The sequence below is a fragment of the Microcaecilia unicolor genome, chromosome 11, assembly GCF_901765095.1.
Source record: "Microcaecilia unicolor chromosome 11, aMicUni1.1, whole genome shotgun sequence".
Lineage (NCBI taxonomy): Eukaryota > Metazoa > Chordata > Amphibia > Gymnophiona > Siphonopidae > Microcaecilia > Microcaecilia unicolor.
The window spans coordinates 119,285,677-119,574,004 of record NC_044041.1 but is presented as its reverse complement, the minus strand read 5'-3'; the positions used below and the strand labels follow the sequence as shown (position 1 = coordinate 119,574,004).

General features: G+C 46.8%; 2 protein-coding genes and 1 pseudogene across 5 annotated transcripts; all 3 read right to left on the bottom strand.

Moving 5' to 3' along the window:
• Positions 1 to 58,114: 58,114 nt before the first annotated feature.
• Positions 58,115 to 59,912, bottom strand: LOC115480165 (annotated as a pseudogene).
• Positions 59,913 to 102,215: 42,303 nt separating this feature from the next.
• MAP4K2 (mitogen-activated protein kinase kinase kinase kinase 2) lies at positions 102,216 to 210,419 on the bottom strand. The gene is given in 34 exon segments (XM_030217640.1): positions 102,216 to 106,297; positions 109,511 to 109,566; positions 127,210 to 127,280; positions 127,366 to 127,452; positions 127,549 to 127,617; positions 142,444 to 142,624; positions 142,724 to 142,827; positions 142,918 to 142,976; positions 143,302 to 143,425; positions 143,542 to 143,604; positions 154,024 to 154,101; positions 154,232 to 154,316; positions 154,410 to 154,451; positions 157,896 to 157,969; positions 157,972 to 158,025; positions 158,699 to 158,754; positions 158,756 to 158,853; positions 168,928 to 168,967; positions 170,565 to 170,603; positions 171,430 to 171,482; positions 171,936 to 171,994; positions 178,755 to 178,833; positions 180,911 to 181,027; positions 181,169 to 181,250; positions 181,405 to 181,467; positions 181,868 to 181,999; positions 182,196 to 182,268; positions 187,918 to 187,960; positions 188,053 to 188,100; positions 188,633 to 188,688; positions 189,993 to 190,057; positions 206,888 to 206,978; positions 207,626 to 207,683; positions 210,305 to 210,419. Coding segments are annotated over 34 exon segments (2,601 nt in total). The 5' UTR covers position 210,419; the 3' UTR covers positions 102,216 to 106,209.
• Positions 210,420 to 210,607: 188 nt separating this feature from the next.
• MEN1 (menin 1) lies at positions 210,608 to 268,857 on the bottom strand. 4 transcript variants are annotated; one of them, XM_030217781.1, is made up of 10 exons: positions 268,810 to 268,857; positions 261,472 to 261,939; positions 260,898 to 261,106; positions 228,044 to 228,172; positions 227,882 to 227,922; positions 227,479 to 227,566; positions 226,263 to 226,399; positions 213,160 to 213,286; positions 212,833 to 212,988; positions 210,608 to 212,421 (listed from the first exon to the last, which is right to left on the bottom strand). In XM_030217781.1, the coding sequence occupies exons 2-10, from the start codon at positions 261,911 to 261,913 to the stop codon at positions 211,981 to 211,983; spliced, it is 1,770 nt and encodes a 589-aa protein (XP_030073641.1). In that variant the 5' UTR covers positions 261,914 to 261,939; positions 268,810 to 268,857; the 3' UTR covers positions 210,608 to 211,980. The 4 variants fall into 4 exon arrangements, with proteins under 4 accessions (XP_030073641.1, XP_030073643.1, XP_030073642.1 ...); XM_030217783.1 differs by having other exon boundaries at positions 268,800 to 268,820; XM_030217782.1 differs by lacking the exon at positions 268,810 to 268,857 and adding an exon at positions 266,438 to 266,711.
• Between the last annotated feature and the right edge of the window lie 19,471 nt (positions 268,858 to 288,328).

Below are 288,328 nucleotides of genomic sequence, written 5' to 3'. Positions count from 1 at the left end.
TCTTATTCAGATACAAGTGGACCTTCTCATCCTGCTCCTCCATGCTTTAGTATATGCTCAGGAAGAGGCAAACTGGACCATCCGTCGGACCCTTCTTTCCCGGAACCTACTAAGTCTGCTCAACCTGAAGATATGAATTATCTGTAATTTCTTTTGAAGATGACAGTCTCTGGATATTCCTTCATCCTCTGAGCTGGATCTGCAAGCTAATTGGCCATTGTCCTCTTATTTAGATGCCCCTAAAGAAATTATTGCACTTCCCTTGTACGATGTCCTTTTGGAGCACCATAAGTATTTGGGCTACCCTACATACTTCCCGTCCCACTAAGAAAAGTTTAGACACTAAATACAGAGTACAGTAACTGTTAGGACACAATAAGCAACAACTTTTGCATCAATCTATAGTACACTCAGCTGTGAGAAACCATAAGAGTTCTTGTGACTGTTCTAATTGTCCTCCTACTAAGGACCTGAAACTTCTAGACCTCATGAGGAAAAAGATTTTTCAGAATACCATGTTAAGGGCCCACGTTGCAGTAGACAGCTTACACACTGCTATTGACACTTTAACTGAATCCTCCAACTCTATTTTTACATCATTGATTGCAGACCTGGAAGAATGGTCAAAGAACATGATTAGTGCATCCCACAATACTTATGATACGGCCGTCAGGGGAGCAGCAGTAGCCATCTCCTCTTGGTGCCCAGCATGGCTCAAGGCATCTGCCTTGAAAGAGGATGTCCATGACAAGGTCACTGATGAACCATGTTTATGAAATACTCTCTTTGGAGATGTGGAGGGGCATAATCAAAAAGGGGGCACAAGTTTTCCTGAGGACATCCTCGCAGGATGTCCCGGCGAAGGGGCGGGGAACCTCATATTATCCCCCTAGAAATGGTTGTCCTTAGACTTGGTCGTTTCTGATTTTTGGCGATAATGGAAACTAAGGACGCCCATCTCAGAAACGACCAAATCCAAGCCCTTTGGTCGTGGGAGGAGCCAGCATACCTAGTGCATTGATCCCCTGAAATGCCAGAACACCAACCGGGCACCCTAGGGGACACTGCAGTGGACTTCAGAAATTGCTCCCAGGAACATAGCTCCCTTACTTTGTGTTCTGAGCCCCCCCAAAACTCACTACCCACCACTGTACACCACTATCATAGCCCTTACAGGTGAAGGGGGGGGGTACCTAGATATGGGTACAGTGGGTTTATGGTGGGTTTTGAAGGGCTCACATTTAACACCACAAGTGTAACAGGTGGGGGGGGGGCTGGGTCCGCCTGCCTGAAGTGCACTGCACCCACTAAAACTTCAGGGACCTGCATACTGCTGTCATGGAGCTAGCTGGGTATGACATTTGAGGCTGGCATAGAGGCTGGCAAAAAATATAAAAAAAAAAAAAACTTTTTGAGGGTGGGAGGGGGTTAGTGACCACTGGGGGAGTAAGGGGAGGTCATCCCCGATTCCCTCCATTGGTCATCTGGTCAGTTCAGACACCTTTTTGTGGCTTGGTTGTAAGAAAAAAAAGGACCAAGTAAAGTTGTCCAAGTGCTCGTCAGGGACGCCCTTTTTTTTCGAATATGGGTCAAGGATGCCCATGTGTTAGGCACGCCCAAGACCCGCCTTCACTACACCTCCGAACGCCCCCATGAACTTTGGTCGTCCCCACGATGGAAAGCAGTTGGGGACGCCCAAAATCGGCTTTCGATTATGCCAATTTGGGCGACCCTGGGAGAAGGACACCCATCTCCCGATTTGTGTCAAACATTGGGCGTCCTTCTCTTTCAAAAATAAGCCTGAAAGTGAAAAAGATCATTGATGCTATGAAAGATGGCTGCACTACTTCAGATACACTAAGACGATATCATTGAACAGTCTAAATCAATTTACAAAAAGCTGTACTACTATAACCTCAAGAAAAAGTATATTCCAAAAAAATAACAGTATATCTACAATTATCCTGCACAGAAATCATTCCGTCAACAACAGCAGCAAAATAATCAACGCTCCTCCAGGGATAGAGAGTCCTAAAACCCAACTCCATCTCACTGACAAAGTCAGATTCTACTTTTTGACCATCTTCCAAGTCCCAACACCGTGGTGGGAGGTTGTCTATAGTTGTTTCACCACAATTGATTGTTCATAACAAAAGACACTTGGGTGTTGTCCATGGTGAAGTCAGGATATCACCTACATTTTCTTAAGAAGTCAATCTTCACAAAATCTTGACCCATCTCCATATTACTTCAACAAACTGTTCAGTTGCAGGAAGAAGTAAATTATCAATGCAATCAAAGAAGTCCCACCATCTCATCGCAACACAGAGTTTTACTCCAAGTACTTCTTAATTCCCAAGAAAAAGTTGGTTTGATGTCCATTCTAGACCTAAAGAGGCCTCAATAAGTTCATCAAAAAGGAAAAGTTCAAGATGAACTTTTTATGTACCATTTTGCCTCTATTGCACAAAAATAGTTGGCTGGCTTCTTTGGACTTGAAAGACACTTATTTTCATACTTCTATTCACCCTGCTTCCAGAAAATACCTACGTTTCTCTCTGAGAAAAAATATTACCAATACAAGGTGCTACCTTTTGGTTTTATGTCTGCAACAAAGGTTTTCACGAGATGTGAGGTAGCAGCAGCAGCAGTAGCAGTAGCACACCTTCACAAAAAGGGCATATGTATTTTACCGTACCTGGATGATTGACTTCTCATGGCATCAACACCACAAGAGACTTAAAGTTTTGCAGGCAACAATTCCCCTTCTCACCAACCTGGGTTTCCTAATCAATTACAAAAAATCTGCATTCAGACACCCCTCAAGCTTGGCAAAATTGCCTCAGGAAAGGGCAGAAATTAGGGATAAGGGATGAGACGATATATTTCCTTTCAAACTATAGCCTCAATAGTTCACCATCTCTCTTCTGTTCAAAATAATTATCTTAATACTTCTCGGCTACATGGTTGTAACAGTATATAATTCCCCTCTCCAAGCTTTGCATGAGATCATTACACTGGCATTTCAAAGACAGATGGTGTCAGTATTCGCTACCCCTATTAACCAAGTTATGACTAAATCAGCATGTCAAATCTTCTCTTCAATGGTGGATGCTTCCACAGACCACAATACAGGGAGCACTTTTTCAACGGCCAGTTCCAATCATATTGTTCACAACCAATGCCTCAAAACGAGAGTGGAGTGCCCATCTCAAGAACTTTCACGCTTCTCAGGAGCAGAGCCTTACAATTTTCTTGAGTTAAGAGCAATGCATCTGGCTCTACAAGCATTCCAGACTCATCTTCATAATCAGGTAGTTCTTGTTCGTACAGACAACCAAATTGCGATGAACTACATGAACAAGCAAAGGAGCATGGGGTCCAGGACATTATACAGAGAAGCTATACAAATATGGACGTTCATTCTAAGTCTGGACTCTCTTCTGGTAGCTTCTTAGCTCCCGGGATACATGAACACACATGTGGATTCATTAAGCTGTCAGTTGGAGCCACACGAGGGGTCTTTGAAGAACACAATTACTCGGTTCCTATTTTAGAGATAGGAAACCCATTGTGTCAATCTGTTCATGTCCCCACTCAACAAGAAATGTCCTCAATTCTGCTCCAAGTATCCACTAGTGGACAGCATGGCCAAAGATGCATTTCAGATTCCATGGAATTGAGATCTCCTCTACGCTTTTCCTTCCCATACCACTGATTTTGAAAACTGTTCAGAAAGCATAAAGAGATGTGGCTCACCTAATTAGTCCTACTTGTTCCCTACTGGCCCAGACAACCTTGGTTTCTGTTTCTCCTCAAAATGTCACATCTACCTCCGGTGTTCCTTCCTCAGCACACGGACTTAAATTTCTCAACAGAGTGGAACACTTCTACATCCAGACCTCAAGTCTCTAAACCCTTCAGTATGGCTCATTCATCAGACCACTTTACCCAGAACTCTTTTACTCCTGATATCTTACAGACTCGCATGGCTTCCCAAAAAGATTCCACCAAGAAATCTTATACCTCTAAATGGTCTCGTTTCCAACACTGGTGTGCTCCACATCAGCTGGAAGCTGTTAGTTCCAAGTTTGACAAGTGAAGGAAATCTATCTTACACCTCAATTAAAGTGCACATAGTGACACTGTCAGTTTTTTCATTACTTTGTTGACAATTGCTCTTTAATCAAGTATCCTTTCATAAGATTTCTGTGAGGACTTTTCCATCTTAGACCACCCATACACAATCCTACTCCAGTGGAGGATCTCATTCTAGTCCTAGATTCATTGACGCAACCCCCTTTTGAACCCATAGACTCAGCAGACCTAAAGTTTCTCTCCTGGAAAACTTTTTCTTGTTATTCTAATATCAGCTCGAAGAATAGGAGAAATTCAAGCATTGATCTTTTACAAACCTTATACTCAGTTTTTACATGATAAGGTTGTTCTGTGCACCCACCATAGGTTTTTGACAAAGGTGTTTTCCTAGTTCCATATGAATGAGATAATCAGTTTTTTATCCACTTCTGCATACCAATGACCGTGAAAAAAAACTACATACATTGGACTGTACAATATTCTTAATGTATTACCTTGCCAGAACCTCCTCTGAAAATAGGCTTTCTCAACTATTTCTTTTCTTCTGTCCTGCTGGCCAGAGGACACCAGTGACCAAACGGATGCTGTCAGTTTGGATTGCAGACTATATACATTTTTGCTACACTCACGCATCTGTAGCCTCTCTGTCTGCTATTCCACATGTCACAGCACACTCCTTACGTTCTGTGGCCGCAACCAGAGAACATTTACAAAGAACTCTTCAGGAGATTTGTGTTTACTACTAATACCTGTACAAAACACTATCGTATAGACCGGGATTCTGCTGTGGACTCCAATTTTGGATAAGCAATGCTGTCTTCTGGGATATGATGGCTTCAACTCTCCTCTTCCACCTGCTTCAACAGGTAGCAGTCATGTTGTTCTCTTTATTAACCAACTAGTAAAAAAGGACCGTTTTGGAATCAAATGAAACGGGCACTAGCAAGGTTTTCCTCGTTGTGTGTATGTTTGAGTGAGTGTGTTTGAGAGAGTGACTGTGTGAGAGAGAGAGAGTGACTGTGCGATTGTGTGTCAGAGAGAGATTGAGACTGGGTGCTTGTGTATCTGTGAGTGAGTGTGTGTGTTTCAGAATGACTGTGTGCGAGTGCGTATGTGAGACACAGTGAGTGTGAGAGAGAGTGTGTTTCACGCAGAGAGAGTGTGTGTGACAGAGATAGTGTGTTTCCCCCCCTTCTCCCTCCCCCCCCCACTCTTCCCTTTCCCTTTGCCCCCCTCCTCTTCCTCCCTCCTTTCCCCCCTTCTCCCTCTCTCTTTCCCCCTTTCCTCCCCTGTGTTAGTTCCAGAAACCCCTCCCTGGACCCCCCTGCCACCTGTTCCCATCCGTCTGATTCTGCTACTTCCCCGCTCGGCAGTATAAAAAAAGCATTGCAATGTTCATAACAAATATACATACAACCTCACCAAAGTTTCTCTAGAATTCTCCCCCATAACATTGAGCTTACGTCCAACTCAAACCTGGAAGGATGTTCATGTTTCCATGGCGACTTGCGTGGTGCCGTGTCTGCACACATCTTTGTTTGCGCAAGTTATTTGCATACTATTTAAAACAGAAGAAGCACATGTTTAAATGTGCAACGCAGGGCTGTTAACGTACAGCTTGCTACCTATGCCTCTTAGTGCCCTGGCATTTGCAAGAAAGGGGTTGCAAGCCCTGTCTGCTTCAGTATCCCATGACACTTCTCGCAAGGTCGCCCAAATTGGCATAATTGAAAGCCGATTCTGGGCGCCCTAAACTGCTTTCCGTTGCCGGGACGACCAAAGTTCACGGGGGCGTGTCGGCAGTGTAGGAAGGCTGGGGCGTGCTTAGGAGATGGCCGTCCTCGGCTGATAATGGAAAAAAGAAGGGCGTCCCTGACGAACACTTGGGCGACTTTACTTGGTCCATTTTTTTTCACGACCAAGCATCAAAAAGGTGCCCGAACTGACCAGATGACCACCGGAGGGAATCGGGGATCACCTCCCCTTACTCCCCCAGTGGTCACTAACCCCCTCCCACCCTAAAAAAAATCTTTAAAAATACTTTTTTTTGCCAGCCTCTATACCAGCCTCAAATGCCATACTCAGGTCCATCGCAGCAGTATGCAGGTACCTGGAGCAGTTGTAGTGGGTGCAGTGTACTTCAGGCAGGCAGACCCAGGCCCATCTCCCCTACCTGTTACACTTGTGGTGGTAAATGTGAGCCCTCCAAAAACCCACTGTACCCACATGTAGGTGCCCCCCTTCATCCCTAACGGCTATGTAGTGGTGTACAGTTGTGGGGTTTGGGGGGGGGGGTTGGGGTCTCAGCACCCAAGGTAAAGGAGCTATACACCTGGGAGCTTTTTCTGAAGTCCACTGCAGTGCCCCCTAGGGTGCCCGGTTGGTGTCCTAACATGTCAGGGGGACCAGTTCAGTATGAATGCTGGCTCCTTCCATGACCAAACGGCTTGGATTTGGTCGTTTTTGATATGGGCGTCCTCGGTTTCCATTATCGCCGAAAACCGGGGACAACCATCTCAAAAACAACCTAAGGACGACCATAAATTTCATGATTTGGGCGTCCCTGACCGTATTATCGAAATGAAAGATGGACGCCCATTTTGTTTCGATAATAAGGGTTGCCCCTCCCCTTTATGGAGCCATCCTGCGAGGATGCCCTCATGAAAACTTGGGCACCCCATTCAATTATGCCCCTCATTGTGTTATATCTCTTTTATTTGAATTTTAGTGCTGTTAAATGTGTATATATTTGATACTGTTTCATGATAGTCCTGTTATTAGGTTTTAATTTGCTGTTCTGAAGTTTTATCTTATTTATTGTATTTATGTTTACTCATTGTATTTACTAGGAAAAAAGGCCCGTTTCTGACACAAATGAAACGGGCGCTAGCAAGGTTTTCCTCGGAGTGTGTATGTTTGAGAGAGTGTGTGTGAGAGTGACTGTGTGAGTGTCACGATTTCAAAGCAGGAACTAGGTTTGTGAGCCATTGGGCCACTGCCGAGGAGTGGCAGCAGCAGGCAAAACCACCCCACACCAGAGACAAGGCAGAACTGGACTGGAACTCCGGACTGGAGTTGCAACTGAGGCAAGCAAGCTGGAACAGGCAGATCTTTGCCTGCACTTGACCACAGTTCCCCAGGAGTTGAGCCCCTGGGTGCAGGCGGCCGGCAGGACTTGCAGCACAGGTCAGGAGCTGGATACCAGCTAGGCAGCACAGGGACTGAGGGTCAGAGGGGAAAGGAATGTACATGGGCAGCAAGGCAGTAAACTGGGCTAGGACTCACAGACAGACAATACAACACAAGGCAGGGAATGAACAAGCAGGAGGACAGAAACTGAAAGCTGCAAGCAGCCACTAACACAAGGAACAAATACTGACAAGAGAGACAGGACTAGAAGCTGCAGAGCAGCCACTAGCAACACAAACAGACAAGGACTAAACACAAAGCTATAACTCAGGGACAAGACTAGAAAACAAACAACAATCTAATCTAACTACACACAGACTAACTAAAAACAGACAAGAATTTCAGGCAAGAACCCACACAAAACAGAAGTGCAACAAGCACCAACAAACCAGGGCCTAAGGCGATGCAAAAGCAAAGCAGAAAGGTTTCAAAATGGCTAATAAGCCCAGCAGCAGCTGAGGCTCAGCTGCAGCAATCACCAGGAAACTACGGGTGCTGTGTAGGTTCAAACAGAACAAGCAAGTCTGGCAGCCCGGAAGATCCGGACCGGACTGGGCTGAAATCTGGAACGGGTGACAATAACCAGACAGTTCATTGCAGCCACCAGGTCTGGCCACCAGGTGGCAAGAAGCAGGAGAGCACGAAACATAGGCACAACCGTGACAGTGAGAGAGAGAGAGTGAATGTGCGAGTGTGTGTGTGTGTGTGTGTGTGACAAAGAGAGAGACTGGGTGTGAGTGTGTCTGTGAGAATGAAAGCATGTGCCAGGGGCCCCCCTCCCTCCCAGTTACAGAGTCGTCCCTCCCTCCTTCAAAGTTCCAGGGTCGTCCCCTCCCCTTCCCTCCGAGTTCCAGGGTCGTCCCCTCCCTCCCGTGAGAGAGTGAATGTGCGAGTGTGTATGTGTGACAGAGAGTGAGGCCCTTCTCTCTCTCAGCTCTGGTCCCGGCCTCATTTCCTGTTTCTGCAAAGGTGGAACCAGAGCTGAGAGAGAGAAGGGCCGAGCCTACACGCCTTTTACCGCTGCTGCTGCTGCCGGCCGCCGTAACTCTGACAAGGTAAGTCAAGATGACTTTTAAAATTCGGAGGGAGGGGGCCTGGAACTGGAAGGGAGGAAGGGAGGAACGACGACCCTGGAACTGGGAGGGAGGGGGACCCTGGAACTGGGAGGGAGGGAGGGAGGAAGGGGGGATCCTGAAACTTGGAGGGAGGGAGGGACCCTGAAACTCAGAGGGTGTCACGTCTGTGGCCGTGACCACCCTCAGACTTACCTTGTTCCTGGGGGTCAGCTTCCTAGCTGGCTCCTGTTTCTTCTGTCTGTCCTTTCTGAGCTAGCTCTGGCTCTCTGTGCTGGCTGCATCCAGCAGCATGACACTAATTGCTTCACTATACTGCACCTGTGGGTGTTGCCTGGGTTATCTCTCTCTCTCTCTCTCTCTCTGTGCTGGCTGCTTCCAGCATGACTCTAATTGCTTCACTACACTACACCTGGGTGTGGGAAGCCTCTCTGTGTTTCACTGTGCTTTCTGCCTGCTCTGTGGTTTGTGCCTGAACAGGCTCCGTAGTTACTTAGAGATTGCTGCAGCTGCGCCTCTGGTGTTGAAGGGCTTTATTAAGCACTTAGAGACTGCAGCCTTTGCCTTTGCATCATCTAAGGTCCCTGGTATGTTAGAGTGCTCTGTGCACTGCTTCTGTGTCCAGTTTAGTGTGAGTTCCTAGCTTGTTAATAGTTAACTTGGGCACAGCTTTGCTTGTTAGCCTGTGTACAGCTTTACTAGTTCTCCTATGTTGCTTAGTGTGAGTTCCTAACGTATGACTAGTTAGCTTGGGCACAGCTTTGCTTGTTAGCCTGTGTACAGCTTTACTAGTTCTCCTGTGTTGCTTAGTGAGAGTTCCTAGCGTATGACTGGTTAGCTTGGGCACAGCTTTCCTGTTAGCTTGTGTACAGCTTCTAGTCTTCTTGTGTTTAGCTTTCTGGTTTTCCCGTGTGTGTTTTCTTTTGCTTCTGGAGCTTCAGCCCTAGTCCTGTCTGTTACCAGTACTCCTTGTTACTGGAGCTCCAGCCATAGTCTTGCTCCTTGACCTGACCACTGCCTGAATCTGACTACTGTCTGCCCGCTGTCTGACCTGACCACTGCCTGTACCCAGATATTCTCTGCTTGCTCCTTGACCTGACCATTGCCTGAATCTGACTACTCCCTGCCTGCTGTCTGACCTGCCTACTGCCTGGACCCGGATATTCTCTGCCTGCGGTCAGACCTGACTATTGCCGGAACCCGGACATTCCCTGCCTGTCTGCCTTGCTTTCGCCTAGGTGCTTGGGGGCACTTCTGTATCCTGTTGTTCCTGCCTGCTAGTTCCAGTTCTGATTTTCCTGTAAGCCCTGCCGGCTGCCTGAACCTGAGGGCTCAACCCTCGGGGAACGGTGGCTAGCGTAGGTGAAGCCTAGGTCCAGTGTGTTCCTGTCCAGCGGGTTCCACTCCAGTGTGTACCAGTCCAGTGGGTTCCAGTCCAGTGCGCACCCGTCTGGTGCGTTCCAGTCCTGTGTATTCCTATGCAGAACTCCAGAACGGGGTTCCAGTCCAGTCTTGCCTCATCTCTACCTTGAAGGTGACCTTGCCTGCCACTGCCGCTCCACGGTAGTGGTCCAAGGACTCACGAACCCAGTGCTCCAGGGGAAGAAGCCTGACAGAATGCCAAGGTCCTCGAGAACGCGACAGAGGGAGGGAGGGACCTTGAAACTGAGAGGGAGGGAGGGACCCTGAAACTCGGAGGGAGGGAGGGGGAACCTGGAACTGGGAGGTAGGGAACGACGAACTCGGAGGGAGGGGATGACCCTGGAACTCGGAGGGAGGGGACGACCCTGGAACTCGGAGGGAGGGAACGTAAGACCTTTGAAGTCAGAATGATCAAATATTTTGACACCCACCAGACAGGACTTAACAAAGATCTGGGTTTTCTCGCCCATTATAAAGCATAAAATTGTATTGCTTTGTAAATTGTATTACTCTGTCACCTTCCTGTCTCCCTGACTCTCACCTATCCACCCCCATCCTGTTAGACTGTCACTGAAATGCTTTGATGTTTCACTCAGATATACTGTCATCTACCAACATTTGCTTATTTCCGATCTGACGAAGAAGGGCATGAAATGTATTAAGTTATGCCCAATAAAAAAAGGTATCATCTTATTTTCTTTTCCATGTTTTGTTTTATTTCTATTGATTACCTTTAAAAGTGGTCTAACATGGCTACCACACCTCTGTACTCATCTTTACAGAAAAGTGAGGTTGTGCAATTAGAAAGATCACCATTGGGTCCACAGGACATACATGATACTTTTACTTCTAACTTCCAGGTGCTGGGACTGAACCAAGCTCCTGCAAAAAGGACAGGTTTATTCTGACCCCTAAATCCCATTCTCAAATTGACTGGCTTTAGGTGCTGGGACTGAACCAAGCTCCTGCAAAAAGGACAGGTTTATTCTGACCCCTAAATCCCATACTTCTCAAATTGACTGGCTTTAGGTGAGAAACCTACCTGATATTGTCTTAAATTTTTAAGGCTTGTTGCTTAATCAATTTAATTAGCACTGGGAAACCTCTCTTTCTGTCTTTCTTTCTGTTCCTGCCAAGCTCTGCTAGAGGGGAGGGGCATTTTTACATAGCTGAAACTGCTATAATTATTGGCAATATCTAGATTTATTTAAAAGGAAAGTTATTAATATCTAGGGCAGTTTTAAAAGTAAAATAAATTGTAAAGTCCTTGATCAGACAGACACTACCATTTTGGTCCATTCAGCTAGAGAATTCCCTTGATAGCAGCACTTAGCTGACACATTGGGATTTATAATCCCACCCACCCTCCCCAGGGTTGTCCACTCATTTATAGACAAACCAAACCTCATTAACTTTACTCCTCAGTCATACACAGGCAGTCTTGCAGGCTGATACTCCAACATAGTACACCTGTTCATACTCATTTCAACCAATCAGGATGACTTTTATTCTCTGCAACAATTGTGCTGCTTTAGTTTCAAGGCCAATCATCTGGAAACTTAAAGCTTGTCCTATCTGTCTTCAGCTATCTACTTTAAAACAAGAGCTCTATAAAGTAATGCAAGAATTAGATGCAATTAAAGCAACTTATAGGACTGTGCAGAATCATAACTTCTCACCACTGCCTTAGATAATAAAACCACAAAGGAACAGATGGTTCACAGTAGGCTCAGGCAGAATTTGTCTTGTGACACAAAAGCATCAGCCCGCACAAGTGTTGCCACTACAAAATTCTTTTGCTCCACTACAGCACTGTGATGTTCCTGAAACTAAAATTGAAGCAGAAGAAAAAGAAAAAGCAAGGAAGAGGGAACAAAAAGAGGAGAAGGTACCCAAAGAGAAAAGACACTCACAAATCACTAAACCCAAAACACATACTAGGAAATGTAGTTGGAAAGCAATGACCACAAATGCTCACAGTCTAAGCAATAAAATTCATGACCTTCAAGCCCTGATGGTGGAGACTGACTTGGACATAGTTGCAGTCACAGAGACATGGCTCAATGGTTCCCATGAATGGGATGTAAACATACCAGGCTATAATCTTTTTAGGAAGGATAGAGAGGGACATAAAGGTGGAGGAGTAGCTCTGTATGTGAGCAATGATATCGCAGCAACTGAAATGACAGGGGTGGGGAAAGGGATATGGATCACCTTAAAAAGAGAGGATAGAACCTTAGTCCACGTGGGTGTTGTCTACAGACCCCCGACACAATTGGAGGAACTGGATAAAGATCTGATCGCTGATATTCAAAAGTTGGGGAAGAAAAGAGAGGTGCTGTTGTTGGGAGATTTTAATCTGCCGGATGTAGATTGGAAGGTTCCTTCTGCGAAATCGGAAAGAAGTAGAGAGATTGTGGATGCTTTCCAAACTGCTCTGCTCAGACAAATGGTGACGGAACCCACAAGGGAGGGAGCGACGCTGGATCTGGTGCTCACGAATGGGGATAGTGTGTCAAATGTCCGAGTGGCTGCGCACCTGGGAAGCAGTGACCATCAAACGGTTTGTTTTGATATAACGGCTCATGTGGTTAGCGGCCACTCTAAACTCAAAGTCCTGGACTTCAAGCGAACTGACTTTAACAAAATGGGGGAATACCTGAGGAAGGAGCTGATGGGCTGCGAGAACGCACAACACGTGGAAGGACAGTGGTCCAAGCTGAAAGAAGTAATAAACGGGGCCACAGACCTTTATGTAAGGAGAGTAAATAAAAGCAAGAGAAAAAGGAAACCGATATGGTTTTCAAAGCAAGTGGCTGAAAAAATAAAGGCTAAAGAGTTAGCATTCCAGAAATACAAAAAATCTCAAGTAGAGGAACACGGGGAGGAATACCGGATGAAACTGAAAGAAGCCAAGAGAGAGGTACATCTGGCGAAGGCGCAAGCGGAAGAACAAATGGCTAGAAATGTACGGAGGGGAGACAAAAACTTCTTCAGGTATATTAGTGAAAGGAGAAAGACTAAAAAGGGGATTGTGAGACTAAAAGATACAGCAAAATGCTATGTAGAAAATGATGAAGAAAAAGCCAATTTGCTAAATAGATACTTTTGTTCTGTTTTCACTGAAGAAAATCCTGGGGAAGGACCGAGAGGGACTGGCAAAGGTACACCTGAGAATGAAGTGGATAGAGCACCGTTCACGGAAGAGTGTGTGTATGAACAACTTGGAAAGCTAAAGGTGGACAAAGCCATGGGGCCGGACGGGATCCACCCCAGAATACTGAGGGAGCTCAGAGAGGTTCTGGCGGGGCCTCTTAAAGATTTGTTTAATAAATCCTTGGAGACAGGAGAGGTTCCGAGGGATTGGAGAACGGCGGAAGTGGTCCCTCTTCACAAAAGTGGTGATAGGGAAGAAGCTGGAAACTACAGGCCGGTAAGCCTCACTTCGGTTATTGGAAAAGTAATGGAAGCCATGCTGAAGGAAAGGATAGTGAATTTCCTGAAAGCCAATAAGTTGCAAGATCCGAGACAACATGGTTTCACCAAAGGGAAATCGTGCCAAACGAATCTCATTGAATTCTTTGACTGGGTGACAGGAGAATTAAATCAAGAACGTGCTATGGACGTCATCTACTTAGATTTCAGCAAGGCTTTTGACACGGTTCCCCACAGGAGGCTCTTGAATAAACTAGAAGGGCTGAAGATAGGACCCGAAGTGGTGAACTGGATTAGGAACTGGTTGACGGGCAGACGCCAGAGGGTGGTGGTAAATGGAGTTCGCTCGGAGGAGGGAAAGGTGAGTAGTGGAGTGCCTCAGGGATCGGTGCTGGGGCCCATTCTGTCAAATATATTTGTGAGTGACATTGCCAAAGGGTTACAAGGTAAAGTTTGCCTTTTTGCGGATGACACCAAGATTTGCAACAGAGTGGACACCCCGGAGGGAGTGTAAAACATGAAAAAAGATCTGAAGAAGCTGGAAGAATGGTCTAACATTTGGCAATTAAAATTCAATGCGAAGAAATGCAAAGTGATGCACTTAGGGAGTAGAAATCCAAGGGAGGCGTATGTGTTAGGTGGGGAGAGCCTGATAGACACGGATGGGGAGAGGGATCTTGGGGTGATAGTATCTGAGGACCTGAAGGCGATGAAACAGTGCGACAAGGCAGTGGCCGTAGCGAGAAGGTTGCTAGGCTGTATAGAGAGAGGTGTGACCAGCAGAAGAAAGGAGGTTTTAATGCCCCTGTATAAGACGTTGGTGAGGCCCCACCTGGAGTATTGTGTTCAGTTTTGGAGGCCGTACCTTGCGAAGGATGTTAAAAAAATGGAAGCAGTGCAAAGAAAAGCTACGAGGATGGTATGGGAGTTGCTTTCCAAGACGTATGAAGAGAGACTTGCTTACCTGAACATGTATACTCTGGAGGAAAGGAGGAACAGGGGTGATATGATACAGACGTTCAAATATTTGAAAGGTATTAATCCGCAAACGAATCTTTTCCGGAGATGGGAAGGCGGTAGAACGAGAGGACATGAAATGAGATTGAAGGGGGGCAGACTCAGGAAAGATGTCAGGAAGTATTTCTTCACAGAGAGGGTGGTGAACGCTTGGAATGCCCTCCCACGGGAGGTGGTGGAGATGAAAACGGTAACGGAATTCAAACATGCGTGGGATAGGCATAAAGGAATCCTGTGCAGAAGGAATGGATCCACAGAAGCTTAGCTGAAATTGGGTGGTGGGGGGAAGAGGGGTTGGTGGTTGAGAGGCTAGGATAGGGGAGGGCAGACTTATACGGGGTCTGTGCCAGAGCCGGTGATGGGAGGCGGGACTGGTGGTTGGGAGGCGGGAAATACTGCTGGACAGACTTATACGGTCTGTGCCCTGAAAAAGAAAATCAAGGTAAGGTATACACATATGAGTTTATCGTGGGCAGACTAGATGGACCGTGCAGGTCTTTTTCTGCCGTCATCTACTATGTTACTATGTTACTATGTATGCTGGTTGTTGAACAAGTTGTGCTACTTGGACCTTTGCTGTGTGCATCTTAATGACCAAATAAGACCATAGTTATGGACTTGAATATGGAGAGGAGGGGGACCGATAGGAAAAGTGAGGTTAGATAAATGTGAACCTTGCCAAATGGCATCCTGCATTAGAGAGTTGCACGGGGACAGAAATCTTACCCATCCCCGCCCGTCCCTGCTAGAATCTTACCCGTCCCCACCCATCCCCACTGGAATCTTACCCATCCCCACCCATCCCCGCAAAAATTTAAACCATCCCAACCCGTCCCCACCCATCCCCGCAAGAATTTAACCCATCCCCGTAAGAATTTAATAGTACATAAAAGAAAGTTCCAGTCAGCTCCCTCAGTCTCTTTCTGGATTTGAGCCACAGCACTGTAGGCAAGGAAGGAATGGAAGTTGGAACTCTGGTGCGCACATGTAAGATTTGTCTCTGATTCACTGGCAGTGTGTGCTGAGAGGCCGCCACATGCACGCGCCAGTAGGTCAGGTGACATCTGATTCTCGTGCCTGTGTCAGAGCTGAGGTCTGTGCACCAGCCTGGGAGCAAAGAGGATTAATAGTAACATAGTAAGTGACAGCAAATAGACCTGAACGGTCCATCCACTCTGCCCAATAGTCACACTCATGATCAATTCATCATTAAATCAAGGAGTGTGATATTATATACTTGATTATGGTTTTTCTTTCATGTTTCTGGAACAAAGACCACAGAAGTCTATCTGGCCCCATCCTTATGTTCCAACTGCTGGAGTTGCCATTGAAGCCCACTCCAGCCTATTTATGTTCTCATTTGTGGGACACAGACCTAAAAGTCTGTCCAGCACTGTCCTCATGTTCCAGCCACTGAAGTTGCTGTCTAAGCCCTTTCCAGCCCATCCTACACCAGATTGCCATGTATGAGACACAGACCATACAAGTCTGCCAGGTATCAGTTCTAGTTCATCACAGCCAGAGTCACCATCTAAGTGTCACTTGACATATCCACACACATGCAGCCATTTAAGGTTAGGTTTTATATAACTTCCATTTTGACTTCCGGTGGAGCCGAGCGGCAAGATGGCCGCGGTCTAGAGGAGCTCCGCTGCACCGCTAGCGGGTTCTTTGTCCCCCCGCTCTCTGGGCCCCCCCCGCAACATCTCGGCGATGCCCAAAGCCCCCCAGAACCAGAGGATTCCTCCGAAGGTCTTCCGACGCGCTTCGCAACGCGGGAGTAGCTGGCGATAACAAAGCACGCGACCCGAGCTAAGATGGCGGCCAGAGGCACAGAGTGAAGGAAAGCAGAGAGACAACAGCGCGGAAGATCGACGAGTAGAGTAAGAACGTTGGGGCTTGACATCGGGGAGCCCAGAGGCGCGACAGCGTAGTGGGAGCGGGAGTATAAACTTGGCTGCGCTTCCATTTTTCCTTCCCCCCTCCCCCCCTGGCGAACGGACACAGAACGGGATATCGGAGGCACTGAGAGACCTTGTGATAACCATACAATACAGGGGACCAAGAGTACTAATACCTGCTACAGAGTGAAAACTGGCACTGCATATAATAGCACGTACATTCCAGAAATGTTTACTGTTACAGCACTATTGACTGTTGAGTGGAGGTTACATCGGCTAGTGGAGAAGTAACGTGCCAGTATTAAATTACAGCAGAGATTTAAAACAGCCAAGCTTAAATCAGACTTTGACAGCTACAAAGCAGAGCCTACATAACTTTATTGCACATTAACACAGGGGTTTGTTGGTAACTGAAGACTGTGGGCTCTATCTGAACAGCTAGTTGAGGGAGAATTTGGGAAGGGATTGAACCTGCGGTCTGGGTAGGCGTGGAGAATTGGCTCACTGGACTCTTAAAACCTGACTGACAGCACCTGTGAGCTTGTAGAAGCCTGACCCAACACACCATTGCATTACCCCCAGGTAAAAGCGCTTACATCACGAGATTAGACGCACAGAGATCAGTGAGAAATTGTAGCACTCTCTGTATGGAGCAATTTTTGAGGCCCAAGTCAGCAGGAACAACTAGAAGCGGCATTAAATACGATAAAGGGAAGAATTCCCCGCCATCCACTGGGGTCAAGATGGCAGAAGGGAAACTTGAAAAGCTTGGTGATTTTTCTGAAAAACAACTAGCTCAGATCACCATGGCGGTTAGTGCCGCACTTAACCCAAGATTTGACTTGCTAGAACGCCAAATGAGCAGCCTAGAAGCTACCATGGCTGACACGGTGAGACGAGTGGGTGAGGTGGAAAGTAGAATCTCAGCGGTAGAGGATACGAGGGCGCAGAATGTTCAGGATGTCACACGTATGATGGAGCAACTTAAGGCACAGCAAGATAAGATTGAGGACATGGAGAACAGAGCACGGAGGTGCAATCTGCGAATTGTTGGCCTGCCTGAAGCAATCCCTGAGAAATCACTAGGGCACCTGTTGGAAAACTGGCTTAAAAAAGAACTGGCCCTGTCAGACAGCTATGGAGAACTGTGTATAGAAAGGGCCCATAGGCTTGGCCGCTGGCAACAAGGGCAACAAAGACCCAGACTGGTGATAATTAAAGTTCACAATTATCTGCACAAGGAGGAAATCATGAGGGGCTTTCGACTGAAAAGGGACACTTTAAGATACGACGGGGCTCCGATAAAAATTTTTCAAGATTATTCGGCTGGTGTACAAGAGCAAAGGCGCCGGTTTCACCCTCTCTGCACAACATTGGTAAGCAGGAAAGCAAGATTCATGCTGATCTACCCGGCTGTCTTGAAGATTCAACATGAAAATCGATGGCGTTCGTTCCACTCTGTCCCGGAGGCCCAACAGTTTATAGACTCTGAACTGCTTGCACCAGTTGAAGCACCGCCATGATCAAATATTTTGTAGATTTTAGATGGAGTAGAGGACTTTGCCTCGTTTCCAGCTCCCTAAGAAAGTGGCGATGATGCAAACATGCAAGCTAAGTTGTTCTTGTTAATGCAAATGTGGATTAAGAGTTACTATGTTAAAAAGTTACAGTTGTGTTACTGGCTGAGTGGGAGGTTTTCCCAGTTGAGGTGCCAGAGTAGGTCCAATTGTATCGCCGGGAGGGAGGGGGGAACCCCTCATTAGGATGGGGGGGAGTGGGGATGGCGGGGTGGGATGAGCCACATAGCGGTATTACATCAGCAGGAAGGAGAGAAGTTCAAGACAAAGAGGGAAGGGGTTCTCAACATGAGAAGGGTAGTGGGAGGGGGGAGGCGGGGTTTCAATGGGATTCAACACTTAGGGAGGGGGGGTTTTAGGAATACAAGGGTAAGGTCTCACACTCAGGTCATACAAAAGAACGAAGTATGGGTAAGATGTCTACGTCTGAATAATGGAACGAAAAAGAATACACAACATTTACAGCTGCTGGGGAAGGGCTGGGACCCAGGGGCTGAGTTTTTCAGGTATACTATTATGGAGTTAGCATGCTCTGGTGGTAACACATTGTAAATTAGTCACCTGGAATGTAGGGGGCATTTCGTCTCCCATTAAAAGGAAAAAGATCCTAGCGCATTTAAAACGCCTCAATGCAGATATTGCATGCTTACAGGAAACGAAATTGACGGCTGCAGAACATGAAAAACTCAAACAGGGCTGGGTAGGTCAGGTGATCCATGCGTCATCAGATGGGCGGAAGGGAGGGGTGGCAATCTGCATTCACCGGCAGCTCGCTTGCACGGTGGAGACAGTTTTGCAAGATCCCAATGGACGATTTATTTTGATTAAAATGTGGTTGCAGGGGAGGGAACTATACCTGTTAAACGTGTACGCCCCCACCCCTCCTGATAACTCCTTCTTTCCTAGACTGTCAAGGCAGCTGCTCCCCTATGAAAGTAAACATTTGATAATTACAGGGGATATGAATGTGCTAATGGACCCCAAGATCGACTATTCAGGGGAGGGACATAGGGGAATGGAGAGCAGGAAGGGGGCTCAGATGTTGAAAGAATTCAGCAATTCTCTCTCTGTGATAGATGCATGGCGGAATCTGCACCCGGATTCAAGAGAGTATACGCATCGGTCCAGAGCACACGGGACTTGGGGCAGGCTAGATTATATGTTTATTTCACCAGCGTTGTTCCAGTGTGTCCGAGATACCAAGATCGAAGAGATATTGATCTCTGATCACAGCCCTGTCTGGTTGGAGTTGGAGGCGCCAGGCAGCTTCCGGCTGCACAGACAGTGGAGATTTCCCAACCATCTAGTAAAAGACAAATCTTTTCAAAAATTCCTGGTTAAAAAGTGGGAAGAATATGAATCATTTAACAGAGAACATAAGTCTGATCCGCAATTGTTTTGGTGTACTGGTAAAGCGGTACTCCGGGGGGACCTGATCGCTTATGTAGCAAGTAAGCGGAAAAAGAATACAGCTAGCCTCTTACACCTGAATAGGCAACTACAGAAGGCTAGACGTCGTTATACGGAACGGCAAACCTCAGCAAATAGGGAGGCCTATTTGTCTGTTCAGGCAGCTGTGAACTCACTGTTACATGAAAGAGTGTTAAAAAATAGGACTTTCCTAAAATATAGGTTCCACAGATTCGGAAACAGAGTAGGGAGTATGCTAGCCCGGGTGGTTCGGAAGTGGGGAGGAGGCAGAACCATATCGGTTCTGAAAGAAAAGACGGGAAGCCTCACTAATAGTCCAGATAAGATTCTTCAAATATTTCAGGAGCATTTTACACAGCTATACACCGCCGAACAGCCAATCGGGGAGACACATATGAATGACTTTCTTAGAAAGGCCCAAATGCCAAAGCTCGGAGAGTCCGATATCGCATGCCTGGGGGCCCCCATTCTGCCCAAAGAGCTATCAGAAGCTATAAAGGGGTTAAAGTCATATTCGGCACCGGGGATGGATGGGTATTCTGGAGAATTTTATAAAATGCTGCAACCCCAATTGATACGGCCATTATTTGAATATCATCAAGCGGTGATTCAAGAGGGGAAATTTCCATTACACGAAAACACTGCATGTATATCACTATTGTTGAAGCCTGGGAAGGCTGTTGAGGAGCCAGAGTCTTACAGACCTATCTCGTTAATTAACGTTGATATTAAGCTTCTAGCGAAGATTCTGGCTACACGACTCAACAAGTGCTTACCCAGTGTGATTGAGCCTGCACAGGTGGGATTCCTCCCCAATAGACACTCTGTGTTGCATATTCGGAGAGTTTTACTTGCAATGGCACGGTGCCGATCGGAAGAGACTCCTGGGATCTTGGTAAGCCTTGATGCCACCAAGGCTTTTGACAGGGTAGGGTGGGATTTTCTGTTTCATATGTTGAATTGGATAGGGATCCCTGCTGGAGTAAAGCAGGCAATTGAGGCTTTATATACTGGCATGGAAGCACATGTAACAGCAAACGGGGGGCTCTCGACAAGATTTCGGATAGGCAGGGGAACGCGGCAGGGCTGCCCCTTGTCACCACTCCTGTTCGATTTAACGTCTTTTAAATTATGACCCCAGAATCAGTGGAGTACAGTTGGGAGAACAGGAGGTCCGAGCTCTGGCTTATGCTGACGACGTCCTCCTGGTGCTGACCAACCCACAAGAGTCCTTTAAGGCAGCCCTGACACTGATTGAGGAATATGGGATGTTGTCGGGGTTTGGCCTCAATCTCTCCAAGTCCTGTGCGATGCCCATGGACACGGGTACTGAATTACATTGGCAGGGGGAGGCTCCTCTTAGATGGGAGGCAACGAAAATGAAGTACTTGGGGGTGTACATTCCTTGTGATAGGTCCTCCATGTGTGGGGAGAACATAGCCTCATTGTTGGAGATGACTAAAAGTAAGTTGTTGATGTGGAGGGAGCTGCCACTCTCTATTTGGGGTAGAATAGCATTATTCAACATGGTGGTAGCCCCCAGGTGGCTCTATGTCTTTCAACAATTACCACTCTTCTTGAAGCACAAAGATGATAAGCAGTTGCAGCGCTTAATACAAACATATTTGTGGCAGGGGAAGAAACCTAGAATACCTTATCACCAGATAGCGGCCCCAAGGGAGGGGGGGCGGTATGGGACTTTTAAATATTAAATTTTTGGCAATTGCGAGTTCCATGCGACATATAAACGATTGGTATCGGGGAACATCGGATTTCTCCGTTACGTCAGTGGAGACCTCGATGTTTACAGGTACACACTTCAGTCACTTGCTCCACTCCGGGACCCCGCTGCCCAATGCGGCATTTCAGAGACACCCATTATTGAAATCTCTTAGGGAAACTTGGAGGTGGGTGTGTAGACGTCATCGTTTCTCCTCCCGAGTATCCCCTTGGATGTCAATATGTGATAACCCAGCATTTCCCCCAGGTCAGGGGATCAGTATATTTAGCAGTTGGGCAAAAAAGGGGATCATATATCTGGCACATATAGTTTCAGAAGAGGGACAAATTCTCGCGTACTCGGAACTCCAGTCCCGGTACGGGATTCCTCCGACACATCGATTTGCGTATTATCAGTTGCACCATTATGTAGCCTCCCTAGAGTGGACAGATCTTACGGAAGATGTGGTAGAGGTTCTCACAGAAGAGTTTACTCTGGGAGCACAGCTTAGGGTGCCACTGAAATTCCACCACCAACAACTTAAAGACACCACAGAAGAGATAGACTTCCGGCGGCTAGCGCAGGAATGGTCAAGGGACTTAGGCTGTACACTTACTGAGGAAGAGTATAGGTCATATTTGAAATCTATCTACAAACAGCGGCTTTCCATTCCGCAAAGGGAGCGGCTATATCGGTGGCTGCTCAGAACACATATATCTCCTCACAGAGCACAGAAAGTGGGGTTTGATACAACAGGAACATGCCCTAAATGTAACCAGGGTGCGGCCTCTCTTGGCCATATGTTCTGGAGTTGTCCCTATGCAGGGCGGTTCTGGAAACAAGTTATAAGGGGGATGGACCAACTATGGCACTGTACTCTTGTGTGGGAGCCTTCAATTTTATTTAATATCTTTAAGTACACTGCAGACCCCCCAGAGGGCTTCAGGGCATTTGCAAAGATGGCAATATATTTTGGAATAACTACCATTTTGCAATTTTGGAGAGCGAAAGAAGCACCCCCTCTGCAGGTATGGCGCTCACAGTTAGTGAAACAAATGAGAATTGATAGGTGTGAAGTGCCTGATTTGGATAGTCCAGCGGGCCTTAGGTTTAGGGCACAGTGGGAGGCACTTTGGGTCACCCTCCCGTCCAGAGCGAGAAGTTTATTGCTGAATTTCTGACCTTTCTCCGGTGCCCTCTTTTGCCCTACCATTAAACGGGGAGCCTGTTGGCATGGACACAAGTTGTGTAGTACTCCTTGACAAGAGGACCCCTGGTTCAAACTATGACACACTGGCAGTCATCTTGGATATATAAGACATCATGACAGACATCACCACATTTGATATTTGTGAGAGACCCGAACAATACATATTGTTGAACCTGCAGGGAACCTAAAGGGAAAGGGTAGAGGGTGGGTCTAGTTGGATAAGAGGGCAAGAGAAGAGACACATCTCGCGGGCAATACGGGTTAAACACTTTACACATGTTGCTTTGGTATTAAAAGAAAATAGTGATAATGCCCAAGAAGCACTAGTTGACACTGGGAGGGAGGGAGGGTGGGAGAGAGGGGGAGAAATATAAATGCAATATTGTAATTTACTATGTTGACTGTGTGACATTGGATGGCATCCTTTTGTAACGCAATTTCTCTGACAAGTATTTGTTTAATTGTCCATATCAACTAATAATAAACAAGATTTAAACATATAACTTCCATTTTCTAATTAGAGATCCTCTGTGTTCATCCCACGCCTTTTTGAATTCCGTCATCATTTGTGACTCTACCACCTCCTTAATGGAAGACTTTCCACATTTATGCTGTTAAAGCAAGGAAGAAGAGGAGGAGGAGGAGGAGACAGCACTCAAATAAATTGGTATTTGGTAGATGAGAGGCTGGTGCAGGTGCAGCTTACACTTTCACGGGAAGCCCACAGAACTGGTTCCATCCCCGCGGGAACCCCGCAGGAACTGCCTCCGTCCCCGCGGGAACCCCGCAGAACTGGTTCCATCCCCGCTGGAACCCTGCAGGAACTGCCTCCGTCCCCGCGGGAATCCCACCACTGGATTCCCGTGGGGACGGAAACCGTGCAGCTCTCTATCCTGCATCCACCTAGATGCTTTAACACCTCCTCTATAATTTCTAGAATAAAACCTCTGAGGAGGGTTAAATACATGGTAGGATCCATACTAGTGAAACAAGAGCAAGGCAAGCGCCCTCTCTTCTCCAACCGCCTCTCAATATCTGTAGAAAGGATGGTGGAGAGTGAGGAACCTGTTGAGAGAGTAGTTGTGCTGTTTTTAGAACAAGCCATATGTTGCCTTAACACCAGACCTAGCCAAAGGATGCTCCTCTGTATGAACTCTCCCTCCTTTCCTCCCACTCCAAGCAGGACTATAAGCCATCCACTCCATTCTCCCACTCCTACTCCTTCTTTAGTATCACCTGTTTGCAAAGACCATTTTCAAAGTACACAGAGATATTTGTAGTGTGATGCAAAGGCTAAGGGGTCCGAGCTTTACCCAGACAGAGCGGGTTGGCTGCCTCTGAAATATCTAGCCAATAGTCTTTGCAAACCATCGGGCCAGACATCGTTATTGTGTCCAAAATGCAACACTGAGGGCAATTTTGTCTGTCTGAGGAAGGGCAGCCATAATTTCCTCAGAGGAAGACTGAAACAGGAGGAAGTGACGTCACCGAGTAAGATGGACGTTTGAGCAAAGAGCTCCCGCTTACTCCTCACAAAAAACGGTGAATAACCAGCGCTAAACAAGAAAAAACCTCGCAAAAATGCACCTCACAGGCTGCTGAATACAGAGCGGACCCTACAATCGATGAGCCAGAAATCCGCTTTGGCGAATTTAGCGCATTTTGCATACACGCCGCGAGTGGAAGCAGGGGCGAACAAAATGGCAGAGCCAGAGGAAAAATCAGCGCTGGAAGGCCCGAAGGAGCACCAAACACATGGCACAATGCCCGGGCTAATGGAGGAACTCCCACCCAGGTCGGCGCTACCAGCGGAACTAAAGAGCTGGCTCCAAGATATTAGCGCCAACCTGCAGACATTGCGAAACGAAGTGGCGAAGCTGGGATCTGATCTCAAGGCTGACATACGGGACTTGGGCTCCAGAATTGTTGAGATTGAAATGCAGATGGAGAACCAGGGGGAGGCTCTGAGCCAGATGGATCAGCAAGTACTCGAACTGAGAGCAACAACAACAAGATAAATTAGAAGATCTTTAAAACAGGAGCCGCTGGAGCAACCTGAGGTTCCGGGGCCTGCAAGAAACGCCAACCTATCAAGATTGCGAAGCAGTGATCCAAAAGATGGTGGCGGAGCTACTAGGTAAGGGCGGCATGCAAATCACAGAGGACGCCATCCAGATTGAGTGAGCGCATAGGGCGATGGGCCCAGTGAGAAATAACGCGCCAAAGGACATCATCGCATGCTTCAATAGCTATAAGCTTAAAGAACAAATTCTCAAAACGTCTCGTCAGATGCAGGATTTCACCTGGGACTCATATAAGATAGAAGTATACCAGGACTTGGCAGCCGCAACACTGAAGAGGAGAAATGAATTGCGCCCGTTCACAAGAATGTTGCGAGAGCTGAACATTAAATATAGATGGCGGCACCCATTTGCACTGGCTTTTTATAAAAAGGTAAACAACACCAGGTGCGCTCTATAGCAGAGGCGAGAGCGATATGCCCAGATGCCGAGGCGGAGAAAGACCTAACGGACGCCACCAGTACTCAGAGAATAAATATGCACGCCGCCCCACTGAAATGGAAACGTGTGGGGAAAGAGCTGAAACGCCTGCAGCGACAGCAGTCAGCGGCGAAGATCCCCTGAGAATACCCCGGCAAAGGAATACTTTCATTTCTAAAAGACTGGGGCCGCAACTACAGATGAAGAAGCAGAGCCCGAGAGGACACTTGAGATAGTGACTGGTTTGGTTCACTATGCTGGTAAACGGGCTTTGAGGAAGCAGTAAGCGTTCTATATTTCACTTTCTCTTATCAAGGGGCCCAGGGGTTTTCCACTGGTCACCATAAAGGAGCGGGGAGCGGGGGGAGGCGGGGTTCAATGGGGGAGGAGAGACACACATAGGGAAAATAAGCTTGTGAACCAGACACGTAGGAGACCACAACAGAGAGGGCGACAGGGCCAAAGGAGGGAAAGAATGATAATTAAACTCAATGGCTGAAGTACAATGGTTGTCGCTGAATGTAAAGGGATTAAACACCCCATGGAAATTACAACTTTTATTTAGAGAGCTCAACCGTCTCCAGGTAGAAATAGCGTTGATACAGGAGACTCACCTTAAGGCCAAATATGAGCAACTATGTTTCAACAAAAACTACCCAAATATATATTACGCCTCATCATCGGGGGGCACAAAGAACAAGGGAGTATTGATAGCTATACGAAACTCCAAACCCTGGGAAGTAAAAAAGGTAGTTAGAGATAAAGAAGGCCGCTATCTGCTTTTAGTGCTGGCCCTGGCGGGACAGACTTTTACAGTGGTGAATATATATGGTCCGAACGTCAATCAAGGTGACTTCTACCAGAAAATAAATAACATGCTTATAACACATGTGGAGGGTTCCCTAATACTGGGAGGGGACTTTAACATTACATTGCAGCCAAAGTTTGACAACTCTTCCCCGGGAGGGCAACAAGATAAGCTAAATAGGCGCCAACTAAAACAGCTAACTGAGCGTTGGCAATTGACAGATCTGTGGCGAAAAGATCACCCTACACAAAGGCAGTATACATACTATTTAGTAGGTTCTGGACGGAAATTGTGACTTACTTGAACAAAATAATGGAGGTGTCCTACCTAGTAAGTCTGGACAGTTGTATACTACACTTTAAACCGCAGGGAATTAAGCCGGGTGTTCACAGATTTGCAACCCAGCTATTTGTAGCAAGTAAATTAGTGATTGTGGCAGCATGGAAAGCACCATTGCTTCCATACAGGGTTTTGCAGAGACTTGACAACGTACGCCTGATGTCAAAATTGACTGCTATTCGAAAAGGTACTTTGGCCCAGTACCACAAAGTGTGGGACATATATGAGACAAAGAGGGGGTTGATATAATGTCTGTTATCCTCAAGCTAAGAGTACAAAAGCAACCAGAGGGATGGGTGGGAGGGGGGAGGTGAGTAAGGGGGGGGGGGGGACGTAAGGGGGAAATTGAACGTAGGGGATGGCCGGGATGTATATCATGATTTCTCTTACAAAGTTTAAAGATGTATTAGTAATCTTGTCAACAGTATTTGGAGATATCACTGTCACCTTAATTTGTATGGTTATTCAATGAAAAATCTTAAAATAAAAAGTAAAAAAAAAAAAAAAAAGAGGAAGATTGAAACAGACACCCATATTGAGGAGAGTTGCCTAGAAAGAGGTAACATTGTGTGCTGTGGGGGAAAGAGTCAGTTTCAAATCTAACGTTGTCAGTGTGACACTGAACCTTACCTCCATATCAATCACTTTGTTGTTATATCCCAGAGTACAGTGACAGCAATGGTGGTGTGATTTCTGGATGACACCTAGATGGGTTTTAAACCTTGTCAATAAAGTAATTTAGCACCAAGCACCCTGGAGGCACCTGGGATTAGAAAGGGTTTAGGCGTGTGGGACAAAAGATGTGCACACTGTAAGGTATTTTGGGTCACCAGATTTGGGCCAGGGAGCTGAGCAAGCAGGTCACCACACTTCACTCTATCATGGAAAGCACATTAGTTCATTTGCTACAACCAGAACCTTGACTGTTTTTTCAATCATGAGAGGATATCTACACACTGCTCAAAAAGAGATGATCAACTATATAATGTATGTTCTCTTCTCTCCTCTCCTCCAGTAATAAAAGCAATGCCTCCAGGGAGTTCTTAGTGCTCATTAGGACTCAATTGCACTAATTGGATAGGTGAGGAAGTCAGTTGGTATGGCCAGTTACATACCTAGTAAACTGAAGCAAATGGCTGTGTAATTCAAATGAGATTCTATGGTATGCAAACAGACTCCTGGGTATCTATGTGATACACTCAGTGTCTATGCAGTGAACATGTTAACAGAGTCTAAAGAGTGATGTGCTCCTCCAGCCTGCTAAGGTTAGAATATCCAGGATAGCAGGACGTGACGGCAGGTACTATGAAGGAATCATCTGTCCCTTGCCCTGTACTACACAGGGGTGGGAAGGGTCACGATAGCTGGCTACTACAACATTGCAACATCTGGGTCTGAAGTGTATTTATTGTTCCTTGTTTAGCAAGTGACATCCAATGGCAACTTATAAGTACACAAGTATTGCCATGCTGGAACAGAATGAAGGTCCATCAAGCCCAGCATCCTGTTTCCAACAGTGGCCAATCCAGGTCACAAGTACCTGGCAAGATCCCAAAACAGTAAAGATATGTATCTATAGCAGGTTTTCTCCAAGGACAGCAGGCTTCATATATTCTCAAGTGTGGGTAGACACCGATCTGCATCATTCGGTCCAACATTTATGCCCAAGTAAAAAAAACCCACAGCTTTGTGAAGTGCGAGCCGTGCTCCACTGCGCATATGCGATTGCCTTCCTGCCCGCTATGAGAATGTGGTTCCCTTAGTTTAATTTTAAAGCAAAATAAATAAAATAAAATAATGAAATAGACAACTCCAAGGGGAGGTGAGCAGGATTGTGAAAATATAAAGCCTGCTGTCCTTGAATACCTGCTACAGGTAAGTAAGTATCTTCGCTTTCTCCAAGGACAAGCAGGCTCTCATATTCTCACATGGGGGGAATCCCTAGCACTCAGGCTCACCCAAAACAACAAACAGTGGTCAATTGGGCCTCACAACGGCGAGGACATAACACAGATTAACCTGAAACTATATACAATCTGAATGAGAGTGCAGCCTGGAACAGAATAAAACAGGCCTAGGAGGGTGGAGTTCGATTTTAGCCTCCAAACAGATTCTGCAACACTGACTGCCCAAACCAACTGTTGCATCGGGTATCCTGCTCAAGGAAGTAGTGAGATGTGAATGTGTGGACTGAACACCATGTTGCAGCCTTGCAAATTTCCTCAATGGAGGCTGACTTCAAGTGGGCTACCGATGCAGCCATGGCTCTGACATTATGAGCTTTGACATGACCCTCTAAGGCCAGCCCAGCCTGGGCATAAGTGAAGGAAATGCAAGCCAAATTGAGATGGTGTGTTTCCCAATGGCGACCCCCATCCTGTTGGGATCAAAAGAAACAAAAAGCTGGACAGACTGTGATGCCTTGTCCGCTCCATGTAGTAGGCCAATGCTCTCTTGCAGTTCAAGGTGTGCAAGCTGCTTTCGCCAGGATGGGCATGAGGTCAGAGAAAGAATGTTGGCAAGACAATTGACTGGTTCAGATGGAACTCTTGACACCACCTTCGGCAGGAACTTAGGGTACATGCAGAATACTACTCTGTTGTGATGAAACTTAGTACAAGGTGCATCCACTACTAAGGCCTGAAGCTCACTGACCCTAAAAGCTGAAGTAACAGCCATCAAGAAAATGACCTTCCAGGTCAAGTACTTCAGATGGCAGGAATTAATTGGCTCAAAAGGAGCTTTCATCAGTTGGGTGAGAACGATGTTGAGATCCCATGACACTGGTGGAGATTTAATAGGGGGCTTTGACAAAGCAAACCCCTCATGAAGCGAAGTAAAGGCTGTCCAGAGATGGGCTTACCTTCTACACATTGATGATAAGCACTAATTGCACTAAGGTGAACCCTTACAGAGTTGGTCTTGAGACCCGACTAACAAGTGTAGGACAAGTAAGAGGATCTAGGGCCCTGCTCTCACACCAGATGGCAAACCTCCTCCATTTAAAAGAATAACACCTCTTAGCGGAATCTTTTCTGGAAGTCAGCAAGACTGGGAGACACCCTCCAAAAGACCCAAAGAACTGAATTCTAAGCTCTCAACATCCAAGCTATGAGAGCCAGAGACTGGAGTTTGGGATGTAGAAGCGACCCCCCCCCCATTCTGAGTGATGAGGGTCAGAAAACACTCCAATCTCCACGGTTCCTCGGAGGATAATTCCAGAAGAAGAGGGAACCAAATCTGTCTCGTCCAGTAAGGTGCAATCAGAATCATGGTTCCGTGGTCTTCTTGCTTGAGTTTCATCAAAGTTTTTCCTACTAGAGGTATCGGAGGATAAGCATATAGGAGACCTGTCTCCCAATTGTGGAGGAAGGCATCCGATGCTAGTATGTCGTGGGCCTGAAGACTGGAACAGAACTGAGGGAGCTTGTGGTTGATCTGAGTGGCAAAAAGATCCACCAAGGGGGTGTCCCACGCTTGGAAGATCTTACGGGCCATGCCCATGTGGAGAGACCACTCATGTGGTTGCATTATCCTGCTTAGTCTGTCGGTCAGGGTGTTATTTGCGCCCATCAGATAAGTGGCTCGAAGGAACATGCCATGCAGGTGAACCCAATGCCATATCCGGACAGCTTCCTGACACAGAGGGCATGATCCGGTGCCCCCCCCGCTTGTTGATGTCATACATTGCAACCTGATTGTCTGTTTGAATGATAATAATTTGATGGGACTGCCAATATCTGAAAGCCTTTAGAGCGTTCCAGACCGCTTGAAGCTCCAGGAGGTTGATCTGAAGATTTGTTTCCTGGAAGGACCAAGTTTCTTGAGTGTAAAGCCCATCGACATGAGCTCCCCATCCCAGGAGAGATGCATCCATCATTAGCACACGTTGTAACTGAGGAATTTTGAATGGAAGTCCCAGAGTCAAATTGGATCAAATTGTCCACCACTGAAGAGAGCGAACAAGCTCTGGGGAAACTTGAATAATAATATCTTGCAGGTTTCCCATGGCTTGAAACCACTGAGAAGCCAGGGTCCATTGAGCAGGTCTCATGTGAAGATGTATCATGGGTGTAATACACACTGTGGAGGCCGTGTGGCTCAGCAATCTCAACATCTGCTGAGAGGATCGAACCTTGGATGCCAGCAAGAATAGGTTGTCTGCTCTGGCATCTGGGAAATAAGCTTGAACCTTCTGTGTGTCGAGCAGTGCTCCTATGAATTCCAATTTCTGGACAGGGTGCAGATGGAACTTGGGGTAGTTTATATTTAAATCATTTTTATTGATGGTATTAAACAATACAATCTTTATAATGTAACAGCTTCCATCATTATAAAACTTCCCTACCCTATCATTCCTACTCTGCCCCCTCCCTTCCCTCCCCTCTAGCCCATCTACCCCCCCCCCCCTCGGCGTTCTAAATGTTAACTTTTGTAATAAATGTCAACAAAGCACAAAATTATACATTCAATAAGTGGCTTCTTGTTCTAGAAGGCATAGTGTCTAGGAATGGGCTCCATCTAGCTACTGTCAGGTTCTCAGGTTCAGAGCCCGCGGGGCCGGGCTCTGGAGCAAACGTGAGCCCTTGGGCTGCTGCCGAGGAGCGACAGCAGCAGGCAAAACCCACCAACCAACACTGGGTAAGCACACCAGCAGGGACTGCAGGCACTGCCCAGCGAACCGGAACACCTGGACTGGAATCCCCCGGACTGGAGGACACAGGACTGGAACACTGGACTGCAATCCCTCGGACTGGAACACACACCAGACCGGAACACACTGGACTGGAGCACACCAGACTGGAACACCCTGGACTGGTCCCCCGGACTGGAGGACACAGGACCGGAACACGGGACTGGAGCACACTGGACTGGTCCAACAGCTTCACCTGTACTTAGCTACTAAGCCCCCCAAGAGTTGAGCTCCTGGGTTCGAGTAGCCGACAGGACTTACTGGATACCAGATGACATAGGGACCAGGACTGGAAACAGAAGTGCTCCTAACCCTAAACTGATCTACGTGCTCCCAAGCCCTAAACCAGCAGGAGTGTTCCTAACCGTAAACTGACAAAAGGACTTCCTAAGCCCTATACTAAACAGGAGCTCCTAAGCCCTGCTCAAGAAAGGGACTTCCTAAGCCCTAAACTAACAGAGCAGGGTATTAAATACAAAGCTAACACAGGTGCTACTAAGCACCAAGCTACAAGCAGAGCTTTACACTAATAAGCTAAACACAAAACTAAACCAGCTACCTAAGCACTGCTCTAGCAAGCTAGATACAACTAACAAGGTGCTTCCTAAGCACTACTCTGGCAAGCAACCAGAAGAGCTCCTAGCACTAAAAGGGAAGACAGGGGAGCCACAAGGAGGGAAGCTAACACATAAGCCAAAAGTGCTTCTAAAGCACCAAACACCAACAGCAAAGACTGCAATGCTCCCAATAGCACAATCCCAGAAGTACTTCTAACAGCAAACTCTGCAGTGTTCCTAACAACACCAAACCCTGAAGTACTTCTATCAACAACAGAGCTTCCAAAGCCCTACACACAGCAATGCTTCCAAAACCAAGAGGGAAAAGCAGGGGGACCAAACACACAAACACCAGTGCACACTGCACTAACACTAACCTGGACCTTAGCAAAAGCAAGCAGGGAAACTAGACACAACGTCAGAAGTGCACACTGCACCACCCTACCTACAGCAAACATCACTGTTGCAAAGGCCCTGAAGGAAACAACACCACTTCCTTATCAAGGCCCTCCCTGATGATGTCACACTCCCTAGACCTAGGCAAAAGCACACTGACCCAGAGAGGCCCAACCCACACCAATGCAAAACCGTGAAACACTTGAAGCCAGTACACCCAAAGAGAGTTAGAGCAACTCAGACTACCCACACAGGTGCAGTATAGTGAAACAATTAACCCCATGCTGCTGGAAGCTGCCAGCACAGAGAGACAGAGCCAGCTCAGAAAGGACAGAGAAAAGAAACAGAAGCCAGCTAAGAAGCTGACCCCCAGGAAAGAGGTAAGTTTGAGAGGGGTTCAGACCCCAATCATAACAGCACCTCCCCCTCAAGGCTCCCGTGTCCCCACGGGAGCTCCAGGTCTCAAAAGACAATTTAGGTCTCCATGGGTAGCTGTAATGAAATCTCCCAATGGGTTTCACAACATAAATCTGGGCGGCTGGGCAGGACGTGACAAGTACATCTGGAACTAGGAAACCAGAATGGATTTGGCCGCCATGAGGCTCTTTAGAACGGCTGCTAGGCAGGATCAGAGTCTTGGATGCAACAAGTGGAGTCCTATTCAACAGGAACCATCTCTTGAAGGAATCCACAACTTCCTTGACTTCCTGGCACTCCACTGTAGCAGCCAGAACTGGGCTAGAGCCCACACCCATCCTGGAATCTAAAGCCGGACAGGAACTCGAACAGGACTTCAGACTGGACCTTGCACTCAGGAGGGGTTCAACATCTTGGTTGAAGTGGGAACTCAGAGTAGACTCAGCATCTTGCCTGAGACTGCAATCTGATCCGGCCTCAGCCTCTTGGCCGGAACTGCCACTCAATTCGGACTCAGCCTCTTGGCTGGACTCGGTACTCAACGTAGACTCAGCATCTCGGCTGGCACTGGGACTTGCTCCGGACTCAGCATCTTGACCGGGACTGCAACTTGACCCGGACTCAGCATCTTGCCTGGAACTGGAACTCCAACTTGACCCAGACTCAGCATCTTGGCCGGGACTGCAACTTGACTCGGACTCAGCATCTTGCCTGGAACTGGAACTCCAACTTGACCCGGACTCAGCATCTTGGCCGGAACTGCAACTCTCACCGGACTCAGCATCTTGGCCGGGACTGTAACTTGACCCGGACTCAGCCTCTTGCCTGGGACTGGAACTCCAACTTGACCTGGACTCAGCATCTTGACCGGGACGGCAACTCTCACCGGACTCAGCATCTTGGCCAGGACTGTAACTTGACCCGGACTCAGCATCTTGCCCGGGACTGTAACTCAATTCTGATTCAGCATCTCGGCTGAACTCTGCACTCGGTGCAGACTCAGCACTCATCGTGGACTCGTCATCTTGGCTGGACTCTGTACTCAGTGCAGACTCAGCACTCATCGTGGACTCATTGTCTCGGCTGGACTCTGTACTCAGTGCAGACCCAGCATCTTGACTGGAACTACAACTCGATCCAGACTCAGCATCTTGACTGGAACTGCAACTCGATCCAGACTCAGCATCTTGACTGGAACTGCAACTCGATCCAGACTCAGCATCTTGACTGGAACTACAACTCGATCCAGACTCAGCATCTTGACTGGAACTGCAACTCAATCCAGACTCAGCATCTTGACTGGAACTGCAACTCAATCCAGACTCAGCATCTTGACTGCCAATGCTGCAACTCACTCCAGACTCAGCATCTTGACTGGAACGACAACTCGATCCAGACTCAGCATCTTGACTGGAACTGCAACTCGATCCAGACTCAGCATCTTGACTGGAACTCCAACTCGCTCCAGACTCAGCATCTTGACTGCCAATGCTGCAACTCGCTCCAGACTCAGCATCTTGGCTGGAACTCCAACTCGCTCCAGACTCAGCATCTTGACTGCCAATGCTGCAACTCGCTCCGGACTCAGCATCTGGGCTGGAACTCAAAACAGACTCGGGCACTGGGCTGGAACTCAATGTGGACTCAGAAGCTTGGCAGACAAAGCCCTTCAGGCTGGACTCAGAAGTTTGTCGGGAAAAATCAGGAAGCCACCTTCTTTCAGCTTGGGCTTCAGGAGTATCCCGCAGGATTGGCTCTGAGAGGAGTTGGAAGCAGTAAAAGAACAGCTTGGTAGAGGGATCAATAGCAGAAACTGGGTTTTCTTCGAACCCAAGCCAGGAGACACGCCTTCTTTCTGCTGCAGCTTCAGGAGTATTCTTCAGGGCTGGATCAGACAAAAGTGCAACCCGGTAATCCTGGAGTGTCAGAAACGGATCCAGATCAAAAATGGGGTTGGAACTGGGATCCAAACTGGTACTAGGAGACTCAGTAGACAGCGCCACTTGAACTGGACGCAGAGACTTGGCTTGAAGCGCTGCTTGGACTGGAATCGGAGACTCGGTCAGAAGCTCCCCTCGGACTGGACTCAGAGGCTTGAGTGGAAGCGCCACCTGAACTGGGATAGGAGGCTCGGTTCGAAGCGCCCTCTGGACTTGACTCGGAGGCTCGGTCAGAAGCATCCCCCAGACTGGACTCAGAGGCTTGAGTGGAAGCGCCACTTGAACTGGAGTCGGCGACTCGGTTAGGAGCGTCCCTTGGACCAGGCTCCGAGGCTTGAGTGGAAGAGCCACTTGAGCTGGCATCGGAGGCTCAGTGAGAAGCGTCCCTCGGACTGGACTCTGAAGCTTGGCTGGATGCGCTGCTCGGACTGGATTCAGAGGCGTGGCTGGGCGCACTGCTTGACCTGGATTCAGAGGTTTGTCTGGGCATGCTGCTTGAATGGGACTGGACCCCTGCTGGGCCCAGAGCATGGAATTCCCAAGACGTCTCCTCTCAGCGACAGCTTCAGGAGTATCCCACAAAGCTGGATTCAAGACAAGGCTGCGGCGATACTCTGAGAGCGTGATGAAAGGGTCCATATCTGAAATTGGGTTTTCAGCGATTCCAAGCCACCGGACACGTTTTCTCTCAGCTGCCGCTTCAGGGGTCTTCTTCAAAACAGGATGAGACAAAAGTTTCCCACGATACTGATGAAGAGTCATAGAAGGATCAAGAACAACGATGTAGCTGGACCCCAGCTGGGTCAGCTGGGTGGGGGTTCTTGCCGGGCTCATGGCCTTTGCAATCTGTCAGGTTCTCAGGTTCAGAGCCCGCGGGGCCGGGCTCTGGAGCAAACGTGAGCCCTTGGGCTGCTGCCGAGGAGCGACAGCAGCAGGCAAAACCCACCAACCAACACTGGGTAAGCACACCAGCAGGGACTGCAGGCACTGCCCAGCGAACCGGAACACCTGGACTGGAATCCCCCGGACTGGAGGACACAGGACTGGAACACTGGACTGCAATCCCTCGGACTGGAACACACACCAGACCGGAACACACTGGACTGGAGCACACCAGACTGGAACACCCTGGACTGGTCCCCCGGACTGGAGGACACAGGACCGGAACACGGGACTGGAGCACACTGGACTGGTCCAACAGCTTCACCTGTACTTAGCTACTAAGCCCCCCAAGAGTTGAGCTCCTGGGTTCGAGTAGCCGACAGGACTTACTGGATACCGGATGACATAGGGACCAGGACTGGAAACAGAAGTGCTCCTAACCCTAAACTGATCTACGTGCTCCCAAGCCCTAAACCAGCAGGAGTGTTCCTAACCGTAAACTGACAAAAGGACTTCCTAAGCCCTATACTAAACAGGAGCTCCTAAGCCCTGCTCAAGAAAGGGACTTCCTAAGCCCTAAACTAACAGAGCAGGGTATTAAATACAAAGCTAACACAGGTGCTACTAAGCACCAAGCTACAAGCAGAGCTTTACACTAATAAGCTAAACACAAAACTAAACCAGCTACCTAAGCACTGCTCTAGCAAGCTAGATACAACTAACAAGGTGCTTCCTAAGCACTACTCTGGCAAGCAACCAGAAGAGCTCCTAGCACTAAAAGGGAAGACAGGGGAGCCACAAGGAGGGAAGCTAACACATAAGCCAAAAGTGCTTCTAAAGCACCAAACACCAACAGCAAAGACTGCAATGCTCCCAATAGCACAATCCCAGAAGTACTTCTAACAGCAAACTCTGCAGTGTTCCTAACAACACCAAACCCTGAAGTACTTCTATCAACAACAGAGCTTCCAAAGCCCTACACACAGCAATGCTTCCAAAACCAAGAGGGAAAAGCAGGGGGACCAAACACACAAACACCAGTGCACACTGCACTAACACTAACCTGGACCTTAGCAAAAGCAAGCAGGGAAACTAGACACAACGTCAGAAGTGCACACTGCACCACCCTACCTACAGCAAACATCACTGTTGCAAAGGCCCTGAAGGAAACAACACCACTTCCTTATCAAGGCCCTCCCTGATGATGTCACACTCCCTAGACCTAGGCAAAAGCACACTGACCCAGAGAGGCCCAACCCACACCAATGCAAAACCGTGAAACACTTGAAGCCAGTACACCCAAAGAGAGTTAGAGCAACTCAGACTACCCACACAGGTGCAGTATAGTGAAACAATTAACCCCATGCTGCTGGAAGCTGCCAGCACAGAGAGACAGAGCCAGCTCAGAAAGGACAGAGAAAAGAAACAGAAGCCAGCTAAGAAGCTGACCCCCAGGAAAGAGGTAAGTTTGAGAGGGGTTCAGACCCCAATCATAACAGCTACATATAGATCGAGCTCTTTGCAAGGTTTTTCTTTGCATATTAGTCTCTCCATTCTCAATAGGGATATCATCTGTATTCTCCATGTCTGAAGCAATGGTCCCCTGGCCTCCAGCCAGTCTATTAAGATTGTTTTCTTCGCCAGCATGATGGCTCTTTTCACAAACGCCGTGTAGCCTTTGGGTCTCGGTTTGCTGAGTTCCGGCTTGCCAAATAAAAGCAGAGGCGAATATGTCCATCTTGCCTTCCACAGTCCTTCTACTTGCTCAATAGGCTGGTCCAGAAATGCACAACTCGTGGGCACCTCCAGAACATGTGTCCTAGGGTTGCTCCACCCCCTCCACACTTAGGGCAAGCCCCGTCAGGAGACAGACCCATATGGAATGCCCTCCGGGGTGGAACATACAACCTCACGGCGAACCGATACTGGGTCTCCCAATGTGCAGCCCAGTTATTTACGTGTCTCAGCGACACCACATATTCCTTGAATGTACTTGGAGGTATGTGCGCTGCTAAATCCTTGCTCCAGTCTCTAGCATATTTCGCATAATCCAATTCTAATTTAGTGTCTTTTATATGTCTGTGGTGATACAGTAATGGTACCTTCTGTTGTGAGTTCAAAGATAGAGCTGTTGGTAGTTCTTCCTGAATGTCCTCTGTGAGTGCCTCCCAAGGTAAGCTGCTCACATAATGTTTTATTTGCCAATAATGGAACTGATCCTTAGGTCCTAAAAGTTTCAATCCTTGTAGTTGTACGTGTGGTTGTAATCTCCCATCCTCGGTAAGTATTGGTAGTAGGTAAGTAACTCCTTGGTTTTTCCATCGAGTGAATATGTTGTAAAGGAGGCCTGGTGGGAAGCCCGGGTTGCCACCCAACGGCAAGAGCGGGGTTACCCTAAAAGAGCAGTGATTCAATTTGCAAATCCACCTCCATGCTTTTTGAGCCGTGGGTAAAATGTGGGATATTTCCAACGTTGGTGATATTTGACATTGTAATCCATGAAGCAAGCTACTAAAATGGTATGGTTTAAATAGTTCAAGTTCGATCTTTGTTGCTGAGAAATCTGCAGTGTTTCTAAACCAGTCGTTTAGGTGCCTCATGGCACAAGCTATAGTCATTGATCTGATATTTAGCAATCCCAGGCCTCCATATTCTCTAGGGGTGCCCACCAAGTCCATTGGTAGTAGAGATTTCTTTCCTCGCCACAATAATTTAGTCAAAGCTGAGGTCAATTTTTTCTCATCTGTACTTTTTAAATACATTGGTAGCATTTGGAATACATATAACCAGCATGGCATCACCATCATGTTATACATAGCAATACGTCCTAACAATGATATTGGGAGTCCCTGCCACCGCTCCATTTTTGTTATGGTTTCTGACAGTAACCTGTGGACATTCAGTTCATATAATTTGGACAGGTCTTGTGGGATATATACCCCCAAGTATTTAATTGTTGTCTTCATTTGTAGTTGAAAGTCCCCTGTTACCCGCAACTTCGCCCCCTGGGGGAACACCTGCATAATATTAGATTTCTGTAAATTAATCTTGAAGCCCGACAGACCCCCCAAAAACAGTCATATGGTGAATCAACCTGGGGATTGACGTTTCGGGGTGGGCCGTCACTATCAATAGATCATCAGCAAAAGCCATCACCTTGACAGTGGGGGAGAGGGGGCATCCCTGTCTAGTTCCTCAAGCTATGGGAAATTGTGGGGTGCGGACTCCATTCACTAGTATTGCAGCTGTAGGGTGAGAATATAGTGTTTGGATCGCCTGATATATCCAACTCCGGAACCCCAAAAGGCGAAGTACTTCAAACATGTAGTCCCAGTTTACAGAGTCAAATGCTTTTTCAGCATCTAGGCTGACTAGCACCGCTTTTGTTTTTGACTGTTGACAATGCCCCATAGCTAACAATAACCGTCTTACATTTACTACTGATTGTCGATTACGTACGAATCCTACCTGATTGGGACTTATTAATCTAGGTAGACAATGGTGGATTCTGTTGGAGAGTAGTTTGGCCAAGATTTTAACGTCTACGTTTATTAAGGAGATGGGCCTATAGGAATCTGCCTGTATGTCTGACCTCCCCGGTTTTAAGAGTAAAGTTATCAATGCTTCATTCGCATGCGCTGGGAAGGATTGTTGTTGTACTACCTCTTCAAAGTAGTCCTGGAGGGCCCCTATCACTGAGGGTCCCAAGATCTTATAAAACTCACTAGTGTATCCATCAGGGCCTGGGGCTGAACATGTAGGTAAGGATTTAATAATTTCTTGTAACTCTCTCCCTGATATAGGTGCTTCTAGGGCCCGCGCTTCATCACATGTCAGTTGGTCCATGCCTGCCTTTTGGAAATAGCTTTGTATAGCCCCTTTGTCTGGTGGCTGTCCTTGTTTGTACATGGAGCTGAAAAATTATTGGAAAACCTGTGCTATAGTGTCTTTTTTTGTGTTGGGGCACTCCCTCTCTGTTCTTTACCACTGTAATCACTCGGGGTCCTCCTTTGTGTTTAACCAAGCTTGCCAAATCTCTGGAGTTTGTATTTCCTAAAGATTAACGCTTTATTAGCTCTCTCATGGAGCAAAGTATTTAGCGCTATTTGCACCGCATGCATTTGTTCTTTATGGTAATCATTCGGTGTCTGGATATATCTCCGCTTCGCTTTTTGGAAGTTTTTCTCCAAATTGGTAATGGCCCCTGTCATTCTACGCTCTCGTCTAGCTGTGTAGGCAATAATAGCTCCCCTTATAACTGCTTTTGCTGCTGGCCAGAATATGGTGGGGCGGTTTTTATATTCTGAGTTGAGTTCTGTGTATTCTGTCCATCTGTTTTGAACATAGCTCTGAAAGTCTTTGTTTGTAGCTAGGTATGTTGGAAATCGCCACCCTGCAGCACCATGGCCACCCACACCATAGCGTGATCTGATATCTCTACTGGCCCGATTTCTACTTCTTCTACTTGGGAGAATATCCTTTTGTCTACTAAGACATAATCTATTCTAGAAAAAGTACCATGTGCTCTGGATAAGTGAGTGTATTCCCGCCTTTCCGGGTGTAAGATCCGCCATGCATCTACTACACTAAGATCTTGCATGAAGTGATGTAGCGCTCTGGCACTGGGTCCCCCCCGCACTGCGCGTCTTGGAGTTGAGCAATCTAGCATTGGGTCTGCTACTAAGTTAAAGTCACTCAAAATTAACAGTGGGAGTGACTTGTATGGTAAACATATTTGTGCTATTTGTTCATAAAATGCCTTATCATATAAATTCGGTCCATATATCGCTGCTACCAGGTATTCTTTATAGTGCAGCCATAAACGGATGATCACATACCTTCCCTGGGGATCACTAGTTATTAAGTGGGACTTAGCTACAAGATCGCTACCCCTCTCTTCCTTCCCTCTGTTGATGTGGCATGTACTTCTCCCACCCAGCCCCGTTTCAATTTTTGATGTTCTTCTGGGGTTAAGCGAGTTTCTTGTAGGCAGGCCACATCTGCTTTATGGCGTTTTAATGCCGCCAAGATTTTAGCCCTCTTTACAGGGGTCGAAACACCCCCCACGTTCCACGTGAGGAACCTAGTAGATGTGACCTTGGGTATAATGTAGATTTAGAAAACTAACTAGCTGTATGTTTTTGTCCATCGCCGCCTCCGGTGCCCAGCTCACCGTGGCCTCCCTCCCCTCCTTCCTGATTGATCCCTACTATTCCTTGCCATTCCAGAATACCCTCTAGTCTGGATTGGTGGTGCCATCTTAACCCTTCATCAATAAAGTATCCACATTCCTTCAATAATGTTACTTGCGCCTTGCCTTCCATCCGTCTCTTCCTCCCCATCCCTCCCTCCTGCCTACCCTCCCTCCCCGCCTTCCTTTCCCTCCCATATTTACCCAACCCTCCATACTTCCCTACCATTATCCCCTCACTCTTCCTCCCACGTTACAGTTGAACGAGTGTAGATCTAATGATGGTGGACTGCTCCCCCTCTTTTTCATAACGTATCTGAAGAGGATTGAACCCTTATAAAATACAGCTTATCTATACAATTCTCAACTGAACACACTTTCATAATGTTAACATGTGATAACCAAAGTTCCTATGAACTTAACTGAATGTCCTGCATACATTCGTTGGCCGATTCATCAGGTCTGCCTGATTTCGATTTGGCCTCTACTGTTCTTCCTTCTCCCTGTGTGCTGACTTCAGCCTTGTTCAGAGTTTTTGTCTATATCTATTTTTAGTCCTTGGTGCGCTTCTTGTGGCGTTGGAAAAGTTCTCCACGCGCCTTCGATTTGTACTTTTAGTAGTGCTGGGTATATCAACATGAATCGTTGTTTACTCTCTGCCAGGCGTCTGCATATGGGCCCAAAGGCCCTCCGCTTCTCTTGTACCGCTATAGAGTAATCCTGGAATACTTTTATGGGCGATCCATCAAAAGTCAATGTATCCCATTTTAGACGGGCCCCTCGTAAAATTTCCTCTTTGTGTATAAAATTGTGCACCTTTACGATTACTGCTCTGGGTCTGGTTCCTGTGTTGCTCCGTTTCCCCAAGTGGTGGGCCCTCTCTAGGCATAAAGGCCCTGCACTGTCAGAGAGCGCGAATTCCGTCTTAAGCCAGCGTTCAAGCTGCAAGGCAAGAGATCGGTCCGGGACAGACTCTGGAATTCCAATCAGGCGGAGGTTCGACCTCCTAGATCTATTTTCCAGGTCATCTAAGTGTTGGGTGAGAAGTCCAAGTTCGCGCCGTATTTCTTTCAGGTCAGACGCCCTGGTTGATTCAGTGTCTTCAATATCAGACACGCACACCTCTAATTCCCCGGTCCTACGTATCATTTCTTCCAAGCGGGTTTCCATACCCGCTATTTGTTCAGAAAGCTTGGAGAATTGAGGCACCAATGCAGATTTCACCGCCTCTGTGAGCTGGGAGATTTGGGCTGCGGTAAAAGTTGTTATATCCTCCGATTTCGGGCTCGCCGCCATTTTGTGCTCTCCCTGCCCGCGGAGCTTTTCAATCTCTTTCTTTGCCGTCCTGGTCGACATCACCCTCTGTTCCCGAACTACAAAGGGGTCCATGCACTCTCCTTGTGTGTAGCGTTCAGGGTTCAGTCCCGGATTTTATCGTTCTATTGAGGTTAAGAGGGGGGCCAGCCCGGGAGAGAGCCAAGACACGTCTGCTCTCTCTCAATCCACCACGTGATCTTCCTGGGGTAGTTTAAAATGAATCCTAGCAGCTCGAGCACCTGAATAGTCATCCGCATGGATTCCCGAGCACTGTCCTCTGAGGTGCTCTTCACCAGCCAATCATTGAGATACGGGGACACATAGACTTCCAGTCTGCGCAGTGATGCTGCGACTACCACTAGACACTTGGTGAGGACCCTGGGAGCTGACATGAGGCCAAAAGGCAACAAGCGGTACTGAAAGTGTTGTGTTCCCAGACGAAATCTAAGATACTTCCGGTGGGCAGGTGTAATGGAATATAATTTTAAAGATTGTTTTTCAACCCTGTCTTGAACAACCAGTGCACTCGGGGTCTGTATTGTTGATTAGAAGTAATTCTGTTTCATTTATTGTTTAAGTGCTATCTTAAAGGATTGCTTTTCAATCCTGCTTTTGTCCGATAATACATTCTGAAATCTTGTCTTTTGACCGAAAGTAACTTTCTTTGTAAATACAAAAACAAGTTGGAATGTGGAAGATAAGGCATGTCTCTAACCAATTCAGTTTGTGCAGGAGGGAAACAGGATATGCTCGGAGTTCAGGAGATGAGCCACCTGGCCAGTGGTTTGTTTACTTGGGCCGGAAGCATGAGACTGCATCCTCATGTACATTCTGTAACTTTCCATAGCTCTGGACATGTGATCAGAGCCTAATAAAAGGGAGGGCTTGTCACAGCACAGTGGGGTTCATCTGTGAGTAACATACGGACTGCACAGAAATCTGCTCCTGGTCCAAAAAGCTCCTAGCTCTCTCGCTGTGGGAAACGCCCCCCCCCCCCCCCCCCCCCCAGCTGATGGTGAGAGCCTGGATGATGCAGTGATGATTGTATGTATGTAAATTCTTGTTTCTTTCCTGGTCTAAGAACTCTATGCATTGCTTAGATGTAGAGGCCAGTGATGTAATAATCAGTGATGTAACCATTGTTTTCATATAGCTAATCACTGTATATGTGCTAACCATTATATATATGTATATATTAACAATTGTACTATGTAGCTTCCCTAATAAAGGTTTCATGTACTTATTACGAATCCAAAAGAATCCACGGTAATAAATGAGCCATTCCCTAAAAAAAAAGATGGAAAAGAGAGGCTCTCGGGTGGAGACTGTCTGCTGGTGGAGAGGGCTCTGAAGGAATCCCATAAGACTCAGCGGAAAAGTATCTGGAATCCTGATTCCCATGAGCGCTTCTCCTCAGTGTCAGATAAAATCTATCTACGAGATGACCGAGACCGAGCCTGCCTCAGTGCCAAGGAACCATATCTTTGAGAGCAGCGTCAAGAGACTGGCTCCTGCCTTGACTCCGGCGAAGCGTCCTCCACCGACGTTGGAGGGGTGCCAGACTGGGTGGCAGTCGACACTGGTGCTGCAAGCGTCGGAGGCCACACTGCAGGCTGCCAGGCGGGGTCGCAGCGGAAGGTATGGCAGGCGCAAGCACCCCCTATACTGTACCACATTGCTGCATGAGGCCATTCAGCAGCTCAGAGAGCAAGGCCCAGATGTGCTCATCGAGGGCCGACATTGGGAAAAGCTGGGGCGTCAGCTGAGCAACAGGTTGCAGAACCGCTGGGGCCGATATGAGATCAGGATCTCGGATGCTTGGAGACAATCACATCAGCACCTACTGGAGGGAAGGAGAGCGGTCCTCCTGGCGCTGACGCTTCTTGGATGCCGTGTCGCTCAGTGCCCCGAGTTCCAGGCACCGTGTATCGAGGGTGATCGGTGACGGTGCTTCTTGGCCTTCACCCGAAGCACGTCACCCATTCTCCTTGGTGCTGACGAAGATGATGTCGAATCCTCATGTCACTCGGGGTTGGGTCCGATGATGGACAGTCCCGGTGGGCCTGCACAGCAGGAGGCCTCGAGACAAGTGGAGACACACTCGATGCTTCACTGCTCCCAGTATCTTGAGGTCTCAAAGCAGCCAAGTTTATCGATACTCCTCTGTCACATCCTTCGCTCCCTCAGGCTGCTCCTCTGCGGGAAGCAAGAGCCTGGAGGAGAGATCCGCAGTCAGAGAGGACTTACCCGACGGTTCCCCAGATGGCCGCCTATCCCGAGTACAGTCGGGGCCGAGCCGCTATTCCTTGCGGCGATGGCCGGCCTTTCTAGAACCGCGGTCAAGAGCCAGGACCCGTCACAGCGATAGCCGCCCTGTCCGCGGCCGGGCCCGTAGGCCGGCGATCGCGGCTTCCAGGCTCTCAGTCGCCGGCTACGGAGTCCGCGCTTGCACTAGCAGGGGAGATGGCGCTGAGACGCAATGGCCGGCGTCTTCTTCATGTTCGGGCGCGGGAACCCGAAGCTCCACCTCAGAGGGTCCTGATTGGGATGCCGGTGCTGTAGCTCCGCCTGAGAGGCCGGACGGAACCAACCAGAGGGATTTCTTCAGTAGCCGGGTTCCGATTGGCCGGCCATGTCGGCTGGGGCTGGGTGGTTGAATGCTGACAGTATTTAAGGAGCGGGGCTGAAACAGGACGTTGCTTCAGGTTCTGTTTCCCGAGGCCAGTCTTCGTGTGCTCCTGTCTCTGTGCGTTCCCTTGTTTTCCTGGTATGACCTTTGGACTGTTACTGGACTACCCTGTTACCTGCCTGCCCTGACTTGTTGCCTGTTTTTGGACGACTCTGTCAGCCACCTACCTTGACCTGCTGCCTGTCCCTGGACTTCTCTGATTTTCCACCTGCTCTCCCCGCTCCCGGTTCCAGTGCTGGGTCAGACCGTCAACCCCGCGGTTCCGGAAGTCCCGTTGGCCACCTGCAGCTGGGGGCTCAACCCCCGGTGAACGGCAGTCACCGCGGGTGAAGATTTGGGGTTGCACGGCTGTCCTCTGAGGTCCTTCGGGGCCTTGCGGGACCTAAGGGCTCACCTTCTTCCCAGATAAGACAGGAACCTGAAGCCATGATCTCGCCAACGCAACCCGATCTATGAGACCTGGCTAAGATCCTCCAGCAGCAGCAGGAGCAGTTGAACGCCCTGTCGGGGGCCCTGCAAAATGTCTGTTCTCAGTTAACCACGGTCCAGGTGCGGCACATCAGGCCGCTGCAGCGGCTCTCCGTCCGGGAAGGTCCTTCCCGGGACCTCGGTTCCCTGAGCCTACTTGGTTTGATGGTGTCCCTGGAAGCTGCCGGGGGTTCCTCAACCAGTGCAACTTGTACTTTAAAATGCAACCAGAGGCTTTTGCCTCCGACCAGGTAAAGGTGGCCTATGTGATTTCTTTGCTAACTGGACGAGCACTAGCCTGGGCGTCTCTGCTATGTGAACAACAAGATCCGCTTTTGGATAACTACGCCGAGTTCCAGTGCCGGTTCCGCATGGTGTTTGATCTTCCTGGAAGGCCGTCTTCCGCCGCTTTCGAGCTGCTGCGGATTCATCAGGGCGAAGGGACTGTGGCGGACTATGTTATCCGGTTTTGGACTCTGGCGACAGAATTGCGCTGGAATCAGGAGTCCCTATCCGCTATCTTCCTGGAGGGACTTCAGGATCGGATCAAGGACGAGCTGGCCGGTCGGGAGGTTCTGGGGCAGCTGGATGCTTTGATTTCGCTCTGTGTTCGGGTGGATACCTGATTCCAGGAAAGGGCTAGAACCCATGCCGACCGGAGGAGGGGGTCCGGAGGCGGGCCCCGGCCTAGTCGGGTACTCTCCCCTCGATGGGGCTCCAGAGGGCCGAGGAAGGCCTCCGAGGAGCCTATGGTCATTGGCCGTCAACGGTTAACCCCGTCTGAGAAGACTCAACGGCTTCGGGGCGGCCTTTGCCTGTATTGCGGCGAGGCCAGTCACTTCGTCAGCCGCACGGCCGGAAAACGCCACTCCCAAGGCGCCATGAGGGGAGGGATCTTGGGGCACTCAAATCCCCTACCAGACAATTTGATTACTCTCCCGGTGACCCTGCAGTGGCAGGAGACGGTGGTTCACACCCGAGCTTTGTTGGATTCTGGGGCAGGGGGGAATTTTATTTGTCAGGAACTCCTGTGGCAGATGGGATGGCCGATACTGCTCTATCGGCCTACCTTGCAAGTGACGTCCATCCAGGGAACGGGGTTACCCCAGCCGATCACCGAGGTGACCCCATTTTTGGGGCTCCAGGTGGGGGAAGACCACCGTGAGGAGGCCCAATTTCTGATTCTGCCCCGTACCATTCATCCCGTGGTGCTGGGTCTGGCCTGGTTACGGCGTCATACCCCTGTAATAGATTGGACGCTAGGCAAGATTCAAGCCTGGGGGGGGGGGTGCCTGTGCCGAGACCTGTTTGAGGGGTCGGGAGTCCAGCTGCCCCGCGGTGGTGGCCACTCCTACAACCGTGCCAGTCTGTCAAGCTGCTCTGCCGGAAGAGTAGCGGGACCTCGCTGATGTGTTCAGTCCCGTGGAAGCGAACGTGCTACCCCCACATCGGTCCTTTGATTGCGCTATTAATTTGATGACCGGCAAGATGCCACCGCGGGGCCGACTCTATACACTTTCCCGAGAGGAATCGAAGGTCATGCAAGCCTACATCCGGGAGAATCTTCAGAAGGGGTTCATTCACCCCTCCACGTCCCCTGCCAGGGCAGGATTCTTCTTCGTGACCAAGAAGGATGGCTCCTTGAGGCCCTGTATCGACTACCGGGGTCTAAATGCCATCACTGTGCAGGACCGATATCCTCTGCCCCTTATCCCGGAGTTGTTTGATCGGCTGCAAGGGGCCCAGATCTTTACCAAGTTGGACCTCCGGAGGGGCCTATAAATTGGTCCGTATCCGGCAGGGGGACGAGTGGAAAACCGCGTTCAACACGCATGAGGGGCATTTTAAATACCGGGTGATGCCCTTCAGCCTGTGCAACACTCCAGCGGTGTTCCAGAGGTTCATGAACTTCGTCCTTGAAGACCTGCTCTATTCTACCGTAATTGTATACCTGGATGACATCTTGATTTTCTCTAAAGATCCCCAGGAGCATGTGGCCCACGTTCGGACCGTCCTCCAGCGCTTGCGGCAGTATCGTCTGTTTGCCAAACTCAGCAAATGCTCTTTCCACCAGCAGACTGCCTTTTTTAGGACATATTCTCTTACCTGGGGGCCTGCGGATGGATCCAGACAAACTCCGCGCAATCCGGGAGTGGCCCCAACCCCAAGGCCTGAAGGCGCTGCAATGGTTCCTGGGGTTCGCTAATTACTACCGTCAATTTATTCCCCATTATTCTCAATTGACGGCTCCGTTGACAGCGCTCACTAAGAAGCATGCGAATGTTAAGAACTGGCCAGCCGAAGCGCACACGGCGTTCAGTCAGTTGAAGAAAGTGTTTGAGTCCACTCCCATCCTTCAGGCCCCGGATCCAGACAAACCTTTTGTGGTAGAGGTGGACGCCTCTGCTTTGGGCGCCGGGGCAGTCCTCTCTCAAGTTAACACCAAGGGCCGGCGCCAACCCTGTTTCTTCTTCTCCCGAAAGTTTTCCCCAGCGGAGCGCAACTATACCGTAGGGGATAGGGAACTGCTAGCCCTGAAATTAGCTCTGCAAGAGTGGAGACATCTGCTGGAAGGGGCAGAGCATCGATTTACAGTGATTACGGATCACAAGAATCTTTTGTATCTGCAGGAGGCACAAAGATTGAATCCGCGGCAGGCCTGCTGGTCGTTGTTCTTCGCCAGGTTCCGGTTTCAACTAGTGTTCCGGTCGGCTGCGCAAAATACCCCTGCGGACTCCCTCTCCAGAGCTTTTGAAGTTCCAGAGGACCTCGAGGAACCTCATCCTATGTTGGATCCAGCCTGCCTCCGTGCGGCCCCGGGCGAGGTCACCCCTACGCGGGAATTCGTGCATCCGCAGAACCGGGAAAAGGTGATGCACTGGGGACACTTGTCTGCATTGGCCGGACACTTTGGGTTTCAAAAAACCCTCTGTCTGATCACTCGACAGTACCGATGGCCTCATATGAACCAGGACATCCTTCAGTTTGTCACGACCTGCCCCACTTGCGCCCGGACCAAGTCTGTTGTTGGGCGCCCTTGGGGGAATCTGCAGCCCTTGCCCATTCCTGCAGTCCCCTGGGAAGAATTGTCCATGGACTTCATTACGGATCTTCCCCGCTCCCAGGGGCACACAGTGATTTGGGTGGTGGTGGATCTGTTCTCCCGCATGGCACACTTTGTTCCCCTGCCAGGGCTTCCGTCGGCAGCACTGCTAGCCCAGCACTTTATCCAGCACATCTTCCGGCTCCATGGGCTACCAGTCAGGATCATCAGCGACCGGGGAGCCCAATTTACTTCACGATTCTGGAGGGCCCTGTGTTCCGCCCTGGGGGTCGTCACCCATTTCTCCTCTGCATACCATCCCCAAACCAACTACTACTACTACTACTACTTAACATTTCTAGAGCGCTACTAGGGTTACGCAGCGCTGTACAATTTAACAAAGAGAGACAGTCCCTGCTCAAAGAGCTTACAATCTAATAGACAAGTGAACAGTCGGTCCGATCGGGGCAGTCAAATTGGGGCAGTCTGGATTCACTGAACGGTAAGGGTTAGGTGCCGAACGCAGCATTGAAGAGGTGGGCTTTAAGCAAAGACTTGAAGATGGGCAGGGAGGGGGCTTGGCGTAAGGGTTCAGGAAGGTTGTTCCAAGCATAGGGTGAGGCGAGGCAGAATGAGCGGAGCCTGGAGTTGGCGGTGGTGGAGAAGGGTACTGAGAGGAGGGATTTATCCTGTGAACGGAGGTTACGGGCGGGAACGTAAGGGGAGATGAGGGTAGAGAGGTAGTGAGGGGCAGCAGACTGAGTGCATTTGTAGGTAAGAAGGAGAAGCTTGAATTGAATGCGGTATCTGATCGGAAGCCAGTGAAGTGACCTGAGGAGAGGGGTGATATGAGTATATCAGTTCTGGCGGAATATGAGACGTGCAGCAGAGTTCTGAACAGACTGAAGGGGGGATAGATGGCTAAGTGGGAGGCCGGTGAGGAGTAAGTTGCAGTAGTCCAGGCGAGAGGTAATGAGAGCGTGGACGAGAGTTCGGGTGGTGTGTTCAGAGAGGAAAGGGCGAATTTTGCTGATGTTAAAGAGGAAGAAGCGACAGGTCTTGGCTATCTGCTGGATATGCGCAGAGAAGGAAAGAGAGGAGTCAAAGATGACTCCGAGGTTGCGGGCAGATGAGACGGGGAGGATGAGGGTGTTATCAACTGAGATAGAAAGTGGAGGAAGAGGAGAAGTGGGTTTTGGTGGAAAGACGATAAGCTCGGTCTTGGACATGTTCAGTTTCAGGTGGCGGTTGGACATCCAGGCAGCAATGTCGGATAAGCAGGCCGATACCTTTGCCTGGGTCTCCGCGGTGATGTCTGGTGTGGAGAGATACAGTTGGGTGTCATCAGCATAGAGATGATACTGGAAACCATGAGATGAGATCAGGGAGCCCAGGGAAGAGGTGTAGATTGAGAAGAGAAGGGGTCCAAGGACCGATCCCTGGGGAACACCAACAGATAAGGGGATGGGGGTGGAGGAAGATCCATGAGAGTGAACTTTGAAGGTGCGGTGGGAGAGATAGGAGGAGAACCAGGAGAGGACAGAGCCCTGGAACCCAAATGAGGACAGTGTGGCAAGAAGTAAGTCATGATTGACAGTGTCAAAAGCAGCGGATAGATCCAGGAGGATGAGGATGGAGTAGTGGCCTCTGGATTTGGCAAGGAACAGGTCATTACAGACTTTAGAAAGTGCTGTTTCTGTCGAGTGAAGAGGGCGAAAACCGGATTGAAGCGGATCAAGGATGGCATGAGAGGAGAGAAATCAAGGCAGCGGCTGTGGACTGCGCGCTCAAGTGTCTTGGAGAGGAAGGGTAGGAGGGAGATGGGGCGGTAGTTGGAGGGACAGGTAGGGTCTAGTGATGGTTTTTTGAGGAGTGGCGTGACTACAGCATGCTTGAAGGTGTCGGGGACAGTTGCAGTGGAGAGAGAGAGGTTGAGGATATGACAGATGGAGGGGGTGATAGTAGGAGAGATGGTGTTAAGTAAGTTGGTGGGGATGGGATCAGAGGAACAAGTGGTGCATTTTGAGGAGGAAAGAAGGCGGGCTGGTCGAGCGGATTAACCAGACGTTAAAGGGATTCCTGCGGGCTTTTGTCAACAGGCGGCAAGACAACTGGGCATCTCTTCTCCCTTGGGCCGAGTTCGCCTATAACAACATTGAACACTCTGCTTCCGGGCAATCTCCGTTCTTCATTGTATACGGACAACATCCGCGGCTTCCTCCGCCCATTCCCTCTGACTCAGCTACACCCCTGGTTACTCAAACCCTTGCTGACCTGCGAGAAGTCTGGAAAATGGTCCGAGAACAACTACAGAAAGCAGCCACCAGGTATAAGTCGTTCGCTGACCGGCACCGGCGCCCTGCTCCGGTCCTTCAGCCGGGACAAAAGGTATGGCTGAGTACTAAACACCTGAGGCTCCGGGTGCCTTCTCGGAGGCTGGGGCCGTGGTTCATCGGGCCATTCATGATCCAGTCTCGGATCAGAGCTGTGACCTATCGCCTGCGGTTACCTAAAAATCTACGAATACATAATGCTTTCCACGTTTCGCTGCTGAAGGTCTTCCGGGGGTCTAAGTGGCATCCACAGGGCAAACAGTCAGTTGTTCCAGAGGCCGACCCCGATCCGGAGTACGAAGTTGAAGAAATCTTAAACTCCAAGAGGCGGTCCGGGGAAAGCTGCTCTACTTGTTGTCGTGGAAGCATTTCGGTCCCGAGGACAACTCTTGGGAACCGGCCACCAATGTACATGCCCCAGAGTTGGTCCGGGCCTTCCATGATCGCTATCCTCTGTAATACATGGGATTGAAGGTCAGCTGGGGATGGAATGAGTGGAATGTTTTGGCTGTAATTATGTGTTGATATTCTCTGTTATGGGAAACAGGCTAGTTGTTTAAGGGATGCCAGCACCTCTGGGAAAGGCACCTTCAACCTGTGCAGGTCTGGGAGAGTTATTCTCTGTTATGGGAAACAGGCTGGTTGTTTAAGGGATGCCAGCTTGTGCAAGTCTGGGAAAGGCACCTCTGTTTCACACTATTAAAGAGGGGAGAGCACGGGACTTGCTTTAGAAGCTTGCCTGAACGTAGGGACGCCTTGTTCGGTGATGTCCCTGCAATCTCTGAGGAAGAGCTAGTGCTTCCCTGGTGGTCTTCCCAGATGCTGACTGAATTGCGGGTGCTGTATCTTGGTGTATGTGTTCACATATGTATCACCAATAAAAGCGATATACCGCATATTGTGTCTGGTGGCTTTTGTGTTGTCATAAGCACAGCGCCCCCTAGTGTTGCATCCTCAGAAACCAGGACCCAGAAAGAAGGGGGCATCCGGGGAGGATACTGTCACATCCTTCGCTCCCTCAGGCTGCTCCTCTGCGGGAAGCAAGGGCCGGGAGGAGAGATCTGCAGTCAGAGAGGACTTACCCGACGGTTCCCCGGATGGCCGCCTATCCCGAGTACAGTCGGGGCCGAGCCGCTATTCCTTGCGGCGATGGCCGGCCTTTCTAGAACTGCGACCAAGAGCCAGGACCCGTCACAGCGATAGCCGCCCTGTCCGCGGCCGGGCCCGTAGGCCGGCGATCGCGGCTTCCAGGCTCTCAGTCGCCGGCTACGGAGTCCGCGCTTGCACTAGCAGTGGAGATGGCGCTGAGACGCGATGGCCGGTGTCTTCTTCATGTTCGGGCGCGGGAACCCGAAGCTCCACCTCAGAGGGTCCTGATTGGGATGCCGGTGCTGTAGCTCCGCCTGAGAGGCCGGACGGAACCAACCAGAGGGATTTCTTCAGTAGCCGGGTTCTGATTGGCCGGCCATGTCGGCTGGGGCTGGGCGGTTGAATGCTGACAGTATTTAAGGAGCGGGGCTGAAACAGGACGTTGCTTCAGGTTCTGTTTCCCGAGGCAAGTCTTCGTGTGCTCCTGTCTCTGTGCGTTCCCTTGTTTTCCTGGTATGACCTTTGGACTGTTACTGGACTACCCTGTTAGCTGCCTGCCCTGACTTGTTGCCTGTTTTTGGACGACTCTGTCAGCCACCTACCTTGACCTGCTGCCTGTCCCTGGACTTCTCTGATTTTCCACCTGCTCTCCCCGCTCCCGGTTCCAGTGCTGGGTCAGACCGTCAACCCCGCAGTTCCGGAAGTCCCGTTGGCCGCCTGCAGCTGGGGGCTCAACCCCCGGTGAGCAGCGGTCGCCGCGGGTGAAGACTTGGGGTTGCACGGCTGTCCTCTGAGGTCCTTCGGGGCCTTGCGGGACCTAAGGGCTCACCTTCTTCCCAGATAAGACATCCTCATGCCGGTGCAACACTCAAAGTCGATGCCGATGCCTCCGACCTCGATGTTGAGGAACCGGACCAGGCTCCAAAAATCATCTCGCGTTGAGCCTCCCAGAAACCTGGGTCCTCTTCTTCATACAAACACACACAACACAGTTAGAAGGGCTGTGGTTGGGCCCAAGACACTGCAGACACCAAGAATGGGTGTCTTTTCCCAAGATGCAACACCTGAAGCCACTGGGAGTCTGTGTACATGGACAGTAAGACCTTGCCAGCCAAATCAAACAGCTTGATGGTGCCTGAAAAAGGGGCAAAGGCACGAAATAGAGAGTTCCCAACCAGAGTCAGAACCTAAAGGCAGCCCACATCAAAAAATAAAGAAAACTTAAACACAGGCAAAAGAAACTAATAAAAATAAAGGGACTTTTTTTTTTAAGAAACAAGGTTAAAGCAGTAAGAAAAAAGGCTAAAGGCAATCAAAAAGCTCAAAAACCAAACGTGTGAAGAGACACTGAAAAAAGCGCGTGAAGAGACACTGAGGGAACCGCGTTCTCACAGTGGGCAGGAAGGCACTCGCGCATGCGCAGTGGAGCGCAGTTCGCATTTCACAAAGCTCTGTTTTTTTACTTGGGCATAAATGACAGACTGGACTAAGCGGATCGGCGTCTACTCAAACGTGAGAATATGACAGCCTGCTTGTCCTCGGAGAAAGTACAATACATTTTATGCTGCTTATCTAAGAAATAAGCAGTGGATTTTCCCTAAGTCATTTTAATAATGGCTTATGGACTTTTCTTTTAGGAAACTATCCAAACCTTTTTTAAACCCCATAGCTGCTTTTACCATTCTCTGGCAATGAATTCCAGAGTTTAATTGCACATTGAATGAAGAAATATTTTCTCTGATTTGTTTTAAATTTACTACTTTTTAGCTTCATTGCGTACCCCCAGTCCTAGTATTTTTGAAGAGTAAACAAGCGATTCATGTGTACCTGTTCCAATCCATTCATTATTTTATAGACCTCTATCATATTTCCCCTCAGCCGTCTTTTCTCCAAGCTGAAGAACCCTAGCCGTGTTAGGTTTTCCTCACAGGGAAGTTGTCCCATCCCCTTTATTTTCATCACCCTTCTCTGTACCTTTTCTAATTATATCTTTTTTGAGATGCGGTGACCAGAATTGCACACAGTATTCAAGGCATTCCCCTCACAGATGCCATTTTGTCAATGCACCTGCATTGTCACTGCATCAGTCATATAAAAATTTGGCGCACTTTAGTGTCTTGCCCTGGTTTTTACAGCCTGCTTTACTGACACAGACTACTCAGTAATTACTGTGGATTCTTTTAGATTCGTATTAAGTAAATGAGACTTTTATTAGAGGTTCTAAGACCTAAGAATACACAATGATATATATACACACAATGATTAAGCTATATAGACCAGGATCCTGGTGTATTCGTCCCTTCTGATCAAAAATACACCAGGATCCTGGTGTATGCGGCCCTTCTGATGAGAAACAGAGCTGGACTGAGATGTATGCTGCCCCTCAGACATTGAATACAGCTGGATCTAGGTGTAAGCAGCCCTTCCAGAAAGTTTTGGGTGTATGCAAAAAGGGTTTCTGCTGTGTCTAGCAGTTCAATAATTTTTAATGCTGTTTTGCTGATTTAAAACGTTGTTATATGTTCATAGGGGAACCTTTAAAATAAATGACATTTCTGTCAAATTAAAAAAAAACTCACAGTATTTTTTATAGAGAACTATGTTTAATGTCATCATGAAGAAAAACGCAGGCATCTAGCGCTACAATGAAAACCACAATACAGCACTGGAAATAACAAAGCAGCTTCTGGAGTACTCCTTTGCTGCAATATGGATGGTAGTGAGAAGTTGGAATCACTTGTCATTGGAAAGAGCAAACAGCCCCGTTGCTTCAAGAATGTTAAGCAACTTCCTGTGTCATACAAGGCTAACGCAAATTCATGGACAACTGGGGAAATTTGGAAGCAGTGGCTAAAGAAGTTAGACACTAGAATGCGGGCACAAAAGCGTCAGATTTTGTTGCTTTGTGATAATTGTGCTGCACACAGTGATGATGTCAGGCTGTCTAACATCAAGGTGGTCTTCCTGCCACAAAAACACTACCTCTCTGATTCAACCTATGGATCAGGGCATAATAGCCAATTTCAAAAAACATTATCGGGCTCTTGTGCTACATTGTCTGATGAGCGTATGGATGATCAGACTGGCAAGGATAAATGTGCTGTTGAACTGGCTCGTAATCTATCACTGTTGGATTCCCTACATATGCAGAAAGAAGCCTGGAATCATGTTACGCAGGCAACCATTGTGAGCTGCTACAAGCGGGCAAGCTTTGTTAAGGATGTGGTGAGGGCCAAAACGGATGCAGCTGTTGCAAACCCATCAGATGAACAGGCTATTGACATCCCAGCCGGTGTTACTGAAGAGGAGTTTCATCACTACGTAGCTGTTGATTAGGATCTACAAACAGCTGCCGACAGCACTGATGTCAAGATATGCGCCTACACGAAGGCAACGGCTGATGATGAAACAGATGATGAAATGAGCAGCGAGGCACATGCTGACGAAATTCAACAACCTCCTGTCACTTTTGCAAGAGTGCTGGAGAGTCTCAACACCGTGCGGGCCTATCTGGAGGCCACAGGATGTCAGTGCTATGACAGTTTTTACCACCTCACAGACACATTAGTTGATTACTTCAAATAAGCCTAACGTCAGTTAACGGAGACTGTATACTGTACGTATAATAAACAGTACACGTTTGTCAGATTTCAAGCTTCTTTGGGTCACGCTCCAGTTAACTACATGTATTTCTTTGGTCCCAGACCCTTGCACTTAAGCGGATTGCACTGTACTGACAAATATATTTTGACAATAACACTCCCCCCTTCATAGACCCTTGAAAATAACCTCAGCCACCACAACTCCTCTTAGATCTTCTCCCCCACCCCACCCCCATCCCCTAACAAGAGAGAACGCAAATCTACTTTGCTATTGTTTTTGACAAACGGAGATGGCTGCTGCAGGGGGACTGGCTTCAACGTTATAGTCATACCATCTCCTGTGGACCAGATAAGCTCATCCCAAGTCCCCTCATTTAACCTCAACTCTTATCTCTGTTTTCAGTTTTGGCACAGTATAAGTCATCACAAGAACAAAACATAAGAAAACCAATGGACCGCATTAGGGGCGTATAGCCCAAGTAGTTATGTTTAAACAAGAGATCGGCATGAAACAAAATATTTATTTTTATTTGGACTTATAACACCACTTTTTGAAGTTGTTTTAGTTATATTCAATTATGTCTTTTCTCATCCATCTTATAAGGCATTGTCTATCCAACAAAAACAATGTTAGACTTGTTACAGATGGACTAACAAAAAAAATACCACAACATGAATACAGCAGCTCACAGGTCTGCTTGCTGTGTTTTGAGTGAACAGCAATGACGGCTGTGCGGGGGGGAGTGGAAACAGAGAACAATCAACTGTCTTCCTTACTTACAGTGGACTAGATAGGCTCACTTCCACTCCACTCTATTAAACTGCCTTGGTTTAACCTCCTTGAAGATTTGCCACGGAAAGAGGGGAATAGAGAACCGCAGCGCTGGGTTATGACTGGTGATGGCTGCATACTGCAAGTAGCGGCGGCCGTCAAAACAAAGACGCGCTCGTCTTAAGGTAGTACTTAGATCCGGAAGATCCCAGGGATCCCGCAGTTCTGGCTTTTACACTGTCTCCAGATATAAACTATCACAAGGGAACAATTTTGTTGACTATTCCACCAACTATGTGACACAAAACCTTATAAGAATAGATATATTTTTAATTTTAACAAAATCCACTCTTTATTAATTTTTTAACTCCATCATTATTTAAAATCCATATTTTACATTGTCCATTCCAGTTGTATTCATGTTCTTCCAAAAGTCTATATCATAACTTAAAGCTATTATAGCTCATTGTCCATCAGTTCTTTATACAAAAAAAGTCCTTTCTTGCAGCTCTACACAGTGCTGTGTTTCACCAACGGCGTCCTGAGGAGCTGTTTAAACATCGCATTAGCACAGCGATATATCACTCAGATTCACCCATTGTATACAGTGGTGGAAATAAGTATTTGATCCCTTGCTGATTTTGTAAGTTTGCCCACTGACAAAGACATGAGCAGCCCATAATTGAAGGGTAGGTTATTGGTAACAGTGAGAGATAGCACATCACAAATTAAATCCGGAAAATCACATTGTGGAAAGTATATGAATTTATTTGCATTCTGCAGAGGGAAATAAGTATTTGATCCCCCACCAACCAGTAAGAGATCTGGCCCCTACAGACCAGGTAGATGCTCCAAATCAACTCGTTACCTGCATGACAGACAGCTGTCGGCAATGGTCACCTGTATGAAAGACACCTGTCCACAGACTCAGTGAATCAGTCAGACTCTAACCTCTACAAAATGGCCAAGAGCAAGGAGCTGTCTAAGGATGTCAGGGACAAGATCATACACCTGCACAAGGCTGGAATGGGCTACAAACCATCAGTAAGACGCTGGGCGAGAAGGAGACAACTGTTGGTGCCATAGTAAGAAAATGGAAGAAGTACAAAATGACTGTCAATCGACAAAGATCTGGGGCTCCATGCAAAATCTCACCTCATGGGGTATCCTTGATCATGAGGAAGGTTAGAAATCAGCCTACAACTACAAGGGGGGAACTTGTCAATGATCTCAAGGCAGCTGGGACCACTGTCACCACGAAAACCATTGGTAACACATTACGACATAACAGATTGCAATCCTGCAGTGCCCGCAAGGTCCCCCTGCTCCGGAAGGCACATGTGACGGCCCATCTGAAGTTTGCCAGTGAACACCTGGATGATGCCGAGAGTGATTGGGAGAAGGTGCTGTGGTCAGATGAGACAAAAATTGAGCTCTTTGGCATGAACTCAACTCGCCGTGTTTGGAGGAAGAGAAATGCTGCCTATGACCCAAAGAACACCGTCCCCACTGTCAAGCATGGAGGTGGAAATGTTATGTTTTGGGGGTGTTTCTCTGCTAAGGGCACAGGACTACTTCACCGCATCAATGGGAGAATGGATGGGGCCATGTACCGTACAATTCTGAGTGACAACCTCCTTCCCTCCGCCAGGGCCTTAAAAATGGGTCGTGGCTGGGTCTTCCAGCACGACAATGACCCAAAACATACAGCCAAGGCAACAAAGGAGTGGCTCAGGAAGAAGCACATTAGGGTCATGGAGTGGCCTAGCCAGTCACCAGACCTTAATCCCATTGAAAACTTATGGAGGGAGCTGAAGCTGCGAGTTGCCAAGCGACAGCCCAGAACTCTTAATGATTTAAAGATGATCTGCAAAGAGGAGTGGACCAAAATTCCTCCTGACATGTGTGCAAACCTCATCATCAACTACAGAAGACGTCTGACCGCTGTGCTTGCCAACAAGGGTTTTGCCACCAAGTATTAGGTCTTGTTTGCCAGAGGGATTAAATACTTATTTCCCTCTGCAGAATGCAAATAAATTCATATACTTTCCACAATGTGATTTTCCGGATTTAATTTGTGATGTGCTATCTCTCACTGTTACCAATAACCTACCCTTCAATTATGGGCTGCTCATGTCTTTGTCAGTGGGCAAACTTACAAAATCAGCAAGGGATCAAATACTTATTTCCACCACTGTATATAACAACTGCAATGGCTGTGAATACATGTTACACCATCAGTCTCATATCTATTAATTTCAACATTCTAGTTCATATACATATCAGATTTACTTACAACAACAACTTTTTCATCAAACTCCTTTTGGCACTATCCCTCAGACAGGAGATCCATTCGGTGGATTCATCCCGTGCCCCTCCAGTCAGTAGGAAGCAAACAAGCCATATGCAACAGAATACTCTCTACCCTATTTAAATCTTCTTTACGAGCCACTCGTCGCAGCTGTCATCAATCAATCCATTAAGTAAATTACTGTTGCCTGGTGTTAAATTACTTCAGTCCATTCAACAACTTTGTTTAACCCATACGGGAAAAACGTTCTCCAAGTGAATATAATCCTTTGTTCAGTGATTAATAGTCTCTGACTTATATCACCACCTCTGGTTCCCATCTCTATCTTTATTAAAACGGAATATCTTAAATCATCTAACGTATGTTTTATATCTAGCCAATGTTTTACCAAAGGTGCCTCTGCATTTCCTCTCCTGATATTACTCAGATGTTCCCTTATTCTAATTTTTACCTTTCTCTTAGTTTGACCAACGTACCACTGTTTGCATGAAAAAGTTGTTATTGTAAGTAAATCTGATATGTATATGAACTAGAATGTTGAAATTAATAGATATGAGACTGATGGTGTAACATGTATTCACAGCCATTGCAGTTGTTATATATACAATGGATGAATCTGAGTGATATATCGCTGTGCTAATGTGATGTTTAAACAGCTCCTGAGGATGCCGTTGGTGAAACACAGCACTGTGTAGAGCTGCAAGAAAGGACTTTTTTTGTATAAAGAACTGATGGACAATGAGCTATAATAGCTTTAAGTTATGATATAGACTTTTGGAAGAACATGAATACAACTGGAATGGACAATGTAAAATATGGATTTTAAATAATGATGGAGTTAAAAAATTAATAAAGAGTGGATTTTGTTAAAATTATATCTATTCTTATAAGGTTTTGTTTTACACTGTCCCCCTCCTGGACTAACACCAGAAGCTGGCAGTGTGTCTCCATTGAACCCCATAGGTGGACTTCACTTTTGCATGGGGCTATTTTTCATCCCTTTGATTTTCAGGAACTCAGCCATGCTGGAGAAATATTTCTGATTCGCTTCAGCCACCTTCTTCTCGGCCGCCTGCGGATTCACAATCTCCAAGCCCTGCAGGGGCGTGAAGGCCACACTGGATGCTGTCCCCGAGGAGCGGTCCCGGATGGTCGATTTCCCTCCATACACCATGCTTTGCTTCTGTAGAGTGCGCTGCAGTGTTTTGGAGATTCGGGCCTTTGTGGCCTCGTTCACCTGTGCCTGTCGGATCCTGCCACTCCCCGATTTTCCCAGGTGTCCCAGGCTGAACCCTAGGTCTTCTTGGTACGCATCCTCTTCAATCTCGCCAAAGCTCATCCGGTTGGCCTGCTTCCGGATCTCGGTCAGCCCCAGGCGCTCCTTCATTTTCCGGTACCTGCGCCCACCTCGCTTCTTCCTCTGTCCATCCAGTGGTGCTGGCAGCGGTTTCACCTGCTTCACCGGAGGTGGCTCCTGCCACTTGTCAAACTTCCTCTCGACCTCTTCCTTCAGGTCATAACCAACCTTTCCCTCGGGGTGCTCATGGAAGCTGTCCACCCTTGCTGCCAATGTACACTTGGAAGCAACCAGACGGGCAGCCTTCCTGCGCAGATCAGGGGGCAGAGACTGCACGATGTCACTATGATAGATGTACCCTGTGTGGGGCAGCACTGAAGTGCTGGAGAAACCAGACAAGGTTCTCCTCTGTGCCCCCAGCAGCATCACATTACAGGCAGGCATCTTCGAGAGATTGGTGAGACCTCCTGCAATTCCCATGATCTTGGCAGCAGTGGAGGCTCCGACGATGATGGACAGGTTAGGAGCAATGAAAGACATGCGGGACTCCACGTACTCATAAATGCAGTGTTTGGACTGGTTCAGCTCCAGCGCCATGTCACAGGCCTCCTCAATACGCTCCAGCTCCTCTTCCGTCAGCTGCTGCCCTTGCGTGGTGGAGGCAGTCACACTCACGACCATGATGGTGGCATTGGTCAGTATCTGCTGCAGTTTCTCATTGTTCTTACATTTGTCCAAACAGTTCCCCAGCTCCTTCACTGTTCTGATGTAGTCCAGAGCATTGGGAACCAATGACTCCAGCTCTGGAAACCGCTTGGAATATTTATCCCGGATAAACTTGTGAATAATATTCAGCTCATTCTCGATCTCCACCGTCAGATTATTTGCATCCACGATGATGCAGGAGCCGCCTCTACAGGTCCCATCACTTCAGAGGACTTTGGCTGCTTGGAGACATACTCGTCGATCTTTTCCAGGATCTCAGCAAACATTCTGCTGTCCCACAACTTGGCGATACTCTTCACAGAGTCCACATTAAGGTCCATCTGCATTTCCTCCTGTACATCCTCAATGGCCAGCTCATCCTCTTCATCTGCAAAGTTTTCCTCCTCCTCGGCTGCCTCCTCCAGGTCAGCTAGCAACTCGTCTGCCAGAGACATTGTTCACGTGCCACAACAAAGCCCAAGGTCTCTATCGTCGGACGTCGGCAGACAAAGAAGAAAAAGGAAGTAGTTTGTCTATTAGCGCGCAGACGCAGCCGGAAATGACATCAGGGGCGGGACCGGCAGTCATGACCAGCAAGCCACCAATAGAAGGCGCTAGGAGGTTGGACGAAAAATCTTAGTTTCTTACCTGTAACGGTAGTTTTCCGTGGACAAAGGATCTTCTAGCCACACCCCTTGAATATACGCCACGATGACGTGCGTGACCCGGCCATCCAATAGCAACGCTTTAAAAAGAAAGCAAAGAATTAGCGGATTCCCGCCCATACATATGGTATAAATACCCTTGACAGCTCAGACCAGTCAGTTTAATAATATAGCTACGACAACCAGGGAGGGTAGGGAGGGATGGTGTGGCTAGAAGATCCTTTGTCCACGGAAAACTACCGTTACAGGTAAGAAACTAAGATTTTCCATGGACAGGATCTTCTAGCCACACCCCTTGAAGACTCCCAAGCCAACACAGGTAACCAAAACATGCAATCATTAACATGAAGTATAAAGTAAATCCCATGTTGGAGATCTGTTACCTGTGATAGGAGGAGGAGGACAGTTGTCGGTTACATAGCCTCCCGCAGTATTGACAGTCCAAACAATGAATCTGCCCGTGAAGCTGCATCCAAACAGTAATGCTTTGAAAACGTATGCAGAGAGGACCAGGTAGCTGCTTTACAGATATCAATAAGAGGTGCTCTATGTAGAAATGCAGTAGAGGCCGCCATTGAACGTAATTTATGAGCAGTAACATGAGGATGTGATGAATGCTGTTTATAACAAAAATTTATACACTGAGTCACATATGATGATAAAGTTCGTTTTGATATTGGCTGTTGAGCCTTACTATTGTATGATAAAAAAAGCTGTGAAGGTCTATGACTATTTGATGTACGTTGCAAATAAATGGATAATGCTCTGGTACAATCCAATGTGTGCAACCTACTGTGTTGAACAGATTGATGTGGAGGAGGAAAAAACACTGGTAAAACAATAGATTGATTTATATGAAACGAAGAAACTACCTTTGGCAGAAACTTCGGATGAGGACGTAGTATCGCTTTATCATGTAAAACTTGAGTATAAGGACTGTAATATACCAGTGCATGTAATTCCCCAATTCTTCGAGCTGAAGTAATAGCTATAAGAAACAGGGTTTTCCAAGTAAGATATTGAAGGGTTGTTTCTTGAAGAGGTTCAAAAGGAGGTTCCATAAGTTTTTCTAAAACTAAATTCAAATCCCAAACTACTGGAGGTAATTGAATCGGAGGTTTAAGGTTAAATAACCCTTTCAAAAATCGTTTAGTGATGGGATGTGACATGACAGTGCAACCATCAATTGAATCATGAAAAACAGAAATCGCCGCAACATGTACCTTTACTGAAGATGCAGCTAGTTGTGAATTAGATAAAGAAAGGAAATATTCCAATAAGGAAGAAATTGAACAGGACACTGGGTCAAGTTGATGTGCTGTACACCAATGACAAAATCTTCTCCATTTTGAGGCATAAACCATTCGAGTCGAGTGCTTCCTGGAAGCCAACAAGACTGCAAGAACTGGTTGAGAAAAAACTAATGATTGATTTGAAGATACCACGCAGTGAGCTGGAGGTGGTTGAGATTTGGGTGTAGAAGCTGACCATTGTTCTGTGAAAGAAGGTCTGGAACTAGAGGCAGAAATTGTGGTGGTCGGATAGTTAACTGGGTTAGCACAGGAAACCACACCTGTCTCGGCCAATACGGCGCTATTAGAATGAGTGATGATTTGTCTTGGAGAACTTTCTGCAACACTCTTGGAATAAGAGGGATTGGAGGGAATGCATAAAACAGAGAATTTGTCCAACGGATAGCAAATGCGTCCTCTGCTATTCTGTTCTTTGCAGGCCACCTTGAACAAAATCTCTGACATTTGTTGTTCTGTGGGGAGGCAAAAAGATCTACTAGAGGCCAGCCCCACATCTGGAACAGATCGTGAATAATTATGGTCTTCAGTGACCATTCGTGAGGTTGAAGACTCCTGCTTAACACATCTGCAATCTGATTCTCCCGACCTGGTAGATAAATTGCTTGAATCACCGAATTGAGGGAGAGAACTAGGTTCCAGAGTGTGACAGCTTCTTGACATAGATGAAGAGAACCCATACCTCCTTGCTTGTTGATGTAAAACATTGCTACTTGATTGTCTATACGAACTTGTATCACTTGGGATCGAAGAAGATGGTGAAAAGTTTGAATAGCTAATCTGACTGCCCTCAATTCTAGAAGATTGATGGAATAACTCTTCTCTTGAGTGGTCCAGCAGCCTTGTGTCGAGAAGTGGTCGATATGCGCTCCCCATCCCACTTTGGATGCGTCTGTGGTAAGAACTTTTGTTGGAAGAGGTGACTGGAAAGGTGCTCCTACCAAGAGATTGTGTTGATGTGTCCACCAAGAGAGCTGACGTTTGATTCGGGAGGATAGAAGAATCCTTGAAGTAAGTGGATCTTGATACTGAATCCACCTGTTCTTTAAATACCACTGTAAAGGTCTCATGTGCAGACGTGCTAGTGGAAGTACTGCAACTGTTGATGCCATATGACCTAACAGAATGAGAAGAACCCGAGCTGTTATGATTTTCAGTGATTGAAGATAGTGAACTAATTGGATAAGCAATTGAGCTCGAAGGAGCGGTAACTTCGCTAGAGACTCGTATGACACCAGATCCGCTCCGATGAAAGTCAATCTTTGTGTTGGGATCAAATGTGATTTTTTGTAATTGATCACTAAACCTAACTTTTCGAGAAGCACAATGGTAGTTTGTAAATCTTGAAGATTCTGCTGAGAAGACTGTGCTACAATCAGCCAATCGTCGAGATATGGGAAAAGGACAATTCCTTGTCGATGTAATTGAGCCACTGGTGCTATGACACACTTCGAGAACACCCTTGGAGCTGATGTTAGACCAAAAGGCAGAACTTTGTACTGGTAATGTTGCCCTTGACAGACAAACCGAAGAAATCGTCTTGAAGAGGGATGAACAGGAATATGTAGGTAAGCATCCTGTAGGTCTATGGCTGAAAACCATGCTCCCTGATTCAATAGAGGGAGAATGACTTGTAACGATGTCATTCGAAATCGTTGTTTTGGGAGAAACTTGTTGAGATGCCGGAGATCTAGTATCGCTCTTTGACCTCCATCTTTTTTGGGAATGAGAAAAAATCGGGAGTAAAAGCCCTTGTTTATGTCGTGAGCAGGTACAATCTCTATAGCATTGAGTTGAAGAAGTCTGCATACTTCTTGACGTAATTGAAACAGTTGAGAACTGGGGACATGGAGATGTGTAGATGATCGAAAAGGTGGGGTTTGTGAAAATACCAGACAATAACCATGTTGAACAATCTCCAGAATCCACTTGTCTGTTGTTATTGATCTCCAAGCAGGGAAAAAATGTTGAATCCTGCCCCCCACCGGATGTTGGGTCTGGGAAGGGTCAAAAAGATGGTGTAAGCTTTTGCGTCTGATGTGGTTGAATAGGCTTCTGAGAACGCCTTTCTCTAACCGGTCTAGGATGAAAATTGTATCGGTGATACTGAGATTTAAAATGAGAAGTTGACCGTTGAGGAGGAAAAGATTTCCTTTGAAAAAATCTATTCTTAGTATTAAAATAAGGCAAGCGTTTATAGTTTGATTTTGAAGGTTGTTGTTTATCCTGCTCTAACGTATCTAACGTTGTACAATCTTCTTTAAGACCCTCAATTAACTGTTTTACTTTATCTCCAAACAAAGAATCCCCAAGACAAGGAGCATCAGCTACTTTGTCATGAACATCTTCTCCTAATGCCGACGCTCTTAGCCATGACAAACGTCTGGATGCAATAGAAGTAGCCGCAGTTCTGACCGAAGTGTCAAACTGATCATGAATAGTTCGGATCATTTGTTTAGAACTGTCTTCTAAATTCAGCAGAATTTGCTGAAAAAGTGGCATGTTCTGTTGCTGAATCAATGATTGTAATTTAGATAAGTCTTCCATGATGGTATAAAGGTATTCAATCTGATGGAACATGTGAATCGCAATACGTGCTGACAACATGGAAGACTGAAAAGTTTTCCGTGCTAGAATGTCCATAAATTTCAAATCTTTTGGTGGTGGATGGTTGGTGATATCTTTCTGTAACTTACTTCGTCTCATGGCTGATTTGACTACCAAAGATGCATGAGGAAGTTGCAACTTTTCATGACCCAGAGAATCCTGAACCTTATATTTATTATCTAACGACCTTTGTGTAGGTCTAATTGAATAAGGTGTGGACCAAACTAATTTTTGATGATCTTGAAGCACCTGCGGTATAGGCAAGGCTATTGATTGCTTGACTAAATTTAAATATTTAGTGACAGATCTTTTACCTTCAGAAATCTCCCCTTGAGATGTAAGGGGTATATGCAAAGTAGTCACTAATTTGTGTAAAAATTTTGTATAAGACTCATCTTGAACAGGAAGAGTCTCTTCCTGAGACGTGGAAGGAATAGGTGGAAGCACAGGTAAATCTTGTCCTGTGGTAGTCTTGTGTGAATGATGCGAAGAATCCACTGAAGGAGGTGGTGAATTTACTAATGACTTCACTGACAATTCGTCTTGCACCAAAGGTGAAGGAGAAAAAGCACATAATTGCTGCCTCTGAGGTGAATGAGGTAGAGAAATTGAGTCAGAATGAACTGCAGGCTGCTGTATTTTTTGCTGGTTTTCTAACAACTTCGTTAGCAAATCCACTATTTTCAATTGTGTAGTGGAAGAAGTGGAAGAACGCCCTCTAGAGGAGGCATGAGAAATAGACCGAGTCGATCCCCTGCATCTAACAGAGCGGGAGGGTGATCGAGCCTGCCTTCTGCATCGCTTTTTGTGAGGAGAAGCAGATGAAGAAGAAGAAGAACTGGATTGGACAGTGCTTCTGCCTCGAGGAAAACACTCATATCTTGAGGAATGTCGATGGTGCCGTGCACTAACCTGCCTGGCATCGATCATGGATCCATTGCTCGAAGTCGAGCTGGCTGACCTTTTACGACGTCGAGGGTTGTCATGACGACGTCGAGCATCAGCTGATCTCGAAGATCTATGATGCCGACGTCGATCTCGAGAACTGACCTCGATGTCAGTGACTTCTCTCCTCGAAGTCTGCTGTCCATTTTGTATTGAAACAACCTGATCCCCGGGCACTGAGGCAAGGGGGAGAGCAGGAATGGACGCCTCCTGATCCCCGGGCACTAAGGCAAGGGGGAGAGCAGGGAGAATGGCCACATCCTGAAGCGTTGAAGCTGCTGCTGTTGTGGCCGCCATATGTGGTGAAGCTTTGTCAGAGGAGCTGACCGATCGAGTGTCAGACTGAGGCGCTGTTAGATACTGATGTAGTTTAAACGCCCTAATGTCCAAAGATTTAAATTAATTGACTGACTGAGTAAATAGAAAAAACCGGGTCGCTGTCAATCGCGGAAAAAATAAAACTGACTGGTCTGAGCTTTCAAGGGTATTTATACCATATGTATGGGCGGGAATCCGCTAATTCTTTGCTTTCTTTTTAAAGCGTTGCTATTGGATGGCCGGGTCACGCACGTCATCGTGGCGTATATTCAAGGGGTGTGGCTAGAAGATCCTGTCCATGGAAAACAGGACGCCAACTCAAACAGAGCTCTCTGCGCACTGCGCAGGTCTCTGCCTTCCCGCCACTAATAGCCACTCACTATATATATTGAATGCTCAATCATCAATCATCATCCCGTCTCAGTTTGTTTTTTTTCCACAGTACGGATCGATCCGAGCTGTTTTTGTTTTTCACTTATTTTTACATAATTATTTTATCGGTTTTTATATACAATTCTGACGCATTTTATTTCAAATTATTTTTCCATATCTACTTTCGTTGTTTTCAGTCTCAAAAGAGATTTTCCGCTCGGATACTTAAAAATGCGCCATTACAGCATCAACTTTATATTCTAGGAGGGACCAAATAATACCTGCTCTCCCCCTTGCCTCAGTGCCCGGGGATCAGGTTTCTTCAGTGCCTGATCTCCCCCTTGCCTTAGTGCACGGGGATCAGGTGTCTCCAGTACCTGCTTTCCCACTTGCCTCAGTGCCTGGGGATCAGGTTTCTTCAGTGCCTGCTCTCCCGCTTGCCTCAGTGCCTGGGGATCAGGTTTCTTCAGTGCCTGCTCTCCCCCTTGCCTCAGTGGCTGGGGATCAGGTTTCTTCAATGCCTGCTCTGCCCCTTGCCTCAGTGCCCAGGGATCAGGTTTCTTCAGTGTCTGCTCTCTCCCTTGCCTTAGTGCTCGGGGATCAGGTGTCTCCAGTACCTGCTCTCCCCTTTGCCTCAGTGCCCGGGGACCAGGCGTCTGTTTTTGAATCAGCACAGACTTTACTTGAGATGGAGCCATTCACTTCAACTTAACAGAGTCAGCGTTCCTATCCACCATATTACATCTTTTTCTTACCATGAAGAATTTCAAAGTTCATCCTTCATGCCGAGTGGGGGAGTAGCCTGGTGGTTGGTGCAACGGACTTTGATCCTGGAGGTGTGGATTCGATTCCCACCGTAGCCATACTCTCAAGTTCTTGATGTCAAGTAGCACGGCTCCATTAAGGATGTGTGTATACTTTTATAACTTCAGGATTGTGCCTTGATGCCGTACACCTCTTAAAATCTGTCGGCACTGAAGTTCTCAATGTCAGAGAGCATGACTCCATTCAGGATATGCTATGACATCTATCTGCTATTATAATTTTAGGATTCCTCCCTGATGCCAAGCACGCGCTATGGACGTAATCTACTTAGATTTCAGCAAAGCTTTTTTTGTTGTTGTTACATTTGTACCCCGCGCTTTCCCACTCATGGCAGGTTCAATGCGGCTTACATGGGGCAATGGAGAGTTAAGTGACTTGCCCAGAGTCACAAGGAGCTGCCTGTGCCTGAAGTGGGAATCAAACTCAGTTCCTTAGTTCCCCAGGACCAAAGTCCACCACTAGGCCACTCATCCACTCCACACTTCCCCACAGGAGGCTCTTAAATAAACTTGACAGGCTGAAAATAGGCCCCGCTGTGGTAAACTGGATTAGGAACTGGTTGACGGACAGACCCCAGAGGGTGGTGGTGAATGGAATTCGCTCGGAGGAGGGAAAGGTGAGTAGTGGAGTGCCTCAGGTATCGGTATTGGGGCCAATTCTGTTCAATATATTTGTGAGTGACATTGCCGAAGGGTTAGAAGGTAAAGTTTGCCTTTTTGCGGATGATACTAAGATTTGTAACAGACTGGACATCCGGGAGGGAGTGGAAAACATGAAAAAGGACCTACGGATGCCAAAAAAATGGTCTAAGGTTTGGCAATTAAAATTCAATGCGAAGAAATGCAAAGTGATGCACTTAGGGTGTAGAAAGCCACGGGAGACGTATGTGTTAAGCGGGAAGAGTCTGATATGTACGGACGGGGAGAGGGATCGGGGTGATAGTAGCTGAGGATCTGAAGGCAATGAAACAGTGTGACAAGGTGGTGGCCGTAGCTAGAAGGTTGCTAGGATGTATAGAGAGAGGTGTGACCATGAGAAGAAGAAAGGTCTTAATGCCCCTTTCCAAGTCGTTGGTGAGGCCACACCTGGAGTATTGTGTTCAGTTTGGGAGGCCATATCTTGCTAAGGATGTAAAAAGAATTGAAGCGGTGCAAAGAAAAGCTACAAGAATGGTATGGGATTTGCATTACAAGACTTATGAGGAGAGACTTGGGCACCTGAACATGTATACCCTGGAGGAGAGGAGAAACAGGGGCGATATGATACAGACGTTCAAATATTTGAAAGGTATAAATCCGCAAACGAACCTTTTCCGTAGATGGGAATGCGGTAGAACGAGAGGACATGAAATGAGATTGAAGGGGGGGGGCAGATTGAAGAAAAATGTCAGGAAGTATTTTTTCACGGAGAGAGTGGTGGACGCTTGGAGTGCCCTCCCACGGAAGGTGGTGGAGATGAAAACGGTAACGGAATTAAAAAATGCGTGGGATAAATATAAAAGAATACTGTTCGGAAGGAATGGATCCTCAGAACCTTAGCCGAGATTGGGTGGCAGAGCCGGTGGGGGGAGGTGGGCCTTGTGCTGGGCAGACTTCTACGGTCTGTGCCCTGAAAATGGCTGAAACCAATCAAGGTCAGGTATACACATAAAGTAGCACATATGAGTTTAAATTGTTGGGCAGACTAGATGGACCGTACAGGTCTTTTTCTGCTGTCATCTACTATGTTACTATGTCTGTACTGAAGTACTCAATCTAAAAATGCATGTCTCCATTCAGATGCAATAATACACAGGGTCAAAACATGCAGTGTTATTCATATATTAGTCTCTCATACAGTGTAGTGTGCACTAGAACATCCACTCTACACTGGTGATGCTGAAACGTCTGGAGCCATACAAAATCTGAGGCATGCTTTGGACAATGCTGCTGCACTATCTACTAATGGTACAGCTGAGGTGTACTTAACGTACCAAACTTACTCGGTACTTGTCATGAGCTGAGTAGAAAGTTTCTTACATCCCTCCTGAGATATCATCCTAGAGGTCAGAGTATACACTCATCTGGAACACTGTACATCTGGTATAGTACACAAAGTTGTGTCAAAGCTGTTGCAGACGTGCAAGAGGTGCACCAGGTAAAAAAAAAAAAAAAAGAATAGCCACTGTTCTGCCTTAAATATGACAATCGGATACTGATATTGTGTGGTTTCTTTTGATATTTCAATATACAATTTGCAGTTCACAGTCAAGAACTGATAAATTCTCAAAATCTACACCACATAGTATTTAATTTCTATCAGAAGGGCCGCATACACCAGGATCCTGGTATATTCATCCCTTGTGATCGAAAATACACCAGGATCCTGGTGTATTCATCCTTTCTGATCGAAAATAGACCAGCGGCCCTTCTTTTTTTATTTATTTATTTATTTATGCTTTTTAATGCAATAAGACAAGGATAACCTTGTTCAGAAATACAGACAAAATGAAAATAACAGGATTATGTTCCAAACGTTCATATGTAATAGTTTAACACTATAAAGAAAATTTCTGTTGGAGCATTTATACAAAAACAATATTTTAAAGCCTTTCTTAGACCACAGTAATGCTAGGAAGGAGAGAAAGAGAGAAGATTTAAAGGCAAATAATCACAATAAAGTATCGGCTACATTTTCCAGTATATCATTTCACTTCACTTCAATTTCTTCATTTCTATAAACACTTTTAGCTGTTCTGGTAAAAAGAATGTATATTTAGTTTGAGCCAGCTTTACTACACACTTACACGGATATGCAAGGAAAAAGGAAGCACCTATATCTATTGTATTTTCTTTTAAAGCAAGAAAAAGTTTCCTTTTTTGTTGAGTTGATTTAGTGACGTCAGGATATACCCGAACCATAGAATTGAGATTTAAGGTTTTTAAAGTAAAGTCTTAAGATGGTATTATATTCCTGCTCAAAAACCAATGATACAATCATTGTAGTTCATTATTGTTTCAGAAGATTGCTCTAAAATGTCAGAGATATTTTGTAAATCAGGAGTATCTTTCTCAGGACCTTGAGCTCCATTTCTAGACGGGATATAATAAATCTTATTTAGTGGGGGTATAGCCTCAGGGGGAATATTCAAAATTTCCATCAAATATTTCCGAAAAGTAGTAATCAGGGTTTCCCCTGCTATTATCAGGAAATTTAAAAAATGTAGGTTTAGGCGCCTGTTAAAGTTTTCAAGTTGTTCAATTTTTCGTCTAATGTCCAAGGAGTCTTGAATTACCACATTTTTTAAGGAATTCAAAGTTTCAACTTCTTTCTTAATAGATTGAACTTGTATTGTTAGGTCACTCTTAACAGAATCTACTGTACTTTGCAGTTCTTCAAATTTAGTGTTTAAATTAATAACATCACCTGACGTCTTCTGTAACGTGGCAGCAATCTGGTCCAACATCACCTTTAGGGTTTGTAGAGTTACCTCCGAGGTCTGCACTGTGGAAGACAAACTTCCCCCAGTGCCCTAATTCGCCGTTTGCATGCCTGGGTCCTCCACAGTTGTCCCTATCGACTTGTCCTCGAGGTCGATGGGGTTTCCTGCCAGGGCCGCACGACGCTGGGCTGGGAGGGATGAACGAAGCGGATGGTGGTGATAGGGAGACTTCCTCACCCAGCAGGGATTCCGCTCCTCTGGTTCCCCCTGCTATGGGATCCTCTCCTCGTTGCAATCTGGAAGCACCAGGAAAGAAACGCTCGAGAGACATCTGAGCTGGTGAGGAAGTTGAGGCAGGTGGAGGTACCGATCTCAACGCTCCTTTACGTTTTTGTATGTGACATTTTCAATAGGAAAAAAAGGGTAAATTTTCCTCATAGACTCGGGAGCGTCTCAGCAGTCAACCGGTGCGGCAGCCATCTTGGTCTCTCCTCCCCCGACCAGCGGCCCTTCTGATCGAAAATACACCAGGATCCTGGTGTATTCGGCCCTTCTGATGAGAAACAGATGGTGTGTGCTGCCCCTCAGACAATGAATACAGCTGGATCTAGGTGTAAGCAGCCCTGCTAGAAAATTTTGGGCATATGCAAAGAGAGCTTCTGCTGTGTCTAGCAGGTACAATAATTTTTAATGCTGCTTTGCTGTTTTAAAACTTTGTTATACTAGAGAAAAAGGCCCGTTTCTATTAGAAATGAAACGGGCGCTAGCACATTTGTCTCTGTGCGTGATTGTCTTCTCTCCCCTGCCCCCCCTCTCCAGCCACCCATACCCAGCGATTGTCTTCTCTCCCCTGCCCCCCTCTCCAGCCGCCCATACCCAGCAATTGTCTCCCCCCCTCCAGCCACCCATACCCAGCGATTGTCTTCTATCCCCTGCCCCCCATCAGCCACCCATACCCAGCGATACTCCCCTGCCCCCCCTCCAGCCACCCCAGTTCAGTGGATTCTTTGGGGCAGGCAGGAAAGATCCCCAGTTTTTCCTGCCCGCTTCCGGCGCCGACTCTCCCATCGCGCTACTGCATTGCTCTTCAAAATGACCACCGAGACTTCATCTCGCGAGGCCACCGCTGGAAGTCTCAGCAGCCATTTTTAAAGAGCGATCCGGCAGCGGGGGAGGGTCAGCGCCGGCAGCGGGCAGGCAAGACTGGGGATCTTTCCTGCCTACCCCGAAGAATCCCATACACTGTGCAGCACTGTTGGGAAGAGGAAGCGAGAGATACCGCATACAGATACAGCATACAGTTCAAGCTTCTCCTTCTTACCTACAAATGCACTCAGTCTGCAGCCCCTCATTACCTCTTTACCCTCATCTCCCCTTACGTTCCCGCCCGAAACCTCCACTCACAGGACAAATCCCTCCTCTCAGTACCCTTCTCCACCACCGCCAACTCCAGGCTACGCCCATTTTGCCTCGCCTCACCCTATGCATGGAACAAACTTCCTGAGCCCCTACGCCAAGCCTCCTCCCTACCCATCTTCAAATCCTTGCTCAAAGCCCACCTCTTCAATGTTGCTTTCGGCACCTAACCTTTATACCTTTCAGGAAATCTAGACTGCCCCTACTTGACTGACTGTACATTTGTCCATTAGATTGTAAGCTCTTTGAGCAGGGACTGTCCTTCTATGTTAAATTGTACAGCGCTGCGTAACCCTAGTAGCGCTTTAGAAATGTTAAATAGTAGTAGTAGTAGTAGTAGAGAGAGAGGTACCAAAACCACGGGTAGGGGGGTGAAGGAAGCGATGCCACACCTGCAGATTGGGGGGGGGGGGGGAGGAACAGAGCCATCACTTTGTGCAGGGGGGTGGAAAGGAGTTGCACCTCCAACGTTCTGAAGCTGATGCGTCGCGTTTTCCCAGGCAACACGGTGACGTCACCGGAAGGCTTCACACATTATGAACCGGGCTTCAACTTCCTGGCAGTCAGCTTCAGAACGTTGGAGGTGGAAATTATTATAGTAGATGTTCATAGGGGAAGCTTTAAAATAAATGACATTTCTGTCAAATTTTAAAGAAGGACACACATAGGCATTAAAACTTTTGCAAGTATTTTTATAGAGAACTATGTTTATTGTCATCATTAAGAAAACAGCAGGCATCTAGCGCTCCAATGAAAACCACAATAGAGCACTGTAAAAAAAACAAAGCAGCTTCTGGTGTACGGACATATTTTGGAAAATACCCCCCCCCCCCCTTCACAGACCCTTGAAAATTCCACCAGCCCCCACAACTGCTCTTAGATCTCCCATCCACCCCATAACAAGAGAGAATGCAAATCTACTTTGCTATTGTTTTTGACAAATGGAGATGGCTGCTGCAGTGGGCTGGCTTCAACTTTATAGTCATACCATCTCCTGTGGACCAGATAAGCTTATCCCATGTGCCCTCATTTAACCTCAACTCTTATCTCTATTTTCAGTTTTGGCACAGTATAAGTCATCACAAGAACAAAATATAAGAAAACCCATGGACTGCATTAGGGGCTTCTAGTCCATGTAGTTATGTTTAAACAAAAGAGATCTGCATGAAACAAAATATTTATTTTTATTTGGACTTATAAAACCACTTGCCCCTGAAACATGTTCAGAACAGAATAATCCATTTGTGTATCTAAAATGTAAACTTCTACAAAACAGATGAATATGTGATTCCATGTGCCCCAATGAAAGGAGAGTTTAATTCTACTTCCATTTAATTTCAATATATTCCATCGTCTTCATAAACATAGTAACATAGTAGATGACGGCAGAAAAAGACCTGCATGGTCCATCCAGTCTGCCCAAGACAAACTCATATGTGTATACCTTACCTTGAATTTGTACCTGTCCTTTTCAGGGCACAGACCATATAAGTCTGCCCAGCAGTATTTCCCGCCTCCCAACCACCAGTCCCGCCTCCCATCACCGGCTCTAGTACAGACCGTATAAGTCTGCCCTCCCCTATCCTCGCCTCCCAACCACCACCCCCTCTTCCCCCCAACTGCTCCGCCACCCAATTTCAGCTAAGCTTCTGAGGATCCATTCCTTCTGCACAGGATTCCTCTATGAAAAAATCCCACGCATGTTTGAACTCCGTTACCGTTTTCATCTCAACCACCTTCCGCGGGAGGGCATTCCAAGCGTCCACCACCCTCTCCGTGAAAAAATACTTCCTGATATCTTTCCTGAGTCTGCCCCCCTTCAATCTCATTTCATGTCCTCTCGTTCTACCGCCTTCCCATCTCCGGAAAAGATTCGTTTGCGGATTAATACCTTTCAAATATTTGAACGTCTGTATCATATCACCCCTGTTCCTCCTTTCCTCCAGGGTGTACATGTTCAGGTCAGCAAGCCTCTCTTCATACGTCTTGGAACGTAAATCCCATAATATCCTCGTAGCTTTTCTTTGCACTGCTTCCATTTTTTTAACATCCTTCGCAAGATACGGCCTCCAAAACTGAACACAATACTCCAGGTGGTGCATCACCAACGTCTTATACAGGGGCATTAAAACCTCCTTTCTTCTGCTGGTCACTCCTCTCTCTATACAGTCTAGCAATCTTCTAGCTACTGCCACCGCCTTGTCGCACTGTTTCGTCGAACACCAGGGTTCCCAAAGCAGATTACTACAACAGTTAAGATGAACCTATCAGGAAACAGGATATTCTCACTGAAATCTGGCCATCGGAATTGTATAGAATAACAGTGAAGAAAAATTAGCACAAACTACAGAATTTATAATTGCTGTTTCTACTAGCTACAATTTTATTTATTTATATTTATTTTTTGATTTTGCTCACACCTTTTTCAGTAGTAGCTCAAGGTGAGTTACATTCAAATACACTGGTTATTTCTCTGACCCAGGAGAACTCGCAAAGTTTGTACCTGAGGCAATGGAGAGTTAATAATTTTTGAAGTTGTTTTAGTGATATTCAATTATGTCTTTTCTCCTCCACCTTGCAAGGCACTGCCTATCCAACAAAAACAGTGTTAGACTTCTTACAGATGGACAAACAATAAAGAACAACAATGTGGATGCAGCAGCTCATAGGTTTGCTTGCTGTGTTTTGAGTGAATGCCAATGACGGCTGTGCAGGGCAGTGGAAACGGAGATTAACCAAATGGCTTCCTTGCTTACAGTGACTAGATAGGCTCACTTCCACTCCAGTCTATTACACCTCCTTGAAGATTCACCACGGAAAGAGAATAGAGAACCGCAGCGCTGGGTTATGGCTAGTGATGGCTGCATACTGTAAGCAGTGGCAGCTGTCAAAACAAAGAAGCGCTCCTGTCACTAAACTTTTATTACCTTGAGAACGCTTGGTCCCGCCCCCTGTGACGTAACGTGACCGTAGCATGACGGGGCCTTGCAACTTTTAAGGAAGACAAGATTGCTACGCAAATACGAGGGTCCAGGAGAATAATCTTCAGCGTTGAATATATCAACAGAATTCTTAAAAAAAAATTTTTTTTTTTGGTGGATATAAGTAAAACGTCCCGATCTAAACTGGGCAAAGAAAACATGAACTTTTAAAGGTGTTTTTAATTGAATCCGGGAGGATCTTGCTATAGCCGTCTTTTACCTTTTGCCCAGGGAAAATGGGGTAGGTTTGGTACAGATGCATTCACAGCAGTCCACCTCATGCGAGTGCTTTCTTCTGGAGCACAATAAGGTACTGTACAATGATTAGCTATATAACTGAAAAGAAACAATACCAATAAACAATCATTACATCACTGGTCCCTACATCCAAGCAATGCTAGGAGATTCTAGACCAGGAAAAGAAGCAATAATACACTATACGTATATCATCACTGGTTCTTAATCTCTACATCCAAGCTTTTTACATCAGCTGAGAGAAGCCCCATTTTCAGCGAAGCTGGAGTTTGACCAGGAGTCTGGTTCTATGCAACACCCATAGATGAGCTTCCAGCTTCACTGTAAAAGGCCCCCTTTTTTATTAGGCTTAGAACTCATGTTCAGAGCTAAGGAAAATTACAGAATGCTTGAGAATTTCTCTATTTTGGTAAACAAGCCATACTGTGGGAATGTGGTCACGTTTCTCAGTCCAGGTGGCCAGTCTGAACTCGAAACAGGCTCTACCTCTCCCTTCACATACCAAATTAATTAGAGCTGTGTCTTATCATTACATTCCAACTTAGTTTCACATAATCAAAGTTAAACAATCATTTTTAAACAGAATTACTTCTAATCAAAAATACAGACCCCGAGTGCAATGTCGATCAAGGTAGAGTTGAAAAACAATCTTTAAAATTCACTTCCACTACAATAAGCAATAGCACACCACTTACTGGGTGCTTTATTGCAGTTTGGTGCTTAGTTTTAGGCAGTGCTTTTTTTGTGCCGGTACGCAACGGTACGGCGTACCGGCACCTTTTTTTTTTTGCTCCCCCCGCCCCGTGCGTCCATGTCCCCCACGTAGTGCCAGCCCCCATTTCCGGCCGCTGCTGCTTCTCCTGTTGAGCAGCAGCGGCCGCTACACAAAGAAAAAGATTTTTTAAAAAAACTTCAAACCTGGCTGAAACGCGGCACCCCGGCACTGTAGACAGCCATTAGGCATTGGCTGTTGCCCCGCAGCCGCTCCTCCTCTTGCCTCTACGTCACTACGCTCCTCCGGGGTTTTCCTCCAGGGGCAGTGACGTAGAGGCAAGAGGAGGAGCGGCTGCGGGGCAACAGCCAATGCCTAATTGCTGTCTACAGTGCCGGGGTGCCGCGTTTCAGCCAGGTTTCAATTTTTTTTTTTAATCTTCTTTTTCTTTGTGTAGCGGCCGCTGCTGCTCAACAGGAGAAGCAGCAGCGGCCGGAAATAGGGGCTGGTGCCGCGTGTGTCGCGACTTCGCGCCGTTCGCGGGAAACTTGGCAGGGAGAGGGAATCCAACAGAGGGAAGGATTGGGGAGAGAGAGAAAGAGGGAAACCAACAGAGGGAAGGATTGGGGAGAGAGAGAAAGAGGGAAACCAACAGAGGGAAGGATTGGGGAGAGAGAGGGAATCCAACAGAGGGAAGGATGGGGAGAGAGAGGGAAAAACAGATGGAAGGATTGGGGAGAGAGGGGAAAAACAGATGGAAGGATGGGGAGAGAGAGGGAAAAACACAGATGTAAGGATTGGGGAGAGAGAGGGGAAAACAGATGGAAGGATGGGGAAAGAGAGAGGGAAAACAGATGGAAGGATGGGGAGAGAGAGGGAAAAACACAGATGGAAGGATTGGGGAGAGAGGGAAAAACAGATGGAAGGATGGGGAAAGAGAGGGAAAACAGATGGAAGGATGGGGAGAGAGAGAGGGAAAACGGAAGGATAGGGAGAGAAAGAGGGAAGACGCTGGATGGAAGAATGCAGAAAGAAATAGGGGAGACACTGGAAGGATGGGGAGAGAAAGCAGAGCTGCTGGATGGAAAAGGGGAATAGAGAAAGACTGGAGAATAAGAGGAAGGGGCATGGGGAGAATAAGGGTGAGGAAAAGATGAAAAGCCACAGGTAGATGAAGGAAATTAAAGAATGGATAGTAAGAATGAATTAAATCTGGTCAGAGAGAGAGCCTGAAAAATATTGAAGAAAGCAATGAAAAAGGAGACAAAAATGACAAATGGCACAGAAGAGTTAAGCGAAAACAAAGAAAGGAGAATCACAGACTGGGACCAATATGGAAAGAAAAACAGTCACCAGACAACAAAGGTAGAAAAAAATCATTTTATTTCATTTTAGTGTTTGTAATATGTCCAATTTGAGAATTTACATTGGCTGTCTTATTTTGCACTGGGTATACTGGAGCTGTAAGAGCTTACAGAGATTATTTATAATGAAAAAAAATCACGTTATTTTTTTCTCCTATAGTACTGTAATATTTTCAATGATGTCTGTTTATATGCGCCATGGCTGGTATAGGGGGTGTGGTTAATGTGGGTGTGGCTATCATAGGGGTGGAGCCATGTGTGGTGACCCCGCCCATAATGAGTACCGGCACCTTTTTTTCTACAAAAAAAGCACTGGTTTTAGGTATATCTGTGCACAAACCTTTACAGCATACAGGCAAGCGTTTGTGCGCCCCTTTTTCAGTGCACCACATTTAAGGAGTAGCCTAGTGGTTAGTGCAGAGGACCATGATCCTGGGGAACTGGGTTCGATTCCCACTGCAGTTCCTTCTGACTCTGGGCAAGTCACTTAACCCTCCATTGCCCCAGGTACAAATAAGTATCTGTATGTACTATGTAAACTGCTTTGAAGGTAGTTGCAAAAACCACCAAAAGGCAGTATATCAAGTCCCATTCCCTTTTTCTTCCATTCTGTTAGATATCAAGGAGTGTGCAAATAATTTGATCAGGGCTGTCCATGGCTCTTATGACAACTGCAAGAGGAGCAGCTATCACTATCTTTCCCAGGAGGATGATGTGGTTAAAGGCTTCAGCCTTAAGGGAGATGTCCATGAAAGAAGTGTGGGTGCTCCCTGCTCAGGAAAGTACTCATTTGGGGAGAAAGAACAAGAAACCATAAAGGACGACTGCAATGCATTACAAACTTTATCAGCAGCTGTTCACAAAAACATTTTCCACATAATTTATCATTTCTTTCACCTATCTTTAATTTTTTTTCTCCCTTCTCTCCTTTTGACTTGCCCTGCTTGGGCTTTTAATTGGTAAACCACTTGATGCAATTTTTGTGATTAGCAATATATCAAGCTCCTATAAAATAAATATATAATCAATCACTATTAAAAAATCTAACTATATTTATAAGAGACTAGTGAAATAGGCCCGTTTCTGACAGAAATGAAACGGGCGCTAGCAAGGTTTTCCTCGGAGTGTGTACGTTTGAGAGAGTGTGTGTGAGATTGACTGTGTGAGAGTGAATGTGCGAGTGTGTGTGTATGTGACAGAGTGAGACTGGGTGTGAGTGTGTCCGTGAGAGGGAGAGTGTGTGTGTGAGAATCAGTGTGTGCCAGGGGCCCCCCTCCATCCCTCCCTCCGAGTTCCAGGGTCATCCCCCCGAGTTCCAGGGTCCCTTCCAGTTTCAGGGTCCCCCCCCACCCTCCCTCATAGTTTGAGTGTCCCCACCCTCCTAGTTCTAGGGTCACCTTCCCTCCCTCCCTCCCTCCCAGTTCCATAGTCCCCCTCCCAGTTCCAGGGTCCCCCTACCAGTTCAAGGGTCCCTCTCCCTCCCTCCCAGTTCAACGGTCCTGTCCCCTCCCTTCCTTCCTCCGAGGTGCTTGGGGGGGTTGGTATTTGCTGTCAACCTAAGGAGAGACTGCTTCTGGCGTCCAGTAGCTAAGTCCTGTTGTGACCCACAGGCAGCTGGAGGTCCCTCATACTCTGACACACATTGACAGACAATGGCGGGGCTGACGCAGCCACGGGCACTTACCTGGATAAAGTTTACAAATGATCTGACAATACAGAGTTTTAAATTGCTGTTTCTACCAGGTAGAATATTTTTTAAAGCTGTTTTAGTGATATTTAATTTAGATTTCATGATATTCATATGTACAGATGGGTAGCTTTCAAATAAATTAAAAAGGTGTGCAGTAAGAAAACAAAAACCTTTTGTCCTTTACCTTTTAAGGTGCAGTTTCTCCAGTAGAAACAGCTTTAGACGTGTTTCAGATGGAAGAAGAAGAAAAAAAAGATGACAATGTGGATCAGCAGCTCCTAGGTATGCTTGGTTTTGAGTGTATGGGAATGACGGCTGTGTTGGGGAGTGAAACAGAGATTAACCAATGGGCTTCCTTACTTACTGTGTAGTTGATTACTACACACGAGTGAAAGTGACCCAATCGTCCTGCTGCATGGCCAGAGTCGGAGAGGGGGTGCGGCGGAACAGTGAGCGAGCGGCTGCGGGGGAGAGGGTGAGGGGGACTGTTGGTGGGGGGACGTGGTGCAGCGGCGATTTTGTTTGGTTTTGAGTGTTTGGGAATGACAGCAGCGTTGTGGAGTGGAAACAGAGATTAACCAATGGGCTTCCTTGATTCGTTGAGTGTCAGTGCTCTGCCCTCGACGTCATCACGTTTGACGCGAGGGCGGGGCAGACACGGGCAAACCGGATATCTATGCCACTTCAAGTTTCCGGCTTGAGGCTTCATTAGAACGTTGGAGGTGCGTTTTATATATAGAGATACCAACTGCCTTTTCAGTAATCTTGCCTTTCTCTTCTTCATTAATCATCCCACTGTCTTGCAGGGTACTGCAAAGATCAGTGCTTGCACCACTTCTCCATTATTTGTCCAATCTCATGGAGTCTCTGCATTCTTCTATGCCAATGACATTCTTCTAAACTTTTCTGTGTATCTTGTCATCCCTGATCTCACTCCACTTCAGTACTGTTTTGATTCTGTTGCCATCTGGTTACGTGATAATCAGAAGGCAAAAACCGTTTTGAAAGCGTGAAACCACCGCTTCAAAAACTACACTGGCTACCCATCAAAGCACAAATATCCTTCAAAGATCTGCACACTGACTTAGTAACATAGTAGATGACGGCAGAAAAAGACCTGCACGGTCCACGCAGTCTGCTCAACAAGATAAACTCACATGTGCCATTTTTTGTGTATACCTTACCTTGATTTGTACCTGTCTTTATCAGGGCACAGACCGTATAAGTCTACCCAGCACTATCCCTACCTCCCAACCACCAGCGCTGCCTCCCACCACCGGCTAAGCTTCTGGGGATCCCTTCCTTCTGAGCAGGATTCAGGGCCGTGCCAATGCGGTAAGCCGGGTAAGCAAGGCAGGGGGGCGCCTGCCTTCGAGGGGCGCTGCTGCCCTGTGGTCCCTGCCTTCCACTCACTTGCAAAATCTTTTACCTAAAGTTGCGATCGCCCCTGCCCTCCTTTTCATGGCAAACCGGAAGTGAAAGCAACGCAGCAGTATTCACTGAGGCAGGCAGGCTCTTCAAGTTATTTAAGAAAATGTAACCAAATTGCTATATATGCTGTGGTTTGGGGCTAACTCCTCACTCAGGGTGAGCTTCAGAGCTTGAACAGCATTCAAATTAAAGAGAACCTGAAATTTTAAAAGTGCTAAAAATAAGTTTTAAAAGTATTTGTATTAAATCTAATTGCAGAATTCAGGTGCTGGGAGTCTGTACTTGGTTGTCATATGCTCAGATTTGTTTAAATCATATGCAAATTAGTCCGTTTTTGGGAGGTTCTCATTTGCATATTTATGAATAAAAATGATGGAAGTGTTTACAGCCTTAATGTTAGGGCATGGCTTTGATCAAAAGTGTGAAATTTGGTCCAAAAACGAAGGGTTTATCTAGTGTTTTTCACTAAAAATTCCCATTACAGTGCCTGTATGTTAATCTGCATTCAAATAGAGCTCTCTGATTGGATGATCAGCTTCTGTTAGCAATCTGCCGGGAAGGGAACAGAGTGAGACAGCAACTGACCATCGGTTTGGCCAAGAGAGACATGCAGCTGTGAGTTCCTGTGTGTGTTGACTGAAATTATAAAAGACTGCCAGATTATGTGGTAAATGAGAAAATATGAATGAAAAGAGGTTGGGTGAGATTAAAGTTTGAGGTTTCTCTAGTGAAAAAGGATATGAATATTTCAGGATTACTTGAAGTTTATGAAGAATAGAAAAGGGTGAATTTCAGTTTAAGAGTGTTTAAATCCTATAAGCTATATAAAGGCTAGGTAGATTTAAGTGACTGTAAGCAAGGAAACCTTAATATTTGATCTGAAATAAATATTTGATCTGAGATAGTTGATCAGAGACAACTGATCTGAATTATAGCCTTTGGTGCAAAGGAGATTAGAAAAAGAATCTTTGGAAACTAAGAGGACTTTGCTCACATTTTGAATTAGCATTCCTATTTTGAGTTGGAAATCTTTGAAGTGTTATGAAAATACATTTGCTTTAATGAAATTGCTAAATTTTAGAGTTAGAGACTTATCAATGAGGAATGCATACAGTGCTATTTTTTCCTGAGGTCCGGCTTACTTGCCTGCTCCCTTCTGTTCTTGCTCTGCTAGACGGGGGGGGGGGGGGGGGGGGGGGCGCCAACTGATAGTCTGCAGGGGGGAACCAGAGACCCTAGGCGCGGCCCTGGCAGGATTCCTTTATGTTTATCCCACGCACGTTTGAATTCCGTTACCGTTTTCCTCTCCACCACCTCCCGCGGGAGGGCATTCCAAGCATCCAACACTCTCTCCGTGAAAAAATACTTCCTGACATTTTTCTTGAGTCTGCCCCCTTCAATCTCATTTCATGTCCTCTCCGGTAGCCTTCCCCTCTCCGGAAAAGGTTCATTTGCGGATTAATACCTTTCAAATATCTGAACGTCTGTATCATATCACCCCTGTTTCTCCTTTCCTCCAGGGTATACATGTTCAGGTCAACAAGTCTCTCCTCATACGTCTTGTAACGCAAATCCCATACCATTCTCGTAGCTTTTCTTTGCACCGCTTCCATTTTTTTAACATCCTTCACAAGATACGGCCTCCAAAACTGAACACAATACTCCAGGTGGGGCCTCACCAACGTCTTATACAGGGTTATTAAAACCTCTTTTCCATATCATCATGCTGATCAATCCATAGACTGGTGGGTTGTGTCCATCTACCAGCAGGTGGAGATAGAGAGCAATCCTTTATGTGGTCATGTGCTGCCGGAAACTCCCCAGTATGTTCTCTATCTCAGCAGGTGGTGGTCACACACAGCAGCAGCTCTGGCTAGGTCTCCAAGCCTAATTTTTAGGTTTTGTTGAGTACCTGGGGTTGAGGGCTCTCCTTGAGCAAGTGCAAACCTGGTGGCGCCAGGTCCCTCCTTTTCTCCCCCCTCCCGCTGGCTCCGTTAAAAAAAAAAAATTTTTGGACGTCCTTAAGGGCGTTTATTTCGACGTTTATTGCAGCTACTCACTGGGACACCAGGTCGTTACAGCTCGGAGCGAGAAGCAGGTAATTTTTACCTTTTTATAGCGGGCAGGGGGTTCCCCGATCGATCTCCACGTGGCCTATGGCGTCGGAGGGCGAGGGCACGAAGAATCGCTCCCCGGACCGCGTGTGCGCTTCTAGCGGGGATGCGGGGGTTTTAAAGTCTGATTCGCCCTTGTTGGGTGTTAGTTTGGAGGCCGGTCAGTGTCCCGGGTCTTCCTCCGGTGCGGCGGTTTTTCCCGCCATAAACGCCCATCCCCCGCTGCTCGCCTCCGCCATCTTGGCCAGCCACTCTGCTCGGACGGCTTCTTCTTGGGCCGCCCTTGAGCTGGGAGACGTTAATGCGATGGCCGCCCTTGATTTGGGCGACGGCAAAAAAGCGGCTAAAGTTAAGCGCCGTTCTTCCCGCGCGGCTCCTTCGCAGAGTGTCGCGCCGGACGCCATCTTGGATGCGCAGCATGTTTCTCCCCCGCTCTTGCGAGCGCCGGTTGAGGGTGCGTCTAGGGCTGTGGCCCAGGCTGCTGAAATACACAGTCTGGGGGGTTTCTCCCCCGAGTTTATTTTGCTGCTGCATCAGGCCTTCCTTATGCAAAACGCTGCCCCTTCTCCCTTGTCCGACAAAGGGGTTGAGGCCCCCGGAAGTAAACGCCCTCGGGTGGATTCCCAGGGCTTAGAGGACTCTGTCTCCTCTGATGTAGATGAGGGCAGCGTATCTGAGTTCTCCCAACGGTCCTTTGGGGATTCCTTGGAGGAGACGGATTCCCGCTCGGATGGAGCGGATGACCCCTCTGCAGCGCGGATCTTTCGCTCAGAGGATTTGCCCAACCTGTTAGTGCAGGCCATGAGCATTTTGAAGATTTCCTCTCCAGAGGACGTCTCTCCCTCAGCCCCTGTTGCCTCCGCCATTATGCTGGGGACGAAGCGCCCGCCTAGAACCTTCCACATGCATGATGCCATGCACACCTTAATTTCGGCTCAATGGGATGTCCCGGAAGCGAGCCTCAAAGTGGCTAGGGCTATGTCCCGCCTCTATCCTTTGCCTGAAAGTGAACGGGAGGCCTTTCGTTGGTCTACCGTGGATTCTTTAATCACTGCGGTGACTAAGAAAACGGCGTTGCCGGTGGAAGGTGGCACGGCCCTAAAAGACGCCCAAGACAGAAGATTGGAGGCGGCCTTAAGGTCGTCCTTCGAGGCGGCTGCCTTAAGTTTGCAGGCCTCAATTTGCGGCTCCTATGTGGCCAGGGCGTGCCTGACGATTGTGCAGCGGGCTTCCCCCTCGGATCCTTCCTTGAGGGCTGATTGGCCGGCCCTGGAATCGGGCTTGGCTTATTTGGCAGACTTACTGTATGATGTCTTGAGAGCCTCGGCTAAAGGTATGGCTCAGACAATCTCTGCGCGGCGCTGGCTTTGGCTGAAACATTGGTTTGCTGACCACGCCTCTAAGTCCCGCCTGGCTAAGTTGCCTTTTAAAGGCAAGCTGCTCTTTGGGGTCGAGCTGGACAAAATTGTGACCGATCTCGGCACGTCTAAGGGCAAGAGGTTACCAGAGGTCAGGGCTCGGGCCAGTGCTCGCCCCGGTAACTCCAGAGGACGGTTTCAGGAAGCCCGTCGGTACCGCCCGGGCAAGTCGGGCTCCTCTGCCCCCTCTTCCTTCAAGAGGAACTTCTCCCCCAAGCAGCATTCCTTTCGCAGAGACCGCCGTCCCAGAGGTGTGCCCTCCGGTCCTCCCCCAGGGTCTCGTACCCAATGACGGGGTCCTGGTCCATGGCCCAGTGCAGATTGGAGGACGCCTGCCCTCGTTTCTTGGCGAGTGGACCAAAGTAACTTCAGACGCTTGGGTGCTGGAAGTCATCAGAGACGGCTACAAGCTAGAGTTCTGCCGACCCTTAAGAGACGGGTTTGTACTCTCTCCCTGCAAGTCTCCGGTCAAAGCTGTGGCAGTGCAGCAGACCTTGGACAATCTGATCCGCCTGGGTGCGGTCGTTCCGGTGCCAGAAAATCAGCTTGGCAAGGGACGTTACTCCATTTGCTTTGTGGTACCAAAGAAAGGAGATTCTATACGGCCTATCCTCGACCTCAAAGGGGTCAATCGGGCCTTGAAAGTTCGGCACTTTCGCATGGAGACTCTCTGCTCTGTTATAGCGGCAGTGAAGGCAGGGGAGTTCCTGGCATCCTTGGACATCAAGGAAGCGTACTTGCATATTCCCATCTGGCCTCCTCATCAACGCTTTCTGCGTTTTGCAGTCCTGGGCCGACACTTCCCGTTCAGAGCCCTCCCGTTCGGGTTGGCTACTGCTCCGCGGACCTTCTCCAAAGTAATGGTGGTCATCGCGGCCTTCCTGCGAAAGGAAGGAGTACAAGTCCATTCTTATCTGGATGACTGGTTGATCCGAGCCCCCTCTTATGCAGAGTGCGGCAAAGCTGTGGACCGGGTGATTGCTCTTTTGAGCTCCCTGGGGTGGATCATCAACTGGGAGAAAAGCCAGCTGCGCCCGACTCAGTCCCTGGAGTATCTGGGAGTTCGATTCGACACCCAGGTGGGCAGAGTGTTCCTGCCAGACAATCAGATTGTCAAGCTTCAGGCTCAGGTGGACTAGTTCCTAGTAGCCTCTCCGCTTCGGGCTTGGGACTATGTGCAGCTGTTGGGCTCTATGACGGCCACGATGGAAGTAGTGCCCTGGGCCAGGGCTCATATGAGACCACTACAACACTCTCTGCTGCAGCGCTGGACTCCGGTGTCGGAGGATTATGCTGTGCGCCTTCCCTTGGACCCAGCAGTGCGCAAGGCGCTGAGCTGGTGGCTGAAGACAGACAAGTTGTCTGCAGGGATGCCTCTTGTGACCCCGGAGTGGATTGTCGTCACGACGGATGCCTCTTTGAAGGGCTGGGGAGCCCACTGCATGGGAAGGACAGCGCAGGGGCTCTGGTCTCCTGCAGAGGCAAAGTGGTCTATCAACCTCCTGGAACTCAGAGCCATTCGGTTGGCGCTTTTGGAGTTCCTCCCGGTACTGGCGTTGAAGCCAGTACGGGTCCTGTCGGACAATGCCACGGCTGTGGCCTATGTCAACCGCCAGGGAGGTACCAAGAGCGCCCCTCTAGCCAAGGAAGCCATGAATCTATTCCAGTGGGCGGAAGCGAACCTGGAACAGCTGTCAGCGGCCCACATTGCCGGAGTCATGAATGTCAAGGCGGACTTTCTCAGTCGCCATACCTTGGATCCCAGAGAGTGGCAGTTATCGGCTCAGGCGTTCTTGGACCTCACGAAGCGCTGGGGCCAGCCGAGCCTAGATCTGATGGCGTCATCGGCCAATTGCCAAGTGCCGCGCTTTTTCAGCAGAGGACGGGACCCTCGATCTCTGGGAGTAGATGCTCTTCTCCAACAGTGGCCGACACAAGAGCTTCTCTATGTGTTCCCGCCCTGGCCCATGTTGGGCAGGGTACTAGACCGGGTGGCAAAGCATCCAGGCCGGATAATCCTGGTGGGTCCGGACTGGCCCAGACGTCCCTGGTATGCGGACTTGATCAGGCTCTCAGTGGACGAACCTCTGCGGCTGCCAGTGGAGCAGGGCCTGTTGCATCAGGGTCCCGTGGTGATGGAGGATCCCTCCCCCTTTGGTCTTACGGCCTGGCTATTGAGCGGCAGCGTCTGAGAAAGAAGGGCTTCTCAGACAAGGTCATCGCCACTATGCCAAGAGCGAGGAAGCGCTCTACTTCTACTGCTTACGCCAGGGTTTGGCGTACCTTTGCAGCGTGGTGTGAAGCAGGCTCACTTTCTCCCTTCACTGCTCCAATTTCTTCAGTGCTGGCGTTCCTGCAAGAAGGTCTGGCCTGTCGCTCAGTTCCCTTAAAGTCCAGGTAGCGGCTCTGGCTTGCTTCAGGGGCCGCCTGAAGGGTGCTTCCCTGGCTTCGCAGCCAGATGTGGTACGTTTTCTCAAGGGAGTTAATCACCTGCGCCCTCCTCTGCGCTCAGTGGTGCCTGCGTGGAATCTCAACCTGGTGCTAAGAGCCTTGCAGAAGCCGCCTTTTGAACCCTTGTCGAGGGCATCTCTGAAAGACCTGACGTTGAAAGCAGTCTTTTTGGTGGCTATCACTTCAGCCAGAAGAGTTTCCGAGCTCCAGGCACTCTCATGTCGAGAGCCTTTTCTGCAGTTCACTGAGGCAGGAGTGACTATTCGCACAGTGCCTTCCTTCCTGCCCAAGATTGTTTCTCGCTTCCATGTGAATCAGCAGCTCTGTCTCCCTTCCTTTCGTAGGGAGGACTACCCAGAGGAATACTCTGCTCTCAAATATCTGGATGTGAGACGAGTCATCATCAGATACTTGGAAGTGACCAATGATTTCCGGAAATCGGATCATCTGTTTGTCCTGTTTGCAGGTCCTCGTAAGGGTCTGCAGGCTGCTAAGCCTACAGTGGCAAGATGGGTCAAGGAAGCCATTGCAGCGGCTTATGTGGCCGCGGAGAAGGTGCCGCCTATCCAGCTGAAGGCTCACTCCACTAGAGCTCAGGCGGCCTCGATGGCAGAGGCCGGGTCCGTCTCCTTGGAAGAGATTTGCAAGGCAGCAACTTGGGCATCGGCCCATACCTTCTCCAGGCATTACCGCTTGACTGTGGCTGCTCGGGCGGAGGCCCGGTTTGGAGCTTCAGTGTTGCAGTCAGGGATTTCTATGTCCCGCCCTGGGTGAGTACTGCTTCGGTACATCCCCCCAGTCTATGGATTGATCAGCATGATGATATGGAAGGTAAAATTATGTATCATACCTGATAATTTTCTTTCCATTAATCATAGCTGATCAATCCATAGCCCCTCCCAGATATCTGTACTGTTTATATATTCTGGTTGCATTTCAGGTTCAAGTTTAGTCTTCAGTTCCTGTTCAGGAGGACTTCGTGTTCAAGTTTTTTCAATTGGATTCTTCAAGAGTTGAGACGAGTTTGTGTTACAGTGAGCTGCTGCATTCCTCTCCCCTCCATTTTACAGGGCTGGATTGAGACATAAATTCTGCCGGCGCTCCCTCCCGCTTCGTGCGGCTGTAGGGCAGCTTTGTACCCCTCCCGCTTCGGCGGTGTTAGGGTCAGTCAGCTCCTCCCGCGGTTGCAGGATAAGCCAGATCCCCCCGCATCGGCGGGCTGGTGTCCCTCCCCCGCTCCGCGGGGATGAGCTGGACGGATTCCCCTCCCCACTTGTGTGGGGATGAGCTGGGTTAATTCCCCTCCCCCGTTTCGGCGGTGGTGAGCTGGGCAGAGTGTCCCTTTGTGGGTGTAATTCTCTGAGTCCTGCGGATGGAGCTTTGATATCGACATACTGAGGAGTTTCCGGCAGCACATGACCACATATAGGGAGGCAAAAGCTTTGCTCTCTATCTCCACCTGCTGGTAGATGGACACAACCCACCAGTCTATGGATTGATCAGCTATGATTAATGGAAAGAAAATTATCAGGTATGATACATAATTTTACCTTCTTCTGCTGGTCACACCTCTCTCTATACAGCCTAGCAATCTTCTAGCTACAGAATACAGAATTATTACAGTCTAATTTTCGGCCTCTCCCCAGAATACATGATCGACCTAAGAAACCTACCATTACGAAATGCTACCAAGAGCGCGAGATCTTACCTCACTCTCCACTTTCCCAGATGCCAAGGACTGAAATAGAAAACCACATACACAACCTGCTTCAAGTACATCTGCACCAAAATCTGGAACATCCTACCTAAAGATCTAAAATACATGAACAAGTACTTACAGTTCAGAAAACAACTGAAAGCCCACTTTTTTAGATCATTCTTTCCCATCAAACCCAAGTAGTTCTAGCAGACAGTCGATCAGCATTCCACAACCATGATCTCAGCCTAATCAGAACTTTTTCCATCATTCCACAAAACCCAATACCATCTGTTTCCCATAAATCTTGTAACTTCACACTGCTCTTTACCATGTAACCTGTTTTTCCTAATATAACCTGTAAGCCACATTGAACCTTACCATATAACCTGTTTTCCCCAAGTAACCTGTAAGCCACATTGAACTACTCCATGTGGGAAATGTGAGGTACAAATGCAGTAAATAAAAAATAAAATAATAAAAATCTGGATCTCAGAGCTTGTTGGATCAAAGATGGCATTCTTCCTCTCTTGTGCTGCTTCTTTCTGACTCTCCAATTCCATTAGTTACTTCTTTCCACTATCTAGGGGTCATTATTGACTCTTTTCTAACTTTTGAACGCCAGGTGGTGCAACGCCTTTGGCTTTATGCCAATTTTGCTCAATTCATTGTTTTCTTGAGAACCAAGCCCAACTCTCTCTACTCTATGCATCTGTTGCTACTAGGTTTGACTATTGAAACTCTGTCTATACTGGAATTACATCTGCTCTAATCAAGCATCTTTAGTTGGTTCAGAACACCGCTATCCACCTTCTTTGTCATGTCTCAAGATTTGATCATGAACCATAACTGGCTCCCTATCCAGCTTATTTTCGAAAGAGAAAGACGCCCATATTTCGACCCAAATCAGGAGATGGGCGTCCGTTTCCCGTGGGCGCCCAAATCGGTATAATCGAAACCCGATTTTTGGCATCCTCAACTGCAGTCCATCACGGAGACGAACAAAGATCACTGGGGCGTGTTGGAGGCGTGGCAAAGGCGGGACTGGGGCGTGGTTATCGGCTGAGGAGAGGTGGGCGTCTTTAGCTGATAATCGAAACAAGAAGGGCGTTCTTGACGAGAATTTTGTCTGCTTTATTTGGATCCTTTTTTTCAGGTTCAAGTCCCAAAAAAGTGCCCCAACTGACCAGATGACCACCAGAGGGAATCGGGGATGACTTCCCCTGATTCTCCCAGTGGTCACTAACCCCCTCCCACCAACAAAAACCCACTTTACAAACTTTTTTTCCCAGCCTGTATGCCAGCCTCAAATGCCGTACCCACCTCCATGACAGCAGAATGTGTCCTATCCTCTGACAGCCTTTCCCTGGTTCTGATGTGGGTCTCGGGTGAGTGTGACACCTTTTCTGTTAAGGGCACTGCAGAGTCACATCAGCAATGCATTGTGGAGGTTGTAGGGTATTGGGCTCCGTGATTCCACTAGCTTGTGTTAAATGCTCACGATGTTGGTAGTTGGTAGGCTCTACTCCCATGGTGCTTTTCCCTCTGCTTACTGGGTCAGTGTGCCCTGTTTTGTTTCCGGTAGTCCATGAGGTAGTGGCCATTTGTGTAAGACACTTTTAGATCCCTTTCAGGTGTTAGCCACGTTACAGCATTTAGTTCTTACCTTGAATGTTGCTGAAAGAGGGCATTGTACACCATTCTGCCAGCTCGGACCTACTGCTAATCTCAGTACCAGCGAGACTCGTTGCCAGTGAGGCACAACCTCTGATCTGCAGTTAACTGTGAGCAAAGGTGCTTATTCAAATAAAGGACGTTTTAAGCGAGATTAGTCTTCAGGTGTCAACTGCTGTGCCAAGGTTATACACCAGCAACAAGTCCTGCCCCTGGAGCACTTTTAGTGGGTACTGCAGTGCACTTCAGGCAGGCAGACCCAGGCCCATCCCCCCCCCCCACCCGTAACACTTGTGGTGGTAAATGGGAGGCCTCTAAAACCCACTGCACCCACATGTAGTTGCCCCCTTCACCCCTAAGATCTATGGTAGTGTTGTACATTTGTCCCTCCCACGACCAAATGGCTTGGATTTGGACGTTTCTGAGCTGGGCATTTTTAGTTTCCATTATCACAAAAAAAAAAAACCCCGCCCATCTCAGAAGGGACCAGATCCATGGCATTTGGTCCATCCAAACCGTATTTTCGAAACGAAAGATGAATGCCCATCTTTTTCGATAATATGGTCTGTCCCGCCTCTTCACATACACGCTTTCGGACATAGACGCCCATGGAGATGGGCGTTCGCGTTCAATTATGTCCCTCTTTGTCTTATTGTATTATGCTTATTTTCCTAAATCTTGTTCATAATCCCATTTTTACTAGTTGCCCTCCCTATTTTGCCTCACTTGTCTCTAATTCTTTCTTGCATCTCCTTCGTTCCTTGAGTGGCTTTCGCATGTTTCTTCCTTCCATTGGTGCCAGCTCTGTGGGTGCTGAGCACCCCCAATATTGAGTAACCAGCAACATTGTGTTCAGGAAGGGAAAATTTGTGTTGTGTTTAAAACACCTAATCATTTTGAAAAGTTGGCACCTATGCTCCCCTCAATCTTAACTGCTCATCTCGAGGCCACTGGAAACTGCAGTTTTCTTCCGTAGTTCTCTGCTTTGGAACTCTTTTCCTATTCCTTTTCCGACTGAATCTTATGTGAGGTTTAAAACTGCTTTGAAAACCTGCTTTTCCTCAGGCATATGGTGGCACCAAATGAGCCTGAAGACAGTGATACCAGATCCTGCTTACTTTGGCTAATGTTTTACTTTCCTATTTCCTCTCTCCTATCATTCACTGAAGTTCTTTTCTGATTCTGATTTGGTATACACACCTTGGTCTTCTATGAAAGACGGGCAGTCTATTAAATTCTAATAAATATATATCATACAATCAAACTTAACTCAGAAATCAAACCGCTCTTCCAGGCAATACCTGTAATCAAAGACTTCAAAATATAAGAAGACTCAGTGGCCAGCTCAGTTTCAGTCAGCTAAGACCTCACCTGGATCTTGACAACAACCTCAAGATCATATTCCATTAGGTGGGTGTTTGACAATGCTTCTCAGTCAGTGGAAGTGCATAACTTCCTACTAGTGGATGCTCAGCATCATCAAGCACAGCTATTGATTAAATTTCCTTTCCATTCCTTCACTCAGGAAGATAGCTTCTTCCACTCCAGTAAATCAGATGGGCTTACTGCAAGAGGAGGCCAATTATCTTTTACAGGCTGAGGTGAAAGAAGAAATTCTGCAGGCCAATTACTACTACTACTACTTATCATTTCTGTAGCGCTACTAGATGTACGCAGTGCTGTACACTTGAACATGAAAAGACAGTCCCTGCTCGACAGAGCTTACAATCTAATTAGGACCGACAGGACAAACAAGAGAGAACGAAATATTAAAATGAGGATGATAAAATAAGGGTTCTGAACAAGTGAATAAGGGTTAGGAGTTAAAAGCAGCATCAAAATACGGAAGATGAAGAGCGGAGAAGGCTGGAAGACTGGCGGTTGGAATTTGGGAGTGTTGCTGCGGACTTTTTTGCCTGGCACCAATTATAGCACTATACCCGGTCGATTCCGCCCACTTCCCTGGCTCCGGGGGTGTGGGAGAAATTGCTAGCTTTGTTTGCACTGGATGCACAATTTGCAGTCCCCCTAAAGTATTATCGCTTGTGCCTGAGGGAGCAGTTGGGGGAGGTGGACTATGACAAGTTGGCGACTCAGTGGAATAATGAGCTGCCCCTGGGCCTTCGGGGACAGCAATTGAAAACCTATATATTGAATATTCCCAGGGTAACAGAGAATGCGTTGTTGAGAGAAACCTTGTATAAGTTTGCAATGAGAATGTATATTTCCCTGCATAGGGCGATGAGGGCAGCTATACGAGAGGATGATGTCTGTGCCAAGTGTGCCCATTCGCCGGCGGGTCTTGGACATATGTTTTGGAAGTGCCCAAGGGTCCTGGATTTTTGAACACGGGTGTCTAGGCATGTGTCGGATCTTTGGGGAGTGCGTTGGACGCCACACGTATCCCTCTTATTTGACCAGTTTAAGCTATCGGCACCGGGGATAGTGGGGCTTAAGCCTTTTTTGAAGCGGGCGGTTCTCATGGGTAAGAAAGTGATTCTTCACCAATGAATAGTGGCTGAATCCCCAACCTATCAGCAATGGAGGTCTCGGATAATCTCATTGTGCGCATTGGAACGCAGGGGGGTGGGTGATCTGGCCTTGCCCAAAGGAGATGCCTATTGTCGGAGGTGATCACCTTTTTGGGACTCATTAACCCCCATAGCACGCAGCAGAATTCTGAATACTTGAGAGGCATACCATGGAAGCCCGGGGGTGGGGACGGGGAAGGGGGGTGGGGGGAGCGGGAGGCTGGGGGGGGGGGGTTAGGACATGGTTGGTTGTAAGCGGGAAGTTAGGCAGCAGAGTCAGTATTAAGAAGTGGTTGTTTGCCTGTCTGTAGTTTATCCTATGTTATGTTTGAATACTGGGCTAAGGGAAGCTGGGTAGGAAATGTGGAAATTATTTCTGTAGTATCTGTAGTTTGATATCCTGGCACTCACTGGATCATGATGTTGGTGAGGCCGTGTTGTAGCCCTTCTTTAATGGACGGTATCTGGGCTGCCAGTTGAGTTGCACCTAATCCATTTTATGGGAGACTGGAAGTGCCTGGACATCTTGCAGACATGTCATTAGCAAAGGGATTATGGCCCAACTGGAACAACATGTTTATTTGTGCGGTGGGATGGTTTTGAAAGTGTTACAGAGGGCCCACTGGGGGTCATAAGAACAAAGACGCCCAGTGGGCATCTTGATTTTGGCCATGCCGCTGCAGAAGCTTGTGTACACCAGAGAGGCTGAGAGTTGTGAAGTTGGGAGAATTGATTCCGGGAAGTTATTAGTATTAAGGTCAGGTGGGGGTGGGGGAAACAAAAAATGTTATGATGGTTCTGTGTATGTTGACCTTGCCATCTAGTATTGGAGTATGTTTATGGTACCATGTAGTGTTTCTGTTGTTGTTTATATTAACCATCAATAAAAACGATTGAAATAAAAAGCAGCATCAAAAGGTGGGCTTTTAGCTTAGATTTGAAGACGTCCAGAGATGGAGCTTGACGTACCGGCTCAGGAAGTCTATTCCAGGCATAGAGTGCAGCAAGATAAAAGGAACGGAGTCTGGAGTTAGCGGTGGAGGAGAAGGGTGCAGAAAAGAAAGATTTACCCAGTGAACAGAGTTCCCGGGGAGGAATGTAGGGAGAGATGAGAGTGGAGAGGTACTGAGGAGCTGCAGAGTGAATGCACTTATAAGTCAATAATAGGAGTTTGAACTGTATGCGGAAACGGATAGGAAGCCAGTGAAGTGACTTGAGGAGAAGGCTAATATGAGCAATTACAATCAAGGATTCTATTCTAAATATTTCCTCATTCCCAAGAAATTGGGAGGTATGAGGCCAATATTAGATCTCTGGCACCTAATCAAAGGAAAAGTTCAGGATGAATTCACTATCAACTATCTCCCCACTAATTCAAAAGAACAGCTGGTTTGTATCACTAGATAAAACCACAGGAGGTATCTGCATTTTACATTCCTTGAGAAACTCTACCAATACAAAGTTCTTCCATTTGGTCTATCTTCAGCTCCAAGAGCGTGTTCACAAAATATGTAGCAGCAATTCAGGCCCACCTTCACAAACAAGGAATTATATCTTCCCATACCTAGATGGCTGACTGATCTCAGTCTCTTCACCACAAGAGACAACCAGTGCATCAAATATAACTGTACATCTCCTTACCAGACTAGGGTTCCTTACTAACTACCAGAAGTCAGTTCTCAAACCAACTCAATCATTGGAATTCACTGGAGCAAGTGATTCATACAAAAATTGCAACAGCAATGTTGCCCAATCACAAAGCAGGGAGTACAGTCCAATTAGTTCACAACAAATTAGACAAGACCAAAGTAACAGCACAACAAATGATGGTCATATGGCCACAACAGTACAAATAGTATAATTAACTCAGCTAAACATGCAAGAAATACAATGGTATTTGAAACTTTGTTGGAATCAATATTCACAGCCAATGACTGCGCCAACAGAGCTGTCGCAGAAGGTCAGGACAGCCATTTCATGGTGGTCTCAACCCAGCAATATCCTTGGAAGAAAGTACATCCCATCCTCCATGTCCAAGGTAAAATTATGTATCATACCTGATAATTTTCTTTCCATTAATCATAGCTGATCAATCCATAGACTGGTGGGTTGTGTCCATCTACCAGCAGGTGGAGATAGAGAGCAATCCTTTTGCCTCCCTATATGTGGTCATGTGCTGCCGGAAACTCCTCAGTATGTCGATATCCAAGCTCCATCAGCAGGACTCAGCACTTGGAGAATTACACCCACAAAGGGACACTCTGCCCAGCTCACCACCGCCGAAACGGGGGAGGGGAATTAACCCAGCTCATCCCCACACAAGTGGGGGAGGGGAATCCGTCCAGCTCATCCCCGCGGAGCGGGGGAGGGACACCACACCCGCCGATGCGGGGGGATCTGGCTTATCCTGCAACCGCAACCGCGGGAGGAGCTGACTGACCCTAACACCGCTGAAGCGGGAGGGGTACAAAGCTGCCCTACAGCCGCACGAAGCGGGAGGGAGCGCCGGCAGAAGTTAAGTCTCAATCCAGCCCCGTAAAACGGAGGGGAGAGGAATGCAGCAGCTCACTGTAACACAAACTCGTCTCAACTCTTGAAGAATTCATTGAAAAAACTTGAACACGAAGTCCTCCTGAACAGGAACTGAAGACTAAACTTGAACCTGAAATGCAAACAGAATATAAACAGTACAGATATCTGGGAGGGGCTATGGATTGATCAGCTATGATTAATGGAAAGAAAATTATCAGGTATGATACATAATTTTACCTTCCATATCATCATGCTGATCAATCCATAGACTGGTGGGATGTACCGAAGCAGTACTCACCCAGGGCGGGACATAGAAATCCCTGACCGCAACACTGAAGCTCCAAACCGGGCCTCCGCCCGAGCAGCCACAGTCAAGCGGTAATGCCTGGAGAAGGTATGGGCCGATGCCCAAGTTGCTGCCTTGCAAATCTCTTCCAAGGAGACGGACCCGGCCTCTGCCATCGAGGCCGCCTGAGCTCTAGTGGAGTGAGCCTTCAGCTGGATAGGCGGCACCTTCCCCGCGGCCACATAAGCCGCTGCAATGGCTTCCTTGACCCATCTTGCCACTGTAGGCTTAGCAGCCTGCAGACCCTTACGAGGACCTGCAAACAGGACAAACAGATGATCCGATTTCCGGAAATCATTGGTCACTTCCAAGTATCTGATGATGACACGTCTCACATCCAGATATTTGAGAGCAGAGTATTCCTCTGGGTAGTCCTCCTACGAAAGGAAGGGAGACAGAGCTGCTGATTCACATGGAAGCGAGAAACAATCTTGGGCAGGAAGGAAGGCACTGTGCGAATAGTCACTCCTGCCTCAGTGAACTGCAGAAAAGGCTCTCTACATGAGAGCGCCTGGAGCTCGGAAACTCTTCTGGCTGAAGTGATAGCCACCAAAAAGACTGCTTTCAACGTCAGGTCTTTCAGAGATGCCCTCGACAAGGTTCAAAAGGCGGCTTCTGCAAGGCTCTTAGCACCAGGTTGAGATTCCACGCAGGCACCACTGAGTGCAGAGGAGGGCGCAGGTGATTAACTCCCTTGAGAAAGCGCACCACATCTGGCTGCAAAGCCAGGGAAGCACCCTTCAGGCGGCCCCTGAAGCAAGCCAGAGCCGCTACCTGGACTTTAAGGGAACTGAGCGACAGGCCTTTCTCCAGACCTTCTTGCAGGAACGCCAACACTGAAGAAATTGGAGCAGTGAAGGGAGAAAGTGAGCCTGCTTCACACCATGCTGCAAAGATACGCCAAACCCTGGCGTAAGCAGTAGAAGTAGAGCGCTTCCTCGCTCTTGGCATAGTGGCGATGACCTTGTCTGAGAAGCCCTTCTTTCTCAGACGCTGCCGCTCAATAGCCAGGCCGTAAGACCAAAGGGGGAGGGATCCTCCATCACCACGGGACCCTGATGTAACAGGCCCTGCTCCACTGGCAGCCGCAGAGGATCGTCGACTGAGAGCCTGATCAAGTCCGCATACCAGGGACGTCTGGGCCAGTCCGGACCCACCAGGATTATCCGGCCCGGATGCTTTGCCACCCGGTCTAGAACCCTGCCCAACATGGGCCAGGGCGGGAACACATAGAGAAGCTCTTGTGTCGGCCACTGTTGGAGAAGAGCATCTACTCCCAGGGATCGAGGGTCCCGTCCTCTGCTGAAAAAGCGCGGCACTTGGCAATTGGCCGATGACGCCATCAGATCTAGGCTCGGCTGGCCCCAGCGCTTCGTGATGTCCAAGAACGCCTGAGCAGATAGCTGCCACTCTCCGGGCTCCAAGGTATGGCGACTGAGAAAGTCCGCCTGACATTCATGACTCCGGCAATGTGGGCCGCTGACAGCTGTTCCAGGTTCGCTTCCGCCCACTGGCATAGATTCATGGCCTCCTTGGCTAGAGGGGCGCTCTTGGTACCTCCCTGGCGGTTGACATAGGCCACAGCCGTGGCATTGTCCGACAGGACCCGTACTGGCTTCAACGCCAGTACCGGGATGAACTCCAAAAGCGCCAACCGAATGGCTCTGAGTTCCAGGAGGTTGATAGACCACTTTGCCTCTGCAGGAGACCAGAGCCCCTGCGCTGTCCTTCCCAAGCAGTGGGCTCCCCAGCCCGACAAAGAGGCGTCCGTCGTGACGACAATCCACTCCGGGGTCACCAGAGGCATTCCTGCAGACAACTTGTCTGTCTGCATCCACCAGCTCAGCGCCTTGCGCACTGCTGGGTCCAAGGGAAGGCGCACAGCATAATCCTACAACATCGGAGTCCAGCGCTGCAGCAGAGAGTGTTGTAGTGGTCTCGTATGAGCCCTGGCCCAGGGCACTACTTCCATCGTGGCCGTCATAGAGCCCAACAGCTGCACATAGTCCCAAGCCCGAAGAGGAGAGGCTACTAGGAACTGGTCCACCTGAGCCTGAAGCTTGACAATCTGATTGTCTGGCAGGAACACTCTGCCCACCTGGGTGTCGAATCGAACTCCCAGATACTCCAGGGACTGAGTCGGGCGCAGCTGGCTCTTCTCCCAGTTGATGATCCACCCCAGGGAGCTCAAAAGAGCAATCACCCGGTCCACAGCTTTGCCGCACTCTGCATAAGAGGGGGCTCGGATCAACCAGTCGTCCAGATAAGGATTGACTTGTACTCCTTCCTTTCGCAGGAAGGCCGCGATGACCACCATTACTTTGGAGAAGGTCCGCGGAGCAGTAGCCAACCCGAAAGGGAGGGCTCTGAACTGGAAGTGTTGGCCCAGGACTGCAAAACGCAGAAAGCGTTGATGAGGAGGCCAGATGGGAATATGCAGGTACGCTTCCTTGATGTCCAAGGAAGCCAAGAACTCTCCTGCCTTCACTGCCGCTATAACAGAGCGGAAAGTCTCCATGCGAAAGTGCCGCACTTTCAAGGCCCGATTGACCCCTTTGAGGTCGAGGATAGGCCGGACAGAACCTCCTTTCTTTGGTACCACAAAGTAAATGGAGTAATGTCCCTTGCCAATCTGATTTTCTGGCACCGGAACGACCGCACCCAGGCGGATCAGGTTGTCCAAGGTCTGCTGCACTGCCACAGCTTTGACCGGAGACTTGCAGGGAGAGAGTACAAACCCGTCTCTTAAGGGTCGGCAGAACTCTAGCTTGTAGCCGTCTCTGATGACTTCCAGCACCCAAGCGTCTGAAGTTACTTTGGTCCACTCGCCCAGAAACGAGGACAGGCGTCCTCCAATCTGCACTGGGCCATGGACCAGGACCCCGTCATTGGGTACGAGACCCTGGGGGAGGACCGGAGGGCGTACCTCCGGGACGGCGGTCTCTGCGAAAGGAATGCTGCTTGGGGGAGAAGTTCCTTTTGAAGGAAGAGGGGGCAGAGGAGCCCGACTTGCCCGGGCGGTACCGACGGGCTTCTTGAAACCGTCCTCTGGAGATACCGGGGCGAGTACTGGCCCGAGCCCTGACCTCTGGTAACCTCTTGCCCTTAGACGTGCCGAGATCGGTCACGATTTTGTCCAGCTCGACCCCAAAGAGCAGCTTGCCTTTAAAAGGCAACTTAGCCAGGCAGGACTTAGAGGCGTGGTCCGCAGACCAATGTTTCAGCCAAAGCCAGCGCCGCGCAGAGACTGTCTGAGCCATACCTTTAGCCGAGGCTCTCAAGACATCATACAATAAGTCTGCCAAATAAGCCAAGCCCGATTCCAGGGCCGGCCAATCAGCCCTCAAGGAAGGATCCGAGGGGGAAGCCCGCTGCACAATCGTCAGGCACGCCCTGGCCACATAGGAGCCGCAAACTGAGGCCTGCAAACTTAAGGCAGCCGCCTCGAAGGACGACCTTAAAGCCGCTTCCAATCTGTCTTGGGCGTCCTTTAGGGCCGTGCCACCTTCCACCGGCAACGCTGTTTTCTTAGTCACCGCAGTGATTAAAGAATCCACGGTAGGCCAAATAAAGGCCTCACGTTCACTTTCAGGCAAAGGATAGAGGCGGGACATAGCCCTAGCCACTTTGAGGCTCGCTTCCGGGACATCCCATTGAGCCGAAATTAAGGTGTGCATGGCATCATGCACGTGGAAGGTTCTAGGCGGGCGCTTCGTCCCCAGCATAATGGCAGAGCCAACAGGGGCTGAGGGAGAGACGTCCTCTGGCGAGGAAATCTTCAAAATGCTCATGGCCTGCAGTAACAGGTTGGGCAAATCCTCTGAGCGAAAGATCCGCGCTGCAGAGGGGTCATCCGCTCCATCCGAGCGGGAATCCGTCTCCTCCAAGGAATCCCCAAAGGACCGTTGGGAGAACTCAGATACGCTGCCCTCATCTACATAGCGTTTTGCATAAGGAAGGCCTGATGCAGCAGCAAAATAAACTCGGGGGAGAAACCCCCCAGACTGTGTATTTTCAGCAGGCCTGGCCACAGCCCTAGACCGCACCCTCAACCGGCGCTCGCAAGAGCGGGGGAGCAACATGCTGCGCATTCCAAGATGGCGTCCGGCGCGGACACTCCGCGAAGGAGCTGCGCGGAAGAACGGCGCTTAAACTTTAGCCGCTTTTTTGCCGTCGCCCAAATCAAGGGCGGCCATGGCATGAACGTCTCCCAGCTCAAGGGCGGGTCCCAAGAAGAAGCCGTCCGAGCAGAGTGGCCGGCCAAGATGGCGGAGGCGAGCAGCGGGGGGGGGGGATGGGCGTTTATGGCGGGAAAACCGCCGCGCCGGAGGAAGGCCCGGGACACTGACCGGCCTCCAACTGACCACCCAACAAGGGCGAATCAGACTAAAACCCCCGCATCCCCGCTAGAAGCGCACATGCGGTCCGGGGAGCGATTCTTCGCGCCCTCGCCCTCCGACGCCATAGGCCACGTGGAGATCAATCGGGGAACCCCCTGCCCGCTATAAAAAGGTAAAATTACCTGCTTCTCGGTCCGAGCTGTAACGACCTGGTGTCCCAGTGAGTAGCTGCAATAAACGTTTAAATAAACGTCGAAATAAACGCCCTTAAGGACGTCCAAAATTTTTTTTTTTTTTTTTTAACGGAGCCAGCGGGAGGGGGGAGAAAAGGAGGGACCTGGCGCCACCAGGTTTGCACTTGCTCAAGAAGAGCCCTCAACCCCAGGCACTCAACAAAACCTAAAAATTAGGCTTGGAGGCCTAGCCAGAGCTGCTGCTGTGTGTGACCACCACCTGCTGAGATAGAGAACATACTGAGGTGTTTCCGGCAGCACATGACCACATATAGGGAGGCAAAAGGATTGCTCTCTATCTCCACCTGCTGGTAGATGGACACAACCCACCAGTCTATGGATTGATCAGCATGATGATATGGAAGCACAATTCTCATGACAGACTAATCCAAGTCAGGTTGAGGAGCTCATCTAGATCAACAGAAAACACAAGGGCATCAGTTGAAGAAGGGAGTGACATGCCACATATATTTACTGGAACTCAGAGCAATCCATTACGCTGTTCGAATGCTCAAGCGCAAGTGGATATATATAACAGTTCAAATTCAAACAAACAATCAAGTTGCAATGTTTTATAACAATAAACAGAGGGGCATGAGATCCCTAAAATTCTGTTGAGAAGCTATATAGATTGGAGACTAGTGGTTCAGTTAAACACAGTTCTTATAGCAACTTGTTTACCAGGGCATCTGCACGAATGGTTGCTAAAGAATACAGCTACTTGGAACATTTCTCAGAAATGGGGAACACCAGCAATAGTCTTGTTTGCAATATACCACAAGAGGTTCACCTGTTTTGCTCCAAATCCCATCTCTTTACAGAATAGCTCTGGATGCATTCATGATATCATGGAAACCAGGTCTCATGTTTTTCCCTCAATCCTGCTCATTTCCAAAACCATACAAAAGTGAAAAGCAATGGAGCAAAGATAATACTAATTGTACCCAATTAGCTGAAACAAATTTAGCACCCATATCTAAACAAGTTATCCCAACAACCTTCAAGTTTGCTCCTGAAACAAACAGATCTCCTAACACAGGGCCACAGAACTGTAGTGTATCCAGATCTGCAGTCACTCGCTCTAACAGTCTGGCTATTGAAAGCAGAGGTATTGATGATTATTAGCTCTCAGATGGAGTGTTATGAGTTCTCCTGGCAGCTATTTGAACACCAGTGTGCCCCTCATGCACATGACCCATACGAGTGTGCAATACCTATAGTTCTGGAGAACCTCCTCCATCTATCAGACTCAGGCCTGTCTACATTCTGAGTCCAAATGCATCTAGCAGCTTTGTTGGTGTACCATGACTTTATTAATGATGAGCCCCTACCAAGCACATCGCATGATTCTTGAAAGGTCTCATTAACTTGTAGCTATCAGTACATCACCAGCGCCTCAATTTGCTTCATCTGAACCACTGAGCATTGTCTCTTTGAAGTTCTCTACTTGGAAGACACTATTCTTGCTAACAATCACTTCTACTCACAGAGTGAGATCCAAGTTCTTTTGTATTATCCTCCATACACGCAGATATTGAATGATGTTTTATTCCATACACATCCAATGTTCTTACTCAAGGTGGTATCTTGATGATGACATAAATCAACCAATAGTCCCTCCTGGTTTTCTGCCCACCTCCACATGTCAATGAACATGACTCTCATTTGCACACCCTGGATTGTAAAAGAATATTACAATGTTACTTAGATAGGTAGATCAACTTCTGCCTTCTCAGGTCTTCTCAGTTTTTTCTATCATATGGCTAGAAATGTCACTAAAAGAGTCTTATCCACGTGGATTTCGGACTTCATAGCCTTCTGCTAAGTAGAGACTGGTTGTCAACCAGGAATCAAGATTACAGCGTACTGTGTGAATTCGATATAGTGAGCCTCAATTCAGGATATATGTAGACATATTTGCAAAACATTCTGTCTGGACCAGCTTTCCAAATCAAACACAGTTTTTGGATAGGCAGTGTGAACTCTTAAAACTCAACTCGGGTGGGGATGTTGTGGCCAAGATGGTACATGAGTAGGATGCTTGCAAGGCAACTCTTACATTTTTTTTTTATAGGTATCTTTTTCCTTTTTGCCTTACTCCATGCCAAAAAGTGTAAGGAGAAACTGAGGGTTTCCTCCTCCCCTATGCAGGCAAGGGAGCAAGAGATTAAGAATCCTCTGTCAGTGATGGAGGGATGGCCCTCAGCGTGAAGTTCCAGCAGTAGTTTCTACCCTGGAAGCTGGTATTTGAATAACAACAGAGGATCCAGTGGTGTTGATTACTCAGTCAGAATGTATTAGGTCTGTTTGAATCCCAAATGTATAAGAGCAAGAAAATTCACAGACTCACAAATGACAGACGCACAGCAATTATAAAAGTAATACAGACATTCATTAGTAGATAAAATATACATCACCAAGCCTGGCTTCATTCTAGGCCAACTTCAGCTGGGGAATCCTTTTCAGCAATTTCCTAGAAGATTTTGCTTGGGAACAAACCTCATGCGTGTCCGTGGATGACTCCACTGAATAGGGGTCTCTCAGGTATTTTTATAGTCCATATCTGAACAGCACATGACTAAAGAGTATATGGTTAAACAGCACATGACTCACAGTCAGGGCCCTTGACTCCTCATGTGATGCATCTTCTTTGTAACTTTCCAGTCCCTATCCTGTTTTTTTCAGTCTCCAAATGTCATTAACCACAGTAGAAGCTGCCTTCTGTTTTTCTCTGTCTTTTGTAAAGGTGCTGACCTCCAGAGTCTCTGCAAGAGCTGGGCTAAGCTATATCTGCTTTTAGATAGAGGTCACCTACAGGTCAAATTCCACACTGATCCTACCTTTAGACTCCTCACATAGAAGCAATATTAGGCACTTATGTAGAGGATCTGGGGAGAATTTCTGAGTTATTATTTCCACCTGTAAGACCACTGGAGATAACTTTGGAATCTGGACTGCAGCTGAGTAACTCCATAAAGTCTATGCAGCTTTGGTGGTCTTATTACTGGAGCTAAGGAGGTGGAGAATAAAGTGTTGCAAGACAATCAAATGTGAACTCATAAAATTGAAAATCTTGAAAATGGGGTTAAATCACTGAACTTGAGACTCTTGAATTTGCCTTTGATAAACTTTAGCCCTTCTTGTGAAGTTTTCTTTAAATTCTTAAGAGGTTTTTCATTATTCAGACTCTGGTTTACCTCCTCTTCAAAATTTTTTTTTTTTTTTTTACCAACTACTTCTAGACAAATGATTCCTGGAGGAAAGCTCTTTGGACCAGGTGACTTGGATTTGGATGTGTCTACTATTTTGGAGACTTCTGAGGCAGAGATATCTTATGGAGCTACACTTCTGGTTTCTTTTGTCATTTTACAAGATAAGGAAACATTATTGTGACTTTGTTATAAACAGTCTAAATTATATAAATGGGAGAGAGAATACAGTTATTTCCTATCGATTTTCATTGGACTCAAGATAGAAACTTTTTGCTTCTATCTATGTGACAGAAAGTTCTAACTCTGGAAGTAAGATTTAAATTGAGATTTCTATGCAAATGTACTGGAGTTTGAATAATATATCTTTAATCCATTTCAGTTGTGTGCCTTTTTGAATGGAAGAGTGACTTTTGGTTAATCCAGATACGTAAGGACGGAAGAATAAGTGCAGTGGATCCTGCTCTTTCTTTTGTACCACTGCTTTTATGCAGCTTCTCATGATAGTGTGGTTATGTCCCCCCAAGTTTGTGGACTATTGATACCTAAGAATGTTTTTGTTTCTTTTCCTATTATTATGTTTCCTTATCTTTGGATCTTTTTCTGTACAAAGTTTATTATTTTTGTATATTTTGAAATCCTATAATTAAAAAAAAATACTGTTCAACTCTCCATCGCCACCACAGGGCACAGGGTTGCAAGACTAATTCTATGTCATCGTAGTCTGATTAAAGATATTCTATGCACCCTCAGCCTGGAAGCCTCACTTGTGTGACTCAAAGATCCATGTTATCCATGGAGAAAGCAGAGTTGCATACCTGTAATTGATGTTCTCCATGGACAGCAGAATATTTCAGCCACACAAACCATCTTTCCCATCCCAGATTTGAAGTGTATCATGAACTGAAAGAATAGGTTACAGTTGATGGGGTACAGTAGGCAGGAATACCCACACATGTGCAAAAATCTTTCCAGAGGGTTCTGTGCTATTGAAATCCACTCCGGTTGGCTTTATCAATGTGTGACATCAATCATCCATGTGTCTGAAAGATCTCGCTGTCCACAGAGTACAGCCATTACAAGGATGTTAACTCTGCTTTCCTGCCAAGGTCTGAGGGGGGAGAACATTATCTAGGGATATAATCATTGGCCTTTATAGTGAATATAGCCTATTATAGTGCCATCATCCTGATTTCATGCATTTAATATCACCCAACTAGGTCCCAAACTAAACTTAGGAGTTAGAAACTACTACAGCTGAATTTTATATATATATATATGTATTTTTTTACATTTATTTAAAGAAGACAGACTGAGCTGTCAGAGGGCTGTAATTCATAAAACATAGAATGTATAAACATATTTCATTTAAATACCAAAGATTCACAGTTTTCTTTCCATTGGACACATCTTTACATTAGAAACAAAAACTAACAATCCTACGATAATATCAATACTAGTAGCCTTTGCTGTTTAATTGTAATCTCAGTAAGCAAAAACATTCTTAGCTTAAGTGCTAGCACCATGAGTAGCGGGTAGGGAGATTTAACCTAGACCTTCCCAAAACTGTATCAGGCAGGTTTTCAGGACATCCACAGTGAATGTATCCAAGAGATAAATTTACATGTATTAGAGAAATTTAGGGAACTTTATTGCATGCACACTCATCATGGATATCCTAAAAACTTGACTGTGGGGTCATAAGTTCAGACTTGAGAAGCTCATGGTTCAGTAGTCAGCTGACCCTGTTACCCATCCCATCAGCTGTGTACTCAACTCATACTTTTCATCCATCTCACTATCTCTACAATAATTTGTGCATCCCAGCCTACTACGTATTGGTTAATCCCTACCAGCAACCCATGCAATCAATTGTAACAATCGTACGTTCCACTAACATTACCACTCAACTGTCCAGTTATTCAGCAACTTTCCAGGAGAGCCCAACTGCAGTCCAAAGGGTCACAAAACAAGTCATATCTATAAATATTCATTAACCATTTACTTATAATAGAAACAGTAGAATATCTTGAAAATCTGACTAGTTGGTAACTCTTCGGGATTGCAGTTTGATACTCCTATTCCATTACCAAATCAACTAATTGATCAACTGTTCAACCACTAACAGTCACTGCAGCAACCTGGTCACCTAATGGTACTAGTCAAATCAAAACTGACTGCCAACTATCAAATCAAAATCACAGATTCAACTAGCCAATTAGCTTCCTTTTTCAAATGACAGGAAGCTGTAGAACTAGAGGTCCTGATACGAGGCTACAAGGAGGTATAACCAAAAGCAACCTCAGGAAACATTTCTTCACAGAAAGTGGCAGAAGCTTGGAATGTCCTCCCAAAGGAGGTGGTGGAGGCAAAAACAGTTCTGGAATTCAAAAAGGAGTGGGATAAACACACTAAATCTCTAAAGGGCAAGTGGATGGGAGCCAAGAATGGAGAACCTCAACTCAACAGCCACAAAGGAGAACAGGAAGAACCACCACGACATATCCAAAACACAACAGCAGACGTGGAAGATGACAACTTCCAAACAGGGAGTATAAATCAAAACAGTCTTTACTGAACCAAGCACCAGAACAGGGATCGTGTTTCGGCAGATGTGCCTGCCTGCTTCAGGGGTCACAATACACTGTGGAGTGTCTGTGGTGCAGGTAAAAGATGGTGACAGCTGTATCAATAAGTCAAGGTAGACAAAAGCACATCCAACGCACTGGTAGAATAAGATCAAAACACTGCCACCACCGTGGCTTGGTTCAATAAAAACTGTTTTGATTTATACTCCCTGTTTGGAAGTCACTGTGTCATCCTTAACTTCTGCTGCTGTGTTTTTGAACCTCAACTCAAAACAGCTGTGAAATGACTGTTGTGCTTATCCTAAGAAACCATGGGGAATGTAACCATGCAGGCACTGTCCTGGCAACCCTCCTGGGGAGACTGGATGAACTATATCAGTCTTTATCTGCATCATCCACTATGTTACTACGTTAATATTGCTGCAGAGGGGATGAATAGCAGTACATAACCACAGGCACAAACTCCATGCACTGAGACCCAAGCTCAGTGCTAATTGCTGCATTCTCAAACAGATTTACCTGTCCCAACATATATACATGCGCTCTTTCCATATAGTGGCACATTCTGTCCCTGAAAATAAAGGCACACATTTAAACCCATAGCTGCATACACATTCGCTCTTTCCATATAGTGGCACGTGCTGTTCCTGAAAATAAAGGCACACATTTCAACCCATAGCTGTCAACTTACAGTTTCAGTAGGGATCTTTTAGTCCAGTCCTGGATTTTCAGTGCCGCTATCCTGATGCATGAGACCTGCAGCACTGATTTCAATGGGTAGAATCGGGAATTACAAATTCCACAATGCTTTGGGAACATAAGTTCAAATCCAGGACTGGCCTATAATACCCCTAGTGGAACTGGGTAACAATGGTTAAGCCACAAGGCAGATGTTATGATCTGCATGCAACCAGTAAACATGGTGGGGAACTAATATGCTGTCCAAGTGGCAGATTGTGCTAAACAGGTGCAGATGGCAACTAAAACAGCCACGAAAGAGTAAAGAGTATAAATGCATTCACTGGGCCCCCTGGGTATGATTAGCACAGCTGTACCAGCCTCAGATGAGGGCTGTAAGCAGTGGTGGGAGAAGGCATTTCCAGAACAGAACAAAACAAGTCTCAGGCACATATCAGGGCTGGGGCTGAATCTTCGAGGTCAGCAGCCTCCCTGGCTTAACCAGTTAGGTAGTGAAGGATTTTCATCACCAGTGCAAATCTGGCTTCTCAGTTTGACAGAAGATGCCCACCATGAGGCACAGTGCCATTTCTCCCAATACAGAGTTCGAGGGAGAGTGGGGGATTGCCCAAGGACAGATTCTTCTGCTAGATGCATGCTTTGCTCAGTAGCTGCTCTCATGGCCCGTGAGAATGTACAGGTTGCTGTGAGCCTCCGGATTCTCCGTTGGCCTGCTCTCCAAGATGATATCTCTGCATGAGTACAAAAGGTCAAAGACTGGCATTAGGTTTGGACCCAGTATGAAGAATGCACATTGATTTTATCAAGATTCTTCTGTACTCTCCTCACCAACAAATCTTCAGCTATAGAAGACCGGTGAACATGCCAGTTCAGCCATCCAAGCATCCAAGATACATATGCAAATGTTCCTCCCCATCAGGGATAGGCTGAGCCAATTCTGGTTTTAAACACCTCTCCCTCCATCACTGAATTTCTGATTCTTCTTATTCTCCCTTCTTAGAGAAACTGGAACTACACGTTTATGCACAGAAGTAAAACCAGAATGGACTCTGTCATCACCTGGAGTTTCTTAGCAACTCTTATAACCAGAACTTTCTGCCAAAATGATTTAGCTTTGTGAAACATTACATTGATGGCTAAACCCTAGGGGTGATAATTCAGCTGGCATGCAGGACTGCAGTGTTACCGATGTGGAGGACACTCAGCTCTCGCTTCCTCCAGTCTCCCATCTGTCCCCACAGAGATATAAAAAGGAAGACAGCAGACTAGAGAATGACATGGGGACAAACTTTGTCCCCGTGGGTTCGTCTCCACTCCATCCCCACCCTGTCCCTGTCTCCATCCCCACCCTGTCCCCGCAGGTTCTGTCCCCGTCCCCGTGGGCTCTGTCCTCATCTGCAGAAGCCTTGAACACTTATGATTTTATATTTAAATCTTTTTATTAAAGTATAAAAAGGAACAATATGCTGTGCAGCTGTTGTGCATACAAATAGAGAACAATAACAATGAGCAGCTATAATAAACCCTACTACCACCACCACCCTCCACCCTTCCAACCCCAACAATAGGTGATTTCTACTACATCAAGGAATCCTAATTCATACTGTTAAAATACATAGAGGCATATTTTCAAAGCACTTAGCCTTCCAAAGTTCCATAGGTTTCTATGGAACTTTGGAAGGCTAAGTGCTTTGAAAATATGCCTCATAGTAACATAGTAGATGATGGCAGAAAAAGACCTGCACGGTCCATCCAGTCTGCCCAACAAGACAACTCATATGTGCTACTTTTTGTGTATACCCTACTTTGATTTGTACCTGTGCCCTTCAGGGCACAGACCGTATAAGTCTGCCCAGCACTATCCCTGCCTCCCAACCATCAGTCCCGCCTCCCACCACCGGCTCTGGCACAGACCGTATAAGTCTGCCCAGCAGTATCCCTGCCTCCCACCACCGGCTCTGGCACAGACCGTATAAGTCTGCCCAGCACTATCCCCGCCTCCCAACCACCAGCGCTGCCTCCCGATCTCGACTAAGCTCCTGAGGATCCATTCCTTCTGCACAGGATTCCTTTATGCTTATCCCACGCATGTTTGAATTCAGTTACCGTTTTCATTTCCACCATCTCCCGCGGGAGGGCATTCCAAGCATCCACTACTCTCTCTGTGAAAAAATACTTCCTGACATTTTTCTTGAGTCTGCCCCCCTTCAATCTCATTTCATGTCCTCTCGTTCTACTGCCTTCACATCTCCTGAAAAGGTTTGTTTGCGGATTAATACCTTTCAAATATTTGGACGTCTGTATCATATCACCCGTTTCTCCTTTCCTCCAGAGTATACATGTTTAGTTCAGCAAGTCTCTCCTCATACGTCTTGTAACGCAAATCCCATACCATTCTCGTAGCTTTTCTTTGCACCGCTTCAATTCTTTTTTACATCCTTAGCAAGATACGGCCTCCAAAACTGAACACAATACTCCAGGTGGGGCCTCACCAATGACTTATTTATTATTATTATTAATTTATTGCATTTGTACCCCACATTATCCCACCTATTTGCAGGCTCAATGTGGCTTACAGAGTGTTGTTATGACATAGTCATGACACAATCTTAGATACAATCAGTAATAATCAGAAGATGTATGAGGGAGTAGAGAAGTAGGTGTTAGATAGGGTGGTTAAGAGGTGTATTTTAATACTTGAGTGGGATGGGTAGTGAATTGAGTTGTTAAGGGTTCTTTTTGTAGGCTTTTTTGAAGAGATGTGTCTTCAAAGATGTCCAGGGGTATAAAATACAACCCGTTCTATATGCCCTAGAGGGGAAAAATATGCCCTGTGAAGCACTGTTATGGTTTTTTAATTTGTGGATAAATATAATAACAATCTCAGGATTCAATCTAGCTCTCCTGTCTTCCACAGTCTTTCCTGGAACAGAAGTTGTCTTCTTAGAAGATGTGCTGGTAGCAGGATGTACAGGATCCCCCAAGCAAATTTTGCTAGCTGTGGCCAGTTTGCTTGTTTTCCCAAAAAATCAAAATATCTTTGTAGGCATCACTTAAACATAAACAACAGTCCAGTTCATTAACAGGCTTCAAAGTAGAAAATGACACGGGGACAAAGTTTGTCCCTGTGGGCTCTGTCCCCATCCCCGCGGGATCTGTCCCCATTCCCACCTCATCCCCGTGGGATCTGTCCCTGCCCTGTCCCCGCGAGCTCTGTCCCCATCCCCATCCCTGCAGTTACTGCGGTTCCCCGTCCCCATGTCATTCTCTAGAGCAGACCCAGCATAACCTGTAACCAGGCAAGTGAAAGGGGGAATGATAGGTGATGTGGAGAGCTGCAAAAGGGGCCCTAATGCTGGCAGTGGGATGCAAGAAGAGAATATGTCAAGGAGGGGAGATTGCTGATGAGGTGGTAATAATTTTGGGGGAGAGTAGTTACAAGGGGGGGGGGATCTTCAGAGGAGGCATGAGGAAGGAATGGATATTAAGCAAACATAACAAGTGAGGGGGTGAACACTATGGAGAAAGCTGAAGAGGGGGATGAAAACTAAGCAGGGATATTGAGTCACAATGATGGTGTACATGCTGGGGGAGTGAAGAGGAAGAGTAAATGCTGAGAAGATGAATGCTGGAGGCCAGGGTTAGGAGAGGAAGATGAGAAGGATGGGGAGAGGGCAAGTTAAAAGAATGCATGCATATGGTAGGTTTTCCCCCTAAGAAATTACTCAGGGCAGGGTAAAGTGTGGGTCTGATCCATTGCTGTCACCCACTCGCCATGTTTGACCTTCAGCCCTCCATTTAATCTTTCTCTGTGACTAAGTGCAGCCTCTGAAGCATGGTTCTCACAGCCATGTGATTCCTCCAGTGTAATGTTACTTGCACTGGCCACAGCTTTTATGACATAACGACTTCAACCGCTACATGCATAGAGGTAGCTCTCTCACCTGTTGGATCCTAGAACCCGGAACACCCTGGATTCATCTGTGATTTCCTGTGTTACCTGCACAAAAAAAAAAAAAAAAAGTGAAAAGTGAGGAGAGGCAGGGTCTAGCATTCCAACTTCTAATCGATTTCTTTATTAGATCTCTAACCTACCTCAGTACAAAAGTTCTAGGCAGGGCCGCCGAGAGACTAGGCCGGGCCCAGGGCAAGGCCACCCTGCCACCTGCCCCCCCCCCCCCCGTCCGCTGCCGCCCCCCGTCACTCCCCCCGTCCGCGGTCTCACCTGCCTGCCTCCACGGCTCCGGGCCCCCTTCATTCAAAGCGGCAGTCACATATCATGTCTCTTCTGGCCTTCCCTCCCTGTGTCCCGCCCTCATCTGATGTAACTTCCGGTTTCCACGAGGGCGGGACACAGGGAGGAAAGGCCCGAAGGGAGACGATCTGTGACTGCCGCTTCGAATGCAGGGGGCCCGGAGCCGAGGAGGCAGGCAGGTGAGACCGCGGACTGCAGCGCCGGCAGCCTGACCCCGGCGCCAGGCCCCCCTTGGAGGCCCGGGGAATTTTGCCCTCCCGCCCCCCCCTCTCGGCGGCCTTGGTTCTAGGTGGCATACCCTACAACAGCTACGATAAGGAGAAATTAGATCTTACCTGCTAATTTTCTTTCCTTAAGTCTCTCCTGACCATTCCCGAGGAGTGGGTATATGGCCTCCTAGTGGCAGATGGGGAGACTGAGAATAACTAAGTGACATCACACTGTAAGGTGCTTTGCAGCCCTGAGCCAGCCAGTATTTCTACTGACAAGAGGGTAAAGGGTAAAAGGTCATGGACTTGATATACTGCCTTTCAAAGAGGTTTACATATTCTATGCAGAGAATGGTAGCAACAACAGACTCCTCAACAGTCCCTGGGAAAAAGGAAACAACCAGAAAGGCAATCCAAACATGCTGCTTAGAAACAATTGAAATCACAGAGGTTTCCAGAGTCCAGGAAGTATCCGTTTCCCTGAACCTATAAACAAGAGCTCGAACAAGCCAATAAAGACACACACTCTACTGTTTAGATGGGTTCAGGAATGTTCTGGAGAGACTCAAGGAAAGAAAATGTTCAGGTAAGATCTGTATCTTCTTCCTTATCTCTCCAGACCATTCCTGCTGAGTAGGAAGTAACAAAGCAGTACTCAATGAGGGCACGATGACAATTCCTGAGACAGTACCTTAACCTCAAAGGCAGCATCATGTCTTGTCTGGACATCCAACCTGCAAAGCTTTACAAAGGAATGCAGGGGCGATCAAGCTGCTGCCATGCAAATGTCTTTAGCACGAATTAAGGCATGCTTTGCTCAAGGCAAAGCCTGAGCTCTGGCACAATATGCCACTGAGAACGTAAGCTGAAGCTATCGGCTCTTTAAGCCGTCGAGCTATAGTCACCCTCAAGGCCACCTCATCTTTCCTGTGACCCATGAACAACACAAAAAGCCTATCTAACCTCTGAAATCCAATGTCCTCTGCACATCCAAACAATACAGGGAACCCTGCATATCCTCCCTAGAAAAAACTGGCAGGGTGATGGATTGATTGATATAAAAGGAGAAACCACTTTTGGCATAAAGGACACTGCCAGTGCAATACCACTTTCTCCCTGGAAAACAAAAGGAATGGCTTTCAGCAAGAGAGAGCCTGTAACTCTGAAATAAGCCTAGCCAATCTAATGGCCACCAAAAAGACAACCTTCAGGGAAGTATCTTTGCGTCACCTTCCACAGGGGCTTGAATGACCAGAGCCAACAAAAACAGATTCAGATCCCAAGGTGGGACAATCCTCCTGAATGGTCATCTGAACTGCTTAATGCTCTTAACCCAGATGCTGAAGGAGCTGTACCAACTGATTGGTGGCTCTTCTACTCTCCTTGAAGGACATTGCCTGAATCAGCCAATTGTCCAGATAATGGTGAACCAACAGTCCTTCCTTCTGCAGATGCACTGCCACTACCACCATCCCCTTGGAGAATGTTCTTGGCCCCATGGAACTGCCTTGAACTGGTAATGGTCCCCCCAGGACCTCAACTCACAAGTACCTTTGATAATCTGGATGAATGGGGGATATGAAGATAGGCCTACGACAGATCCAACAAGGTGAGAAACTCCCCTCGCTGAACTGCCACTATGACGGACTTCAGAGTTTCCATATGGAAGGACGACACTCTCAACAACCTGTCAACTCTCTTCATATCTAAAACTAGACAAAAGGAGCCTTCCTTCTTGGAATCACAAAGTAGATGGAATACCTGCCAAAATCTCTCTCTTCGTGACCACCGCCTCCAGTGCTAGGAGTCTGTCCAAGGTCTGACGACCAGCTGAAGCCTTCAGAGAAGATTTGCATGGCGATTCCAGGAAAGTATTGTGAAGAGGTCAACAAAATTCCAGCAAGTAGCTGAACTGCAGAACCTCCAGGACCCACTGATCTGAAGTGATGAGGGCTCATCTCCAGTGAAACAGCAGTAATCATTCCCTAATGGGAATAACCAGAGAATGGGCCCAAACACCCGCACTGGGAAGATCAGGAGGCACCAAACACCCTCTGACCACTTTCTCGACCACCCCATTGACGGCCTTGAAAGGGCTAACAAGACTGGCCTCTATTCCAGCACCTGAAAACTTCTGCTCAATGTGCTGCTGCAGCTAGGAAAGCAAATAGAATGTTGGGTATCATTAGGAAAGGGATGGAAAACAAAAATAAGGATATTATTCTACCATTGAATCGTTCCATGGTGCGACTGCACCTCGAGTATTGTGTTCCATTCTGGATGCTGCACTTCAAAAAAGACATAGTGGAATGGGAAAAGGTGCAGAGAAGGGCGACAAAGATGATACAGGGGATGGAACGATTTCCCTATCAGGATAGGCTGAAGAGGCTGGGGCTCTTCAGCTTGGAGAAAAGGCGGCTGAGGGGAGATATGATAGAGGTCTATAAGATAATGAGTGGAATGGAACGGGTCGATGTGAAGCGTTTGTTTACGCTTTCCAAAAATACTAGGACAAGGGGGCATGTGATAAAGCTGTAGTGGTAAATTTAAAACGAATCGGAGGAAATTTTTCTTCACTCAACGCGTAGTTAAACTCTGGAATTCGCTACCGGAAAAGGTGTTTAAGGCGGTTAACTCAGCGGACTTCAAAAAAGGGTTGGACAGCTTCCTGGAGGAAAAAGCCATAGAATGTTATTGAATGGACGAGGGAATAATGCAGTATTTCTAGGATGGGCGGGACAAATTGCTTGTTCTTTTGGCTGCTGTCGGTGACAGGGTGCTGGGCTCGATGGACCCTTGGTCTGTCCCAGCATGGCGATGCTTATGTGCTTATGTACCTGCCTTGCTGGGCCACACCTATTCTGCCAGGATGATACCGTCTTGCATCTCAAAAACATCCCCTAGTCAATAAATGAGAACGCAAGCAAGACCTAACCTCAGGTAGCCTAGAGTCTTTGGATTCCCCAAATTCCTGACCAGCTTTTCAAATATCCACCAAACAACTTATCCTGAAAGGGAAACTGACTAAGGTGCACTTTAGAAGCCACATCCGTCGACCATTCCTAAGCCATACAAAATGTCTCTCTGCAACAGCCAAGGCCAGATACTTAGCTGAAACTCACACTAAATCATATAGGTTATCTTCCAAAAAGGTGGTGCCCAATTTCAGATTTATTGCATCTTCTGACACCTGAGCTGAGCTCCCTGCCAGAGCGTCCGATAACCACTTCAGCCAATGAAAATGGCTTGAGTCACTTAGGGGCTCATTTTCAAAGCACTTAGCCTCCCAAAGTTCCATAGAAACCTATGGAACTTAGCCTCCCAAAGTGCTTTGAAAATATGGTTAATAGTCACCAATGATGGCCACCTGTAAGGCCAGAGCTAAAACCCTGAAGGACCTCTTCAGAAGACCCTCCATGCAGCGCAGCACTATCTTCCACTGAAATAACAGTCTTTTTGGTAACAGCTGTAACCAGCATACCAACCTTAGTCAACCAAAATGTCTCCTGCTCCTCCAAGGAAAGCTGGTATTGCCAAGCCATAGCCCTGCTAATTTCACTCAGCCTCAACCAACTCCTTAAGATCTTCACTGAAAGGAATGTCCTAGCTGTTTTTCTGATCCCCTTGAAGCTCTGGACCCCATGCAGTGGAGTAGACGTTGAAAAGCGGAGCTCTGCACTCACCTCTCAAGAATCGGACCTGTAGCAGCGAAAACAACAAAGTTTTTTTGTTAAACCAGTTAAACTCCGTTACTAATAGATTTACCATACCAGACTACTGTGGGGCAGCACAAAAGAACGGCAATGACGACAAAAAGTACTCGGAAAGATCGGGAGAAGCCGTATGGAATGGAAAGTAAAATGGCGGATCAGAACACTTTGAAGGAAGGAACGGTGTGCTCGGCTTGGGTGGCTGAGATCACGGTGGAAGTCACAGCGGCAGTTGAAAATGCCCTGGATAAAAAGCTACAGCTGATATATGATCAGGCAGAAGAGGCCCATGAACGTTTAGACAGCATGAGCTTGGAACTAGACTCGGCCCTGCAGCACACATTGCAAGTGGAAGATCGTACGACAACATTGGAGGCGGCACGGGTGACATTGGAGCTGAAAGTGGCAGATCTCGAATCTAAACTTGATGACTTGGAAAACCAAAGCAGAAGGAAATAACTTAAGGCTAGTGGGCCTACCAGAGTCACTGGCAAATAAAGACCTTTCGAACTTTCTGGAAAAATGGCTTCCTCAGGCCCTTCAGCTTACTGAGCAGATGCAACATTTCTGTATGGAATGAGTGCACCGGGTGGGGATGACCAGACCAAACTCCATGCATCCTAGAGTAGTAATATTCAAGAGCCTGAACTTTCGGCACAAACAACAGATTTTAGCAGGCATTCGGAAAGGTAAACAACTTACTTACCAGGATCATATTGTTCTTTGCTTCCACGATTACTCTCAGTTGGTACAACAGCAAAGGAGGGCCTTTACGCCGGTGTGCAAGGAACTTCACACTAAAAAGATACGCTTTGCTATATCTTGCTAAACTGTGTGTTAACCATGATGGGCAACAACACCTATTTGAAAGGGCAGCAGATGCCTAGGAGTTTCTGAAAATGCTAAATAGCATGGTCAGCTGAGGATCACAAGGAGGACAGAGGATTATACGTCCTTGCTAAAGACTGATAACGATGGTCCTTGAACAGAGACTAACCTTTAGTTGCAACACTTCAGCAGTTGATTCTGGATGTATCGGAAGCATGTGGATGGATCCCAGGACTACATCGTGGATATAGGGTATGATACATACCTGTAGCAGGTGTTCTCCGAGGACAGCAGGCTGATTGTTCTCACGACTGGGTGACGTCCGCGGCAGCCCCCACCAACCGGAAAAAAGCTTCGCGGGACGGTCGGGACGCAGGGCACGCCCACCGCGCATGCGCGGCCGTCTTCCCGCCCTGTGCGCGACCGCTCCCGCCAGTTGAATAACTAGCAAAAGATGAAACACACAACTCCAAAGGGGAGGAGGGAGGGTAGGTGAGAACAATCAGCCTGCTGTCCTCGGAGAACACCTGCTACAGGTATGTATCATACCCTTTCTCCGAGGACAAGCAGGCTGCTTGTTCTCACGACTGGGGTATCCCTAGCTCTCAGGCTCACTCAAAACAAGAACCCAGGTCAATTGAACCTCGCAACGGCGAGGGAACAACAGAAATTGACCTACGAAGAACAACTAACTGAGAGTGCAGCCTGACCAGAATAAATTCGGGTCCTGGAGGGTGGAGTTGGATTTACACCCCAAACAGATTCTGCAGCACCGACTGCCCGAACCGACTGTCGCGTCGGGTATCCTGCTGGAGGCAGTAATGAGATGTGAATGTGTGGACAGATGACCACGTCGCAGCCTTGCAGATCTCTTCAATAGTGGCTGACTTCAAGTGGGCCACCGACGCTGCCACGGCTCTGACACTATGAGCCGTGACATGACCCTCAAGAGTCAGCCCAGCCTGGGCGTAAGTGAAGGAAATGCAATCTGCTAGCCAATTGGAGATGGTGCGTTTCCCGACAGCGACCCCTAGCCTGTTAGGGTCGAAAGAAACAAACAATTGGGCGGACTGTCTGTGGGGCTGTGTCCGCTCCAAGTAGAAGGCCAATGCTCTCTTGCAGTCCAATGTGTGCAACTGACGTTCAGCAGGGCGGGTATGCGGCCTTGGGAAGAATGTTGGCAAGACAATTGACTGGTTAAGATGGAACTCCGACACCACCTTCGGCAGGAACTTTGGGTGGGTGCGGAGCACTACTCTGTTGTGATGAAATTTGGTATACGGAGCATGAGCTACCAGGGCTTGAAGCTCACTGACCCTACGAGCTGAAGTAACTGCCACCAAGAAAATGACCTTCCAGGTCAAGTACTTCAGATGGCAGGAATTCAGTGGCTCAAAAGGAGGTTTCATCAGCTGGGTGAGGACGACGTTGAGATCCCATGACACTGTAGGAGGCTTGATAGGGGGCTTTGACAAAAGCAAGCCTCGCATGAATCGAACGACTAAAGGCTCTCCAGAGATGGCTTTACCTTCCACACGATAATGGTAAGCACTAATCGCACTAAGGTGATTCCTTACTGAGTTGGTCTTGAGGCCAGACTCTGATAAGTGCAGAAGGTATTCAAGCAGGTTCTGTGCAGGGCAAGAACGAGGTTCTAGGGCCTTGCTCTCACACCAAACGACAAACCTCCTCCACTTGAAAAAGTAACTCTTTTTAGTGGAATCCTTCCTAGAGGCAAGCAAGACCCGGGAGACACCCTCAGACAGACCCAACGTAGCGAAGTCTACGCCCTCAACATCCAGGCCGTGAGAGCCAGGGATTGAAGGTTGGGGTGCAGCAACGCTCCGTCGTTCTGCGAAATGAGAGTCGGAAAACACTCCAATCTCCACGGTTCTTCTGAGGACAACTCCAGAAGAAGAGGGAACCAGATCTGACGGGGCCAAAAGGGCGCTATCCGAATCATGGTGCCGCGGTCTTGCTTGAGCTTCAGTAAGGTCTTCCCCACCAAAGGTATGGGAGGATAAGCATACAGGAGGCCGGTCCCCCAATGAAGGAGAAAGGCGTCCGACGCTAGCCTGCCGTGTGCCTGAAGTCTGGAACAGAACAGAGGCAGCTTGTGGTTGGTCTGAGAGGCGAAAAGGTCCACCGAGGGGGTGCCCCACGCTCGGAAGATCTTGCGTACCACTCTGGCATGGAGAGACCACTCGTGCGGTTGCAAGACTCTGCTCAGTCTGTCGGCCAGACTGTTGTTTACGCCTGCCAGGTACGTGGCTTGGAGGAGCATGCCGAACTGACACGCCCAACGCCACATCCCAACGGCCTCCTGACACAGGGGGCGAGATCCGGTGCCCCCCTGCTTGTTGACGTAATACATTGCAACCTGATTGTCTGTCCGAATTTGGATAATTTGGCAGGACAGCCGATCTCTGAAAGCCTTCAGTGCGTTCCAGATCGCTCGGAGCTCCAGGAGGTTGATCTGCAGATCCTTTTCCTGGAGGGACCACAGACCCTGGGTGTGAAGCCCGTCGACATGGGCTCCCCACCCCAGGCGAGATGCATCCGTCGTCAGCACTTTCGTGGGCTGCGGAATTTGGAATGGACGTCCCAGGGTCAAATTGGTCCGGATGGTCCACCAGAGCAGTGAAGTGCGGCAACTGGTGGAGAGGCGGATGACATCTTCTAGATTCCCGGTGGCTTGAAACCACTGGGAAGCTAGGGTCCATTGAGCAGATCTCATGTGAAGACGAGCCATGGGAGTCACATGAACTGTGGAGGCCATATGACCCAGAAGTCTCAACATCTGCCGAGCTGTGATCTGCTGAGACGCTCTGGTCTGCGAAGCCAGGGCCAAGAGATTGGTAGCCCTCGCTTCAGGGAAGGTAGGCCTGAGCCGTCTGGGTATTCAGCAGCGCTCCTATGAATTCCAGAGACTGAGTAGGCTGGAGATGGGACTGGGTAATTGATCACAAACCCCAGCAGCTCCAGAAGTTGAATAGTGCACTGCATGGACCGGAGGGCTCCTGCCTCCGAGGTGCTCTTGACCAGCCAATCGTCGAGATATGGGAACACGTGCACTCCCAGCTTGCGTAGATACGCCGCCACCACCACGAGGCACTTTGTAAACACTCGTGGGGCAGAGGCGAGCCCAAAGGGCAGCACACAATACTGAAAGTGCTGTGCGCCCAGGCGGAATCTGAGATACTGTCTGTGAGCTGGCAGTATCGGGATGTGAGTGTATGCGTCCTTTAAATCCAGGGAACATAGCCAATCGTTTTTCTGAATCATTGGCAGAAGGGTGCCCAAGGAAAGCATCCTGAACTTTTCTTTGACCAGGAATTTGTTCAGGCCTCTCAGGTCTAGGATGGGACGCATCCCCCCTGTTTTCTTTTCCACAAGGAAGTACCTGGAATAGAATCCCTGCCCTTCCTGCCCGGGTGGTACGGGCTCGACCGCATTGGCGCTGAGAAGGGCGGAGAGTTCCTCTGCAAGTACCTGCTTGTGGCGGGAGCTGAAAGACTGAGCTCCCGGAGGGCAATTTGGAGGCAGGGAGGCCAAATTCAGGGCGTATCCGCACCGCACTATTTGGAGAACCCACTGGTCGGAGGTTATGAGAGGCCACCTTTGGTGAAAAAATTTTAACCTCCCTCCGACCGGCAGATCGTCCGGTACGGACACTTGTAGGGCGGCTATGTTCCCATGGATCCAGTCAAAAGCCCGTCCCCGGCTTTTGCTGTGGAGGCGCAGGGGGCTGCTTAGGCGCACGCTGTTGACGAGAACGAGCGCGCTGGGGCTGTCCCTGTGCCTGACGAGGCCTTCGGGCCGGCTGGTTGTACCTACGCTTCGCAAAAGCATAGGGTGCAGCCTGCCGGGCCCGGGAAAAACGTCCACCTGTGGAGGTGGATGCTGAAGGCGCCCGGTGGGAGAGCTTGTCGAGAGCGGTTTCCCGCTGATGCAGTTGGTCCACCATCTGCTCGACCTTCTCACCAAAAATGTTATCCCCCCGGCAAGGGACGTCGGCCAGTCTCTGCTGGGTGCGGTTGTCCAGGTCAGAGGCGCGCAGCCATGAGAGCCTGCGCATCACTATACCTTGGGCCGCAGCACGAGATGCCACGTCACAGGTGTCATAAATACCCCTGGACAGGAACTTTCTGCACGCCTTCAGCTGCCTGACCACCTCCTGATAAGGCCTGGACTGCTCCGGCGGGAGCTTCTCGACCAGGTCCGCCAGTTGTTGCACATAGGTCCGCATGTGAATGCTCATATAGAGCAGGTATGATTGGATGCGGGTCACGAGCATGGAGGATTGGTAGGCCTTCCTCCCAAACGAGTCCAGAGTGCGAGACTCCCGCCCCGGGGGCGCCGAGGCGGTATCCCTCGAACTCCGTGCCCTCTTGAGAGCAGAATCCACGACCGCTGAGTCATGGGGCAATTGGGGCCGCATGAGCTCTGGGTCAGAGTGGATCCTGTACTGGGACTCTGCTTTCTTGGGAATGGTGGGGTTAGTTAATGGTCGCACCCAGTTCCGAAGCAGCGTCTCCTTTAGGACATTGTGCAGCGGCACCGTGGAGGACTCTCTAGGTGGTGATGGATAGTCGAGGACCTCGAGCATCTCGGCCCTCGGCTCTTCCACAGAGACCACGGGGAAGGGAATGCTGATAGACATATCCCGCACAAAGGAGGCAAAAGAGAGACTCTCAGGAGGTGAGAGCTTCCTCTCCGGTGAAGGCGTGGGGTCCGAGGGAAGGCCCGTAGACTCCTCTGAGGAGAAATATCTAGGGTCCTCCTCTTCCCCCCACGAGTCCTCATCCTCGGTATCGGACATTAGCTCATGTAGCTGAGTCCTGAACCGGGCCCGGCTCGACGTCGAGGCACCGAGGTCTCGGTGTCGTCGAGCGGTGGACTCCCGCGCCGGCGGGGACGGAGCTCCCTCCATCGACGTCGACGGGGACTCCACCTGCGTGGCGGTCGAGACCGGCGCCGCAAGCGGCGGCGGTGTCGACGGCCCCGGCGCCAGGCTAGAGCTCACCGGCGCCACAGTCATCGGCGCCGAGGGCGCAAGCACCCCCGGCGCCGGCACAGCCTGGCGCATCAGTCCTTCCAGGATCCCCGGAAGGATGGCTCTGAGGCACTCGTCTAGGCCCGCTGCCGGGAAAGGCGGTGGGGCCGGTAAGGGTGTCGGTGCCGGAAGCTGCTGGGGGCCAGGAGACGGCACCGAGGTGCCGGAACCCCGACGCGTCGGTACCTCCACAACCGACGGAGACCTCTCCTCTCGACGATGACGCTTCGGCGTCGCCTCCTCTCCGACATCCGGATGCACCGAGGGCGACCGGTGACGGCGCTTCTTATCTTTCTTCCGATGCCCGTCACCGGTGCCGGAAGGCATGGAGGAGGAGGAGGTCGATCCCCCTCGGTCTCGAGGTACCGGGTCAGACAGGGTTCGGTCCCGTGGCCCACGAGCTGAGGGAGTGACCGGGGCCGATTGCCCACGCGGCCTCTCACCCCCACTCTCACCGGCGGACCGGCGGGCCGACGGGACCTGTTCTCCTGGGGTCGCTGCCATCGGTGCCGATGTCTCGGGCATCGATACCGGTACCGAAGGACCGGCCGTCGATACCGATGCCGTCGAGGTCGGCGTCGAGGGGCCGGCGCAAGTTCCAAAAAGACGGTCCCGCAGAACTTGCCTCGCAACCTGAGTCCGTTTCCGGAGACCTAGACACAAAGAACACGACTTGAGATTGTGCTCCGGCCCGAGGCACTGGAGAAACCCATCTAAATTCGGTTGAGCATCATAAACTAAAGACATGGTGGGTTGGTGATATATTGGAGGAGCCAGCCTTGGGGAAAAAAGCAGGAGTGGTAATACTATTTCACAAATCATTGCAAGTGGTTAAGCTACAGGTATATATAGACCCGGAGAGTAGATACATCATTGCTGAAGTACTAATCGATGGAGTTCCCTTCCTTCTGGGTACGGTATACGCCCCTAATAACTATAGTAAAGTGTACTTTGGGAATCTTATTGGTAGAATACATCCCACCCCCAACTCTGTTACGGTCATTGGAGGAGACTTTAATATAGTAGCAGATCCGGATATGGACAAAACACAAAATCCACATAGAGCTCGTATGGATTTTACCGTTACTGTGTGAATCCTTGGGGATGGTGGATGTTTGGAGGGTACTTCACCCAGAGGATCGTGATTACACCCACTTATCTAGGGCACATCAAACACAATCACGCATTGATTATCTTTTGGTGGATAGGGACAATTTTTCCAAAGTCCAAGCTGCTGACATAGACCCCACAATAATTTCAGATCACGCGGCCATTTCTATAACATTGCCATTATCTGGTACTCAGCCCACATAGAGAAAGTGGATGTTTCCATTGGAACTGTATCATGCTCAGACCTTCCTGGCCTATATTAGAGAAAAGTGGGCAGATTATAAATTTTATAATCGGGAACATAATCAGGACCCAGTGCTTTATTGGGAAACTGCTAAGGCTGTTATGCGGGGCGAGATAATTGCCTATAGCTGTGCAAAGAAGAAACACAGGGGAAAGGAGGAAGTGACGTAATCGCCAGAGATGGACGCCTGAATCCAGAGCTTCGTCGGGGCGGTGGTGAAAATAGCGATCTTCCCCAAAAATCCCAAGACTCTAACGCGAATAATTGGAGCTTGTACAGAGGGAGTAGATGGCGACGCGTAAGCGGCTGGAGAAGTTCAAAACGCAGCGGATCAGCATAACTTTGTTCCATTGTGATGTTTGCCAATAAAATAAATTATAAAGTTAAAAAAAGAAGAAGAAACACAGGGACAATGATATATTAAGATTGGAGCGGAATCTAGTAAAACTCCGTAGAGAATATGGGGCAAACCCATCTAACTCCCTGAGGGTCCAACTTCTAGCTAGTCAGACTGCTTTGAATGAATTACTGCATCAGAGGGCAGGAAAATCAGCTGCTTATTTCAAATACCAGCTCTATAAGTATGGGAATAAACCTGGCTGCCTTCTAGCCCACCTGGTGCGGCGGAAACAAGGCCTACAAAAGGTTCTCTTGCTAATCATCCCTCGGGAAGGGTAATGCACACTGATTCAGAAATCATGCAGATCTTTCGTAACTTTTATGCCCAGCTTTATGAGGCAGATACTTCTGATCAGTTAGATCCTAATACCTATCTAGACAGCTTAGATTTGCCAAAACTCTCAGAGACTCAGTCGGCAACTCTACAAAGGCCAACAGACTATGAAGAAATACAGATAGCGGTAGGGAGTAGTGCCCTTTGCAAAGCACCTGGACCAGATGGCTACAGGGCGGAGTTTTATAAACTCTTAATTACAGATATTAAACATCCCCCGGCAGCATTCTTTAATGCGTGCATAGAAAATAGTGCTCTGCCTTCGTCATTACAAATAGCAGACATTATGGTCTTTCTTAAACCAGGAAAGGACCCTAATCGCCCAGATTCTTATAGACCTATCTCATTAATAAGTTTTGAAGCAAAATTATTGGCCACGATCCTGGCGAATATGCTGGCGAGAGTTTTCCTTCTGTTACAGCAGCCCCTCAAGTGGGATTTGTCAAAGGGAGGCAAGTAGTTAAGAACATTAGGACAACACTAGCCTCTTTGGAATGGGTATGCACCCTACAGCAAGATTCCCTATTGAACAGTTTTGATGCTGAGAAAGCTTTCGATAGGGTTAATTGGGATTTCCTGTTTGGGGTGCTGGGGAAGTATTGTATAGGACTTTTTGCTAGAGCAATACACACTTTGTATTATACCCCATAGGCCAGGGTAATGGTGAATGGCCTTTTTTCCACACCCATTCCCATCAGTCGGGGAACGCGCCAGAGCTGCCCATTGTCCCCCCTATTATTTGCCTTGTCACTAGACCCCTTGATAAGGGAGGTAATGGGGAATCCAGAGATCAAAAGAGTTTCCATGGGCCCATTTCAATTTAAAATATCAGCCTTTGCCAATGATATATTGGTTCATTTGACCTCCCCGGCAGAATCACTGTCAGCTCTTCTCGAGAGCATTGCTGAATATGGGGCCTTTTCGGGATTTAAGCTGAATATGCAAAAATCGGAGGGATTGGCTACCAACCCAGGGTTAAGGCAACAGGTGGAGGGGGGCGTTTCCGTTTAGATGGGCTAGGGAAGAATTTGTGTATTTGGGTATAATCCTCCCGGTGGATCCCAGAGCAATCTATAGAAGGAATATAGATTACCTATTACCTATTACAATATACTAGACAACAACTGATGTGTTGGCATAGTTTGCCCGTGTCGCTAAGTGGGAGAATAAGCCCACTATATATAGTATGATTACCTTTCCAAAATGGCTATCAGGCTTATTTTCGAAAGAGAAGGGCACCCATCTTTAACACAAATCGGGAGATGGACGTCCTTCTCCCAGGGTCGCCCAAATCGGCATAATCGAAAGCCGATTTTGGGCGACCTCAACTGCTTTCCGTCGCGGGGACGACCAAAGTTCATGGGGGCGTGTCAGAAGCATAGCGAAGGTGGGACTGGGCGCGCTTAACACATGGGTGTCCTCAACCGATAATGGAAAAAAGAAGGGCGTCCCTGACGAACACTTGGCCGACTTTACCAAGCCACAAAAATGTGCCTTAAATGACCAGATGACCACCGGAGGGAATCGGGGATGACCTCCCCCTACTCCCCCAGTGGTCACTAAACTTCCACCCTAAAAAAAAAAAATTTAATATTTTTTTCCAGCCTCTATGCCAGTCTCAAATATCATACCCAGCTCTATGACAGCAGTATGCAGGTCCCTGGAGCGGTTTTCGTGGGTACTGCAGTGCACTTCAGGCAGGCGGACCCAGGTCCATCCCCCCTTACCTGTTAAACTTGTGGTAAATGTGAGCCCTCCAAAACCCACCACAAACCCACTGTATCCACATCTAGGTGCCTCCCTTCATCCCTAAGGGTTATGGTAGTGTACAGTTGTGGGGAGTGGGATTTGGGGGCTCAGCACACAAGGGAGCTATGCACCTGGGAGCTTTTTCTGAAGTCCACTGCAGTGCCCCCTAGGGTGCCTGGTTGATGTCCAAGAATGTCAGGGGGACCAGTGCATTACGAATACTGGCTCCTCCCACGACCAAATGGCTTGGATTTTGTCATTTCTGAGATGGGCGTCCTCGGTTTCCATTATCGCCAAAAATCAGGGACGACCATCTCTAGGGACGACCATCTCTAAGGTCGACCATCTCTAAGGTCGACCTAAATGTTGAGATTTGGGCATCCCCAACCATATTATCGAAACGAAAGATGGCCACCCATCTTGTTTTGATAATATGGGTTTCCCCACCCCTTCGCTGGGACGTCCTGCGAGGACGCCCTCAGGAAAACTTGGGTGCCCCGTTCGATTATGCCAATCCACATGACCTTAGACATTTGCCGATATGTCTTTTACAAAGGGATGTTAAACAATTGAGAGGGGTTCTGGCAGGATTCTGCTGGGGAGGCAAAAAACCTAAACTCAAGCTGGAACAGTTATATGGGAGATGGCAGTTGGGGGGCTTAGGACTTCTGAATATACGTACGTATAATTGGGCTTGCCTTTTGCGCTACTTGGTGGACTGGGTATTGGGAACGGAGGACTATATGCCTTGGGAGATGAGACATACCTGGCAGTACTTGCTCTCTAAATTAAATCAGAATCCTTACTGTACAGATCTGATACCTCTTTTTGGAAACAAGGATTTTGGCCGTGGCCTAGAGAGAGGCACTTTTCATCGGTGGGCTGAGAAAGGAGTAGTCTATGTAGCAGATCTATTGCAGGATACAGGGGAGATGAAAACGTGGGAGTCACTTTGCGGACTGGTTGGAAGGAGCCATTTAGATAGATACGCATACATTCAGGCCACTGCATACATAACCCGTCTTAGACAGTTTAGCTGCTACTGGGGTCTTTTTCGGCTTTTGGAGCAATTTTTCCGCTGTATAAGGTGGTAATAGTGGTGACTCCGCATAAAGAATATGTAGAGGTGGCTAGGAGATGGCTGACAGATCTGGGGATGGAAATTAGAGGAAGAGATATTGTGCAATACTTGCGGATGATACCCAAACTGGTGTACAGCGCCAGACATAGAGAAATTCAATATCGCATTATTACCAGGGCGTATTTCTCCCCTAGGCAGGCATATTATGCGGGCTGCATATTGGAATCCAAGTGTGGTAGATGTGGGGCGGTAGAGGGATAATTTTTTCATGCTGTATGGAGTTGCCCATTGGTGGGGCAGTTTTGGACTCATTTGCTGGGGTACTGTGGACAACTAATACACAAATCAATACAACTTGCGCCTAGGGATATATTAATGGGTCAAATAGGGAGGAGGAACAACCTTAGACGAACAGAAAGAATTCTGCTATACAAAGCTAGTGTAGTAGCAAAACAATGTATACTGCAATATTGGACCCAGAACACAGTGCCTTCATACTGGTATTGGAGAAATGCCCTACATTCGCTCATAATGATGGAGGCCCGTGATGCTTGCCGCATGGCAAAACATAAAAGTCTCTTTTGGGGGGTATGGGAACCGTGTACTCAATCGCTAACTGGACGAGCCAGAAGCTTAATTTTGAATCAGACGACTTTGTAAATTCAATACAGGACCGAACGTAGTTTAGAAGTTGATACTGGGCAGGAGGGAAGCTGAGGGAGGGTCAGTTGGAATAGGACTCAGCAGGTATAACATGGAGAGCCTAAGAACTCTGGTACCTCACTTTTGTTCGGGAAGAATGGAAGAGGTAGAGCTGATACTGTTAACTGGGATGACGACTTTTGTGTACACTTTATTAGTACTAATGAAAAACATGAAACTCATGACATTCTTCTAAGTAATCCGCATATGCTTTATTGGTGTTGTACTGGTATTTGTCATCAATAAAAATATGTTATATAAAAGGGGATCCCCTTTTCTGGCAACCAATGGCTGATGATCCGACAGATTGAGCGTCCACAAAACCTGAAAAATTAAAAATGGAAGTTCCTGCCTTTGGAATATGCACCCACAGAGGGGTCCTCCCCTGGGGGAACATCTGCACCCTCTCTCTCTCTCGAGTCACCCAACCTGGGGTCCATTCAAGTCTTCCTCCAAAGGAGCCAAGGAACCTAATCAATCCAGGTCATCCTGTTGCTATCTGGAATCCAAACGCAATCTCTTGGCCCGAGGGCCCCTCTGCTTCATGATCCCCAGAGGGTTCAGAGACCAGGAAGGGGCAAACCCTTTCTTAAAAAAAAAAAAAAGCCATTAATAAAATGCCCCTTAAACTGCAGAGTTTTCTGCCTGCACCGGTTCATCAGAGCTCCTCTGTCCAACCTCAACAACCCCCAACTGTCCTGAAGTCCTTCTGAACAGCCTTCACTGAACCACAGCTGTTTTGTTTCCCCCTGGGAAGGCACTCAAGGAACCCCTACTGGTTGTAAATGGAGAGGGGGTTGAGGCACAAGCCCTACAGAAGGCAGGGGCACAGAGAGGGGGAGAAGGTACCTGTAGAACCAGACTGTAAATCCCTGGGACACAAAAACCAAGAAAAGTAAGGCCCCTTGTACTTTTAGTATTTTTTTTTTTTTAGTCTGTTGTCAGAAGAAAGGAAATGTCTGTTTTTTGAGGGGAGGGGACCACACATGGAACACCCAATCAAAGGCCAAACTGAGAAGGACTGCACAAGCGCTCACCTACCATCTGCTGAGGAGACTAAGAAATACTGGTTGGCTCAGGGCTGCACAGCACCTTATCATGTGATGACACTTAGTAGTTCTCAGTCTCCCCATCTGCTGGTAGGAGGGCATGAACCCACTCATCAGAAACGGTCTGGAGAGATAAGGAAAATCATAAAACACAATAATATAAAAACTATCCATACCCATAAAATACGACAATTACAATATAAACCTAGCAATGAACTTGCCCAGACTACCAAAATGCAGGCTGTTGGTAGTAACTGTGCCCCTTGTATCGTCCTGATCTGCCACCTCCATATGATGTACATTCCAGCCTTGGCAGATGAGTGAATGTAGTTTTCTTCAGCACCAGCCCTGCCCCTCTCATGGGACTCAGACTCGGTCCTCTTTCTTATTTAAGGACATTAGACTACAAGTTCCAAAGTGCACTGCACCCAGCAGTGATTTGATGCCAGGTAACTGACCAGAATCTTTTTGAACTCACTTCCTTTTCCCTATTGCAGCTGAAATGGGAGGGGAACCACTGACAATATATATATTTTTTTATTTTCAGATAATTACCATTGACCGCACCCGGTTTTAAGGAAGCCAAGACTGGGCATCATCCCAAGCCAATGTGGCCTCATATCCGTGCCTCAGCCTGCAAGCTTTTTAAAGATATTCAAGGGACAAGTAGGGTCAAACTTGTGGCCACAAACTCCACCACCTCCAGTCTGGCCTTTTTTACACTGAAAGTTTAAATAAACTGGGAATCAAACCAAGAAGGGACATTGCATCACATTAAGATGCCATACTCGGTCAGCCTCAAGCCACAATCTTCATAATAATACCCAAAGATTGGAAAGAAAAGTCAGGTGCGGTTGGATTATGCTTCTTTGTCCCATTTTCAAAGCTGCGGCAAGCAGAAAATGTCTTAATCTTACCTCATTACCCTCAATGCTGCGGCCCTGCATCCCATGCTTCCAGAAGGCCAACACACTGTCCTGAAGGCACACTGTAAAGAGGAGGGGAAGACAACCCAGGTTTAGATCACCCTCAGAGGGAGAGGGATACAAGCAGTTTGGGGAGGGGAATCATACCAACAGTATCGATTTGGAAATTAAAGGTGAGCTCAGGAGTAAGGCACGGCTTTGAGACTCCTAGTAGGTCCACCATCTTCACGTATTCTACAGAAAAAATGAGAGACAGGAGAGTGTGATGCCTGATCATTTAACCGCACTGGGTGCTGGCAGAGCTGGTTGGTCAACAGCACACAGACTTACGTTCAAAAGAAACCAGGATTGTGTCCCTGTCCATCTGGATCACATGCCGGGCCGCAGCCTTGGCATCACCTACAAGAAAAGCACCAACAGCAACTGTCACACACAAACATACCTTGATCAGTTGCCTTTACATATTACATTCTATGAGTGCCGGAACAAAGTAGTCTAGTACAGTGCAAGTATTAAGGTGAGAGCTTGGAATCAAAATACCACAACCTTGTTTAGGACTGTCATGGTATTGGAAACATTGTACCCAAAAGACCTCATAACTCATACAAGCTTTACAATTAAAATTCCAGATCAGAGTCTGACCCAGTGTATTTAGGGGCTTGTAGTTCTTTTTCTACTGACACATGGGAATACAAATCGCAGCATACACAGGGGAGGAAATCAGAAAAGACAGAAATGGCGTAAAGCCAGATGAGCAAAAGCTGAGTGTGTCTGCTGGACAGCTGGGCAGGCTTAACCATTAGGCAAACTAGGGAGTTGCCCTGCACAGCAACTTTGACTCTGTATAACTCAGGACAATAATTCTATAACGTATTATTGTTGTTATCTCATCTCTTACTGTTATAATGTACTTTGCAAACAGCCCAGAATACTGCTGCCAGACTCATATTTGGAAAAACTAAATATGAAAGTGCAAAACCCCTGAGAGAGAAACTTCACTGGCTCCCACTTAAGGAACGCATTGCGTTCAAGATCTGCACAATTGTACACAAAATCATTCACGCAGACGCCCCAATCTACATGCTAACCCTTGTGGACCTACAGTGGTGGAAATAAGTATTTGATCCCTTGCTGATTTTGTAAGTTTGCCCACTGACAAAGACATGAGCAGCCCATAATTGAAGGGTAGGTTATTGGTAACAGTGAGAGATAGCACATCACAAATTAAATCCGGAAAATCACATTGTGGAAAGTATATGAATTTATTTGCATTCTGCAGAGGGAAATAAGTATTTGATCCCCCACCAACCAGTAAGAGATCTGGCCCCTACAGACCAGGTAGATGCTCCAAATCAACTCGTTACCTGCATGACAGACAGCTGTCGGCAATGGTCACCTGTATGAAAGACACCTGTCCACAGACTCAGTGAATCAGTCAGACTCTAACCTCTACAAAATGGCCAAGAGCAAGGAGCTGTCTAAGGATGTCAGGGACAAGATCATACACCTGCACAAGGCTGGAATGGGCTACAAAACCATCAGTAAGACGCTGGGCGAGAAGGAGACAACTGTTGGTGCCATAGTAAGAAAATGGAAGAAGTACAAAATGACTGTCAATCGACAAAGATCTGGGGCTCCACGCAAAATCTCACCTCGTGGGGTATCCTTGATCATGAGGAAGGTTAGAAATCAGCCTACAACTACAAGGGGGGAACTTGTCAATGATCTCAAGGCAGCTGGGACCACTGTCACCACGAAAACCATTGGTAACACATTACGACATAACGGATTGCAATCCTGCAGTGCCCGCAAGGTCCCCCTGCTCCGGAAGGCACATGTGACGGCCCGTCTGAAGTTTGCCAGTGAACACCTGGATGATGCCGAGAGTGATTGGGAGAAGGTGCTGTGGTCAGATGAGACAAAAATTGAGCTCTTTGGCATGAACTCAACTCGCCGTGTTTGGAGGAAGAGAAATGCTGCCTATGACCCAAAGAACACCGTCCCCACTGTCAAGCATGGAGGTGGAAATGTTATGTTTTGGGGGTGTTTCTCTGCTAAGGGCACAGGACTACTTCACCGCATCAATGGGAGAATGGATGGGGCCATGTACCGTACAATTCTGAGTGACAACCTCCTTCCCTCCGCCAGGGCCTTAAAAATGGGTCGTGGCTGGGTCTTCCAGCACGACAATGACCCAAAACATACAGCCAAGGCAACAAAGGAGTGGCTCAGGAAGAAGCACATTAGGGTCATGGAGTGGCCTAGCCAGTCACCAGACCTTAATCCCATTGAAAACTTATGGAGGGAGCTGAAGCTGCGAGTTGCCAAGCGACAGCCCAGAACTCTTAATGATTTAGAGATGATCTGCAAAGAGGAGTGGACCAAAATTCCTCCTGACATGTGTGCAAACCTCATCATCAACTACAGAAGACGTCTGACCGCTGTGCTTGCCAACAAGGGTTTTGCCACCAAGTATTAGGTCTTGTTTGCCAGAGGGATTAAATACTTATTTCCCTCTGCAGAATGCAAATAAATTCATATACTTTCCACAATGTGATTTTCCGGATTTAATTTGTGATGTGCTATCTCTCACTGTTACCAATAACCTACCCTTCAATTATGGGCTGCTCATGTCTTTGTCAGTGGGCAAACTTACAAAATCAGCAAGGGATCAAATACTTATTTCCACCACTGTACCTCCCAGAAATGCCACAAGATCATCCTGCAAATTTCTCAATCTGCACTTCCCCAGCTGTAAAGGACTAAAATACAAGCTGATGCATGCCACTACCTTCTCATACACGAGCACGCAGTTTTGGAATGCACTACCTACAGACCTGAAATCAATCGACGAAATAACCAACTTTCGCAAATCTCTGAAGACATACTTCTTCAACAAGGCCTACAAAGAGAACCTATAACCTCACTAATCCACTTCACCAACCCACCCAGCTATGAAAGTCCACCTTCTATACTTAACCCTATCACTTCCTTCTTTCTTCCCTTACTCAATCTCTGCACATCACTAATTGTATCTGATACCCTGTAATGACAATGTCATAACAAAACTATGTAAGCCACATTGAGCCTGCAAATAGGTGGGAAAATGTGGGATACAAATGCAATAAATAAATAAAAATATAAATGTCATAAATAAATAAACAAAAAACGCTTCCAGGGAGGGAAAAGAGCAGCTGCCATCAAAGCAAAACAACAGATCTTGACTGCTAGAAGTCCCAAAGAACCATCAGCATGTATGTTTACCCAAAGGGAGGGTTGGTTGGTAATTTTCAAATGCCTATTTACCTGGATCAGAAGTTTTCAACCCAGTCCTTGGGGCACACTCAGTCAGTCAGAGTTTTCAGGATAATCCCACTAAATTCAATGGGGCTATCCTGAGAACCCTTACTGGTTGGGTGTGCCCTGAGGACTGGGTTGAAAACCTCTGACCTGGAAAAACAGCCATTTACCTGGCTGAAAGGCTTTAGAAAGTGTGATGACGATCTGAATTTTTACAGGATTGCTCTGAATGGGTGATGTTGGGATAATCATGACTGTGGAGTTTAATCATGAAAATCTCAGAACCTTTTTCTCAGAAACATGTAATTGATAATGATCAATACAATTTGCATTTCAGAGATTCTTTTGTACCTAAACATCTACATAAACCTTTAATCCTACAATTCTAGCATGAGTCTATTCAATGAAGTCTTTTTCTCCTTCTCTGCCTCTTTCTGAGAAGAGGTCCGTAGATTTCACCAGACTCTCCAAGGGGTCCATGGCACAAAAAGGTTAAGAAAACCTGGCCTAGAGTGTCTATTACCTTCCTACCAGTCATAGGAGCCAACTTTTCAAAATGATTGGGGGTGCTGAAAATTTTTTTTTTTTTTTTTTTACAGGTGGTGCATTTCCCCCCTCCATTCATATCCAGCAATTCTCCTCTCTCCCTTCCCCTCTCATCCATGTCCAGCGAATTCTCCTCTCCCCCCCCCTGCCCTCCCATCCCTCCTTCAATGTCCAACAAGTTTCATCTCTCCCCTGCCCTCTCTTCCATGTCCAGCGATTTCTCCTCTCTCCCCTCCATGTCCAGCGATTTCTCCTCTCTCCCCCCTTCCATGTCCAGTAACTCGCCCCAAACATCACCTGCCCCTTTTCAGCCCCTCCCCCACCAAGTTCCAGTCCCAACCCTAGTCCGACCTCTTCTCCCACAACAGTCCTCCGTCCTCGCCTTCCTGCCGCCCAGAATTTAAAACCCATCTTACCTCGCTCGGTCCCGGCAGCAGTGAAAGGCGAGCAGGCTCGGCTTCAGCCTTCCCTTCTCTCTCAGCTCTGGTCCCGCCCTCGCGGAAACAAGAAATGAGTGCAGGACCAAAGCTGAGAGAGAAGGGAAGGCTGAAGCCAAGCCTGCTCGCCTTTCACTGCTGCCGGGACCCAGCGAGGTAAGATGAGTTTTAAATTCTGGGCAGCAGGAAAGCGAGGACGGAGGACTGTTGAGGGAGAAGAGGGCGGGCAGGTCGGGCTGGCTGGGGTTGGAACCGGAACTTTCGACGGCGGGTTAAAATATTGGGGTTGCTTGAGCACCCACGGAGTCAGTGCCTATGCTACCAGTCCTAGGATTACATCAATCATTCAAAAGCGCGGAACAAGGTATCTTTCAAAAATATCACCAAAACAGGGAAGACAGGGTATCCCGATAGCGAGGTTACAATAGAGACCGTAGTAGACCAGGTGTCTTTAAATAAAAAGCAGACAAAAGATTACAAATTAGCACTGCCAACTGCTGAGCAAGATGTAAACAGGAGCAACAAACATAGTTTGAAATGTTTATATGTGAATGCCAGAAGCCTAAGAAATAAGAGAAGAGTTAGAATATATTGCACTAAATGAAAAATTAGATATAATAGGCATCTCTGAGACCTGGTGGAAGGAGGACAACCAGTGGGATACTATCATACCAGGTATCACAAAACACCTAGCTACCCGCCTGGGGTTACCCGCGGCCACTTAGACGGGGTATCCCCAACACAGCACAGGTCTGCCTGCACCTGCTGCTTGTATTCTACACTAAAACCATCCTCCCACCAACTGGGTCACAACCGCCTCTGGGTGAGTCTCCCATGCTTAAATTATCCCCACTGATTTCTAGGTTACTGGGGCCACACTCCCAGTGGTCCAACAGTTCCCAGAAAGCACTTACAGACCCAACACACAAACCACCAGGATTCTTTGTCAGTCCAGACAGGCAGAACGAACAAACAAATATGTTTATTCTCAGAACTTGGAACACTGGAGAAAAGTGTGCAATAGGCAAACAGTAACAGGTAACTGAAATATGGATCAATTATAACACTAACTAAATATCTATATACTGTCTAAACAGTACCTGGGAAGGTCAGGACATATAACTGTTCACAGAGCCTCAGCAAAGAGATCTCTCTCTCTCTTTCCTTCCTGAAGCAACAGTCAGCACTACTGGGTAATTTCAAACTCCAGGCCAATCAGAGCCCAGTCAACAAGTTTTAAACGTATACTGCTGCTTGCTTCCTGCTTGTGTTAAAAAAAAAAAAAGAACACTCAGTTCCCTGTAGCAGCTTTAAGCATAAACATGCACCATCTGATGGCCAAATAGGAGAAATACATATCAGACATAATTAAAACAGGGAAATACCCAATACATTTTACAGGCTTAAAGGTGAAATTAGATCTTACCTGCTAATTTTCTTTCCTCTAGACCCTCCAGACTGGTCAAGACGCGTGGGTTATGTACTCCTACCAGCAGAGGGAGACTGAGAAAACACTGAGCTTTGAACACTGACTATATAACCTGTGCGGTACATACAGTAGCCAGTATAACACTCACAAAGCAGAGTAACAAAAAACACAACTTTAACTTAAACCAGCAACCCTGTACATGGCTTCCGCCAACTGCAAGAACATTCACTGTTTCTTTGAATTGCATTGTAGAGACTGTCAATTCGTGCTTCCACAGGTGGACTGTCTGCAACGCCACACCTGCACCAGACCCACACCAACCAAAAACTGGTAATAAGAGTCTGAAATTATGACAATCATCAGCTGCCAAGAGATGCCCACCGAAAAACTACCTCCTGGCCTACAGTATACCTGGGCGGGTCCTTGACCGGTCTGGAGGGTCTAGAGGAAAGAAAATTAGCAGGTAAGATCTAATTTCACCTTCCTCAGCGACCCTCCAGACCGGTCAAGACGCGTGGGACGTACCAAAGCAGTAAATACCTTATGGGCGGGATCTACGAAGGCCAGAGGTCAACACTGCTGCTCCAAAACTCGCCTCTTCCTTCGCATGCACATCAATCCTATAATGCTTCACAAACGAATGCAACGAAGACCAAACCGCCGCCCGACAAATATCTGACGGAGGAATCATACTATTCTCCGCCCAAGAGGCCGCAACCGCTCTGGTAGAATGAGCAGAAAACACCTTAGGAACCTCACGGCCCTTCACCAAATAGGCCGACGCAATCGCCTCCTTCAACCATCTTGCTATAGTCGCCTTGGATGCCGCTGCGCCCTTTTTAGGGCCACCATGAAGCACGAACAAACGATCCGACACTCTGAATTCCTGAGTTCTAGACAGATAACACCGCAAGATGCGTCGAACATCTAACTTCGCCAGCCGACGCTGTTCCGAATCTCCCGCCAAGTTACCTAAAACAGGCAACGAAATGACCTGATTAACATGAAACTCTGACACCACCTTTGGTAAAAAGGAAGGCACCGGCCTCAAAGACACCTTTTCCTTGGAAAAAGACAGAAAGGGCTCTCTACACGACAAAGCCTGCAATTCCGAGACTCTCCGAGCTGAGGTAATAGCTACCAGAAAGACCGCCTTCAAGGAAAGATCTTTGCAGGAAGCCGCAACCAAAGGTTCAAATGGAGGTCTGACTAAGGCATCTAAAACGAGATTCAAATCCCACGGGGGAACCAACCGCCGACGAGGCGGCCGCAACAACTTCACACCCTTCAAAAAACGAACAACCTCCGGAATAGAAGCAATGGACTTCCCCTGAACCTTCCCCGAAAACACGACAACGCTGCCACCTGAACCTTCAAGGTAGCCAAGGCCAGACCCCTGTCCAAACCATCCTGCAAAAATTCCAACACCTCTGCCACCGAGGAACGAAAAGGCATCACTGTCCGCTCTGCACACCAGTGCTCAAACAATCTCCAAACTCGAACATACGCCAATGAAGTGGAGGTTCTGCGGGACTTCAACATTGTATCAATGACTCTGGCAGAAAACCCTTTCTTCCTCAACCTGTGCCTCTCAAGAGCCAAGCCATAAGCGAGAACCGAGCCGGGTCTGGCATAACTATCGGGCCTTGACTCAAGAGTACCGTTTCCGACAACTGAAGGGGCTTCGCGACCGCCAACCGCACCAGATCTCCGTACCACGGTCGACGCGGCCAGTTTGGAGCTATCAAAATCACCCGGCCTGAGTGCCGCTCGATGCGCTGAATTACTCGACCTACCAATGGCCACGGAGGAAACACATACAGCAATCCCTGCGGCCAGGGTAACAGCAGAGCGTCGAGACCCTCCGCACGCGGATCTCTCCAACGACTGAAAAACCTTGGGACTTGGGCATTGCGCGCCGTGGCCATCAGATCCATAACTGCCATACCCCAGACCGACACAATTCGGCCGAATACCGCCTGATGCAGAGACCACTCTCCGGGATCCAGAGTATGCCGGCTCAAAAAATCTGCGTCCACGTTGTCCACCCCGGCCACATGAGCCGCCGAGAGCGCCTGAAGATGACCTTCCGCCCATTGGCATAACAGTGCCGTCTCCTCCGCGACCGCCTGACTCTTTGTGCCCCCTTGACGATTGACATAGGCCACGGCTGTGGCGTTGTCGCAAGGCACTCTGACTGCCTTGTGGAGAAGCATTGACTGAAAACTCTGAAGTGCCAACCAAATGGCCCGAGTCTCCAACCGGTTGATGGACCACCTTGCTTCCGCCTGGGACCACCGCCCCTGCGCTACCTGACCGAGACAATGCGCTCCCCATCCTAGCAGGCTTGCGTCTGTGACAAGAACCACCCACTGAGGGGACTCCAACGGCATTCCCTTCTCCAGATTGCAAGTGCTGAGCCACCAACGGAGGCTGCGGCGAACAACCGGCGACATCGGCAGACGTACCTCCAACTCCTGCGACAGGGGAGCCCACCGACTGAGGAGAGAGGACTGAAGCTGACGCATGTGTGCCCGGGCCCAAGGAACTACCTCTATGGTTGCCGCCATCATCCCCAGAACTTGCAGGTATGCCCGGGCCGTCGGTGACGACAGTGCAAGAAACTGCCGAACCAGGTCCTGCAACTTGCTGATTCTCGGGGGAGGCAAAAACACTCGACCCAACCTCGTATCGAAGAGAACGCCCAGATACTCCAGAGCCTGCGACAGTACCAACTGACTCTTGCTGCAATTCACCACCCAGCCCAGCGACTGGAGAAACTGTACCACACGCGACATCGCCCCCTCGCTCTCCGCCCGGGACTTGGCCCGAATCAACCAATCGTCTAGATACGGGTGCACCAAAATGCCCTGCCGGCGCAAAGCTGCCGCCACCACCACCATGACCTTGGAAAAGGTGCGGGGAGCTGTTGCCAGACCGAAGGGCAGGGCACAAAACTGAAAGTGCTTCCCCAAAACTGCAAAGCGAAGAAAACGCTGGTGCGCCGCTCGAATGGGAATGTGAAGATAAGCCTCTGTCAAGTCCAGAGAAGTTAGAAACTCTCCCTGCCGGACTGCAACAATGACCGACCGCAACGTCTCCATGTGAAAAGAGGGAACTTTGAGCGCTGCATTGACTCTCTTTAGATCTAAAATAGGCCGAAAGGCCTCCTCCTTCTTTGGCACCACAAAGTAAATTGAGTAACACCCCGAGCGTTGCTGAGCGGGCGGAACAGAAACCACTGCTCCCAGACTGAGAAGACGACGCAATGTGTCTCGTACTGCTGCTCTCTTGAGCCTCGAGTGACAAGGGGACTCCAGAAACCGTTCGGGCGGAGAGGTCTCGAACTCCAGGGCATAACCATCTCGAACCACTTCGAGAACCCACTGATCTGATGTGATGTGGACCCAGTTCTGGTAAAACTGACTCAGCCGAGCCCCTACACGCACCAGAACCTGGGTCCGCACACCTTCATTGGGCAAGCCGCCCCGAGGTCTGACCTCCCCCGAACGAGCCCCGGCCTCCGCGACGACTCCCGCGAAAGGACTGGGTGCGCTGGAAGAACCTACCTCTAGAGGCCCCACTAAACCTACCAGGCCTATACCGTCGAGCCTCACTAAGTCGACCTCGAGAGGAATTACCCCTAACTCCCAGCTTGGGACGAAAATCCGGGAGTCGAGGCACCTTGGCCTCACTAAGGCCTTTCACTAACTTATCCAACTCTTCGCCAAAAAGCCTAGAACCCTTGAAGGGGAGAGAACACAACTTAGCCTTAGAGGCCGCATCCGCGACCCAACCTCTTAACCAGAGAGCCCTACGCGCTCCCACTATCATAGCCATATTTTTAGCCGACGCACGCAACAAATCATACAGCGCGTCAGACAAAAAAGACGAACCCATCTCCAACTTGGCTAAATCCTGTAACCCCAGGGTCCCAACCTCCCCGGGATCATCCAAGAGCTTCTCGGCCCAGCGAAAACACGCCCGCGCCACCAGGCCCCCACACACCGAGGCCTGGAGAGCTAGCTTAAGAAATGCTTCCAATCTCCTATCCTGGGGTTCACGGAGTGCGGCCCCAAAATCTACTGGAATAGCCGTCGCTTTAGTAACCGCTGTAACCACTGCATCTACCGTAGGAGCCTTAAGGGAATCCCTATCCTCCTATCCTCCTGCGGCAGGGGATCAAGCCTCGCCATTGCCTTAGAAACCTTACACGGCGAATCTGGCGAATCCCATTCCTGGTTAATCATCTCCCTGAGATCCTTGTTCATAGGGAAGGTCCGTGCTCTACGCTGAATTCCTTTCACCAAGGGATCCTGCCCAGATTCACCTGAAGCCACCTCAGGATTAAATTTAAGGGTAGCTGTGACCTGATCAATGAGCTCCGAAAGCTCATCCCTATGAAAAATCCTAACTACTGAGGGATCTTCCCCAGGAAGGGAGTCCACCGGATCTACCAGACCCTCAAACCCCTCAGACTCTCCCCCATCACTAAATGGGCCTTCCGTGCCCACCTGAGACAGACATTCCTCATCCTCTGTCCACTCTATCCGGGGTCTTTTAGGCAGCATAGGACTAACCCCCTCCCCTCCCTGGGGGGGGCCCGATTTCCAAGCCTGGAAAAGAGTCCATACAAACTCTGGAGGAAAGCTAACCCCTCCTGGACCCTCATTAGGCACTTTGTGTGTCCCCACGGGGGCAACTGGCTCAACCACAGAAGCCTCTGCAGAACGCGCTGAATTCAAAATGGCGGCCGTTCCCGCCGAAACTGAAAGCGCCGCTGCCGGACCCGCCTGAGTTGCCGCTGCTAAAGGGGCCGCCGATACCGCCGGGACTTCCGCGGTTAACTGCGGGGGAACTGCCTCCAAACGTTTGGGCTCACCGCACAGCCGACACTGACCGCCCGGCGATTCGATGCCCCGGCGCGAGCACGCGCGACAACGGAGTAGTTTGCCCGCCATAACTCCAAAAGTAAAGGCAGCGCTTCCCCGTACCGGGCCCAATGTCAGACAAGCTCCAAAAACACTGCTCTCTCGTTCCTAGGACAGAAAAGAACTCCCGTTCGTTCCGTACCAAATAATTAAATATATCTCCCTTAAAGAGACAGAAGACAATTCTGGCAGCTGAAAATTGAAAGGCTCTCAAGGCTGCAGTACACAGAAAGCAGCCGAGGCACAAAGCTGCCAGTAACACAGTACTGGAGAGCAGCACAGGGGGAGGGACCCGACAAAGCAGGTGTGACACCCCAGGGGGAACTACTGGGCCCCACCGGACCCAGAGCCCCGAAGCACTTTTTTTTTTTTTTTTTTTGCAAACCACGTACAGGGTACTTAAAGGATAGAAATCTCCTGAAAGAAAACCAAAATCCTTAATCCCTAAAATCAAAGCTACCTCACCAGACTATTGAAGACTGCACAGGCTGTTCTTCTACCTCTGCTGAGACTGAGAAAATACTGGCTACTGTATGTACTGCACAGGTTATATAGTCAGTGTTCAAAGTTCAGTGTTTTCTCAGTCTCCCTCTGCTGGTAGGAGTACATAACCCACGCGCCTTGACTGGTCTGGAGGGTCGCTGAGGAAACACAGTTTCTTCATGCCAGGGTACAAATTATATCGTAGTGATACGGTGGATTGAATTGGTGGAGGGGTAGCATTGTATGTTAAGGAGGGTCTTGAATCAAATAGATTGAAAATTCTGCAGGAAACAAAACACATCTTGGAATCCCTATGGAATGAAATTCCATGTGTAAAGGGGAAAAGGATAGTGATAGGAGTGTACTATCGTCCACCTGGCCAGGATGAACAGACGGATGTAGAAATGCTATCAGAAATTAGGGAGGCTAATAAACTGAGCAAAACAATAATAATGGGTGATTTCAATTACCCCGACATTGACTGGGTAAATATAACATCAGGGTATGCTAGGGAGCTAAAATTCCTTGACAAATTCAAGGACTGCTTTATGGAGCAGCTGGTACAGAAACCAACAAGAGGAAGAAAAATTCTAGACCTAGTCCTTAGTGGAGCACATGATCTGGTGCAGGAGGTAATGGGTGATGGGGCCACTTGATAACAGTGGTCATAAGCTCTTTGAGCAGGGACTGTCTTTCTTCTATGTTTGTGCAGCACTGCGTACGCCTTGTAGCGCTATAGAAATGCTAAATAGTAGTAGTAGTAGGTGAATGAAGCTATTAGAGCTAAAAGAAAATCCTTCAGAAAATGAAAGAAGGATCTGACTGAAAAAATTAATAAGAAACAGCATAAGGAAAGGCAAGTCAAATTTAAAGCGCTGATAAAGAAGGCAAAGAGGGACTTTGAAAAAAAGATAGCATTGGAGGCAAAAATACACAGTAAAAATTTTTTAGGTATATTAAAAGCAAGAAGCTGGCATAAGAATTGGTTAGACCGCTAGATGACCGAGGGGTAAAAGGGGCACTCAGGGAAGACAAAGTCATAGCAGAGAGAATTCTTTGCTTCGGTCTTCACCGAGGAAGATTTGGGAGCGAAATCGGTGACAGGAAAGATATTCAAAGCTGATGAGTCAAAGAACCTGAATGAAATCTCTATAAACCTGGAAGATGTAATGGCACAATTTGACAAACTGAGGAGTAGCAAATCGTCTGGACCGGATGGTACAGATAAAACTGAAAAATGAACTTGCAGAACTATTGTTAGTAATATGTAATTTATCTTTAAAATCAAGCACGGTACCGGAAGATTGGAGGGTGGCTAATTTAATGCTGATTTTTTAAAAAGGTTCCAGAGGTGACCTGGAAAATTATAGCCTGATGTTGGAGCTGGGCAAATGGTAGAGTATTATAAAGAACAAAATTACAGAGCATATTCAAAAGCATGGATTAATGAGATAAAGCCAACATGGATTTAGTGAAGGGAAATCTTGCCTCACCAATCTATTACATTTCTTTGAAGGGGTGAACAAACATGTGGATAAAGGTGAGCTGGTCGATATTTTACATCTGGATTTTCAAAGGCATTTGCTAAAGTACCTCATGAAAGACTCCAGAGGAAATTGGAGGGTCATAGGACAGAAGGTAGTGTACTGTTGTGGATTAAAAACTGGTTAAAAGAGAGAAAACAGAGAGTAGGGTTAAATGGTCAGCATTCTCAATGGAGAAGGGCAGATAGTGGGGTTCCCCAGGGGTCTGTGCTGGGACCGCTGCTTTTTAACATATTTATAAATGATCTAGAGATGGGAGCAACTAGTGAGATAATTGAATTTGCCGATAACACAAAGTTATTCAAAGTTGTTAAATCGCAAGAGGATTGTGAAAAATTACAAGAGGACCTTACGAGATTGGGAGGCTGGTCATCCAAATGGCAGATGACGTTTAATGTAAGTGCAAAGTGATGCATGTGGGAAAGACTCAAGAGGAACCCGAACTATAGCTACGTAATGGTCACCGACCAGGAAAGGAATCTAGGTGTCATAGTTGATGAAATGTTCAAACCCTTTGCTCAGTGTGCAGCGGTGGCTAAGAAAGCAAATAGAATGTTAAGTATTATTAGAAAAGGAATGGAAAACAGAATTGAGGATGTTATAATGCTTTTGCATCGCTCCATGTGCGATCGTACCTTCAATATTGTGTGCAATTCTGGTCACTGCATCTCAAAAAAGATACATTGGAATTAGAAAAGGTACAGAGAAGGGAAGGGCAACGAAAATGATAAAGGGGATGGGACGATTTCCCTATGAGGAAAGTTTAAAGCGACTAGGGCTCTTCAGCTTGGAGAAGAGATGGCTGAGGGAAGATATGACAGAGGTCTATAAAATGACTGGAATGGAATGAGTACACGCGAATTGCTTGTTTACTCTTTCCAAAAATACTAGGACTAGGGGGTATGCAATGAAGCTTCAAAGTAGTAAATTTAAAACGAATTGGAGAAAATATTTGTTCACTCTACGTGTAATTGAACTATGGAATTCATTGCCAGAGAATGTAGTAAAAGCAGTTAGCTTAGTGGGGTTTAAAAAAGGTTTGGATAGCTTCCTAAAAGAAACGTCCATAAACCAATATTAAAATGACTTGAGGAAGCAGCATAAAATGTATTGTACTGTTTTGGGATCTTGCCAGGTACTTGTGACATGGATTGGCCACTGTTGGAAACAGGATGCTGGGCTTGATGGACCTTTGGTCTGTCCCAGTATGGCAATACTTATATACTTATCAATGGACTATGAGTCATAGGATCAGGGCCGTACCAAGGGTCTCTGGCGCCCCCCTGCAGACTACCAGTTGGCGCCGCCGCCCCCCCCCCCCCCCCCCGCGGCGCTGACCCCCCCCCCCCGCACCGTCCTGGCTCCAAGGCAGCGATTCCCCTCTCTCCCTGAGCCCTACCCTCCCACCCATCCATGCCCATCTGTCCCCTGCCCCCGCCATTCATCCCGATCAAGCAATTCCCCTCTCTCCCTTCCATGAACCCTGCCCTCCCATCTATGCTCCTCTCTCCCCTGCCCTCCCGCTCCCATGTAGGAACTGCCCGCCCTCTTTCCCCCCCAAGATCCCTTTCCTTTTTTTTTTTTCTTTTAAATTTACCTTCCTCCGGCAGCGCAGCGTCAGTGAAGGAGGCGGCGCTCCCAGTCCCGACGTCTCTAGCCTTCCATTGGTTCGCTCTGTGTTCCGCCTTCTTCTGACGTCAAGGATGACGTCAGAAGAAGGCGGGACACTGAGCGAACGAATGGAAGGCTAGAGACGTCGGGACTGGGAGCGCCGCCTCCTTCACTGACGCTGCGCTGCCGGAGGAAGGTAAATTTAAAAGAAAAAAAAAGGAAAGGGATCTTGGGGGGGAGAAGAGGGTGGGCAGTTCCTACATGGGAGCGGGAGGGGCAAGGTAAGCACGCAGCGGCGGCGGCGCCCCCCAGAGGATGGCACCCCCTGCGGCGCTTACCCCGCTTACCGCATCGGCACTGCCCTGCGTAGGATGTTCTGAGACACAAGTTCAACTCCCTTTAGCTAACAATTTGCTGCATGACCCTGAGTAAAGTAATTTCTCTCTGCTAATCCCCAACTCCGCCATAAACCATGTATGACCTCAGGGACAAAGCAAAGTCTTTATCACAGCCTGGGACAGAAGGTGGTGGAGAGGATAAGCCCTGAGCAGGATGGTTCAGAGAGACAGAAACAGGAACCTGGGCAGCAAGCAGGATACAACAGGACTAAGGAACAACAGGCAGAAATACCAAGGAATTAAGCAGGTATTGCAGGTAGCAACAGGAAGAAGGCAAGATGGATACAGGTCAGGCCCATCAAATGATTTGTTAGGCCTGCAAGGATGTGCTGGGATGACTGGACAGACACACCCATTGCTGGTTTCATAGGAGGGTGAAGACCTCCTTCCCAGGCCTTTACTCAAATGTCACTAGAGCTGGACTCCAGCTAGGTAGAACCTTGTGGCTCAACAGCAAATCAGAAGCCTCTAAACCACAGAGTCCTGGGTTTGAGTCCTGGCACTCCTAATCACTATCACTGTTAATGGCTCCCTTCCTTCTCTTACCTGAACTAGTTCCTGTATCCAGCGTGGCAGCAGCAGTGGGGGAACCCAGGTGCACAATGTTAAATTCCACTTTATCCCTTTGCTGTGCTGTCCCCCCAACACACACCCTGGGGTACTCCTCACCCTCCACCACCAGCAGGTCGAAGAGCTCCAGTGGAGCTGGCACCAGCACAGGAAAATGCTGAAAGAAGAGGAATAAGAACAGAAAAGGACAAAACCCATTAGTAAGCATGAGAGTCAGTGCCATCAACTGCCTCACCACAGGGTGAACCAAACTCACCTTGAGCAGCATGAATTTCTGCAAGGGTGTGTACCACTGCAGCAGTGCCAAACCAGAGGGTAGGGCGGCACACAGAAAGGTGCTGCCAGAGTACGGATTACGGGCTATAAGAGAAAAAAAGGAACACAGATGAAAAGAAACAGGGGACGCCAGAGTCATGGGTGGTGGTAAAGTTGTCCCATGCACTCTCTTACCTACACAGCACCTCCGGCAGCCTTTGGTATCCACCAGCTTAGTGGAAAGAGCAAATTTCCTGAATAGAGAAGAAAGAATCCATGAAATGAAAGGAGGGCAACAGTGGAAGAACACAGGCTCTAACCCTTCTCCCATGTGCCTTATCTGCCTACTCCTTCTGCATAATTCTATTCCCTAGCTCTGTCACTCATTCTCTTTGTATGATCTCAGATGAGTCATGTTCTCTCGCTGTGCCTCAGTTCTAATCCCAGGCTCTGTCACACACTCTGCACATGATCTCAGATGAGTCATGTTTTCTCCCTGTGCCTCAGTTCTAATCCCAGGCTCTGTCACACACTCTGCGTATGATCTCAGATGAGTCATGTTTTCTCCCTGTCCATCACCTTGGGATGATCCTCTCAGTCAGCTTGTTGGCAGCGATGGAAAGCGACATCTGTTTCTTCAAGAGGTACTGCCTCTGCTCAAAGAGCCCCAGTAAGTTATGGGAATATATCTGTGAGGATTTCCCTGCATGTGGGAGGAAAGAAAGGCTAAAATTCTTTTTATTTCACGTCGGAAGACACATAAAGATCCCAGCTCTCTACAGAAAACTGGTTAAAAAAACACCTGCGACAGGAACTCACCCGAGATGGAGAGCAGCACACTGTTCATACAGTACACCCAGGAACTCCTGTGAGGAACCAGCTAGGGAGAGGAAAGAGAGCTATTTACCAACCCTTTTAAAACCTAGGACCTGTCGCCTATTTATTAAAAAACATCTGCAGTCTGCCCATCCACCATTCTAAACAGATACCTAGTAACATGAGCGGCTGGACTGTGCTATGTTATTCCCTATAGTGCCTCCTGCTGAGAGAGGCTGGGACTGCAGGTATCAGCTCCCTCATTATCAAGTGCTCCTGCACTAGTCCCTATAAAAATAGTCCTGAAATTATGACCCACAGACCAAATCTGGCATGCAGAGGAATGTCTTTTGCGTTGCCATTCTATGCTGTGCTAAATGCTAGGTAGATGCTTTAGGCCATTCTGGCGCACAGTAGGGACAGTAAGGGTCCAAAGGCGGTGGGGCAGAGGGCTGGGCTGAATTGGAGCTGGTATTAAAGTTTTCATTCAGCTCTGTCACGGGCAGATGATCGAAAGCCCCATGTTGTTTCCAAACAGCGCTCTAAAAATAGCGCTGGAAGAGCGCGGGGCTTTACCGCTTCTATGATCAGAGATAATTGCATGCAAATTTATGTGCGCTATTATCTCTGATCATAGGGTAAAGTGCAGGAGGATTGTTTGACAGGTCTGGGCTGTCAAAAGCCCAGACCTGTCAACCTAGGGCTAGAGGTCCTTGGGACCACCAAACCCCAAACACAAGTTCAGGGGGGCTGGAGATCCGGTAGGTCTCCAGCCCCCTAACCCCTCCTGGCATCCCCTCAAGTACAGCCCTGGTGGCCCAGTGGGCCATAACTCAACCCTCCTCCCCCCCACCTGGTGGTCTAGCGGCCCTCTTCCCCACTCCCCTCCAGTACTTTTGTCGGATGAGAGAGGTGAACTCCCTCCTCTTTCATCATCACTGCCTTGAAAATGGCGACGCTCAGCCCAGCCCAGTGCATCCTGGGATGCGCTGGGTGGGGCTTCACACCATATAAGCGCTGATGGAACAGGAGACAGTCCACCTCCCTCCTTTGAGAAAGGTAGGGGGGCAGGGAAGTGGGCCGCTAGACCACCAGGTGGGGGGAGAAGGGTTGATTTGCGGCCAGTGGTGTTCTGGAGCCGGCTCGCAAGAGCCGCTTGTTAAATTTTGACACTTGTTAAATTTTGACAGCTCTTGCGAGCCGGCTCCATTGCAGGAGGTAAGCAAGGCAGGAGGGCGCCATGCTTACCTCCCCTCCCACTCCCAAACATGCCCAGCGATTGTCCTTCGCCCCCACCTTCCCCTCCCGCTCCCATCCTTCTTTTTTAAATACCTCCTCCGTTGAAGTGCCGCGTTAAAGCCCTGCTGCCCGTCTCTAGCTTTCCCTCCCTGTTTGCTTCAGTTCGTGAACTTCGTGCCCTTAGTCCCGCCTTCTGATGTATGACGGTGGGGGCGAAGGACAGTCGCTGGGCATGTTTGGGAGTGGGAGGGGAGGGCGGGGGAGGGAGGAAAATCGTTGGACATGGATGGGAGCGGGAGGGAGGGCAGGGGAGGGAGGAGAATCGCTGGACATGGATGGGAGCGGGAGGGGAAGGCAGGGTAGGGAGGAGAATCGCTGGACATGGATGGGAGCGGGAGGGGAGGGCAGGGGAGGGAGGAGAATTGCTGGTCATGGATGGGAGCGGGAGGGGAGGGCAGGGGAGGAGGAAAATCGTTGGACATGGATGGGAGCGGGAGGGGAGGGCAGGGGAGGGAGGAAAATCGTTGGACATGGATGGAGCGGGAGGGGAGGGCAGGGGAGGGAGGAAAATCGTTGGACATGGATGGAGTGGGAGGGATGGGGAGGGAGGAGAATTGCTGGTCATGGATGGGTAGAGGGGGGCAGAGGAGAGAAAACAATTGCTGGGCATGGATGGGTAGAGGGGGGGCAGAGGAGAGAAGACAATTGCTGGGCATGGATGGGTAGGGGGGCGGGGAGAGAAGAGAATTGCTGGGCATGGATGGATAGAGGGGGACAGGGGAGAGAGGAGAGTTTCAGGACATGGATGGAGGGGAGGGCAAGAGAAATTCTGGACATGGATGGAGGGGAGGGAAGGGAAGGAGAGAGAAGAAATGCTGACATGGAGGGAAGATAGAGGAAGGAGATTAGATGAGGGAAAAGGAAGTGAGGAGAGAAACTGCACATGGATGGAGAAAATAGGCAGAAGCTGGATCCACTGTACAGTCAAGTCTGCGTAGGACCAGAAATGAAGAAGAAAGGAGGAAAGAAAAGAAATAAATGGAAGGAATCCCTGGAAACGGAGTCAAGGGAACAGAGAGCAGCAGAATCAGATACTGGGCCAGCATGATCAGAGGAAACAAGTCACCAGACAACAAAGGTAGAAAAAAAGTATTTATTTTCATTATAGTGTTTGGAATATGTCCACTTTGAGAATCAGGTGCTGAACGTTAAAAGTTTATATTTATTTACTTATTTTATGGCATTTTATCCCATTGTAAACATGAATTAGATTGGAACCTGGGATCATTTAATTTTTTTTCCTGGAGAGGTAATGCATTGCCCCCCCCCCCCCCCCCCCCCCCGGCTATAGCCAGCTCTGCAATTTTTTTTTTTGGGGGGGGGGGGGTGCAGAGGTGGATGGGGGGACGCAGTGGTGGAGGGGGGGGGCGCCGGGGGGGGCCGGGGGGAGGGCCTGTTGTTAAAAATTTACCAGCACACCACTGTTTGCGGCCCACTGGGCACCAGGGCTCTACTTAAGGGAATGCTATGGGGGGGTTAGGGGGCCTGGAGACTCACCGGATCTCCAGCCCCCCTGAACTTGTGTCAGTGTGTGTGTGTGTGGGGGGGGGGAGGTCGAGGTTCCTGCTCCTGTGGGAGGGGGGCTGCTGCACGGGGGGGAATACTAGTATTCAAATGCATGCTGGACAGGGCTCACCATTCCTCCCCAATGGTCTGCAAACCCCAATGCCATTTCCGAGCTGGCGTAGGGTTTGCCGTGGACAGCGCGCCAAATTGGGGAGGAATACATTTAGCATGCATTTGCATGCTACTTGTGCTAAGAGCCCTGTTTTGCATGCATTCGCGTGCTAGTTGTGTCAGAGCCCATGAGCGCATTGTTTCAAATTAATCCAGAACCTGTGGTCAAATTAATTACTGGAACCTGAAAAATCAATCATTTTACTCCTCTCCTTAAGACGAACATTGGCTAATAATAGCCTATAGATTGCCATTTAAAATCCTGACTATGATCTATCAAGTACTGTATTCTGGTGAACCACCATATTTGTTTTGGTAACTAATTCTCTGTACTACACTCTGTACTTTGAGATCATCTCAACAAGGGTTACCGACTATTCCTTCTTTCAGAGTTATCTGCCTGGATATCAATCCTATTTAGTGATGTTGCTCCTACTGATTCATCTGCGAACTAGAAAGAGTATTCGTACTAACGGTCTTTTTTAAGGTAAGTTTGAATGTATGTTTCCTATCCGCTAATCTACAATCACCGCGTTTTTCTACATACATTCAGTCCTTGCTATTTTATCTCATAGTTTGCTTACTGCCTTACCACTGTCCTGTGCCTCACCACCCTCTCTTTTCTAAGCCTATATAGCCGATTGTAGTTTTTATGGCTTTTCCTTGTTGTTCTACAGACACACTATTCAATAGTTGTTGATGGTGTTTGATCATCCTACACAGTTTACCACATTTTTTGTAGCTCCATCTGCATGGTCCTTCTTTAGCTACTATTATCTCCATTTAATGTTGTGTGTAATTTTTAAACCATCCATTTGTGTTTCCTGCCACCACCGCGTCTTTCTTCATACGTTTAGTCCTTGCTATATTATCTCGTAGTTTGCTCACTGAATTACTTCCGTCCTTTTCCTTACCACCCTCTTTTTTAAGTCTATAGAGCTGATTGCATTTTTTATGGTTTATCCTCGTTGTTCTACAGACACACTATTCATTATTGTTTGATGGTGTCTTTTATCAGTAGTCAATAATGTTTAATATTACCGCCTACACATTTTATCACATTCTGTAGCTCTATCTGAATGGCCTTTTTCAGCCACTATTATCTCCTTTTAATACTGTGTTCAATTTTTCAACTATCCGTTGGGTTTCCTGCCACTTGCTCTTTTAAATTTATACAGACTAGTTAATTCCGTTACTTTTTTCTACCATCCCTTTGTGTTTCCTGCCATCTGTTCTTTCCAATTTACACAGACCACTTTTTCCGTCGCCTGCACACACTCCTGATAGGAAGGGGCCCAGATCAGCCAATCATCTTAGTAAGGGTGCACCTGCAGCCCTTCCTTCCGCAGAAAGGCTGCCACGACCACCATGACCTTGGAAAAAGTCCTTGGAGCTGTCACCAGACTGAAAGGCAAGGCCCAAAACTGAAAGTGTTGGCCCAAGACCGCAAAACGGAGAAACTGGTGATGAGGGGGCCAAATGGGAATGTGTAAGTAAGCCTCCTTGAGATCTAGAGAGGTCAAGAAACTCCCCCGGTTGAACCGCGGCCATAACGGAACGTTTCCATGCGAAAGTGACGCACTCGCAGGGACCTGTTCACACCCTTTCAGATCAAGAACAAGCCAATAGGATCCGCCTTTTTGGGCACCACAAAGTAAATGGCGTAACGACCCAAAACCATTCCTTTACTGGCACGGGAACCACCGCCACAAGGTTGAGCAATCCTTGGAGAGTCTCTTTGACCGCTTCAACCTTGTGCAGTGCTTTGCAAGGAGAGTCTACGAAAGACTCTGCAAGTGGTCGAAAAAAATTCTAACTTGAATCCATCTCGCACCATTTCCAGAACCCATTCGTCTGAAGTTACCCTGACCCACTCTCCCAGAAAGAAGGACAGCCGTCCTCCTACCACAGCCAGGAGATGGGCCAGGGTCCCATCATTGTGCATGGGCTCCAGATGCTGCTCTCGAGGAGGCACCACTTGAGCGACAGTCCCCACAAAATGGCTGCTGCTTCTGGGCAAACGCGGTTTCCCCAAAAGAACCTGATCTGCCCGGCAGCGAGCCTCTCTAAAACGAGAGCAAGCAGCTCCTGCCTGAGGACTGGACTTTGGCTTATCTTCAGGCAAACGATGGCCCTTGGAGTCCCCCAGGTCCTTGACAATCTTGTCCAACTCTTCACCAAACAGAAGCTTAACTTTGAAAGGCAAAACACGCCAACCGAGACTTAGAAGCCATATCAGCTGACCAATGGCGCAGCCATAACCAACGGCGTACCAAGACCGTGAGGGAGACTTCCTTCACTGAGGCCCAAAATAAATCATAGAGGAGATCTGCCAAGTAAGCTAGACCTGCCTTGAGACAACAAGGCCTCAACCAGCTCTTCCGAGGACACCGCCTTCTGTACCCACAAAAAACATGCTCTGGCTGCATATGAAACACAAAGACGCCTGAAGCGCCAACGCCGCCACCTCAAGGACAACTTTAGGGAAGACTCCAATTTCCTGTCCTGAGGATCTTTGAGGGCTGTACCGCCCTCCACGAGTAAATTGGTCTTCTTAGTCACCGCAGTAATTAAAGAATCCATTCTGGGAAGATGCAAAGTCTTCAGGGAGTGGATAAAGGTGTGCCATGGCTCTCGCCATCCGCAAACCTGCCTCTGGCATGTCCCATTGCGCAGAGATAAGGATCTTCATCACCTCATGGATATGGAAAGTTCTGGTGGGTCTCTTGGTCCCCGACATTATGGAAGGCATCACTGCGGTCGAGGGACTGCTACCCGGAGAACAGATGTTTAAAAACCTCCAAGGCCTGCACAGTAACGGCTGGAAGTTCCTCCTGGAAAAAAGCCGCGCCGCTGTAGGATCATCTCCACTCTCTGATTGAACTCGCCCTCCTTCAGCATATCAGACCTGGCCAACCTAGAAACAGATGATAACTGACCATCATCCGTCTCCGAGGCCACTGAAACCGCTTCTAGGTCCCGAGGCTCTAGACTTTCCTCTTAGGCAGTAAGGGGGAGACAGAGGCCACCTCCCCTGACGGGGGCCTCAAAAGCTGCCTTAGTGGACCCCCCCCCCCCCCCCCCCCCCCCAGAGCGCTTAAGGAGGAAAGGCTCTGTGCAACAAAAGAATAAATTCAGGGGAAAAAGGGGTCTTCTGTTCTAAAATCCTTTTCCCCTGTCTGCAGCACCTGTGTCTCCTCCTCAGACAGGCACAGGTGCAGACGCGAAAGAAGCATGAGGCAAATTCAAAATGGCGCTGGGAGAGGACTGCCCCGGAGGAACTAGGCATGTAGGTAGGCGTGCTGATGCTCCCAGAGCTCCTCTGCCCATTCCTGAATCCTGGCCAGATAAAAAAACACATCCTCTGAAACGTGCACAGCTGGGCCGGGAAGGGCAGCAGCCGACAAAGCCCCCGAAGCTGCCCAGGCAGAAATGGCACCAAAAACCTCCTCCCCCGAAACCGCCACAGTAGTGCTGTAGGAGGCCGCTGACTCCAAAGCCAAACACCCCACCAGCAACGTGCGGCTTCCGACGTCGGCGCGGATGTTCCCATCCAGGGCCTCACAAGGACAATAAAACAAACCCCCAACGCTGCCTCATCCGGCTCCCACACCAGGAGCAGTGCTTTACTGTCTCAGAGGGAGCCGCCAAAGTACCCTGCGGACCCCTTCCCCACACGCTCACCACCGCCACGGGCCGGGGAACGAAATCCTGCTGCCTGAGAGCACGGGAGTTTGTTTTCTTCCAACACAGCACTAATCCTCGTGTGGCTGCAAGAAAGGGTCCCAAAAGGCTGTGGGGGAAGGAAGGGAGGGACCTGGTGCCACCAGGTATACCCTGCTCACCAGAGAAGGGAGCTCTCAACCCCCTAAGGAAGGCTCAACTCGTCCCTCGGGAAGGGTGAGGAGACAGACACCAGAGCTGCAGAGTTATGACCCTCCACCTGCTAGATAGAGAGAATACTGAGGTTTGGGTGGGCTGTGTATGACCACATACAGTGAGCCTCAGAAGTTCTCTCTATCTCCACCTGCTGGCAGAGGGACATAACGCACCAGTCTCTGGATTGATCTGTGGGACGCTATGGAAACTGTATAGGAAGTTCAAATAAACTATAAACTTACATGCATATATGCTAGCAGCCTGCGTAAGCAAATACCTACTTAACCTCTAGAGCGCATATTGTAAAAGAGGTGTACACAGGGGTGGAGCATAGGCCAGGCTCCCACTTGTGTGGGTAAATTATAGGATACTGCCCTACACTGGTATTTCTACTTCCTTTAAAGCAGGGATGCTCAATGTTGGCCCTCTAGGTCCACAACCCAATGGAGACACTGTTATGATTGGGGTCGGAACCCCTCTCAAACTTACCTCTTTCCTGGGGGTCCAGCTTCTAGCTGGCTTCTGTTTCTTTTCTCTGTCCTTCTGAGCTGGCTCTTTCTCTCTTTGGGTTGTACTGGCTTCAAGTGCTTCACAGTGTTGCATTGGTGTGGGTTTGGGCCCTCTGGGTCAGTGTGCTTTTGCCTAGGTCTAGGGAGTGTGACATCATCAGGGTGGGCCTTGATAAGGAAGTGGTCTTGTTTCCTTCAGGGCCTTTGCAACAGTGGTGTTTGCTTTAGGTAGGGTGGTGCAGTGTGCACTTCTGACTTTGTGTCTAGTTTCCCCTGCTTGCTTTTGCTAAGGGCCAGGTTAGTGTTAGTGCAGTGTGCACTGGTGTCTGTGTGTTTAGCTTTCCTGCTTTTCCCTCTTGGTTTGGAAGCATTGCTGTGTGTAGGGCTTTGGAAGCTCTGTTGTTGATAGAAGTACTTCAGGGTTTGGTGGTGTTAGGAACACTGCCGAGTTTGCTGTTAGAAGTACTTCTGGTGTTTGTGCTATTGGGAGCATTGCAGTCTTTGCTGTTGGTGTTTGGTGCTTTAGAAGCACTTTTGGCTTATGTGTTAGCTTCCCTGTTTTTCCTTGTGGCTCCCCTGTCTTCCCTTTTAGTGCTAGGAGCTCTTCTGGTTGCTTGCCAGAGTAGTGCTTAGGAAGCACCTTGTTAGTTGTATCTAGCTTGCTAGAGCAGTGCTTAGGTAGCTTGGTAGTTTTGTGTTTAGCTTATTAGTGTAGAGCTCTGCTTGTAGTTGGTGCTTAGTAGCACCTGTGTTAGCTTTGTGTTTAGTTCCCTGCTCTGTTAGTTTAGGGCTTAGGAAGTCCCTTTCTGAGCAGGGCTTAGGAGCTCCTGTTTATTATAGGGCTTAGAAGTCCTTTTGTCAGTTTTCTGTTAGGAACACTCCTGCTGGTTTAGGGCTTGGGAGCACATAGATCAGTTTAGGTTAGGAGCACTTCTGTTTCCAGTCCTGGTCCCTGTGTCATCCGGTATCCAGTAAGTCCTGCCAGCTACTCGAACCCAGGAGCTAACCTTCTGGGGGGCTTAGTAGCTAAGTGCAGGTGAAGCTGTGTGGACCAGTCCAGTGTGCTCCAGTCCTGTGTCCTCCAGTCCGGGGGACCAGTCCAGTGTGCTCAAGTCCCGTGTGTTCCGGTCCGGTGTGTGTTCCAGTCCGGGGGATGCAGTCCAGTGTTCCAGTCCTGGGTCCTCCAGTCCCGGGGGATTCCAGTCCATGTGTTCCGGTTCGCTGGGCAGTGCCTGCAGTCCCTGCCGGTGTGCTTACCCAGTGTTGGTTGGTGGGTTTTGCCTGCTGCTGTCGCTCCTCGTCAGCAGCCCAAGGGCTCACGTTTGCTCCAGAGCCCAGCCCCGCGGGCTCTGAACCTGAGAACTGACAGACACTGCATGCAAATAGATCTCATGCTTAGGAAATCCTGAAAACCCGACTGGGGTTGCAGACCTCAAGGACTTGCACTGAGCGCCCCTGCTTTAGGATGAGAGTAACGGGATTTGATATACCGCCTTTCTGCGATACAACCAAAGCAGTTATTTTATGCAATTTCGCAGGCATTGCCTGTTTAATCTTTCTGGTAATCTGTATTGAACTCTCATGGCTATTGCGGAATACAAGCAATAACGTAATGTAATCATATGCAGGTATTTCTCTATCCTAGTGGGGTCCTTTTCCAAAGGAGCGCAATGGAGGGTTAAGTTACTTGTCCAGAGTCAAAAGGAGCTGCAGTGGGAATTGAACCCAGCTCCCCAGGTTCTCTGTCCTCTGTACTAACCATTAGGCTACTCCTCAGGACACCTAAATGGATACACCTAGTTATAGACTTGTCCTCTTAAACTACTGCCCTAGCAACAGCTGCAGCCCAGCAGGATTGATGTGTCATTTCATGCTGCATATACTTCCTGCTCCACTGGTTTGTTATTTATTTATTGTTGCATTTGTATCCCACATTATCCACCTTTTTGCAGGCTCAATGTGGCTTACAATACATCATGGATAATGGAAAGAGAAAAGAGTAATATTTGGTGTTAACAGAAGGATTTGGGTTACATGGTAGTGGAATACATGATAGTAGATAACAGAAGGCATTATTAACATTTCTGGATATATGTAGAGTTTCACATGTTTTGGTCTTTGTGGTATATCTTGTCGAAGAGATGGGTCTTTAGTAGTTTACAGAAGTTGGTCAGTTCATAGGTCACTTTTAGGTTGAGTAGCAATGCGTTCCAGAATGCATGCTCATATAGGAAAGGTTGAATGCGTGCATTAATTTGTATTTTAGGCCTTTGCAGTTGGGGAAATGAAGATTAAGGAATGTGCGAGATGATTTTTTTAGCATTCCTGGATGGTAGGTCTATCTGACATGTAGACTGGGGGCATCGCCATGGATGATTTTGAGGCATACTTTCAAAGCACTTAGCCTTCCAAAGTTCCATAGAAACCTGAAGTTGAACATGTGGGGCTTTATAGTCTCAGGGAAACTGCCGGCATGACCCATTAACAATGAATCCAGCAGAGGAGGCCCAAAGTGCACCTGTCCTGTCAGTTGAAGGGAAAGGGATAGCCTAACGCTGAAGGGTGAGGAATGCACAAGTTGAGGAGAGGCCACTAAGAGGACTGTGAGAAGATTATATTGGGGGAGAGGGGGGAAGGCTTAAACAAAGCAGGAAGGAGTGGATGAGAGGGTTAAGTAAGGGTGAGATCATACATGGAAGTGAAGAGAGCGAGGCAGAGAGAGAGAAGAACAGAGGATAAGGGAGTGAGAGATATTGGATAGGGGGGAGTGAGAAATGATCAGGGGAAGAGGATGGGAGAGTGGATCAAGCAAAACTTGGCATGATGTGCCATAAGAATTAAAGAACCTGAAAGAACAAAGGGCGAGTTGCATGCTTTGTGGTACCTCCTACTGAAAGAGGCTGGGGTTGCAGAAGCTGCAAACTTTTCTACAGCCAGCACTCTTATACCATTCCCTACATCACCTTCTGCTGGGTCTGCAAAAGCTGACTCTCACCCTTACAGCAAGACTTGTACCCCTTTCTGCCTATTTAGCCTTGCACGAGAGGTAGGCAATAGGCAAACTGTGGTTGGCATTATTAAATCAGGTCCCTCTCCCCCCCACCTACACATGCTGTATACCTTTCCAGGGTGTCCTCGTGCAGCTCATGGAGGTTTAAAGTATAAATCCCTTCTTCAGCTCCAACCACCAGGTACTGATCTGGAAGACAGAGAGAGAAGTGTACAATTTGTTCAGGCAAAAAACGGCTTCAGCATCCAGCACTTCTCATCCATAACTGAAAGCCTTTATGTATAACGGAGTCAGCAAACAACCTGTCCTCATTATGCACCTCTTGTCCGCGGGTGAATCCAAGTCACAGCTGAGTTGATTTTCAAAGGGCATCCATTAAAGACTTTAGAAAAGCAGGCTCCCATCTGCCCAGAAAAAAGCATGACTATTAGAAACCAAAAGTATGAGGCAGGAGATTCATTCTACTGAAAGAGAGGCGATGCACAGGCAGAACTTACATGGACCTTGGGGGTCGGTGGGAGTCCATGGCAAGCCGATCTCTGAAGAGGAGAGAGAAGTAGAATCACACTGTAAGCAAGGTGAGATTACCATTGTACCTGGCTGAGAAGCTGCCACAGATGTAAACTAAGTTCAATGTACCAACTTCCTTAAACTTTCTCTAAAAATGCAAGCTTTGCAAACACTGTAGGCCTCCACATACCAGACTGCCTACATCCCACCATCCCTAGATCTTTTCATGCACAGCTGTTTTATGCCCCTAGGCCTTCACACACCTTGTCATCCTCAGGCCTCCACATGCTATGCTGCTTTCATGGCCCAACACAGGTTGGACGGTTTCCTAAAGGACAAGTCCATAAACCGCTACTAAACGGACTTGGAAAAATCCAAAATTCCAGGAATAACATGTATAGAATGTTGTACGTTTGGGAAGCTTGCCAGGTGCCCTTGGCCTGGATTGGCCGCTGTCGTGGACAAGATGCTGGGCTCGATGGACCCTTGGTCTTTTCCCAGTATGGCATTACTTATGTACTTCCTACACCCTGCTGTTTCCTGCCCATAGGCCTCTACACACCCTGCCACCCCATTTCCCCTAGGCCTCCATATGCCTTGCCTCCCCCAGGCCTCCACACATTCTGCTGCCCCAGTACCCTTGGGTTTCAATGCTCTGTCTCCTGATTTTCTCATCAGGAACCACTGAAAGAAGTCTCACAACTCTTGGGATTCAAAGCAGACTCTCATACTGATCTACAGGTGAAGCTAAGCTATGGTGGCTCCTCATTATGCCACTGTTTGTCGCCTCTTTCCTTTTATCACCTCTCCATGGCACCTACTAGCACTAATAAAGATAACTGTTAGCGTGGCTAAAACAGTAAGATAAAGGAAATCATTAGAGCCAAAAAACAATCCTTCAGAAAGTGGAGAAGAGAACCAACTGAAAGTAACAGGATAGATCATAAGGAATGCCAAGCCAAATGCAAAGCGGAGATAAGGAGGGCAAAAAAGGACTTTGAGAAGAAATTAGCGTTGGAAGCAAAATACATAGTAAAAATTTTTTTAGATACATTAAAAGCAGGAAACCGGCCAAAGAGTCGGTTGGGCCGCTGGACGAAAATGGTGTTAAAGGGGCGATCAAGGAGGACAAAGCCGTAGCGGAGAAATTAAATGAATTCTTTGCTTCGGTCTTCACCGAGGAGGATTTGGGGGGGGACACCCGGTGCCGGAAAGAATATTTGAAGCGGGGGAGTCGGAGAAACTAACAAATTCTCTGTAACCTTGGAGGATGTAATGGGTCAGTTCAGCAAGCTGAAGAGTAGTAAATCACCGGGACCTGATGGTATTCATCCCAGAGTATAATAGAACTAAAAAATGAACTTGCGGAGCTACTGTTAGAAATATGCAATCTGTCCCTAAAATCGAGTGTAGTACCGGAAGACTGGAGGGTAGCCAATGTTACTCCGATTTTTAGAAGGGTTCCAGAGGAGATCCGGGAAATTATAGACCGGTGAGTCTGACGTCGGTGCAGGGCAAGATGGTGGAGGCTATTATTAAGAATAAAATTGCAGAGCATATACAAAAACATGGACTGATGAGACAAAGTCAGCACGGATTAGTGAAGGGAAGTCTTGCCTCACCAATCTAATGCATTTTTTTTGAGGGGGTAAGCAAACATGTGGACAATGGGGAGCCGGTTGATATTGTATATCTGGATTTTCAGAAGGCGTTTGACAAAGTGCCGCACGAAAGGACTCCTGAAGAAATTGCAGAGTCATGGAATCGGACGGTAGGGTATTATTATGGATTAAGAACTGGTTGAAAGATAGGAAGCAGAGAGTAGGATTGCGTGGCCAGTATTCTCAGTGGAGGAGGGTAGTTAGTGGGGTCCCGCAGGGGTCTGTGCTGGGTCCGTTGCTTTTTAATGTATTTATAAATGACCTAGAGATGGGAATAAACTAGTGAGGTAATTAAATTCGCCGATGACACAAAATTATTCAGGGTCGTCAAGTCGCAGGAGGAATGTGAACGATTACAGGAGGGACCTTGCGAGACTGGGAGAATGGGCGTGCAAGTGGCAGATGAAGTTCATGTTGACAAGTGCAAAGTGATGCATGTGGGTAAGAGGAACCCGAATTATAGCTACGTCTTGCAAGGTTCCGCGTTAGGAGTTACGGATCAAGAAAGGGATCGGGTGTCGTCGTCGATGATACGCTGAAACCTTCTGCTCAGTGTGCTGCTGCGGCTAGGAAAGCGAATAGAATGTTGGGTGTTATTAGGAAGGGTATGGAGTCCGGTGTGCGGATGTTATAATGCCGTTGTATCGCTCCATGGTGCGACCGCACCTGGAGTATTGTGTTCAGTACTGGTCTCCGTATCTCAAAAAAGATATAGTAGAATTGGAAAAGGTACAGCGAAGGGCGACGAAAATGATAGTGGGGATGGGACGACTTTCCTATGAAGAGAGGCTGAGAAGGCTAGGGCTTTTCAGCTTGGAGAAGAGACGGCTGAGGGGAGATATGATAGAAGTGTATAAAATAATGAGTGGAATGGATCGGGTGGATGTGAAGCGACTGTTCACGCTATCCAAAATACTAGGACTAGAGGGCATGAGTTGAAGCTACAGTGTGGTAAATTTAAACGAATCGGAGAAAATTTTTCTTCACCCAACGTGTAATTAGACTCTGGAATTCGTTGCCGGAGAACGTGGTACGGGCGGTTAGCTTGACGGAGTTTAAAAAGGGGTTAGATAGATTCCTAAGGACAAGTCCATAGACCGCTATTAAATGGACTGGAAAAATTCCTCATTTTAGTGTATAACTTGTCTGGAATGTTTTTACGTTTGGGGAGCGTGCCAGGTGCCCTTGACCGGATTGGCCACTGTCGGTGACAGGATGCTGGGCTAGATGGACCTTTGGTCTTTCCCAGTATGGCACTACTTATGTACTTATGTACTTATATAATATAAAAACATAATAAAAGCCATTTTGAGTCGACCAGGATCCATAAAGCCCAGCACCTTGTCTCAGAGGTGAACTAGAAGTTTTTCCTCAATCTGTATCTATGGAAATAATGTTTAGGACATCAGATCTACAGGCGTGTTTTTTTAAGTGGGGGGGGGGGGGGGGGGGAATCAGAGCCTCCCACCTTGGTGGAGTGAGTTAATACAATCTTGGATTCTGTGATAGTAGAAAAGCTCACCCCTAAAGAAAAGCTTCAGCATTTATCATCTGAGAACTGTTCAGCACCAATATCAAGTCTTACAGCTCTTTAGTTATAATATCAAAGATGTCCCTTAGGTATGGTGGACACTGCATTCTTTTCCTATTAAGGTAGGCAGCATACCTAATTCTTGTGGGTTTGTTAAAGAACACAAATCAGAGTCAAATAGATAGATGCAGCAAAGCTGAACACTTGATGGATCTGTGTGTCTGACTCCTGACTTCTCTCTGGCTATCTCTGCCCCTGTCTCGTCCCTCCAGAGCACTCACCAACGTCTCATCTCTGTGCTTCATCGTAGCCCATTCGGAAGAAAGAAGAGAGGAGGAGGGGTCGGCAGGCACAGAGGAGAGCCCGGTTCCTTCCTTTCTGGGAACAGAGCAGTGGTAACCATGCAACTGCCTAAAACATGGACAGATTGGGGTAAACGTAGAGTGAACTTTACAGAGGAGTACAATCAGGTTCAATTGTTTTTGGTCCAACAGTTTCCTCCTTCTCCTTATCTCTCCCATTCAGACAGAACCAAGCTAGGATCTGGCATGGTGACCTTCATTTGACCACCCACCTCTCACATGCTCAGCCCAAATATTACTCGAGTTCCAAATATTACTCGTTGGGTGGCTGCAATGGCAATCTTGGGCTGTGGGCCACATAAGCCTGACTCCCTTCAGGGCCTACAACCAAGGGCCTGACTTTGACCACTAGGTGTCCACTCCCACACAATGACTGTAACTCCCTCTCCCACCCCCATCCCATGCTCAAATCAACTGCGGAAGAGGAAGTCCTAACCCACGAATCAAATTGGGGACTTTCCACATAATCGTGAACAGCACTTACCATGTAAGTCACCAGGCTAGCCCTAACTTTAATTTCTAATCTGAAAAAAGGATGGCATAATTCTCACTTAATATTATACTGGAGATATAATTTGATCACTGGCTGAAAGGGACAAATAATCACAGCACTGCCTTCCCATCTGCTTATGCAAACAAACCTCCTGTTATATCCATTACACATTCTCCACATCTCTACTGACATCGCCAATCAACCCATTCGAAAATCTTGGCCATCCTACCTGAGGTTGTCTCATTCCCTTGAAGGTCTATGCTGCTCATGGGCTCTTCAGGGGGTTGGTACAGCTGTAATTGAGCTGCCTTCAGTCACATGCAAGGCTTTTTTAATGGTCCCAGTATCACCGGAGGGCGTAATGTGCCCAGGCTGCTTGACGATCTCATCTGCAGAGTAAGAGAGCAAATATGAACCCTTCTAATAATGGCTCTCGACCACAGTCCTTGGGACACACTCAGCCAGTCATATTTTCAAGATACCCACAATGAATACACATTTTTATTTTTATTACATTTGTACCCCCGCGCTTTCCCACTCATGGCAGGCTCAATGCGGCTTACATGTGGCAAAGTGACTTGCCCAGTGTCACAAGGAGCTGCCTGTGCCTGAAGTGGGAATCAAACTCAGTTTCTCAGTTCCCCAGGACCAAAGTCCACCACCCTAACCACTAGGCCACTCCTCCACTCCATGAGAGAGATTTGCATACAATGGAGGTAGGGCATAAACATCAATCTTAAATTCATTGTAGAAATCCTGAAAAACCCAATTGGCAAGGTGCATCCTGAGGAACAGGCTGAATTCTCCCTCCTCCCCCACCCATCCACCTTAGACAGATTCCCTTCTGACACAGTGTTACAGGAGATAATACCCGCATGGGTTTGACGTGAGATATCTTAGACCAGTGATGGCAAACCTTTCAGAGACCGAGTGCCCAAACAGCAACCCAAAATCGAATATTTATCGCAAAATGCCGGTACTCATTATGGGCAGGGTCACCACATATGACTCCACCCCTATGATAGCCACACCCCTTACACCAGCCATGGCGCATATAAACAGACATCATTGAAAATATATACTAGTATAGGAGAAAAAAAATAACATGATTTTTTTCATTATAAATCATTTCTGTAAGCTGTTACAGCTCCAGTATACCCAGTGCAAAATAAGACAGCAGATGTAAATTCTCAAATTGGACATATTCCAAACACTAAAATGAAAATAAAATGATTTTTTCTACCTTTGTGTCTGGTGATTTTGTTTTTCTATCCATATTGGTTCTAGTCTCTGATTCTGCTGCTCTCTATCTGTTCTCTTAACTCCGTTTCCAGGGCTTCCTTTCCATTTATTTCTTACTTTCCTCCTTTCTTTCTTCATTCTTACCCTCCATCCATGTCCAGCAACCCTCCTCTCCCCTCCAGCCACCCATGTCCAGCCACCCTCCTCTCCCCCCTACCCTCCCTCCAGCCACCCATGTCCAGCCACCCTCCTCTCCCCCCCTGTCCTCCCTCCCAGTACCAGGCCTCCCTCCCTCCCAACCAAGCATCAGGCCTCCCTCCCACCAAGCAGCACCCAGCATCAGGCCTCCCTCCCTCCAACCAGCACCCAGTTATCAGGCCTCCCTCCCAGCACCAGGCCGCCCGCCCGCCCTCCACCAACCAAGCAATAAGGCACTCGCCCGCCCTCCTTCCCAGCACCAGGCCTCCCTCCTCCGAAATTTAAAAGGCGTACTCGGGGTTAAGGTGGCCGTCGGGCAGCGAAAAGCGTGTTCTTTGCCGGGCGCCTTCGGCTTCCCTTCTGTCTCTCAAGCTCTGGTCCCGAGGGCGGGACCAGAGCTTGAGAGACAGAAGGGAAGGCCGAAGGCGCGCCGAGCAAAGAACACGCTTTCCCGCTGCCGCCTTAACCCCGAGGTTACGCCTTTTTTAAATTTCGGAGGAGGGGGGGCCCTGGTGCTGGGAGGGAGGGCGGGCGGGCGGCCTGGTGCTTGGTTGTTGTAAGAGGAAGGGAGGGCGGGCGGCCTGGTGCTTGGTGGAAGGAGGGAGCCGGCCTGGTGCTCGGAGGGGAGGGAGAGTGGGCGGGACCAGCGACCGGCCACGCGTGCCAAAGGAGATGGCTCTGCGTGCCCTCTATGGCATGCGTGCCATAGGTTCGCCATCCTGTCTTAGACAGATTCCCTTCCACACTGTTAAAGGACGGTAAACCCAGCATGGGTTTGAAGTGAGATATCGTAGACAGATTCCCTTGTTACAGCTAGATAATACTCGCATGGGTTTTGAAGTGAGGAACCTAGACACATTCTCTTCTGACACAGTGTTACAGCAGGATAATACACACATGGGTTTGAAGTGAGATATCTTACACAGATTCCCTTGTTACAGCAGGGTAATACCCGCATGGGTTTGAAGGGAGGAACGTTAGACAGATTCCTTCCGACACAGTGTACAGCAAGATAATACCCACATGGTTTGAAATGAGGAACCTTAGACAGGTTCCCTTCTGACACAGTGTTACAGGAAGTAATACCCGCATGGTTTTGAAGTGAGGAATCTTAGACAGAGTCCCTTGTGACACAGTGTTACAGGAGGTAATACACACATGGGCTTAAAGTGAGATATCTTACACAGATTCCCTTGTTACAGCAGGGTAATCACTCGCATGGGTTGAAGGGAAGAACATTAGACAGAGTTCCCTTCCGACATAGTGTTACAGCAAGATAATACCCACATGGGTTTGAAGTGAGGAACCTTAGGACAGGTTTCCTTCTGACACAGTGTTTAAAGCAGGGTAATTCTCATATGGGGCTGCTCTACCAACTCAGGGTGTGCTTCAATTATTTATCATCAGCATCCCTGTAATGCTACTTAATGGCTGGTACAGGAGAAAGCCTAGATGTAGAGAAGTCAGCTTCTGCCCCATGTGGAGAGCTTGATAAACCTGGCCTGTGAGCAGAGTGGAGTAGCTAGGGTAGTTGACACCCGGGGCCGGTCATTTTTTAACACCCCCCTCCAAAATCTAGTACTAGGCATGCCAAGAATACAAACACTCAGGACCTATAGAGCAATTCTACCATACCATAAGCAGTCATTTCTACAAATCACACAAGGAAAGGAAAGCCTCTTAAACACTACAGTGAGCAGCAACAAAATAAAAATATATATTTTATTTACAGTTTGTTGTCTCTGGTTTCTGCTTTCCTCATCTTCTTTTCACTGTCTCCTTACATCCAGCATCTCTTAGTTCTCTCTCTGCCATCCAGTGTCGGCCCTCCTCTGCTGTCCCCTACCATCCCAATGTCTGCCCTCTCTCCCTGCCCCTTCCAATCTACATCTGCCCTCTATCTCTGCCTCTTCCATCCACCATCTGCCCCGTCTGCCCTCTCTCTCCCCCTTCATTCACTGTCTGCCCTTTCTCTCTGTCCCTTCAATCCAATATTTGCCCTCCCTCTCCCATCTATCCAGGGTCTGCCCTCCCTCTCATTCCCTCTTCCATCCAGGATCTGTCCCCTCTCTCTGCCCTTTTTTTTAGCCCCCAGTTCCAGCCCCACTATCCCACCAGTCCCAGTTTCAGCCCCAGCCCTTTTCTCCCACCAGTCCTGAGCTTCAGCCCCACAGCCACTTTTCCGTTTCCTTTTCAGCCCCCAGTCCCCACAGTTTCAGCCCCTGCCCCTTTTCAGCCCCCAGTCCAGTACTAGCCAGCCCCCGTATCCCAACCTACCCTCCTTTTCAGCCCCCAGTTCCAGCCCCCTTCATCCACATGCCTTGCATAGGGCCCCCCTTTGCAGTCCGACCCATTCTCCCACCTGCCCCAGGCATGCCCCATTTTCCCTCATGACCCCTTCTCAGACCCCCAGTTCCAGCCCCCTTCTCCCATCTGAGAACCCCCTCCCCACCCCAGTCCCCTCTCCCATCTGAGAACCCTCTCCCCTCCCCATCTGAGAACCCACCACAACACCTCTCTCCTCACCCATCTGAGAACCCCCACCCCAGTCCCCTTCTCCCATCTGGGGGAGTCCCCTTCTCCCCTCCCCATCGGGGAACCCCAACAACACCCCACCCCCCCCCCATCTGGGAACCCCGACAAACACCCCTCTCCCTCTCCCATCTGAGAACCCCCACCCGACCTGACCTGCCTACCAGTGAGCTCCATCGAGAGACAGCTCTCTTTCCTGCTCCCACCCTGCCTTAAAAAAAAAACACACCCTAGTCACAATGGTTAAGTTGTTTTCTTTTAATCAGTCTGTCAGCTTTGGGATTCTACATTTAAGGTCGAATTACTTATAGCCCAGGAGCAGCTCTTTTTGGAGGGGGAGGGGGCTTTTCTACTGCGTTCAATCAGCACCTCCAATCCTTATTAAACAGTGGGTCTCAGAAAGTTCACTTGTCTCATTAGCTCTTTCGTCTCCAAGCGAACACATACAACACTAAAGCCATTAAACTTGTGCATAATACAAATCTAGACAGAAAGAAGTCCAGGTTTCCTTATGGTCTTGAAATTGAAACGTCGGCAACCAGCATCTCTGACAGGCAGGCAGCGCCTCGCGTCTGCCCTGCTTGTAAAGAAGTAAATGTTCTCGTCATCGTCGGGCCTTTCTTCACTGTGTCCTGCCCTCGCGGAAATACGGAAGTTACCTCAGAAGAGGGCGGGACACAGTGAAGAAGGCCGATGACGACCTGAGAACATTTACTTCTTTTACAAGCCGGGCAGACGCGAGGCGCTGCCTGCCTGCGACTCCGCTTCACAAATTTTTTTTTTAAAGGCAGGGTGGGAGCAGCGGGAGCGGAGCACCCCCCCCACACTGCTGACACCGGGGCGGACCGCCCCCACCGCCCCGCCCTTGCTACGCCACTGCCTGTGAGCAACCTAAGGAGGCAGAGATATGGCTGGGCTCCTGAACTGGAGAAGGTCAGATAAGTGGTGCATTACCAAGGATCATCTCGTAAGGGGAGGAGGGGCTCACGGTGGGTTACCATATGGCTCCAGAAAAAGGAGGACGGATTGAGCCAGCCGGGTTTTACTCCCATTGCTTTCAATGGAAAGCAATGGAAGTAAACCCGGCTGGCTCAATCCATCCTCCTTTTTCTGGAGCCATATGGTAACCCTACTCCCCCTCTCCTGTTTGATGAATGTGGAGACCCAGAGGGGAGGTATTATCTTAACAGGGCAATTATATGAAGTGTCCAAAAGCACCTGTTTATAGTTGCCTTTGTGACTTTATAACAGGGGTTCTCAACAAAGTCCTCGGGACACACCCAGCCAGTCAGGTTTTTCAGGATATCCACAGTTAATATGCAGGAGATTAAATCTGCATGTACTACCTTCACTGTATGCAAATCCACCTCATGTATATTCAACGTGGGTATTCCGAAAACTTGACTGGCTTAGTGTGTCCTGGGGACTGGGTCGAGAACCACTGCTTTATCAAATAGACAGCCAGATCTAGCCCTAACAGTACACATACTCTCACACACCAATTTATACCTGCTCCAGAGACAGAGTGTGAGTGTGTGTTCTCTGCCCATACAAGGTATTTTACAGCATACAGACTTTATTTACATCATAACTTCACCCAAACACCAACCCTGAGATTACCTACAAACGAATAACAAAAATTTGCATGCCATATACGTATTTACACCCAACACATTTTCATAACAGACTATTTCTGCTTTACATGCAGACATTGCTTTTTAAAAATATATTGCCAAACTATAGAGCTCTGGTGTCTGCCAAGCTCGGCTATTTTGATTATTTGTCCTTCTGTCTGGGGAGCTGGGCTGAGTCTTCATGCTTTGTACATTAAGATGCTGGTTCTGTTCAGGTTTACTTTTCAAGTCATTGTCATATTTTATGTTGTTTTGGATGCTTTTATTTTTGTCTTATGCTGGCATTACTGCATTGTTATTTCATGATATTATATTTATTTTCTCTTAGTCACGGTTTTACTATAGTTGGTTGTGTTAACCTCCAAAAAGTTCAGGGACCCCCAGTTCATTCCAACCATGCATCCTGGCCCCTTTTCCTCAGGACCAAGTCTGTTCCCACTAGTCCTCTATCTCCCTTCCCCACCAATCCTTCTTTTTTTTTTCTCTCTCTCTCTCATATATATCTTGCTCTCTCTTCCTCGCCCAAGTCTCTCTTTCTTCTCCCCAGCAGTCAGTCTCCTTCTTTTCAGTTATTCCCTGCTATTAATATCTCTCTCTCTCCTCAAATTCTGATGCTGCAATGCTGTTCCCAGGCTGATGTGGGTCCCAGTGCTCCTGCTTCTGGTCCCCATGGCTGTCTCTCATCACACCCCCATTACTGTTACTGCTGGCCCCACCCCCACTGTCACTTCTACTTACAGCCTGCAATCACCTCCAATTACACCCTTACCACCGCTGCTTCTTCCAGCCCCCACAGCTGCCGCAGATCACACCCCTACAACCACTGTCTACGATCACCCCTTACCACAGCTGCCTTTTCCAGCCCCCACCGCTGCCTCCCATCAAACCCCTACCACCGCTGCCTCTTCCAACCCCCACAGCTGCTTCCGATCACTCTCCTACCACCGCCACTTCTTCCAGCCCCCACCGCTGCCTCCAATCACCACCTCACCACTTCTGCCTCCAATCACACCACTATCACCACCACTTCTTCCAACCCCCCATAGCTGCCTCCGATCACCCCTACCACCGCTGCCTCTGATCACACCCCTACCACTTCTTCCAGCCTCCACAGCTGCCTTGGATCACATCCCTACTACCCTTCTGCAATCTGGTTTTCGCCCTCTCCACTCAACCGAAACTGCGCTTACTAAAGTCTCCAATGACCTATTACTGGCTAAATCCAGAGGTCTCTATTCCATCCTCATTCTTCTTGATCTTTCCACTGCTTTTGACACTGTCAATCACAGCATACTCCTCGATACCCTGTCCTCACTTGGATTCCAGGGCTCTGTCCTTTCCTGGTTCTCTTCCTACCTCTCCCTCCGCACCTTCAGTGTTCACTCTGGTGGATCCTCTTCTACTTCTATCCCCTCTGCCTGTCGGCGTACCTCAGGGTTCTGTTCTTGGTCCCCTCCTCTTTTCTATCTACACTTCTTCCCTTGGTTCATTAATCTCATCCCATGGCTTTTCCTACATCTCTATGGTGATGACTCCCAATCTACCTTTCTACCCCTGATATCTCACCTTGCATCCAAACCAAAGTTTCAGCGTGCTTGTCTGACATTGCTGTCTGGATGTCTCAATGCCACCTGAAATTAAACATGACCACAAACCGAGCTTCTCATTTTTCCCCCCAAACCTACCTCCCCATTCCCCTGTTTTCTATTTCTGTTGATGGCTCTCTCATTCTCCCTGTCTCCTCAGCTCAAAACCTTGGGGTCATCTTTGACTCTTCTCTCTCCTTCTCTGCTCATATCCAGCAGATCGCCAAGACCTGTCGTTTCTTTCTTTACAACATCCGTAAAATCCGCCCCTTTCTTTCCGAGCACTCTACCAAAACCCTCATCCACACCCTTGTCACCTCTCGTTTAGAATACTGCAATCTGCTTCTTGCTGGCCTCCCACTTAGTCACCTCTCCCCTCTCCAATTGGTTCAAAACTCTGCTGCCCGTCTCATCTTCCGCCAGGGTCGCTTTACTCATACTACCCCTCTCCTCAAGTCGCTTCACTGGCTCCCTATCCGTTTTCGCATCCTGTTCAAACTTCTTCTACTAACCTATAATGTACTCACTCTGCTGCTCCCCAGTATCTCTCCACACTCGTCCTTCCCTACACCCCTTCCCGTGCACTCGCTCCATGGATAAATCCTTCTTATCTGTTCCCTTCTCCACTACTGCCAACTCCAGACTTCGCGCCTTCTGTCTCGCTGCACCCTACGCCTGGAATAAACTTCCTGAGCCCCTACGTCTTGCCCCATCCTTGGCCACCTTTAAATCTAGACTGAAAGCCCACCTCTTTAACATTGCTTTTGACTCGTAACCACTTGTAACCACTCGCCTCCACCTACCCTCCTCTCCTCCTTCCTGTACACATTAATTGATTTGATTACTTTATTTTTTGTCTATTAGATTGTAAGCTCTTTGAGCAGGGACTGTCTTTCTTCTATGTTTGCGCTGCGTACGCCTTGTAGCGCTATAGAAATGCTAAATTGTAGTAGTAGTAGTAGTGCTTCCAATCACAACCTCACCACTTCTGCCTCCAATCACACCACTATCACCACCACAGCTGCCTCCGATTACACCCCTACCACCGCTGCCTCCAATCACGCCCCTACCACCGCTGCCTCCAATCACGCCCCTACCACCGCTGCCTCCAATCACGCCCCTACCATCGCCGCCTCCAATCACACCCCTACCACCGCCACTTCTTCTGACCCCCACTGCTGCTTCCAATCACACCCCTGCCACCGCTGCCTCCAATCACACCCCTACCACCGCTGCCTCCAATCACACCCCTATCACCGCCACTTCTTCCAGCCCTCACAGCTGCCTCCGATCACACCTATTGTCACTGCTGACCCAAAATCCACAACCACTTCTGCTTCTAGCCTGCACAGTCATCTGTGATCCCAACTTCATGGCCACTACTGCTTTCAGTCTATGCAGGCCACCTCCAATTCCATCCCCCACCACTGCTGCTTCTTCAGAACTCCCCAACTGCAGATGCTGCTACTATATCCCAACAGACACCACTGATACTGTCTCTACAGCAGTCTCTGTACTTTGCATGGATTTCAGCAGCATGAAAAAAGAAGGTTTTTAAAAGTTTTCTATTTGAGAAATATTTTATTGACTGACATTGGAATATGTAAGTGATGTTTTTTACGTTACCCGCTATGATTCCTATCGGAAATTAGCAGGCTAGAAATGCTTAGACTAGAATAGACACCTCTCCTGGGTCCCATGGACACCTCTCATGAGTCTGTGGACCGTAGGTTGAGAACCAATGTCCTAGAATGCTATTTTGACTAATTAACTTATAAATCAATTTAATAAATAGTATTACATAAGATAAGAGGGTAAGTTTTCTTTTGGTTTAATGGTCATAATGAACCTGTGGAACTCATTCTTGGTGCGGTTAAATCAGGGCTTTTTTTGAGGGGGTACTGAGTACCAGCACTTTTTCCACTGTCTGCTAAAATTGACCATGGTCCCCAAGTTTTAGTGAAAAGAGCTCAGGCTCTACAAACCAATTCTGCCTTGTCACAAATTCTGTGACTGGTTGCAGGGGGCCTGGCTATTGTGGGATGGGTCCCTCAGTGATCACCCCACCTCTGAAGGGTGGCCTGGCAATTGAGTACTGGCACCTTTTTCACTAGAAAACACACACTGGGTTAAATCATAAGAACATAAGAATAGCCATACTGGGTCAGACCAATGGTCCATCTAGCCCAGTATCCTGTGGCCAATCCAGGTCACAAATACCTGGCAGAAGCCCAAATCGTGGCAATATTCCATGCTACAAATCCCAGGGCAAGCAGTTGTTTCCCTACGTCTGTCTCAATCATAGACTATGGACTTTTCCTCCAAGAACTTGTCCAAACCTTTTTAAAATCCATATTATAGTAATAATGCATCAAATAAGAAGCCTAGGGCCGACAGCATACCCAGTTGCATCCACAAAGCCTACATGCTCCTAGCACCAAAACCTTTGGTCACCTTCTTTCTGTATCTCATGCACACCTAGAGACAATGATATTGAATACTCTGTTTTTTACTAGAGCTGACAGAGATGCCACATGTGTGGTTAACATAGTAGATGATGGCAGATAAAGATGTGTACGGTCCATCCAGTCTGCCCAACAAGACAAACTCATTACATATGGTATGTGATACTTCATATGTATACCTGATCTTGATTTGTCCTTACCATTTTCAGGGCATAGACTGTAGAAGGCACTGTCCTTGTTCTAAAATTTCTGAAGTTAATGTCAAAGCCCCTGAAAAGCTACACTCCAGCCTATCCAAATCTATTCAGCCACGATCAGGGCACAAACCGAAGAAGTCTGCCCAGCACCGGCTTTGCTTCACAATTACCACCCAATCTCTGCTAAGCTTCAGTGGATCCATTCCTTCTAAACAGGATTCCTTTGTGTTTATCCCACATTTTTGAATTCCATTACTGTTTTCATATCCACCACCTCCCGTGGGAGGGCATTCCAGGTATCTACCCACCCTCTCCATGAAAAAAATACTTCCTGACATTATTCCTGAATCTCAATGTCAAATAATTTCAACCTCAATGTCAAATAATTGACTACTTTCTTTAACTCTTGCCTTTGGGTTATATTGGCAACTGTTAGCTTGTCTTTTCTTCTGCTTGTGTCCTGCATTTGTTTGTTTTATTGTTTGGCTAGACTTAATATTTTATATTTTGTTTCTTTTCTTTTATTATTATGCATTGTAAACATCTTTGGTACAATTGTTTAAGAAAGACAGTATAATCAAGTAATTAATAAACTAAAAACTACTCTTACCTTCTGATCTTCTGACTTCTTTGCAGTCAGACTCCTAGAGAGAAGAAAACAAACAGAAACTGGATGGAGGTGAAGTTTCAGAGCTGGAAAACGTTAATTGAGGTGATGGTTGGTAATGCATCAGGTTGATTTGCTGAGAGGATAGTTGACGTGGAAGGTCATAATCGAATGGAGTGCCCAAGTTTTCCTGCGGACGTCCTCACAGGATGTCCTGGCGAAGGGGTGGAGAAACCCGTTTTATCGAAACAAGATGGGCATCCATCTTTCGTTTCGATAATACAGTCAGGGATGCCCAAATCTTAACATTTAGGTCGACCTTAGAGATGGTCATCCCCGGTTTTTGGCGATAATGGAAACCAAGGACACCCATCTCAGAAACAACCAAATCCAAGCCCTTTGGTCAGGGAGGAGCCAGCATTCGTAGTGCACTGGTCCCCCTCAAATGCCAGGACACCAACCGGGCACCCTAGGGGGCACTGCAGTGGACTTCATAAATTGTTCCCAGGTGCATAGCTCCCTTAAATTGGGTGCTGAGCCCCCCAAAACCCACTCCCCACAACTGTACAACACTACCATAGCCCTAAGGGGTGAAGGGGGGTACCTACATGTGGGTACAGTGGGTTTCTGGTGGGTTTTGAAGGGCTCACATTACCACCACAAGTGTAACAGGTAGAGGGAGGGATGGGCCTGGGTCTGCCTGCAAGTGCACTGCACCCACCAAAATTGCTCCAGGGACCTGCATACTGCTGTCAGGGAGCTGGGTATGACATTTGAGGCTGGCATAGAGGCTGGTAAAAAAATATTTTTAAAGTTTTTTTTTTAGGGTGGGAGGGGGTTAGTGACCACTGGGGAGTAAGGGGAGGTCATCCCCGATTCCCTATGGTGGTCATCTAGTCAGTACGGGCACCCTTTTTGAGGCTTGGTCGCAAGAAAAAATGGACCAAGTAAAGTTGGCCAAGTGCTCGTCAGGGACGCCCTTCTTTTTTCCATTATCGGCTGAGGATGCCCATGTGTTAAGCATGCCCCAGTCCCACCTTCACTATGCTTCCGACACGCTCCTGGGAACTTTCGTCGTCCCCGTGATGGAAAGCAGTCGAGAGCGCCCAAAATCGGCTTTCGATTATGCCGATTTGGGCGACCTTGGGAGAAGGACGCCCATCTCCCAATTTGTGTCGAAAGATGGGCGCCCTTCTCTTTCGAAAATAAGCCTGATAAGCTGGTCGAACATCACTTTGGGCAACGGATGGCTGTGTGCTAGGTGGGCTAGCTTGGATGAGGATTGGCTATGTATTGACTGACTTCATTATGGATTCAGTTGGTTAGTTTAGTCCTAGTTGGGTTAGTTTAGTCCTAGTTGCATTAGTTGGGTGGGCTGAACATTAGTTGAAATACAAGTGGGATTAATGCTGGTTGGGTGAGTAAATATTGACTTGGATGAGAACTAATTCATGCAGGATGGGATAGCAAAGACAGTGTAGTTAGGAAAGCGAGTTTGGGTGAACACTGTTGGATGAGTGGGCTGGGATGACAAGAAGTTAGACTGGATTGTGAAAGTTGGTTATGTATCGGGAGAGTCCATTGGCACAAGAATTGGTAATTTGTTGGAGAGGGGAAACTTTTTATTTATTTACATGAGCTCCAATGCTTCCTCTACACATTCCATCAAGCTTCTATGAAGGAAGGAAGAGGAAAACATGCTATGAGCAGGTGAAAATGTTATGAGAAGTGTAGGGATTCTCCAGGTACCCTGATGCCCTATTAATAGTAAAGGTGGTGAGGAAGAGTGAACATCTGCTTATGCCAGTGAAACTGGGTTCGACTCCCACTGCAGCTCCTTGTGACCCTGGGCAAGTCACTTAACCCTCCACTGCCCCAGGTAAAAATAAGTACCTGTATATAATATGTAAAACGCTTTGATTGTAACCACAGAAAGGTGGTATAAAAATCCATCCCCCATCCCAATGTTCTCTACCGAACGAATGAGCCAAAGAGGCAGAACAAGCAATGATTCGGCCATGCCACTTCAGACCACAGATTAATCAAAGTAAGGTCTGTTCTGTGGTACTCTCCAACCCTACAGTTCTATTAAACCCTCTAGCTCCTATTACAGAAAATGTTTAAAACAATTCTCAGACCAATTATTAAGGAGGCAGTGGTGAGCTAAAACAGGGGCATCTAACGTGCAGCATGCCTGGCCCACTTACAATTTTTAGCAAAAAATACATTTACCCAGTTAGGTAGCACACAAGATTCTGAAGCATTGCAGAGCTACGTGGTGGATCTGAAGTCACAGTTTCAGAAAAGATACCCAGATATTGTTGAGTATAAATCATGCTATGAGACGCTAACATATTCATGCAACCCACACTCACGTGAATTTCTGATCATGCAGCCCACTGTTGAAAAATCTTGGCTGTCCCTGAGCTACCGGGACTTGCAGTGGTGCAGTACCCTAAAGCATTAGAATATCAGTAGAGAATACAAATAATGGCTTACCTTCCTCCACTTTCCTCATCGCTTGGCAACATCCACTCATCCTCCTCTTCCTTCTGTCAAGAAAAGTCATACTAGGGTTAGGCAGTATCTCCTGATTCCTAGAAACTAAGACCCCAAGTGCCTCCATCTGGACTGCAGGTGTTGTACATTCCCCCTTTCTCCCCAGTCAGGGTCTTACACCATTCCTTATAGTGCCTCCTGCTGAAAAAGGGTGGGACTGCACGAACCGTGATCTCTCACCGTAATGTGAATTCTGACCAAGCAGCCACCAGTTATGGGGGGGGGGGGGGGGGGGGGGGGGGGGGCAAGGACCCTCATGCATTTGCTCATGGATCTTTTGAAGTAGACCTTTCCCATTTTGAGGGCCCTTTCAGAATTGGTTATTTGGGGCCTTCTGAAACTGACTCTTCCTGAGAGCACCTCCTGCTGGAACCACGGGCGCTGTGAGCTTTCCCACAATCAAATGTCCCACTGTCTCCACTAGAAAGGGTCATGTTTTCGCTTACCACTCCAGGATAAGGTTCTGTTTCTTTTCTCATTGGCATCCCGAATTTCACTTGATTGACTGAAAAAGAAAACAAACCTACTTTTGAGTCATTTTAAAGAAGCAAGTACTAATCATCTCTCTGGTACCTGGCCTAATCACTAACCCTCGCACCCCTTATCCTTTCATGAATAATTCTACCAGTGAGTCACATGGAATTGACAGGTTAAGAAACAAGGTCATTTTAGAAGCATTACACTCATCGTTTGCAACACTTTTTTGCATTGGTGAAGGGTGAGAGGCTGTTGGTCTCAGGCCTTTATAAAGCACTTGCTACCTTTTCCCTCCCTGAAGGACAAGGAGCTTATTAGACTACGTTGGGCATGACCCACCCTTTCTTTGGATTTCAACACACTGATCTCCTAGATCCCTACTTTAGCGGTCAGTGCAGATCTGCGAGAATGCCAGTTTCGAATATTGCACAGGGCATATCTTACCGAGTTCACATTTTTTTAAACGGGGCGTGCCGAAACGCCTTTGTGTGCAAAATGTCAGCGCAGCCATGGCTCTTTCTTTCACTCTCTCTGGGATTGTTTTTTAGTACAGGCGTTTTGGACTGCTGTTTTTCAATACTTGGAAACTTTATTAGGCTCACGCATTCCATTAACCCCCCCCCCCCCCCCCCCAGGAGCTCTTTAGGATAAATATGAACTCTTTGCATTGCAGGGTACAGATGCTCGCTCAGCAACTGATTTGCAAAGCCTGTATATAGGCAAGCGTACTATCTTAAGCCTCTGGAAGTGATTCACTTCCAGATTATTGGAATTGGCGTAATAAATTTCATGGTCTTCTGTTATTCGAGCGCCGGAGCACGTTTGTCTCCCAGATATCTAAGCGTTTCCTCTCCATTTGGGGGCTTTATATACACTCTTTGCATACACAGGGACGCAGATTAGTGGTTGACTCCCTTTGAGGGTTTGGGGGCCTACGATATACTATAAGCACAGTCTCCTTGTAAATAGATATCCTGTTCACCTACGCACGTTGTTTCTCATTTTAAAGAGATTGGGTATGGGATAGATTGGGTCGGGTTGGCGGGAATATGGGGTACATTATGTCAGCAGTGGTAGTGATGATTAGATGGGGGGATCTTAGTTGCTCCCAGCTTGATGACTGTGTAAGTTATTCAATTGCATGTTTTACTGATACTCTGCATCTCTTTATTGTTTGTACAGTCTACTGTGGCGGTTAGAGGATAGTTACCACGAGTATATAGTGGGATGATGTGGGATACTTGTAATAATTGATGACGGATTTTTTTTCTCCCTTTTTCCGGTTCTGCTGTATGTTTCTCATGTGTATCTTTGTATATACGTTTGATTGGATGTACTCTTTATATGGTCATCAATAAAAACTGTTGAACATAGAAGAATTAAACACACAAAAAATGGCAGCGATTCCACACGTAGATTGCATACCTGAGTAAATGGTGATTTCAGAAAGTTTCCAGGGATACAGAGTTCAAGGGGGCACTGTTAAATTATGAGGGTAATTCTAGAACAGTGATTGTCTGACTGGCGCATATTCTATACAAGAAATTAAGTGCCTATTTTCCTTTACAAATACTAGTGTAACTGGGCATATATGTACGTACGCCACAGAGCTGCTGTAAGAGCTCATGCTCGATTCTAAATGCTGGAGATATTCCAGCCATTATTCAGCGCTATTTAACTGGCCAGGAATGGCTCCTGATGATTAAATAGCATTTAGTCAGCTAATCGCTAATATTCAGCACAAGATAGCCGGTTATCTCCACTGAATATTAGCGATACCCCCAGATTCTATACAGCGCGCCTAGAGATCTGAGCCGATATCCAAGCGTATTCTATAACAAGGTAACTTAACTGGCTTAACAAGCTAATCAGCATTGATAACAGCTCTTAACAAGCAATAATGAGCACTAATTGGCAATAATTAGAATTTACGCGCACAACTCACTAAGCGCATTCTGTAATGCAGTGTGACTAACTTCTAATGTGCACAGACAAAAAGGGGTGTGATTATAGGCGGGGAAAGGGGCATTTCATGGGTGTTCCGAAATTTATGCTATAGAATATGGCCCAGTGCACCTAAATCTACGCACAGTGATTTACGCCATGTTTTCGTTGGTGTAAATGGAGGCGTGCAGTTTTAGGCGCCGAGATATCAACTAAGCCTACTCTATATACTGCACCTAAATCTAGACGTCACTTATAGAATACGCTTAGTCAGCATCGATTTCCACACCGATTTTTTAGGCGCCATATATAGAATCTCCCCCATAGCAGCTAACTGGCTATCTGCGAATATTCACACACTGGCCGGCTAAGTTTAGCTTAGCAGCCAAGTATAGCTGAGTGGAGGAGTGGCCTAGTGGTTAGAGCACTGGTCTTGACATCCAGAGGTGGCCAGTTCAAATCCCACTGCTGCTCCTTGTGATCTTGGGCAAGTCACTTAACCCTCCATTGCCTCAGGTACAAACTTAGATTGTGAGCCCTCCTGGGACAGAGAAATATCCAGTGTACCTGAGTGTGACTCACCTTGAGCTACTACTGAAAATGGTATGAGGAAAATCTAAATAAATAAATTGGACCACCTAAATAGCAGTCCTGTCTTTGGCCACTATTAACAACCGGACAGCTCTGACTATTCACACACACAAAAGATATGGATATTTAATGCTAGTCACCAGAAATTATTTATTTATTTATTTACATTTTGCTCACACCTTTTTCAGTAGTAGCTCAAGGTGAGTTACATTCAGATACACTGGATATTCCCTGTTCCTGGAGGGCTCACAATCTAAGTTTGTACCTGAGGCAATGGAGGGTTAAATGACTTGGCCAAGGTCACAAGGAGCAGAGGTGGGTTTTGAACTGGCCACCTCTGCATGTCAAGACTGGTGCTCTAACCACTAGGCCACTCCTCCACTCCAGCATTTAATATCCATGGTCAATGTTGATTGCGGCACTATGTGGGCTGCCTCCAGCAGTCTGACTATCGGGACCATTGACTACCACAAGTTACACATGCGAAGACTTCATGCATTTGAATGCCTGCCTATAAATACACCCCCACATAAGAAATGCGTGTATTTGCAGCATAGTGCTTAGGTGAAATTTTGGCATTCATGTGCATATGGGCACATATAGATGTATATATCACGTCCCCCTTAAACAAGGAGAGCTCTGGAATGAGGGGGCATGTGACAAAGATAAGACGGAATAGGCTTAGGAGTACCTAAGGAAGTATTATTTCACAGAAAGGGTGGTGGAGGCGTGGAATGGCCTCCCGGTGAAGGTGGTGGAGTCGAGGACTGTTCCAGAATTTAAAAAGGCATGGGATAAGCACGTGGGATCGCTTAGGAACAGGAAGAATTAGGGTTTACAGAGGATGGGTCATATGGCCATTATCTGTCGTCATGTTTCTATGTTTCTAACATCACTGGCTTCCTGTAGAATTTCAAATTACTTACAAAACCGCTCTGTTGACTTTCAAGGCTTTTAGATTGGGTACTCCAGACTAACTCTCACATCTTACAATTCCCTACTCACCAGCAAGAGTCCTCCGTTCTTTAAATGACCATTGTGTTGTCCTCCCAGGTCCAAAATTGCCCAACTAGAAACAACCAGACACTGTGCCTTCTTTTTTCTCTCGTCTCATATTTGAAACTCTTTGCCACTTTTTCTCATGGTGAACCATCCCTTAAAAACTTAAACCTGAAAGCCTGGCTTTTCAGACAAGCTTTTGGAGATCAGGATTAGCTGGAAGTTGCTGTCAGTTGGTTAGGTGAATAAACCGTTGTTCTCGGCTGTGTGAATACTTTTCTTTGCATGAATGTATTATACATTTCTTTGTGTGAAATGTACTTCTCCTCCTTTTGTTTTCTTCTGGGTGATAACATATCTTTTCTGTCAATAATTGGAGTTCCTTTCTTTTTGTTTATGTTTTAGTTATGTACACTGCTCTTGCTCAAGCATCTAGAGCGATCTAGCAAATCTAATAAAGTATTTGCCTTTACTCTAATCTTGTGTGCATAATTGCCCCCTAATTCTATACAGTTGGGTGGCTTTGTGTGCAAAGTTGCAAATGGTATTTATACAATAAGGTCAGTTGCAGGTTTATGTTTATTCACAACAAATCAAAGCGGTGTACAATATAAAATAAAAAGAATAAAGAAAGGAACGCCAAAATTCAACAGGACAGAAAAAATGAAATAAGGCAGAAAAAGGGAATCCAATAAGAATGGGCAGGGTGCAAAGAAACAACTGCCTGCTCGTCCCTACCTGCCACCTAAGAATGAATCTGGGATTAGGGGGTTATGGAAACGCCTGGGAAAATAGATGGGCTATCCAACTGGATCAGCTTTTGACTTTTTACAGATGGACCACACATACGCAGTCCATTATTTCTAATAATCTTTTACTATTACTTTCAATAGTATTTGCTATTGTTTTGGGTGTACTTATGAGTCTGCCTACTGCCAGCAAACCACGCTTACTGGCTTCAACCCATATAAAGGGCTAGATAGCCTCGTAACGTCTCCTCAATCTAACCTCCTTTGGTTGAACAGCCGTTCCACTTAACCTTGGAAAGGATTCTTGAACCATCTGTGTTGATGCGAGACACGATGCTAGTAATCGGGGACATGCAGTTGTCAGAAGTGGTGAGTGTAATGAACATGAAGAAGGGGCCTGCTTTGGAAGAGGGTGCAGTCTTTAACAATCTGGCCACTCTGATTCCCCTCAAGCCACTTGTAAAACCAACAACTGTGAATACAGAAGCATTGTTGAATGCTCTTGAGATTCTACACCAGGTATGCACTATTTTTGTTACTGTATCGAACTCATCTACTAAACTGCAAAATCTAGAGACTAATTTAAAATTGTAAACTGGCTCCAGGACTGATAACCCTGAAAAATCTCTAACTAAACTGAAAAGTACAATTGCTTAACAGGCCTGTGATAATGCCACATGAACTTTACCTTACCACAATATCACTTTGTATTTGTTTATACCGGAGTCTGCAAACACCTCTCCGGTACTATGTAAGCCACATTGAGCCTACAGATAGGTGGGAAAATGTGGGATACAAATGTAACAAATAAATAAATAAGAATTTTATTATGAGAAAATTTAAAATCTAGAAAACTTCAATAGAAATCTGAATTTGAGACTATTGGTTTCGAGACTGATGACACCTAAAGATTTATTTCATAATTTTCTTACCACAATTTTGAAATACTCAGACGAATTTGCCGCCTGTTCAGAAAATATATTATTTATCTACATCTAGAGGTGAGACTGGAATAATAGAGGAGGCAAGGGGACTACATGTTTCAGAGTCCAGGAATCATCTGAAATCAATAGATATGTTTTATTTGAACCAGCGCAGTTGCAATATTTCCTTGAAGGTAAAGGTATTTCAAGGACATCTTCTACAAATGCTACCTAATAATTTGGCCTATTTGTATATTCAGTAGATAATTTATTTGTCCTTTTGATCTTTTTCTTCTTGTTAATTCCAGCTTCCTAAGGAATTTTCACTGTAGTATGTTTTTTCTTGTTTTCTTTTTTTAATGTTTAAATAATTTTTATTGATAAGTAGTGAAGAACAGTACAAACATCATATTGCAAACCAGTCAACAATTTCCAAGAAAAAAAAAAGCACTTATGGAAACCCCTACCCCCCATCTGACAACAGAAAACATATTCAAGTCACTCCATGTATAAAACCCTCCCAGCCCAGTTTCCAACCTCCCTTCCATCTCCACACTTATTTTAAATTGAGAATTGTGGTTAGCAGGGGCGTATCTGCGTGGGGCCTCAGGGGCCTGGGCCCCCGCAGATTTCGCCCTGGACCCCCCTACCGCTGCCAACCCTCCCCCTCCGTTGCTGTTGCCTACCTTCGCTGGCGGGGGACCCCAACCCCCGCCAGCTGAGGTCCGCGTCCTCCTGCCGCTGCCGGCTGCCTGTAAAAGAATTCCGTCAGCTGGCGGGGGACCCCTAACCCCCGCCAGCCAAGCCGAGGTCCTTTCATTTCTTCCACTAAAGCTGGCGCCGAAAGTTTCTTCTGAGTCTGACGTCCTGCACGTACAACGTGCAGCGACATCAGACTCAGAAGAAACTTTCGGCGCCAGCTTTAGTGGAAGAAATGAAAGGACCTCGGCTTGGCTGGCGGGGGTTAGGGGTCCCCCAGCCAGCTGACGGAATTCTTTTACAGGCAGCCGGCAGCAGCAGGAGGACGCGGACCTCGGCTGGCGGGGGTTGGGGTCCCCTGCCAGCGAAGGTAGGCGACAGCAACGGAGGGGGAGATTGGCAATGGCAGCGGCTGGGGGGAGGGGGATCGGCGGCGGCAGCGGGGGGGGGGGGGCTATAATGTGCCCCCTCACTCTGGCCCTGGCCCCCCCTACCGCCGCAGTTCAGATACGCCCCTGGTGGTTAGTACACTTAGAAGCAAATCAGGACTACAATAGACCAAAATCATGTAATATGATATGAACCAAAACATTGAACAGTCCCAGTTACTTCTACTAGAACAATAATCCCCCCCCCCCCCCACCCCCAAGAAACAAAAATTAACAATGGACATATATGAGTCATCATGTTACATTCGAGAGCTGGTGAAATAAGCAAAGATCTAAAAGACCTCACGTCCAAAATTTTTTCTTCTTCTTAATTCAGTTTCTTATTTATATTAATTTCTGGATTTCTTTTCCAAAAATTGGCTCTTTGATTGCATATATTGAAATGCAAATATTAAAAAAAACAAATAAATATTCTAAACAAACAAAACACTTACACTGTATCTCAGAATGGGTTCTTTCCACCTGGCTGTGTTTGCCAATTGAATGGATTTTATCAGGAAAGATATTGCAGGTCTGCAAGAAAGAGCAGGTACAATTCACTGTGACAAAACAAACAAGAAAGGAAGCAGGTGTGAAGTGGACGAAGGAGGTTAAAAGAGGGCCAAGGCCTAGGATGGACTGAACAGGTACTATACGCCACCCCATCTACCAAGCCCTGCACACACACACGCGACCAACTTGCACTACCAGAAAGGGGAAGATAGGGCATTCAGGCGGGGCCTCACGGCCTATCAGGAACCCACTTGCTCAGAATACAGTCATATGGGCCTCACGGCCTAACCAGAACCAACTGTAATAAAAGTGAATTTTAAAAATTGTTTTTCAGTTCTGTCTGACCGACCAGTGCACTCGAGGTCTGTATTGTTGATTAGAACTAATTCTGTTTAAAAATGATTGTTTAACTTTGATTGTGTAAGACACAGCTCTAATTAATTTGGTATGTGAAGAGGGGGATGGTGCTTGTTTTCGGAGTTCAGCCTGGCCACCTGGACTTGGAAAACATGTGACCACATTCCCACAGTACCTAAACAGAGAAGCATTCTGTCATTTTCCTTAGCTCTGAACATAAGTTCTGAGCGTAATAAAAAGGGGAGTTTCTTCAGTGAAATTGGGAGCTCATCTGTGACAGAGGACTTGTTCCTGGTCTAAAAAGCTTCTGGCTTTCGCTGTAACGGGCCCCCCCAGCTGATGATAAGAGCCTGGATGATGTAAGGACCAGTGATGTTGTATGTATAATATGTATATGTATAGTGTATTATTGCTTCTTTTCCTGGTGTAAGAACTCTTAGCATTGCTTAGATGTAGAGACCAGGGATGTAATGATTGTTTATATAGCTAATCATTGTGTGTATATAGCTTAATCATTGTAGATTTTAGTACCTCTAATAAAGGTTTCATTTATCTAATATGAATCCACGGTAATTATTGAGTAGTCTGTGTCAGTGAGGACAGGCTGTAAATCCATAGCAGTACACCGACTCAAACCCAGGGGAGGGAGAAAGAAAAAACGAGGGGGTCCCCATGGGGACTAGAGCACCACACACTAAGTGCTCGCTAAGGACACAAGGGAAAAATGAACTAAGAGAGGTAACTATAGGAAACACGTCAGGCTGTACCCCACAGCACACAAAGGAAATGAGGGACTGAGAAATATGGATACCAGAGAGCAGAGACCCCCAGCAGACAGGAGAGGGAAAAGCCAGCAAAATATAGAGAGCCGGGCCTGAGACGCACCCCGCTCAGAAAGAGCAGTACACAGTAATAGTGAGGTAGTGACAGCAAAAAAGAATTAAAACAATCACAATGGAAAGACTGCTCCAAACACTCAGCTGCCAGAGGCAGGCAAAATACTGCAGTCAAAGGGTTGACCAGGCTCTGAACACACAGCTGCCAGAGGCAGGAACACTGCAGACAAGGGTTAACAAAAACGTAGACACAGGGAAGAACAAACAAACAACCCCCACGAAAGAAACAAAGGTCCCGAGTCTGCCACAAAGACAAGAAGCACGACAAAATACAAACATAGCACAAAGGGTAACTCCACGGGAAACAAAACAACAACCTGGAACAGAATGATAAACAAGCTTACCACAAAGCACCACAGTCAAACAGAGGAAATCACAGGTAAGGGAAGAGGGGTAATCAGACACATGCTGGAAGCAGCAAGCACACTGAGACAGAGCAACAGAGGGCTACAGCAAGGAAGGAGAAAAACTCCACAACACACAGAGCAAAAGCTCAAACAGTGCAAGGTAAGGCTTCAGCAAAAAACAAAGGGCAACGCCAAAGCAAGGGTTGTAGGGAAGGGTAAGCTTAAGTACATCAGACTGACGTCAGCTCAGCCCAGATGGGCCAATCAGGAACGGTTCCAGGCATTCCCCTGTCTGACTAGCAGAGTTAAACAGAATCATAACAACAGTACAGGGAAAGAGCAAGTGAAGCAGGACATTAGCAACCAATATACCAAAATAGTTGCTTCAAGGGTGGAATACACTACTTTGGATGGATTGTACTAATGGGAAATGCAGTCTACAAATATTTAAACTTAATTAAGCCCCACCCCGGATCCTGATAGTGAAACTGACAGTACCTCCAGGTCACAGTCATCCATAGAGTCTTCTTGGTCGAGTACCGGGTCCGGATTGTTCAGTCTGTCCAGTAATTCTATAGCCAGAGTCTTGCTCAAGGGCTGAGTGATAAACAAATGCTGCTGATAGTGGAGAAAGACAATGCATCTATGAGGAAAACACAGGCATTTTCTTCCTCATCCTATAACACACATTGACAGGGGATAAACCACATTTTTGCCAGCAGCACCCTACCAAGGCTCCACCTCCTGGTTTCCTACCTGTAAGAGTTTTTCAGCCGTAGGCCTTTTCCTGGGATTCTTGGTCAATGCAGCTTTGAGGAAATGGTGGAAGTCGTTTGACCTGCAGTAGGAGCAAAGCGCATTCAAGAAAGAAGAAACATGGGAGGCCGCATAATTAAAGAAAAGAAAAGCAGGAAGAGCAGAGAGGAAGCATCAGAAGAAGGAAAGGACAAAACCTGCTCCTCACGGACAGCATCTGCAAACTCTGGACTCACCAACGGGCCTTGTCTTGGAGTTTGGGAGGCTGGAAATTGCTTTTTGACATCACCATCAGTGCCCTGGTGAGGAAAAACAGGGTCACATGATGACCACAGTGATGCAAGTGCTCGAGGGACTGGTCATGTGACTGGAGGCCATAGGTCATATGATAGGTTGGGGTGGATAACAATGAGAGAGAAAATCCGCTGGCAAGCGGAGAACTCAAACGCCCCACGGTAAAGACAACAGAGAACAGAAAGTGGGAGAGCGACCAAGGATATCAGAAACTGGAGGATGTTCTTAAAATGAAAGTTTATTAAGGGTTTCGAAGACTTGACACAACGTTGTGTCGAGTCTTCGAAACCCTTAATAAACTTTCATTTTAAGAACATCCTCCAGTTTCTGATATCCTTGGTCGCTCTCCCACTTTCTGTTCTCTGGGGTGGATAACAACCCTAGCTGAGGTTTGGGGCCTCTTACCTCATGGGGTGAAGGTCAAACAAGGGCGGTTGCAGCTCAGCCAGCTCAATGGCAGTGATGCCAGTAGCCCAGATGTCACACAGTTGGTTGTAGCCCCCTTTCTTCTCCACTGCAGCCACCTCTGGTGCCATCCTGCAGTCCAATGGGATAGAAAAACACTTAATCACTGACTCCACAGGATTAAGAGAAAATGAAAGGCAGAAAACACAGACACTGTCCTGCCATCTGCAAGAGCAGAAACACACAAACATCTTTGGACACAGGCACTACAGTTAATGGGTGGGGAGGAGAGAGACATACACGCACAGGTGATGATGGGTGGCATTACCAGTAAGGGGTACCTATGAACGATTTCCTCTTTGCAACGGAGGCAGTGATTTCCGCTGATACGCCGAAATCCGCTGAAACCAAAAGGATAATTGTTTTATATTGCTAGTATACATGTGTTAATGCCACTACTTACTCTGCCACCACACCAAACCCCTGCCCTGTAGCATCTCCTCTAAATCCAGTACCAAACCCCACCCCACTTCTCTCCCCCTCCCCCACACACATACAGTAACATGGTAAATGATAGTATATAAAGATATGAAAACCAAGCAGCAGGATGAAAACCAGAGAAGTTAAGAGTGTATATTGCACTGCTGCTCCCTGTGATCTTGGACAAGTCACTTAACCTTCCATTGCCTCAGGTACAAACTTAGATTGTGAACCCTCCAGGAACAGAGAAACACCAAGTGTACCTGAATGTAACTCTCCTTAAGCTACAACTGAAAAAGGCTTGAGCTAAATCCAAATCTACTCTTCCCATTAAGGTAACTCCCCTCCCCCCATGCTTTGAACAAAATCATCATTTCATTTCTGTTTTCGTTTATTGTTTATTAAATTTGCTATACCGCTTTCGTTGATTTGCATCTTCTTGCCTTTTAGGAGTGGAATATTCCTACAGAATCCCTATTTCTTCTCTGGAAAGATATTCTGTGGAAAAAAAATGTTTCCTGGTGTTGCTCCGGAGTCTCCCGCCTTGCAGCTTCATGTCATGCCCTCTAGTTCCCCTCCTTTCAAAAGGGTTTTTTTTTTTGTGCCTTCATACTTTTCAAGTATTTAAACATCTTTTCATATATTCCCCTGTTCCTCCTCTCTGCTAGAATACATTTTTAGGTCCTTATCTTGTGTCCCTTTTGGTGCAGACCCCAGACATTTTGGTTGCTTTCCTCTGAACTATCTACAATCTCTTTATATGCTTAGCAGTATACGGCCTCCAAAACTGTACACGATACTATAAGTGGGGTCTCGCCAACGACTTGGACAAGGGCATCAACACCTCTATTATTCTGCCAGTTATGCCTCTGTCTTTGCAGTCTAACATCCTTCTAGCTATGGCCATCACCTAGTCACATTGTTTTGCCACCTTGAGATCCTCAGACACCATCACCTCAAGGTCCCTCCCCTGGTCTGTGCATATCAGCCCTTCAACGCGTATCACATACAGCTCCTTTGCATTTCTGCACCCCATATGCACCAATCTGCATTTCTTCAGAATAAAGCTTAGCTGTCAGACATTAATCTACGCTTTTAATTTTTGTAGATCACTTTTCACATTGTCCACTCTGTTGCAAAGCTTTGTGTCAACCACAAAAGACAAACTTTTCCTTCTAACTTTTCAGCATTATCACTCACAAGGACACTGAACAGAATCAGTCCCAGGACCAATCCCTGAGGTATTCACTGCTCACCATTTACCACCACCTCTATCTACCAGTTTCTAATCCAGTTCACTACCTTGGGATCCATCCTCAAGCTGTTCAGACTTTTTTATTATTATTATTTATATGAATTTTTAAATAAACACAGGAAGACTCTTGTTTAAGAACATCAGGTGCTTACAATAAGGAAAATGGACCAACCCAAGTTCAAAACAATACAAAAAAGAAATAAACGTAATAATACAGCATCTGTTGATTAGATCTCATGGGAGGCATGGGGGAACCAGGCAGGAAATTAGGTCACAAACTGCAGAACAACAACAAAAAAATTCTTTAAGCATTTTTGTTTTAAAAGGTGGGGGGGGGGGGGGGGGGGCATAGCAATGTTTCCTCTAAGGAGTGGCCTGGTGTGTGCAAATTGTTTTTTGTGTGTGAGCAACAAGTTTTAAAAATCAACAATTTTTGAGCACCAGTATTAACAATACATTTCTGTATATAGCACAAAAAATACTTTTGTGAGAAACATGTCAAATCTGTGAGCGATACTCCTAAAATGTATGAGAAATCGCCCAAGCGCTCCACTTAGAGCGAACATTGGTTGAGAGCTAAAATAGCCATTCCTTAATGTTTAGTGCTCATCCAAGAGCCCTGCTAGAAATCTAATCACCTTTCTAGACATCTGGAAAATTCTGAAGTGGTTGAGGATCATAAATAATATACTTGGCCTCCAAGAACTTCATGACACACAAGCATTGAAAATGCACAAAAAAAAAAAAAAAAAAAAGAAACACCCAAAGAAATAATTTCCTGCTTCTTAATCAAGAACGAATTACGCTTCTCTTGTGAAGCCCTACAAATATCAGGAAATATTGCAATAGCAGCCCCTAGAAAACTGGTAGATCTGCGTTTGAAGCACATCTTTAGTGTCCAGGTTTATCATGTTCAAAGGCACAAGAGAGGGAAACAACCATGCAGTGGTCAAAAAACATTTTGGAATCGCGTACAAGAAGAGCAAGTCCATGGTACCAAGTATTTTCACTCATTTACAGTTGATTTAAAATCTACGGATTTGACATTTATTTCAAATGTTGGACTGACCCGAACACTACAATTTGTATGTATTGGAACATCAACATACTGACCCCTGACGCAGGCAATTTACCGAAAACAGTCCATGTCAGGTCGTTCAATAAATCTGTTCCTCTTCCTTATTTGAGGCCCATTGCACTGTTTGTTTGCTGTGCAAAGGCATAAGCAACTATTAATGCCCCCTATTTAGCTGCTTCAGTCGCTATACCTTCCAATAACAACGAGACATTCATACCATCATGAGACTCCGAGATAGTAAACAAAGTTCTAGTAACTGGAGGTAAAGCCTTATAAAAGACATGAATGTAATATTTTCGTAAGATGTCCAAGGTGTCAAAGTTTCCAGTACAGGGAATTTAATAAAAAACAAACGTAGCCACTTACTAAAATTTTGAAATTTGTAGTGAACAGATAACCGATCTTTAAATCAAGGCAGTATCTGAAGATTCCGGTCTAGCTGCTTTCTGATCCAGCAAATCCACCCTTCCCTCCAGAGCATGCTGCTTTCCATCCAAAGAGGTTAACTTTATTTCATCTTCAAACACACCCAAAGCACAGTCTATTTGAGACACTAAAGAATTCTGCACACAATTTAACATAGTCTAACTAGAGTCCAGCGAAATAACTGTAGGCTTAACCTGGCTGGTGCTCTCATATGCCGCCCATAATACTGCACTTCTCACCCTCTTGGGCATACCGTGTCACTGACACTATCCTGAGCTCCAAATACCATGCCATCTATTTAAAAGGGGAAAGGAAATGGCACTTGATATGTAAACTACTTTGATTGCAGCCACAGAAAGACGGTATGAAACAAGGAGCTACAGTGGGAATTGAACCCAGTTCCCCTGGTTCTCAGGCCACTGCACTAGCCATTAGGCTACTCCTATTTGCAGTAACATCTGTTGTACCAGAACCCCTTCTCCATGAGGATCATTCATCATCCACCAAAAGGAAATCTGTTCTCCTGTGCCAATAATCTCCAGCTGCTCCACAACTGAATACTTCTGACACTGGGGCTCCAGAACTTTTCGGCACTCAATTAGCCTCCCCAGACATAGCAGATAATTGCCATTGCCCCCGACTTACTATTAATAATCAATTCTATAGCGCTACTATACGCAGTGCTGTACACATTATATGCAGGTACTTTCTCTGTCCCTAAAGGGCTCATAATATAAGTTTTTGAACCTGGGGCAATGGAGGGTTAAGTGACTTGCCCAAGGTCACAAGGAGCTGCAGTGGGAACTGAACCCATGCTGCCAGGATCAAAGTCTGCTGCACTAACCATTAGGCCACTCCTCCACTTACAGAGACAACCATCTTGTTAGGGGCAGCCGCAGTACCAAGCCCCACTTATCCGCACTAGACCACCTTCCTGGGAGGATAGGAGAGGACATTGCTAAATCCATCCCTTCCACTTCACCATCATAGCTGGAGGGGTAAGCAAGGACTGAGGAACAGAGCTCAGTGTGGGTATTCCTTCAAGAAGTCATTTTGGTTTGCACCGGGCTGCTCAGTTTATTCATAACTCTCCCTTTGAGGACGTAAACCATATCCAGTACATGTTCTCAATCTAGTTCTCTGTCACCTAGTCAAAGAAATCAAATCAGATTCATTTGGTACAATCTTCCTTTGGTGAAATCATGTTGTTTTGGATCTTGCAACCCATTGGGTTGTAGAAAGTTAATTATCCTTTCCTTCAGCATCGTCTCTATTATTTTCCCCACCAATGAAGTCAAGCCTGTTATTTCCCATCTCTTTTCCATCACTGAATTTGTGAAGAGGGACATCAGACCTTCTCCAGATCTGTGAAGCATATCCTTTCATGCAGCTAGCAGAACCTCTCCAAGCTCCTTCAGGATTCTGGATGTATCTTGTCCAGCCCCATGGCTTTGTCCATTTTCAGTTTTTTTAAGTTCTTTTTATACATTCTCTTCCATAAATGGTGAGGTATCTGCTTTCCTGTGATATGTACCTTGCCCAGATATCTGTAATCCTTCTCCAGGATCTTTCTATGACTACCAAACAGAAACATTTACTATTTCCTCTCATCCTTGTCACTATCCACACGTTGATCCTCAACCTTCCAGTGTCTTACATTTCCACCTCTCACCTTCCTCCTTTCCCTGACATACCAGAAAAAAGTCTTGTCATCTTGCTTTATGCCTTTAGCCTTATTTTCTTCTACCTATACTTTTTTTCAGGCAGAAAATGGAGTATCAGTAAAAACTATTCACAAAATTCATCTCACTCCTGCCATTCAGCAAACCCAGAAATTAGAGTACTCCAAAGTATGCAACTATGCCAATGTACCTCACTCCTGCCCTGTCACACTCTCTCCCCATTGCTATTCTGGTTCTGAGACTCACCATATATACTGCTGTCTGTGTACCTCACTCCTGCCTTATGGCACCCTCCTCTCCCTTGCTATTTTGGTACCAAGACTCATCACATATAGTACTGCTGGTGTACCTCACTCCTGGCCTGTGGCACCACACTCCCCTTTGCTATTTTGGTACTGAGAATCACCACATACAGTTCTGAAAGTGCACCTCACTCCTGTCCTCTGGCACCCCACCCCCTTGCTATTTTGGTACCAAGATTCACCACACACATCTCTGCCAGTACACCCTCCCTCCTGCCCTGTGGCACACCCTCCCACTTACTATTCTGGTACTGACGCACCACACACAGCCTGCAGCACTCTTTGTGATTCCAGTACTGAGACTCTCCCCCACCCCCCAACACACGCACAGCCTTGCCAGTGAATACCACCCAGAATGGTAATTTCCCTATACATACAAACACACAACTCTAGCAAAGCCTCACTTCTAGCCCTGCAGTACTCCTACGATTTCAGTACCGAGAGCCATTCCAATGCACCTTACTGCTGCCCTAGAACACTTTTTATTACTCCAGTACTGGCACGCATCCCATTCCAACCGCCGTACATGCACCTCAATCCTGCCCTACAGCACCCCTGCAATTCCAGTACAATGATACCATCCACCCACACACAGCTATTTCAAAACCTCTCACCCTTGTTAGTCCAGTAAAGATCCCCCCGCCCACACAAAGGTACCACTCTGCCAATGCACCTCGCAATTGTCCTATACTGACCTGCTTCCCCCACAAAACCCATACACACCTGTACCAATGCACCTCATCTGTGCCCTGCAGTATTCCTTCCCCTCTCCCTCCCAAAATGCTCAGACAGCTGTGCTAGTCCAGCTACAAAAGGAGATAACTGACCCAGCTTCACATCTCCGGAATTTGTCAGTAAGATGTTTGCTCCCTGGAAAACAGAACAGGCACATCAGAGCTCTCCAGAAACAGGAGGACCCTGTCCTCAAGTGATATTGGCATCCCTCATCACTTATCACTTACTTTAATGTCTCGGTGCATTTTTCCTTTGGCATGCAGGTGCTGGAGACCCTGGAAAAAAGATAGAGAATGTTTACCTTCGTCAGCTTAAGAACATAAGAATAGCCATACAGGGTCAGATCAATGGTCCATCTAGCCCAGTATCCTGCTTCCAACAGTGGCCAATCCAGATCACAAGTACCTGGCAGAAACCCAATTAGTAGCAACATTCCATGCTACCAATCCCGGGGCAAGCAGTGGCTTCCCCCAAGTTCATCTCAATAACAGACTATGGACTTTTCCTCTAGGAACTTATCTAAACCTTTTTAAAACCCAGGTATGTTAAGCGCTGTTACATCTTCCGGCAACAAGTTCCAGAGCTTAACTGTTCTTTGAGTGAAAAAATATTTAAAAGTATTTCCACATAATTTCATTGAGTGTCCCCTGGTCTTTGTACTTTTTGAAGAGTGAAAAAGTGATTCACTTTTACCCGTTCTATATCACTCAGGATTTTGTAGACCTCAATCATATCCTCCCCCCCCCCCCCAGCCATCTCTTTTCCACCAGTGCCTCTCGTTGCCCTCTCCTCCCCTCCTTCACGCACCTTTAGTGTCTCTCTGCAGACATATGCGATCTGCTTCTCTCCCAAGGGACCAGTCACTGCAATAAAACAGCACAGTATAAGAAATATCATAGAGTACCTCACAGAACAAGAGACAGCAAGGGAAAGAAACTGGAATACCTCAGGGAACAAGAGGAAGGGAGGGAAAGAGAATGGAATATCTCAGTGAACAAGAGGGGGCTAAATAAGGAGAATGGAGTACCACAGGGAACGAGAGAGAGAGAATGGAGTATCTCAGAAAACGAGAGGGGGCAAGGGAAAAAAATGGACTACCTCAGGAAACAAAAAAAAGAGAATGGAGTACCTCACGACAGCGAGAAACACACACACACACAATGGAGTGCAAATGAGAATGGATAACCTCAAGAGGAGAGGAGACAGAGAGAGAGACACACACACACAATGGAGTACTTCGGGGGGATAGGGGGAGAGAGAGAATGGAGTACCAGAAAGAGAAGGTTGGGGGGAGGGAGAATGTTCTCAGAGAACAAATGTGAGAGAGTGAAAGAGAATGCAGTACATCAACATCAGGAAGTGAGAGAGAAGAGAAAAGGCGGCTGAGGGGTGATATGATAGAAGTCTACAAGATGAGTGGAATGGAGCGGACAGATGTGAAGTGTTTGTTTACATTTTCTACCAATAATAGAACCAGGGGACATAAGATGAAGCTAGAATGTGGTAGATTTAAAACAAATAGGAGAAAGTTTTTCTTTACTCAGCACGTAGTTAGACTCTGGAACTTGTTGCCAGAGACCGTAGTGACAGCAGTTGGCCTTGCTGAGTTTAAAGGGGGTTTGGACAGATTCCTGAAGGAAAAGTCCATTGAGCATTATTAATTTAAATTTTTGTTTTGTTTTTGGGTTTTTGCCAGGTTCTTGAGGCCTGGATTGGCCACTGTCGGAGACAGGATGCTGGGCTTGATGGACCCTTGGTCTTTTCCCAGTATGGCGGTGTACTTATGTAGAGACAGAGAATGGAGTACCTCATGGGAAGTACCTCATGGGAGGGAGGGAGGGAGGGAAGAGAGACAGAAAGAATGAAGTACCTCAGAGAGAGGGGGGAGAATGGAGTACCTCAGGGGTGAAAGAGAACAGAGTACCTCAGGGAACAAGTGTGACAGAGAGGGTGAAAGAGAACGGAGTATCTCAGGGAACAAGAGAGAGGAGGAAAGAGACAGCCTGCAGATGAATAGAATACATCACAAAAGTTTATCTTTGCCATCTGAGATCTAAAGGCTTGAACTGTTATTTTTACAATCATTTTCATTACATTTATTTTATAAAGTAAAGGAAAAATTTGTGAAGCTGCAAGGAAAGATCTGACGGCGCACAGCACTGCTCACTCTGGTATATCTCCTGCAGGGATCCTCCACCACAGAACTCCATGCAAATCCACAGCCGGTTGTTCCTGTAGCAGGAAATGAAAAAGAACTTCAGATCCATCTTAATGGACAGGGGCCAAGCATCATGCAATTCACTCTGGTCTTGTGCGTAAAATTCAGGGTTTGATGATTACCCCTTCCTAAACGCAGGTAAAATCATGCTCGCTGCTCACATCAAGCACGCTCTCACCCTTGTACGAAAAGGAGTGGGGACAGGTTAGGAGAGGCAGAGTATTTGTAGAAATCACATAAACAAGCTCTGTGCCTGCACTCTGCACCTGCTTCAATGCAAGGGCCAAAATGCATGGATACTTCAGCTTAGAGAAAAGATGGCTGAGGGGAGATATGATAGAGGTCTATAAAATAATGAGTGGAGTGGAAAGGGTAGATGTGAAGCATCTGTTTACTCTTTTTAAAAACACTTGAACTAGGGGGCATTTGATGAAGCTACAAAGTAGTAAATTTAAAACGATTCAGAGAAAAGTTTTCTTCACTTAATGTGTAATTAAACTCTGGAATTCGTTGCCAGAGAATGTGGTAAAGGCGGTTAGCTTAGCGGGATTTTAAAAAGGTTTGGACGGCTTCCTAAAGGAAAAAGTCCATAGACCATTATTAAAATGGACTTGGGGAAACGCCACTGCTTATATCTGGGATAAGCAGCATAAAATGTTCTGTACTTTTTGGGATCTTGCCAGGTACTTGTGACCTGGATTGGCCACTGTTGGAAACAAGATGCTGGGCTTGATGGACCTTTGGTCTGTCCCAGTATGGCAATACTTATGTACTATGCACCCATGCTGTGCTGGAAATTTCCAAAAAGAAATTTTGGACTGGAAACGAGCTTGTGCTCCCACTGAGGAAACTCCTCGTTGACCTTCCTGTGAAAAGAACCTGTTAAGCAGTATAGATAAGATAGACAGGATGCTTCTAGGGATAAATGTGACAAAAACAAATTTCAGTGTTTTGGGATGACCATAACAGAAAATGGAACATCAGGAAGATCAATACAAAATGCTAAACATGATTCCTAGAATAGTGAACGCTTTGCTGTCAGAGGGATTATTCAAGGCCCTTTAAAGCAAACTCTCCTAGGACCATTATCTTAAAAAGGTCTTGTTTACCATGCATCAATGTGGGTGGAGGTGGAAGGTGTACTGTCCAAGAGCGGTTATGGTAGCTGGCGCTTTCCTTCATATCTTTATGGGAATAATAATTTCACAAATATCTGTTGATTAGATGGGATACATATTGGATACGTAACCAGCAACACCTTGATAACTCAATCTTTTTCTGGGAAACAGCTAAGGTGTGCTGCAAGGGGATATTACAGCCACCCTCTGGACTGACTCCATCCTGTTTATATCTTTCCGTAGGTGCGGTCTCCAGAACTGCACACAGTACTCTAAATGGGGCCTCACCAGAGACTTATACAAGGGCACTATCACCTCTTTTTTCCTGCCAGTCATCCCTCTCTTAATGCACCCAAGCATCCTTCTGGCTTTGATTGTCGCTTTTTCTACCTGTTTGGAAGCTTTAAGGTCATCAGACACAAATCTACCCCCTCTCTTCCTTCGTACACAGAAGCACTTCACCCCCTATGAAGAGATTCACCCAAAGCGGTGTACAGCAGGCGTAACTTCATGAGTTAACTTGGACAATCTTGATGTCTTAACACCCCCCCCCCCCCCTTAATAACTGTATAAGTTTTGCCTTCACCATCTTATTGAAGGACAAAAAATGTATCCACTTACTATATGCTGAGGTATTCTGGAAGCACAAGGAGAAATTAGATCTTAGTTAGTAGCGATCTTCAGTCCACTATCTAGGTAACTGTCCTAATTTTATCTGGGTAATTATCTAGATACTGGGTTGAATATCACCAACACCGAGATAAAAGCCGCGCCGGCTTCATACCCGGATATTAAGTGCCAATATCTGGGTGTGGCCCAGTGCTGAATATCCAGATGTAAAACGCCCACAGCAACCAGTGTTTACAAAACTGCTGACCACTACCCCTCTGCGATCAGTGCCAAACAGTCTATCATCAAGGAAAATCACAACAATGGACATGAGACATCTAAGAATGACAGGAAAGGCCTCAGAAATGAAGAGATTTAACAGAGAATATATTCCTTGAAATTTTGTTTTCTTTAAGAAAAAAACATTAAGAACAGCACATAATAACATGAACTTGTTCCATCATTGATATGCAAAAAAGAAGGGAAGTAGGAGAGGTAAAGGGCTCATAAGAGGGAGAAAGGGGATGCAGAGGATATAATATATGCAACTATTGCTTACTAATTGAAATTGTGAGAATGAGACAAGTAAGTGTAGACTATAAAATTTTTAAGTATGTCTCCAGTGGCAACCAGACGGAGTCTTTTTCCAGTGATACCAGTGATTTTAGATGCCATGATTTCCAATTTATGATAATATAGAATGCCACCAAAAGTGAGGGTTAAGTAACATTACATCTTTCCAGTTTGTCAAAATGAGTCTCTAGAATATTGTAATCAAGATGTCCACAAGTCTTCTGTGATGAACAGGAAGTCTGATCGTAATGGCGGCTGATTTGAAGATAGCTTTTGGAGCGGACACTGAGACGGTAACATTAAAGCTATCTTTGATGGTGTTCGAAACTGACGACATGCAATCTGGTGGAATGTCTTGATATTTGAACACAGAATCACAGAATATAGTAGTAGTAATATATTCAACAACTATGAATCACAAAAACAAGTCTACAAAATCCCGAGTGGTGTAGAACGAGTAGAAGTAAATCGATTTTTTACTCGTTCCAAAAGTAGAAAGACTAGGGGGACATTCGACAAAGTTACATGGAAATACTTTTAAAACAAATAGGAGGAAATATTTTTTCACTCAACAAATAGTTAAGCTCTGGAACTCTTTACCGGAGGAAGTGGTAACAGCGGTTAGCGTATCTGGGTTTAAAAAAGGTTTGGACAAATTCCTGGAGGAAAAGTCCATAGTCTGTTATTGAGACAGACATGGGAAGCAACTGTTTGCCCTGGGTTTTGTAGTATGGAGTGTTGCCATGATTTGGGTTTCTGCCAGGTACTTGTGACCTGGCTTGGCCACTGTTTGGAAAACAGGATACTGGGCTAGATGGTCCATTGGTCTGACCCAGTATGGCTACTCTTATGTTCTTATATTGTTTGCCTACCAAAAATACTTATTTTTATAGAGCTAATAAACCACATTCCGTAACCGGTGCCAAGTTAGGCATTGTTTTATTATGATCCATGCTAAGATGGTATTCTGTAAAGGGCACTCCGCGCAGAGCACCATTTACAGAGTAGTTGCTTGCAGTGCTTTCCGTACCTAACTTTCGGCGCAAGGACTTACACCTGCCAAAATCTGGCGTAAATGCTTGTGTTCTCACAGTGTTTGTGAAGTAGAACTGTGAAGAATTGACACTGTGAAAGTTGGAATCCTGTGTTACGGGTTTCTTGATAAAGCGAGCAGCAAAACATGGTCCATGATGGGACCATGGAAGACTATTGCAAATATTAAGCTGATTGAGATAGGATTATTAAAGAAGAATTTTTCATATTTAAAGAAGACTTGGTGAATTTTTCGTATTGTAGAAGTGTTATAGCCAGCCCTGGTTTTGGGCGCGAACTTATCACATGCATGGTTTTGAAATCATGCCTTTTAAAAATATTTTTGTATGAAGAGGTTTACTTAGGTTTTTTTTGAGTCTTTAGTATTCACATGGGTTTTTAAAATATATTTTTGATTGTCATTTTTCCTGAATGGAGTTTTTGTTTTTCCCTCTTTTTGTTTTGCGCCCAAATGATGGCAGTGGGGCGTGCAAATCCAAGTATTCTAGAACATCGCACCGAGGGGTCCTTTTACCAAACTGCGGTAAAAAGGGCCCTGTGCCGTTTTTGCCACTCGCTGCGGCCCTTTTTACAGCTGCAGGTAAAAAGGCCAAAAGATTTCACTTACAGCATGGCCATGCGGGAGGGAACCCTTAACACCATTTATTGAGGTGGCTTTAAGGGCTCATAATCTAAACTGGCGGTAACTGGGTAGCATGTGGCACTGCCTGATTACCACCGCACTAGAAAATATAAGTACACTAGGAAAAAATGCCCGTTTCTGAGCGGAATGAAACGGGCGCTAGCAAGGGGCCCCCTCCCTCCGTCCCTCGAAGCTACTTGCCTTGTTCGCCCTCCCTCCGTCCCTCGAAGCTACTTGCCTTGTTCGCCCTCCCTCCGTCCCTCGAAGCTACTTGCTGCCTTGTTCGCTGTGGGCCGTTTCGGCCCTCGAGTGTCAATAGCTCCGCCCTCGACGTCATGACGTTTTGACGTGTCATGACGTTTTGACGCGAGGGCGGTGCAGACACTCCAGGGCACACCGGATATCTCGGGCGCCTTAACTTCCGTGGAGGCTTCAGAACGTTGGGGTTGCCTTTTATATATATAGATAAGTATTGCCATACTGGGACAGACCGAAGGTCCATCAAGCCCAGCATCCTGTTTCCAACAGTGGCCAATCCAGGTCACAAGTACCTGGAAAGATCCCAAAACAGTACAATACATTTTATGCTGCTTATCCTAGAAATAAGCAGTGAATTTTCCCCCAAGTCCACTGTAATAATGATCTATGGACTTTTCCTTTAGGGAGCAAGCCAAACCTTTTTTTTAAACCCCGCTAAGCTAATTGCTTTTACTACATTCTCTGGCAACGAATTCCAGAGCTATTTTCTGTGCCATGGCAAATGGTGCATGCTGGGGTGAAACTACCACCAGTGCCCGCATTGAGCTGGTGGTAGTTCCAGATTAGCGTGCGGGCTTACCGCCCCTCTGTAAAAGGGCCCCCTAATTTCTGGGAACGCCCCATCCCCACAGCCCCTTTTGAGTTGCAAGCTATAAAATGTAGGCACGTGTGTTACTGAATAGGGTGTAGTGAAGATGCATGCAAAACTCCTAATTAGTGCCAAGTACAAGAGCCCCGGCATTCTCAATGGCTGACCCTTTGTTGTGGATTGTGTTACCAGGGCAATTGCAGCTCTGTGCAAATAAAACCCACTTTTTTGTGCAAACCTTTTGGTAAGATTCAGAGGATCTGAGTGAGGAATAAGGCACAATAGTCAGTTATCGGATAGAGGCAGACTATGAAGGATATCCTGTCAGTACAATTAAAGAAAGTATTACTTTCAAAATCTGCACACTGGTCCACAAAATTATCTATGGCGATGCCCCAGGATATATGACTGACCTCATAGACCTGCCAATCAGAAACTCAACCAGATCATCACGAACATACCTAAACCTTCACTACCCTAGCTGTAAAGGACTCAAGTACAAATCAATTTATGGATCCAACTTCTCCTATATAAGCACACAACTCTGGAATGCACTACCAAAAACCGTAAAAACAACGTATGACCATCTTAACTTCCGGAAATCTCTAAAGACCAACCTGTTCGCAAAGGCATACACTACTGACCCAACTTAACTGCCTGAACCAAGCAACACAATGAAGCCAAAACTGGTACTGAACACGATGAACACTATATAACTCTTCTCTGCGATTCCCTAATGTGTCTGTAACACATTTATCTTATTGACAATAATATCACTCTGTATTTGTTTCATCACCAGAGGTGGCTAACGCCTCACGGTACTATGTAAGCCACATTGAGCCTGCAAATAGGTGGGAAAATGTGGGGTACAAATGTAACAATAAATAATGTATTTGTATATGAATGCTTTATTATGTATGTATTTGTGTAATCCGCTCAGATATAAGCAGGTTAGAAATAAAAAATAATAATAAACGTGTGCTGAGTTCCAATAATAGATTGTTAATGCTGAATTGACTAATTAGCATATGCATGCATCTGGGGGACAGAGCACATTATAGTAGTGAAAAAAATGTTTAGATACTAATGTCCCAGCACCAAAGAGCCTGCAATCTTATGGGTCCTTTTAATAATGTTCGCTGAAAAATAGCCTGCGCGTGTTTTGACCGCGCACAGAATCATTTTTCAGCACACCTGTAAAAAATGCCCTTTGGTTTTTTGGGGGGCCAAAAATGGACGTGCGGCAAAATGAAAATTAGCTTGAATCCATTTTGGGTCTGAGATCTTACCACCAGCCATTGACTTAATGGTAAGGTCTCACACGTTAACCAGGCGGTAACGATCAATGTGCATTCAAATGCCGATTATCGCCCGCACACCAGAAAATAAAAATATTTTCTGATGCATGTTAAAAATGAAATTACCGCCTGAGCCACGCGGTAGTCGGGTGGTAACTCAGAATTGATGCGCATAGGCGATTACGTGGCTTGGTAAAAGGGCCCCTGTGTGACTACCTGAGGCCAGCAAAAACTCCTTTTACCTTGCTGCACCTTATGCCTGGAATAGACTTCCTGTGCCGGTATGTCAAGCTCCATCTCTGGTCGTCTTCAAATCTAAGCTAAAAGCCCACCTTTTTGATGCTGCTTTTAACTCCTAACTCTTGTTCACTTGTTCAGAACCCTTATTTTATCATCCTCACCTTAATATTCCCTTATCTCTTGTTTGTCCTGTTTGTCTGTCCTAATTAGATTGTAAGCTGTGTCGAGCAGGGACTGTCTCTTCATGTTCAAGTGTACAGCGCTGCGTACGTCTAGTAGCGCTATAGAAATGATAAGTAGTAGTATCTAATCAGACTCACCAACTATGTAAACAAGTCCTTTGATAGTCTGAAAAAATGTGAGTGATTTCTCCTAAATATCAACCATATACAGTGGTGGAAATAAGTATTTGATCCCTTGCTGAATTTGTAAGTTTGCCCACTGACAAAGACATGAGCAGCCCATAATTGAAGGGTAGGTTATTGGTAACAGTGAGAGATAGCACATCACAAATTAAATCCGGAAAATCACATTGTGGAAAGTATATGAATTTATTTGCATTCTGCAGAGGGAAATAAGTATTTGATCCCCCACCAACCAGTAAGAGATCTGGCCCCTACAGACCAGGTAGATGCTCCAAATCAACTCGTTACCTGCATGACAGACAGCTGTCGGCAATGGTCACCTGTATGAAAGACACCTGTCCACAGACTCAGTGAATCAGTCAGACTCTAACCTCTACAAAATGGCCAAGAGCAAGGAGCTGTCTAAGGATGTCAGGGACAAGATCATACACCTGCACAAGGCTGGAATGGGCTACAAAACCATCAGTAAGACGCTGGGCGAGAAGGAGACAACTGTTGGTGCCATAGTAAGAAAATGGAAGAAGTACAAAATGACTGTCAATCGACAAAGATCTGGGGCTCCACGCAAAATCTCACCTCGTGGGGTATCCTTGATCATGAGGAAGGTTAGAAATCAGCCTACAACTACAAGGGGGGAACTTGTCAATGATCTCAAGGCAGCTGGGACCACTGTCACCACGAAAACCATTGGTAACACATTACGACATAACGGATTGCAATCCTGCAGTGCCCGCAAGGTCCCCCTGCTCCGGAAGGCACATGTGACGGCCCGTCTGAAGTTTGCCAGTGAACACCTGGATGATGCCGAGAGTGATTGGGAGAAGGTGCTGTGGTCAGATGAGACAAAAATTGAGCTCTTTGGCATGAACTCAACTCGCCGTGTTTGGAGGAAGAGAAATGCTGCCTATGACCCAAAGAACACCGTCCCCACTGTCAAGCATGGAGGTGGAAATGTTATGTTTTGGGGGTGTTTCTCTGCTAAGGGCACAGGACTACTTCACCGCATCAATGGGAGAATGGATGGGGCCATGTACCGTACAATTCTGAGTGACAACCTCCTTCCCTCCGCCAGGGCCTTAAAAATGGGTCGTGGCTGGGTCTTCCAGCACGACAATGACCCAAAACATACAGCCAAGGCAACAAAGGAGTGGCTCAGGAAGAAGCACATTAGGGTCATGGAGTGGCCTAGCCAGTCACCAGACCTTAATCCCATTGAAAACTTATGGAGGGAGCTGAAGCTGCGAGTTGCCAAGCGACAGCCCAGAACTCTTAATGATTTAGAGATGATCTGCAAAGAGGAGTGGACCAAAATTCCTCCTGACATGTGTGCAAACCTCATCATCAACTACAGAAGACGTCTGACCGCTGTGCTTGCCAACAAGGGTTTTGCCACCAAGTATTAGGTCTTGTTTGCCAGAGGGATTAAATACTTATTTCCCTCTGCAGAATGCAAATAAATTCATATACTTTCCACAATGTGATTTTCCGGATTTAATTTGTGATGTGCTCTCTCTCACTGTTACCAATAACCTACCCTTCAATTATGGGCTGCTCATGTCTTTGTCAGTGGGCAAACTTACAAAATCAGCAAGGGATCAAATACTTATTTCCACCACTGTATTAGAATACATGATCTAATAACATATATATAACAGCTTAATTTTGAGTCAAGTGTTTTTCAATATTATTAAGATTCAACGTATGTTCAGAGCTCAATGGTAACTGTAATTTTAATTGAAGTAACTTGACCAACAAATGAAAAAGGAGTCACAGTATAGCAACTGTAGAAATTGGCTTGCAAAAATGGTCATGAACAATATGCATGTGACTACTGAGATCTTTCCCACCTAATATAAAGTTGGTATTTGGGAGAAACCACTCACATTTTTCAGACTGTATTGAAGGACTTGCTTACCTGAGCCAATGATGGAAGCAAGAATTGAACCCTGGCCTCCCTGGTTCCCCCTTTGTTACTTTCTCTCACCTTATACCAGTTACTCTCATGAACAAATTTAAACAAATGACTGCAACTGGTAAGAACATACTACTGCTTCAATTCGACATGTCTAGCGCCTTCGATATGGTGGATCATGGAATACTGTTACATATCCTCGAATATTTTGGAATCGGAGGAAATGTTCTCAATTGGTTCAAGGGATTCCTAACCACATGGTCATACCAAGTGACATCTAATTTGACAACATCAGCTACATGGATACCCGAATGTGGAGTTCCACAAGGATCCCCCTTCTCACCGACTTTATTCAACTTAATGATGATACCCTTGGCAAAACTACTATCAAACCAAAACCTTAACCCATACATATACGCAGATGATGTAACAATCTACATTCCATTTAAACAAGATCTAAAGGAAATTTCCAATGACATCAACCAAAGCCTACACATCATGCACACATGGGCGGACGCATTCAAGTTGAAACTCAATGCAGAAAAAACCCAATGCCTAATACTTGTTAATATGGATTGGAGCTTGAGTATCCACCGGAATGGTGGTAAGCCAGGTTACAGGACTTAGGTCAGCAAAGGAGCCTTGACTAGGCCTGATAACCCACTAATGGCATAACAGTTGAGAACCTGCAAACGCAGGGCTATATGATGAAGTCTTAATAAAACCTGAAACAAATTACAAATTGAATATAGCATATATGATGATAGAATAATAGATAAAAATGGTTTGTAAAATCTAGCTTGTATTTCTAGAACATGGCACACAGGTCATAAGATTATATAAAAATAGATTGTGAAACTGGATGTTTCTATAAAAGATAAAGACAAGATGTTCAGGGTGACGGAAAAGATGCGAGGTTTTGAAATAGCAAAAGCAAGAGATGTTTACCGGAAAAGACAGTTGGGTACAGATGGACACCTGGCCGGAAAAGAAATGTTTCAAAATAACTAGAACAGGAAAGAAGTTGGTACAAGATGGTACAAAGAGTACAAATGAACATCTGCCGGAAAAGGGAAAAAAATTGGTACAGAGATATTGGCCAATAAGATGAAAAAAAAAAAATAGGTACTGCCATAAGCTTCTATTGAGATCTGTGCCTATAAAGGAGCTAACATTCAGACAGGAAAGTTAGAAGCTTCTTCAACACTTGACCGACAGCAGAGCTCTGTGCATTTGAACCTAGATGTATGTATTAAACTGAAGACTTTATCTTGGTAAGAATAAACAGAATCTTATTCCTGATAATTATCTTTGTCTTTATTCCTGCATACTGTATTATATGTGCTCTTTCCTTATTATCTGCTATACACAAATAAGCCACACTCACTGAACCACAAAGAGTAGATTAAAAACATATATATATGTGGGAACATAAATGACCCAGGATACACCTAGATCCAGAAAGCCAGAAAGCAGTGGTTATGGGAATTAGTTTCGTATTGTGGCTGCTAATGCCTCCCCAGAACAGACCCCCCTGGGATTGGAGGGAAACTGTAAAGAACCTTTTGGATGAACTTAAGATGTTTAGTCCTCCATGTGGAAGAGCCCAGAAGGGGTCTAAAAGAGGGCCATTTAAACAGTGGTGACCGCCGATCGCTGACCGTTCTCGCTGCCCTTCTTGTCCGCCATTTGAACGCAAGAGGGGATACTTTATCTGTGCGTTCAATGTTTTCTTTCTGTCACTTTATTTTCCTCTTTTTCTCTCATATTTCCCTCGATCTCTATGAAGCCCCTTACTTTTGTACTTTTTTTCCTTTTTCCTTTTTCTCTTCCCTCTTCTTCTCTCTCCTTCTGCCTCTCACGGACATTGCCCACTTGAGGGGTATTGGGCACTATTATTCTGTCCGTTCTTTTTCTCACCCCTACCTTAAATACTCTTCTATTTTTCTGCCTTCTTACTTTGTTCCCTGAATGTCTTATTGTCCTGCGCTGGACTAACACATCTGTTTCTTTGTCCTTTTGTGATTCTGTCCATCTGATAACTGTCCTTATATTTCTTCACCTATATTCTATCCCTTTTTGAGTGCTTGCTGTATGGAAGAATATGACTGCCATCTCGGTTCTAGGCTGGGAGACCACGCCTAGCAGATGGTGACTGTTTTTTCCTTATTTCACCACGATTGTCATTAGCGGTCTTATGCTGGCTATTCTTAGCCTAACGCCTTGACATTTCGTGTCTTAAGTCTCTGTCCTCCCTTTGTCTTTTTAGGCTAATCGTTGTATGTTTTAGTTGATCCCATGTGTTCCTACTTTTGTCTGAACTCCTCTTCCCTACAGTTCCCTGAAATCCTATATCTCTCCTTTGAAATTATTCCGGTGTCTGTGTTCTCTGCCCTATGTTTTAAATCTGACAACTTGGAGGAGAACCACATCTCTTCCTGTCGAAGGAAAACCACTCTTGATGCAGCCTAGTGTTTCACCTCGCAATACAACACGAACAAATTCACCACCATTGACACACCAAAACTGAATCTTCCAATTTCGGACATCCTAAAAATTCTAGGAGTGACCATTGATCGACACCTAACACTTGAGAGTCATGCGAAAAACACAACCAAGAAGATGTTCCATTCAATGTGGAAACTAAAAAGAGTAAGACCTTTCTTCCCAAGAACCGTCTTCTGCAATCTGGTACAATCAATGGTACTCAGTCATCTAGATTACTGCAATGCACTCTACGCTGGCTGCATATAATCAAGAAACTTCAGACAGCTCAGAACACTGCAGCTAGATTCATATTCGGAAAAACAAAATGCGAAAGCACCAAACCCCTACGAGAAAAACTGCACTGGCTCCCACTCAAAGAACGAATCACGTTCAAAATTTGCACCCTAGTCCACAAAATTATTCACGGAGATGCACCAGCCTACATGTCTGACCTGATAGACCTACCACCTAGGAATGCTAAAAAATCATCCCATACATTCCTTAATCTTCACTTCCCAAATTGTAAAGGTCTTAAGTACAAACTAACGCATGCGTCAACCTTTTCCTACCTGAGCACACAATTATGTAAGCCGCATTGAGCCTGCCATGAGTGGGAAAGCGCGGGGTACAAATGTAACAAAAAAAATAAAAATAAAAATAAAAACAAATTCTGGAATGCGTTACCGCAAAACCTAAAAACAACCTATGAACAAGCCAACTTCCGAAGTCTACTGAAGACTCATCTCTTCAACAAGGCATACAACACTGATCAACAAATATGAATTTATGTACACACAGCCAGAATTGCCCCTACAATATTTGCTGCCAAACTACTATCGTGTCCTTCATTATCATGTTACCCAAGATCTTCTACCATTATCAAATGTACAATTTCTTTATAATTCTCATATATTTCTTAAATTTCTATTACTACGTTTGATTGTTAAATAATACCATGTTCTATCATTATCATGTTACCCAAAATTCTTCTGTTATTACTAAATGTATACTTTCTCATGTACTCTCATTATTCATGATGTATTGTAAGCCACTTTGAGCCTGCAAAAAGGTGGGAAAATGTGGGATACAAATGCAACAAATAAATAAATGAAGGCTCTGGATAAAGCTGCCCCCAAAGAGCTTACAGACAATCAAACATATAAACGGCGAGTGACCGTACTCACTCGCAAATGCGTAGTAGAGACTTCCCTGTCTGTCCCGCCCCCGCATCAATACGTGATGACAGGTGGGGGGGGGGGGGGGCGGGACAGAGAGGGAAACTGTGTGAAGGGGAGGGAACCGCCGAGGTCGCCACAGCTACCCCACCCCCCGAGGTTGCCACCACTGGTACCCCCCTGGAGTCGCCGCTGCTGCCGCCACCCCTCCACCGGGCCGTCTCTTCGCTATTCAACTTACATGTCCGCAGCAGGCAGATCAGCTGAGCTGCCGTTGGCCTTCCTTCCCTGCCTGTGTCCCGCCCTCGCTGACGTTATGTCACACGAGGGCGGGACACAGAGAAGGAAGGCCGACGGGAGCTCAGCTGATCTCTGCCTGCTGCAGAGATGTAACTTGAATAGCGAAGAGACGGGCCGGGTGGAGGGGCGACGGGGGCAGCGAACTTGGGGGGAAGGGGGGGCGGTGAACTTGGGGGGGGGGGGCGGCGACCCACCAGCCCGTTTTAACGGGCTCAACGGTTAGTATGTCTTTATAAAATACTAGTGACAAAATAGATGGAAGACTAGAGGGAGACCACATCAGAGTAGATAGCATCAAAAATATATTGACCCATCGTGAAACAGACATTGTCGAGGAATCAAGAGTTTACAACTGCCCTCTGTGCTTGCCTTAGTTATTTTTCTAGTCCCTGGGTGTCCTTCTCACACCCCATGCTTCAGGGCATACTTTGTGCTCCTCCCAGGCTGCCCTAGCCCTGCCACCTCCCTCTTGCCTTTAGAAGAATAGCCAAGGGTCCATCTAGCCCAGTATCCTGCTTCCAACAGTGGCCAATCCAGAAACCCAAATACTAGCTATATTCCTGCAAAACCTCATTGTTACCAGGGACCACAATTATGAAACTCCCTCCCCATCAATATTCGTACTAAACCCTCCTTTAAAAAATTCAAAGGTTTACTGAAGACTTGGTTATTTCAACAGACATATAGTTAGTTTTCCCTCCCACTTTCGCCAAGATCTTCCCCATCCCCTCTTACTAACATTCCATTTATAAGAACGTAAGCGGTGTCAAACTGGGACAGACCAAAGGTCCATCAAGCTCAGTATCCTGTTTGCAACAGTGGCCAATCCAAGTCACAAGTACATGGCAAAATCTCAAAAACAGTACAATACATTTTATGCTGCTTATCCTAGAAATTAGCAGTGGATTTTCACAAGTCCATCTTAATAACGGCTTATGGAGTTTTTTTTTAGGAAGATATCCAAACCTTTTTTAAACCCAACTAACTGCTTTTACCACATTCTACAGCAACAAATTCCAGAGTTTAATTACACACTGAGTGAAGAAATATTTTCTCCGATTCGTTTTAACTTTACTACTTTGTAGCTTCATCACATGCCCCCTAATCCTAGTATTTTTGGAAAGCGTAAACACACGCTTCACATCTACCCGTTAAACTCCACTCATTATTTTATAGACCTCTATCATATCTCCCCTCAGCTGTCTCTTCTTCAAGCTGAAGAGCCCTAGACACTTCAGCCTTTCCTTATAGGGAAGTCGTCCCATCCCCTTTATCATTTTCTTCGCCCTTCTCTGTACCTTTTCTAATTCCACTATATTTGTTTTTGAGATGTGGCGACCAGAATTGAACACAATATTCGAGATGTGGTCGCATCATGGACCGATACAAAAGTATTATAACGTACTCACTTCTGTTTCCCATTCCTTTCCTAATAATACCTAACATTCTATCTGCTTTCTTCAATGACATCTAGATCTTTTTCCTGATCAGTGACTCCTAATGTGGAACCTTGCATTATGTAGCTATAGTTCAGGTTCCTCTTTCCCACATGCATCACTTTAAACTTGCTCACATTAAACGTCATCTGCCATTTGGATACTCAGTCTCCCAGTCTCATAAGGACCTCTTGCAATTTTTCACAATCCTCTTGCGATTTAACAACTTTGAATAACTTTGTGTCATCAGCAAATTTAATTACTTCACTAGTTATTCCCATATCTAGATCATTTATAAATACGTTAAAAAGCAGCGGTCCCAGTACAGACCTCTGTAGAACCCCACTAGCTACTCTTCTCCACTGAGAATACTGACCATTTAACTCTACTCTCTGTTTTCTATCTTTTAACCAGTTTTTAATCCACAATAGAACACTACCTCCTTTCCCATGACTTTCCAATGTCCTCTGAAGTCTTTCATGAGGTACTTTGTTAAATGCCTTTTGAAAATCCAGATACACAATATTGACGGGCTCACCTTTATCCACATGTTTGTTCACTCCTTCAATCTCTCCTCACTCTCTCCTCAATCTCTGACCGACTACTTCCGTGACAAGGTCCAGAAGATCAACCTCGAATTCACCACCAAACCTTCTCCTCCTCTTCATCCTATAACCCACTCTCTTAACCAACCAACCCAGGCCTCCTTCTCCTCTTTTCCTGATATCATCGAAGAGGAAACCGCCCATCTCCTCTCCTCCTCGAAATCCACCACCTGTTCCTCAGACCCCATCCCCACCAACCTACTTAGCACCATCGCTCCTATCACCCCCACCATCTGTCATATCCTCAACCTCTCTCTCTCCACTGCAACTGTCCCGGACACCTTCAAGCATGCTGTGGTCACACCACTCCTCAAAAAACCATCTCTTGACCCTACCTGTCCCTCCAACTACCGCCCCATTTCCCTCCTACCCTTCCTCTCCAAGATACTTGAACGCGCCGTTCACAGCCGCTGCATTGATTTTCTCTCCTCTCATGCCATCCTCGATCCGCTTCAATCCGGCTTTCGCCCCCTACACTCGACAGAAACAGCACTATCTAAAGTCTGCAATGACCTGTTCCTCGCCAAATCCAAAGGTCACTACTCCATCATCATCCTCCTCGACCTATCCGCCGCTTTTGACACTGTCAATCACAACCTACTTCTTGACGCACTGTCCTCCTTTGGGTTCCAGGGCTCTGTCCTCTCCTGGTTCTCCTCTTATCTCTCCCATCGTACCTTCAGAGAACACTCTCATGGTTTGTCCTCCTCCCCTATCCCGCTCTCTGGTGGAGTTCCTCAGGGATCTGTCCTTGGGCCCCTCCTTTTCTCAATCTACACCTCTTCCTTAGGCTCCCTGATCTCATCTCATGGTTTCCACTATCATCTTTATGCTGACGACACCCAGCTGTATCTCTCCACACCAGACATCACTGCGGAAACCCAGGCCAAAGTATAGGCCTGCTTATCCGACATTGCTGCCTGGATGTCCAACCGCCATCTGAAACTGAACATGGCCAAGACTGAACTTATTGTTTTCCCACCCAAACCCACTTCTCCTCTCCCTTCACTCTCTATCTCAGTTGATAACACCCTCATCATCCCCGTCTCATCTGCCTGCAACCTCGGCGTCATCTTCGACTCCTCCCTCTCCTTCTCTGCACATATCCAGCAGATAGCCAAGACCTGTCGCTTCTTCCTCTACAACATTAGCAAAATTCGTCCCTTCCTCTCTGAGCACACCACCCGAACTCTCGTCCACTCTCTCATTACCTCTCGCCTTGACTACTGCAACCTACTCCTCACCGGCCTCCCACTTAGCCACCTATCCCCCCTTCAGTCCATCCAGAACTCTGCCGCACGTCTTATCTTCCGCCTTGACCGATATACTCATATCACCCCTCTCCTCGTCACTTCACTGGCTTCCGATCAGATACCGCAAACAGTTCAAGCTTCTCCTACTAACCTACAAATGCACTCATCTGCAGCCCCTCCTTAGCTCTCTACCCTCCTCCCCTTACGTCCCTACCCGTAACCTCCGCTCTCTAGACAAATCCCTCCTTTCAGTACCCTTCTCCACCACCGCCAACTCTAGGCTCCGCCCTTTCTGCCTCGCCTCACCCCCATGCTTGGAACAAACTCCCTGAGCCCATACGCCAGGCCCCCTCCCTACCCATCTTCAAATCATTGCTCAAAACCCACCTCTTCAATGTCGCTTTCGACACCTAATCACAACACCTCTACTCAGGAAATCTAGACTACCCAACTTGACATTTCGTTCTTTAGATTGTAAGCTCTTCTGAGCAGGGACCGTCCTTAGTTATTAATTTGTACAGCGCTGCGTAACCCTAGTAGTAGATTAGTGAGGCAAGATTTCCCTTCACTAAATCCATGTTGGCTTTGCCTTATTAATTCATGCTTGTGTATATGTTCTGTAAGTTTGTTCTTTAATTTCTACATCATTCTCCTTAAACTCTCCTATTTCCTACTGGAATGTAATGTATTCTCTTGTTCTCTATTCCCCCAGCTGTCTCTCAATATTGTATTACCTATCCTTCTATGATCACCCTTGTTTTATGACTAAATCGCCTAGTAGCACATAACTAGAAACTGCACAGACAATTTAAAAAAAATAAATAAATAAGAGAAAGGAAGGAGTTTGTCTGAACATATGCTAAAATCTATTCACAAACTCCCACACAGAGCTATGAAAAGGGGAAGAAGGGGATAAAAAGAGAAGGTGCAAAGACGAGGCAATCATCTTACCGTAGGTAGCTGCCAAAATATGCCACAATGTTGGGGTGCTGGCATGCTCTAAGCATGTTAATCTCCTGTTGAATAGAGGTGGTGTCATCACCTGAGAGAGAAAAGGGGGGAAAAGTTGGAACTATTTACATGAGCCCGGGGGGGGGGGGGGGGGAGGAGATAAGAGAGGAGCCAGGGAAATCAAGAGGAACTGGGAGAGAGGGGGAAGGGACTGGAGGTGGGGTGGGGGGGCTGGTAAGAGGAGGGCAAGCTTAGGATTTTGCAGCTCTAAGCCACATGGGTAACTGCCTCTAGCACCACATTTTAAAGTATCAACTATGCAAGCCATGCTGTTAAGGTCTGCTCTACATAATACAGAAAGGGCGGTCGCTGTGCAACATCACCTAGCCTGATATGTTTCTTGGCATAGCTGAAGAGCATGTTAGCCACATATGTGGGGGGTATGCAGGAGATTTCTGCTGTGGTGATACTAGAGGAAAGAGGTGAATGAGCACAACCTATGCAAGAGACCAAATCCATGGCTGGTAAGGGGGGGGGGGGGGGAGAGGGCACATACTGATAGGCTGGAGGGAAAGAGGGGGAAAAGGCCCCCTGTCACTACTGCTCTTTTCCTTCAGCTCTACATCTTTACAAATAATTCTGCCCACAGTGCCAGTGCTGATGTGTACCTAAGGGTAAATCCAGCTCTAGAAGAGAGCAGAAGCCAAGGAGTTGGAAAGGTCTGATATTCTTCCTCACCTGGGTCGACTTTGACAATCTTAACAGCAGAAAGATCCCCTGTCCTGGTGTTCCGTGCCTGTATTGGGAGGAAAGAGGGGCAATGGGTAGGAAATAGACAGAAGCGGGCAGGGGAAGAGATAAGAGTGAGCTTGTTCCAACAGATTCAAAGAAAAGAAGTTATAAAACTCTAAAATTACAATTTTCATCTTGTAATAACCTGAGACACAGAGTGAGTGGCATCTCCTCAGTGAAAAAGATCAGTGAGAACAAGAACTGAACAAGAAGCAATCACACAAAAACTCTCTAAAATGAAGTAATGCCATCAGGTGACTTGACCATACATTGCACTCCATTTAATACAATAGGTTTTAACTTGTGGTGCTCCTCCTGCTGAAATACAACAGCCCCATCCCAATTGGGATGAGTGATCCAGAAAGATTGCTACCCACAGAGCTTTGCGAGGAGGGCAAGAAGGAGAAAAAGAGGCGTATTTTCAAAGCACGTAGACTTACAAAGTTTCATTTTTATTTATTTATTTATTGCATTTGTATCCCACATTATCCCACCTTTTTGCAGGCTCAATTTGGCTTACAATTCATCATGGAAACTAGAAATGGAAAAGAATATACATTTGGTTTTACAGCAGGTGTTAGGTGCATGATGGTGAAATACATAGTACTGGAAATAGAAAAGAGTATACATTTATGTTAGCAGAAGTTTAGGGTGCATGGTGGTGAGATATATGATAGTATTAAGTCATAGACATTAGGTATATGATAGTGTGAAAGCAAAGGGCATTGAAGAACGTTCCTGGATATCTTAACGAATGTGGAGTTATGCGTGTTGTTCTTTATGATATATTTTGTCGAAGACATATATTAGGTCATAGTAACCTATGGACCTTTGTAAGTCTAAGTGCTTTGCAAATGAGTCCCACAGTGTCTTATCCTATCCTCTCAAACCACATCATTAGCATGTCTTTATTTATTTATTTATTTATTTATGTATTCTTGTATCCCATTATTATCCAAAAACAAATTTTGGCTCAAAGTGGCTTACAATTTACATTTTGGTGGTGTTACAATAGTGTTGTGCAATGTGGGGAGGGCATCTATAGTTCGTGTGGTTATTCATAGAGATTTGAAGAGGAGAAGGTAGTGGTAGCTTTTGTGTTCAGTTTGTAGAGTTGGGGTGGTTTATCCATATAGTTTTTGAAGGATAGATTTCAAAGGAAGGTGACAACATATTTGTGATTAACTGTAGAATTTTTTGAAGAGGTAGGTTTTCAGTCCTTTTTTGGACATTAATGTCATAAATGGCATGGAGGGAGGAAACTAAAAATGGCTGTGCGGGACATGGAAAGGATAGTAAGGAGAGAAACTATAATGGCATAATAAATTATGTCAGATAAAGAGTTAAATAGCCATTGTTCCAGTGCCCAAGAGCTTAACAATCTACATGGCTACTTGAGATTCATCCATACTGAGTATATATATATATATATAGCCATTTGTACCCAACATCAGCTCCCCACCTCATGCCACGTTTACCTCTCCCCCTGAACGTATTCAGGTCCACAAAGAACAAACCCTTGTGCTCCACAAAACAAGATTTAGGCATCTCTCATTCTTTGTTTCTTTCTCTCCTTCTGGTATCACTGCACACACCCACACTATCTCTCCCTCATCTGACTCTGGGGGTGAGAGAGGTAACAGGTGCTTCTGGTTCTCTGCTCTTGTCCATGCTCGGGAACACACCCAGATTTCCTGTCCTCTTGTGTAACTGCTCCCCTTCCTCCAACTCCCCCCACACCCCCGCCTGCACCATTTCCTCTTCCTCAAACTGGCGCTGGCAGGGAGGAAGTGATGGAGATTTTGCACTAAGCAGGACACTGCCTTCTTACAGTAAGGCCTTCCAGTTAAGCTGTGAGCAGCCTCTGATTCTTGTATTTCTCAATCCAAATCTTTCAGAAATTTGCAAAAGAAAAAAAAAAGAAATCACTAAAGTGCTGTAGAAAGGAAATAGACTGGTAAACTGAAGACTACGTTTTCTGTACTTAACATCAAGCAAGCAGCTGTCTTTAGTCATTAACATAAAAGGTTGGAGTGATAAGGAAAACGAGAAAGAGATAAGGATGGGAGAGTATGTCAAAAGAGATCAGCTACAGTGAGAGGTTGGGAGGAGAGAAAACTCAGAGAGGGGGGGGGGGGCGATCAAAGAGAGAAACGAAGGAAACGAGACTGTGTTTTGAGATGTCCCAGGTCGGCGATGAGAGACACAGGAAGTAAAGAAGGAAGCAGCGCTGAGTACAGGAAGAGATGCACAGCTGCAGTAAGCCAGCCTCCCAAGAGACTGCTCTAGCCAGGAGGACATGTCTCGGATATGCAGCTAACATGGGGGTAAAGGGTCTCAGACCCGTCTCGGGTCAAGGCAGTGTTTTATGCTCATCTCCCCCCCCGGTAAGGAGTCTAAACTCGTCTGTCTATACGAACAGGTTCTGCTACATTTTACAGATGCTTCTTATGGTATAAGAGGGTCAGCCACGGGACAAACACCTGAAAAAAAATCACTGACCCTGCTTCTGAAGCCCATTCTTGCCGAGACCCGCCTTTTCCTCCACAAGATACCCCCCTCCTCCCCATCCTAACTCTCTCCCTCCCTCCCAGCATCCTTCAGCGTCACCCCCGCCCCCCTCACCTTGAAGACATCTCCGTAGGTGCCACTGCCCACCCGTTGAATGAGCTCGTAGTGCTGCAGAGGGTCTTGCAGGGAGACATCCCGCAGCGGTGTCAGGGGCTGTGGGCAGCTCATAGCAGGCATAGAGGGGACAGGAGGAGCCAGGGCAGAAACGGGAGCTCCAGAGCCCCGCCCAGCCCCGAGCGCTCCGGCTCCTCCCCTCCCTCCACCTTTCCTGATCAGTATCTGCCAGCAACACCATCACCCGACCACAGGCCCCAAAATTAAGCACACACGGCAAAAGGTTTTTTTTTTTAATGTGTTTATTCAGTGATTTAAAACAAATGCAAAAATAATTAAAAAACAAACAAAAAACGGTTCTATGATAAAAAATGGATTCACAGGGGTTTTCTCCTCCACAGGAAATAAAACCGATTAGGCAGCTGTAATACAAACGTGAACTGAAATCCTGGAAGCTTGAGGGGTACAGAACTTGGGCAAGGGATAACCACTGGGAGCCAAGTATCCCCCCCCCCCAAAAAAAAAACAAAACAAAAAAAACAAACACAATTCTCATGTCTAAATTGGCTCCCCTTCCCATGTCATACAAAAGGAAGCCCAGAGGAGGCAACTGCTGTTAAATGCACTTTGTCATGTTTCTTCCTCTTTTAACATTAAACATTAGGAGGAAGAAAAAGCAATAGGACACCTCAGGAGTAAGCAAGGCACAGAAGTGAGCTTTCCCCACTCATTAATGAACTAAACAGAGCCAAATGTCAACCCAACCAATCCAGTCTCATCCCCAAACCTCTAATACTGGCAAAGGTTGATTGATAATCCTCACATGTGCAGCAAACCCCTGGCTCAGGCCCCCAAAATAAGCACAGTCATATCATAGCAGGTGGATTTGTCTTTGTTGCACAGGAAACTACTGGACTTCTGCTAGTTGTCCTTGTGCATCCAGTCAAATATCCACAGGAGGGGGCTGCCCCCTCCCATTTGGGTTCAGGCTTCCAAAAGTTGCTGGTTTGGCTAGCAAGGGTCCCCAAGCCCCACCAGCAGAAGCTTTTCTGCAGCGATATTTGCCACCATGCTGCCTGCCCTGCTTCCCCCCATCCCACACACATGCTTAGTGTTAATGAAATTGAGCATGTGGGAGCTATGCGCACACTCAATTTCAGTAAAGCCAAGCACGCGCAGCAGGTAGAATGGCGCCAGTATCACTAGAGGAAGGCATCTGCTGGCAAGGGCTGGGGGACCGCCGCCAGCCCAGGTATGTGGGGTTGCAGGGGGAGTAGAGAGCAGTGGGGAGGTGGGGCAAAACATACCACCCCACTTTTGAACACAGCCAGCCCCCCCCCCCCCCCCAAAAAAAAAAAAAAATCAAGGTCTGGCTACATCTCTGCTTGCATCTTCCTCCCATTACTTGAGTAATCAGAGCAGGAAAGATATGCACAATCCCCACCATCCCTCAGTCTGAATTTTTCAGCTTTTATTATCATCTCATCCTGAGGCACAGGGTACAGTCTCTGGCAGGAGGATACACACAGACCTCTGCCGATCTCTCAGTTCTAGGCTATTAGGGAACATTTTGTACTGTACTGTCATGGAGGTGAGAGTGCAGGTTGGAGGTTTCAGTACAAGAAGGGAATCCTGGATACCCATCCCCTACGCAGCAGTCTCATAAGGTTAGGCCATTAGAGTGTTTTGCGCTGTCTCTTCAGAAAGGAGAGGGTGTAGTCTCTGGGGGATGTGACTTTCTGTTTTTTCATCTGTACCTGGGACTGAGCTGTAAGCTGGAGTTTGATGGCACTTGAATTGATTTTTGCTGCTACTAGCAGTTCCTTCATTCCCTTCATCTTTTCACTCTGGAAGGTCAGCACGGGCCCCTCCTGCACAGCTGGGGCTGTTGTGGAGCCTTCCTCCTCCTCGTGGCTTCCTCTCTCCTCACGCTCAGGCCGTGGACCAGCACTGGGCCGGCGCCGTTCTACCCCCACCTTCTTGGGAGGGGGTGGCTCCTCAGGCTTGGATTCACGGCGAGGGCCCCGCCGGCGGCCCTCACGAGGGTCCTCGCTTGACTGTTCGTCATCTTCGTTGACCTCTGCCTCTCGACTCACAAGGGTCACTTTCTGCCTGACCTGGGAAGAGGGAGGTGAAGACAAATGAGTGGCTTCAGGAGCCTATAGCAGATGAAGACCCCCCTCCACCACAACTATCAAGACACTGCATCAGAAGAATATATTCTACATTTAGAGATCAAACCTCTGCCCACCCTGTAAACCCCCTGCTTCAGGTTTAAAGGCACTGTGCCAGGCAAAACCATCCACTCAAAGGCACCAAGTAAACTACCATCAACTCCTCAGAAAGAAATAAAACAGATTCAGATAAAGTCCATCCAATTTATCGAAGGGCTGGGCAAATAGCCCCCCACTTGCTGCAACAAACACAAAAGCCACCAGGCAAACATACCCTTTTCACCCAAACTCAAAACAGGTATGGCAAATAGCACTAGCCTGTACAAAAAGGCAACTAAGTCATGTCCAACTCACCTGCCCATCAAACCTGCCCAAGGACTGGACGAGGAAAGTAGCCCATCCAACATGCAGGACAGGTGTCAGACTACCCTCTTCCCACTTACAGATCCCATCATAGAAGCGCAGCAGGTGGGCAAAGCACTCTGGGTCCTGCAGAGCAGAGCTCACCACCTGCAGCAGGAAGAGAGAAGCAAAGACAAATCAGAATCACTTAAAACCCTTTAGTGTCCAATGTTCCCATAATAAGCCATATGGGAACAGATTGATGGGAACATTGGACACTAAAGGGATTTATTAATGGATATGGAAAGGGGTAAGGGAGTGGATAAGATCATGCCCTACCTCTCCCTTCTCCCCATCAGTGGGCTCTGCCAAATTACCCGTCTCCTTCAGCAAGTTGGGCAGCATGTCATTAGCAACATCAAAGAAATCCTTGTATATCTCTTCATCCTCCCGGCAATAGTTGTAACTGTGAGAAGTGGACAAGGAGAGGCTAAGAATAAGGCCACAGGTACCATACTAAGACCTGCCTCCGTCCAGGACTGTATTTCTCCTACTTTGTCTAAAGGAGATCTACCCCCTGCATACCCTGAGTAAAGGAGACCTGCTTCCTGCTTGTGATCCGAAACTCCTGGCCTTCTGTAAAGGAGAGCTGCCTCCAAGAGGTAGAAACAGATTTTCATTTAAATAGGCCAAGGGGTAGATTAGATAATGGGATAAATTTATTATAAACTATGGTGCTTATTTTAGGAGCTCTCTTTGTGTTTTAAACATTCATAAACTGGCACTTAGACATCCATGCAGCATGGATGTCTAAATCCAGACTTTCAAAAGCCAGGATTGGCACATCCAAAACTGAACAACATACTGCTGCCAAGGAGGCATGTTACAGGTGTGCTGAAAACAGCCGTTGAAGGGAGGAATGTCCATGTCCAAAAGGAGAGAAGTCAAGAGTTAGACTTTCTACCCCAGGGGGTCTTTAAGAGAAACAGCAGTGTTTGCCCTTACCCTGTGTTACAGCAAAACATAAAAAAGGTAGGTTACAAAGCCCTGTATCTACCAGACATAGCAAGTACAGCACCCACTCCACACAAAATAAGCTAGTGGAAGCTCACCCCTAAACGACAGCCCCCTGCTGTTCCAAGACTCCCTGCCTAACCCCCTCCCCTCCTTCTGACCCCTTCAGCAAGAGACCTGATTACTCCTCCTCATCATATGCAGCTCTCCTCCTGACCTTCCTGTTTTCATCCATTCCAATCCCCACCCCCAATCAATGTATTGAAATCCCCCTCAAACAGAAAAGCAGCCATGCCCCCATGTAGGAGTCACACCCTGCCCCACCCTTCTGAGACCTGCCTGGGATGTGAACATCTCCTTGCAATGTTCCTGAGCAGCAATAGATCCCCTCTGCTGCAGCCTGGGAGGGCACCGGTATCCAAAATGATGCCTCTGCATATGCAGTTGGAGGCAGAGGCACCATTTTAGATACTGGCAGCCTTGGGCAGCAACAGAGGGGCTCCACTGCTGCTTGGGAACACTGTAAGGAGACCTACACATCACAGAGAGGTCTCAGTGGAAGAAAGGCTGGGGGTAGGGAGGGTCTGCAGCTGTTTTGGGTCCAGAGCAGCCTGTTTGGTGGGATTGCAACACATCGGGGGGGGGGGGGGCAGGGGTGGATCTGATGTCTTAGTGAGGGGGGGGGGGGGGTTACGGTGACATTGCACATAGAAGTTCATCTGCTCTGAAAGGAACATTTATATGCCTGCTGTTTTTCATCCATCTTTTGGACTTTCTCGCTGCACATAGTAACATGACTGAAAACAACTCAAGATGCTACATAGGTGGTGTTATAGAACAGAACGTCTAGCTAAAATATCTCTAGTGAGCCAGAGGGACTGCTGGAGAAAATGTGGACAGCAGGGAAAGCAAAGTTGCTTACCTGTAACAGGGGTTCTCCATAGACAGCAGAGAAATGCAGTCCCACTTTCTGGTGATGTCATCCAATGAGGCCTGCTCAGAGTCCTCCTCCAGCTTGTACTTTTTCATTAGTGAGTTTGTGTGGGGATTCCCATGTTCCACCCAAAAGCTTATGAGTATTCAGTTACTCCATAGCTTATGGCATGAGAGTCTCATTGTGGCTATGCGAAAAAGGAGATACTACTTAACCATTTTGAAGTTTCCTTCATTCTTACATTCTTCCTCTTTTCTTTTTAAGGGGGTGAGGCAGAAGGGGAAGTGTGGCTGCATTTCCCTGCTGTCTACAGAGAACTCCTTATACAGGTAAGCAACGTCTCTTTCTCTGTAGACAAGCAGGGTAAATGCAGGCACACTTTCTGGTGGTCTGAGAATCAATGGCTATGGTGGCATCAAGGTAAACATTACTGTGCAAACAAGCTACATTAAGACTGCTTCTCAAAAGTTGTGCCTGGGCTACAGAGTGAAGTAATCCAAACAGTAGTGGTTGGAAAAATGTGTGCAGAGGCCCAGGTGACTGTTTTGCAGATATCCTGACTAGAAGTTGCTCTATAATCATCAACAGAAGCTGTTTTGGCCCAGAGTTGATGAGCACTGATGTGCCCTAGCAGTTGCAGGACAGACTGCACATAGCCAAAAGAAATGCAGTCTGATACCCAAGAGGAGAGAGTCCTCTTTGAGGGCAGTCTGCTCAGATCATTGTTCAAACAATAATCCATAAGTTGAATGTTTCAGTTAATTATAGGCCATTTTATGTCGAAAGTTATACTCCTTAACACGTATTTCCCTCAATTGAGTAGGTCATCTTCCTTTGTTAACCACTTCGAATCCTTTGGGAAAGTAGGTATACACAAAACCCTAATAGAATAGAATCATTGGGACTGTAGGTGACAAACAACTGTAGCTTTTCCTTAAGTCTTCTGTAGCCTATAAGAAATACAAATAGTCTGCAATTTAATGAATGGATTGGTCAGATTGGTTACAGTGTAGAACTAGAAAAACGTCAGCAGGACTAATGACTGGTTGAACTAGAACTCAAAGATGACCTTAGTTAGGAACTTAAGATGAGTATGGAGCAATACTTTGTTGTGGAAAAATTGGGCTTCTAGCTCACCAATTCTTTTGGCTGTGGTTATAGCCACTAGAAAAAAAAAAGAAACAGTTTTCCATATATGGTGTTTAAGTGTAGCATGACCTAATGGTCCAAAGGGCGAGTCCATTACACAAAGAGGCCAGACCCACACCTGCCACTCTATAACCTGCACATTTATGCTTAAACCCTGGCTGGCAATTTGCCATCATGCCAACCACATATAGGCAGTTAAATATGATGAAGTCTTGGAACAATATACAGGGTCAGGCAATAAAAAAAGGTAGCTCCCTAGAGCTTTTTTGCTGTTTTCTCAGCAACCGCTTGGAATTCCAAGTGATATTTTACAGCTTTATTTGTCATTACTATCTACATTTAAGTGCTGAGTGGAATGAGATTATCTTTAAAAGCAGTGAAGTTGCAAACATTTTAGCATGACCACCTAGTGATGTTCACACGTTCAAAAATGCCAGTGGGTGGCGCTGAACCAAATCAAGCCTTTAGAAAGACTGATTGGTAGATATACAGGATACATTGGTAGAAAGCACAAGCAAAAATGTCAGGCTTGATTTGGTTCAGCGCCACCCACTGGCGTTTACCATATATAGACTCCTGAGCTCAAAACATCTTAGGTTTAGTTCTGCATGGTTTTGTTTTGTTCCATTATGACTGAAAAACATCTATGTCTTAGGAATGGCCAAATCCTGCCCTTAACACAGCCCCTTGAGATTTGGATGCACTGCAGAGGAACAGCATAGAAAAACATCTAAATAGGTTTTGAAAATACTGTTTTGGATGTTTTTGCGAGATAAACATCCAAATGCTGCTTTATGCCATTTGTTAGACATTTTTCTCTTTCGAAAATGAGCCCCATGGTGCATTTCCATCCTCTTTCTATTTAGGCATCCCCTTCTTTATCCCAAGCAGGCAAAAGATGGCTTTTCGGGAAAGGGAGCAGGTTGAAGAGATCCCTCATGAATCTTGAAACACTAGGCTGCATCAAGAGTGGTTTTCCTTCGACAGGAAGAGATGTGGTTCTCCTCCAAGTTGATGCCATTGATCATCGTTTGCAGTTAGATAGACTCAGCGAAATGGGGACTGGAGGTTCTGTACTTAATTGGTTTTCTGCTTTCTTGAAGAATGGACATTATACTGTTATGAAAAATGGAATTAAATTGACAAGTTGGCATTCTATATGTGGCGTCCCTCAGGGATCCCCTTCATCCCCACAGCTATTCAAGGCATATATGAGCCCTGAAAGATAGAAATATAGACTCATTATCATATGTAGATGATATGTTCAATTGAAGAAACACTTATTGCTGTGAAATGTCATATTACTATTGTTGAAAACTGGGCTACATCCAATTTCCTTAAATTGAATGTTCAGAAGACAAAATTGCTATGGTTTGGAAATCAACAACAGGTTTCTGCAAAGACCACTGATTTGACTTCAGGAATTTCCCTATAATCTGAAAGCAAATTTAGGGCTTCTTTTACAAAGCCGTGCTAGCGATTCCTGCACAGCAAATGAGAGGAAGCCCATAGGAATTGAATGGGCTTTCTCTCATTTGCCGTACCAAAATTCGGTAGCACAGCTTTGTAAAAGATGCCCTTAGGGTACTGGGTATCATTTTAGATTCAAGACCAACATTTGAAAGTCAGGTAATTTAAGAAGATTAAGAGCTGTATGCTCCATGTTAAGTCCATCAAGTTTTAGAACAGCTCAAGCAATATTGTTACCATACTTGGACTATTATAACTCTTTATATTTAATTAATGTACAGTTAAGAAAGCAGCTTCAATTATTGCATAATACATCAGCAAAATTAATATCTTTAACCTAAGAAATTTTCATGAAGCCACTCTTGTCCTGAATAGATTACACTGGTTTAAATTAGACTCTAGAATCCACTTTAAGATCACCTGCTTAGTATATAAAAGTTTTTATGGCTTAAATTCAGAAGCAGTGAGAGGGGTTCCTTCAATGCACAAATAGAAGCCATCATTTGACAAGTAGGATTAAATTGTCTTTGGATATTCCTTCAGTAAAGGATATGAATTCAAAAAGCAGCTAGGATTTGGAATAACATTCCTGTTGAAATACAAACAATTACACCCTATTTCTCTTTCTGCAAAGTTCTTAAGACACATCTTTTCTAAAATCAATAACTTAGAATTAACAGAAATTAGGATCTTGTTATTTTTATTATGGTTTGGAGTTCTTTTTGAGACTATTCTTGTAAATTCCTTCTAATTGGAAGTCTCTTAAATTGTAATCCGCTTTGCACCATTTGGTTTAAAAGTGGAATTAAATAGAATAGAATAGTAAGGCTCCAGTGACATTATCCCCCAGCCACCTCTGAGTTTTGCTGTTTGTTCTCTGTGGATCGTTTTTTGTTCTTCTCCTGTTTTTCTTCTGAACAAATTTTACTGGCAGCACTGCCATCACAACAGGTCAGTGAGAGTGCAAAAATGAAAGGAAGGAAAATTAAATATCAGCACTATGACCCCGGTGTAATGTTAAAGCGTCATTAACCAAAAGCAAAATCATTGACAAGTCTGCTCTATGAGGGAAGGAAGGAGGGTTGTGTCCAATCTGGCCAGTGGGTACAGTAGATTGAACAGGCTGTTTAGAACATGAGAATCCCCACACAATAACGAAAAAAAGAAAAGAGCTTAAGCTGGAGGAAGGCTGCAGACACCCTGGCTTTATATGCTAATCGTCCCCAGATCAATTAAAACAAAATTAAAACTTAAAATTAAAATAACAAAAGAACTCCATTAGTACAGGAAAGACCTACCACATTTACATAATAGCATTACTATTTCCTTTTCAATTTCTCTAAGTTTCTGATTTTGATTGTAAACCACCTTGATGTGTTATTCAGAAGGTGGTTTATCAAGCCAAATAAACCATAAACCATGATGCAAAGTCACCACAAAGTGTGCCTGCATTTGCTCTGCTTGTCTACAGAGATCGTTTGTACATTTATGGTGGGAATGCATCAAGATTCAGAGGAGGTTTTAAGGGGAGGGTCTTTCAATTCTTTGGTACAATAATAAATAATAAAGTTAAAGGACAAATTGAGGTGGCCTTGCTAAATGGGACTCTCTTCCCCCCCCTCCCCCCCATGAACAGAGAGGACACAAATTTGACAATGAAGGGGGTTATCTCTGCAAGATTAGTGATGGCAAAAGCCTGAGAGACATTGGAATCTCCCTCACTTCAAGGGGCCCAGATAAAGATATGTGTGTATTTAATGGTGAAATTAGGCCTTACCTGCTAATTTTCTTTCCTCTAGACCCTCCAGACCGGTCAAGACGCTTGGGTTATGCATGCCTACCAGCAGAGGGAGACTGAGAACACTAACTTCAAACTGAGTACATATAACCTGTGCTAGCCCTCTATCTCCAGTATACACTTAGCAAAGCAGAGAAACAAATCCCTGGAACAGTAACTCTGAAACTAATAAAACCCCTGTACCTGGAAAACTAACAGTTAAACTCCAACAGTGTGCTTAAACAGATGAGACGCCCAGACGTCCCACTCTGCAGAATATTAGAGTCAAAGAAAGTTCTCCGACCATACTGAATATAAAATGAACAGACATAGCAGAACACGGCTCAAAATACTTCTGATAATTGACACGGCTGAAAAATACTTCTGATAAGAGACAGGGCGGGCTCTTGACCGGTCTGGAGGGTCTAGAGGAAAGAAAATTAGCAGGTAAGGCCTAATTTCACCTTCCTCAGCAACCCTCCAGACCGGTCAAGACGCTTGGGAAGTACCAAAGCAGTAGACACATTAAGGGTGGGACCCACGAAAAGCAGAAGACAACACAGCCGCTCCAAACCGAGCATCCTCTTTTGCCTGCACATCAATCCTATAATGCTTTACAAAAGAATGAATGGACGACCACGCCGCCGCCTTACAAATGTCCTGCGGAGGAATAAAACTACTTTCCGCCCAAGAAGCGGCTACCCCCCGAGTAGAGTGTGCCTTCAGTACCGAGGGAACTGCCCGACGCTTCAACAAATACGCCGAGGCAATGGTCTCCTTCAACCATCTAGCCAGAGTAGCCTTGGAAGCCGCTTCCCCCTTTCTGGGACCTCCAAACAAAATGAACAAACGATCCGACGCTCGGAAGTCCTGCGTTCTGCTCAAATATGCCCGCAAGATGCGTCGAACATCCAACTTAGCCAGACGACGTTGAGAGAGATCACCAGACCTATCCCCCAACACTGGTAACGAGATCACCTGATTTACATGAAAGGAGGATACCACCTTAGGAACAAACGAAGGAACTGTCCGCAAAGTCACTTTCTCCTTAGCCAAGGAGAGAAAAGGCTCTCTACAAGACAAAGCCTGTAGCTCCGAAATTCTACGCGCCGACGTAATGGCCACCAGAAACACTGTCTTTAAAGTAAGGTCTTTACACAAGCTGGAAGCCAACGGTTCAAACGGAGGGCCTACCAGCGCCTCCAAAACCAAATTCAAATCCCAAGGCGGAACCGTCGGCCGACGAGGCGGACGAAGCAACTTGACAGCTTTCAAGAACCGGCCCACGTCCGGCGAAGCCGCCAAGGAAAACCCCTGAATCTTTCCCCGGAAACAAGACAACGCTGAAACCTGTACTTTCAGGGAGGAGAGCGAGAGCCCCCTGTCAAGACCGTCCTGCAGGAACTCCAAAATTTCCGCGACCGAAACACGTAGAGGAACATAATCCCGCTCTTGACACCAGTTCTCAAAAATGCGCCACACCCGCACATAAGCCAAAGAAGTAGACCTCTTACGAGAGCGCAACATGGTATCAATTACCCTGGCCGAAAAACCTTTCTTCCTTAATCTGAGCCTCTCAAGAGCCAGGCCGTAAGCGAGAATGGAGCAGGGTCGGCCATCTCGATCGGCCCCTGAACCAATCTCACCCTGGACCCCAACGGAATCGGAGCCTGCACTAATAACCGAACCAGGTCTCCGTACCACGGACGTCGAGGCCAATTGGGCGCAATCAGAACCACTAGACCTGCATGGCGCCTGATCCGCTGCACCACGCGGCCCACCAGCGGCCACGGCGGAAATACATAGAGCAACTGTTGAGTCGGCCACGGGAGCACTAACGCGTCGATGCCCTCGGCCCGAGGATCCCTTCGACGACTGAAGAAGCGAGCGACCTGAGCATTGTCGGCCGATGCCATGAGATCCAGCACCGGCCGACCCCATTCCAACACCAGACGATTGAACACTGAGGGATGGAGGGACCACTCCCCGGGGTCTAACGTGTGCCTGCTTAGAAAATCCGCGCTCACGTTGTCCACCCCTGCCACGTGTCCCGCCGAGAGCCCCTGAAGATGAGCTTCTGCCCACAACATTAACTCCGCTGCCTCCACAGCTAACGCTTGGCTCTTCGTTCCCCCCTGCCGATTTACATATGCGACGGCCGTGGCATTGTCGGAAAGAACCCTGACTGCCTTGCCTTCTAACAGGCTGTGAAAGGACCGAAGAGCCAACCGAATTGCTCGAGTCTCCAGGCGATTGATGGACCAAGATGCTTCCTCCAACGTCCATCGTCCCTGGGCTACCTGACCCAGGCAATGCGCTCCCCAGCCCGAGAGACTCGCATCCGTGGTCAGCACCGTCCAATTGGGAGCGTCCAGCGACATGCCCTTCGCTAGATTCGGCGAGTGGAGCCACCAGCGAAGGCTGCGACGGGCAACCCCCAACAGAGGGAAACTCTCCTCCAGGTCCTGACACTGAGGGGACCAACGAGACAACAAGGCTCTCTGTAAGTCTCTCATATGGGCCCTGGCCCAAGGAACCACCTCTATTGTTGCTGCCATCAGCCCCAACACCTGAAGATACGCTCGAGCCGAAGGCGCCCTCTGCGCTCGGAGTAGACGGATCTGTCCCTGCAGCTTGGAAATGCGAGGAGCTGTCAAAAACACCCGGCCCTTCTTCGTGTCGAAGCGAACTCCCAGATACTCCAGGGACTGGGAAGGCACCAGGTGACACTTTGCCAGATTGACCACCCAACCGAGCGACTGCAAGAAGGTCACCACACGGCCGGTGGCCTCCTCGCTCTCTGACCTTGATTTGGCCCGAATCAACCAGTCGTCCAGATACGGATGAACCAAAATGCCCTGCAAGCGCAGCGCCGCCGCCACCACCACCATCACCTTGGAGAAGGTGCGAGGCGCAGTCGCCAGACCGAAAGGAAGCGCACAAAACTGAAAATGTCTCCCTAAGACCACAAAGCGAAGAAAACGCTGGTGCGCCTCTAGAATGGGAATGTGTAAGTAAGCCTCTGTCAGGTCTAGAGACGTCAGAAACTCTCCTTCTTGCACCGCTACAATAACTGAGCGCAATGTCTCCATCCGAAAGGAGGGAACCTTTAGAGCAGCATTGACCTTCTTGAGGTCTAAAATGGGCCGGAAGGCACCCTCTTCCTTCTTGGGCACCACGAAGTAAATGGAGTAACAGCCCGTACCTCTTTCTAAACTGGGGACAGGTACCACCGCCCCTAAACCGATTAGACGCGACAGAGTGGTCCGTACTGCTCTTGCCTTGTATCTTGAATGACAGGGAGATACGAGAAAGAAATCGGAGAGGGGACTGTCGAATTCTAGGGCGTACCCGTCTCGCACTATCTGTAGGACCCACTGGTCTGACGTAATCTGGACCCACCTCTGGTAAAACAAGCGCAAGCGAGCCCCCACGCGAACCAGAGGCTGGGTCCCCAAACCATCATTGAGACACACGGGACGTACCGGACGCTCCCGAAGAGAAGCCTCGCCACCCACGACGGCCACCTCGAAAGGGCTGGGTTCTCTGGAAAAACCGACCCCTAGTCCCCCCAGAAGACCTACCGGGCCGATAACGTCTAGCCTCCTGAAAACGCCCCCGCCCTGCTGGCCCCTTAGACACCTTGGGACGAAGCTCAGGAAGCCGAGGGGCCTTAGCATCACCAAGACCCCTCACCAACTTATCCAATTCCTCCCCGAAGAGCAGAGAGCCCCTAAAAGGGAGGGAACAAAGTTTAGTCTTGGAGGCGGCATCGGCCACCCAGCCCCGCAACCACAGGGCCCGCCTAGCTGCCACCGCAAAGGTCATGTTCTTAGCAGAGGCCCTCAACAAATCGTACAGCGCATCCGCCAAGAACGACGACCCCATCTCCAACTTGGCCAGCTCTTGAACAAGAGAAGCCCTATCAGCCTGCGGGCTATCCAGGAGCCTCTCCGCCCAGCGAAAACAGGCCCGAGCCACCAGACCTCCACAAACAGACGCTTGTAGCGCCAAGGCAGACAGATCAAAACTCCGCTTTAGAAAGGTCTCCAATTTCCTATCCTGAGGGTCCCGCAACGCGGCCCCCCCATCCACTGGAATAGCCGTAGCCTTAGTCACTGCCGTCACCACGGCATCCACCGTCGGGGGCCTGAGAGACTCCCTGTCCTCCTGAGGAATAGGGTAGAGCTTGGTCATAGCCCGAGCCACCTTACACTGAGCCTCCGGCGAATGCCACTCCTGCGTGATCATGTCTCTCAAGTCCGCATTCATAGGGAAAGAACGAGAGACCCGCCTGATCCCCTTAACCAAAGGATCCACCTGCTTCCCATCCCCAATGGGAGCCGCCGCAGGATCAAACCTTAAAGTGGCGGACACCTGCTCAATGAGGTCAGATAATTCATCCCTGTGAAAAATCCTAACCACAGAGGGGTCTTCCCCAGGCAAAGACAGGTCCCCATCCTGCCCTGCAACCGACCCCTCCTCCTCTTCCAGTGGGCTAAAATCACCCTCAGAATCCGGAGGGGAAAAGACCTCTACATCTTCAGAGCACTCCACTCGAGGTCTTTTAGCGGTAGCCCCCCCCAATCTTGGACTAAGGGACTCCGCACCCGATGGGCCCGCCTTCCAAGCCTGAAACAGACTCCACACAAACTCTGGAGGGAACCCCATGCTGCCCGAGGCCTCCCCCCCAGCGGTACTCGAAATCGGGAGAGGCTGCGGCCCCACGACCGCCTCAGCGCTCAAAAGGCCCGAATCCAAGATGGCGGCGGTTCCCGCCAAAATCGGGACCGCCGCTGAAGCGCCCACCTGAGCCGGCCCACTCTCCTGCGATCCCGCAGAAGGAACTTCCGCAGCTAGCACCGGTGGCGCGAGTGATGGGGCCTTGGGCTCCCCACAAAACCGGCAGGGACCGCCAGCCGCGTCAACACCCCGACGCGCGCACAGCCGGCAAAGAATTAACTTCCCTGACATACTCGCGCCTAAACAAAAAACAGCTGATTGCAACCGGCGAAGTTAAAAGAAAGAAAAACCAACACTCACGGCGCTTGCTTATTGACTCAGCTCTCCCAGACCGGCTGAACAACTCCGGAGACACCGGAGTGCAGCTCCTGCAGTTCTTCACACGAGGAGTTTTTTTTTTTTTTTTTTTTTTCAATATACTTTATTTGAGCCCTGCTGCTAAGATCTGAAAGGCACTCAAGGCTGCAGGATTAACACTGCAGCCGAGGCACAACGCTGGCCAAAACGGGAGAGCCAGTCGGGGGAGGGACCCGGCCACCCGGGTGTGACACCCCAGAGGGGACAATGGTAGGCCCCACCGGACCTACCAACCCCTTGCACACTACAGCGTTCCAGGCACAGGGATTACTGTACACCAACTTATCCCTAGAAAATCAGGAAAATTAAACTAGTCTCACAAAATCCTACCAGACCGGACAAGCTGCACAGGCTGCATGTCTACCCTCTGCTGAGACTGAGAAAATACTGGAGATAGAGGGCTAGCACAGGTTATATGTACTCAGTTTGAAGTTAGTGTTCTCAGTCTCCCTCTGCTGGTAGGCATGCATAACCCAAGCGTCTTGACCGGTCTGGAGGGTTGCTGAGGAAAGATACATTAACTGCTATGAAACTGGACAAGGTGGATCAGTTTCAAAAGACTTGGGCTTCCTTTGTTTGATGGGTGGAGACTCAGGATAGCACAATCTACAGCAATAAGATACAACGACAGCTTAAAGTTACCCCTGCTGATTGAGGAACACCTGAAACTGGATATACCTTGAGATTTGCTGGGAAGGATTAGGGGATGGGAGAGACCTCTTCATAAGAGGGAAAAGGAAATAAGATGTTCTATAACCAACATTTATAATAGTTCTGGACATAATGGGATATGAACCTGTGGATTCTGGATACTACTGTTGTGATGCAGAACAGTTGAATAAAATTTAAATGGGAAAAAAAGAAATACAGAGAAGGTCAGGAAAAGAGAGAAAATAAAATAGAAATTTTGTTGTTCTGATTGGGGAACATTTGGAAATTGTAAAACTCTTTTTTTTTTTTTTAAACAAGAGACATGCCTCCTGCTTGGACTGCCAACCTGCTGGCACTGTGTAAAGGAAACCTGCCTCCTGCCTGGGCTGCTGTCTTCCTGGCATTGTGTAAAGGAGTCACAAAAAAAGTGGGAGAGCGACCAAGGATGCCAGAAACTGGAGGATGTTGAAACGATAAATAATTTTATTGATAAATTTGAAGACTCGACACAACGTTGTGTTTCGGCCAACCGGCCTGCATCAGGAGTCTTTGGGACAAGGTGTTGTCAAATAGCGTTGATGATAAATGTTGATGATAATTGTTCAAGCGTGACGTTGAAGTCTTTAAAAAGACTTTGTTAGAAATGAAGTAACCGTCAGGTACACAGCTGGCGCTGAACTGCATTACGAACAGCGCCAGCTGTGTACCTGACGGTTACTTCATTTCTAACAAAGTCTTTTTAAAGACTTCAACGTCACGCTTGAACAATTATCATCAACATTTATCATCAACGCTATTTGACAACACCTTGTCCCAAAGACTCCTGATGCAGGCCGGTTGGCCGAAACACAACGTTGTGTCGAGTCTTCAAATTTATCAATAAAATTATTTATCGTTTCAACATCCTCCAGTTTCTGGCATCCTTGGTCGCTCTCCCACTTTTTTTGTGACTTTGTCTTTACCGTGGGGTGTTTGAGTTCTCCGCTTGTTTGGCGGATTTTCTCCCACATTGTGTAAAGGAGACCTGCCACTTGCTAGGACTGTGATTTCACATATGCAATGGAAAAGAGACCTGTCCTCCACTCAGACTGTGAACTAGGTGGGCTCCACAAAACAAAAAAAAGAACTCCGTCAGTTTGGACTGTGATCACATTTATAGGAGTAAAGGTGAACTTAAAACTATTTTCCTCTTTGTTTCTGTATTTGATATGGCCTAATCCCACTGTGCTCACTGAGATTATGTAAATGGGTTACTGGTGAGCATAGCCAGTGTGATGGACTGAGGTTGCAGTGAGCTATTACTGGTCTAGCATTTGCTCTTGGAGGAGGGAGGGTGCAAAATCTCACTCCTGTATGACTGTAGCAGTGTCTGCCCAGGCTTCCAGTGCCTCCTTCACATTCTTGTTTCGGCAATGATAAGCAGCAAGGTACATGTATGGGTAGATGTGCTCATTCTGGTAGAACTTCTGTGCTGCTCCAATTGCCTGAGGAAGAGGGAGGGAGAGAGAGAAAAAGAGAAATTAAAAGTTGTTTTGAGCCCCCCTCGTGTATTCTATATAGAACTAGTACATGGAAATATATCTCATGTATATTCATTGTGGGTATCTTAAAAACCCAACTGACTAGGTGGGTCCTAAGGACTGGTTAGATAACCATCATGTCCAATAAACCTACAGCATAGATGCCTGTTGGATCTGGAAAAGGGAACAATGAGTGAGGTGATCACATCTGCTGATAACACAAAATTATTCCAAGTGGAATTCAAAAGGACAGATTATGAAGAGTAAGAGTTGCAAAAGGGCCTTTGGGGACTGGGTGTCTAGATGGAAGATGAAATTTAATATGGGCAAGTTATGCTGGAAGCTATGCTGTGACTGCACCTTGAGTACTGTGAGCAATTTTGGTCATTTCATCAGAAAAAAAATTAAATAAAAAATGAAATATATGATAGATAGATAGAGGAAAAAGATTTCTTACTGATAAAGAAGCTAAGTGATGTTTTACTGTCAGTAGATGGCATAATTTTGTTGTTTTGGTCACAATTGTGTGTGTGTGTGCTTTTGACTCGTAACCACTTGTAAGCACATGCCTCCACCTACCCTCCTCTCCTCCTTCCTGTACACATTAATTGATTTGATTACTTTATTTTTGTCTATTAGATTGTAAGCTCTTTGAGCAAGGACTGTCTTTCTTCTATGTTTGTGCAGCGCTGCGTACGCCTTGTAGTGCTATAAAAATGCTAAATAGTAGTAGTAGTAGTAGTGTATATATATGTATACATACACACACACACACACACACATATATATATATATATATATATATATATATATATATATATATATATATACACACACACATGAATCTTTGCAAGTTGTGATATGATATGGTACACTGCTTTGAGAAACAGTAATGTGCAAGATCCAGTGGTTTTCTCCAGGGCTCCAACCAGTTACTGGACTTCAGTGCTCAGAAACACCTTTTAGTTTTCCCCTAGAATCCCATCCACCCCATGCCACCCAACTCTGCTTCACCCTCCCCTGACCACTTTTTCATGCCATACTTTATGGTAGAGTGTCAAAGGATCAGGTCTCCCCTGCGTAGGCTCCAGTTCCTCCAGATCAGCTAGGTTCCCCAGTGCCATAGGATACCTGTTAGCAAGAGATATCAAACAGGGCAGTGAGGGATGAGGACAGGCCCTGAACTTGCTTTCCTTAAAGGGATGTGGGGGAGAGTGTAACCTGTTATTCACATATTACAATGCTCAAGCCTACAGAGGTTCATTCGGATTTGCAGCTGTCTCCCTATGCTCCATGTGTGTGTGGGGTGGGGGGGAGAGGGGAACCAGTGGGGGCCATTACAGCCAACTTGTTGGTTTTCATAGCAGAATTAACCAGCCCTGGGCTGGGAATGAAGATGTGAGATCACGTGCAATGCAGTTTTACTGTAAAATGACAACCACTGACCTTTCCAGGTGTCCAAGATCATAGAGGACCCAAAGTAGCTTCTGCAGGATAGAAGAGGCAGAGTTAAGAGATCAGAACAGGATATAACGCTGAGAGAGGCTGCTGTGGCAACACATGCGATTCTGCCCTTGCAGGAAGACAAGTGCTTCAAGGAGGTCTCACCTGCTGTAATTGAAGGAGTTCCAAGCTGTCTGTGTGAAGGTCAATTGAGGGGTTGATGGCACAGACCATGAAAGCCACTTCCATCTGTCGGTCACACCTCAGGTAGAAGCCCTTCAGATACAGCCAGCTCTGCACAAGAGAAGATCACTGCATGTTATACATGTACGAACTGTCAGGTCAATAAAGTTTCCCAAATCTAGAATCTGACAGAGCAGGGGGGGTGGGGAGTGAGAGAGTATGTACATACAGAACAGTAGGATAGGAAATAGGAAAACATGAAAGATAAGGAAAGATAACGAGGCGTGAGAAAGCACAAGACTGGAAAAAAATGACAGAAAGACTAAAGAAACCCCAGTCTAAGTAAAACCAATATTCACATTATTAAACAGCAAGATTCCACCAATCCTCTCATATGGGTGCAAGGCCTGGAGTCAATCTATAACCCAAAACTACACAGAACGAGACACAATCCCATGCCCACAGAAAATCACCCAACAATGGGGACAGACTAGAAATCGGACGTTTCCCCTTACTACTCACCAAAATTGTGGCATCGCTGTAACAATAGCACCACAAACTCCCTATCAGACCCTTTCAAATAAAACTTAAATAAAATGTGGGCTACACAACCAGTATATTGTGGCACCAGACTCCAGCGAGCTATGGCTGCAAATGGGGCCCAACAGTAGCAAGAAGGGAGGCAACACCCAGACATCCATTGGTGGTCTAAAGATACCAGAAAGGCCCACAGCAACTGTGATATAAAGCAGCAAATAGAAAATCCCAGGATGATTTTCCTCCTAAAGAATAGAGGAAACAATGACTGATTAATGGAAATGTGGATAACATCACAGGCAACAATGGCAGGACCGTGCTGAGAGTCACCCTTGACTCCGAGACATGAATAAGAGATCTGCACAGAACACTGTAAACCAAGCAAAAAATACTGAGCTGGAGTCACGTTGACCATGCAAAGGAGCCAGTTCAAGCATGAAGGCACACAGGAGAACTCCAACGGAGTAGGACGGGGAAGATCCTGTTGCACAACAGGGCTGAGGCCCAGGATAGGGTAAAAGCAAAAGGCAGATGTAATAAGATAAACAGTCTTTATTTTAAATCCAAAGGCTCCCAGAGGAAGGAGCGTAGCTTTTAACCTTCTTGTCTGTTGGACCAGATGTGGTACAGTTTGTAATTTTCCACTAGCTGCTAACCTAGCCCGATGCAACCATTTCAAGGCAAAACATGGCCATGTCGGGAACAGATGTGTAAATCTCTGGGATGTGGTGGAATGTTTGCCTTGCTGTTTTCTCACCTCAGAATAGGGTCAGACTGCGCCCCCGGCATAGAGCCAAGCAGAACCCTATAAACATAGGATCAGCAGAAATATGACACCAGCTAGCAACATTCCCCATAGAAAGGGCTGAGCTGTGCACTACAGAACACCAGAAGCGAGCTCCGCAGCTAGAAGAGATTCCCAACGAAATGGGAAAGTCACAAATGACAAAGATGAGACCAGTCCAAGAGTCAGATATGGAACAGTGTCGACGCTATTATGCACATTCAGAGATGGGTGCTGTCACGAAACGCCTAGCCATCCGCCTTGGATTACCCCTGCGACCGTTTAGAGGGTCTATCCCCAGCATAGCTCAGGTCTGCCTGCACCTGCCGCTTGTGCTCTACACTAGCACCCTCCTTCCACCGACTGGGTCCCAACCGCCTCTGGGCGAGCCTCCTGCTCTCAAATTATCCCCAGTGATTTCTAGGTTACTGGAGGCCACATCCCAATGGTCCCACAGTTCCCAGAAAGCACTCACAGACCCAACACACAAATCACCAGGATTCTTTATCAGTCCAGACAGGCAGAGGCGACAAACTAAATTGTTTTATAGTCTTAAAAATTGAATAATGAACAAAAAAATGTGCAATCAGCAAACAATAACAGGTAACTGAAATATGGATCAATTATATCACTAACTAAACATCTGTGTACTTTCTAGAAGGTACCTGGGGAGATCAGGACATAGAGCTGATCACCAGTTATCAAATATAAGTGTTTTACAGGGCTTCAGCATCAAACAGGATGAAACTGACGCAAAAGCCAGTACAATCCAAAAGAAATGAACTCCTGGGCCAATCAGAGCACAGAACAACAAGTTTCAAAAATAGCTGGTTACATCACTACAGGCATTTTCTTTATCTGTGTGCTAACTAAAAGAAGGAACAGTCATTCCTCTGTAACCGTTTTAAACATAAACATGCACCACCTGCTGGCCAAACTAGAGAAATACACTTCAAGAAATATTCAATACAATTTAAAGGCTTAAAAACACACTGTTTTGTCACAGGTGAACTTCCACCTCCATGAATGGCGCAGCGCTCCTCATCCAGAGATGCAACTGAACCCACATCCACAGACAGTGCAGCACTCCAGAGCTAGACAAGGAGTAGTGCTCCATAATCACAGATGGAACTTTGGACAACTCCAAGGATGAAGCTATGAGGCATAACCAGAACCCTTATCCACACTCTTATCACCTCTCGCCTAGATTATTGCAACCTGCTTCTCACCGGCCTCCCTATTAGCCATCTCTCTCCTCTTCAATAAGTCCAAAACTCTGCTGCGCAACTCATTTTGCGCCAGTCACTATGCTCACATTAGCCCTCTCCTCAAGTCACTTCACTGGCTCCCTATCAGTTTCTGCATTCAATTCAAACTTCTCTTACTGACCTATAAATGTATTCACTCTACCGCTCCCAAGTACCTCTCAACTCTTGTCTCTCCCTACACCCCCCCTCGGGTACTCCTTTCTGTGGATAAATCTCTCGTCTGTCCCCTTCTCCTCTACTGCTAATTCCAGACTCCGTTCCTTTTATATTGCAGCACCTCACTCCTGGAATAGACTTCCTGACCTTGTACGTCTAGCTCCGTCCTTGGCCGTTTTCAAATCCAGGCTAAAAGCCCACCTCTTTAACGCTGCTTTTGACTCCTAACCACTACTCACTTGCCCTGTGTACCCCTTTTATCCCCTCTTTAATTCCCTTACCTCCTAATTGTTCTGTCTGTCTGTCTGTCTGTCCTACTTAGACTGTGAGCTCTTTGAGCAGGGACTGTCTTTTTATGTATGATGTACAGCGCTGCGAATGCGTTGTAGTGCTATAGAAATGATAAGTAGTAGTAGGAAGAAGGCAATCCACTTCCTGAGATGAAACCTCACCTCATGCTCAGAAGCTGAGTTGGCCATACATGCAGAGAACGAGTTGTGCCCCAAAACCCAGGAGGAAGCTGTGTCCCATAGACAGAGATGGAGTTATATGTACTGGAGCTATACACAAGAAACAGAGATGAAGCCATGCTCCACACCCCAAGATAGCACTATGATCCATATTCATAGATGAGACTTGCTGATTATCCCAGATAGAGCTATGCTCACCACTCAGCGATGGGGCCGTGCCCTACATTCAGAGATGGGGCCATGCTCTACATGCAGAGAGGGAGCTGTGCACTAAATTCAGAGAGAGAAAAAGCTTTATTAGACATACAGAAATGATATAGAGACATGAGGAGATGAAGCAGTGGTCTTCAGTGATGAAGCAACATGCAGAGACAGAGTTGTGCTCACTAGGCAAAAATGGATCTGTGCCCAACCAGTGTATATGGAGCTGCGAAGGTTCAGCACATAAAGATGAAGTGGTACTCAACGGACAGTGATGCAGCAGAGCCCATTAGGCAGAGATGAAGCTGTGCCCTGTCATCAGAAATGGAACTGTGCGCCCCACAAAGGAGCCACGGCCACAAGGCACAGCCGGTCATGTTCAGAGTCAAGACTAGGGCTGTGTTCCACACAGAAAAAGGAGGAGTTTGATCCCCATTCAGATATAGAGCCATTCCAGAGGGAAACTGAACAGTATCCTGAGATGGAACCGAACTGAGATTGGGACCAGCGAAGCACGAGTGGACCACACTAGATATGGTGATGTGGCCGTCTGATATAGCCAAAACTGTGCTCCACAGACAAATACTGAGCAGCGCAGCATGTGGAAAGGGGACATGTATGGACAGTGATGGAGCCGCTCTCCACATGTACCAACTGAAGAAGCTCAACAGCCATGAAAGAGCCAAATTCTGCCTATAGCATAGAGCCATGAGTTAGCCAAGAAGCCATAGCCAAGCACTGGGCTGAAGCTGTCACTGTGAGGCAAAGGCTGACAATGGCCACAGGAACTGCCAGAGGCTGACAGCTGGAGGCTGCTAGCAGCGAAGGACTGCCTATGGAAGCAAAATCACACAACCACTCCACTGTCCAGTGGAGAGAGGGCACTCGAGACAGCAAGAACCTGACAGTATGCAGTGGGCAGCAAGGCCAGGCAGTCTATGTAGCCCCCAACAGGAAGGTCTCGGAACAACAGCCATGAAGAGGCCGGTGAAGGCTGTCAATCAACAAAAAACTGAAGACTGCAACTTGCCAGGCACCCGGGGGCATCCCATCTGGCACCTACTCCAAGCCACAAGGCTATAGGGGCCTGAAGGCCAACAGCGCAAGTGCTAAATAATCTGAAGGGAAATCGCCCATGCCAGAATGGCTCCAAAGTGACTAAAAGCACAGAGAACTGCAAGATGGAAATGCTACCATATGCTGAAGTCAAAGTCCACAAATGCAGTTGGAGCTGAAGGTTGGCAATGATGCAAGGGACCGAAAAACAGGTAAGACAACTGGGAGTCTAAGGCTCCCAACGCCACACGGGATCACCACCTTAGGGAGGCCATTCCGGGATGACCAACATGCCCCTAATGCGTCTGCTACAGCAGTGCACCACTAGATATTCATGTGGACACAGGCTGCCAGCTACCCCCGCAGAGAGAAGAAAAGTGGCCATGAATCAGGAAGGAGAAAAACAGAGCATCTGGAGTAAATGCAGCAGAGGGCAGCAAATGCCCCTATAAGTGCAGGCACAAGCTGAAGGCTGCCTATAAAGCAGGGAAAGAGCAGGCCAGGCAACCAAGAGGAGACATTGCCCCTTAGCTCAAGGCAAGAAGGAAACACACTCCCTCAAGGAAAAGAGGACAGACCACACCAGCATAGCCAAGGCCTCAGAAAGAAGTGAGCTGCACACTGAAAATGCAGCTGGGAGGAGTAACCTGGAGAAGGCCGCCAAAGAGAAGGCTGCAAGGGCAGCTGAGAAACCGAGAGTGACCTGGGAGCAGCAAGGTCCAGGATTCTTCTGTGCAGAAATTCACCATACAAGAAGGAGCCATGAACCAAAACCACAAAGGCAGACAAAAACATCCTCCACCAATCAAGGAAACTGGCACTGTACGCACCACAACGGCCTGAAAACTACAAAGGAGAAAGAGCAATCCATTACTGCAACCTGTGACCAAAATGGCTGCTGCCGAATGAAGCGAGGTACTGTAAAAAAGAATGCCAAAATCACTCCCACACTGGCCCAATGTACTGTCCCAAAAACACAGGCAAACCCCCACACAGGCTGCTCAAAAAGAAATAGCGTACCACTTCAGTTGCACTAACCTGAACTGCATAAACCCGTTGAGAGAGGGAGAATTAAAATTCATACTTACAATTTTGATGGCCTTACCAATACCCACAGGCCTTCTGACTCCCATCAAGTGGCTGAAACCAGACAGCTGCAAGAGCGCAGAGACCCCCCTTCTCTGCCAGAATGCCACATAAGAAGAAACCTGCTCTCTTCCAGCAATATTTTATTTTCCAATTTTCTGTGAGGAAGAGGATGAGGAGGAAGGAAGTGGCAGGAGATGGGAGAAAAGGTGGGGGAGGGACCTGGCACCACCACAAGTCTGGCATCTCTACTGGCCTACACACCCACAAGCTCAACTGAACCAGGGAACCCGGAACAGGAGCCACAGAAGCAGGAGAAACCAGGAGCTTGTGAGAGACCGTCCACCACCTGCTAGAGATCGAGAATACTGACTGACCAAGGAACATGACATCCTACATGGCAGAGTTCAGTTTGGTACTTTCTATCTCCATCTGCTGGTAGATGGTCATAACCCACAAGTCTACAGATTCGTCTGCTGCTGATGACAAGGAAGTAGAAGACTGCTGGGTAACTGGAGTGACTGGTACCTTGGAAGTGGATAGGAGGAGAGGAAAAATAGGATGGTGGTTTTGAGAACGACGGTTAAGAATGCAGCTGATTATGGGGTATTGAAACAGAGAAAATGGTGAGGACAGGGGAGGAGTAAAAAGAGGCAGACAGGTGAGGACCAACATCAAGGAACCGATTTACAAGGCCTTCCTCCATCTTCCAGCCCCACTGATACAGAATATGAAAAACAACTTTAGTAAAGCAAACCCTAAATGAATCAAAATAGTTATCTGATGCTAGAATCCACCTAGGAATCAGCACTCAAGAAAAAGATCTAGGTGTCATTGTAGACAATATGCTGAAATCGTCTGCCCAGTGTGTGGCTGTGGCCAAAAAAGCAAATTAGATGCTAGGAATTATTAGGAAAGGGATGCAAAATAAGACCAAAAATATTATAATGCCTCTGTACTGCTCCATGGTGTGACGTCACCTTGAGTACTGTGTTCAGTTCTGGTCGTTGTATCTCAAAAAAGATATAGCGGAATTAAAAATGGTTCAGAGAAGTGTGACCAAAATGAAAAAGGGGATGGAACTCCCCCTATATGAGGAAAGGCTAAAGAGGTTAGGGCTCTTCAGCTTGGAAAAGAGACAAGAGCACACTAAATGAAATTGCATGGATCTATAAAATCCTGCGTGGTGTAGAACTTGTAAAAGTGAGTTAATTTTTCACGCTTTCAAAAACTACAACGACCAGAGGATGCTAAATGAAATTACATGGAAATACTTTTAAAACAAATAGGAGGAAATATTTTTCAGTAAAAGAATAGTTAAACTCTGGAACTCGCTGCCAGAGGATGTGGTAACAGCGGTTAGCGTCTGGGTTTAAAAAAGGTTTGGACAAGTTCCTGGTGGAAAAAATCCATAGTCTGTTATTGAGATGGACATGGGGAAGCCACTGTTTGCCCTGGAATTGGTAGCAAGGACTGTTGCCACCGTTAGGGTTTCTGCCAGGTACTTGTGACCTGGACTGGCTACTGTGGAAGCAGGATACTGGGATAGATGGACCATTGGTCTGACCCAATATGGCTATTCTTATGTTCACTTTCATTGGGGCAGAGGAGGAGGCTGACGGAGCTCTCAGTTCACTTAAACCTTTTGGGTTGGTTCCTAAAGCCACAAAATATCTGTCAAAGCCTGCACTAGAAGAACACATAACAGGTAATATTCAGCCAGCGGCATGCAGCAGTTTTTAAATCGCTGACTGCCGCGGTCTAAACTGAACCCAAACATTCATTGCTGGGCTATGCCCAGGCATTGGCATTGAGTATCTAGGTCACAGCAGCCACTTGGAAGCTAACCACATTCCAGTCGATATATAAACTCGTGTGCAGTTAGCCTATTTGCTGTTCTATATTTATCCACTTACTTAACCAGTTAGCAGACTATCACCACTAACCTAAGTACTGACTCCACAAAGCTCTACCCACAGACCATCCCGGCACTAACCAGACAGTGCCACAACAGTAGAGCTGATATTCTGCGGCTCTCCTGCCTGGTTAAATGGCTTTGAATATCAGGCCCATAAGATTCTCACCAAACAGAGAATAAGGAACTACAAATTAGAAACAGAAACACGCAGACAAAAACTGAACTGGAAACTCTAAGCAGCCAGACACTCCTGCAGTGCAACACTGAGAAACAGAAATGCATTTCCTCCTGTACTATCTACAAATATCTCAGAGAAGCACTTTTCCCAAAGCTAAGAGAGAAAATCAAAAACTTCCCACAGTGGAATCATTAGGGCAGTGGTCCTCACTCCCCAGTTCTTGACAGCTACCAATGGGACAAGTTTTCAAGCTATTCCTAATGAATATGCACCAGAGAGATCTGCATACAATAGGAGTAGTAGAAAAGCAAAACCCTAATGTAAATTCATTAGGAATATACTTAAAACTTGACCTCTTGGCGACCCTCTTGGGAACAAATAGCAAGGTATTAGGAGACAATTCTGATGTCCCTAGATCAGTGATCTCATCTCCCAAGGTCTCTCTCACCCAGAAACCCCCGAGGAGACAGCCTTCATAGAATAAGAGGAAGTTAGGTCTTACCTGATATTTTCTTTCAATTAGTACTTCCCGCTATTGCAGAATCTGTGGGACAGTTGTATCCATCAACCAGCAGGTGGAAATAGAGAACTGAAAACTGAGCTGAGACATATTTATTTATTTGTTGCATTTGTATCCCACATTTTCCCACCTATTTGCAGGCTCAATGTGGCTTACATTGTGCAGGAGTGCCGATCGCAGTTTCCGGGTTGAGAAATACAAAGTGATATTGCATTAGAGTTCATAAATGATAAGGTAAATTACAAAGTAGCTTTGCATTAAAGTTCATAAATTATAGAGTAAGTTTGACAATCAAATATAGAAAGTTCATATCCTGCATAAGAAGTAGAGTGGTAGTGAGTAGTGCGTAACGTTCATTAGTGGCTGCGTCAATGAAGCAGTCAAGGGTAGAGAGTTCCGTTTTGTCTAGTTTTGGTGAAGTTTCGTTTCTAGTATTTAGGATGGATCATTGTGGTATGCTTTTTTGAACAGGTTGGTTTTCAGTAGTTTTCGGAAGATTGTTAGGTCATGCATTGTTTTTATAACATTTGGTAGTGCATTCCATAGTTGCGTGCTTATGTAAGAGAAGCTGGATGCATATGTTGATTTGTATTTAAGTCCTTTGCAACTGGGGTAGTGTAGATTCAAGAATGTGCATGCTGACCTTTTTGTGTTCCGGGTTGGCATATAGATCGGGGCCTCACCGTGAACGATTTTATGGACCAGGGTGACATCCAGTCCAGCTCCTCAGTATTTACGTAGACAAGCAGAAAGGAGAAACTCAAAATAAACACAACAACCTTAAACAACTTGCTAACCTAACCATACAAATAAACATGTGTGGACCTCTCTTATTTCTGTACAACTTATATAGAACAAGCGATATGCAGGAAGCACCATGTAAAGTGACAGTCATTATTTTATTTACTTTGAAACTGAATAAACATCTCAGAAACCTTGGGCAGATCTCTGGAATAGTGGGAAGGACTAATGGAAAGAAAATTATCAGGTAACACCTAATTTCTCTTTCCATTATGTAGTTTCCCACTATTCCAGAACCTGGGGGGATGTTCAAAAGCAATCCCTAGAGTGGGTGGGATCCTGGTGCCACCATCCTGAGGACCGAAGCCCCAAGCACGCCGCAAAGTCCACCCTGTAGTGCTTGGCAACGGTATGCAGTGTAGATCACATCACTGCCTTGCAAATATCTGCCAGAGACAGTAAAGTAGTCTGTGCCCAGGATGTTGCTGTATGCCTCACAGGATGAGCCTGCAAGGCCTGAGGAGCCCGTTTTCCCCACAAGCAAATACGTTGATGCGATAGTCTCCTTCAGCCATCTAGCAATTGTGGGCTTGGAAGCCATGAAGCCAAGCCTCTGTTTACCAAAAAACAAAAAAAGTCTGTCCAATTTGTGAAACTTATTCATGATTTCCAGATATCTCTAAGGAGGACTCTATGCACATCGAAAAGCTTCAATGAAGAATACTGAGCCTCTTTGTCCTCTCTGTGAAAGGACAGAAGCTCCTCAGATTGGTTGAGATGAAATGCTGCTATCACTTTCGGAAGAAAGGAAGGAAGGAACCGTGCGTAGGGAGACCCCCACTGCCGAAAAGCGAAAAAAGGGATCCCAGAGCCTAAAGCTCCAAAACCCTATGTGCCGACACAACAGCCACCAATTGTGCTGTCTTTAGTGTAAAATCTTTCAAGGAGGCCTTCCAGAATGGCTCAAAAGACAGCGCCTGAAGAGCCTGAACAATTACATTAAGGTTCCACTCTGGACACGGCATATGAAAGGGATGCTGCAAGCAGACTACCCCCATACAAAAATAGAACGATATCCAGATGAGCCACAAGAGACATCTTGTGTAGTCAGTCTCTGAAACAGTCCAAAGCCGCAACTTGAACTTTGAGAGAACCCAACGCCAATCCTTTCTGAAGACCTGACTGCAGAAACACTAGGATATGTGTGATATGAGCAAAGAAGGAAGAAAATCCGCACGCAGAACACCAGCCCTCGAACGTCCTCCACATCCTTGCATACACCATGGATGTAGAACATTTGCGAGCCTGATGCAAGGCAGCAATGATCAAATCAGAATAATCTTTTCGTATCAACCGAGCCCTTTCAATGGCCAAGCCATAAGACCAAAGGGGCTCTGATTCTTGCTTCAGTAGCTGTGTACCTGTGGAAGACAGAGAGAAACCCAGTCCAGCAGTCCAATCAGGTCCACAAACCATGGCCTCCGCGACCAATCCGGGGCTATGAGAATTATTCAACCCCATTGCAATGTGATCCTTTTCAACATGCGGCCTACCATGGTCCATCCGTCCACCTGCTGGAGATAGAAAATACTAAGGAGCTGGACAGGATGCCAAGAGAGATATGTCTTAGCTCAGTTTTCAGTTCTCTATCTCCACCTGCTGGTTAATGGACACAATTGTCCCACATGTTCTGCAATAGTGGGAAACTACATAATGGAACTAGCTTTCGTTATTAACATATTAGGAAGTTGTCAGTGACAGTACATATTAGAAAAGGAAAGGCATAACAACAAAAGCAAATAACTTTATGCTCCAGTTACAGAAGGGCACATCACATATTGTCTCTTTGTTATTCTAAGTTTCTATATATAGTAATAAGCCTGATAGTGAGGTTAATTTCTCCAGTGACAAGTTTGTCAAATACCCTCTGGCAGCCAAGCCCCTTCATTCCCATACCCTGCCTCCATGTGAAGGGTTCAGTATCACTGACAGCTGTTAGGGCAAAAGGTGGATTCTTGGTGCTTTAAAACCAGCTTGTTAGCCTTGAAACATATAATATGTAAGCTGCATTGAACCTGCTATGAGTGGGAAAATGTGGGGTACAAATGTAATAAAAATAAAAAATAAAACTTATTTAGGAGAAAATAAACTCTGTCAATTCACACTGCCTGTAGGTAGTCTTGGGAGAGGCAGAAGGGAATAAATTAGAGTTTCTTAGCCCAGTCCTGGAAGCATATCTAAACGGTCTGGCTTTCAGGATAGCCATGATGAATGTGTATGAGTCAGGGTGGACCTGGAAAGTATCTGGGTGCTGCCAGGTTTTAGTGCTGGTACCCACATAACCAGCTGGGCAAGAAGGACCACATAAAATGTGGTTTTAACTATGTCTGCTTAGTTATTTGGATACTGCCACTGAATTTTGGCGCACCTAGGTGACTTCAAGGAGCTGCCCATACCTGGATAAGGGCCCCACAAGGCTTCCCTATCTCCTGCCTGTTCCCCCAACCCCTTCCAACAGTCATAACAGTCTGATCACTAAAAACCAACCTGTTCAAAAAGGCATACCACAATGATCTAGCCTAAATTCCAGATAACGAAACTTATACCAGAACTGGACAAAACTGAACCCTCGATTCTTGATTGTTTAATTTACTCTGTCACCATTGAACTTTAACGCAATACCACTTTATTTCTCATTCCGGAAATGAACTCTCTATACCTGACTGCTTAAAGTACTCTGTCACTTATGAACTTTAATGCAATACCACTCTGTATTTCTCATTCCGATAATGGCGATCGCCACTACTGCATAATGTAAGCCACATTGAGCCTGCAAATAGGTGGGAAAATGTGGGATACAAATCCAACAAATAAATAAATAGATGTGTTTCTGTTTACTGGTTTACACACTAAATAGAGATTAGAAAGGAACTACAAATAACAGATAGGAAACAGAAAGAGAAGGAAAGAAAAAGACTAATGGTTGGAGAGGACAGAAGCTCACATTGCTAAAAAAGAGACTACAGCAGAACACAGCCAGAGCAAGTCCTATGATCCTGATGCCCCTAGAAAGGCTTGCAAGAAATGTTTTGAGAGCTGATCTGAATTTAATGTAAGATACCTTGGCCAGAAGCAAGTGGGCAAGGGAATTCCACAAAAAAGGAGCCACACAGAAGGCACTTTTTCTGGTTGAATGGGCATGGCTGCAAAAAACTGATGAGTAGTGAGGCGATGCTCAGAAGCAGAATGAAGAGACCTGGATGACCCATAAGGAATAAGGAGGGAGGCAAGGTAGGTATTGGTATGGAAAGCTTTGTGTGTCAGAGTTAGAACTTTGCGCTGAATTCTATAGGAAATGGGGAGCCAGTGGTTCAGAGATAGTAGGGAAGCTGTGTGGTCAAAACGACAGGCGTGGGTCAGGAGCATTCTGAAGCCATTTAATGTAGGCTGAGATGAGACCTGGGTAGATGGTATTGCAATAGTCTAGATGAGATGCAACTAATACATATAAAACACAGTTTAACAGGCTGCATCATTAAGGTAAATCATCTAATGTAGCGTACAGCAAGAAAGCTGGATTTGATGACAGATGATACCTGGCTATCAAAAGAGAATTGGTAATCTAAACAGATACCAAACTAACAAAAAGAATCACCTAGGGTGATTAAGGTGACAAGGATAGAAGGAATAAATGCTAGGAAAGTGTGACCAGTGATCCAGGAAGCAGTGATCCAGGATTGAAAATTAGACAATGGGAATATAACCAGTTAGAAACAGTGTCCAGGCATTGTTGAAGGGTATACAGGTCTTGAAATGAAACTACAGGGATAACCTCATTAGCATCAACATAAGCAGAAACAGCAAGGTTCTGAATGAGTATAGCAAGCAGACTGAGAAAGACATTAAAGACAACGGGTGCCAGGACTGACCTCTAGGGAACACCACAAAGTAATGGATGTGTGACACAACTAGAGGAGGGAAGGGAAACATTAACAGCCTGATCTGCAAAGAAGGAGGAAAACTATCAATGAACAAGACCAGAAATATGGGAGTCTGAAAATTAAAATAGTATGGTCAATGAGGTCAAACGTGTCTGTGAGGACAAGGCAAACAACTAAAGGCAAATTTGGAAGCTTCAAAAATGATCTGTAAGTTATTGTCTAGGGATGCAATGAAAGTTTATATGCCTGAAGCCAGATTGGTATGGATGTATGCCGCAAGAAGATTCAACATGCTGGAGTAATTGAGGGAGTCTTTTACTAAAGCTTAGCTCGAGTTATCTGCAGCAGGGCCCATTTTATTCCTATGGGCCCTCCTACAGATAACTTGAGCTAAGCTTTAGTAAAAGACCCCCTGAGAAATGACAACCTTTTCCATGTGTTTAAATAGGTAGGGGAGGTTAGAGGTAGGTATGTAGTTAGAGGGTAAGGAGGATTCTAGGTTTGTGTTTTTCAATACTGGACAATGGTAGTTTTTCACAGAGAAGGGACCTGACCAGAAACCAGATTATTAGATAATGGACAGATAAGAAAAAGAAAACCGTGGGCAGTATGTTTGATCCAGGTTGAAGGGATAAGATCAAGTAGACAGGTTGTTTGCTTTAAAGAGGAGATTGAGTTTTGTAAGACTGATTAGAGAGGATTAAATGTTGTCCAGACACTGGATAAGAGAAGAGATACCAATGGAGAAGCAGAATCTGAAGAGTCATCGAGGGGGAAACTGGAGAGGAGTGAACAAAACCGAGGTGGGAAAAGCAGAGTGCAATGAGGTGACTTTGCTGGAAAAATATGTTGCAGGGTCATAAGCAGAGATGATAAGTTGGATATTATTTTTGTGACCAATAGACGTCATTTGTGTTAGAGTGGAAAATAATTTTTTTTTGGTGGTTTGTACATTCATTGTGTTTCTGGCAGAAAATCAGGGGTGGAGTCCTGAACACAGTTCAAAGCCTACCCTGAAATTGTCCTGTAACAGAGACGATACCAAATTGTCAAGTTTCTCCTTTATTTGATTAGGGTACATGCCATCAAAGAGGTTTACAATAAGACATATTTAGGAAAACATAGGGGAAAAAACTACCATTTATATATAGGACAATCAAAAGACAAGAATGGGAAGTGTGGGCAGAAGTAGGAAAGAGAGGGACAGAGTATACCATCATAGGGGAGGGAGAAATGTAAAGTCCAGCAGGCTATGTAACAGGAGCACAGTCCTCCAAAAAAGAGAAGAAGAGGGGTCCACTAATCAACTAGCAGGCCCATCTACTTACTTAAATAGGTAGGTCTTAAGAGCTGCCCTAAATTCTGAGTGAAAATGTTGTAGCCGAAATTCTGCAGGAAGCGCATTCCAAAGGGTAGGTCCAACAACTGAAAACACTGTTTTCTGAAGGTTAGCCAGAGTCATTTTCTGAACATTCAGAACTATAAAGAGGCATTGATTGGAGGAATGAAGTGTCCGCATGAGAGAATCCAGCATTAAGTATGGGGACAGAATAGGGGGTTGTCCAAAGGAAAGAGTTTTGTGAATAACTGTTAGAATTTTGTATTGGACACGCATATGTATCAAGATCCAGTGTTCTTGTTTAAGAAGAGGGGTAACATGGTCATATTTCCATCAGTAATTAACTGCTACATTCTGTAATACCTGGAGGCAGAGAACCTCTCACTGGCGCAAATCCATAAATAAAGCATTACTATAATAAATGCTGGAGTATACAAGGGTGCGAAGAACATTAGGATCAAGAAAGGGACGATCAAATCTGACAGAGACAGTAGAAACCTTTAAAGACAACCATGGAAATAGGAGCTTAAAAAGTAAGACCAGTATCAATGGTAACATCCAGGATCCTAATAGTCCGAAAACGGAATAAGGGTGTCAAGTAAGGGTATCTGATTCAGAACAGGGGGAAAAGGTGTACGGGAGAATATTATAACCTTTGTTTTCCCCAAGTTCAATTTCATTCTGTTAGTTTGGATCCAACGTAGAGTCACGCCAAATTTCGGTGTAAGAGTGGAATCCAATGGAACAGAAGGATTGAAAGGTATTAAGATCTGAATGTCATCAGCATAAATGAAAGTTGCAAAACCTAAATCAGAGATAAGGGTCACCAAGGGGGCCAAAAAGATGTTGAATAATAATGGAGCCAATAAGAATCCTGAGGGATGCCACAGTTTAATGGAAGTGGGTATGATAGAGTATCATACCAAAGGACATGAAAGGATTGATCAGTTAAGTATGAGCAGAACCAGTACCATGCTGTACCTGTGACTCCAACTCAGTCTTTGTAAGAGCAAGGTATGATCTACAAGATCGAACGCTAAAGAGAGGTCTATGGATAGTAACACAACAGCCACATTTTGGACAGCGTAGCCTGGACATTAGTAAGCAGAGCGAGAAGAGCCAACTCATATTATAGAAAGGAAGAAAGCCAGTTTGATTGGAATGTAGGGTATAAACTCTGTCAAAATGATCCATTAAGCACGTCAGCACCAAGGTTCCACTATTTTAGCGAGAAACAATAAATTGGAAACAAGACGATAAGGGATATCCTTCTGCTTAGGTCATACTACCACTGGTTTCTACAGAGATGGGAATTCCCCTTGAGTGAAAATGGTTGATAGGATAGAGCAGTAGTGGGTTAAAGAGATCATATTACTTGAGAAACAGAAGCTAAAGAGGGAGGGTCAAAAGAGGCGATGGTTTGCACCCCTGAAGGCAAGTATGAAAATTCACTGCTGGGGTGTGGATCTGAAGGCCTTAGAAAGGAGGAGCAGACTACAGGGGCATTCAAGCTGTCTCAGTCTTCTGAGAGAAATATGTTGCTAGATCAGATGCTGCAAGAGTGTCAGAAGAAATAGAATGTGGTGTAGCCGTATAGGATTTCGTGTTATAAGGTGTGTTGTTGTTTGGGGCCTGCGTTATATGTTGGGAATAGTAATTCCATTTTGCTGTGTAAATAGTTTTTTTTATACCAATAGGCTGTATAGTACAAGAACAGTAGTTGGGTCCTATGTTTCCACCAGGCACATTCATGATGACACACTTATGTCCACATCAATAGAAATCAGCTGAATACCAGACTTTTTTAGTGGCAGTCCAAAGGGATGCTAGTCTCATAGGTGCTACGGTATCCACTGTATTCCAGACAGCAAGGTCTAATATCTCAGCCTTTGTGTCTAAAGGTAGTTGACAAAATGCAGCACTATCTATATCTAAAGATATCACAAATATTGTGGGGTTAAAGTCTCAGAAATCTCATATAAGCCTCTGTACTGGGACAGGAGCTAGAATAATAGGATGAGGAATACCTTGGTGTGTGGGCTGAAAGCTGTGACAAGAAAATTGTATTGATTCTTGCCTATTCTTTGGAGCATATTAGTGATACCGAGAAGGAAGTACTGGGCAATTCAGAGCCTCCATATCAGCCTGCCCAGGTTTGTGCCCTGGAAAGGAAATGGCAGTTCCACTTCATAGCACTGACAAAACTGAGATTCAAAAGACACTAGTGATAAGCTCTCATTTGACAGGCATATAGAATGGGCAGCAGTGTTGCTTCCATATCAGGAGAGGTTCTCAGATATCATTGGACAAGTATCACCCACTTCAAAATAGGCTGTCCTGCCATAGGCCACCTCCAGCGTTACGGGAGGTGCTGCCTGTAAGTGAACTATAAATTTCACACCATGCAAAACAGAAGCAGTAAGGTGGAAACCAGTTTGGGCCTGGAATCTTACAAATTATGACAACTGGATCATCTGAAGACCTCTGGCAAATCAGTGATGCCAATAAAATTGTAATTAAAGAAAGAGCTGAAACTCAAGTTGACATTATTACTTTCTGAGAGAGATGACTTACACCAACAAGTTCTATTAAGGAAAAAGATTATTAGGGAAAAAGAATAGGAGTGCTGAAGAACCTAGTTTGGAATGGGCTTTGCTCTTAGAAAAAAAATCCACATTGTTAGGGTGAGTGAACCCACCCACAAGCAGATCAGCAAAAATCTTGGTAGTTCACCTGTTGACTCTTGATCACCCAAGTTAATCATGAGAGTGTGTACACACCACCATTTCATTTTCCGAGCAAAATAAAAGGTCAGCTCCAGAATGAACTTGATGCCGCTATCAGCGCCCAACTTTAACAGGTGGATAAGCACTGATTAAACTCCTGGCCCACCTGCCTAAACAAGCAAGGCACTGAAAATGAACAGAAATTTTTCCTTGAACTCTGCTCTTATAATATGTGTCATCAACTAGTTTTTTCAGGCCACGTCTTCTGGAGACATCATCAAGTTATTGGCATTTAATTATTAGACATGCTAACCTCAAAAACGACCTCTTCATTTGTAGTTATAAGAGCACTGACTGCAACATGGACTATTCTAAGGTAAACTAGCAGGTAAGGCATCAGCCCAAGAAGATCCACTTTTTTGAAGAGAAAAGAGTGGCAAATATAAACACTAGCAAGGCTAATCTATATGCTAGCACTTTGGAGAAAGCTCTGATATGGCTTTGACAGTCTTCAGTGAAATGCATGGCAGGACCACCAAATGGTTTCATTCACAGTCAGACTTCAGTTACACCAGCAAGAAGAATGGCCCAATCCAAAAGACTAGAAGGGCAGCCAAAAATGCTTTGCACATGGAACCTTCTTTTCCTAAATTCACACAGGATCTGAAAATGCCTCTGTTCCAATGGATCTACAGTGACCAGTGAAGCTTAAGGAGGATGGTTTAGAGTGGGCTGACAGAATCAATATCTCCAATTTTGTAGTTTCTCTTTTAAGACAGAATAAGATAGCCCCCCCCCCCCCCCCACACCAGTGAAATCAGCCACAGGAGAGGCTATTAACAAGCGATCAGAGCAAGTGGAGCTATGAGAGGATTATTATTCAGAGAAAGCATCATTTCAGATGAGGCTATCAATTTCCATTCAAAGTTATCAAATGTGCAAAACCTAGGTTCCATGGATATCTTCAACAGCTCGATTTTGGATGGAAGGAAGGCATGGTTCCTTAAGACTTGAGGAATGTCAATGTAAACATATTTTCCTTGAGGTATCTGCAGAAGGGCATGGAGGACAAAATCCACTGAATATTGCTTCTGACTTATGATCTAGTGAACAGAAGGGGTCTGCACCAGTTGTCAGAAAAGAATGGCTCTCCTCCCAAGCTTCTTAGGTTAAGTCCTTCCATGATTACATTAAGGCACCATCAAAAGCTCAGATTCAAAATGTAAGTCTGGCATCAAGACCTGGTTATTTGGGCAACCATTACTAGGTCATTAAGGATAGACAGTGCACTCCATTTCAGTGCACGTTGGATAAGCGCATGCTCTGTTTAACTGCATGTCGTACTCTGGTCCCGTTTTTGGCACCATCAATTTCTATGGGAACAAACTTTGGTTTAGCACACCACTGATAAGTGCCAAGATTCGCTTATATGCATGGTTTAAGACCGCTCCTCTGCAGGAAAGACTCCGCATAAGCACAAGCACGGAATATGGAAGCTGATTGGTGCGTGACAAAGGGGCGGTAAATTTGAAATCTCATTGGTTAACTGCCACAGGCAGAAGAAGCGAAAGAATGTTGTTAGAGAATACACTGGAGTCGTCGTCGCGCAACTGTAAGACTAACACTGGCTGAAAGAATAGAAGTCCTTTAAAAATTAGAAAACAAACAAAGTCAAGCATCTATTGCCAAAGAATATGGTGTCAATCCAGTCAAATTTCACATTATCTTGAAGCAGAAAGACCAGCTTCTGGAAGACTGGCAAAACAATATAAATCCACAACGGAAACGGGCTGGAAAAGCTGAGGATGTAGAAGGTGCTCTTCGGTGGTTTTCTCATGTCAGGAGCAGACAGTTTCCTGTCAGTGGTCCACTGCTTATGGAGAAAGCTAATCAGCTAGCAGAAAGTCTTGGACTAACTGAATTCAAAGCCACTGTTGGATGGTTGGAAAGATGGAAGGAGAGGAACAACATAAAATTCAAGAAACAGCATGGTGAAAAACAAGACACTGATGACTTTGGTGCTGAAAATTGGGTTGCTTCAGTTCGTCCTACCATCTTGAACGAGTTTGCACCTCGTGACATTTTCAATGCTGACGAGTGATTCCTGATGGAACACTTGCATTCAAACAAGCTGAAACTACAGGAAGTAAAACGTCGAAGGACCGACTGACTATCCTCCTTTGCTGCAATATGGATGGGAGTGAAAAGTTGGAACCACTCGTCATTGGAAAGAGCAAACAGCCTCGTTGCTTCAAGAATGTTAAGTGACTTCCTGTGTCATACGAGGCTAAAATGGTCACCCACACTGTGGTCAGACCACTACAAAGCACATATAACCCTCCAATAGAGAACGAAAGACTTACCAAACAAACAAATACGAAAAACCTACACCACAAGAGGAAAAATAGATCCGATTAAATTCTGGCAACAGATCTACAACGAAGGTTGGACAACAAAAACAGATACAACTCAATTCCTCTCAAATTGGGACAACAGATGTAAACTAACACTAGACATCATTGCCCCAATCCAAACCAGAACATCGCACAGAAAGAATTCAATACCATGGTCAACGAAGAACTGAAAAAACTCAAAACACAAGTTAGGAAACTAGAACGAGCTTGGAACAAAAAGAAAGACGATCCCACACTTAACGACTGGAAGCAGCTCCGAAGGAAATACAAATATACCATATGACAAACCAAAAGACAATACTACAAAACTGAAATTGGAACAAACTACAAAGAAACACACAAACTCTTCCAACTTGTAAATAAATTATTAGACACCACTCCAGTCACAAACAACAGCAAAGACATACCGGGAGCTGACGACTTGGCAAAGTACTTCAAGAAGAAAATCATACAACTGTGACTTAAAATACCTGTCAGCCACACCGAATACAGCACACTCCTGGACTGCCTAGACCCAGATCCTGGCATATATCCAGCAGACAGAATCTGGACAGAATTCACAATAATACCGGAAGATCTTATCTCACAAACGCTTAAAAGATTTGCCAAATCTCACTGCAAACTAGATATATGTCCAAACAACCTCATTAAATCGGCCCCTCAACAATTTATAAAAGACCTAACAAACCATATAAACTATATGCTACAAAATGGTCTTTTCCCAAGGGAAAAAGGTAACATTTTACTCACCCAAGGATGCAAAGAAAAATGCAAATGAACTAACGAACTATAGATCAGAAGCATCCATCCCCTTAATTACCAAAATAACAGAAGGCATAGTGACCAAACAACTCACAGACTATCTAAACAAGTTCTCGATATTACACGATTCCCAATCAGGATTTCGCTCTAATCACAGTACTGAAACCGTACTAGTCACACTCATGAACAAATTCAAACAATTGATAGCAAAGGGCAACAACATTCTACTGCTACAATTCGACATGTCAAGTGCATTCGACATGGTTGACCATGGAATTTTATTACACATCCTCGAATATTTCGGAATTGGAGGCAATGTTCTCAATTGGTTGAAAGGGTTCCTCACTACATGCTCATATCAAGTGACTTCAAACTCGATTACATCAATGACATGGAAACCTGAATGCGGAGTTCCACAGGGATCCCCCCTCTCACCGACCATATTCAACCTAATGATGACACCCTTGGCCAAATTACTATCGAATCAGAACCTAAACCCATATATATACGCTGACGATGTAACGATCTTCATCCCATTCCATCAAGATTTAAAGGAAATCTCCAATGAAATCAAGCAAAGCCTACATATTATGAATTCCTGGGCAGATGCATTTCAGCTGAAACTCAATGCTGAGAAAACCCAGTGCCTGGTACTCACCTCGCAATTCAATAAGAATAAATTTACCACCATCAACACACCTAAACTAAAGCTACCAGTTTCGGACACCCTGAAAATCCTCCGAGTCACCATTGATCGACATCTTACACTTGAGAACCATGCAAATAACATAACCAAAAAGATGTTTCATTCAATGTGGAAGCTAAAAAGAGTTAGACCATTTTTTCCAAGGATTGTCTTCCGCAATCTGGTACAATCACTGGTACTCAGTCATCTGGACTACTGTAACTCACTCTACGCTGGTTGTAAAGAGCAAATACTCAAAAAACTCCGGACAGCTCAGAATACGGCAGCCAGGCTAATATTTGGCACACCAAAATAAGAAAGCGCGAAACCCCTACGAGAAAAACTACACTGGCTCCCACTAAAAGAATGCATCACGTTCAAACTTTGCACTTTAGTCCATAAAATCATCCATGGTAATGCCCCAGCCTACATGTCAGATCTAATAGAACTACCACCCAGGAACGCAAAAAATTCTTCCCGCACACCCCTCATTCTTCATCCTCCCAAGTGTAAGGGTTTGAAATACAAATCAGTGCACGCATCTACCTTTTCCTATACGAGCACGCAGCTCTGGAATGCGCTGCCACGTAACTTGAAAACGGTCTATGAACTGACCAACTTCCGCAAATTATTAAAAACCTATCTCTTTGACGAGATATATCACAAAGATCAACATGTGTAATTGTATAATCTTTTGAACTTTTAGTACTGTCTTATAATGTCTTTTGCTTTAACACCATCATGTAACTGTATAATCTTTTGAACTTTAGTACTGTCTTATGCTCTAACACCATCATGTAATTCACCACCATGTAACACAAACCCTCTGTAAACCTAATGTATATTCACTTCTATTTCCAGTACCCATGATGTATTGTAAGCCACATTGAGCCTGCAAAGAGGTGGGATAATGTGGGATACAAATGCAATAAAATAAATAAATAAATAACGCAAATTCATGGATGACTGGGGAAATTTGGAAGCAGTGGCTAAAGTAATTAGACACTAGAATGCGGGCACAAAAGCATCAGTTTTTGTTGCTTTGTGATAATTGTGCTGCACACAGTGATGATGTCAGGCTGTCTAACGTCAAGGTGGTCTTCCTGCCACCAAACACTACCTCTCTGATTCAACCTGTGGATCAGGGCATAATATCCAATTTCAAACAACATTATTGGGCTCTTGTGCTACGTCATCTGATGAGCGTTATGGATGACCAGATTGCAAGGATAAACGTGCTGTTGAACTGGCTCGTAATCTATCACTGTTGGATTCCCTACATAAGCAGAAAGAAGCTTGGAATCATGTTACACAGGCAACCATTTTGAACTGCTACAAGCAGGCAAGCTTTGTTAGGGATGTGGAGAGGGACGAAACAGATGCAGCAGTTGCAAACATGTCAGATGAACAGGCTATTGACATCCCAGCCGGTGTTACTGAAGAGGAGTTTCATCACTACGTAGCTCTTGATTACGATCTACAAACAGCTGACAGCACTGATGTACAGATATGCGCCTACACGCAGGCAACGGCTGATGATGAAACAGATGATGAAATGATCAGCGAGGCACATGTTGACGAAATTCAACAACCTCTTGTCACTTTTGCAAGAGTGCTGGAGAGTCTCAACACCGTGCGGGCCTATTTGGAGGCCACTGGATGTCAGTGCTATGACAGTTTTAACCGTCTGGCAGACGTAGTCTATGGAACTCACAGACACAAAAGTGTACAGAGAACTATGACGAGCAAGTAAGCCTAACGTCGGTTAACGGAGACTGTATACCGTACATATAATAAACAGTACTGTACATATGTTAAGCTTCTTTGGGTCACAACGGTTAAGTGCACGCTCCAGTTAACTGCATGCATTTCTTTGGTCTTTGCACTGTGGTAAAATTATGTATAATCATACCTGATAATTTTCTTTCCATTAATCATAGCTGATCAATCCATAGACTGGTGGGTTGTGTCCATCTACCAGCAGGTGGAGATAGAGAGCAAACTTTTGCCTCCCTATATGTGGTCATGTGCTGCCGGAAACTCCTCAGTATGTCGATATCAAAGCTCCATCCGCAGGACTCAGCACTTAGAGAATTACACCCACGAAGGGACACTCTGCCCAGCTCACCACCGCCGAAACGGGGGAGGGGAATTAACCCAGCTCATCCCCACACAAGTGGGGGAGGGGAATCCGTCCAGCTCATCCCCGCGGAGCGGGGGAGGGACACCACACCCGCCGATGCGGGGGGATCTGGCTTATCCTGCAACCGCAACCGCGGGAGGAGCTGACTGACCCTAACACCGCCGAAGCGGGAGGGGTACAAAGCTGCCCTACAGCCGCACGAAGCGGGAGGGAGTGCCGGCAGAATTTATGTCTCAATCCAGCCCCGTAAAACGGAGGGGAGAGGAATGCAGCAGCTCACTGTAACATAAACTCGTCTCAACTCTTGAAGAATCCAAGTGAAAGAACTTGAACACGAAGTCTTTCTGAAATAACTGAAGACTAAACTTGAACCTGAAATGCAACCAGAATAAAAACAGAACAGATATCTGGGAGGGGCTATGGATTGATCAGCTATGATTAATGGAAAGAAAATTATCAGGTATGATTATACATAATTTTACCTTCCATATCATCAAGCTGATCAATCCATAGACTGGTGGGATGTACCGAAGCAGTACTCACCCAGGGCGGGACATTGAAATCCCTGACCTCAACACTGAAGCTCCAAACCGGGCCTCCGCCCGTGCAGCCACAGTCAACGGTAATGCTTGGAGAATGTATGAGCCGAAGCCCAAGTTGCCGCCTTGCATATCTCTTCCAAGGAGACGGATCCGGCCTCTGCCATCGAGGCCGCCTGAGCTCTCGTGGAGTGAGCCTTCAGCTGGATAGGCGGCACCTTCCCCGCGGCCACATAAGCCGCTGCAATGGCTTCCTTGACCCATCTTGCCACTGTAGGCTTAGCAGCCTGCAGACCCTTACGAGGACCTGCAAACAGGACAAACAGATGATCCGATTTCCGGAAATCATTGGTCACTTCCAAGTATCTGAAGATGACTCGTCTCACATCCAGATATTTAAGAGCAGAGTACTCCTCTGGGTAGTCCTCCCTACGAAAGGAAGGGAGACAGAGCTGCTGATTCACATGGAAGCGAGAAACAATCTTGGGCAGGAAGGAAGGCACTGTGCGAATAGTCACTCCTGCCTCAGTGAACTGCAGAAAAGGCTCTCGACATGAGAGCGCCTGGAGCTCGGAAACTCTTCTGGCTGAAGTGATAGCCACCAAAAGACTGCTTTCAACGTCAGGTCTTTCAGAGATGCCCTCGACAAGGGTTCAAAAGGCGGCTTCTGCAATGCTCTTAGCACCAGGTTGAGATTCCACGCAGGCACCACTGAGTGCAGAGGAGGGCGCAGGTGATTAACTCCCTTGAGAAAGCGCACCACATCTGGCTGCGAAGCCAGGGAAGCACCCTTCAGGCGGCCCCTGAAGCAAGCCAGAGCCGCTACCTGGACTTTAAGGGAACTGAGCGACAGGCCTTTCTCCAGACCTTCTTGCAGGAACGCCAACACTGAAGAAATTGGAGCAGTGAAGGGAGAAAGTGAGCCTGCTTCACACCATGCTGCAAAGATACGCCAAACCCTGGCGTAAGCAGTAGAAGTAGAGCGTTTCCTCGCTCTCAGCATAGTGGCGATGACCTTGTCTGAGAAGCCCTTCTTCCTCAGACGCTGCCGCTCAATAGCCAGGCCGTAAGACCAAAGGGAGAGGGATCCTCCATCACCACGGGACCCTGATGTAACCGGCCCTGCTCCACTGACAGCCGCAGAGGATCGTCGACTGAGAGCCTGATCAAGTCCGCATACCAGGGACGTCTGGGCCAATCCGGACCCACCAGGATTACCCTGCCGGGATGCTTTGCCACCCGGTCTAGCACCCTGCCCAACATGGGCCAGGGCGGGAACACATAGAGGAGCTCTTGTGTCGGCCACTGTTGGAGAAGAGCATCTACTCCCAGGGATCGAGGGTCCCGTCCTCTGCTGAAAAAGCGCGGCACTTGGCAATTGGCCGATGACGCCATCAGATCTAGGCTCGGCTGGCCCCAGCGCTTCGTGATGTCCAAGAACGCCTGAGCAGATAATTGCCACTCTCCGGGCTCCAAGGTATGGCGACTGAGAAAGTCCGCCTTGACATTCATGACTCCGGCAATGTGGGCCGCTGAAAGCTGCTCCAGGTTCGCTTCCGCCCACTGGCAAAGACTCATAGCCTCCTTGGCTAGAGGGGCGCTCTTGGTACCTCCCTGGCGGTTGATATAGGCCACAGCCGTGGCATTGTCCGACAGGACCCGTACAGGCTACAACACCAGTACCGGGATGAACTCCAATAACACCAACCGAATGGCTCTGAGTTCCAGGAGGTTGATAGACCACTTGCCTCTGCAGGAGACTAGAGCCCCTGCGCTGTCCTTCCCAAGCAGTGGGCTCCCCAGCCCATCAAAGAGGCGTCTGTCGTGACGACAATCCACTCCGGGGTCACCAGAGGCAATCCTGCAGACAACTTGTCTGTCTGCGTCCACCAGCTCAGCGCCTTGCGCACTGCTGGGTCCATGGGAAGGCGCACAGCATAATCCTCCGACATCGGAGTCCAGCGCAGCAGCAGAGATAGCTGTAGTGGTCTCATATGAGCCCTGGCCCAGGGCACTACTTCCATCGTGGCCGTCATAGAGCCCAACAGCTGCACGTAGTCCCAAGCCCGAATAGGAGAGGCTACTAGGAACTAGTCCACCTGAGCCTGAAGCTTGACAATCCGATTGTCTGGCCGGAACACTCTGCCCACTTGGGTGTCGAATCGAACTCCCAGATACTCCAGGGACTGAGTCGGGCGCAGCTGGCTCTTCTTCCAGTTGATGATCCATCCCAGGGAGCTCACAAGAGCAACTACCCGGTCCATAGCTTTGCCGCACTCTGCATAAGAGGGGGCTCGGATCAACCAGTCGTCCAGATAAGGATGGACTTGTACTCCTTCCTTTAGCAGGAAGGCCGCTATGACCCCCATTACTTTGGAAAAGGTCCGCGGAGCAGTAGCCAACCCGAAAGGGAGGGCTCTGAACTGGAAGTGTCGTCTCAGGACTGTAAAACGCAGAAAGCGTTGGAGAGGAGGCCAGATGGGAATATGCAGGTACGCTTCCTTCATGTCCAAGGAAGCCAAGAACTCTCCTGCCTTCACTGCCGCTATAACAGAGCGGAGAGTCTCCATGCGAAAGTGCCTCACTTTCCAGGCCCGATTGACCCCTTTGAGGTCGAGGATAGGCCGGACAGAACCTCCTTTCTTTGGAACCACAAAGTAAATGGAGTAACGTCCCTTGCCAATCTGATTTTTTGGCACCGGAACGACCGCACCCAGGCGGATCAGGTTGTCCAAGGTCTGCTGCACTGCCACAGCTTGACCGGAGACTTGCAGGGAGAGAGTACAAACCCGTCTCTTAAGGGTTGGCAGAACTCTAGCTTGTAGCCGTCTCTGATGACTTCCAGCACCCACGCGTCTGAAGTTATAGTGGTCCACTCGCCCAGAAACGAGGACAGCCATCCTCCAATCTGCACTGGGGCGTGGACCAAGGCCCCGTCATTGGGTACGAGACCCTGGGGGAGGACCGGAGGGAGCACCTCCGGGACGGCGGTCTCTGCGAAAGGAATGCTGCTTGGGGGAGAAATTCCTCTTGAAGGAAGAGGGGGCAGAGGAACCCGACTTGCCCGGGCGGTACCGACGGGCTTCCAGCAACCGTCCTCTGGAGGTACCGGGACGAGTACTAGCCCGAGCCCTGACCTCTGGTAATTTCTTGCCCTTAGACGTGCCGAGATCGGTCACGATTTTGTCCAGCTCGACCCCAAAGAGCAGCTTGCCTTTAAAAGGCAATCTAGCCAGGCGGGATTTAGAGGCGTGGTCAGCAGACCAATGTTTCAGCCAAAGCCACCGCCGCGCAGAGACTGTCTGAGCCATGCCTTTAGCTGAGGCTCTCAAGACATCATACAGCAAGTCTGCCAAATAGGCTAAGCCCGATTCCAGGGCCGGCCAATCAGCCCTCAAGGAAAGATCCGAGGGGGAAGCCCGCTGCACCATAGTCAGGCACGCCCTGGCCACATAGGAGCCGCAAACTGAGGCCTGCAAACTTAAAGCAGCTGCCTCAAAGGACGACCTTAAGGCCGCCTCCAATCTTCTGTCTTGGGCGTCCTTTAGGGCCGTGCCACCTTCCACCGGCAACGCCGTTTTCTTAGTCACCGCAGTGATTAAAGAATCCACGGTAGGCCACAGATAGGCCTCCCGTTCACTCACAGCCAAAGGATAGAGGCGGGACATAGCCCTAGCCACTTTAAGGCTCATTTCCGGGACATCCCATTGAGCCGCAATTAAGGTGTGCATGGCATCATGCACGTGGAAGGATCTAGGCGGGCGCTTCGTCCCCAGCATAATGGCAGAGCCAACAGGGGCTGAGGGAGAGACGTCCTCCGGAGAGGAAATCTTCAAAGTGTCCATGGCCTGTAAAAACAGGTTGGGCAAATCCTCTGGGCTAAAAAGCCGCGCTGCAGAGGGGTCATCCGCTCCATCCGAGCGGGGATCTATCTCCTCCAAGGAATCCGCAAAGGACCGTTGGGAGACCTCAGACACGCTGCCCTCATCTACATCGGAGGAGACAAAGTCCTCCAAGGCCTGGAAATCAACCCGAGGGCGTTTACCTCTGGGAACCTCAACCTCTTTATCAGAAGAGGGAGCAGGGGGCAGCGTTTTGCATGAGGAAAGCCTGATGCAGCAGCAAAACAAACTCGGGGGAGAAACCCCCCAGACTGTGCACTTCCGCAGCCTGGGCAACAGCCCTAGACGCACTCTCAACCGGCGCTCGCAATAGCGGGGGAGAGACATGCTGCGCATCCAAAATGGCGTCCGGCGCGAAACTCCGCGAAGGAGCCGCGCGGGAAGAACGGCGCTTAACTTTAGCCGCTTGTGCCGTCGCCCAAATTAAGGGCGTTCATGGCATTAATGTCTCCAACCTCAAGGGCGGCCCACGAAGAAGCCGTCCGAGCCGCGTGGCCGGCCAAGATGGCGGAGGCGAGGAGCGGGGGATGGGCGTTTATGGCGGGAAAAAACCGCCACGCCGGAGGAACGACCGGGACATTCATCGGTCACTAAACTGTCACCCATCAAGGGCGAATCAGGTTGTAAAACCCCCGCATCCCCTCTAGAAGCGCTCCAGCGATCCGGGGAGCGACCCTTTGCGCCCTCGCCCTCCGACGCCATATGCCACGAGGAGAAGAATCGGGGAACCCCCTGCCCGCTATAAAAAGGTAAAATTACCTGCTTGCCGCTCCGAGCTGTAACGAACTGGTGTCCCAGTGAGTAGCTGCAATGAACGTTTAAAGAAACGTCGAATTAAACGCCTTTAAAGACGTTTAAAATTTTTTTTTTTTTTAAACGGAGCCAGCGGGAGGGGGGAGAAAAGGAGGGACCTGGCACCACCAGGTTTGCACTTGCTCAAAAGAGCCCTCAACCCCAGGCCTCAACAAAACCTAAGGATTAGGCTTGGAGGCCTAGCCAGAGCTGCTGCTGTGTGTGACCACCACCTGCTGAGATAGAGAACATACTGAGGAGTTTCCGGCAGCACATGACCACATATAGGGAGGCAAAAGTTTGCTCTCTATCTCCACCTGCTGGTAGATGGACACAACCCACCAGTCTATGGATTGATCAGCTTGATGATATGGAAATTACTTTTTAAGCTGTACTTTTCTTTCCCTTTGTTTCCTGTTATGATTGGTTATTTTTCCGAGGTAATTAATGTTGTGTTAGGCATCATTTTTGTTGATTTTATTTTTGTTCTGTTTTTATATTCATTATTTATATTGCCTCCACATTGTAAACCACCATGATGAACGTTTTTTTTTATTTTATTTTGAATGCCAGTATATCAACTAATACAAATTAAAAAATGATGGTTCATCTTCATGGTCCTTCAGCAAATACAGCAGGATCAAGAAAAGCATCCTTGCCCCTACAGTTTTGAGATATTCTATGTGCTTCTGTTCAAGCCTGCCTTTGGACCAACAGCTGAGAGCATATACCTATAAACAACACCTGAAGGGAAACTGTCCAACCTCTCACACCCCAAGGTGAAAATCAAGCTGCATAAAGCTATGTCAGAGGCTATTTGCCAATAATACTGCTGTCACAAATCACACTGAAGCACAACGGCTCCAGTGTCTCATGTAGCATCCTTCCCATTCCTGTCGGGACCTCAGCTCACCATTAATTAGAAGATAAAAGTGATGGGGGCAAGCTGATGACAAGTCATCAATGAGGTCACATACTTGTGACCCACCACCAAAGATAGCCTTTCATTTGATGCAGACAGGTAAAGCTGTCACCACTGTCTAGGCTTATAGAGACCCTGGAAAAATAAAACTGAGTTACAAGGCAGGAAATCATGCAGACTTTGATAACTATGACAAAGAAAGGGTTACTAAAGAAGGGATGAGATGACCCAATTGGTATAGCTGACTATGAAATGTACTGCATTCCAAGTTTACTATGGGAGTTCATCACCTAAGCTAAAAAGTCCTAAAAGTAATTTGCCTTATCCGTAAAACTTTGAATCTTTTTAATAACCTTTGGAGGAATTAGATTAAAAAAAAAAAAAAAAAAACTTCTCAAACATGTCCTGAGGAGCCCACAGCCAGTCATGTATTCAGGGTATCTACAATATGCAAGGGATACATTTGATTATATTGGAAATCCAGTGGCATCCTCAGTACACCTTTGGGAATCCTCGAGATTGTAAAGTGTTAAAATGCAAATAGAGCCACTTTGTTCCAAAATCTTCACCCTATAAATTGATTTTTAAAAAAATTGTGGGGTCCTCTATGATATGGGACATACCAACTGCATCATATCATTGCATTACATAATTCACAACAAGTTACAGAACAATAATCAAGCAAGAATGTATAAGCAAAGCTGATTAATAAAGAAATAACCTGATGAGTTTATAAACAACTTTCTACCACCCACTCCTCTCTTCTTCAACATTTACCCTACAGGAATACAACTATGACAACCCATTGTCTGAACACTTATGACTCCAGGCCATCTATGTAAAGTAGAAATTGGAAATAAAAACTTCCCTACCCACCCAATCACTCCCAGCAGAGAACCCCTACACAGCCCAACATGAAATGGCAAACTAGGTCATGGTACATTTCGGAAATTATTCAACACCATGGAGTTGAACGGGTAGATGTGAAGTGTCTGTTTATGCTTTCCCAAAATACTAAGACTAGGGGGCATGCGACGAAGCTACAAAGTAGTAAATTTAAAACGAATCGGAGAAAATGTTTCTTCACTCAATGTGTAATTAAACTTTGGAATTCGTTGCCGGAGAATGTGGTAAAGGTGGTTAGCTTAGCACAGTTTTAAAAAGGTTGGACAGCTTCCTAGAGGAAAAGTCCATAGACCATTATTAAACTGGACTTGGGGAAAATCCATTATTTCTGGGATAAGCAGTATAAAATGTTTAGTAATTTTTTGGGATCTTGCCAGGTATTTGTGACTTGGATTGGCCATTGTTGGAAACAGGATGCTGGGCTTGATGGGCTTTGATCTGTCCCAGTATGGCAATACTTATGTACTTCTAGCTTTATGTGAAATAGCTTACAAGAAAAGAATATTCATTGGCCAAAAATAATCCCCAAATATCTATGAATTGCCTTCCAAAAGGCCTGTATACCACTACGTTTCTAAAAGGCATGAAGAAAAGTGTTCTCTACCGCTCTACCGCTGACATTTAGGACATTGTGCATTGACCACCCACCCCACTCTAGAGCCCTGCAACTGTGACATATGCTCTATGAAGTATTCAAAATTGTCTCTCCTAGAGCTCAGTGCTAAAAACCTGCTTCGAAATTTAGGAAAGTCCATCCCCCCTACTCCAGGCCTCCACTAGAGGACAAAACTCTCACAGAGGGCTAAGAGAAACCAAAGCTTTATGAAGCCCAGAGACTGAAACTTGTCCAAAAACATCTCCTTTAAAAAAAAAAAAAAAAAAAAACCTCCAACTTTCCGCCTTAAACCTGTTTGTAATGCTCGTAAAGTAATGGTGTAACTGCATATAGGCAAAATAATTCCTCTGAGTTAAGTAAAAATCTTTGTTGTAGATCTGGAAAGGAGTAAAACCGATCTTCCTCATTAAATAGGAATCAAACTGTTTGAACATCTAAGTCAGATCATCTACTGAAAAGGGTGTTTATCCATTCCTGGCATAAAATTAGCATTACCTTTACATGGCAGCATATTACTTATGTTGGGGTTTTGATTCTAAAAATGCAAAAACTCTCTCCATACACTTCTTAGGGGTTGCAACAAGATGCTATTACGGCAAGTCGTGGGCAAACTCCCAGACCGGGCCTGGAGAAGAAAATTCAGGTGCCAAGGGGCAGAAAATGCCTGTCCCATTTTATTGGTGTAAATTGATCAGATTCTAATACTCAATCCTAAATGTGTCGCAATAAGCAAGCTTGATTATACCTTTTGAGAAAGGGCAGACCAACCCCCCCCCCCCCCACCCCCCGTGACCAGTTATCATACACATTTTAGATACTCCCCCCCAAGGAATTTTCTGCACATTTTATTTAACAATAGTAGTTTTTTTCATAAAAGGGAAAGGGAATGGGACTTGAACCACCTTTCTGTGGTTTTTGCAGCTACATTCAAAGTGGTTTACATATCATATACATACTAGTGGAATCATGCCCGTTTCCTCAACAATGAAACGGGCCCTAGGAAGGCTGTCATGTAAGCTTTTTTTTCTCTCTCCCCTGCCCTCCTCTCCAGGTCCAGCAATTCTTCCCTACCCCCACATGTCCAGTGATTCTCCTCTTCCCTGCCCTCCCATCCATGTCCCGCGATTCTCTCCTCTACCGTCCTCCCATCCCATCCATCAATCCTCTGCCCTGCCCTCCCCTCCCTCCCTCCCCTCGATGTCCCACAATTCTCTCCTCCCCTCGATTTGTACCTGAACATTCTCTGGCTGGCTGGCGCTGGCTTCCGTTCCGTTCGTTAACATCCCTCCTGACGTCAGCTCGCCTCCAGAGTTCCCTTCCCTCTCACTGTTCCGCCCTCTGACGTAATTAAGTCTTGACGCGCGGGCGGGACAGTGAGGGGGAAGGGAACGCTGGTGGCTGGCTGACGTCAGGAGATGTTACGAACCCAGGCAGCCAGACACGGAATGTTGGAGGTGCAAATTATTATTTGTACTTGTGGCAATGTAGGATTAAGTGACTTGCCCAGAGCCACAAGGAGCTGCAGTGAACAGTTCCCCAGGATCAAAGTCCACTGCACTAACCACTAGGCTACTCCTCAAAAGATTGGCCAACGAGGGAAAAGCACCACTTTAAACTGATCCTATTCAATAACGATAAAGATAGTTGACTATTTTTCTTGTCTCCATAGACAACAATATTCCAAGATACCGGAAAGATCTACCAGCCCACTTCAATAGAAAAGGTTCTCGCCAGCCTAATCTTTGTCTCTCTTCCCTCGGCATAGCTTCAGATTTCTCCAGCTTTAACTTAAATCCCGAGAAATCCCCATTCTAATAAGGCACTGACTGAGATGGACGGGTTCACCACATGTGCCAATAAGTCGTCAGCAAATGCTGCTACTTTAAAAGTACCCTTACCTAATGTAAATCCCCGTATATTAGCGTTTCTCTAGATATCTCGAATTAAAGAATCCAAAGTAAGAACAAACAACAGGGCTAAAAGTAACATCCCTGTTTGGTGCCACATTATATAGGGAAGGGGGTTGAGAGTAGACCATTCATCCATACACGGGCCTGGGGGGGGGCATTATTATAAAGCCTGTGCTGCAGCTTGAAAGAATCCACTTATGCCGTATGTGTCCAAAAACACAAACAAAAAGTACCACACCACCCGGTTGAAAGCCTTTTCAGATGAATAATTTTTTTTTTAAATGTAGTAGTTTTCCTGGTATGTTCTCTGGTGCTTCTCCTCACCCGCTCAGCCACACCAGCATCAACAGTCTGACCACGCCTGTCTTCATTGCCTTTCCCATGCCAAGTGACTTCTGCTGTCTGCTCCCCTTCTGCACCAAAGACCACCCAGGCATGGTCTTCTGAAAGTGCAAGGTGGACATCTGGGAGGCCAAGAACCTGGCAGGCTGCCACCACAGCAAAAGCCACGCCTGAGCTGTCCAACTTAGTGCCTGAAGTAAAAATACAAAAGAAGAACAGAAAATCAGATGTCAAAAATTAAAAATCAGTTTTAATGTATTTTTGTAATATTCTTTTGATTTCTATTTATTACTTTATCTTGTGTTTGTAATCCACCTTGCAAATGTTCAATTGAAGTGAAAAGTCAGAAACTAAGTTTTAAATTAAATTAATAGAAATAGACAGGGCTACAGTAAGAACAGTGAAAATATCTTGCCAGATAAAAAGGAGGAAGAAAAGAAGCCTTGCAGTGGAAAGATCGCTAACCAAGAAACAATGAAAAAAAAAAATCAGGAGATGGATGAATGGACTGGTATTGGAAAAAGGTTGTGGGTGGACGGGTGGGGGAGGGACATGCCTGTGATGAAGCTAAAGAGTGATTGGATGTGGGCTCTGTCCTTGAAGTAGGACCGGCTCAGGCTATTCCAGATGATGTCCGAAACCCGCTTCACTAGCTCTCTGCTGGAGGCGCCCCCCACCCGTGGGTAGAGCGATAAGTCCACAGCACCCCGGATCTGTGCTGTAAAGCGAGCGTACAGCGCCTCCAAGATAGACAGATCCAGCACAGGGAAGTAGGTGGGACAGGCAGTGTCGGGGCCTGGAATGGTCTCAAAGGTCACTCCTGGTACATTGGTGGGTAAGACACGGTTGACAGCCAGGAAGTGCTCCATGAAGCCCAGCACCAGTGACAGTAATGCCAGATCCGGTTCACCCCGTCGCAGCTCTGCCTCAAAGAGCTGCACCACCCCCTCCAGGGAGCGGAGAGGAAAGAATTCTTTCTGCGCAGAACTGAGTCCCATGTCTCCTCTTCACCACTGCCAGGGACCTATGGAGACCAACAAGAACACATGCCATTCTCATGAGGGAAGGAGCAACGATTATGTGTAATATTAGACAACTCTTAACTCATTATAAATAATCCATCATCCTCCCTTTTATCAGGCAATCTTGTACAGACTCTCCTTATCATTTCTAATCTAGCTCTTATTAGGGAGCTTCCAGGCACAGATTATGAGTATTTCTATCCCTCTCCTCCCCTGTTTTGTTTCCATGAGATGCCCATCCTATGTATTATTGCCAAGAGACCCCAGCACTCCCTAATGGCTGGAAGCAGAGATGCACTTCTCCAAGAGCTACTTTATCCCTGAGCACAAGAGGTGCAGGAAGAAAAGCGTCAGCCTCATAGGAAACCATAGGGATAACATTAAATATCACTGTGCACAGGAAAGCACAGAGGCTTAAAGCAAACACAGAAGATTTGTTCAAATTCTGCCCCCTTCTCCTCCCAGCCTGGGTTGAATGCCAGTCACTTGGAGTGCTCCTGCTACACTTCAAGCACTGTCCTGGCTTCCGGGGCCTGCTGGGAGTTGTAGTTTCTCCCCCAGTGTTTGGTGGCGCATCCCAAACAGTGAGATTCACCACCACAGTGAGTGAGGATTTCTAGCAATGCATCTAGGGTATACATTTGGAAAGATTGGCATTGTTTTGCTTTCTAAATACTGCTGAAGCTAAAGGACATTGCTTCTCAACCTTTTTTTCAGTCAGAACACACCATAGGTGGCACACTGCATACATGACCCTCACAGACGGTCTGACACAGTTCATCAGTTCTTATGAATCAAATGTAAACATGGTCTGCTGTTCTGTTTTACAAAATATAAATAAAATTGGAAAAAAAATGTAAACATGATCTGCATCCACAAAAATCTAACCTCCACCCAACAGGTCATTTCTCTATGTAAGTCAACATTCAAAAAACATATTCTGATTTTCATGTTATCTGAAGTAGAGAGGTGTGGTAGCCGTGTTAGTCCACTCTTAAAGGTTATCAATAGAAATCAAACAAAATAAAACATGGAAAAGAAAATAAGATGATACCTTTTTTATTGGACATAACTTAATACATTTCTTGATTAGCTTTCGAAGGTTCCGATCTGACGAAGGGCAACCTTCGAAAGCTAATCAAGAAATGTATTAAGTTATGTCCAATAAAAAAGTTATCATCTTATTTTCTTTTACATGTTTTATTTTGTTTGATTTCTATTGATAACATGTTATCTGAGCAATAGCAACATAAATCTCTCCACTACCAGGCGCATTGTGAAATAGCACAAACTCTGGGAAAAAAAAATCTTAACTCAACATACATGTTGCAAACCAATTCTTTGATTCTAACGTGAACCCTACCTAACAGGCAGCAATATAAATATTACATGGAGCCCTAGAACACCTATACACCTACTACTGGTAAAACAGAACAAGTGGAACTGCTACAGAGTTCTACACAGAAACTACATACAAACAGAATACTACATCCTGGTCACAAGCAAAACACAGACAAACCCTCACTAAATACAGAATAAGGTTCACTTTATTCTTATATTCCACAAAATCATAATAACTTTCTAAGCAGTTTACAATGAAACAAAAATAAAAAAGGGGGACACAATTATCAAGGAAAAACAAAGACAGAAAGAGAAGGATATGAAAAGAACAAAAGAAAAATGCAAGAGTATTATACAATCTCAAATTAGGGAAAAAGGCACTGGGGGCATTGCTGCAGGATGTGCCTTGAGTTCCTGTCTACCTGATATCCATGAATGAAATTGAATCAGGAATTAAGTCCGACCCCTGAAGACACTAATGATGTGAAACACAGACTGTGTAGAGTGTGGGATAATTGCGAGACAAAGGGTTTGACTTGTGAAGATTTGTCGAATGGGTCCAGACATTTCAACTTGATGACTGCTGTGTTGGGGAGAAGCTCACTGCTACCTAGGTGTTAATGTTGTGATTGAGAATACATTTCAGTGACAGCACCTTTGGACTGATAGATATTTTTTTTTATTACATTTGTACCCCGCGCTTTCCCACTCATGGCAGGCTCAATGCGGCTTACATGGGGCAATGGAGGGTTAAGTGACTTGCCCAGAGTCACAAGGAGCTGCCTGTGCCTGAAGTGGAAATTGAACTTAGTTCCTTAGTTCCCCAGGACCAAAGTCCACCACCCTAACCACTAGGCCACTCCTCCACTACTTCCATACTTCCATTGGTAAAAGATCCTCTCTAAAATTGCCTCTCTATTGTAAACTTGTTACCTTGCCTGTATTAGAAATAAACATTTTCTTTTTAAAGTTAACTATCTGGCCTTTATATTGGGAAAAGCACATGTCCTCACATGTGCAAGCTCCAAATGCTTTAAGCACATGTTCCTAAACGTACAACGCAGGTTAATGTAATTAATTCAAATTTAGTGTATTTACTTCCACTTTTCCTTACATATGCTTATCTTATTGCCTTATAGGTAATTGGGAATAATAAAACAGAATAGAATCAAAATATATCTTAAAACTTAGAAATATAGCACATGTTGCGACCACATGCTCTGAGCGATCCCCTCTATTCTTAAATATCATTTTGGAACTGTAACATTTTTAATGGTCTACCAATGGTGGAAGGAGTCAAAACCTTACTTGAGAAATGAATGGAAGGGAGCCTCTATGAGAGAACTTTTGAACTGCAGTAAGAGGCTAACAGCGGGGTAGTAGATGAGGATTTGCTGCTATAATTGTACTGTAGTAGGAAGGCATTTTCATTGTATTAGGTAGGACACATTGACATGTTTGGATGTGTGGGTGTTTACTACTACTACTACTACTAATCATTTCTATAGCGCTACTAGACGTACGCAGCGCTGTTTATAGCTGATTTACCTTTGTAATGTGATTTAAAAAATGTTTTTGATATATAAAAACTTTTGTTTTGAGATAGTAAAGTGCAATTCAGTGATAGTTGTTGACTGATTTATAAGTGAGATACAATTAATACCTATAAGAGCTTTTACCCAGTGTTGTGATTTGTGTAAGAAATAAAAACAGAAATGCATTTCCTCTTGTACTGAACACAGTACAAACACATCCGTGAAGTTCATTTCCCAAAGCTAACAATAAATTCAAAATAAAACACTTTTTTCTACCTGTGTTGTCTGGGCATTTTATTTGCCAATAATGATGGTCCCAGGTTTTTATTTTTTCTGCTTTCCTGTCTTCTGCTTTCTTTCCAGTGACTGCTTTCCATTTGTCCTTTCTCCTCTTTGCATCTGTCTTTGACATACTGATCTTTCCCTTTTAGTTTTCTCTTTCTCTCTTTTCTGTCTCTCACATTTCACCCTCTTTCTCACTTCCAGTCCTCCATCTCCTTTTTACTTTTCAGCTACAGCATCACCTTTCCATCTCCTTCTCTCACCCTCTTGCTCTCCTCCTTTCCCAGCCCATTTACTCCCCATTACCACATTCCTACCCTCTCCTTTGAATATTTCCTCCTCTGGTTCATCTCTTTGACACTCCCCTATGACCTCTCCTTACTACTACTACTATTATTTAGCATTTTTATAGCGCTACAAGGCGTACGCAGCGCTGCACAAACATAGAAGAAAGACAGTCCTTGCTCAAAGAGCTTACAATCTAATAGACAAAAATAAAGTAAGCAAATCAAATCAATTAATGTGTACAGGAAGGAGGAGAGGAGGGTAGGTGGAGGCGAGTGGTTACAAGTGGTTACGAGTCAAAAGCAATGTTAAAGAGGTGGGCTTTCAGTCTAGATTCCACCATTCCCAGCATCTCCCCTCCCTTCACCCTTGTAGCCTAGCATTTCCTCTTCTCTCCCAGTCCTTCTCTCCCTCTCCCTTATAGTCTGACACCTCCCTGTTCATTCTCCTTCACACCCCAGCGTCTCCATGTCCCATCTATCTTCCTTCCTGCCCCCCATAGTCCAGCATCTCTTTTTCTCTCCATTCTTTCCCCCCTCTCCATGGTCCAGCATTTTTCTTTCTCTGCCCCTCCCACCATGGTCCAGCATCTCTCTTTCTCTACCCCTCCCCTTTCCTCTTCTCTTACGGCATCTCTCCTTTATTAGAATTTAATACACCACTCAACTAACTAGCAGACTTGTGCGGTGTACATAAAATGATAGAAATCAAAATTAAAAGTGAGAAAATAACTCCATTTTTAGACTGGAAAGATGTACTTCCTATGGTCCCTATATCTATCAATGATCCAGCATACCTCCTTCTCTTCCCACTTGCCCCCATGATCCAGCATTTCTCTTTCTCTGCCCCTCCCCTCCCCTGATCCAGCATCTCTCCTCTCCCCCTTACCCCTATGGTTCCTATACATCTCTCTAAATGGTCCGGCATCCCTCCTTTTCTGCTCCCTTTCCCCAAGGTGGCACATCATCTCTCCTGTCTCCCCACTTTCCTCCATGGGCCAGCATCTTTCCCTCTCTTTTGACTTCCTCCCCGCCCCCACCCTTCTTCCCCATTCTACCTTTCAATTTATCTTTATTGTAAGAGGTCGCCTGCAGCTGCCATTTACACACGCCACCCATAACCGGCCTCGGAATGTTCCTCTGACGCAATTTCCTGTTTCCGGCGGGACGTGTCCAGCCGGTGCAGCTGGAGGCTCCGTATATAAATAGCTGCCATTTAAGGAAAGTAAAACGAGAGCAGAAGAGATGCTGGATCATGGATGGACAGGAAGAAAAATCTCAATTTTGGGTTTTTCTTAAAATAAGTTACATTAACTCAGAATGTATTGTATTACTACTACTACTTAACATTTCTAGAGAACTACTAGGGTTACGCAGCGCTGTACAAAATAAACAAAGAAGGACGGTCCCTGCTCAAAGGAGCTTACAATCTAAAGAACGAAATGTCAAGTTGGGGCAGTCTAGCTTTCCTGGGTAGAGGTGTAGAGGTTAGTTGCCGAAAGCAACATTGAAGAGGTGGGCTTTAAGCTGAGATTTGAAGATGGGCAGGGAGGGGGCCTGGCGTATGGGCTCGGGGAGTTTGTTCCACGCGTTGGGTGAGGCGAGGCAGAAAGGGCGGAGCCTGGAGTTGGCGGTGGTGGAGAAGGGTACTGAAAGGAGGGATTTGTCTTGAGAGCGGAGGTTACGGGTAGGAACGTAAGGGGAGATGAGGGTTGAGAGGTAAGGAGGGGCTGCAGATCTACATTTGTAGGTTAGTAGCAGAAGCTTGAATTGAATGCGGTACCTGATCGGAAGCCAATGAAGTGACTTGAGGAGAGGGGTGATATGAGTGTATCGGTTCAGGTGGAATATAAGACGTGCAGCAGAGTTCTGAACGGACTGAAGGGGGGATAGGTGGCTAAGTGGGAGACCAGTGAGGAGTAGGTTGCAGTAGTCAATGTGAGAGGTAACGAGAGCGTGGATGAGAGTACGGGTGGTGTGCTCAGAGAGGAAAGGGCGGATTTTGCTAATGTTATAGAGGAAGAAGCTACAGGTCTTGGCTATCTGCTGGATATGCGCAGAGAAGGAGAGGGAGGAGTCGAAGATGAAACCGAGGTTGCGGGCAGATGAGGGTGTTATCAACCGAAATAGAGAGTGGAGGTAGAGGAGAAGTGGGTTTGGGTGGGAAGACAAGAAGTTCAGTCTTGGTTATACTATCTGGTTATACTGCTGAAAATGTACTGTTTCTTTTCAGTTAATTACTACTACTACTACTATTTAGCATTTCTATAGCGCTACAAGGCGTACGCAGCGCTGCACAAACATAGAAGAAAGACAGTCCCTGCTCAAAGAGCTTACAATCTAATAGACAAAAAATAAAGTAAGCAAATTAAATCAATTAATGTGTACGGGAAGGAAGAGACAAGGGTAGGTGGAGGCGAGTGGTTACAAGTGGTTACGAGTCAAAAGCAATGTTAAAGAGGTGGGCTTTCAGTCTAGATTTAAAGGTGGCCAAGGATGGGGCAAGACATAGGGGCTCAGGAAGTTTATTCCAGGCGTAGGGTGCAGCGAGACAGAAGGCGCGAAGTCTGGCAGTAGTGGAGAAGGGAACAGATAAGAAGGATTTATCCATGGAGCGGAGTGCACGGGAAGGGGTGTAGGGAAGGACGAGTGTGGAGAGATACTGGGGAGCAGCAGAGTGAGTAATTTATAGGTTAGTAGAAGAAGTTTGAACAGGATGCGAAAACGGATAGGGAGCCAATGAAGCGACTTGAGGAGAGGGGTAGTATTAATAAAGCGACCCTGGCGGAAGACGAGAGGGGCAGCAGAGTTTTGAACCGACTGGAGAGGGGACAGGTGACTAAGTGGGAGGCCAGCAAGAAGCAGATTGCAGTAATCCAAACGAGAAGTGACAAGGGTGTTGATGAGGGTTTTGGTAGAGTGCTCGGAAAGAAAGGGGCGGATTTTACGGATGTTGTAAAGAAAGAAACGACAGGTCTTGGCAATCTGCTGGATATGGATATTACACAACTAGCCGTTAAGCCCATTAAAACGGGCGAGTATTGGTATGTTCTATTTTGATGTCTAACTCCCTCCCAGCTGCGAGCCCCCCCCAGCTCCAAGGCCATCTGCCCCTCCCTGCCAGCTCCAAGGCCCCCCTCCTTCTGACCTCCTATGTCCAGCATCCTCCCTGCCAGCTCCAAGGCCCTCTGTCCCTCCCTCCCAGTTGTAAGGCCTCCCTCCTCCCAGCTACAACTTCAAGGCCCCAGTCCCTCCCCCTTCCCCTCCCAGTTCCAAGGCCCCATTCCCTCCCTCCCTCCTAGCTTCAAGGCCGTCCGTCCGTCCCTCCCATGTCCAGCATTTCTCCTGCCCCCCCCCCCAAAGGTCGCCGCTACCGCCCCCCCTCCTCGGGCCCTCTCCTCTCCATTAAACGTTACGTACAGCGCCTCACCTCCGAAACCGCAGCACGCAGATCGCCTCCCGTCGGCCTCGGCCTTCCTTCCCTGCCTGTGTCCCGCCCTCGTGTGACGTAACGTCGGCGAGGCCGGGAGTCGCGGGACACAGGCCGCCTCCGACGGGAGCTGATCTGGCTGCTGCGCTTTCGGCGCTGTAAGTTAAATGGAGGAGAGGAGAGGAGAGGAGAGGGCCCGGGTGGGGGAAGCGGACCACTCCTGAACCCTTAGAGAATGGCACAGGGACAAAGTTGTCCCCTGTCCCATCCCCTTGTCATTCACTAATTTGACGGCTCTCTTTCTGCTCATTTGGATACAAAGTCTCCCCGTCTTAAAAGACTGCCCTAGAGTTTTCTAATTGGGTACCTAAGTGGGATGTAGCCAGGGAAGTTCTGGAATGAAAGGGTATTTTGCCACTTTTCTGCTGCTGCTTCATCAACAAGAATAAACTAGCAGTCAGACAAGAAGGGCCTTACTGAAGAACCACCCAGGACCTCAGCACAAAGTAAAGGGAGAGCTCTCAAAGAAGAGAGAAAGTGTTTCTTTGCCTCTTTTCTGCTAGCAAGCACCTAAGCTGACACTGCTTCTTTCAAAAGACAACTGAAGTGTCATCTGTTTAGACCGTCATGTGGATCGTCTATAGATTACAAGATTGTCAGGATCAGTATAGCAATAGTGTATAGGTTACTACTAAGATCAGTCTTAAGTTTTTTTTATTTTGGGATAATGAGAATTCTGTTTTGTTCTAGTTTGATTTTATTGTTTATATTTTACTGTGTTTGTTAGCATTTGATTATGTACATTGTACGCTTGCTTTCTGAAAGGAGGATTATAAATATATAAACCTTAACCTTGGGGCCAGGCCCAAATACCACTGAGGTTTTAAAAGGAAAAGAGATATACCTCTGAAAGAAGAATGGGGCAAGGCCTATATTCCTGCTCAGTAGGAGCCTGAGCTCATACCAGGAAGAGAGCTGCATTGTCTGTGGAAGGATATGCTGTTGAACCTTCCACAGATTTTCAATAGTACTCAAGTGGGGGTGGGGGTGGGCTGTGAAGGCCATTCTAAAACCTTCGTCTTTCTTTCCTGTAGGTACCAGGTTTGTTCAACTTATTGTCATGCTGAAGTATCCAACCTCTTTTCAGTTTCTTCACTGATTAGGGGGGCAGTAACGTCCAGGATGTGTTCATATTAGTTAAAATCTGCCACACAAACCCAAAACAGAATAGATTCACCCCCTTGCAACTTCTTCAAATACTTCAGTAGTTTTTTTTCCACAAATGTATTTTATTTATTTACAGTTGCTTGATATACTGCCGTTGGCCAACAAAGTAGCTTCTACGCAGTGTACAATCTAATTAAAGAACAAAAAAGATAAACAGAAGAAGAGGGGGATTATGAGGTTGTATGAAAAGTTTCCTGAAAGAGCCATGTTTTGATTAGGCTTTTGAATTTAGTATAGGAAGTTCCAGAATTTAGAGCCCATGTAGAAGAAAGCAGTGTCTTGGCATGCATTCAAGTGCAAACTGTTCAGCTTTCATTTTTAGCAGTCCAAAATGTTTCAGGCTTATCAAATTTGTCTTTTGCATATTTTAGACAATGCTTTTGTTGGAAGGCAACTGTTTCTTTCACAACTCTTGCATGCAGGTCCCCGTTGTGTAAGTTAGTGGTTCACAGACTGCACGAAAACTGACTAGATCTGAATAAAAGAACCCATTGGTCACGACAAATGACCTGCTAAAACGTTTAGCTGACAGTGGAACAGTTGTCCACAACATAGCACTAACTTACACCAGCGACTAGCTCACACCAGTGGTTCCCAAATCAGTTCTGGGGGCTCCCCAGCCTGTCAGGTTTTCAGGATATCCCCAATGATTGTTCATGAGAGAGATAATGCGTACAGTGAAGGTGGTGCATGCAGATCCCATCTCTGTCTGTCTTCAAATCTAAGCTAAAAGCCCACCTTTTTGATGCTGCTTTTAACTCCTAACCCTTGTTCACTTGTTCAGAACCCTTATTTTATCATCCTCACTTTAATATTCCCTTATCTCTTGTTTGTCCTGTTTGTCTGTCCTAATTAGATTGTAAGCTCTGTTGAGCAGGGACTGTCTCTTCATGTTCAAGTGTACAGTGCTGCGTACGTCTAGTAGCGCTATAGAAATGATAAGTAGTAGTATTAGATATCCTGAAAACCTGACTAGCTACAGAGCCCCCAGGACCAATTTGGGAACCACTGGTCTAAGTTAACGCTATATTGTGGACAACTTTTCCAGTGTTAGCTAAACCTTTAGCAGGTCAATTATAGTAATCTGTGGGTTCTTTTATTCAGATGTATTCCGTTTTCGTGCAGTTCTATCAGATAATTTTCTTGGTCTTTCACATTGTGCCTCAACTTCAACAGTTCTATGCAACTTCCATTTCTTAGTAATTGTTGACCGGAAGCATTTAGAGATTTTTTTTTATAGCCTTCCCCTGCTTTATAACTGTAAATTGTCTTATTTAAGCATTTAGCTTGCACCTTTTGTCCAAGACGAGTTACATTCGGGTATTTTCCCTGTCCCTAGTGGGCTCACAGTCTACATTTGTACCTGGGGTTTTAGTGGGTTAAAGTCTTCGGGCTGAGACATCTTTTAAGAAGTTTAAGACTGCTATTAAAACCTGGCTTTTTCAGCAGGCTTTTCCCTGTGAATGTTAATTTTTCTAATGAGTTGGCGTTCACTGTAATCATTGTAACCATTACCTGTGCATTTTCCCCCCTTTTTCCTTTCTACCTTCCCCTACCGTGTCTACCTCTCCCTTGTCTTCCATTGCTTAGGTTTGAATGTTCCCCTCTTTCCTATCACACATTGTAGTTCTTTTCTTTTTGTTGTTCTTTTATGTTTTTATTACATTGTAAACCACCCAGTTTTGCGAGTCAGCTTTGTGATATAGCAAGTTTTATGTTAAATCTTTTTTTATTAATAATAAAGAGACTCAAATACAAGCAGTACAAAACATTTTCAGAAACCCTTAACATTCCCAAACCCAGTTCCCCCCACCACCATGCCCATAGCACAGACTTAAGTACAGAACCAAACCTATCCCCCTCCTTTGCCTGTTCACTCCCTCCCTCCCGTAACCAAGGAGATCAAGCTCAAGCTCCCCTCCAGCGAGCCCGAAAGTCTGGGTTCTTTTGACCTCCCACAGCCACCAGAGGGGAAATGACACTAGAATACTTCCCACCCATATTCCCCCTCAAGATAAGTTTCAGTTACACAAGGTCACTATTTGAAAACAAATTAAGCCAAGGAGATAGTATAGTCATAACAAGAACCAAACTTACAATGAGGACAGGTATGGGCCCCAGAGCTTCAAAAATCGGGTTTTCCGGATCCAAGATGGCTGACTGGTCGTAGGTTGCCACACTCTGATTATTTCCTCTTTTTTACTCCGCTAAAATGCCAAAGCGTAGAGGGAAGTCTACAGCCAATGTTCCCCCAGGTCGACTAACCTGAACGCTGACTGGCATTCTCGATGCTTTTGTGCAGCGACCGGAGGTTTCGGGTGGGTCGGAGGGCAGCACGCTGACAGCGTCTGGAAAGAATGGAGGATCCGAGACGCCGTCTGTGCATGAAGTCACCCTTAGCCCCGACCAACGAGCTCCCCCTCTGCAACCCCAGGCTGTTTCCGATTCTGGTGTCGTTTCCGAAGCTCCCAGGAACTGGTTTAGCAATGGAACTTCAGGGGGAGGGAGATCTTTCGAGGGAGAGTAGTGGAGCGGAAGGTTTTGGGAGCTCCCGATTAACCCTGGAGGGTAATGTTCAGCTAGCAAGAGGAGGCATGGCTGTCACGGGGGGGAGGTACAGAAACAAAGGCTACATTGGCTGAGGAGAAGCAAAAACAAGGTACTTTTAACTTTTCTTCAAGATAAACCAGCAGAGATTACCCTGGAAAGTTTGTGGGGGTTAATTGTTAACTTGGGGAAGGTATTATTTCCACAAATTCAGGACTTGGAGACACGAGTCAAAAATTTAGAAAAATCTGCTTAATCTGTAGAAGGAGAGAATAAAGACTTATTGGGGAAATTTGGACCTTCAGTACAAAGAATAGATAAAATGAATGATTTGCAAATAAATATGATAAAAGATCTTACTAATATGAGAAAGAAAATTGAAAATCTGGAAGACTCTCAAAGGGCTAATAATATACGACTATTGAATTTCCCAAGAACAATAACTATCACTCCAAGAGAGATGTTAGCCAGATATATGAAGGAAATATTGGGATTTACAGAGGGGAATTTTCCTCCAATGAGTCAAGTTTACTATCTACCACAACGACTACCCAGAAGTTCCTAATCAACAACAAGGGCAACCATTGGATGTCTCAGCGATGCTGGAGGCACCAACAGAGGATTTAGTAACTTCAGGAACATTGTTAGTGACTCTAGCTATGCCAATTGATAAAGTTTTGGTTATGAAAAAATTCTTTAAAAATAGAGAGAATTTTTAGGTCTAAAAGTCCGTATTTTTCCCGACGTCTCTAAGGAGACTCAAAAGAAGCGTAGGCAGTTTTTGTTACTGAAGCCAGGAGTTCTCCAGCTGGGTGCAACATTCTTTTTACGATATCCCTGTAAGTGCATTGTTTGCTATCAATCAGTCAAGTATGTATTTTTTGAGTCTGTACAACTCAGTGAATTTATAACAGCTAAAAAAGAATTGTTGGATCGAAGAGAATGAGCTTGTATATGGTAGAATGAGAAACCTCTTTTGACCGGTTTAGTTTTCCTAATATTTTTCTTATGATATCCTCTATATATTGTTATATCTTGGATCAATATTGAGGACTTGTGTGTACTGATTGACGAATGTACCTTTTCTATCACAAGTGTTTAATGCTTGTTATAATATGAAAGTTAATAAATAAATAAAAAATCGGGTTTTCCATTTATGAGAACCCCTCACCTCCCATGTTAACAACAAACGTACCTGGTTACGCCAATGCCAATATGCTGACAGGGTGTCCGAAATCCAGGACTGCAAGATAGCAAGTTTTAATAAACTATGCTCAGACAGTTGCATAGAGGAGTCCATGATTGTTAAAAGTAGACAGGACAAAATCGGAAGCTGAGTGATTAGAAGGTTCAAATATTTGTTCAACTGTGGAATTGTCTTCATCTAACTGAAGGTCTAACAAATACTGTCAAAACTTTGCACCTGCTATTTTTATTCTTTCAGTATGTTAAAATTTAGCAAATGAATAGCACTTATGCCATAACATTTGCAGAAACATGTGGTGTGGTTGTTTCAGCATCTGTTCTCTTTGAAAAGTAGTTTGACAAGCAGTGCCTAAACATTTGCACACAGCTGTATATCCCTATTTCTAGATATCACATCAAGTTCGTGTTAGGAGGCATGGACATGATGCTACAGTCTGACAGTTTAATTGATGGGTGGGCAAGCTCTTTGGCCCAAGACCCACACTGAGAAAGGAAAGACCCCCCTCCCCCCTCAGGCCCAGAAATCCCAAAAGATATGGCAGTTAAGAGCATATTGGTGGCTTCCCCAGGACAGCAAGACAAAGTAGATATCACACATACACTGCTGCCCGATGCTGCTAGGTCACTGCAGACTGGATTTCAAGCCCTCTATGGGTTAAACGTGGCCCGTGGGCTAGGATTCACCCACTTCTGGTTTAGGTGTGTCGGCATTGCCAGAGACTTCTTAGAAAGAGCTTTCTTGTCAGCAGCAGATGAATCCATTGCTGATGGGTTGTGTCAACCTACCAGCAGGTGGAGATAGAGAACACTGAAAATCACAGTGCCTCCTGGACAGCTAGCTCCCTCTGCCTCTCTCAGTATTTCTCTATCTCCCAGCAGGTTTGGACTCAGCTTGTTCAGCTCCTTGAAAACTCTGCCTGGGGTGGCTCCTGTGCCTGGCCAGTTGAGCTGGGATGTTGTGGCTGGTGGTGCCCACTTTAAAGGCACATAGGTTTGCCCTTTCCCTGCCTTACCATTCCCCCTGTGTGGATGCAGGCATATAGGTTCGCCCTTTCCCTGCCTTTCCCACTCCTCTCTGCCTCTGTAGCTGTTTGCCTCATTTTCCTCACAAAGTTAAAAAATAAATCGCGCTTCCAGCACTATTTCTAAGGCGTTTTCTGAGTGTGCAGCTTGATCGGTGCTCGTGGACTCGGTCTTCTGAGGTAAGAGCGGTATTCTGCTCTGGGGAGGGCCCGCGGATGGCATTCCAATCGGGGTGATTTTGGTGCAAAATCGCCATTTTGGATTTTATTCCGCCGTTTTTTTCGGTGATGGCTGCTGACGGTGTTATGCGCTGTTCCCGTTGTGGCAAGCGCAAATCAGCAGCGGGGCTCTGTAAAATGTGCTGTATAAACGGTAGAGCTAGCGCGAGCATGGCGAGCGATGAGTCTTCCCGCTCAATGGAGCTGGCAGCGGGCGCCATTTTGGAAGCGCCGCATGCCTCGACCCCCGCGGTTGCGGAGGAGTCTGAGGGCAGGGGGACGCCTCGGGATGAGGCTGCCAGAGGAGCCCCGTTCCCCGTTGCTCCTAATTCGGAGACGGGAGGTCAGGGTGAGTTCTTCTCCCCGGAATTTGTGCTTTTATTACACAAAGCTTTTATGCTGAAAAGGGCTCTGCCGCAGGTGTCTGACACTGTATTGCTACCTGGTGTTCCCCCCGCGTGATGATGGCCCGGGACTGCTCACAGATGTGGCTTCCCCTGAGCGTTGGATGCACGCTAAGCAGCAATGGATGAATTCCCTGTCAGAGAGTGGCGCACCCCCTTCCCCCCCCCCCCCCCCCCCCCCCGTGGTCGGGCTGTGGGGACTGAGGGTTCTGGCAGACCCTTGTGGTCGAAGGAGCCAGAGGATGGTGCTTGTTTGCCACTGGATCTGGATGATCCTTCCGCGGATCGGATTTTCCACCATGATGAGCTGCCAGCCCTTATCTCTGATGCCTTACAGGTCCTCTCTATTGATGACCCTGTTAAAGGCGAGACCACCTCTGGGAATCCGAGGATGGCGAGTACTAAGAAGCCTGCTCGAGCCTTCCCTTTGCATGACTCCATCCAAGAGCTTATTTCTGCTCAATGGTCTGACCCGGATGGACCTTTGAAAGTGGCCAAGGCTATGGGTCAGCTTTACCCTCTGAGTGAGGAGCACTTGTCCCCTTTGGGGATGCCTAAAGTGGACGCCTTAGTCACTGCTGTGACAAAAAAGACCACCCTCCTGGAGGGGTCGCCAGCGGTTGGAATCCGCGTTGAAGCGGTCCTTTGAAATATCAGGCCTCACCTTAAGGGCGTCTGTTTGCAGTTCCTATGCAGCCTGGGCCTGCCTTTCCTGGTTACAGCAGCAGTGGAGCAGCCCGTGGATGGTGCGGAGCCCCTCGCTGAGGTTGCACCACGGAAGGAGTCGGCCCTGTCTTTTCTGGCTGACGCCCTCTATGATCTGGTCAGAGCTTCGGCTAAACAGATGTTTGTGGCGGTTGCGGCCTGTCACCTTCTTTGGCTACGCCATTGGGCGGCTGACATGGCCTCTAAGCAGAGGCTAGTGAAGTTACCCTTTCGGGGTCTTCTACTATTTGGAGAGGAATTGGAGAAGATTGTTAAAGACCTGGGGGATGTTAAACCCCAAAGGTTGCCTGAGGATAGGCCGTGGCCTTCTTCCAAGGGCCAGGTGGTTCCCTCCTGTTCCAGACCTTGCTTCTATGAAGCTCGAAGGTATCGACCGGGGTGCTCTGCTGGGTTTTCTCACCGTGCCCGTTTTCAGCAGCGGAACTCCTTTCGCTCGGACAAACGATCCGCAGCGGCCGGGTCAAGGCCAGGAGTTCAGAGCCATCCTCCACAATGATGGGACGCCGGTCCACTCTTCCTTGCCAACTGTAGGAGGACGACTTTCCCTCTTTCTCGAGGAGTGGACCAGGATTACCTCAGATCAGTGGGTTCTGGACCTGATCAGAGATGGTTACCGATTGGAATTCGGTGCCCCGGTGAGAGACGTGTTTGTGGAGTCCCGATGCGGCACGGCTGTCAAATGGGCGGCGGTAGAGGAGACCTTACAAGTCTTGTTGCACCTTGGAGCGGTGTCCCCTGTGCCTCCCGCCGAATATGGCTGCGGTCGTTACTCCATTTATTTTGTAGTGCCGCGGAAAGGCGGGTCTTTCCGGCCCATTCTTGACTTAAGAAAAGTCAACGAGACACTCAGAGTGCGGCATTTTCACATGGAAACCCTGCGCTCTGTCATTGCGGCGGTACAGCCAGGAGAGTTTCTCACGTCTCTGGACCTAAAAGAAGCCTACTTGCATATTCCTATTTGGCCCCCGCACCAACGGTTTCTCCCGTTTGCGGTGTTGGGAAAACATTTCCAGTTTCGGGCCTTGCCTTTTGGCCTCGCCACAGCTCCCCGAACCTTTTCCAAAGTTATGGTGGTAGTAGCTGCCTTTCTCAGGCGAGGGGGTATCCGGGTTCACCCGTACCTCGCCGACTGGCTCATCAGAGCGGACTCAGTAGTGGAGAGTCGTCATGTAACAGCCAGAGTGGTCTCTGTACTGCAAACTCTGGGCTGGGTGGTCAATATACCCAAAAGTCACCTGACCCCCTCTCAGTCTCTCGAGTATTTGGGGGTCCGGATCGACACAGCTTCGGGGTTTATCTACCCGACCAAAGGAGGTGCAAGCTTCAGTCTCAGGTCCGTCCGCTCCTGCGGATGCCTTGCCCTCGAGCTTGGGACTTTGTCCAGCTGTTGGGGTCGATGACAGCCACCTTGGAAGTGGTGCCATGGATGAGAGCGCACATGAGACCTCTGCAGATTGCCCTGCTTCAGCGATGGTCTCCGATGTCCCAGGATTATCAAAGCAGACTAGCGTGGCTCCCTGCCGCCCGGCTCAGTATGGAGTGGTGGCTCTCCGACAGCATGCTGCGGCAAGGCATGCCGCTAGCACTTCCCGATTGGTGCCTGATTGTAACTGATGCCAGCCTGGAAGGCTGGGGAGCACATTGCCGGGGAAGCTATGCCCAGGGTCTGTGGACACCCAAGGAGTCGGGGTGGTCCAGCAATTGCTTGGAGCTGAGAGTGGTATTTCAGGCTCTTCTGGCCTTTCACAAGACCCTGGAGGGGCTGGCTGTCAGAGTTCTGTTGGACAACACGACAGCGGTGGCCTACATAAATCGACAGGGCGGCACGCGGTGCACAGCCCTGGCAGCGGAGGCCGCTCAGATTTGCCACTGGGCCGAGCTACATCTACAGCTACTGTCAGCAGCTCATATCGCAGGTCAGAGCAACGTGCAAGCCGACTTTCTAAGCAGGAATCTAATCGACCCGGCAGAGTGGGCATTGGCAGATGAAGTGTTCCTTCAGATCTGTGCCAGATGGGGCAGGCCCAAGATGGATCTCATGGCGTCCAGCTCAAACGCCAAGGTCCCTTGCTTCTTCAGCAGATGGAGAGATCTCCACTCGGCAGGGTTGGATGCTCTGGCTTAACCCTGGCCCGACGGCCTCCTGTATGTGTTCCCGCTGTGGCCCTTTATAGGGCGCATTCTCCTGCGAATTCGGCTACACCAAGGATTGGTGATTCTAATTGCCCCGGATTGGCCCAGGCGTCCGTGGTACGTGGACCTCCGGCGGATGCTTGTGGAGGCTCCTCTGCCCTTGCCTTTGGTACCGAACCTGTTGTCACAGGGCCCGGTGACCTAGGAGGATCCCTGCTGCTTTGGTCTTACAGCATGGCTATTGAGAGGGCGCAATTGAGAGACAAGGGCTATTCTAACAAGGTCATTTCCACTCTCTTGCAGGCCCGCAAGCGTTCCACTTCTGTTGCTTATGCTCGGATCTGGCGCCAGTTTGAGGCTTGGTGTGTTTCAAAAGCGATTACACCCATGCGGGCTACAGTCTCGCCGATACTTGACTTTTTGCAGGATGGTTTACAAAAAGGCTTGGCCTACAATTCCCTGCGAGTGCAAGTGGCAGCTTTAGCATGCTTTCGAGGGAAGGTCGCTGGCCTCTCCCTGGCTGCTCATCCAGATATTGCACGGTTTCTCAGAGGGGTGCTTCGGTTCCGTCCTCCCATGCGGGCGCCTTCTCCAGCCTGGAACCTGGGACTGGTGTTGAAGGCCCTTCAGTGTTCACCCTTCGAGCCGCTGAGGCGAGCTTCGGAGAAGGATGTGACTCTAAAGATAGTCTTTTTGGTGGCCATTACGTCGGCGAGACGTGTGTCTGAGCTCCAGGCACTGTCCTGTCGAGACCCCTTTCTGTAATTTTCAGAGTCTGGAGTAACGGTACGTACTGTGCCTTCCTTTCTGCCTAAGGTGGTTTCAGCGTTTCACCTAAACCAGCCCATTTTTCTGCCCTCCTTTTCTAGGGAGGAGTTTCCGGAATCTTTTGGGCAGTTGCACCTTCTGGATGTGCGCAGAGCTCTGTTGCAGTATCTGCAGATGTCAAATGCTTTCAGGACCTCTGATCATCTTTTTGTTTTGTGGTCAGGTCTTCGCAGAGGGTCTCCAGCGTCTAAAGCCACTAGCCCATTGGCTTAAGGAAGCTATTTTTTCTGCATATCTGCTGTCTGGCCGGCCTCTGCCTGACGCCTTTAAGGCACATTCCACAAGAGTTATTTCCTCTTCTTGGGCTGAAACTGGAGCACTCTCTCTTCAAGAGATATGTAGTGCGGCTACTTCGGCTTCTAAGCTCTCTTTTGCCCGACATTACAGGCTGGATGTGGCTGCCAGGAGGGACGCGCTTTTTGGAGCACAAGTGCTTGTGCGTGGCGTGGCTTGTTCCCGCCCTATCTAGGGAGTGCTTTGATACATCCCATCAGTAATGGATTCATCTGCTGCTGATGACAAGGAAGGGAAAATTAGGTTCTTACCTTGGTAATTTTCTTTCCTTTAGTCACAGCAGATGAATCCATGATCTCTCCCTGTCTGACTCTGTTTTTTGTTGTTTTTCCTGTAGACATGTTCCCTCATTGGGAGAAGTTGGAAAACAGTCTTCAGGATCTCTATTTACTGTTATATTACAGGAGGTTGAGTTCGTCCCTCCTTTGTGTTATTGCTCCTGTTCTGGGGCGTTTGTTCGCAGTGAGGAAAGTTCATGTTATTCTACTTTGCGGTTTAACACTGCTTTGGAAGCTTCAAAATACTGAGAGGCAGAGGGAGCTAGCTGTCCAGGAGGCACTGTGGTTTTCAGCGTTCTCTATCTCCACCTGCTGGTAGGTGGACACAACCCATCAGTAATGGATTCATCTGCTGTGACTAAAGGAAAGAAAATTACCAAGTTTCCCTTAGAGCAACTTTACTGGTTGACTACATTTTCAATTCAGATCTTGAAGTATGTACATTTTCTTCAAATAATATTCTTTTGTTGTGTAAAAAAAATTCCAAATCTTTCCAGATATTTCAAAAGTGACTCCATGTAGAAGATTATTCCTTGAAATGTGACTTCTATTGGGGTAAAATTTTCCCTAAATATCTTTTTTAATGTACTGTGAAATATTACAAATACACACACACCCAACAGCCACCCACCTACCCTGCCTTTCCCCATCCCTTTTCTAACTCAAAATTGTCTGTCTTGTTTCAAGTGGACTAATATGGCAATCGTGTTACTACTTTGTTTTGTAGATCCTCTTTGGACTTCCTGTTTCTCTCACTTTATTTCAATTAGGGGTGCACACCTTAATTTTGTTTTACCGTGTGCTAAAATTAAATAATGTGGGCAAAAACAAAGTGAAAAAAAAATTACCATCAATAAAAATTCTCTCCTGGACCCCTAATAGTAGCCCCCTCATCACTTCTTATATGTCTCCTTTCGAGGGTTTGCATAGTAAGTTTTTTTTTATTCATTCTGTTTTTCATATAGTTTCTTTAATTCATTTTATTTGAATCATGCTTCACCAAAAAGCCCTCTGCTCAGTGTGTGGCGGCGGCAGAGACTAAGAAAGCAAATAGAATGTTGGGTATTATTAGGAAAGGAATGGAAAACAAAAAGGAGAAATTAGGTCTTACCTGCTAATTTTCTTTCCTTTAGACCCTCCAGACCAGTCAAGATGCTTGGGTTATGCACGCCTACCAGCAGAGGGAGACTGAGAATATCTGACTTTTACTATAGTATATCCTGTGCCAATCCCAACCACCCAGTATTTAGTAACAAAGCAGCGAAAGACAAAAAAAAATCCCCGGACCCTGTGTCCCAGCCAACATCAAAGAAAAAGTGTGCTTCCACGGACAGCCTGGAAACCACAAACCTGACTTGTATCACTCGAAAAAAACTCAAGCAGTTTGAGCTCCACCTTGTCTTTTTTTTTTCTTTTCTGGCCGAGTGGTGGTACTGTGAACACCCTGCAGCCACCCCAAAACAGAAATAGATAATAGCAACACCAGACCAAAAGAGGGAGGTCTCGACTGGTCAGGAGGGTCTAGAGGAAAGAAAATTAGCAGGTAAGACCTAATTTCTCTTTCCTCAGCAACCTTCCAGACTGGTCAAGGTGGTTGGGAAGTACCAAAGCAGTATCCTGTAAGGGCGGGACCCCCTTAAGCCGAAAGGCAAGACCACTGCCCAAAAACCAGCATCCACCTTCGCCTGAATGTCGATCCGGTAATACTTCATGAAAGAATGCAACAAAGACCACACCACTGCTTTGCAGATGTCCTGTAGTGGACTGCTGTCTGCCCAGGAGGTTGCCACCCCCCCCCCCCCCCCCAAGTTGAATGAGCCTTAAGTGCCACTGGAACAGTACGATCTTTGAGCAAATATGCTGAAGCAATCGCCTTTTTTAACCACAGTTATAGTGGCTTTGGAAGCTGCCACCCCCGTCTTCTGACCACCATACAGGACAAACAACTGATCTGAAACTCCCTCCTCTTCAGATAATACTGCAAAACTCTCGACATCCAATTTCACCAAGCGATGCTGATCCTTATCTAATGTCCTGTCTCCCAAAACCGGCAAGAAAATCCGAAATCACCTTGGGCAAAAAAGTAGGAACCGGCTTCAAAGTCACCTTTTCCAGGGAAAAAAGTAAGAAGGGCCCCCTACAGGACAAGGCCTGCAACTGTGAGATTCTCCTGGCCAAAGAAATCGCCACCAAAAACACTGTTTTCAAAGTAAGATCCTTACAGGTACTTGATTCCAGTGGTTCAAAGGGAGACCCAACCAAACCATCCAAAACCAAATTTTGATCTCACGGGAGCACAAAGGGACGCTGGAGGCCAAAGAAGCTTCACACTCCCCCCCCCCCCCCCCCCCCCCCCCCCCGGCAGAAAATGGACCACATCCTAAGAAGCCGCCAAGAATTTCCCCCTGGACCTTCCCCCGAAAACACGCCAAGGCTGTCGCTTGCACCTTTATGGGCAAGTCACTTTACTTGCCATTGCCCCAGGTACAAAGATTGTGAGCCCTCTAGAGACAGAGAAAGTACCTGCATATAATGTGTACAGCACTGCGTACATCTAGTAGCGCTCTATAAATGATTAGTAGTACTAGTAATAAGAGATCAAGCCCCTATCCAGACCATCCTGAAGAAATTCCAAAACCGCCACAACCGAAGCCCGAAGGAGCTGGTAAGACCTATCGTGAACCCAGATCTCAAAAATATGCCACACTCTAAGCCAAGGAAGTCAACCTCTTATGTGACCATAACAATGTAGAAATAACCCTGGAGGAAAAACCCTTCTTAGCTCACCTGCTCAAGAGCCAGGCCGTAAGCAAGAACGGAGCCGGATCGGGTATAACAATAGGCCCCTGACATAACAGGTCAACTGCCCCCTGAAGCGGAAGAGGATCCTGCACCGTCAGGCTAATCAAATCCCCGTACCAGGGACAGCATAGCCAATCTGGAGCGACCAGAATCACTGGACCCGAATGCCACTCTATCCATTGAATGACCTGACCCACTAAGGGCCAAGGCAGAAACACATACAGTAGAACATGAGACGGCCACTGAAGAACCAAGGCAGCGATCCCTTCTGAACGAGGATCTTTCCTTCGACTGAAGAAGCGAGGCACCTGAGCATTGCTGGTCGTTGCCATGAGATCCACATGGGGCGTCTCCCACTGCTGCACAATGCGGTCGAAGACTGGTGAAGTGACCATTCACTGGGATCCAACGTGTGCCTGCTGAGAAAATCTGCCCGCACGTTGTCCACTCTGGCCACGGAGAGGTCCTGCAGATGTGCCTCTGCCCAGATCACCAGCAACTCGGTCTCTTCCGCCAGTGCACGACTCTTTGTGCTGCCCTGATGATTGACGTAGGCCACGGCCGTGGTATGTCTGAGAGGACCCTTACAGCGCTGTCAACAAGAAGCAATTTGAAGCACTCCAGAGCCAATCTGATCGCCTGAGTCTCCAGCCCATTTATTGACTAATGGCCCTGAGCCACCTGACCAAGACAGTGGGCATCCCAGCCCAAGAAACTGGCGTCCATAGTGACCATTATCCACTCTGGAGGGTCCAGATGGGCCACGCAAAGCCACCACTGCGGATTGCTCCGTGGCACATACACCCCCCCTCTGAAGAGGAAACCGCACATCCAAGTCCTGCCTTTGAGGCGACCAGCGGGAAAGAACAGAGTGTTGCAGTGTCCGCATGTGAGCTCGAGACCACGGCACCACTTCCAACATTGCTGCTATTGAGCCCAGAACCTGAAGATAGACTCGAGCCGAGGGCACACGTTCTGACAAGAGCACCTGAATCTGTAGCTTACTGATCCGCGCCGGCAACAAAAACACATGCCCCACCAGCATGTCGAACCAGATCCCCAAATACTTGAGCGACTGAGAAGGCTGAAGACTCTTGGCCAAGTTCACCACCCATACCAGAGACTCCAGAAAATGTATCGCCAGATCAGTTGTTCTCTCGCTCTCAAGATGGAATTTTGCTCGAATCAACCAGTCATCCAGGTAAGGATGGACCAAGATGCCCTGCTTCCAGAGGGCCACTGCCACAATCACCATCACCTTGGAAAACGTCCAGGGAGCAGTGACCAGACTGAATGGCAGAGCACAAAACTGAAAATGTTTCCCTAAGACAGTAAAGCGAAGGAACTGCTGGTGAGCCTCATGAATAGGAATGTGCAGATATGCTTCTGTGAGATCTAGGAGCGTGAGGAACTTGCCACACTGAACCGTGTCAGTGACCGAGCATAATGTCTCCATGCAAAAAGAAGGAATCTTGAGAGCCCTGTGGACCTGTTTGAGATCCAAAATGGGCCGATAAGCGTCCTCCTTGGGAACTACAAAATGTGGAGTAACAGCCTGTTCATTCCTTCTCGGGAACCGGAACCACTGCTCCAAGACGGATGAGAGGACATAGTGTGTCCTAAATTGTCCCCGCCTTGTGATAACGACACGGCGACTAGAGAAACAAATCTGGAAGGGGACTCAGGAAGTCCAGTGTGTAATTGTCTCGCACCACTTCAAGGATCCACTACTGTGGCGTAATCTGGGCCCACCTCTGGTAAAACCCTCGCAACTGAGCACCCACTTGAACCAGAGGCCTGGGCTCCCAAACCTTCATTGGTAACCTCGCACCAGCCCAGAATGCAGCCCTGACCTTCACGATGGCAGCCCCGAAAGGTCTATGTCCACTGGAAAAAATGATTCCTGGAGGCCCCCCCCCCCCCCCCCCCCCCCCCAGACCTGCCTGGCCAATACTGTCTGGCTTCCAGGAACCGGCAACAAGCCGACAAACCACGGCCAGCCACCTTAAACTGATAGTCCAGCAACTGAGGAACCTTAGTTTCAACGAGCCCCTGCACCAACTTGTCCAACTCCGCACCAAAGAGCGTGGGATCCCGAAAAGGCAGAGAACACAGCTTAGCTTTAGAAGCTGCATCTGCAGCCCAACCTTGACGCCAAAGAGCTCAATGTGTAGCCACCACTAGGGACATATTCTTCACGGACGCACACAATAGATCATACAGGAGATCGGCCAAGAAATTAGAAAAGGTACAGAGAAGGGTGATGAAAATGATAAAAGGGATGGGAAAGGCTAAAGCAGCTAGGGCTCTTCAGCTTGGAAAAAAGACAGCTGAGGGGAGATATGATAGAGGTTGAATATTGTGTGCAATTCTGGTCAGCACATCTCAAAAAAGATGTAATGGAATTAGAAAAGGTAGAGAGAAGGGCAACGAAAATGATAAAGGGGTTGGGACAACTTCCCTATCAGGAAAGGCTTAAGCGGCTAGGGCTCTTCAACTTGGAGAAAAGACAGCTGAGAGGAGATATGATAGAGGTCTATAAAATAATGAGTGAAGTGGAAAGGGTAGACCTGAAATGCTTGTTTACTCTTTCCAAAAATACTAGACTAGGGGGTACGCAATGAAGCTACAAAGTAGTAAATGTAAAATAAATTGGAAAAAATATTAGTGTGTAATTAAACTCTGGATTTCATTGTCAGAGAATGTAGTAAAAGCAGTTAGCTTACCGGGGTTTAAAAAAAAGGTTTGGATGGTTGTTAAAAGAAAAGTCCATAAGCCATTATTAAGAGGGACTTGGGGAAAACCCACTGCTTATTTCTAGGATAAGCAGCATAAAATGTACTGTTTTGAGATTTTGCCAGGTACTTGTAACCTGGATTGGCCACTGTTGGAAACAGGATGCTGGGCTTGATGGTCCTTCAGTCTGTCCCTGTATGGTAACACTTATGTGCTTATCTGGTCATTTAGGGGACTTTTCTGTGGCTTGTTAATAAAACACATCTAGACCAAAAAGTGCTCTGGATGGTTTTCTTTTGTTCCATTATGGCAGTTTCTCTAAGCAATTACCTGGTATGGGAGGCAGGCTTTATTAGAAGCATAGGAGGGGCAATTCAGACTATTAGACAGAGTTTGTCTTGCTCCAACACCTGCTTTTCAGAGCAGCTGGAATCCTTGCTTCATTTTTTTTTTTTTTTTGTTACATTTGTACCCTGCGCTTTCCTACTCATGGCAGGCTCAATGGGTTAAGTGACTTGCCCAGAGTCACAAGGAGCTGCCTGTGCCAGGAATTGAACTCAGTTCCCCAGGACCAAAGTCCACCACCCTAACCACTAGGCCACTCCTCCACTCCACTCCAAGACAACAAAAAACTGCATTCTATCATGTTATCATGTCTACAACTTCTGCCTCTCTATATACTTTTCCTGTATCTATTTAGAAAATAAACCCTTTCATTGTATGTACTGCTTACTTAATATCCTGAACTGTTACATTCTGATATCTGTTTACCATCTTGTGCACTGCCATCTTAAAGCTGTTAATTTCCTGATGTCCGAGTGCTAGCAGTGATGTGGAAAGAAATCAGACTTACCAAATTCTGTGTTTGCTGCTTTAAAAAAAAATTTGTTCGGAAGAACTCAGTGATGTATTTATTTCTGTGTTTGCTGCTTTTAAAAAGTTACATTGTGATATCAGTGTACTGCCCCTCCCCCACATAAACACAGGTTTGTTACTCTTTGTATACCTTTAACAGAAGGATATCAATTTACCTTCTCTTACTCTTAAACTTACTATAGACTTAAGTTTGCCCAAAAGGGGGCAAGAAGTCATACTCTCTTCTATTCTCTATAGAGTTTAAAATTAAACTACCTGTTTCCAGAAACTTACTGAGCAGGGGGAGGAAAAAGTAGGGTTGGGTCTTTGGTAGGCCTCGTCACATCCACAGCACAAATAGCTCCTAGTTGTTGTATGGCAAAGAAACATTCGTGCCCTTAAAGCTGTGGCTCTCACTACAGCTCCTGCCTCTGTGCAGACTGAATGTTTGGCCCATGACAGCATACTGGTTTCATGTGACAGATGCATGCACATTGAATCCCTCATGAAAGAAGTACATGAACTAACAGGAGGTGGCAAAACTAAGAAGCATCTGTGACAACCAGAAATTCATCTCAGAGATGCATGACGAAACACTGAGTATCACCAGCAAACAGAGAGAAGATTTTGTGCAGAAAGAGGACAGCTGGTCAACAAATCCTGCAAAATCAACCCCCCAACTCTATCTTCTGTTGAACTGAAGAATCGTTCACAGCCCTGGAGGTAGAAGAACTGAAAACATCTCAGGAACAGGAGGAAACCAACGATCAAAAATCCCAAGTGCCAGATCGATGGCCGAAAAGAAGCAAAAGGTAGTGGTGGTCGGTGATTCTGTTCTGCAGGGTACTGAGGCGTCCATCTGCTGACCAGATATGATGTCCAGGGAGGTGTGCTGTCTGCCTGGTACCAAAATTTGAGATGTAGCAGAAAGATTGCCTAGACTCATCAAGCCTACTGACTACTACTCTATGCTACTAATCCATGTGGGCACAAATGATATTGCTAAGTATCCTGAATATATCAAACGTGACTTCATGGCTCTGGGTCAGAAGGTAAAGCACCTAGGTGCACAGGCGGCGTTCTCATTCTTCCTGTCGAAGGTAAAGGCCAAATTACTACTACTACTACTATTTAGCATTTCTATAGCGCTACAAGGCGTACGCAGCACAGCACAAACATAGAAGACAGTCCCTGCTCAAAGAGCTTACAATCTAATAGACAAAAAATAAAGTAAGCAAATCAAATCAATTAATGTGTACAGAAAGGAGGAGAGGAGGTTACAAGTGGTTACGAATGAGGGAAGCTTGCATCCCGGAGCTAAATGTGTGGCTGCATGGATGGTGCCGATGGCACTTCGGTTTCCTTGACTATGGGATATTTTTCCAAGAACTGCTGAACAGCGATGGTGTCCATCTTTCAAGAAAGGGACGAAGTGTCTTCAGTAACAGACTGGCTAAAAACTAAAGAGAGCTTTAAATTAAATTTGCTGGGAATGGGTGAGAAAAGCCCCAAAGTCATAAACAGTCCTCAGGAAGTTAAGACATCAAATACCCCTATAGAAAGGGAAAAATAAGGTAACATCTAGAGAGCCTTACATACCAATGCCCGTAGTATGGCAAACAAATGCCTAGATCTATTGGCTGCAATGATAGAAGCCGACTTGGATATAGTGGTGGTCATGGAGATGTGGTTTACAGAGAACCATGACTGGGATGTAGTTATACCTGGCTATAATCTATTCAGGAAGGGCAAGGTAGGAAAAAAGAGTGGAGGAGTGGTGTATATTAAGAATAATATCAAAGTGACAGAACTGCAGGACGTATGGGATAAGGATGAAGCGTTGTAGGTAAAACTGGCAAGAAGAAAAGGAAAATGTATTTACGTCGGTGTAATATACAGGTCACCTTCACAGTCAGAAGAAATGGACAGAGACTTAATAGAAGATATCCATCCATAAGATAGTTTGGATAGGGGAAATACGACTGATATGTGATTTAAATGTGATGCCATCAGATCCCTTAGGAAAAGAAGGGGCTAGTGGTTATTGAGGAAGGGCAGATTGGATGGGCCATTTGGCCCTTATCTACTGTAATTTCTATGTTTTTATATAAAAATGTCCCAGTGTTGGAACGCCCAGATCCCGCCCTTAACATGCCCCCTTATGATTTTAACACATTTCTGACGGACTTCATAGAAAATCGTCTAAAAATTGGTTTTGAAAATACCAATTTGCACTTTTTGT

What these genes read in the sequence shown, in the direction of transcription:
- MEN1 (XM_030217781.1), bottom strand. Translation starts at nt 261,913, where the DNA reads ATGGGACTCAGTTCTGCGCAGAAAGAATTCTTTCCTCTCCGCTCCCTG. An exon ending in CTGATGGGGAGAAGGGAGAG is followed by an intron (nt 212,989 to 213,159) that starts GTAGGGCATGAT and finishes TTCCTGCTGCAG; the next exon opens with GTGGTGAGCTCTGCTCTGCA. An exon ending in TGGGCAGGTTTGATGGGCAG is followed by an intron (nt 212,422 to 212,832) that starts GTGAGTTGGACA and finishes CCCTCTTCCCAG; the next exon opens with GTCAGGCAGAAAGTGACCCT.